The following is a 288,358-nucleotide window of genomic DNA, read 5'->3' as shown; positions in this document are numbered from 1 at the left end:
CTGCTGACCTGCAGTGCGTAGAGCGGCCCCTAGGTGGCAGCACAGCACCGGTCGCCCGGGGGGTAAAAGGGGCGCCCTCCTGGCCCAGGGTCCTCAGGGCAGGAGGGTCCCCGAGTGTCCCCAGGCCCTGCGGCCTGGGCAGCCGCGCGGGCGCTGTCTCCAGAGGGGAGGGGACCCAACGCCTCGGGAGTGGACTGAAGCTGGAAAAACAAACAAACACCGAGCTTTTCCTGAGAAGGATTCCCAGCCAAGGAAGCGGGTGCTGCGATGGGACTTGGGGATGCCTGGAGGGCGAGAGAAAGGTGCTCCCGGCTGGCCTTCAAAGAGCCCTTCGAAGAGTCCACCCAGGAGCACCAGCAACTGAAGATGGAGAAGAAGAAGCGGCCGCAGGCCGGAGGTCAGAGCATTCCCATGGGGAAGCCAAGTCAGGGAGAAGCCACGGGCTTGGGAGAGGCAGGGAGAGGCCAGGGCGTCCGCTGTGGTCACTGGACGGCTGGTCTACGGCAGGGGAATCTCCGGAGACGCACCTGCCGCCACTGCTCATAGAACTTAGTGCAGAGGAAGAGCGAGTCCTCGCTAAAAACCCGGGTTCCAGTCACCCCGCGCCCTGCCTCACCTGAGGCCTCTGCCTTTGCAGGGGGACTGTGAGGTTGCAGCGATGTGTTCCCAAATAGCTCATGGGTTCTACTCAGTGATCCGTTTTAAGAAAACTGGTAGAAATCTCAGCCTAGTACTGAAATGTGAGTGCCGGTTAGCATTGCTTTTAAGGATCTTACAAAAACACGGACCGATTTTTACAGAGAAGTGAGACAGAACGTATTATTGCTATCGTGTGCCAACTCAATAAGGCATTTAATTTGTTAGTAACATAATTCAGAGAATAATACTTATTATTATTATTATTTTTATTATTTGACATAGGTCGCAATTGGGCAGGGGCCGCGCTGCCTCCTCCGTTCAGCTGTTGTGGCCTGGAACCCACTGTACTTGGCTCTGCGTCTGACCCATAAAGTGAAGTCTATAAATGATTTTTCAATTGAGTTCAAACTGAGTATGGAAATCAATTACTTTTCAAATACCCACTGCAACAATTAATCCAAAGCCTCACTGCTGAGCTCTGCTCACTGGTTCCAGCTCTGTGCGTAGCTGGGAAGCAGGGAAATCCTGATGCTATGGAATTAAACAGGAGCTGGAGTGAGTTCGGGAAGGACAAGAATTTTCCACGCCAGCATGGTCGTTACCCGGTAGGGTGAAGTGGCAAGGCCGTGAGGCACAGAAAACGTGTTTTTTGCGTCAGCTCTTCTGTTAATGAGGCCTGTCTCAGTTTCCCCATTATATTCTGTGCAAGCTTCTACCCCAAATGGGGTATGTCTCTAGTCTGCGACTTACTTCTAACAATATTGTTTTTTACTCAAATTACACGCTCCATCCCCGAACTGAAGAGATGCACAAAAGAGATGAGGAAAGTAACTGCTTAGTTCTAGGAAACCATATGCAGCACCCCCAAACTGTGCAAAACAGTTCTGACACAAAAACCACGTTTTCTGTGCCTCGTGGCCTTGCCGCTTCACCACACTGGCTAACGACCATGCTCGTGTGGAAAATTCTTGTCCTTCCCAAACTCACTCCAGCTCCCATTTAATTCCATAGCCTTAGAAGGATTTCCCTGCTTCCCAGCTGCGCACAGAGCTGGGATCACTGAGCAGAGCTCAGCAGTGAGGCTTTGGATTAATTGTTGCAGTGAGTATTTGAAAAATAATTGAGCTTTTTATTGATGGAAAGATTGTTTTAGGCTGGTCACGGTGGCTCACGCCTGTAATCCCAGCACTTTGGGAGGCCAAGGTGGGCGGATCACAAGGTCAGGAGATCCAGACCATCCTGACCAACATGGTGAAACCCCGTCTCTACTAAAAATACAAAAATTAGCCGGGCCTGGTGGCACACACCTGTAGTCCCAGCTACTTGGGAGGCTGAGGCAGGAGAATTGCTTGAACCCGGGAGGCGGAGGTTGCAGCGAGCCGAGGTCGCGCCACTGCACTCCAGCCTGGCGACAGAGTGAGACTCTATCTCAAACAAAAAAAAAAAAGGAAATATTGTTTTATATTATAAATGCATTCATTCTTTTGTTGCCCTAAGATGTTAAAGCGCATTTTGTCCGTAAAGATTGTACATATAAATTAGAAAGCAGGGCAAAAGCAATGACATAAAACTTAGAAACATAAAAAGTCACGAAATAGTGCTTGTGACGACCTGTTCAAGGAATTCAGTGGATATACTGACTGTGTCTACAACACTGCCTGTAATTTGCATAATCATAGCACACCGATTTAGACGTGTTTGATAAACACTAAGGCTTGCCTAGGTGTCTCACCACACCAACATGACTGGAGTGATGTAAAAAAATAATTGGTAGCCGAGCGCAGTGGCTCACACCTCTAATACCAGAATTTTGGGAGGCCGAGGCAGGCAGATTGCCTGAGGTCAGGAGTTCGAGACCAGCCTGGCCAATGTGGTGAAACCCCATCTCTACTAAAAATACAAAAATTGGTCTGGCATGGTGGGGCATACCTGTGGTCCCAGGTACTCAGGAGGCTGAGGCAGGAGAATTGCTTTAACCCAAGAGGCGGAGGTTGCAGTGAGCTGAGATAGTGCCACTGCACTCCAGTCTGGGTTGACAGAGTGAGAGTCAATCTCAAAAAAAAAAAAAAAAAAAAAGGTTATCTTTACCCTTAAGAAACTTTTACCAGGAATTACTGCTTGTGGCTAATAGATTTTATTTGCATAAAATTTTTAGGTATCGAAAAATGTGATTCGTCTGCCATGTCACATGGAAGGAAAACATTATCTTTATTATCCTGGCAGGAAGTAGGCCTGCCCTCTGCTCTGCAGGGAGACAATTTCTGTGCACTGTAAGGTGCTTTGCTATGCAGATAGCCTTGAAAACATGATCTGGAACAAAAAGCAGTCAGTGCCTCTCCCGGCAAGATGTGCAGAAACATAAGAGGCAGGTGGAGAATGGTCTGGTCTCCCTGTATCTACATGTAATGCCTCAGAGTCATGGGCGTGAAGAACTCTTTGGTTAGGACTTTTGAATGTGTGTGTAAATGAATCCAAGGCTGGAGATGACAGAGATACGTGATGGCGGCCTGACAGGCAAGCACACCAGCTCTGTGCCTCCCGCCCTTCTGACGTTCAGGCTGAGAATATAATACAGAAATCCATCTGTATGTCAGCTGTTTGGACATCTGGCTGCATCTAGGCATGGGGCATTTACAAGTTCGGTGTGCAGTACTTGGAGAGTGCCCATGCACACATGCCCATAATATTTTTGGCCCCAACTGGCGGCATCACCTCACAGTCCCCTGGCTATTGCCCCTGGGCAATGCCAGCTGTGGAGGGGTTATGCCACATCCTGGCCATCCAACATCTAGGGCCTGAGTCATTTGATCGAGTTTACTTTCCCCAACAGTAGGAAATGCTGCGTTAGACTCTCGGGAGGAAGGAGCAGAGTTGGGGTGTGTGCTCTGGAAAGAGAAGAGTCAGCTTCAGGTGTGTGCTGTCACCACTGAGTTCTTTTGTCTTTGCCGAAGTAGACAAAGTGCCTCTCCAAGATGTTTATGCTACACTTCACAATAGTGGTGATGTCCCCGAATGAAGCTCCCGAAACCTGTCGGATTTTCATTGCTGTTACATTAACAACTTGGCCATAATACAGAGAAAAACTTTGACTTGCAAGATCCAGTGTGGCCTCCCATGATTGGACCACTTTGTATATAATGTGGCACATGCCAGCAGACTGCACAATGTTCTCAATGACAAAGGCAACTTCTTCTTTATGCTTTTATGCCTTGGGGTGGCACCAATTGCTTGAAACACCTCCCTGGGAGGTGACTTAGACATCTGTAAATCTTTTAATTTGGAGATGACTCTCAAAAAGGGGTATTGAGAAATTCTCCTTTATTGTGTTTTGAAATTCCATCCTGAAACTTCTTTTTGCAGGAAGTTAGGTGCTCAGATATAAGGGATTTGGCCGTTGATCTGTGCATTTGTGTATATTCTTCTGGAAGCAATTGCTTCACTGACTATCGCTAGCACATATGTGAATAAGCAGCTGCAGCTTGAACAAAATAGGAGCAAGAAACGAGTTAGAGGGTTCTGTTTGGAGTTTCAGGAACAATAACATCACAGACAACTCGTAACATGGGTTAAAATGGAAATAGCATGCTTTATGCTTACAAAGAAAGCCAGTAAAGCCTTCTGCTCATCTTAAGCAGTTTAACAAATGCACCCTTTAGTGTTGTAGAAAATAGCCCAGAATCATGATTTAAACAACACTGGAAGACAGTGTGTCAGTGACTTGCATATTAGAAGATGACACCGCAGACACATGTGTTCAACAATAGTGTATTTGCACCAAATGCTGCTTTATTCATTCCCTACTTTATTCGTCTCGTCTTAAACCCTGTCCAGGAGGCAGGCATTTGGATAAAGCGATGAGGTTGACAGAAAGGGCTCTCCTCTGGGGCTGAAGCTCAGTGCAGGGATTCTCAGAGCTGTGGGAGACCTTGATGCAGGATAGTGAGTAAAAGCCAGAGGAGGTGGAGGCTGCTGAGGGAGCAGGTGGAGCATGGCTAACCGAGGCCCTGGACCGAGAAGAATGATGTCCAAACTAAGATTTGAAGGAAGTGGTACTTATGCTGGAAAAGAGGACAAGAAAGCAAGCCACCAGGGAGAAGGTCTCATATAGATGTTCTATGTCTTCTCTGTGTTTCTAAAATACTGACAAATCATTAAAAGAGAGAAGCTGCACTGATGACATCCTTGATCTCTGTTTCAGGAAATGGACTTCTTTTCTGGCAGGGAAAGTGAAAGATAGCAGAGTAAAAAGAAGATTAATTTTGTACCTACTGAATTAGAGGGTTATAGAAAAACGTGATGGGCATCATCTCACTGAGTTCTCATGACACATCTCAATGACAATCACTGTGGTCACGGCTGTTCTGAAGGGCAGAGCCAAATCACTTCCCCGGGACAGTGCCTGGCTCTGCGTTGGCATTCTGTCTGGATTCAAACACACACACACATACCTGATGCCAACATCTCAAGAGGTTCCCACTCTTTGGATGTTCCTGTCTGAAGCTCTTCAAAATAAAATCTGAGCTTATTTGTAAATAGAATGCATTTTAGTCCCACGGTACTGATAAACATAAATTAAGAAACCCTAAGACCTCCCTGGCTTCTAAAGAATCAGAGTTTCTTTCTTATTCACAAGGATGCAGGTGGACAGGCCTCATCCTGTCTGCAATGACTTACGGACAGGAGCTGTCTTGAGGATCCACCATTGTCAGAGGGAAAGAGCCTCCAATGTCATTACAGAAAGGGACAGTGTCCAAAGGACCTTGTAGGAGATTTTCATTACTCCCATCATTGGTGAAGAGCATTGACCACCCATTGACTGGGGCTCAGCTGCAGGGAGCTGCCCACAGCTATGGGCTGGTTCGGGGACATGCCCTCCACTGCACAAGGACATTGCCGAACCAGGCTTGCCATGCATGGCCTTTACATACAGATCACAAAAATAGAGGATTTTTTTAGACAATATCAACATATAAAAATAAATAAGATGAAGTGAGACTATTACATATTTTCATAAAAATTTGAAGATCTGTTCTCTGAATTTCCTAACTAAAGAAAAATGTCTACAAGGTAGTTAATTGCTTTTAGCCAGGGTTCTATTTTGACTGCCAACAACCCCCTGCCTGAAATTTGAGTTGTTAGAAAATTCAGGCATCTGTTAAGGAAAATAAGGAAGTCATATGTCTTTTCCTTGGATATAGCATGAAAGCCGCATATTTTTCTATTACATTTTTACTGAAAATATAAAAGGTGTGAGGAATAATTTTCCAATAATTTTAGGAGTGTTTGTTTACCTGGAGAAATTGGTGAGGCTGGCACTCACTGTGGCACAGTGTTCTTGGGCAGAGCATGAGGAACCCAGAGGGTGTCCTGGCTTTGGCTTGGTGGGGCATGGTTGTCTCTGGACTGTTAGGAAGGCACTGGGGCAGAAGCAAAGGCACGTGCTCTGCACTGGCAGGGCTGCTTACTGATTCAAAGGAAGCCACTGAAAACCTAGGGGTAGGTTGGAAATAAAAAATGTTAAGAAAAACAACCAAGGGCCGAGGGACGAGAAAAATCCATTTGGCTGCAATGGAATTCAGAGCTGGAGTCAGAGTTGGTCTTTGCCCAAGGAGGTCCTCAGCTTATAGTGACAGGGCCTTCTGGGAGGGCTTCATCTTCTCCCTTGAGTCCCACAAAACCCTTGAAGGTGTTCCTGGGGCAGTCCGTGTTCATCCGAGGACACAAAAGCTTCCTGGAACACTTCCCAGCCCCAGCGCTGCTGATGGAGGCCACGGGGTTCCATGAGCATGCAAGCCTCTCCTGGTCATCAGCCCTAATGTCCCACCTGGAGGAAGAGCTGAGCCACGTGGAGAGAATGTCCACAGTGCACGCTCCTCTTTTTCCTTGCTCTTGTTTCCAGTAGCTGACCCCTTCCTGCAAGGACAAAATCAAAACAACAACAAAACACTATTGTTTCTCAGAAATGACTTTCTACTTAGCAAAAGTCCCTCCAGGTTCATTCACATTATTGCAAATGACAGAATGTTCTTTGTTTTCAAGGCAGAATAGCATAACATTGTGTATATGTACCACATTTTCTTTACTCATTTTCTCATGATGCACACTTAGGTTGATCCATATCTTGCCTATTGACCAAGCACTTGGCTAGTGCTGCAATGAGCGTGGGAGTTTAGGTATTCCTTTGACAGATTGATTTCAATGCCTTTGAATATATACCCAGAAGTGGGCTTGCCGGATAATATGGTAGGTCTGCTTTTTTATTTTCTGAGGCCAAGCACAGAAAGACAAATATAGTACCACATAATCACACTTACATGTGGAATCTAAAACAGTTGAACTCCTAGTAGAGTGAAGATCCTCTGGGGATGGGGGAAAGGAGAAAGACTGGGAGATGTAGGTCACAGGGTACAAAGTTTTAGCTAGACAAGAGAAGTAGGTTTTAAGATCTGTTGCACAGAAAGTTGACTACAGTCAACAGTAACATATTGTTATTTCAAAGTAAATGAGAGAGTAAATTTCAAAGGTCTCACCACAAAAAAATAATAAGTAAGCAAGGTGAGGAATGTGTTAATTCACTTGATTTAATCATTTACATTATTTACATATATCAGAACATCACATCGTACCCCATGAATGCATGCAATTATTTATTTGTCAACCAAAAATAGTATTAATAAAAAATTACTTTCTTGGGAGGCTGAGGCGGGAGGATCATTTGAGCCCAGGAGTTTGAGGTAACAGTGAGCTATAATCAGCCACTGCACTCCAGCCTGGACAACAGGACAAGACTGTCTCAAAAACAAAATGACTTTCTAAATTGCACAATGACGTGAATGATATAATGTTGAAACCAACAGGGTATGCATTAGAGTTTTGTCAACACTGTCCTGCTTCTTCTGAATGACAGAATTGGACCAGTGTCATAAAGATGACCAAAGACTCCTTATATACATCCCGGCTTCAACTTCCCCATAAACCATCCTTGGGGGAGTGAGCTAAACTTTCATTTTGTCTTAAAATATGTACAGTTTTCTATTGCTGTCCCAGGCAGAATTCAGATGATTTCTCATCCATCATCTTATTTAATTCTCAGAATAAATCCATGGCTCTTACATTACCAACTTAAAAGTGCAAGCATCTAGATGGCAAAAGATTTCACCCTGGGGTGAAATGACTAATTCATTGAAGAGGAAGCCATCAAAACCAAGATGCTGCAAAACTTCTCCGTGAAACTTTTAATTCCATTTGCTTTTTCTAAATTGAAATTTGTTCATTTTTAAGAAACTGAAATGAAGTCATTTATAAATACATTATTTATAGAAACTTTGAATTAATAAATATGACAGTAATAGCCTAAATTTGTACAGCAATTTATAATTTTAGGAACAACTACACAAATATTAACTCAGTTGATATTATGAAGTCTTTGTGACTCGTTTACAAGTAAGCATTTTAAAATGGTATATATTTAAGTAGAACATGCTGTTGAGGTCTACAGATCCACAGTGAAATGGTTGCTACAGTTAAGCAAATTCACCTATACATCACCCTTCATCATTATCCCTGTTTTTGTGGTACGAGCACCTGAAATAATTCTCTTATCGAGTTTCCAATACACAGCACTTTGTTTACCATAGTCCTCAGGCTGTGCATTAGATCTCCGGATTTATTCGTCCTCCATAAGTGAAAGCGTTGCAACTTTTTTTTTTTTTTTTGAGACAGTCTCACTCTGTCACCCAGGCTGGAGTGCAGTGGTGCAATCTTGGCTTACTGCAACCTCCATCTCCCGGGTTCAAGCAATTCTCTGCCTCAGCCTCCCGAGTAGCTGGGATTACAGGTGCCTGCCACCACATCCAGCTAATTTTTGTATTTTTAGTAGAGATGGGGTTTCACCATCTTGGCCAGGCTGGTCTTGAACTCCTGACCTGATGATCCACTCCCCTTGGCCTCCCAAAGTGCTGGGATTACAGGCGTGAGCCACTGCACCTGGCCTAAAAGCGTTGTACCTGCTGACCTACATCTCTCCATTTCCTTCGTCTCCCTGCCCCTCGCTACCGCTGTTCTATGCTCTGTTTAACATATTCAACCTTTTTTTTCAGATTCACATGTAAGTGAGATTATGTGGCACTTTTATTTCTATATCTGGGTTATTTCACTTAGCATAATGTCATCCAGGTTCATCCATGTTGTCACAAATGGCAGGATCTGCTTCTTTAGTAAGGCTGCATATTATTCCATTGTGTTCATTCATATACCACCATTTCTCTATGCCTTCATCTGTTGACAGATGCTTAGGTTGTTTCTATGTCTTGGCTATTGTGAATAATGGGGGAATGAATATGAGAACGCAGACAGTTCTCCAAGATGCTGGTTTAATTTCCTTTGTGTGTATACCCAGCAGATAAATCACTGTGGTATATGGTAGTTCTGTTTTCAATTTTTTGAAGAATCTCCATACTGTTTTCCATAATGTTTGCACCAATCCCTATGAAAATTCCAATGGTGTTTTTCACAGAAATAGAAAAATACCTAAAATTTATATGGAACCAAAAGGTCCCAAATAGCCAAGACAATTTTGAGGAAAAAAAAATGTTGGATGCATTACACATGCTGATTTCAAATTATATCACAAAGCTATAGTAATCAAAACAGTGTGGTACTAAGAGTATGGTAATGTTTTAGACACATAGACCAATGAAACAGAGTAGAAAGCTCAGAAATAAACTATATGGTCAGCTAATTTTTGACAATGCCACCAAGAAGACAAATGAGAAAATAATAGTCTCTTCAAAAAATGATGCTGGGAAAACAATGTCCACTTACAAAATAAATAAATAAATAAATAAATTGGGTCTTTATTCTACATTACACACAAAATCAACTCTAAATGGATTAAAGACCTTAACTTCAAGGCCTGAAATGCTAAATCTCCTAGAAGAAAGCATAGGGGAGAAACTCCTTGACATTGGCAGTCATCAATAATGATTTTAAAAAATTACACCAAAGGCTCAGGCAACAAACATAAAAATAAAGTGGTACTACATCAAGCTGAAAAGCTGCTGCACTACAAAAGAAACAATCAACAATCAAAAGACAGCTTACAAACTAGAGAAAATATTTGAAAAACATCTATCTGAAGAGGGATTAATACCCAAAATATATAAGGAACTCACACAACTCAATAGCAAAAAGAATAATAACTGGATTAAAAATAGTCTCCAAAGAAGACATGCAAATGGCCAACAGGTATGTGGAAAGATGCTCAAAATCACTAATAAAGAAATACAAATCAAAGCCACAGCAAGATACCACTTCACACCTGTTGGGATGGTGGTTGTCAAAAAGACAATGGATAGCAAGTGTTGGCAAAGCTGTACAAGGCTTGTACACTATTGGTGGGAACATAGATTGGTACAAGTCAGCATTTTGAATTACATAATTACAAATCGGAGGACTTGAGCAATTCTAGTTAGACATAATAGTATCATCTGAATATTTGTCCTTTGTATATCCATAAGAATATAATATTTAAATATTTTATTAAAGCATAACATGTGGATCACCGTGCACATGTTCCTGTGTCACGGAATGAGCATACCCTGGTAACCTCTACCCGGGTCAGGAAAATCAGCAGCAGCATCCTGGAAACTGCCTTACGTCTCCAACCTGCATTACCCATTTAGGTCTCTTTCTGGACTTCTTATAAATTAGATGATACAACATGTCCTCTTGTGTCTAGCGTCTCTTATTCAAACTTTTGTGAGTGAAATTCCTTCTGGTTGTTATAAGAACAGCTAACCACAGTCTTTGTACAAATTTCTACCTTATCAGTAGAGATGAGCAGTGCAGTTGTTACACAACCACAGCATCACACAGTATTGCCTAGTGCATCATATACCTTATATAATGGTTCATATAGATCACATATAGTAGTATTAAGTATAATATACCATATACACAGCAGGTATATAATATAGATTGGTTTACATATGTGACTATGTGTGTGTATATATATACACACACATATATATAGTGCAGATATATATATATACAGTGCATATATATATATAAACATACTTTTGTTATGGACAATTTCAAACATGTATGACAATAAGCAGATTAGTATACTAAACTTCAATATACCTGTGCCAACAACTTGGACACTGTGGCCAATCCTGTCCTATGCAAACTTCATTCCACTTGCCCATTCTTTTATTAATTTGAAGCAAATATTCCAGAGTGTGTCTGTGAAGATAGATTTAAAAATCATTTCATAATTATATTAAAATAAATAATTCCTTAATACCAGTGAATAGCCAGTGTTCATATTTCCAATATTTTCATTAATGTGCTTGTTTGTTTTTTAGAGTTTATTTGTATCAGAATCCAAATTAGTCCCAACATTTTGATTAATTGATATGTCTTTTAATACCCCATACAAATTCTTTTTGAACTCTTTTTTCCTAGCTATTTTGTCATTGGAGAAATTTGCTATATTTGTCCTGCAGAATTTGGATAGCTTCCAGTTTGTTAATTGCATTTCTATGGTGCAATTGAAATGTTCCTCTGCCCTCTGCATTTCCTGAAATTTGTTAGGTGACACACATACATATATGTACATAGATATATGAATATACAGATATGTGAAATTTCTCAAGATCAAAATTTAGTCTGAGTTGCTAACATTAAGAAAACCCTGACCAATAGAGACAGTGACACCATGAAAAGAGAGAGTTCTCACACTGTATGCCTGAAAACAAAAAAGACTATGAAAACACATGATGACTACAAGACGACTTGCACAAAGGTCATCTCGACCTTGCAAAAAAAATACTTCTACAAGGACATTTGCCCAGCAGTTGCCTGGCCAACCTTGCACTGGAATCACCTTTGCTATTGAATTTTGTAGCCAACGATAATTATTCCAAAACAATTATGTAATCTTTTTTCTTTAAAAACCCCTATCTTACTTTCTCTCCCTAATAGGCACATCATTTACTATGGTGTGCATATTCTCATTGCAATGCTTTATTCCCAAATAAATATGTTTTTCTTCTAGACAGCCTTTGTCTGTTATCTAAGTTGACATATACACATGCATATGGACACATGCACATGTACACATACATACATATCATACCTATACACACATGCATACACACAAATATGCATCCATGTATTATGAAATATTTTATATATTTTTTTTCTGTCTTTTTGCTAGACTACTTTGCAGGAGGTGTTATGCCTCCTATGCAATTAGTGTCCCAGCCTCCAATGTCTTTCAGGTTCTCTCCCTTCTTTGCTGGGGCTGCCAGGGTACTCACTTCTCCAAACCCTCCTCCCCTTAAACTTGCTCTCAGAAGAGAATCTGTCCAGGTGTGGTGACTGGTGTGATGGTTAATTTTATGTGTGAACTTGGCTCAGCTGTGGTGCTCAGCTGATTGGTCAAACCTCAGTCTAAATGTGGCTGGGGAGGTATTAATATTTTGCAGGAGTGAATAATGTTAAAATTATAAGACATTAAGTAAAGCAGATTAAACGTCATAATGTGGATGAGCCTCATTTAATTCGTCAAAGGCCTTACAAGACTGAGGTTTCCCAAAGAAGAAGGAATTTGGCCTCAAGATTGCAACAGAGGAACCCTGCCTGAGTTTCCAGCCTGCTTCCCTAAGGATTTTGGACTCAAGAAGTCCACATCGAATCGTATCTGCATCCCCAGGCTGTTGGCCTGCTCATGGGATTTCAGACTTGCCAGCTCCCACAATTGCATGAGATGATTCTTTAAAACAATTCATCTCTTTCTTTCTCTCTCTCTTTCTACATACACACACACACACACACACACACACACACACACACACACACTATCTCTCTCTCTTTCTCTCTCACACACACACACATATATGTGAGGGATACATATATATATCACTCACGGGATATATATATATGTATACATATATCACTCACAGGGATATATATATGTGTGTGTGTGTATATATATATATATAGAGAGAGAGAGAGAGAGAGTACATACTCCGTCATTTATGTATATATCCTATTGGTTCTCTCTGGAGAATTCTACCTAACATAGCTAATGCAACTAATTGACTAGTTGCATGTCTGTTTCTCAAAGAGAAACACAAAGCTTTGAGCTAAAGTCATAAATCTCAAACTAACTGTGCGACTGGAGCGTCGGTGGAAAATCAGAAGCACACATCTCTTGGACCCTGCTCTTCTGAAGTCATCCCACCCACAAGTGGCCTCCTCTGCTTTCCATAGATCTCTGTGAAAGCTGCTTCCTAATGACAGCTGGAGCTGTGCATCAGAGAGGGCTGGGCTTGGAGGTGGGCATCGCTTGTTCCTGGCTTGGAGGCTGAGTGAGATCAGAGCATATTTCCATTGCTAGTGCTAAAATCAAAACTCCCCTCTTCAGACAGGGATTACAGCCTGGTCAGAGAGCGACTCACCCTGTGCACTCTGGTTGCTTTTACTGCCGGGCTGGCCCTTGATTGGACTCGATGTTTCCCAGATGTTCTTGCTTGCACTCATACCTCTCCCTCCTCAGTGTTGCACCCATCCCTGCTCACAGGAAAAAATGACTTTTTGTACGAAGCTCTTTCCCCCACAGGGCAAGTGGCGTGTGCCAAGGTCCTGGATGCCTCCTTGTGAAGAGCCTGTCTCGCATGAATGCAAATCAATGATTTTATCCTCAGATCTGCACAAGACATGTTTGATGGAGTTCTACATTTCTTTAGGCCCTAAAGAGACACACATGTTCCATTAGGAGAATATTGTGAGCTCCTGAGTACTGGGTGGGCAGGAGACAGGATATTTGGGACTTGGAGGGGTAGTGGTTTTCCAAATAACACTCTTTTGGCTGCTGAACAGTCGAAGTAGGAAGAGCTAGAGCCCCCCACAGCTGATGACAGCCCCCCAAGCCAGGCTCAGGAGGGCAGCCTTCAGAGTAACAAGGCTTCTGCCTTAGGAAAGGCACTATCTTCCTTGCTTACCAAGCAAATGAAGCTTTCTGTGCAGTTTTAAATATAATATACGAGCCGTATCTTCTAATAGTTTTATTATTTCAATGTTTTATTTTATGAGGATCTTTGAAGCACCAACCCTATTCACAGCATGGCGTGCTCTGCAGCAGGGAATGCTGTGTCCTTTCTTCAGTTTATCCCTATGCGCATCTGTGATCCATCACAGCACAGCATGGTATGCCCAGGGCAGTGATTCTAAGTTTGGATTTCACCACTGGTTCACCCAAGAAAGTTACTTAGGATCCCTGCACTTCCGTTTCTTCATGTATCACATAAAAATAATAATGGCAGCAACTATTATGGGTTATTTGAATAATTACAAAAAGATAATGTACTTGAAGTGGTTGAAGTACCCATGAATGATAGCTATCATCATGGTCCTATTTTTCATTATTATCCAGTTATTTCATTATTATCCTGGAGCACTTTTTCTCAACCGGGGACAGTCTTGCTCTCCCAGGGATATCTGGCATTGTCTAAAGACACTATTGCTTGTCACAGTGGGTGAGGGTGTTATTGGCATCTAGTAGGTACAAGTCAAGGGTGCTGCTAAACAACCTACAGCACACGAAACAGCCCCACAACCAAGAATTATTCCACTCAGAATGTCTGTAGTGCCAAGGTTGAGAAACCCTGCTCTACAGAGAGTAATGGGAGGAATGAGGAAAACAGTGTGAGAAACCAACAGTCTCGAAGGGTGTGGGCTTTGGAACATTCTTTCATCCCTACTGTAAGTGGGGACATATAGTCTCTTTATGGTCTCTGAGACTCTGGAATTCTGAGTTTCCTACTTACCTATTAATGAATCTGGAAAAGCGCAGCTGTTAGCACCGTGTCTGCCTTCCCTCATTGTCCAATAGAGAGCATGAGTATTAGGGAACAGAAAGGGATGCAAAACACTTTCTGTAGAGATCTCAAGGCCTCTATACCATACTAAAAATATGCCTCTTCCCAGGTCCCATCTTAAAGATCAAAACCATGAAATCTTCCTAATGTATGCCTCTGAGTCGTGAGCAGTACCGAGCATGTTTGAAACTTACATTTCCCAGACACTTCTCTACGTTGTACAACGCATATGCACAGGAGCATGAGCAAAGCATTAAGATTTTCCACTAAAATAAAAGCTTGTCAAATTCATAGATACATCACCAGTATCATTTCCATAATTATAGTTGATTTCACCACTCAAGGTTAATGATTGCAAAGCTATTTGAAATGACAGAATTGGCCACTGGTCTTCTGGGCTATTGCCATAGGCAGAGCCTATTGCTAAAGTGTGTCTGTGTCCCCAGAGGCTTAGTCTTACGCAGCAAGATCCACAAAATTACACTGGAAAGAATTACTCTTGGTAATACCATAGCTAATAGCAGGTTGCCTCAGAAGTGAAGGCTCACACCAATACATCATGGCTGCACACTGGCACCCACGTGGTTCTCATATAAAGCAATCTTGCAGAGCAGAGGAGCAGGTGGGGAATGTGGAACACAACAGCAACCCCGGTCCCTGGGCAGCTTTCTTGGGGGATGTTACATCATCTTAAAACCCAACCCCATCAACCTGTGAAATTGACACAAAGACACCAGCTGCTGTGACATCACAGAGGGAGGAGAGAAAAGCAGGAGGCCTGCTGAAGGCATGAGGCTGCACAAAGCTATGTTTCCAGCTTGCATCACAGCCCTGCTTTCTCTTCATTTTCACACTTTTCTCCTTGCCAAGATATTGACTGCTGCCACACAGGTGTCATAGGCAAGGTCTATCTTTCTCCAGGACATACTGGTGTGAGTCCTCTCTACTCTTGGCAACCTGTCCAGGCTTCCAGGGCAGGAATTTATCACTAGAGCCCTCTTATAAGAGTGGCAAAGCTGTTTCAGTGCTGAGGGCTTTTCCCCATCAGATAAGGCTGCGGGAACATCTCAAAGCAGGATGCGTGGCAGTCTTAAAAATTCTGAACCTTTGACTCGAGCCAAGACTTCAGGAAAGCAAAAGTGCAACAGTTCTTGGTAGAAGAAGCATTAAAAAATGGTTTCTAAAAGTCATTGGAACACTCAATATCTTCTTTCCTATTGTAATGTATCTCAGGAAAGTTTCTCACTCTAAATACACTTAATGGTAACAACAGAAATGTTTATTAGAAAATGTAATTTTATGACTGCATACACCAGTACACCAGGTACATATCTATAGCATTTGACTCTGCAATTGACACCTGATTGGCTGATCAAGAATTCTCATGTTATAGAGGGCAGTGTGCTTTCCTGCAGTGTGACGTTTTCTTAAACTTTCTGCCTAATAATATCATCGGTTTTCACCACTGGGTTGACTCCACTTTCCACATCACTTGATGAGTGTGAGGAAACAACCGACCAAGACCAGTAAGTGCACAGATGTAGCAGTAGTGGCCATATACTTGTCCTCAATGAGCAAGGAATCATTCTTGCAGGCTGGCTTTAAAAACACATATGCTATTAAACAGTTACAAGTTAATCTCAATAGGTTTCTTTGCTCAGATGGTCTTGGTCTGCAGTGCCAAACACAAACAACAACCCCATCTTGATAAGTAGAACATATGTTCTAGCTTCACCTCTAAAGGCAGCCTAATTAACACCTGACACTGTCTACTCGTATTTACTGGGAAAGGATAATCAATGACAATACTCATCCCAGGGAACAGGGCTGTGACTTAGGATGTCACAATCTCATACCATTCATCATGAAGATGGAATTGTTGCAGCCCTGAAACTCTGGATTAAAAAAAAAATGTACATTAGAATTTAAGATGAAACTCTTAGCATAAATGTTGCCATTAGCAGGCGATCATTATCAAGATATCCTACCCCTTGAATTCAACTCAGAAGGGGTGAGTTGCCCCTCCACACCTGTGGGTGTTTCTCGTAAGGTGGAACGAGAGACTTGGAAAAGAAAAAGACACAGAGACAAAGTATAGAGAAAGAAATAAGGGGACCCGGGGAACCAGCGTTCAGCATATGGAGGATCCCGTCAGCCTCTGAGTTCCCTTAGTATTTATTGATCATTCGCGGGTGTTTCTCTGAGAGGGGGATGTGTCAGGGTCACAAGACAATAGTGGGGAGAGGGTCAGCAGACAAACACGTGAACAAAGGTCTTTGCATCATAGACAAGGTAAAGGATTAAGTGCTGTGCTTTTAGATATGCATACACATAAACATCTCAATGCTTTATAAAGCAGTATTGCTGCCCGCATGTCCCACCTCCAGCCCTAAGGCGGTTTTTCCCTATCTCAGTAGATGGAACATACAATCGGGTTTTATACCAAGACATTCCATTGCCCAGGGACGGGCAGGAGACAGATGCCTTCCTCTTGTCTCAACTGCAAGAGGCGTTCCTTCCTCTTATACTACTCCTCCTCAGCACAGACCCTTTAAGGGTGTGGGGCTGGGGGACGGTCATGTCTTTCCCTTCCCACGAGGCCATATTTCAGACTATCACATGGGGAGAAACCTTGGACAATACCTGGCTTTCCTAGGCAGAGGTCCCTGCGGCCTTCCGCAGTGTTTGTGTCCCTGGGTACTTGAGATTAGGGAGTGGTGATGACTCTTAAGGAGCATGCTGCCTTCAAGCATCTGTTTAACAAAGCACACCCTGCACAGCCCTTAATCCATTTAACCCTGAGTTTGACACAGCACATGTTTCAGAGAGCACGGGGTTGGGGGTAAGGTCATAGATTAACAGAATCTGAAGGCAGAAGAATTTTTCTTAGTACAGAACAAAATGGAGTCTCCTATGTCTACTTCTTTCTATACAGACACAGTAACAATCTGATCTCTCTTGCTTTTCCCCACACAACTCTAAGTTGCCCCAGAACAAAACAGCGAGCTGAGCCAAGTTGCCACATCGCATCAGTGCACACACTGCTCTTGAGCTCCAGAACTCTCCTTTTCCTTCTTTTCTCAAAAAGGGCCTGGAAACTGTTATCAGTACTGCCCAGAGTAATGATGCTTACATCATATCCCTGTTGAGGTATGCATTAAAGAATGGATGGTTCCAGTTTTCTGTCTGGTGGAGATGACTCATGAATCTGTGTCTACAGTTGTGGCTTCTCTTTGGAGTTCTGATTCTCTTTGTTTCTCCCTGCTGCTGTGGATCACCACCTGGATGCCTGTAGCCACCAGGGTTCAGGGCGCAGGACACAGGAGTGAGCCCCCACCCTCTTCCCTTTACACATCTTACCTGTCCCTATTCCAAACCCATCCTTCTCAATGAAGTGGAGCCGTCATCTGGGGACGGTCCTTGCTATGCCTCACTTTCATGCTGTGATTTGGAGGTCACTGCCCTGATCACAAGTTAACTCAGCCTGGAGGTCAAGGCTTTGAGCTCTTGTCTCCATCTGCCATTCAGCCTCCACTCCTGCCATCCCATCCATGGGCCCTGTGTTAGCCAGGTTTCACCAGAGAAGCAGAACAGAACCATTAGTGTATGTGTATGTCTATCTCTCTACCTATCTATCGATTTATGGAGAGAGAGAGAGAGAGATCATAAGAAGTGGTGCACACAATCAACAGGGGCCAGAAATCTCACAATATGTTGTCTGCAAGCTAAGACCCATGAATGCGGGTAGCATGACTCCAATCCTAATCCAAAGGACAGAGATCTAGGAGTGCTAATGGTGTGAGGCCCAGCCTGAGAGTCCGAGGACAGGAGAAGACAGATAACCAACTCATGCAGTCAAGTAGAGATGTTGAATTCTCCCTTCCTCTGCCTTTTTGCTCTATTCATGCCCTCAACGGATTGGGTGAGGCCCATCTACATTTGCTTTACTCAGTTCACAGATTCAAATGCCAATCCTCTCTGGAAACACCCTCACAGACACACCTAGTATAATGTTTGGCCAAATGTCTGGGCATCTCGCAACCCAGTAAAGTTGGCACATGAAATTAACCACCACAGAACCTTGCTGCTGAACTATGCTTATTCTTCCATCCTGGTGACTTTTCTTTCCTCAATCCCAGTTTCAGAAGTGCTCTGTTCTTGTTCTCTGAGCCCTCTCTGCCTGCCATGCAAATGCATTTCAGGTGGGCATCTCCTCTGCCAAGCCTGTGGGATCTCCCTTCCTGCAGGGCAACCCATGTCCTCTTGGTCCCCCTAATATTTTACTGTTTTATGGTACTTTTGCATTTCAACCTTATGTTATCATGATCCATGTGCAGCCTTCTCTCTCCTCCGAGGCCAGGAGCTCGTTGAGGACTTCATCTCTGTGTTTTCTACAGGACTTTGGGTGTGGGTAAGAACTCAGCATCTGGAGGTTGAAGGCATGCGTAGGGAAAAAGCCATATTTCTCCAATACCTTTCCCCAAAGGAATTCCCTCTGTCTCCCCAGCTTGAGATTCAGTGGTTTTTCCTCTCACAGTGAGTGTTGAACCAAGCATCACACACTGCTTTCTGTCCACTCCTTGGCAAGGCCTGTATCCAGGTCTCACATCGATCCTTTTCCAAGCTTGCATGGTTATTGGCAGAACTCAGTCTTCGCGGTTGTAGTACAGAGGTCCCTGCTTCACTGATGGTGGTTTTCCAGGAGCTGCACTGAGCATCTAAAAGCCCCACAGCTTCCTGGATGTGGTCCTCTCTAGGTCTTCAGAAATAGTGACTTGCTTCTGCAAGGTCAGCATGAAAGTCTCTTGCTTCAGCCTGCTAAGATGATGGCTTCTTCTATAATAAAATATAATCATGCATTGGCATCCTGTCACCTTGGCCACATTCTGTCGTGGCTGAAGTCAAGTCACAAATCCACCCAAACTCAAGGGAGGGTATTACTGTGTGCCTGTTCCCCACCAGAAATGTTCCTCCATCCACTTGCGGCTTGTACGTTGACACCATCACACCATTCACATCTAAGCTCCGTTGGCACTTCCTGACTACCCAGTGGATGACGGTGGCCTAATTGCTCCACATAACCTCACCCTTTAGAAAGTCTCTGCGCAATGTGCACTGCCAGCCTATATTTGCATTACTGTGGTGTTTACATGTTTATTTATTTGCTATCTCTCTCCCTGCAAGAATGTGATTCTACACAAGGAGGGACCACCCTCACCAGTCTTGCTCGAACTGCATCTTAGTGCATGTTACATAATACGTTCCTACTAAATCAGCACCAGCAGGCTGAGAAAATGAATGAAAGTCAGGGTCCTGGGCCTGTTGATGTGGGACGGTTCCTGCTTTGCCAAGAGCCGATAAACAATCAGTCATGGGACTTGCAGGTCAGAGGTGGGTCCCTGGACTGTTCTTGCTTCTGCAAGACAGGGATCTATTTTTCAGAGGTAAATAAAAGCAACTGCAGTGTTAATATTTCAGGTGTTGTGATTATTGATTATGGTGTATCATATTGCATCCTATGGAAGAGCAATCCAAAGCCACCCGGCATACAAGAGAATAAGAAGGGTGTTTTCATGTTTCTTAACATTTCTAACCTGTACATGTGCATGCACGCATGTGTATGTGTTTTGTGTGTGTGTGTGTTGCGTGTATGTGTGTGTGTGTGTGTATGTAAGGAAATTCTATTTTTTCCTTTTGCTAACCAAGTTCTTTTGTCCATGAAACAAGATGTGCCTAGCCACAAATGTAGTCTTGTCCACAGGATTGAGCTTCGGGCCATCTGTTCATCCCCATGGAATCTATCACCAGGAGAGAAATATCTGATCAGGTCAGAGTGAAACACGGATGCAGAAACAGAGAACGCAGAGGCTGCTCCCTTTCCAACCACACAGAAATCATCATATTTCTCACATGAAAGCATTAAAGCCACTCTTGCTTCAAGAATTATTTTTAGTTGTATAGAAAAAAATGCAAACACATGTCCAGCCATTATTATCAAAGCTTAGCTAATCTTTCCGATGATGGATGCATCAGTTTATCTAATAACTTGGAGGTTTCTTCGAGATCCTGGCACTGTTTTATCGAAACGAATCATGGATAACATGGTCAATTTATCTCAGTCTCCTGTCTCCAGAAGTTTCAGTACATGAGCAGACACTCTGAGAAAGGCAGAGCGTCTTTGTTGCAGAGCTGAGGACAATACTCCTCCATGGGGAATGCTCTCATCGTCCCAGCTAGGCAGCAACTGAGATCCTAAATGTGATCATTAATGGGCTTTGACATTTTATCATATTTAGAGCAACTACAGATGCTAGTCTGATTCCAGTGTTGCATATGTGATCCATTATTTACTGTGTCTAAGGAATTTGCATTCATATTTTATTGTGATGCAAATAGCTACAATAATGATATATTCTACACCCTGTGTATATTCTGCACCCTGTGTAGAATGATATATTCTACACCCTGGGGGTGCACATTCTTTTTTACGCCCTGTGATCTCTCAAATCAGTTTTTCGCAGTTGAAGAGAGAATTATTGGCCCTAGCTAGGTTTACCTCCCCACTAAGTTTGACAATTTTAGAACTGTCTATTGCTTTTAAAGTGCACAAGAAAATATTATTGTTCTCTTTCCCAGAGCACTCTATGGGGGCCGCCAGAATCTGAATTTAGTTCTGGGGAGTAAATACTAATTCACACTCCACCATTCTGTTACACGCTTCGAATTGCTTGTTCATTTTAGAGTCTTATGTTTGAAGCTCAAGCCACTTTTCTAGCCAAGGATATAACTAATAAGCACCTGCTGTTCAGCTCCACTGCTCTATACTTCCTTATCGGAAACTGTCTCATTTCCCAAACAGGAGGATGTAAATTGGCACCATGGCTTCCAAGACATTTTCAAGAATAAGTTGGGCTTTGCACATAAAAAAAAAAAAAGCTCCCTTTATAAATTTTATTTTGCATTTCCCCACCTAGAGGAAGTACTCTGTTTCTTCTTTGGAAGGTGGGTTTTTAGCTGAAAAAGATCTGACCTCTACAAATTGCCCATAGCATCCTTCAGCCACCATCCCAAGCCCGGGGAACCACTGATCTGCTTTCTGCCTATCTCTCTAAATTAGTTTATTTTCTTTAGAATTTATAAATATGGAATAATGTGCTATGTGCTCTTTTTTTTCCTTGCTTCATTCACTCAGCATAATTATTTTGAGATCTATCAAAGTTGTTGCCTGTATCAATTGTTCCTTCCTTTTCATGTCTGAGTAGTGTTCCACAATATGTTTATACCCAGCTTGTTTATCCATTTACCTATTGACAGACATTTGGGATGTTTCCACTTTTTGGCCATCACAAATTAAGTACTCATGAACGTTTGTTTACAAGGATTTGTATTGCACATATACTTTCATTTATCTTGAGTAAATGTCTAGAAGCAGAATAACTAGATCATATGGTAGGTAAAGGTTTAACTTTTTTTTTTTTTTTTTTTTTTTTTTGAGGCAGAGTCTCGCTCTGTCGTCCAGGCTGGAGTGCAGTGGAGTGATCTCGGCTCACTGCAAGCTCCGCCTCCCGGGTTCACGCCATTCTCCTGCCTCAACCTCCCAAGTAGCTGGGACCACAGGCGCCCGCCACCACGCCTGGCTAATTTTTTGTATTTTTAGTAGAGATAGGGTTTTACCGTGGTCTCCATCTCCTGACCTCATGATCCGCCTGCCTCGGCCTCCCAAAGTGCTGGGATTACAGGTGTGAGGTTTAACTTTTTAAAAAAGAGAAAAATTATTTTCCAAAATGGTCACACAATTTTATATTCCAATCAGCAGTGCCACACATCCATATCTTACTACTCATTTTAATGAGAAAGTATTTCATCTTTCACCATAACTGTGATATCACTTGTTGCATGTTTTTTTTCACAAATACATATTACCAGGGTGAGGAAGAAGCCTTCTACTCCTAGCTTGCTGAAAGCTTTTATGAGAAAATGGATGCTGGGTTTTGTGAAGGGCTTTTTCTACTTTTACTCAGATGTTCATGGGACTTTTCACTTTTAGTTTGTCACATTTATTTTGGATTGTTAAACTCACCTTGTATTCCTGGGGTAAATCTCACTTGCTCACTTGGTCATGATGTATTTTTAAATGTTGAATTTAACTGGTAAGATTTAGCTTAGGATTTTTGTTCTTCCATGCTCCCGAAGTCTGTAGTTTTCTCTTCTTATGATGTCATTAACGGTTTTTGTTTTTTTTTTTAAGTCAGGGTAATGTCAGTTCACTGAATGAGAAACCTCTTCAGTTTTCTAGTTGAGTTTCTATATAAATAGTATACTCTCTTTTATTACCGTTAGTAGAATTTACTAGTGAAGCTATCTGTCTCTAATATAATCATTGAAGGGAGGTGATCAGCTACAAATTCACTTGCTTTAATAGGTAAGAGGCAGGAGAATAGGGAATAAGGGAACCAAGGGTTAAGGAGAAGGAGAACAGCAGGTGCAGCCAGCTCCAGACAAGATTGGGCAGCATCCAGGCCACATCCTCGCTCCTGTGACAACAGAACAGAAGATTCCACTTCAGTCCCTGATTGACTGGGGGCCAAGTCTTCACTTCAGCCTCTGATGGGACATGGGCCAATCCTTCCTAGGGTGTAACCAACTGGACGCCTCTAAAGGGCACTTAGGGATGTTACCAAATTCTTTTATCTTAATAGAACCCTAAAGAACATTGTAATTCGGGGGGTTCTTCAGGCACTTGCTTGAGCCTGTTCCCACTCTGTGAAACGCACTTTTGCTTCAATAAATCTGTGCTTTTGTTACTCTGTTCTTTTGTTGCTTTGTTTATCTTTCATTGCTTCATTCTTTTGTTGCTTTGTTTGTATGTTTTGTTCAATTCTTTGTTCAACACGCCAAGAACCTGGACAACTCACAGTCAAGACGTTCCATCCAGTAACACACAGGGCTCATTCAGGTCATCTCCTTCTTCTCGACTGACCTTAGTAGTTCCTGTCTGCCAAGGGAGTTATCCATCTCACATGTGTTGTCAAATTTACTGGCACAAAGTTGTTCATAATATTCCCTTATTATCTTTAAAAAAATTAATTGTAAAATTCACATAACATAAAATTTACCATCTTAAAGTATATTTTAAACATTTTTAAATATATCCACATCATTGTACAACTACTTCCAAGACCTTTTTTAATCTTGTAAAACTGAAATTATCTACTGGTTAAAAAATAACCCTCTATCCATCTTCTCAGCCCATGGAGACTAACATTCTACTTTCTGTCTTTATGAATCTGACTACTCCAGGTACTTCCTATAACTGGAATTATGCAATGTTTGTCTTTCCTGACTGACTTATTTCACTCAGCATGCTGTCTTCAGGGTTCATCCATGTTGTAGCAAGTGTCAGAATTTTCTTCCTTTAATATCCATTTGATGCATATACTGTATTTTCTTTATCCATTGATTCATTGATAGACGCTCGTGTTGCTTCCACTTCTTGACTATGGTGAATAACGGTGCTATGAACATGGGCACACAAATACCTTTCTGAGACCATGCTTTCATTGTATTGGATATATCCAGTGGAATTGCTGGATCATATGGTAATTCTGTTTCTAATGTTTTGAGAAACTACCATACTGGTTTTCATAGCAACTGCACCATTTTACATCAAAAATGCACAAGCGTTTCAGTCTCTCCACATCTTGAGCAATGCCTGTTTTTTATATTTTTTTGATAGTAGCTGTTCTAATGGGTGTGAGGTGAAATCTAATTATGGTTTTGATTTGCATCTCTCTAATAATCAGTGATATGTATTTTTCACATGCTTGTTGGCCATTTGTGTGGAATCTTCGAGGAAATATCCATTCAAGTCCTTGCCCATTCTTTATTGTCTCTCATTGTCTATATCGTATGTGGTGATGACACCTCTCTCATTCTCGATATTGGTAATTTGTAATTCTCCTTTCCTAACCAGCCTGGTTAAGGGCTTATCAATTTCATTGACCTCAAAAAGCAGTTTTGGCTTTATTTTCTGATTTTCATTTTATCTATTGTTTTTCTGTTTTCTGTTTCCTTGACTTCTGTTCTCATCCTTATATTTATTTCCTTCTACTTAATTTGGGTTACATTCCCTCTTCTTTCTCTGTTTCTTGAGCTAGATACTGATATTATTAATTTGAGTTCTTTCATCTTTTCTAATGTAGGCATTTAATGATATAAATTTCCCACACATTTCAGGGGCATTCTAAAAAAGTCTGTAAGTTGTATTTGCATTTACATTCAGTTCAAAATATTTTCTTATTTTATACTTATTTCTTTTTTGACCCATGGTTTATTTAGAAGTGTATTATTTAGTTTCAGAGTATTTTTTCTGGAGCTTTTTGCGTTATTCGTTTTTGATTTTATTACAATGTGGTCTGAGAATAGCCTGACTTGAATCCTTTCAAATATATTGAGACTTGTTTAGAGGCCCAGAATTTGGTCTATCTTGGTAAATTCTTTTGTGGCCACTTAAAAAGAATGTGCATTCTGCTATTGTTGGATGGAGTGTTCTGTAAGTGTTAATTATTTCCAGTTGATTGATAATTTTGTTCAAATCTGTATCTTTATTGATTTTCTGTCCACATAATCTCTCAATGGTTGAGTGAAGGTATTGAAATCTCCAGCTATATCTACTGATTCATCCTTTTCTTTTTGCAGTTCTATTTGTTTTTGCTCTGTGTAGTTTGAAGATCTCATTGTGTACACACATGCTTAAGAGTCTACATCCGCTTGAGAAATTGACAACTTCATCACGATGAAATGACCTTTTTTACCCATGGCAATATTCTTCGCACTGAAATATCCTTTGCTCAAATTAACATATACTTCTAGTATTTTTGGATTCGTTTTAGAATGATACAGCACTTTAACAAATTGTTTAACCTACCTGTGTATTGATAATTAAAGTGTGTTTCTGGTAGTCAATATGTATTTGAGTTTAGACTTTTTATCTTATATGATAACCTCTGCTTTCTAATGGGTGTATTCAGGTCATTTACAGTTACTGTGAATATTGATATTATTAGGTATAAATCGACCAACTTATCATTTTTTTATTTGTCCCATTTATTTTTCATTTCCTTATTTGTTTTTGTCATCTATTGAAGTAATTTAATATATTTATGATTTCATTTTATATCAATTCTTTTTTATTCTCTATAACTTTTTGTTTTATTACTTTAGTGGTTTCATTTTGGTTAATAATATAAACTTCTAATTTATTGCAGTCGACATTCAAGTGATGTTTCATATATATATTTCATATATAGCATAAGAAAATTACAATAGTATACTTTCCTTTATTCCATCTGATTTGGGTGCTGTTTTTGCCATATATTTTAAATGTATATTTGTTGAAAACTTAACACTCATTGTTATATTTTATTAATGCTTTCTTTAAATGCTCTCTAAAAGAGGATTTAATAATCAGAATGGTCTCGTGTATCTACCCATGTAGTACAATTTTTAGTACTCTTCATTCTCTTGCCATAGATCCACATTTCTATCTGGTCATTTCCTGTCTCCCAGAAGAACTTTTAAAAATATTTCTGGTACCAATATTCTACTGGTAATACATCTCTACAGCTTTTTATGTCTGAAAGTCTTTATTTAATTTTTACTTTCAGAAGATCTTTCCTCTGGGTATAAAACTGTTGGCTGACAGTTTTTTCTTTCAGTACTTTAAAGATGCTATTACACTGTCTTTTTGGCTGTGTTGTTTCTAACAAGAAAACTGCTGTCATCATAACCATGATCTTCTTTATGTAATCATTTTTCTCTCCAGTTGTTTCTAAGCCTTTATCTTTATCATTGGTTTTGAGCAGTTTTATTATAAAATGTCTTGACATAGTTTTCTTTATGTTTCTCGTTCTCATGTTTCTGAGTTTTTTGAATCTATATGTTTGTAGTTTTCGAAATTAGAAAAATTTGTGGTCATTTGCAGCTTCTTCTTCGTTTTTTCTTCCTACTGTCCCTCTCCTTTTTCTCCTCTTCTTCCTCCTTACTGTTCTTATTCTTTCAGGAACTTCAATTACTTATATATTATTCTGTTTACATGTTTTCCAGAGGTCACTGGTGCTTAGATAATTCTTTAAGTCATAGTTTTATTCTTCTGTTTCATTTACAGTTTCCAATAATGTGTTTCTAAGTTCACTAGTCTTTTCTTCTTATCTGCCATTATTCTTATCCAGTGCATTTTACAATCTCACATGTTACACTTTTCATCTCTAAAAATTGATTTGGGTCTTTTAAATACCTTTAGTGTTTCCACTTAGTACTTTCAACACATGCACATTTATAATAGCTTTTAAAATGATCTGTTAACTCTAAAACCTGTGTTAGTACTGGGTCAGTTTCAATGGTTTTTTTCTATGGGGCATGTTTTCCTTTTTATTTGAAAATGTAATAATTTGTATCTAATGCAAGATTTTGTCATTTGATTTTGTTACGTCCTGGGTATTTTTGTTCTCTTAGGAATATCCTTGAGCTTTGTCTTGGGATGCCATTAATTTTATTGAAAATAGTTTGAACCCTCTTGCCTTGCTTTATAAGAATTTCTTGTGCAAGAACTAAAGCAGTGATCAGACTAAGACAGTGGTTTCCAACCAGGGTAAATTTTGTATCCAGGAGACATTTAGCAACATCTACAGGGGTTATGGCATCTAATGGGCTAATATTGTGGGTGCTGCTAAGCATTCTATGTGCAGCAGACACAGTTCTCACAGCAAATATTATTCAGGGCAAAATATTACTGGTGCTGAGATTGAAAACCTCTGATGTAGGACTAATTAGTCTTCATGACGTACACAAGATCTGTGTATGTACTTTGCCCAATACTCAATGCATTCTAAGTTTTTCTTATCTGGCTGGCAGGAACAAGCACTATCCTCAGCCCTGTGTGAGTTTCTGGTACCCTTTCCTCTCATCCATTGGGTAGTTCTTTCCCCAGCCTCAAGAAGCGTCCACACATGGGTGCATTCATGAGTACCCAACTGAATACTCCACAGGGACCTTCTTGACACCTCTGAAGCGCTCTCTCTGTGCTCAGTCTCTCTCTGGTATTCTGCACTGTGTATTCTACGTGGCTTTGCCTAACTGGATTATTCTTCCTTCTCCTCAACTCAGAGAGTCTGAGGGCCTCCAGCTAGGTCCCCTGCCTTTACTCATCTGGGAACTCCCTCAAGGCAACATGCTAGGACGGTTGGAGAGCTCACATCATTTGTTTTTCATCTCTCAGGGTTCATAGCTTTTGTTTGTTGATGTCCATTCTTGACAATGTGGGTTTCATATGTTTTATCTTTTTGGTTTGTTTGCTTGCTTTAGGTAGGAGGGTAAAAATTGTCTCTTTCCTGATAGGAAGCAGAAATTTTTCTCATACATTTATTTATGCTATGAGTCTTATAAACAAGACTTAAAAAATGTGTTCTCTTTCTTGTGGTGCAATAAGCTATCAGCTAACTTAAATATATGACTTATAAGAAAATGTTGCTTTATGGGAGATCTATTTATTCAACTCTATAAATATTAGAATTCAGAGAATGATGTTACTATAATACTTTCTGAGTTGTTCATCTGGGTAGAATGTAATTTTTAGTAGGTAAAATGCAATAAAATAAAATATTTGCTCTTTAAAATGCAGGGCAAAATTATTAAGAAAATATAAAATATACTCTAATAAAAAAATATAGTACATACCAGTAAGCAAATAAAATAGCAAATTTCCTTGGCATCGGGACACCTCATGAGTGTACTGAATGACATATCATCCCATGCCAGCACTCCAATTTTCAGTTTCTTAGAGAATGACTCAGAGGGGGGACAATTTTACATTTATGTTCATGAAACCGTAAAGTGCCATCTACATCAAACACATCAGGAGAATCGTCCCTCTCATCCGGCCTGTGTCCCACCTCCCCAACCCATGCTGCTGAAACATATCATGGCTTGTTGAGGGTCCTTTTGCTCTGTTTAGTCATCTGTTGGGAGTGCGTGCGTGTGCTGGGGACTATTGGTGTCAACCTAAAAAATCCTAGGGAGGGCCCAAGACTTACAAAAACCACTTCTTAAATTTCATGGGGTTGTAGAACCAGAGGGAAGCTTGGGATGAAACACTGGTACAATGACCAATCATAAGACTAAATATTTCATGGAATCAGGTTTGTCTTTTTATTAATACATTTAACTTGTGTTTCTGCCCTTTTGTCAAGATCTACTTACAGCTTGCTGATTGATTCACACAGAAATGCTTGTCAACATTAAAAGTCCCACTAATGATAGTACAATTTTTTTCTTAATATTATGTTAGGCTTTAAAGAGAGTCAATCAACAGCACAATTCTTACTTGCATGTAGAGTCATGTTTTTTTAGTATGAAAAACTGGTCTATATTATCATGAAAACAGTTTACTCAACTTGATAATTGAGTTTAAATGTGGAAATATTAAAGGATTCAGTTTTAAGAATTTGAAAATTGAAAACACGTTATAACCATGTCCTATTCAGAGTTCTTAAATATTTTGCTTTCATTGCTGCATAGTTGTATAAGGAAATGCTGACATCTGAACTTAACTCACTCCATATTTCCCTCGTGCTTTGTAGGCTGGAAGGCACAGATTCAGTGGTTTCAGCATTATCTGTCCTTTGGTACTTTCTGGTTGTTTACTTAGCTGAAGAAATTAATATGACTCTAATAAACCACAGATGTTAATTACTTCTAATTGTTGAACTACTCCTCCCTTGGTATATTGCAAAGACGTGGAAAAGATATACTGTGGAGAGTTGGAGAATTCAATGGCATTTGTCTGTATTTTAAAAGAAAATCTGAGGAAGAATCTGGGAAGGAATGGTAAGGGAGGAGCCATCACAATCAAACATAATAAGAATTCAAAGGTGTGGAGCCAGCTTGCTCCAGAGTCTTCCTTTCCCCATGTCAAACCTCCCTTCTCCCTTGACCCAGTGCCTGGACCCAAAATAAACGCTGGTGTTGCTTTTCCTTCCCTTCCTTTCCTTCCCTTCCTCCATCCCTCCCTCCCTCACTTCCTTCCTTCCTTCCTTCCTTCCTTCCTTCCTTCCTTCCTTCCTTCCTTCGTTTATTTCTTTCCTTCTTCCTTCTCCTTTCTCTCTTCCTCTCTCTCACTCTCTTTCTTTCTTTCTTTTTTCACAGGGGAAGAAGGGAATAGAATATGGATGCCCTTCCAGACCAAAATACAGAACTCCAACAAAGAAGAACTCTTGGCTGAGCAGCACTCTCCTTGCAGCTTCTCTCAGCATCTGAATTCAAAGCTGCCATGAACCAACTCCGGCTGCACCTGAGGCCCAGGCCCAGTGCCCAGCAAAAGCCTGCAATTCTGTGGACCAGGTTCATGGAGACTGCCATGCAGCATGGAGCCCAGGGGATTAAGCCCCCATTGTGCGCCACTGGCAACTGCTGGCTCGTAGGCATGCAGGAGGTTGCAGCCTGTGGCAACCCAGGGTGGGCTGGCTGCTGGCTGGAGAGGAGATGTGTCAGGGTGATGACAGGAGAACAAATAAGCCCAGTGCTCCTTCTCCATGACACATCACGAAGATGCAATCTTCTATTGAGAGAAAAATGCCCAACAATCATTCTGACTCCCTGCAGAGGCATGTCTCTCAGGTCTTCAGCATCTGTAACTGACAGTGGGGGATTGTGACCTCATGCTAAGTTTGGGACTTTATAATGTTAAGTAGCTAACTGATATTGAAAGTGACAGGCACAGAGTGCCTGGTCCCCACCAAATACTGATTGCCGTGGTAGGAACAAGTGTCAGGGTTATAAAAACTGTCATCTTTTGTCCTGTGTTTCTGTTGTACACAAGCTGGTCACATTCTTTGTCCCCACATGTTTTAAATCAAGGGAAAAATATAAATAAAATATTTAGCTCCAAATCTCCCTCACATTTGGCACACAATGTCACCACAAAGCAATCAGGTCCCAGCTCTCTTCTCAAGGGTAGATGCTCTGGAGTCTGTCAGGAAGCTACAATCTGACCAGGTCTCCCTCACCACAGCCGATGGGAGTGGAGCCTCTGAGGTGGCTGAGCCCATTATTCTGGCTCATTTTCTCTCCTGGTCCATGCCTGACTTCTTTCTCCAATCCTAGAACCATAGCTCCCAGGCTCCAAGGGAACAGAATCAGGACAGGCCGCTTTCCTTCTTCACCCTGCATGAAAGATCATGAGGACCTTGATATGGTTTGGTTGTGTCCCCACCCAAATCTCATCTTGACTTATAGTTCCCATAATTCTTATGTGTTGTGTAAGAGGTACCTGTTGAAAGGCAATTGAATCATAAGAGAAGTTACCCCCATACTGTTCTCATGATAGTGAGGGAGTTCTCATGAGATCTACTGGTTTTATAAGGGGCTTTTCCCCCTTTATTCGGCACTCATTGTGTCTTCTGCCGCCGTGTAAAGAAGTGCCTCCTGCCATGATTGTAAGCTTCCTGAGGCTTCCTTATCTCTGCGGAACTGTGAGTCAATTAAACCTCTTTTCTTTATAAATTACCCAGTCTCGAGTATTTCTTCATAATAGCGTGAGAACGAACTAATACAGTAAATTGGTACTGAGGGAGTAGGGTGCTGCTACAAGGATACCCACAATGTGGAAGCAACTTTGAAACTCGGTAGCAAGCAGAGGTTGGAAATGTTTGGAGGCCTCAGAAGAAGACAGAAAAATGTGGGAAAGCTTGGAACTTCTCAGAGACTTGGAGGGTTCAGAAGACAGGAAGATGTGGGAATGTTTGGAACTTCCTAGAGACTTGTTGAATGGTTTCGACCAAAATGCTGCTAATGATATGGACAATGAAATCCAGGCTGAAATGGTCTCAGAGATGAGGAACTTATTGGGAGCTGGAGCAAAGGTGGCTCTTGATGTGCTTTAGCAAAGAGACTCGCAGCATTTGGCCATGCCCTAAAGATGTGTGGAACTTTGAACTTGAGAGAGATGATCTGAAACTGAAACTTAAGTTTAAAAGAGAAGCAGAGCATTCAAGTTTGAAAAATTTGCGGCCCGATGCTGCTACAGAAAAGAAAAACCCATTTCCTTGGGAGAAATTCAAGCCCTTGCATAAATTTGCATAAGTAAAGAGAAGCCAAATTTTAATAGCCAAGACAATGGGGAAATGTTTCCAGCACATGTCAGAGACCTTCAGAGCAGCTCCTACCATCCCAGAGGCATAGTTGAGAAAAATGGTTTCCTGGGCTGGGCCCAAGGCTCCCTTGCTCTGTGCAGCCTCAGGACATGATGCCCTGTATCCCAGCTGCTTCAGTTCCAGGCGTGGCTAAAAGGGGTCAAGGTACAGCTTGGGCCATTGCTTCAAAGTGTGCAAGACCCAAGCCTTGCTGGCTTCCATGTGGTGTTGAGCCTATGGACGCACAGAAGTCAAGAATTGAGGTTTGGGAACCTCTGCCTAGATTTCAGAGAATGTATGGATGTGCCTGGATGTCCAGGCTGATGTTTGCTGCAGGGGTGGAGTCCTCATGGAGAACCTCTGCTAGGGCAGTGTGGAAGGGAAACATGGGGCTGGAGGCCCCATGCACAGTCCCCACTGGGGCACTGCCTGGTGGAGCTGTGAGCAGAGGGCCACTGTCCTCCAGACCCCAGAATAGTAGATCCATCAACAGCTTGCACCATGCCCCTGGAAAAGCCACAGACACTTAATGCCAGTCCATGAAAGCAGCCAGGAGGGGGGCTATACCCTGTAAAGTCACGGGAGCAGAGCTGCCCAAGGCCTTGGGAGCCCACCTCTTGCATCAGCATGACCTGGATGTGAGACATGGAGTCAAAGGAGATCACTTTGGAACTTGGAGGTTTAATGACTGTCCTATTGGATTTCAGACTTGCACAGGGCCTGTAGCCCCTTTGTTTTGGCCAATTTCTCCCATGTGGAATGGATGTCTTTACTCAGTGCCTGTACTCCTCATTGTATCTAGGTAGTAACTAACTTGCTTTCAATTTTACAGGCTCATAAGCAGAAAGGACTTGCCTTGTCTCAGATGAGACTTTGGACTTGGACTTTTGGGTTAATGCTAGAATGAGCGAAGAATTTGGGGGACTGTTGGAAAGGGATAATTGTGTTTTGAAATGTGAGGACACGAGGTTTGGGAAGGGCCAGGGGTGGAATTATATTGTTTGGATGTGTCCTCATTAAAATCTCATATTGAATTGTAGTTCCCATAATCCCCACATGCTGTGGGAGGGACCCAGTAGGAGGTAACTGAATTATGAGGGCAGTTACCCCCACACTGTTCTCATGATAGTGACTGTGTTCTCACAAGATCTGATGGCTTCATAAGGGGCTTTTCTCCTTTGCTTGGCCCTCATTCTCTCTCCTGCTGCCCTGTGAAGTGGTGCCTTCTGCCATGATTGTAAGTTTCCTGAGGCCACCCCAGTCCTGCGGAAGTGTGAGTCAATTAAACCTCTTTCCTATATAACTTACCCAGTCTCAAGCAGTTCTTTATAGCAGCATGACAATAAACTAATACAAATCTCCTGACTCAGCCTCCCTTCCATGGCGAAGTAGTACTTTGACCCTTCACCCCAATGTGTAATAAGGTCATCTGCTCACAGTTGCTTCCTTATCATTTCCACTGAGGGCCATTCAGCTCCTCCATGCCCTGAAGTAGGATGAGCAGCCTCTTCACGCTCCACTCAGCATCGTGATAGGCTGACTGACATGGCACACCCTGGGGCCCACACTTGCTTATTTCTCTCCAAAGAAAATTATTCATGAGTAAAAGCTGGTGGGGCACAGTAGCTCATCACTGTAATCCCAATACTTTGGGAAGCCAAAGTGGGAAGACCGCTTAAGGTCAGGAACTTGAGACCGGCCTGGGCAACGTAACAAGACTTCATCTCTACAAAAAGAAAAAAGATAGCTGGGCATGGTTGTGCATGCCTGTAATCCCAGCTACTCAGGAAGCTGAGACAGAAGGCTTGCTTGAGCCCGGAAGGGACTGTGCAGTGAGGACTTCCAGAGCAAAAGCTGCCTGATCTGAGTGTTTTCGCTCTTTGCCACAGTCTTATTGATTCTCAGTTTTGATATGTTTGGAGTACATGTGCCAGCAGGAAGGGAAGGAGGGAGGGTCTGGTGCTGTCCTGGAGCCTGTAATCTACTGGCTTTGCTTTAGACTGCCTGGGTTGGGAGTCAGTGAAGCAGACAGGCTGGGCAGTCCTTTCTCTCACCCATACCTACATAGTAAGGGCAGAGTGTACATTCTAGAAACTGTGCCTCCCCTCATAGTGGCTTCTGTGGCTGGGCCCCATCAGTCAGAACTCACTGGGACTCCAGTGAGATTTCCATGCAAAGAGGAGTGCAAGCAGCTACCACGTCTGATAGCAAATGCAGTCAGTGACTGCCTTCCATTCAGCATGAACCTCTACAAGAGTGTCTTTGTGATTTTTAGTATTAAATTCGTGTTCAGGATGTGTGCCCTGTGCTTTTACCTCCTAATTTTTGCTATTTGATTTCTATGAAGGAGAAGTATCTTTTTTTCATGAAGTGGTGCCAACATGCATTGCTTTGAGAATCTTCGGATCTTCTGATTCCTGGCACCTGCAATTTTAGCCTCAGAGTCCTGGTCTCTGTCGGGACAATTCTATGTCTTAACAGGATGTATATGACAAACCTTCTTTTTGATTCCATGACTCAACAAGTTCTAATGCTGTGGTTTGCAAGTTTGATATTATTATTGGCAATTGTGTCAAATGCTGGGGAAATAAGGAAAGGGTCCCTTCCCTGACTTTTGGTAGATAAGTGCTATTGTAGTTTTATACAACATGAACACGTCGCAGGCAATACAATCTCCACCCCCTGGCTTTCTTCCCCATTCCAATTGGACCCCGTTCTAACCCACCTGCTGAGTTCCCCTTGAGGTGCTCCTTCAGGCAGAAGGACAGGGCAGGACAGAACACTCCAAGCCTTCCACTGGGACCAGACAGTCGTTAGGAACTGCAAGCGGCTCGCCTTCCCCTCCTTTAATAAGCACCAGGCCTCAATCAGCAGATTTTCCTGTAATGGGTCGGATGATGGAGATTTTCAGCTTCAAGGGCAGTGTGGTCTCTGCTGCAGCTCTGCAGGTGGCAGGGAAGCAGCCACAGCTATGTGTAAATGAAAGGACATGGCTGTGTTCCAAGAAAATATATTTATGGACTCTGAACTTTGAATGTCATATAGTATTCATGTATCACAAAACATTATTTTTCTTTTGATTCTTTAGAAAAACATTTAAATGTGTAAAACCCATTCCTTGTTTGTGGACCTGACAAATGCAAGAATTTTTCTTACCGAACTCTGCCAGAGACTAACATGAGAAGAAAATGGTCGTGTGTATTGAACTTGCCCTCCTCAGTGCTTTTTTCCATGGGGTTTTGGGTCCCAGGCTCCAGCAAGTGTTCTGTCGGCATGCAGACAGTCCCTGAACAATAACGCGGAGACACTACCAAGTGATAACTATAACTTCAATTAACATACTGAATTAGGCTCTCATAAGCATGTGTAGCCATAACAGTGATCTCAATGTTTATTGAAAATTATCTAGGTGAGATGTCTACAGAGGTTTTACCATGCCTTGGTAAACAGCAGATGGTTTATCAATAAAACATTTTTTATTGTGGCTGTTTTTGATGATGAAGTTGTTTTGTCTTTAAATTAACCCAAACTATGTTAAGACACATCAGTGAAAGAGCACCTTACATTTTAAGAGCACTTAATTTATGTGAGAATATCTGTTCCCTTGGAATCTGTTGTCTTACTTCCCTATCTTTTATGTGCAATAAATCTCCATGGGTTGTGTTGCTAATCTCATGCCTTGGCAGGTTCTTCCTTGGCCTTTTTCCATGGCTCTGAATGGGGAATGCATATTCATAAAATAATTCACTATTTTGAAAATAGTCCAGGATGAAGAAGGAGAGGAAAGATTTCTTCCTTTAGTTTTCTATCAAATATGGCTTTAAACCTCCTTCGGTCTCTCTAAGTTCCTACAGTGTTTGCAGCCATCTGCTCCCTTCTGCCCTGAAATTATGATTTCTTTAAACATATTTAGGAAATGTCAAGCTGTTTTTAAATTTTGTTTGACATAGTTAAAAAAAAAAAAAGATACACTTCATGCAGATTCTGGATTCCACTTGGCTGGCAATTTTTATAGATTTACTTTCTGATATATCACCTTTATTTGAAGAATAAGACACAATTTTCATTGTATGGAGATGTTTGGAATAGAATATATTTCAGACAAAGGTATTGATCTTTTTCTGTCTTCCTGTTAGTGCCCTGAGAAATCAGCAAAAGCTGAATAAACTTCAGAAAGTAATGTTTACATTAACTTAATATTAATTTCAGGGTTATGCTACAGTGAAGTCTCACTTTTCCTTCTCGTTGTGCTGAAATCCTCATTTCCCTGAGAACATGTTTTGCGGTGTCTCTGTACAGCAACAGCAAGCCTGTGTGGCTGCAGTTGTCACCATGCCAGTGGCCTGTGTGGTGGCCTCTTTTCTCAGGCTCCAGGCAAGAGAGGCTCTGGTACAGTTGGTGAGCACACGCCATAGACGAGGCCAGTGCCTTGGGAGTCGTTGCCGCGCTGACCGTTTTCTGTTTTTTGCTCTGTTTCGTGATCACCCCTTTCACCCCTGACAACATCCAGCTCTCTCACAAACACATGCCTTTGGCCACAAGGGGGACTGGGTGGGAGACTGTGGCCGGACCAGTTCAAATCCATCACTCCCAGTGGGAGACAACTCAAACCACATGGCCTGGTGGCCCCGAGCCACCCAAGCCATCCTTGTGGACAAAGGCGGCAGGGTCACAATGACTAACACAGTGTGGGCTGCCAGGAGGCTTTATGCTTCCCTAAGCCTGGGCTCACGTGTGTATTCCTTTCCAGTGCTTTCGCATCATTTTCGGCATCATTTTAAGCATCATTAAGAAATGGGCAAAACCCATGTATCGTTTTAAATTGCCCAATTCTGAAGTGCTCTGTCAGCATTCTGGAGAAGTTAAAATACAATTATTCCAGGAAGGAATAATTCCAGTCCGTGTTTTCACACATTTGTTCTACCCATAACCATGAGAACTCACTTGCAAATATCTAGAGCCTTTGTTTGGCTCCAGATAATTTTTTATCAAATAAGATAATTTGTGAAGCGTAGCTTAAATAGGTCAGCAAAATTGTTTATCTTAATATAATTTTTCTTAATAAAATAAGATCTATGGATTTGATTCTAATTTAAAGATGTTCACCTTTCTTTGTTACTGTTTCTTTTGCTATTTTTCTAGCTTCTCTTTCTCCCAAATGTCTTTCCATTCAGAGGTTACAGTTTTTTCAGTGACTACATTCTACACATTGCTTTGAACATCTCCACTTGCTGTCTTCATTTTCTAGGGTCCTGTCTGTTCAAAATAAGAGAAGGAGAAAGGGAGTTTCTCTCTTACGGCGGGGAAACAGGAGATGTTGTCCAGGCCCATCTCCCTTTTCTGCAGGGCACAGAGCTAGTCGACACTTCCCACTCCTGGGGAGTTCACGGTGGTGGTGGGGACTGGGTCGTGGTCAGTGGAGGCCTGGGCTGCCTCCGGGCCTGACTCCTGGAAGCTTCCCGTGTGGCCATCTGCACACGCTCCTCCATCAGCTGGATGCACAGGCTCCTGCAGAGGACGCTGTTGGCCAAGAGGTGAGGCAGCCGCAAGAGGAGAAGACCCCAGGTCCCTGGAACCCCATGGGAAGGCCACCTGGGCAAGCACATCTGCCCTCATGGTTTTCAGGGACCTTTTTCTTTGGCCACAGGGGCAGTGTGGGTGGGCGAGCATCCTCTGCTGAGTGAGGTACAGGAATGTACTTGCCTCTGAGGAGCGAGGACATCGCTCGCCATGTGCGGGGTACTGTGCTTCTCTGCAGAGTGAAAGGTGCTTTCACATTCCCAGGTACAGGTGATGACACAGGCTGCCTGCTGCAGTGCCGCCCTGGCCACCCCACCTCCTCTGGCCACCCCACCCAGCTAGTGTCCTCCTGTCTGGCTCCCAGCCTGGGGACCCTAAGGTGGGCACGCACTCATCGTCCTCTCTCTCCTCTCTTCTTTTATATGGATTCTTCTCCATGCCTTGTTGATCAGGGGCCTTTCCTTTTTCCCTTTTCGAAATTCTGAGTAGAAGAAACAGGCAGTAAACAGAAAAGCATCTGGAGGCTGCCTGCTTCTTTGTCTCTGCAGTACAATTAAGGTGCTATCACAGCCCTCACTCTTTCCAAGACTGACAGGGGAGAATGAGTATAAGGAAGTTCTGACAGCTTCCAGGTAAAAATTGTTGAACTGGAGCTAGGTTTATTCCCTCTGAAAATCCAGCTAGAGCTACAGGAAAGGTGCAGATCTCCCTTCTGATGAGAGAATAATGGATTCTGTATTGTCTAAGCACTGCTGTTTGCCTCAGTGTTTGCAGCCAGCTCTAACCTGCCCTGATAGAGAAACTGTGAGGAAATGATGCAGGCGGGGAAGCGGTGAGAACAGGTGAGGCAGGAGCCACGGAGCACATGCCGCGGGACACAGGGAAGGGTCAGCCAGGAGATGTGGGAAGCAGAACCAGAGACAGGCAAGCTCGTTCTTTGACCAGCTAGGAAACTGTCCTGGATCCAAGATGGGCCATGAAGGGATCCAATCCAATGCTCAGACAATGCTCTGATTTTAGATGTTTAGCAGCTTCATATTTGTTTTCATATGGAGAATGCAGTGTGAATGAGTGTGTGTATGTGTAACGAAGTGTGTGTTTCTGGGTGGGTACATGTGTGTGTACACGTGTATGTGCATGTCTTGGGGAGGCATGGTCCAGCATTTGATACAGAACATCCAGGTAGGAAGTAACGGTGGCAATAAAGAAGAGAAATCATGAAGGTCCAAACTATGAAAAGTATGAATTGTCAGACCATGTGAGAGATACATTGAAGGGAGAGACAGGAAGGTAAAATAATCCAAACTCAGTTATTGATTAGATGAGGTGGCCACACCATTTGTCCCAGGCTTGTTATACAATAAGCAATCAGTATGCAGGTATTGAGCAGAGGAAAGAGTAAATTAATTTTAATTCGTACTAAAGATTTTAATTTACACTTTCAATTTTCTACTATCAAGGAGGGATAATAAATTTAATGCGTACATTTTTAAGGAATCTATCCACTTATTATAATGCAGTCCATTGAACCTGCAGAACACAGTTTGTAAAATAAGTATGAATTTTAAAACCCTTGAAATTCAGTGCATGCTGTTTTAAGAAAATCTATATTTGTCTCCTTTTTAATGCTGATTTCACTGCTGTTAGGCTGCATCTGTGTCCAACTTGAGCTCTGAAGCCTTGTGTACTCTGCAAAGCACTCATTTCTCCCTTGGTTTGTTACCTGCTTGGGAGACCTGTTTGACCTGAGGGTCTGCCATTGCACAACTAAAGTTGAAAAGTAGTTATCTCTTGGTTATCAGTTTTCTATGACAATAAATATGTTCACATACAGTAGGATGTTTTCCTATAACATTCCCATGATAAAAAATAACACTAATATTTTCTCCATAAAAGCTTGCATTAGGGCTGCCCTTGGAGTTTTTCACCTTCTGTATTTCCCCATTTCTCCTGCTAGTGATATTTTGACACCAGTGCCAAAGTGCTCATTGAAGGTGCTCGAAACCACATTTTTCCTCTTTATATTTACATTTTTGTAAAATAGTTAAGGCAACCCCTTCTCGTTTTTTTTTTTTTTTTTTTTTGAGACAGAGTCACCCAGGCTGGAGTGCAATGTCACAATCTTGGCTCACTGCAACTACCGCCTCCTAGGTTCAAGCAATCCTCCTGCCTCAGCCTCCTGAGTAGCTGGGACTACAGGTATGCGCCCCCATGCCCGGCTAATTTTTGCATTTTTAGTAGAGACAGGATTTCGCCATGTTGGCCAGGCTGGTCTCGAACTCATGTTCTATGGGGAAAAACAGAAAATAATTCAAGAGCTATTAGAAGTGTGTAGCCTTCCCTTCCACAGTGAAGAGAATGCCCCTTCCAAATGGATTCTAATCTCATCCAATTCTGTGTAGACAGCAAGACCACATTGTTCTCAGCATGCATCTGAAACCCTGAGCTGATGAATCTTCCACAACCTACCTTCTGTGCACTACTATGTCACTATCTGATGATTGAAAAATAGGGTTCACATCTTTCCATCTCCTGTGTATCTAAATGCTCACTGGGATCATGCTTGGTTACAGAAGTATCTTCTTGCTTTGTGCAGTCCCAGCCACTGTATCTTTCAGTAAGAAAGAGCAGTTCATAAGTTCCTGGAGGTTTGCCCTGGGGAAATTGTGGAGCATAAAACCCAGATATGAGTTAGCAATTGATATTTGAGAATGCAAATTGAGTGACTAGATGTCCCAATGCAAGACAATTGTTACTTTTGGGGTCCGGATGAGTATCGGGTTTATGAGGCTGATGTGAATTGGGAATCCCTGGAAAGGAAGAGTGGTTCTCATACGCTGTGTTGGGGATTGGATTCTAGCTGTGCCAGGTGTAATGATTAAGGCTTGCATTGTAGAATTACAAGGAACTGTATTTACAGAGACAGGAAATTGAAAAGCTGGGAAGAGTGGATCCCAGTTGGGGAGCCCAAGTGGCCTGGAAGGAGATATGAGACTAGAACAGAACTAAGTATGCAGAAAAATAACAACCGAGGTTTGGGGAATGATCCCAGAGGCACCAGCCAAGTGTGTAAAGCAGCGTGAAAACTGACCTAAGTGAATTTCTCCTCCCAGCAGTTGTCAGTTCTCTGGATAAACAAAGTCTCTAGCACTCGGTGTTCATGGGGGAATATGTCTCCTCCTCTCCCCACAGCCTTGCTACCAGATTATTATACAAGAAAAGAAAGTCTTAGTATTAAGTTTGCAAATTATATAGTCACTTTTTGGCACACATGCACAAATGTACTCATTCAGCCTATTCTAACAGCTGAGGAAAACTTCCCATCCCTGTCTTTAGGGTCTCCAAACCACACCTCACGTGGACACTTCCCTTGGGGATGGACCCAGGGACACGCCGATGGCAGGACCAGCCATGCCTGGAGTTGCAAGAGAGGACAGAGACCTGATGGAGTGGAAGGATGTGGGAACGACTGGCTTCAGACCTCGGGAAGCTTTGGCCGTGATATGAGGTGATGAGCCTGCCAAATTTGCATATGGGAGATGTCACTGGCATGCAGGGAGTGAACGAGGATGAAGGCATAATTGAGTCTTGCCAGAGATCAAGGACAAGGCATTGGATAAAAGTCAAAGAAGAGTATAAGCTGGTCATTTACGACGCGCAGAAACCCCAACTAGGGGACTGGAGAAGAAGCAGGTATTCTGTTATGCCTCAGAGCAGTGAGGTCCTGAAAACAAGCAAAAAGAGTCGAGGCCACAAAAAGTTCGGGTAGGCAAACAGAGCCTTGCATTTCGCAACTTGGGGAGCAAGAGACAGCAGAGCCAGATGGTGCCAGATGGAGCCGTGTGTTGAAGGCTCGGTGCCCATGCAGGGAGCTATGGGCAGCCTGCCTGTCTCATGAGCTTAACATGGTACAAATAAAAATATTTGTCTTGAATGAGAAAATAAATCACATCAAATTATAACTTAAGTGGAAACACACACACAGAAATAATAAACTGCTAGATGTCTACTATTATATTTGCCTACAATTTTCCGTTGCATATTCTTTGATTGTCTTTTTAAGTAACAGTGATTTCCTAGTATATAAGTAACAGTGATTTCCTAGTATATTTTCTATAGTAAAACTAGAAAAATAGTTTAGTCTTTGCTTTAACCTGCTTGTTTAAAATTTATTTATGTTTATGTATTTCCTACGGTAAAACTAGAAAAATAGTTTAGTCTCTGCTCTAACTTGTTTGTTTAAAACTTATTTATTTTTATATATTTTCTACAGAAAACTAGAAAAAATAGTTTAGTCTTCACTCTAAGTTGCTTGTGTAACATTTATTTGTTTTTATCATTGAACACGGAAAAGCATAAGACATGCAGGAGCTCTTGCATTTGACTTCTGACGTGGGCTTGTGCTTTACAGACACAGGGATCCTGATAAATTCTATTTCATAAGATTTCCATCAAAAGTCAAAGAAAAAAACTATCAATATATTTCTAAATATTAGTACCGCCTTACTAGATATGTTTCTGACAGGAGAGAGAATCCATTTTGCTGAGGAAATCTGTTTACAATTTTATACATCTGGGGATTGGACAACATTCCCACAGACTGGTTTCTAGTGCCGTATATATATATGTATGTATATATACATATGTGTGTGTGTATGTGTATGTGTGTGTATATATATGTGTGTGTGTGTTTGTGTATGTGTGTATATATGTATGTGTGTGTGTGTGTGTATGTGTATGTGTATATGTGTGTGTGTGTGTGTGTGTGTATATATATATTTTTTTTTTTTTTTGAGACAGAGTTTCATGCTTGTCACCCAGGCTGGAGCACAATGGCGCGATCTTGGCTCACTGCAACCTCTGCCTCCCGGGTTCAAGCGATTCTCCTGCCTTAGCCTCCCGAAGTAGCTGGGATTACAGGCCCACACCACCACACCCAGCTAATTTTTTTGTATTTTTAGTTGAGATGGGATTTCATCATGTTGGCCAGGCTGGTCTTGAACTCCTGACCTCAGGTGATCCACTCGCCTCGGCCTCCCAAAGTGCTGGGATTACAGGCGTGAGTCACCACATCCTGCCATAGTGCCATGTATTTTAAGACTTTTCTCATCGTCCCCACAGGCTCTCATGCCAACACCTTCAGGACATACTCCTGAAGGTGTTGGGACCTGATGGACCTCTGTCCAGCCCCTTCCTGTGTGTCTTATGGGAAGGACAGGTAACAGTAACTGAATTATACAAGTAACTTACTGTAAATCCATTAACTGTATCAGGTTAATTACAATCTAAATGTATCTCTAAAGCAACTCCACTTTCTGAGATCCCTAACTTGTCCGTAGCTGTTCAATACCAGCAGCCATGAGGGGAAGATGAGCAAGGGGTAGATGGAATGTAACTGATCTCAATTGCAGTGAGATTCTTAGACTGGCAAATTTCATCAAAACGTGTGGTCCATAAACGCATTGCAAGGCCACCCTAGGGGCTGATGCTGAAGCTCTGTGAACTGCATCATGAATGGCTTCCCGTTCCCAGAAACTGCCTCAGGCCTCCAAAGCAGGGGTCTCAATCCTCATTCACTGGACATGTGAGTATTCATCAATGAACATATCAGGAGGGACTTCATGAGAAGATAAGGCCTGCCCACTTCAGACAAAAGCCTCCAGTGCATTTCCTGCTACACCATCTTTCAGCTTCTCTGTAGCTAGAGGCTGTTCAGTGCAACCATGTCACATGCTGTGCAGGACACATGCTGGCAGAAGGTCCATGCGTGGGGAGGCTCCACGGCAGGTGCTGACACACAGGGGGTTATCCCCCTCATCTCACCTGCAGGCAGGGAAGTCAGAAGGACCAGGGAGCAGATGGAAGAAATCAGACTCCTCCTTGACCAGCGGCTGGCCTGCACAGAGTAGGGTCCTGGTCACTTTGAGACTTTATATTATTCTTCAAAGTAGGGACACGGAAAGAATCTTTTTTTTTTTTTTTTGAGACAGAGTCTTGCTCTGCCACCCAGGCTGGAGTGCAGTGGTGCAATCTCGGCTCACTGCACGCTCTGCCTCCCGGGTTCACGCCATTCTCCTGCCTCAGCCTCCCAAGTAGCTGGGACTACAGGCGCCCACCACCATGCCAGGCTAATTTTTTTTGTATTTTTAGTAGAGATGGGGTTTCACCGTGTTAGCCAGGATGGTCTAGATCTCCTGACCTTGTGATCCGCCCGCCTCAGCCTCCCAAAGTGCTGGGATTACAGGCTTGAGTCACTGCACCTGGCCAAGAATCTTTTTTAAAATTTTATTTTTTATTTTACTTTTTGAGATGGAGTTTTGCTCTTGTTGCCCAGGCTGGAGTGCAATGGCGCAATCTCAGCTCACTGCAACCTCAGCCTCCCAGGTTCAAGCAATTCTCTTGCCTCGGCCTCTTGAGTAGCTGGAATTACAGGCCCCCACCATCACACCTGGCTAATTTTTGTACTTTTAGTAGAGATGGGGTTTTACCATGTTGGCCAGGCTGGTCTCGAACTCCTGACCTCAGAGTATCCACCTACTTCTGCCTCCCAAAGTGCTGTGATTACAGGCATGAGCTACCACACCCTGCAGAAAGAATCTTAAGTCAAGAAAATTATCTTAACCAAGAGTGAGCCATGGAGTAGTCAGTTACATTTATTTAGGAACCATGGAAACACAGCCACGGGGTAGTGGATAGAATGAGCTGAATATCCTGAACTTAGATAAAATGCATGCACACAAACACACACCAACATTTCTTTGTTGACTTTTATTTTTATTTTTTTATGTGAAAATTGGGAAACCTGCATCTTGCACCATTTTAGCAGCATGTGGCCAGGTTTTTTGATAGGACGCTGCTCTGCACACGAGAGCTGAACCATTCTCTGGTTCTGTTTAGATCATACACCTTCTCTGTTTCTATTTTGTTAGTGCCTAGAGATGAGATGACGTATACTTTACCTTTTGTTTTGTGGTGGCTGAATATTTCCAGACACAAAGACATGGTTGGAAGATGAATTTTTTCCCAACCGAAACCAGGTGCACGTATATGACCCAGTGTATTTCCTCAGAGACCAAATGCTTAAGTTCTCATCAATAAACTTAACAGTAGGCGGCACCAACAAGAGACCCAGTTCACTAACAAAATGGAATGTGACATGCGGAATAGGCATGGTTTAACTGAAATAATCTGTGGTCTGTGATTGCATTTCCAAAATCAGTTAATAACCACCTTCACAGAGCTATGGATTGCAGCTCCAGTTCTGAAACAATAGACCTGGGACATTCATACTCATTTGGGATGAACTAATCATTTTCTGAAAAGAAAAGTAAAAGAAATTATTTATAACAGATATATAAGTATCATGGGGACACACAATATACTTCCAAATGCACTAAATCACATTTCTTCCAACTTATAAACCACCCCACAGACAGTGCAATATTCTAATGAAGCCCTTTCTCACAGGGGAGCTTGGGTGGAGGAGACCAGCTTCTTGAAAGATGGTGGTAGGAATAAAGGTACCGTCAAGTAGACAGTATTGAGTCAGTGGAAAAATAGTTTGTTTTTATTTCCCCAGGGATGATTTAATTTAACTGAGATAATTTGGAAAGAAAGCTTCTATACATCTAAGAACTATCAGACTGACAATGGCAAATGTAGCTTCTAAAATAATCATTACCACGGATGATCATGTTTGTAACAAGATGGAAACTTGAGAATACTCAAATAAGAGTAGCAGAAATAATTGAAGGTTGGAAAATAGGTCTACAAAACCAAGGGCAACTGAATTATGATGGCTTCAGCTGAGAGGAGTATCATCGAACTGAGTTGATTGTTTTGGAAGAGTGGGTCTGGTGAAATCTACATCGAGGAGAAGAATGGAAATAAATGAACATTTATAATAAAGAAGAAACAATGGATGTTAGAACTGGAAAAGACCTCAAAATCACATTTGGGGGCCCATTCTAACTGACAGAATCCCTGGGGCTAAGACTCAGAAATCTGCTTTTAAAAATCCCTAATGAGTTCAACTGATCATCAAAATGGAAGTCCATGAATCACTCTGTCTCCTATTACAAGAAGAGTTAAGGTAGCTAAAAGGCAAAAAAAAAAAAAAAAAAAAAAAAAAAAGCTCATTCTGACTTCTTGTTTAATTAGAAATTAGAAAACTGTACTGTGTAGATTCTGTAATTTAGTTTCTAAACAGCTGAAAGAATCCCCTCTTCCATCTTGTACATGCTGAGGATCAGAGTGCCAGGTTAGGATTCGTGTTTGACATGAATCAGGGGATCTGTGCAATCCCACTGAGTCAAGGGAGGTTAGCCCAGACATGAAGCTTTATTGCCATCGGGAAGACTGTGTGCTCTTTAAGTCCCTCTGGATTCGGGTATGGGATTTTATTGTTCTCTTTAGCACTTCTCAACTCAGCAGCAAGAAGAGTTTCTGTTACTTGGGACAGATTTAATTTGGCAAAATCCACCCCTGTTATCCTTATCAGACAGAGCACTTGGGAAGAACCTACTTTGCATAATGAAGTGCTTGGCACTGAGATTCCCACATGCAGGCACTGGGACGGTCAGGTTTTTGTTCCACTTCCCTGGACTCATGTCCAGTTTTGAAATTGCATTCCGAAGAGTTATGCAGTCATCATTCTTGTCTTCATTCATATCAGTTTCAATTGCTGACATTGTAAAGACGCTCCTCATTCACCCCTGTGGGTTCAAAAAGGTGGCAGGCTATGGGAAACACTTGGAAACCATCACATTCACTTGAGTCGATAACGACTGGATGAGAAACATGTACAGGTTATTCTGTATGCCCAGGAATTGCAGACAAAGCAAAGAGAGCAGAAGAAATTGACTCCACTTTGCAAGTTGATGATTCTATTAAAGAAAAACATGATTATGTCTTCATATTAATTAGCAAATTGTATTTCACCTATTCTCTATTCTTGCCTCTTGGCCTATACAGCCATTAGTTAACCCAAAATCTGCTTTCTACCCATCTCTATCTCTGCCACATGCTAGCTGAGAAATCATGAGCAAGTCACTCACATCTTGGACTCTTAGTTTTCTCAACATTAAAATGAGAACAGTAATACCTACCTCAAAGAGCAGCTGTAGGAATATGAAGTGTCAGGCACACAACTCTCAATCAGTGATGCTTTCATTGATTTTGAAAGGATGGGTGTATTAGTCCACTTTTGCACTGCGATAAAGTAATGTCTGATACTGGGTAATTTACAAGGAAAAATTTAATTGGCTCCCAGTTATGTAGTCTGTACAGCAAGCATAGCAGCTTCTGCTCAGCTTCTGGGGAAGCCTCAGGAAACTTACAATCATGGTGAAAGGCAAAGCGGTAGCCATTGCTTCACATGGTGGGAGCAGGGATAAGGGGTGTGGGGGCGGTGCCACACATCTTTAAACAACCAGATCTCATGAGAACTCTATCACAAGAACAGCACCAAAGGGATGGTGCTAAACCATGAAGGATCCACCCCATTATCCAGTGACCTCGCTCCAGGCCCCAACTCCATCGCTGGGAATTACAATTGAACATGAGTTTTGGGTGGCGTGATGGTTAATACTGAGTGTCAACTTGGTTGGATTGAAGGATGCAAAGTATTGATCTTGGGTGTGTCTGTGAGGGTGTTGCCAAAGGAGATTAACATTTGAGTTAGTGGGTTGGGAAAGGCAGACCCACCCTTAATCTGGGTGGGGACCATCTAATCAGGCAGAAAAATGTGAAAAGGCTAGACTGACCTAGGCTCCCAGCCTACATCTTTCTCCCATGCTGGATGCTTCCTGCCCTCGAACATTGGACTCCAAGTTCTTCAGTTTTGGAACTCGAGCTGGCTCTCCTTGCTCCCTGGCTTGCAAACGGCCTATTGTGGGACCTTCTGATGCTGTGAGTTAATACTTAATAAAGTCCCCTGTCTGTCTGTCTGTCTGTCTGTCTGTCTGTCTGTCTATCTATCTATCTATCTATCTATCTATCTATCTATCTACCTATCTACCTACCTACCTACCTACCTATCTATCCTGTTAGTTCTGTCGCTCTAGAGAACCCTAACTAATACAGATCGGGACAGAGATTCAAACCTTATCATTGGAATATTTGAACTGATTACAGGAATACATGTACAAAGCAGTGATAAGACCAATACTCTTTTCTGTAGAGTGGGAGTTAATGTCCAGCTAGCCAATAATCTTTAAATATTTGTTGAAATGTATAAATAATTGAGTCCACAACTTAATCACAGTCTGGTGTTAAGGACTTGTCACTTCCCTTACTGCTTTTCACCATTTGGTCTTGAAATACTGGAAAAGAGTCAACACGTAATGGGAAATGTGTTGGAAAGATGCTAGGAACTGTTAAAGAGCAAATTCTTTTGCTATCATGACTGAGTCTTCCAAGAGTCACCAGGAAGCAAGGGCAGCCACAGCCATCCTTCTACCCCAGAGCTCCTTCACTATTGCTTGGGCCCTTTAGAGCCTGGGACTCAAGAGAGCACTGGAGAAATGGGGTGCACCTGAGGCTTATCTGCCAGCGTCCCCAGTGTGGGCTCCCAGGTGTCTCAGGATGGACCCATCCCTCTGACTCCCTTCTTCTTTGGAAACTTTGGGCTTTTTCTCTGTGGCCCCCCATGACTCCCACCCGCTTATTCTGTGCAATTTTTCTCCAGTGAAGAAAATGATAATCTATGAAGTTTTTAAATCATCCTCTTGGGTCCCCGGAATCAATAAGAGGCTGCTTGAGCTTCCTAAGCATTCGATGCCAGTAAATATTAGGAAAGAGATGGGTCAAAATTAAAACAAACAAAAAACAAGGACACCTAGGAGACCTCTCCTAAACTTCATAAGATGTTCTTTGAAGTAAAGTAGGGCTAGGACTCACTTACCTTGTTTTTTTATCAATGGAGTTGAAAACGAAAACTTCTTTTTTTTGGAGAATCCAACCCTAGCTTACTCCCTGTGCATCCCGTTTCCTTCCTTTAGATGAGTTCTCGTGACTCCCAGCACCTCCCTGAAAAGTCCTTTGTGGTTTTTCCCTCTCCCCTCTTTCCTCTTGTGCCACACAGCACAATAAAACAGGTGAATGGTGATTTACTTACATCCCAAGTATAATTCCAATAAAATACCTTTCTCAGAATCCCATATTTCATGTAAGAAAATATCTTTGTAACATTCATAAGATGTTTTATAGGCCAAACAACTAAATACACAACTAAATATAAAATCATAGGGATATACAAACATTAGTTGATAAAATAATCCTTCACAGAGAATTTGAGTTATATCCATATAATTTCAATTATACGCTTAGTAGTGAAAATACAAGTCATTTGGATACAACTTTTAAAATTGCAATTATTGGATTCCGTTCCAAGATGGCCAAATAGGAACAGCTCTGGTCTGCAGCTCCCAGCATGATTGATGCAGAAGATGGGTGATTTCTCCCTTTCCAACTGAGGTACCTGGTTCATGTCATTGGGACTGGTTGACTTGGGTGCAGCCCACGGAGGGTGAGCCGAAACAGGGCGGGGTGTCACCTCACAAGGGGTCAGGGGATTTCCCTTTCCTAGCCAAGGGAAGCCATGACAGAGTGTACCTGGAAAAATGGGACACTCCTGCTCAAACACTGTGCTTTTCCCATGGTAGTAGCAACCAGTGGACCAGGAGGTTCTCTCCCGTGCCTGGCTTGGCAGGTCCCATGCCCATGGAGTCTTGTTCACTGCTAGCACAGCAGTCTGAGATCAACCTGCAAGGCTGCAGCCTGGTAGGGGGAGGGGCATTCGCCATTAATGAGGCTTGAGTAGGTAAACAAAGTGGCCAGGAAGCTCAAACCGGGTGGAGCCCACTGCAGCTCAGCAAGGCCTACTGCCTCTATAGACTCCACCTCTGTGGGCATGGCATAGCTGGACAAAAGGCAGCAGAAACTTCTGCAGACTTGAACATTCCTGTCTGACAGCTCTGAAGAGAGCAGTGGTTCCCCCAGCATGGTGTTTGAGCTCTGAGAACAGACAGACTGCCACCTCAAGTGGGTCCCTGACTCTGTGTAGCCTAACTGGGAGACACCTCCCAGTAGGGACTGACTGACACCTCATACAGGCAGGTGCCCCTCTGGGATGAAGCTTCCAGAGGAAGGATCAGGCAGCAATATTTGCTGTTCTGCAGCCTCCACTGGTGATACCCAGGCAAACAGCGTCTGGAGTGGACCTCCAGCAAACTCCAACAGACCTGCAGCTGAGGAACCTGATGGTTAGAAGGAAAACTAACAAACAGAAAGGAATAGCATCAAAATAAACAAAAAGGACATCCACACGAAAGCCCCATCTGTAGGTCACCAACATCAAAGACCAAAGGTAGAAAAAACCACAAAGATGGGGAGAAACCAGAGCACAAAAGGTGGAAATCCTAAAAACCAGAGCAGCTCTTCTCCTCCAAAGGATCACTGATCCTCACCAGCAACGGAACAAAGCTGGATGGAGAATGACTTTGACGAGTTGACAGAAGTAGGCTTCAGAAAGTCGGTAATAAGAAACTTCTCCGAGCTAAAGGAGCATGTTCTAACCCATCACAAGAAAGCTAAAAACCTTGAAAAAAGGTTAGACGAATGGCTAACTAGAATGAACAGTGTAGAGAAGTCTTTAAATGACCTGATGGAGCTGAAAACCATGGCACGAGAACTTCGTGACTCAGGCACAAGCTTCAATAGCTGATTCGATCAAGTGGAAGAAAGGATATCAATGACTGAAGATCAGATTAATGAAATAAAGTGAGGAGACAAGTTTAGAGGAAAAAAAAGAGTAAAAAGAAATAAACAACACCTTCAAGAAGTATGGGACTACGTGAAACAAATCTACCTTTGATTGGTGTACACGAAAGTGATGGGGAGAATGGAACCAAGTTGGAAAACACTCTTCAGGATATTATCCAGGAAAACTTCCCCAACCCAGCAAGGCAGGCCAACATTCAAATTCAGGAATACAGAGAACACCACAAAGATACTCCTCAAGAAGAGCAACCCCAAGACATATAATTGTCAGATTCATCAAGGTTGAAATGAAAGAAAAAATATTAAGAGCAGCCAGAGAGAAAGATCAGGTTACCCACAAAGGGAAGCCCATCAGACTAACAACAAACCTCTTGGCAGAAACCCTACAAGCCAGAAGAGAATGGGGGCCAATATTCAACATTCTTAAAGAAAAGAATTTTCAACCCAGAATTTCATATCCAGCCAAATTAATCTTCATAAGTGAATGAGAAATAAAATCCTTTACAGAGAAGCAAATGCTGAGAGATTTTGTCACCACCAAGCCTGCCTTACAAGAGCTCCTGAAGGAAGCACTAAACATGGAAAGGAACAAGCAGTACCAGCCACTGCAAAAACATGTCAAATTGTGAAGACCATCAATACTATGAAGAAACTGCATCAATTAACGGTCAAAATAACCAGCTAACATCACAATGACAGGATCAAATTAATACATAACAATATTAACCTTAAATGTAAATGGGCTAAATGCCCCAATTAAAAGACACAGACTGCCAAATTGGATAAACACTCCACACCAATCGGTGTGCTGTATTCAGGAGACCCATCTCACATGCAGAGACACACATAGGCTCAAAATAAAGGGATGGAGGAAGATCTACCAAGCAAATGAAAAGCAAAAAAAAGCAGGGGTTGCAATACTAGTCTCCGATAAAACAGACTTTAAACCAACAAAGATCAAAAGAGACAAAGAAGGCCATTACATAATGGTAAAGGGTTCAATTCAACAGGAAGAGCTTACAACTATCCTAAATATATATGCACCCAGTATAGGAGCACCCAGATTCATAAAGCAAGTCCTTAGGGACCTACGAAGAGACATAGACTCCCACACAATAATAATGAGAGACTTTAACACCCCACTGTCAATATTAGACAGATCAACGAGACAGAAGGTTAACAAAGATATCCAGGACTTGAACTCAGCTCTGCACCAAGCAGAACTAATAGACATCTACAGAACTCTCCACACCAAATCAACAGAACATACAATCTTCTCAGCACGACATCGCACTTATTCTAAAATTGACCACATAATTGGAAGTAAAACACTCCTCCACAAATGTAAAAGAACAGAAATCACAAAAAATTTTCTCTAAGACCAGAGTGCAATCAAATTAGAACTCAGGATTAAGAAACTCACTGAAAACCACACAATTACTTGGAAACTGAACAACCTGCTCCTGAATGACTACTGGGTAAATAACGAAATGAATGCAGAAATAAAGATGTCTTTGAAACCAGTGAGAACAAAGACACAATGTACCAGAGTCTCTGGGACACATTTAAAGCAGTGTGTAGAGGGAAATTTATAGCACTAAATGCCCACAAGAGAAAGCAGGAAATATCTAAAATCAATACCTTAACATCACGATTAAAAGAACTAGAGAAGCAAGAGCAAACCAATTCAAAAGCTAGCCGAAGGCAAGAAATAACTAAGATCAGAGCAGAACTGAAGGAGATAGAGACACAAAAAACCCTTCAAAAAAATCAATGAATCCAGGAGCTGGTTTTTTTTAAAAGATCAACAAAATTGATAGACGGTTAGCAAGACTAATAAAGAAGAAAAGAGAGAAGAATCCAATAGATGCCATAAAATTTGATAAAGTGGATATCACCACTGATCCCACAGAAATACAAACTACCATCAGAGAATACTATAAACACCTCTACACAAATAAATTAGAAAATCTAGAAGAAATGAATAAATTCCTGGACACATTCACCCTCCCAAGACTAAACCAGGAAGAAGTTGAATCTCTAAATAGACCAATAACAGGCTCTGAAATTGAGGCAATAATTAATAGCTTACCAATGAAAAAAAGTCCAGGACCAGACAGATTTACAACTGAATTCTACCAGAGGTGCAAAGAGGAGCTGGTACCATTCCTTCTGAAACTATTCCAATCAGTAGAAAAAGAGGGAATCCTCCCTAACTCATTTTATGAGGCCAGCATCATTCTGATACCAAAGCCTGGCAGAGACATAACAAAAAAAGAGTATTTTAGACAAATATCCCTGATGCATATTGATGCAAAAATCCTCAATAAAATAATGGCAAATCAAATCCAACAGGACATCAAAAAGCTTATTCACCACAATCAAGTCAGCTTTATCCCTGGGATGCAAGGCTGGTTCAACATATGCAAATCAATAAATGTAATCCATCACAAAACGGAACCAACGACACAAACCACATGATTATCTCAATAGCTGCAGAAAAGGCCTTTGACAAAATTCAACAACCCTTCATGCTAAAAACTCTCAATAAACTAGGTATTGATGGAAAGTATCTGAAAATAATAAGAGCTATTTATGACAAACCCACAGCCAATATCATACTGAATGGGCAAAAACTGGAAGCATTCCCTTTGAAAATCAGCAGAAGACAAGGATGCCCTCTCTCTCACCACTACTATTAAACATAGTGTTGGAAGTTCTGGCCAGGACAATCAGACAAGAGAAAGTCATAAAGGGTATTCAATTAGGAAAAGAGGAAGTCAAATTGTCCCTGTTTGCAGATGACATGATTGTATATTTAGAAAACCCCATCATCTCAGTCCAAAATCTCCTTAAGCTGATAAGCAACTTCAGCAAAATTTTAGGATACAAAATCAATGTGCAAAAACCACAAGCATTCCTATCCACCAATAACAGTCAGAGAGCCAAACCATGAGTGAACTCCCGTTCACAATTGCTACAAAGAGAATAAAATACCTAGGAATCCACTTTACAAGGGATGTGAAGGACCTCTTTCAGAACTACAAACCACTGCTCAATGAAATAAAAGAGGACACAAACAAATGGAAGAACATTCCATGCTCATGGATAGGAAGAATCAATATTGTGAAAATGGCCATACTGCCCAAGGTAATTTATAGATTTAATGCCATCCCCATCAAGCTACCAATGACTTTCTTCACAGAATTAGATAAAACTACTTTAAAGTTCATATGGAACCAAAAAAGAGCCTGCATTGCCAAGACAATCCTAAGCAAAAAGAACAACGCTGGAGGCATCACGCTACCTGACTTCAAACTATACTACAAGGTTGCAGTAACCAAAATAGCATGGTACTAGCACCAAAACAGATATACATACCAATCAAACAGAACAGAAGGCTCAGAAATAACACCACACATCTACAACCATCTGATCTTTGACAAACATGACAAAAACAAGCAATGGGGAAAGGATTCCCTATTTAATAAATGGTGCTGGGAAAACTGGCTAGCTATACGTAGAAAGCTGAAACTGGATCCCCTCCTTACACTTTATACAAAAATTAATTCGAGATGGATTAAAGACTTAAATGTTTGACCTAAAACCACAAAAACCCTAGAAGAAACCCGAGGCAATACCATTCAGGACATAGGCATGGGCAAGAACTTCATGACTAAAACACCAAAAGCAATGGCAACAAAAGCCAAAATAGATTAATGGAATCCAATTAAACTAAACAGCTTCTGCACAGCAAAAGAAACTACCATCGGAGTGAACAGGAAACCTACAGAATGGGAGAAAATTTTTGCAATCTACCCATCTGACAAAGGGATAATATCCAGAATCTACAAGGAACTTAAATTTACAAGAAAAAACAATCCCATCAAAAAGTGGGCAAAGGATATGAACAGACACTTCTCAAAAGAAGACATTTATGCAGCCAACAGACACATGAAATAATGCTCATCATCATTGGTCATTAGAGAAATGCAAATCAAAACAACAATGAGATACAATCTCACACCTGTTAGAATGGCAATCTTTAAAAAGTCAGGAAACAACAGATGCTGGAGAAGATGTAGAGAAATAGGAATGCTTTTACACTGTTGGTGGGAGTGTAAACTAGTTCAACCATTGTGGAAGACAGTGTGGCGATTCCTCAAGGATCTAGAACTAGAAATACCATTTGACCCAGTGATCCCATTACTGGGTATATACCCAAAGGATTATAAATCACTCTACTATAAAGACACATGCACACATATGATTACTGTGACACTATTTACAATAGCAAAGACTTGGAACCAACCCAAATGTCCATCAATGATAGACTGGTTTAAGAAAAGGTGGCACATATACACCATGGAATACTATGCAGCATAAAAACCAAAGAGTTCATGTTCTTTGCAGGGAAATGGATGAAGCTGGAAACCATCATTCTGAGCAAACTATCGCAAGGACAGAAAACCAAACACTGCATGTTCTCACTCATATGTGGGAATTGAACAATGAGAACACTTGGACACAGGGCAGGGAACATCACACTTCAGGGCCTCTTGGGGGTTGGGGGACTGGGGGAGAGATAGCATTAGGAGAAATACCTAATGTAAATGATGAGTTGATGGGTGCAGCAAACCAACATGGCACATGTATACCTATGTAACAAATCTGCACGTTGTGCACATGTACCCTAGAACTTAAAGTATAATTAAATAAATAAATAACAAAAACAAATAATAAATAATAAAATCTGAAAAAAAAAAGTAACAGCTAGGAGTAGAACCCATATCTTAGGTATGTTCTCACTTTGTTAGGGTTGACGATCTAGGATCACATTAAATGAAGCCTTAAACAAACCAACAAACAAAATTGCAATTATTATCTGATCTTTCCTACAAATGCACACAGCATGTACCTGCATGGCTCAATGTAAATTAATAATTATGAGTTACTTTTGATCTGAATTTCTTCAGAATTACAATACTAATCTTTCAATTGTATATCGTATTATTATTAAATTAAATATAATTAAGATTAAATATTAAATCTTAAAACCAACAGGAGACAAAAAGGTAAAGCAAATCCTAATGTATTCAGAGTCTACTTTACCAGATACCATTTTGATAAACAACTTAGGACACTTGTTCAAGTGGAACGTCCACTTCGCAAAGGAAAGCTAGAGCCACTACCTACAGAAATGCTCCAGATGAAGGGGAGCAGAGTTTCAAAGGCAAGGATAAGCTCCTCAGGCCATCAGGCCCCTTGGAGCCTGAAGCACAATGTCCAGCAGGCAGTTTCAAGAATGTGTCTGTCCTTTCAAGGAAAGTACGTGGCATGGAAGATGCATGTGTGTGTGTTTGTGTGTGTGTGTGGGTGTGTTATGGGGCCACAAAACCCTTTTTGCTGGCCTTGAGGAATCCCTGGATACCCCAGGTTGTCAAGAGCACAGATCGAAAACCGCTGGCCAACAAAATTTGGGATGTGAGGTGGTTAAACTCAGCCACCTCTCTGAGCTGTGACAGACATCAACGGGCAACACCCAGCACCACGTGGCTTGGCGCTGGGGAGCCATTTCCATTTCAGATCCTAACAGAAAATGCCCCTGTTCTATTCAGAGGCCTGCACTTAGCCCTCCTTGTTCATTTGCAGGATAAATGATGAGAATCCTGCTTTGCTGTTTCTCTGGATGTCGTCTCTGATGCCCACGTTGCCGTGACTTATGGCCTTTTTTCATGCCTTATCTTAATGAATTGCTCTTCAGAATATGATGTTTATTGCATTTTCTTATCACTCACCCTTGCTGACTTTGGGGACACTCCTCTCTCCTGGTTCTCCATGGACTTCGCTGTCTGTTTTGTCTCATTAAAGAATTCTCTTCCTCTGATCTCTCTCGGTAGACGGTGGTGATCCTAAGGGCTCCATCCTCGAGCCACTACACATCACGGCTGTTCCCTAAGAAAAATCTCTACCAGAGGAGCCCAGGCCCTCCTGAGGTTTCTTTTCTTGTAAAGTGACAACACACACATGCACACACACACAAACGCACAGAAGTGCATACGCACACACACACACACATTCCGTGCCGTGGGCTCTCCCTGAAATATCAGAGGCATTCTTGGAACTTCCTGCTGGACTCTGTGCTTCAGGCTTGAAGGGGCTCTTGGCGGCAAGAGCTTATGCTCGCCTGGCTTCAGGTGATGAGCCTCCCTGTCCAGCACCCATCCTCACTTCTCTCTGCCTTCTCACACTTGCTGTGATTGGTGAGCTTGCGCAGAAACAATAGACCACATGGGGCTCCAGCTCTGCTGAGTCCTCCTTGGAGCTCCTATGTCTGCAGAGATTCTGGGTTCTCGACTACTCTCTGGGCCATGCACAGCAAGGGGAGATATTGATGAGCACACCTGAATCTACTTCTAAGCCCCGTCTTCCTGTAGAGCTCTTATCAATAATATCTCACACATTTCCAACTGACTGACACCTCCATTTATTTCTCAATGGATTCCAGGCTCAAGTAAGGAAGAGAGATTCTATTTATTGGGATCCTAAATCCTCAACAATTATTCAAACTCCGAATAATAAAGACCAGGCATGTCCTCCTTCTCCCAAATGTGTCACTCTATCCACACTTACCTACTTCAGCAACCTGATGTCAATCTCAACACCCTCTGCACTCATGCTCTTCACCTCTAATTGATCTCTAACTTCTATCCTTTTTCTAAGTATTTCTTTAAACTTCTCTCTTCCAATTTCAATTACTAGCACCCCAGTTTAGAGCCTACAAGATGACTCGAAATAGCTTCAGTCAACACAGGAAACTACTGGCTCATTTGATCAAAATGCCCAGGGGTTGAGCTCATTTCTCATTTGCAGGCTCCAAGGACCCCTGTGTCCGGCTCACCCCGCTGCTGTGGACAGGAGCTTGCACCCTTGGTAGCTGTAGAAGGCCTTCTTACAGTCCCCACCCAGCTCCCCACCTTCAACCTTTTTCACTCCTGACCCTGGTCTTTCTTCCATTGTGGTGAATCTTCAGCAAACAGTAGTGTACTCATCTGCTTCTCCATCCACTTCTGCTCACACAGCTTCTTTTTCTGGAAGGTGGCTTTTGTTTTCTTCCTGTGGCCAAGACTACTTGTACTCAAAAACTCAATTTCTTTTCTCCATTAACTCTTTCTTCCTAGAAAGCCAGATATACACCTCTCTCATTACTTACTTTTTAAACCCAGTTCTTTGCATTTCAACCCCTCATGCTGAAGCACCTTATGCAGGACTTCCAGCCTCTGGGGGCTTTCTATAGAGAAGGCCTCTCGATAGCGTGCACAGAGCCTTGAACAGAGAGGTTGTCCTTCTGGTTGCCGTATCAGGCGCTATGTCTCCATGGTGCCTGGGGGGTGATAAAGCCATCTTCAGTGAGGGCTGAACTGAACCAGTGATGGACAGATTGCTCAAGTAAAAGAGAGAAAGGCATGGAGAAGGCAGCACACAGCAATATTCCCAGCAAAATCAGACAAGGAATTTGCAAAGTCTGCTAATTAGGGAAAAAAGAAGCCCTCTATCACAATCAATAAATATGTAAAGTTTGTACAGAAAGCGTTTGAGGAACAAAAATGCATATGTGAAAAACTGTCATTGGAAAAAAAAAAGAGTGTGAATCAAAGAAACAAAACAATGTAACTCAGATATTGTGGAGAAGCACAATGTAGGCCCAGAGAGGATGTGGATCTGGAAGACTGGCCCTCTAGCAGACACTGAGAGCACACCAGCCTGCAGAGCCCCAAAGATTGGAATGCAGCGTGTGCCTTGGGGTTGTGTTACCTACAGCTGGGTTTGCTCCAGATTAAGTACATGCAGGTCTCACTGCAGAGTGTGGGTGCAGTCATTCTCAAGAGTATTGGCCTTTTCATAGATTGCTGGGTTAAAAAAACAAAATAAACAAACAACAGTTCAGAAATTGTTATCTGAAACACTTGGCTGGACACCACGCACAGGAAGCTCAGGTGCTTAGGGGCTGGCACAGCCCTGAAGAAACGCTGGCTCTGCCGTGTCTCTCCTTGTGATGCTCCCCATGCCTCATGGTCACCTAAACCCTTCCTTTCCTCTGATTCTGTTGTACCCATTCACTTAAGGGTCCGAATCGTCTGTGATGTTGTGGAAAATATCGTTCCTTCTCCTGGCCAGGTTTCTGGCTTTGTTAGGCCAGTCATAAACAGTACGGTCATAAGCAACACATCCATTGCAAACCTGCTTCTCCTCCCTATTGTCTGCAAGCCCCAGTTAAATGTTAGTACCAATATTAATTCATTTTCAATATTGTTTTCTTAAATTACATTACTATTTCTTAAAAATAACCTTTGTCTCCCTTCTGTTGTCTACTCTTGGGTAAAAGGGTTAGTCATAAAACTTGCTCCTGTAATGCCTCCTTTAAATGTCATTTTGAGCAGTTTTTATTTGGGGCATCAAATTAAAGTGATTCGTGTATTTGTTTTCTCTTTTTCTCCCTGCATGCTCAGCACTTTTCCTCACCGCAGGGAAAGGTCCCCAGGAACACCCTTGGCCACACTCATTGTCATGAGGGTTGAGTTGGGCCATCATAGCCACAGTGACCTGTGGAAATGCTGAGTTCCTCCTCCAGAAGGGTCGGTGCAGGCAGCTAGTGTGAGCACACAGCCTTCTGCGGATGCTGGAGGGAGCAGCCAGCCAGAGAACTGAGCTTTTCCAAGGAACCAGGGAGGGGAGGCAGCAGCTGTGACGGATCTGAAGTGGCCCTTGACACATGGGCTTATTAAATTAAAGTTATTGGCACAGTAATGTGAGCGAGAATCATGCACTGAATGTGAATCCAGGATTCACATCCTGATTTGTGCATGCATCCAGCCCTGCCTTTCCAAGGTGACACTTCTATTACCCCGCTGAACTCTGCTCCTCTGTGATAATAATGGGGTACCCTTGGCTTGCACACTTGAGATGTGTCTTGTTCCCGGCACTGGATGCCTGAAGACCTTGCTTTTCTTTGCTTGTGTCCCCGTTTGTTTTTTAAAATGTGCTAGAATGCAATCCCCTCACCTCCCTCAGAGTAGTAGTTAATATTTCATATGGATTCTGAAAAGTTACTTCTACAGTTCTGTCAGAAGTGAGACGCTGAAGGTCTACAGACTTTATAGTGCAGGTAATCAAAGACCCCGTGAAGACATTGGGAGGTCAGTGAACAACACAGTCAACCTACAGTGCCTGGAGTCAAACTTTTCAGATAAGTCTCTACCCTGTACCATTTCATGATGACAAACAAGGCCCAGCCACCCTATCCATGCGACACTGGCAGGTTCTTGTCAATCAGGCCTCAGAACCATCTTTAATGTTTTCCTGCCACCTAGGGTGATGCTACCTCTGAGCTTATACCCAGATGCTGCCCCCAACAGTGTGGACTGAAAAGACACTGCCAGAATCTGGATTCAGACACGTCCACACCATGGAGTGCTAAAGGGCACAACAGCAGGGCCCTGAGCTGCCTCCTGGTTGTCACATTCATGCACGTGGTTGTCCTGTGCCACAAATGCCCCTCCAGCCTGGCCCTCCAGCCCTGGGTCTGTCTGGGGACCACCTCTTTTGGCTTCAACATCCATCTCAAAGGTCACCTCTTCTCTAAGCTTTGCTTCAGAAATAACTGTTTTCTCTGCCTGCCATCAGCGTGGGACGCCTCTCTCTTGCCTTATGTTTCCAAGTTGGCTACTTCCTCAAGGACTGTGAGTTTCTGCAGGACCTGGTGAGTAGAGCTTCCAATGGCCTCCTCCTCATCCCATTGGTGAGGGGGGAAGTCCTGCTGCAGGCTTATGAAGATGGCCAAACACACACCAGCACGGGGCAGATGCAGCTGGCAGTGGTATGTTAGTCACATCCACTCACATTCCCAGGATGGAAGGCACCATGCGTCATGTGGCCCCACAGAGTCACATTCAGGAACTGAGTATCCACCCAGGGGCTGGGGCAGGCTGGCTGTGTAGTAGCAAGAGGGTGGGATGACCCTGGTTCCAGAAGGAAGATGCAATTGGCCTGTTTGCATCATTTCAGGGGCTGGGGGTTGTGGAAGGCCACTGCTCAGGGATCAGCTGACATTGCACCCGATTCCTTGATTCCAAGCAACAGGGCGGCTTGGCCAGGGGACATTGTACATGGGAGCAGATTGGGGCAATATCTATGGCTATGCCATTCCAGACTCTCCTAACTTTACCAGTGCATTAGTACCCTTGTAAGTGCCAGGGAAGGGCTGGTGGTTAGCGTAGCTACCCTTGTCACGCTACTTGCATGGCTAACATTCTACATAGGAAGTGTGCGAAGCTCAGAATTTTTGTATAATTTGTTTTGCCCTCACTTGTCATGCTCCTTCAAATTATAGCAAAAAGTTTAGGAAGATCTCATCTTTGGCATACTGAGGAATCTAAGATCAGTGAGAACTCCCTCTGGTGTGTGGCAGGCCAAGTATTTTAGAGAGGGACGGACATCCACATATCAACAGCTGGTTTTGTTCATCCTCTATGAGTGTTCTGGATAGTCCTGCATTTTCAAAGTAGTCACAAAAAATAAAACTTCAACTAGTTCTAATCATCTATTAAACATGTCCTGGGGCATTTTCTGGCAGAGTTGAGTGCCGAGTCTATCTGGAGGGGCAACACGGAGCAGGTATGTCTGGGGCTGCCGGGCTCAGCTGGCTCATGTCTATTTGGAGGCCATCCCTGGCTCTGTCACCTTTTAGCTTTCAGACCTTGGACAGGGGACATAACTTGCCTCAGTGTCTCTACCTGTAAAATGGGAGTGATCCTAATAAAACCTACTTCATAGAGTGACTGAGAATAAAATGTGAAAACACAAAGAAAGCGTTTAACATAGGGCCTGCCTGTGCTAACTCAGCAGCCACAGAGGCTGCTGTCTCCGTGTGTGTAGTGGGTGAATGGTGTACTCCAACAATTCTTGTACACTGGGAACCTCGGAGCATTGCCTGACTTAGAAATACGGTCTTTGCAGATGGAATTAAGGTAAGAATTGAGATGAGATTTTACTGGATGAGGGTGGGCCTAAATCCAATGAGAGTATCCTCATAAGAGACAGATCTGGACACAGAGAGACACAGGAAAAAAGAGGAGAAGGCCAGGTCAGAAGGGAATGGAGGGATGCAGCCAGTTGCCAAATGCGTACAGGGATCAGAAGCCGGGAGAGGCAAGGCAATTGTCTCCTCCGGAGCCTTCAGAGGGAGCACGGCCCCATGGACACATTGACTTCAGAATTCTGCCCTCCAGCACTCCAGCCTTTCTGTTGCTTGAAGCTATCAATTTCATTTTAAATTTTTAGGCAGCCCTGGGAACCTAGCATAGCATAAGACAATATAAAGTACTGAGGGTGCAAAGCAAGGGCCGAGCACTCCCAGGAAAAGTGTTCTAGAAAGCAGCGCTAGTCAGTGATCGTAACCCTTCATCCAACAAAGGTTTATTAAGTGCCCTCCCCCATGCCAGGCACCACTGTGTTAACGAATAAAACCAGCTGATGTATTGGCCTAGAGAGCGCCCGGCCTTGTACCCCAGTTGCCAAGCAGTTTGCACACCCCACTGATGCCGGAAGGGCATGGCCTGGAGGGTGGTCTGCTTCCTGGGCACAGGTCCTGGTTTCTGGAGTCAGCCCCGCAGTTGGGTGCTACATGAGTCGCAGCCCCTCTGAGCTCAGCCGGCCCCTTGCGGGGGCATCCCTGGTGCAGCTGCCACGGTCCCCCATGTGCTGGGCTGAGTCCTTCCCCTTCCTGTCTCTCACTCCCTCTGCCCCAAGGAGGTGCTCCTGCACTGGCGCTTGCAGGCCTCAGATAAGAAGAGGAGGATGTCCCTGTGGGCTCCTGCGGGAGCTGCTGCTCCCGTCGGGGTTGTTGCCTCCTGTCCATGAGCCATCTCCACCCGCAGACGGGGATGGGCTGATGGTCGGGGCAGCTGCACACCCCGCCAACGTCAGCACAAAAAGTACCAACGAGACTTCTAAAGGGTCCCGTGATTCTCCAAATACTTGATGAAAAGGCGTAATTTTTTTTTTCTTCCAAAACCACAGCTGTCATTTTTGTTAAATGACAAGACGTCTTCATTCTTTACATCTGATAAAAACAAATAATGCTAAGGAAGAATTTACACTGAAGCATATCAGAACGGGAGACCGGACTTTCCGGACATTTCACAAACACCGGGACCGTGGGTTCGTTGGACCTATGTTAGAGTTCTATCCCCTCGAAGTCTACACTCCCCAGCCCTGTCCATAAAAGAGGCCTCGACCTGGGAGGTGGACCAGGGCCTGTGTTTGTGGAGATTCCTGGCAACCCCACGTCTATTTCACAGCCATGGTCCTTGGCTGCCCTCTTCTGGTCGGGTCTGGAACAGCTTGGCTAAGAGGCCAATTTCCTGTCCCTCTGCATTGGGTGTTGGGTGTCTGAAAGCCAGCCTCCAAGTTAGGGTGAACAACTGTCCTGGTCTACCTGGGACTGAGTTGGGGACTTCCTGGGGTGCAGGACCTTCAGTACTAACATCAGGCCAGTGTCGGACAGATTTAATTCATCCTTCTAGGATGAATAAATTCTTCCTAGGACCTCATGGGCCTACGTCAGAGGAGCAGGGGGCTTGGAAATGAGCCTCAGTGTAGTGCATTGCTGTGTGGCTGCTGCTGGGGATTGTCGGTGCACAGTCGACTTTCCTCTCTGCTGTTATCCTCTATTAGAAAGTGTTAGCATCCATGTTTTGTTTGCTGTGGGCCAGGGCTTTATATTGGTTCTTTAGGTTAATTTGAAGGACTCCTATTAGCAGGTGCTGTCCATAACCTGGACCCAGCCCACCTGCTTGAGCTCTGCATTCTAGGAGGCCAGGCTGGTACAGTCCATCCTCCCGATGCAGTGTTTGCTCCCCAGGGAGCTCACCCTCCCAGCCGGCCCTGTCACCCTCAGGAGGGCCCCAGCTGCAGCCCACTCCTCAGCCCAGGCGACAATCTGTCGATGTGTCGGCCTCGTGCAAGGTTACGTGTCCATCGAGGGCAGGACTGTGTGGCATCCTCATTACCTGACGCAGTGACCATCTCAGGGAGAAGCCCAACCACCCAGCCCGGTCACCACCCAAAGCCAAGAGCAGGCCACCTCAGTTGCACCAACCTCTTCTGTAATAGCAGAAGTGCAGCTGTGGCCCTGGCTCCAGCAGCCCCACCTGATTTTAGAGGTGGGGCAGCTTCCAGCTGCGGGGGCTGGTTCCCTGTCAGTGACTGGGTCCTGGGAGGCCTGGAGACTCAAGCTTCCCCTGACTGCAAGGAGCTTGGCCAGAGGCCCTCTCTCCCCGCCTGGTCTCCCAAGGACCTTGCCTGAGACTGCTGCGAGGGTGGCTTAGGCGGAGACACACCTGGGATGTGACAAACTGTGACTCCTTAGGGCCCCATCATGCCCAGGGCCAACCGGACCACTTCCCTTCAGAGTACAGAGGCTGAGCACCCCCACTTCCACATGCTGTTTGCATGGGGCCACCTCTACCTGCCAGTTGTCATCCCTAGCCCATCAAGAAATATGCCACTGTCGAAATAAACAGGGCTGATTCTTGACCCTTTCTTTCAACCCTTGCCAAAAAAGGAAAAAGAAGTTCACTTAATAATCATATTGAAACATGAGATGGGATAAATCACTTTTCCAGCAATTCAAATTTTCAGTCAGTCAAAATGTGCGTGGTGCAGCACCTAGTTTATGTTTCACAGGCAACCCATTGCCTTTGGTTTGGAATCAATTGAGAGCTGATGGTTAAAACGAAAACAGGACTCCTCATGGCCAGCCAAGTTCCAGGGGTGGGGACCCTGGCACTTCCCCAGGGAGAAGTAGGAGATGGGGGAAAGGAAAATCACAGCAGGTCATTCTCTACTGAGTGGAGTGGAGACCAGGAGGGGGATTAACCTTTTCATCTGCTCGCCCAGTTGGCTGTGTGCATGCTTTTGAGGGTGAAAGCAAATGAAGGTCTACAGTCCTCCTGTTATCAGGTCTTTGTGAGAAGGAGCTCGGGGAAGCCCCGGGCTGAGAAAGGTTGGGTGGACGTTTCATTGCATAGAGCAAGGTACCAGGAATGAAGCCAAAGGCTTTGTGAGTCACCGGTTCTGATCCCCCATGGAGGACAGAAACCTCTTTAGCCAAGAATTCTTCATCTTGATGCTATAACAACCTGAAAGAAGCGTTTCCTGGGCAGATTAATAGCATCAATAATTGCAGCAAGGCAGGGTGGGGGAGGGTTTCTGGCCATTTCTTCTAAAGTAAGACAATAATTTCAAAGCTTCTTTTTCAAATAGAACCTTTTTTATTAAAAAAGAAAAAGAGCCAGCAAATATTTACAAGTGTGAAGTTAAAAATTAAAAAAAAAAAAAAGTTCCCATCCCTGAATGTGAACCGCTGATCTTAGGTAAACAGATCAAGGCTGTGGGCAGTTGCCGGGAGACTGGCCTCAGGCATCAGTCTCTGCCAGCTCCTCACAGCAGGGCACCCTGGAACTTGCACATGCACAGATATTCTAAAACAGAGCAAGAAAAAAAAGAACAAAAATTTTAGTCAGTTAATACAAACAGCAAACACAGCAAACTTCGACTAAGGGGAGACGGGAACCAATATTTATAAAAATGACTGGCTCCCAGGCAACGGCAGTTGCTAAAGGCCTACAGTTTTCCCATTCAAGTCCTAAACAAAATTACAGACAAATTGTCAAAGTTACTTTTTATGGCAAGTAAAACAATTTTTAAAAAGCACAAGTTACAAATGGACGCTATGCACAAATGCATCTTGAATTGTTGCATGTGTGGTCCAGCATGGGAATATAGATGCCTCTAAGTGTATAACGTATGCATCCCATAATAGAAAACTGAGCTGTCCCATGTACACTAACTTGGCACATAACTGAAGTTTATTTTTCTTTCAAGGCGGTGAAGTTTAAGCATTTTTATTATGTAAGGAAATCATTATGTAAATGCCTTTCATATCCTTCCCAGTTTCCTTAAATGCTGCATGGCAAGCCTCATTTCATGCCATTTGAAAATTCAAAGTTGTGATCCTGGACCCGTGAGTGTCTCCTGCACTGTGGTGGTGGGAAGGATGCCCAGGGGTGTGAGCTAAGCTGGGGGCTTTGCTGGCCACTGGAATTGCAGCATGCCACTGGCCTCTCTGTCACGATCCTCCCACTGAGTGACCGTTCATTGCAGAGAAGTGCCTGGGTGCTGGATTCAGAGACTGATGTGGGTTTGAATCCCAGTAGAGTCATTATTAATTCCTGTTCTACACAGCCCTGGAGTGCTGGACGGTGATGTGGCGGGGGTGCTGGCACCTTGTCGTTAATGCCAAGGCCGACTTTGCTAAGAAGCTGCCTCTGTCCCAGCCTAACTCATGACTGTCGTCTGTCCCCGCCACAAGTTCATGAGGTCCTCCTGACAGGGAGGCTGAGCCACAGGGAGCTTCAGTCACTTGTCCCAGGTCACTCAGATGACTAACGACAGAGCTGGTGGCCTGATTTCCACCCGCAGCCTTAGGGACACACTGCACTGCCTCTCAATCTGAGCTGTCAGTATGATGATCCGATGATCCTCTGTGACTGGGACAGGCTTGTTACCTTTATTGGCATCACATTTTCCCTTCTGAAGGGAAGGCAGCTCTTTTCCTCTGCAGAGGTGCTTCTGGGCTGAACTCGGGTGACTGTGAAGTGTCTCCTGCTGCCCTCAGGATAGGCCTTCATGCATTCCAATGGCTCCATTTTTTTTTTTTTTTTTTTTTTGTCTAATCTCTCAGCAGCTCAGATCGCCACTTCCTGATGTCTTCCACAGCTCCCGCTGTGCTGGGAGCCTCTTCATTTACACCTCGTGTCCGATTGAGGGTCAGATGCTGAGTAATCTTGAGAAAGGTCGAGCTTGCAGGGATGAGGACGGGGCCTAGAGGCTGACTCTGCTCTCAGAGCTGGGGTGGGTGGGAGACTGGATGCTCAATGCTCAATGATCTGGGAGCCCCGAACACCCTCAGAGTAGCTCACAGGGAGGTCCAGCATAGTTGCTTTCCTTGCTGACAGAGCCCTCAATTCTTCTTGCAGCTTCACTCTCATGAGGGCCCTGGCCGAGAAGATGTCTCACATGGAAAAGCCTGCACTGAGCACCTGATACCTGACAGGTCTTCTGCTTGGTGCTGAAGGGGCAGAGCCAGGTACGTACGAGGTGGCTGGTGGCCAGTCCATGGGGGAGTGCTATCTCCTGGGAGCTGGACAGTGGCAGGTCACTTCAGCACACGGAGGCACATGAGCGATTGGCTCAGATACTGGGGACTGGGGCCATGGCTCCCAGCTGAGCCCCATCCATGGTGGCTTGGAGCTGTCATCTGCTCCTCCATCTACCCCTGAATGTGAGAAAGCAAGAATTATGGGAATCTGGGGTTTGGACCATTATCCTTCCATTTCAATATGATGGACAGGACAGTAGAATTAGGGAAGAATCATGTAATTTACTTAAAGTTTCCCTGATCTCTGATATAGTTTGGATGTGTGTTCCCTGCCCAAATCTCATTTTGAAACATAATCCCCCGTGTTGGAGGTGGGGCCTGGTGGGAGGGGATTGGATCATGGGGGTGGATTTCTCATGAATGGAGGTGGGGCCTGGTGGGAGGTGACTGGATCACAGGGGTGGGTTTCTCATGAATGGAGGTGGGGCCTGGTGGGAGGTGATTGGATCACGGGGGTGGATTTCTCATGAATGGTTGAGCACCATGCCTTTGGTGCTGTCCTGGCAAGAGCAAGTTCTCACAAGGTCTAGTTGTTTAAAGCGTGTGGCACCTTGCTCTGTCTCTCTTCCTCCTGCTTTTGCCACGTGACATGCAAGCTCCCTTTTCACCTTCCACCATGATTGTGGCTTCCTGAGGCTTCCCCAGAAGCAGAAGCCAGTGCTGTGTTTCCTGTTCAGCCTGCAGAACCATTAGCCAATTACACCTTTTTTTAAAATAAATTACCCAGTCTCAAGTATTTCTTTATAGGGATGTGAGAATGGACTAAGCTCTCCTTTCAGAGACGTTGAGAATTACGGTAGCAGAAGCCCAGGAGAAACCGCTTGTCCTAACATGCGGGAATGCTGTTGATGGAGATACACCCACCCTTGTCTGTGGTGTGGCTGAGGATTGAAGCCACCACACACCCTGGATGCACCAGGTCAAATAGGAGACCCAGACGCCCTCATCGTAGAGGATAAGCTCATTGATCAAATAGCAAAATGTCATGAGATGGCTTTAATAACTGTTGCTGGTCCTTGGCCAGTTCTCCCATGGAGAGATGTGGTCAATTTCCTCTCCCCTTGAATCTGGGTGGGCTTGTGTTTCCTTCCAAGAGAGTGAGGCAGAAGTGATGCCATGTGACTTCTGAGATGAGACCGTTAGAGGGATTCTCCTCCTGCCTGGCTCTCAGGACACTCACAGGACCCCAGAGAAGCCCATGCCACCTGGAGAGGCCAGGACTTTGAAAGCCCAGTTGAGCTCAGCACCTAAGTCTGGCAGTCCCGGTATCAGATGCATGGGAGAAGGAGTGTGTGGAAGACCCCAGCCACGTGCATCTTCCTAGCTGAGGCCTCAGACATTGGGATCAGAGATAAGCCAGCCTCCCCACCTTGCCAACTTCCTGGCCAGTGGAATCCAAGAGCATAATGATGTGGTGGGTCTTTAATGGTGCACATGTGTAGAAGCTCCTTATGTAATGATCAGTGATCAATAACCAGAACAGGACAGGATATTCCACCACACAGCAGTGCCCAGGTGCTGCACAGAGTACGGTTGGGACTTACTACATTTGAACCAGACTTTAGGATACCTGGAAGCTCAAGTCAGCAATCTTTAGGATTCTTGCAAATACGTGAAGAATAATATCTGGGTAAAAAGGACACAATATGACATTGAATAATCTTATTAATGACATGCTCACAGAGCCCTCTCCCTGCATCTCTACCCAAACAAAGGAAGTCACACTGACAGGACCGGAGGGAGAGCCCAGGGCACCACCTAGTAGAGTTGCCATCAGGAGCATGTGCAGGGTGCCAAGTGATGGGTCCAGGAAGGCGCACTGGGCTCGGCCACCAGGGTCGCTTTCCCAGGATGTCACAAGAACAGGGCGATGGGGACCTGCAAGGTGGAGTGCAGGAGGACACAGAGTTGGATGTTTGTCTGCAGAAGTGCTGTTTCCCTTATCCCCTCCACAAGGTGAGGAGAGAAGAAGGAAGATCACTCTTGCATATTTATATTTATTTTTGTTTAACAGGAACTTACAGAGACCAGGCGCAGGGGCTCATGCCTGTAATCCCACCCCTTTGGGAGGCTGAAGCTGAAGGATCACTTGAGGTCAGGAGTTTGAGACCAGCCTGGGCGATATAGGGAGACACAATCTCTACAAAAAACTTTTTAAAATTAGCCAAACATGATGGCTCAGACCTGTGGTTTCAGCTCCTAGAGATGCTGAGGTAGGAGAATCCCTTGAGCCTGGGAGTTTGAGGCTACCGTGATTATGCTGCTGCATTCCAGCCTGGGCAACAGAGTAAGACCGTTGAAAACCAAACAAAGCAAAAACCCAGGAACTTACAGAGTGCTCACTCTTTGTCTTCAGATGCTGATTTAATTTTCTCAACAATCCCAAAGCAGAAGGCTCCTTGATCTACAGACAGCCCCTGCTTTTCTGGACTCAAATGTGTTTCAGCTTTCACACCAGAGATTCGGGCTTAGTTAGCACTTTGCCAAATTAACTCATCTAGAAGGAGCAGTAAGCCAAAAATGACTCTGCTTTTCAGTAGAAATATGCCTGAGACTTAAAACTTGCATTTGCGAATTGTTCTTCTCCCTGTGACATGGTAATGATCATTTGCAGCTGCATCCCCCATGTGACTATGTGAATTACATGCACAGCCTAGAAACTTCACACCTCAATCCTGGGGCACAGTTAGAGCAAGGGTGCTTCAGGCTTAGGACTGATATCCTGCTGTGTAGGTAAGACTTGATGAACACTGAATAAGGGCCCGTTCTCATCTCTACAGATGATTTACACAGTGGCTCAGAGAGAAATACGGCCTCTGGGACCCTCATGCACACGTGAGATGCAAATCCCGCCTTTTATTATTAGTGTGCATAGACTTCTTTATTGTCAGTTGTATCCATTCTCATTCAAGTTCAACTTCAGTGCAGTTCTCCAGGTTGAGGGACCGGGCGCATGAGGCTGTGACCTTGGTTGGTCCATGCGTCTTCTGGAGCAGTGGACAATGATTTGGGTTGGAGAGCAATGACAACTCCAAGAGGGCAGCAGGGCAGCAGGGAGACTGGAGTGCCTTCTACCCCATCCCAAACTCACTTTAATAGTACGCCGGACAAAGGGGGCTTTTATAGTTATATTTACACAGAAGCACTGGGGACGTTTGTCTCCACATTTTGTCATTTTCTTAATTCCTCAACTCTCAAGACCCCTTTTCTAAAGATCCTCATAAACACTGATATTTATACTGTAATAAATACAGGAAATTTTTAGTATGACTCTACAAACTTCATATGTAATTCATTTTAGGGAATTTTACACATTTATTTTCTATTTCTCAAATTCGTAAACATTTATTTTATGTTTATATTCTTTCTTTCCTTAATAATAGCCAGTGTGCAAAGTGCTCTTAAGGATACATATCTTGTCTTTAGAAAGGCAACTACCCAGTGGGAAAGTCAGTGCAGACGAGCAAATGTTTATAAGGAGGTATATTTCCAAAGAGGTAGCTGACAATTAAAGTATGTTTATTTTAGAACACTATACTCTACACTCTAAGAAATGCATCTGATAAACTGATTTCCCTGACGGAATAGTGACAGGAATTATTCTCATGGACAAATCATGATCTGGATTCAAAACCATGTCTCAGGGAGAAATGTTAAAGGCACCATGTCCAGTAATTCCAGTTTTTCCCCTTTCTGCTGGACACGCCTTCAAATGCTTGAAGGCTGCCGATACCTCCCTAGACTCACCTCCAGGTTTGAGTGTGGTGTACGCATAGATGTGGTTGCTGGCCATGACCTTAATTTTTTGCTAGGAATCCTCAGACAGGTGTGATGAGAGGCCTGGAGGATTCCAGCATCACAGCTGGTGAGGTACATAAATCCCAGATGGCTCACACTTGCTGTATGGAGATGATAACCAAATCCTCCTGGTTCACATTTCCAGGCTCAAATCAGGAAAACCCACCTGTCTCCAGGCTAAATCTCTAGTCAACTGACTTCCAAACATGGGTGAAGGATTCTGTTCCCCATCAGAAGCAAGCTGAGCTCAGGCTAATTGGATGGCTCCTGAACATAGGGCCGTGGGGCTGGGTGGTGGGGCCAGGCCTTTGGAGCCTCCTGGGTGCTGCAACCTGTGGGGAGGCAGCGTCATCTGGGCTCTGCATCTTTCCCCAGGGGGCTCCCTGGCCTGTGCTGGTTTCTGTCTTCCTTATCTCTGCTCCCTCTTCGGCTTCTCTAAGGGGTCCCCTGTCACTGCTTCTTTATGACGGAGCCCTCTCTTCCTCAGTTTCTTCATGACAGAGCCCCCTCTTCCTCAGCTTCCCTTCCTTCCTGTGAAAGCTTCTCCACCCTCTTCTTCGCTAGTAGCAAAAGTGAGAGATGACTAGCAAGACACGGCTGGGACCCTACAGCTTCATTCTGGGCTTTGGGAATTCTGTTCAAAATTTGCCAAATTCATGAATTGTTTTAGATGAAACATCAAGCTAACTAAAACTTTAAAATATAGAAATTTATCATCAGGTCTGTTCCATTTGCACTTTATTTATTTATTTTTTTTTACAGCTCTTTAATTCCATTTTCACTTAAGAAAAATTCAGAATTGTCTTCTCTGCTGTATTGTCGCCTTTTGCCCTCGTTGGTCTCCTCTCATTTCTCTCCTATGCCAGGACACTCGCGATTTGGAAATCCAAATCTACTGAATTTTGCCGAAGGATTGAAACACATTGTCCACATGATATTCTTTTAAAAATGTCGCTGCATTTGAACCATCACCCTCCCCACCTGTGAATACACAGTTATACTCACATGTAGTTGTTTTGCTGATTGGAAGAACTATTTGAGAGTAAATCACAGGTGTCATAATCTTTCACTCCTTTGATCTTTAGCATGTATCTCACGAAAAAGAGTATTCTCTCAAATTACCTAAGTGCCTTTATTAGTCTCAGAAAATTCAACATCAATACAAAGCTAATATCTAATACACAATCTATATTCGAGTCTTATGGCATCTTTATGGTAATTTTTTTCACACATGGCATTGAGTTGCCATGTTCTTTAGTCTCCTTTATTCTGTAATGTTCTCTAGCCATTGTTTATTTTTCACCATATTGGTGTTTTTGAAGAGTGCCAGCATTTGTAGACTATTTTTCAATTTGAGTTTATCTGCACCATATAATTCTTTTAAAAGCCAATTCCTATTAAGCATTTCATATAGAATTAAATTTATGGTATAGTATCTGTAGCTGGCATCTCTTGGTACCCAGAAGTACATGTATCAGTTAGTTCTCACACTGCTATAAAAAGCTGCCTGAGACTGTGTAATTTATAAAGAAAAGAGGGTTAATTGACTCATGGTTCCTCATGGCTGGAGAAGCCTCAGGAAACTTACGATTATGGCAGAAGGTGAAGGGGAAGCAAAGACCTCGTTCACATGGCGGCAAGAAAGAGAGAGCGAGGAAGAGCAGAGAAAACTGCCTTATAAAGCCATCACATCTCGTGAGAAGTCACTCACTATCATAAGAACAGCATGGGGTACACCACCCCCATGATTCAATCACCTCCCACCTGGTCCCGCCCTTGACAGGTGGGGATTATGGAGATCACAATTCAGGATAAGATTTGGCTGGGGACACAGAGCCAAACCCTATCAGTGCCTTTAGGTTTAAACGTGGTCCTCTCCGCGCAGGTCCTGTGCTTTGTTCAGCATCCTTTGGTGTCTGTCCTCTCCAGAGAGGGAGATGGGTGCTGCTATTGAAGGCCAGGATACCAGTGCTAACAATCTAGGTGGGGACAAGTCACAGTGGGCTCCCTCCCTGACTCCACTGGAGCGAAGGAGAAGCTGTGGGCCAGTGTCCACTGCAGGAAGATGCAGCCTGGCCCACAGGGAGCTTTGGCAGAGACAGTCCCCGGCATCCTGGCCTCCGTGGTCCCGAGGGCTTTCATGGAGTAGCTGACTTTGCACATGAGTTGGTGGATCCTCCACTGCTTCAATGTTCAGCCACGAAACAAAGCTTCAGATGGAGACCCCAAGGCACAAAGGCACACATCGCTTCCCTGCACGTGGCTTCTCTTTTGCCAGACGCTGTATTGTTCACACTGGTGTGCCCGTTGGTTACTCTAGGTGGGTCGGAGATTTTTCCACATGAACTTGCTCCCAGGAAGAGTGGCACAAGAGTGGCACAAGAAAGGCAAGCCTTAGACCCAGTCCTGCCAAGCACGCACCCATTTCTTGGTAAGGAGGCACAGCACTTCCCTGCATCTGTCCTGAAGCTCAGGAGAAGCCCCATCCTATGTGTCCAGGCAGTCTGTCTAGTACTTAGCAGGACAGGGCTGGCACAAAATGCCCTGAGGCAGAATGCAGGGCCCTCCAAGCAACCGGGGAGACCCAGGGCCATGAGGGTTTCAGAGCCCGAATGCAGTGTTGGACACATTAAGTGCACAGATTGCTGGGTTCTCATGCCTCATGTGAGTTAGGGGGCTCTGGAAGTCTAGACCAGTCCTGACAATTATGTTAGATAATTCAGCAGTAAATAACAAGGAGTTAAATTGCATCATCCTAGCTGTCAGGAGAGAGGCGGTCAGTGAAGGCTGAGGATTTGGGGAAAACCGCTTCTTCCCAGACCTGCGTCTCTTCCAGGGTGCTGACCCTGCAGGCTATATTCTGACCCACTCCTGCTGTGGCTCTCACCAGCCTCGCTCTTCCTGCTTTTCTCTTGTTCTGCCTTTCTGTGCTTCACCCACTGGTCGGGGATTTGTGGAAGCACCTTTCTAGAACCACAGAACAATGGTTCTTTGTTCTTTCTAGAAGAAAGGTTCTAGAAATGGTTAAGTGTTCTTCCTAGAACACAGATCTTTCTAGAACAATGGTGCTCACAGGGCCGGAGTTCTGAGCCCTACACGAGGCCATTTTGCCCAGCACCTATGAATTAGCACTGGGAAAACCAACTACACATCTGTGGATGCAACCCTGTACATCCTGGTCCAAAAAAGATGATTAAAAAGGTTTTTTTTTTTTTCCCAATAAAATCTTATTAGGGAATCTAAATAAATCTAATTAGAGAACAAAAGAGAATAAAATCTGATTAGGGGATAAAAGAGAATAACCCATTTGGAGATTTTTAAAAAGTAGTGATAAAAGAAAAACTTCAGCCAAATTAAATTTAAAGGTGTTTAAGTGAGTAAGGAACAATTCATGAATCAGGCAGCATTTTGAGTCAGGGTTGGCTCAGAGACTCCAGTGCAGCCGTGTGGTGGAAGATTTATGGACAGAAAAGGGAATCGAAGTATAGAAACAGCTAGATTGGTTACAACTTGGTGTTGGCCTTATTAGAACAAGGTTCAAAGAGTTGGCTACATTTGATTGGCCAAATTCAGTGTATGGGCTACGGTCTGTTTACACAGTTATAATGTACCAAAAAACCTTTAGGCGAAATTGAAAATATGTAAGAAGGCAGCTTTAAGCTAAACTTGATTTGACAGTAGTGAGAAGAAAATTATCAGAAGTAAAAATTGCTATCCTGGCCAACAAGAGTGAAACTCCGTCTCAAAAAAAAAAAAAAATTGCCCAACAATTTTTTTTTTAAGATATTAAACTGGTTTGGATAAAACCCTTTTCAACACTGGCTGCTCCGCCCCCTCTCCTCCCGCCATCTGAATAAGGTCTTGACTAAATTCCCTGACTGCTTTTCGCCTTTATTACAGAGGCTGGGAAGTGGCCTTTTCATTTGGTACCGTTTTTTGGACCACAGAGTCTTTCTCAGCTCATCAGTGCCCCCTGGTGGTATGCAGGGCGAGGGGACAATAACGAGTCCCATTCTTCACCGGCTGGTGACTGAAGGACATTTTCTCAGAAGCCCTGCACCTCCTCCCCTGTGACTCAGGTACACCTTTAATATTTTCTTGATGACGACATTTATTGATAGATTGTACTAAGTTAACAGCATCAAGCTCAAAAGAAGCACAGTTAAAAACCAAAGCCATTTCCCCACCCTCTTAGGGTCCATTTATTGAGGCCCTAATATGTGTTAGAGACTTTCCTGGATTTACTTTTCTGATTTTTATTACATTATATTTTCAATTGTGTGGAATGGACTACATAAGATACAAATTGTATTTGTATCTATTCAAAGCAGGCACTGTGAATAAAAGGTGCTTCCAGGAATTCCCGGTAGAAGACGGAGTGCAGAACGGGAGAGCCAGGGCAAAGCAGGAGGAGCGCAGCCCTGGCAGGAACAGGTCAGCATGCAGTTTGGATCAATAGGGAAACACCACGTCTCTTCGTGTGCACAGGCTTCTAAACTTCATGGGATTGTTTTCAGCATCACATGAGACCCTGAGTAAAAGGCTCACTGAGCCTGGGGTATCGTGAACGCCGCACACATGGTTGTTATTATTCACTTGGCAATGCCCTGGTCTTCCTGTTCCCAGCACTTCCGCAGTGGCATGGAAAGGAGAGCATAGGAAGCCTCTTTCCAACCGGCTGGGGGCTCCGTTGTGGCCTCCGCCACCCTAGGGCCAGGCTCCCAGTGTTCCAGCTTTTTGATGTCCCGGCTATTTCAATTATACCCACTCATGCAGGGAGTCCCATAAGTACCCAGGTACATTAATTTTCTTCAAAGTGCATCTGCAATGCATGGTTGGCTGACACGCTGACAGCCCCATCGCCAGCCAGGAGCCGTGGCAGAAGCAGCCCCACAGTCAGACCCGTGAGGTTAGGCTGGGAGTTGCTTGGACGCTCACTAGTGCTTCACCATGAGATTCTTCCCTGGAACAACGGGTGTGTGTTCTTGGCTGAACTCGGGTCCATTAGACGTTGACTTCACATTGACCTAAGAAGTTAAAGGAAAAGGGTCTCTGGCTGACGGGGGCGGGAGGGGGTGGGGTGGTGGGAACCGGCCACGCCGGGAAAGGTGCAGTAGGCGCACACAATTGACTGAAGAGGACAGCTGAGACTTATACGGAGGATTCCACCTACGTCTCCAGCCAGCCTTACGGTTCTCCCACTGCTGCTCAACACTAAGAGAGCGGGTGCGGGCGGCTGAGCTCTGCCCACATCCCACCTCTCACGCAGCCGCGGAGTGGACTCGGCCTGGGAACCCTTGTAATCCAATTGCGGGAGGAGGTGCCAGGAATGACCCCTCCACCGTGGGCTGTGGGCGTGGTGGGAGGATCATTTCACCCCAGGACAAGGGTGAGCCCTTAGGAAGCTGGAATAGATACTTCGAAGCCCGAGATGACCACTGTCCACGGCAGCCTCAGTCCCCTTCTCCCAGAACATCATTTAGCTGTTGAGCTAAATCATCCACTTGGCCCCTTACAGCGTCGACCTCGTCACAATGAAGTAGATGAGGCCACAGAAGCCTTTGTTATCTCCACGAGCAGCTGGAGCCCGGCTTTGGCTGAGCCCTGGCAATGCCTGCTACACCCCAGACCAAGGTGATACGTGGGTGGCTGCTGCGATCGGAATGTTTACACCCCCCCACCGCCATATTCATCTGTTGAAATCCTCACCCGCAAGGTGATGGGGCTAGGAGGCAGGACCTCCGGAAGGTGAAAAGGTCATGAGGGCAGAACCCTCGTACGCGGAAGGTCATGAGGGCGTAACCCTCGTACGCGGAAGGTCATGAGGGCGTAACCCTCGTACGCGGAAGGTCATGAGGACCTGACCCTCGTACGCGGAAGGTCATGAGGACGGGACCCTGGTACGCGGAAGGCCATGAGGGCGGGACCCTGGTACGCGGAAGGCCATGAGGGCGGGACCCTGGTACGCGGAAGGCCATGAGGGCGGATGAGGGCGGGACCCTCGTACGCGGAAGTTCATGAGGGCGGGACCCTCGTACGCGGAAGTTCATGAGGGCGGGACCCTCGTACGCGGAAGTTCATGAGGCCGGGACCCTCGTACGCGGAAGGTCATGAGGGCCTGACCCTCGTACGCGGAAGGCCATGAGGGCGGGACCCTGGTACGCGGAAGGCCATGAGGGCGGGACCCTCGTACGCGGAAGTTCATGAGGGCGGGACCCTCGTACGCGGAAGTTCATGAGGGCGGGACCCTCGTACGCGGAAGGCCATGAGGGCGGGACCCTGGTACGCGGAAGGCCATGAGGGCGGATGAGGGCGGGACCCTCGTACGCGGAAGTTCATGAGGGAGGGACCCTCGTACGCGGAAGTTCATGAGGGCGGGACCCTCGTACGCGGAAGGTCATGAGGGCGGGACCCTCGTACGCGGAAGTTCATGCGGGCGGGACCCTCGTACGTGGAAGGTCATGAGGGCGGAACCCTGGTATATGAAATTCGTTCTCTTATTAAAGAGACAAAGAACGCCCTTGTTTTTTCCACCACGTGATGGCGCAGACAGAAGACAACCAGCATCTATGAACCAGGAAGCCCCCACCAGGCACTGAATGTGACCCTGCGTGGATCTTAGACTTGCAGACTCCAGAACTGTGAGCAATGAATTTTGTTGTTTATAAACCACCCAGTTTTTGGTATTTCGTTATGGCAACCGTAATGAACTAAGACAGTAATTTATTTCCCCAAACCTTTCCAGCTAACATGGGCTTTCGAGCGGATTTTCAGAACATTGAACTTGCTGGTTTACTCCCTATTACCCGGGTAGCTACTGACAGCAGGCACAGCATGGAAGCCAGTGCTACCATTTAAGTACGAATAAGCTGATCTCAAGTTTACAGGCCGGGAGTAAAGTGAACCTTAATCAAGTAATCATTCTAGCAGGGTTATAATTACAAACGCAGAATCCACATTCTTCTGAAAGTAGCACAGTTCCACGAGGGATCATGACAGGAATCAGATCTGAGAATAAACCTGGCCAAGAAGTCAGAGTCACAGGGGTTTTGTGACAGATTATTTTGTCACGCAGGTATTAAGCCTAGTACCCAGTGGTTATTTTTTTCTCTTCTCCCACCCGCCACCCTCGAGGAAGCCCCAATGTCTGTTGTTCTCTCCTTTGTGTCCATGTGTTCTCGTCGTTTAGCTCCCACTTATAAGTAAGAGCATGCAATATTTGGTTTCTGTTCCTGGGTTAGTTTGCTATGGATAATGTCCTCCACCTCCACCCATGTTCCTGCAAAGGACATAATCTCATTCTTTTTTTTTATGGCTGTGTAGTATTCCATGGTATATATGTACCACATTTCCTTTATTCTCTCTGTCATTGATGGGCGTTTAGGTTGATTCCATGTCTCTACTATTGTGAAGAGTGCTGCAGTGAACATTCATGTCTATTTGTCATTATGGTAGAATGATTTTTATTCCTCTGGATATATGCTCCATAATTGGATTGCTGGGTTGAAAGGCATTTCTGCTTTTAGCTCTTTGAGAAATGGCCATACTGCTTTTCACAATGGTTGAACTAATTTACACTTCCATCAACAGTATATAAGTATTCCCTTTTCTCCACAACCTCACCAGCATCTGTTGTTTTTTCACTTTTTAATAATATCCATTCTGACGTGTGTGAGATGGTATCTCATTGTGGTTTTGATTTGCATTTCTCTAATAATCAGTGACACCGAGTTTTTTTTTTCATATGCTTTTTGGCTGCATGTCTGTATTCATTTGTAAAGTGTCTGTTCATGTTCTTTGCCTACTTTTTAATGGGTCTGTTTGTTTTATTCCTGTAAATTTGTTTAAGTTCCTTATAGATGCTGGATATTAGACCTTTTCAGATGCATCGTTTGCCAAAATTTTCTCCCATTCTGTAGGTTGTCTGTTTACTTTATTAATAGTTTCTTTTGCTATACAGGAGATCTTTAGTTTTAATAGATCTTATTTGTCAATTTTTGCTTTTGATGACACTCTCGTGTATGGTTGAAGTGAGTAGAAATTATCACAGCCTTCGGGAGGATTGTTTGTTATTAACTTTCAAAAATTAAAAAGTACACATGCTTTTGCTGCAGTGTCATGTCAGGAAATTTTCTTCATAGATGCTCACTCACGTAACCTACTATCTGCGATATATACTGATATGGTTTGAATGTGTGTCCCTGCTCAAATCTCATGTCGAATTGGAGGAGGGTCCTGGTGGGAGGTGATTGGATCTTGGGGGTTGGTTTCCCCCTTGCTGTTCTTGTGATAGTGAGAGAGTTCCCATGAGATCTGATGGTTTAACAGTGTGTGGCACTTGCCCCCCACTCTCTCTCTTCTGCTGCCACGTAAAGAAGGTGCTTGCTTTCTGTTTGACTTCTGCCATGATTGTAAGTTTTTGAGGTCTCCTAGTCATGCTTCCTGTTAAGCCCACAGAACTGTGAGTCAATTAAACTTATTTTCTTCATAAATTACCCAGTCTCAGGTAGTTCTTTATAGCAGTGTGAGAACGAACTAATATAGAAAATTGTCAGAAGAGTGGGGGACTTTGGAGCTGAGTAATGGGCAGAGGTTGGAACAGCTTGCAAGGCTTGGAAGAAGACAAGAAAATGTGGGAAAGTTTGGAACTTCCTAGAGACACGTTGAATGGTTTTGACCAAAATGCTGATAGTAATATGCACAATGTGTGTGTGTGCACATCTGTGCATGTGTGTGCATGCATGCATGTGAATGTGTACCTGCACCTGAGCTAGTAGAATCATCATGGGCCTGCAGAAGAGGCAGTTTCAGTGATCAGCCACATCTGCGTTTCAATTCAAGATCAGCCCCTTCTAACCAGCCCACCTGTGTCTTTGAGCGTCCTGCGTGGTTAGTGGTGATGAGGGCCCGACCCGGCAGGATTGTAGAGCATCCCTGCAGGGAGCAGCTGCAGAGCTCCCGGCTCACCCCTGGCACCATCGCATGGGATTGTTGCACTGGGCTTCGAATTTTCTCAATCATAATGCAACACTAATTTTGCATTTCTAACTTTGCATTGGTATTAGTTTCCCAGGGCTGGCATTGCCAAGTATCACAAATTTGGTGGTTTAGGACAACAGAAGTGTATTATCTCACAGTTCTAAAGGCCAGAAGTCCAAAATCAAGATGGCGGCAGGTTCCTTCTGAGGCTGTGAGGGAGAATCTGCTCCGGGCCCCTCCCCTCTCCTTGGGGTTCGCTGGCAATCCTTGCTGTTCCTTGGTTTGTAGGCACATCTCCTCAGTCCTCGGCCTTCCATGGTGTTCTCCCTGTGTGCTTCTCTGTGTGTCTCTGTGTTTAAATATCCGCTTTTTGTAAAGACACCAGACATATCAGATTAGGGCCCATGCTACTACAGTATGATCTCATCTGAAGTAATGACACCTGCAACGAACCTGCTTCAAAATAAGGTCACATTCTGAGGTACTGGGGGTTAGAACTTCAATATATGCATTTTTAAGGGGACACGATTAAATCCAGTGCTACATTATATTAGTTACAACATCCAGCTTAATATCAGACACTGGAAAATTTATCTTTATATCAAAAATTGGAGATGTAAGCTTGGATCTACTGGTTTTGTAATACAAATCTATCTCAGTATCTATCCATCTATCTATCATCTATCTAACTGTCTATCATCTATCTTTCTATCTGTCGATTATCATCATCATCCACCTATCTTCTATCTGGGAAGACTTTTTAATTAGATATGTTATAATTCACTAAGCAATCACTTTTCCAAGGACCCTGTAGAAAGCATACATTCATGATTATATGGTTAAAGTTATAAGGCTATCAACAATTTGTTCTTTTAAATAGAAAAATAAATTTAACCTGTGTTTGTATTACTGTCTTAAGAACAGCAGAGGGCACTCCAAGCTAAACTTTGGAATGTGCTACTGTTGATTTTAAAGAAGTTTTAAATTGAGAACAAGCACAAATCAATTAGAGCTCCATCTGTGTGCATTAGGTGTGTCTGCAGTTTCTTCCAAAATAAAGAAAGGATTATGTCTCTTAACATATACACAAATTAAACACACAGTATGTGTTCAACTTAAAAAAATATCTCCAGGGTCCTCTTTTTGAAATAATTTTACATTTAACAATTCTTTAAATAGAAGTTTCCTGGATTGTTAGAAGGAAACAAGGTGTAACATTTTTCAAAGATACTGGGTAAGCTTTATGAAACAATTTACTCTCATTCAGAGATAAAGTATTTTGAGTGATTGCTATTACTTTCACATAATTGATTTAATTCATTTATAATTTCATTTGAATAACTCATAAGGAAATGCCAGAAGAGATTAAATAATTATGAGTATAATTTCTATCACATGGACCCTCTGTATTCTCAAATAAATGGGAATAAAGGGTTATCTAGAAAACAGTTTCTTTAAATATTTTTTGATTTCCTTATATATAAGACAGTCTCAATTTCCTAAAATACTCAAGATGAGAATGTATCATCTCAGAGACTGCCTGTGTAGAACTTTATATTGTATTCACAGTGTTCTTAACAAGGAGATCTCCAAGAATGTTGCTAATCTAAAAGCCTACTTGGGATTGGATTAGGGGATTTTATTTGCTGGTTATTTTCTCACTTAGATCAACTACTGAATATGAATTGACCAGTTGACAGCTATCTAGAAAACAGATAAACTTATCTAATACTGTTTTTAAGTCAATTTATAAATTTAAATTAGCTGTCTCCTAGAAGTAACTAAAATAGTCGAAGAGAGAACATCCTTCTAAACTTGGTAAATCATTTGTAAATTAAAATTTTTAACATGACTGAAACCTTTATGTTACTAAAATTTCTTTCTTTCTCCAAACTGTTGAGTAAAAATCAGACTGTATTTTCTGACAGTATTTGATGTGGCAGGTGGGGGTAGGTGTATGAAAACACTCTTTTCTCTTTTAGGGAGTAAAGCTGAGTGTAAAGTCAAGTAAGTTGTCTGTCTGTCTGTCTTTCTTTTTTCTTTTTTTTTTTTAGATGGAGTTTCGCTCTTGTTGCCGAGTCTGGAGTGCAATGGCGTGATCTTGGCTCACTGCAACCTCTGCCTCCCAGGTTCAAGCAATTCTCCTGCCTCAGCCTCCCTAGTAGCTGGGATTACAGGCATGTGCCACCACGTCCAGCTAATTTTTTAATATTTTTAGTAGAGACAGGGTTTCTCCATGTTGGTCAGGCTGATCTTGAACTCCTGACCTCAGGTGATCTGCCCGCCTCAGCCTCCCAAAGTGCTGGGATTACAGGCATGAGCCACCGTGCCTGGCAAAAGTATTTCTTCATAGCCTCCAACAGCTACCTTTTACAGATTCAGAGATAGAAGCCTATTTTGCCACTTCAGATTTATTTAAAAAATAAAGATACAATGTTATAAATCATAAACTGTTATTACTAGAATGAGAGATGAGCTAGAAAGGGGTTAAGGGATGTCAAAATGTCACAGTGGAAAATGGTCGTCTGTTTTAGACATCTAGTTCAGATAACGACTTTATAGTTTTCAAGATGCTGAAACCAGGTTTGTGAGTTAGTGATGACCTTTCACCTATTGCTTCTCCTGTCTGTATTACCTTCTCATCTTTAAAATAAAGTCTGCACAGGCCATGCCAGACAGGGTGACCATTTTTCCCACTGCCCTGTTGATGGAGAAGACCTAGACTGCCTCCTTTTATTCCAAGACTAACGCTCCAGTCCTTTGTTGATTGGAAGAGACTTGAACCAAGGGCTGCCAGACCATGGGCTGGCCTATGTCCATGATCTGGGCTGGCAAACAAAGAGGAGATATGCCAACGTGTATCTATTTTGAGAGGCTGAACTCGAAAATACTCAGAGAAAGCAGGCAATAAAGGTATGCATAGAATGCATGTTGAGGAGGCCATGGGCCAAGAGGAATGACAAAAAGCATGCATTATCACAGTGCATGAGCACATAGAAGACGAGAGTCTGTAAAATGAAAATAAAAATAAGACCAGCTCAAAGTCCTGCTATTAAAAGTAAATTATTGTATGTAAAATATTTCCAACCGTGCCTGGCACACCACCAGCCCGATGCACGTGGGTGCTCCCTTCCTGGTGTTGATAGCCTTCCTGTGGTGGTCATTACCTTCTCTCTCCGTCTCTGAAGGAGGGACCCTCTGCAGCACTCAATGATGCCTGTGAGGGAAGGACCCCAGGCACCCTCTGTCCACATGTTCTCGTCACCATTGCCCTTGGGTGACAGCTGACCCCTGTGGATGTCGGGGTCGCCCCAGCAGCTTCCTCCCAGGATCCTGGCAGGAAGTCAGGACGATTCTTTTCTGCTGTAAGATCCTCAGCATTACCTGGGGTGTCCTATCACGTGGCTCTCCCAAGGGTTTCTTGATAGCTGTGGATGGGTCAAGGCCAGGAACCCCGGGGGTCCCTTTTGTACATCTTTCTGCTTTCACTCTTTAGTTTGCCTACTTCCTGGAGATGATCTGGCATGAGCTCTGATTTGTTGAAATGGGACTTACTCTGACTTTGTATTTCAAGCTCTTGTCTGCACTGAGGGCTAACATGAACCCTCCATGCTGCTAGTTCTCTGGGCTCTGACCATGGCCAAATTAGCTAAAGGATAACTAGAAGCTATTGCTCAATATAGAACACAGCTCTTATCTTTCAAGATGCATTTGCCTACACATTTGGCCATACATTTTTATATTTTGGAAGATATTTATATGTTCATTTTAAGAGTATTTTTGTTTAATCATAAATACCACACTAACAGCAATTGCAATGATTTATATTAAAGTTAACATTTAATTGATTAGTTAATAAATACATATAATTGAATATTTTTATCCATGAACCTCGTTAGTTATTTGAAGCACTGCTTAATTCTCCGTGTTAATAATTTACTGAGGAATTTTACACTGATATTTGCAGTGAGGTTGTTCTGTTGGTTGTTGTGGTGATGGTCGGGGTGTGTGTGTGTGTGTGTGTGTGCGTGTGCGTGTCCGCGTGTCCTTGACAGGTTCTGGTATCACAATTATGTTGGTTTTATAAAAAGAATCATGATGTCTTTTGTTTCCTTGCCATAATACAGTCCACTTTAACTGGAACCTCGATTACATAATTTGTAAGGCCATATATCTTTTCATCTCCCCTTCCTGTCACTCCGGTCAGTTGTTCGTTGTATTCTCTCTTTCAGGGCTCCTAATGCTTGTTTTTATAAATGGGAATCACAGCACAGAAACATCTACAGCTTGAGTTATCATATCTGGGTCAAGGATGTTGAATCTGCTTTGACTCTGCTGAAAATTATTTTCACTCTATTCATGGTTTTAAATTAATCCTTTTAAGATTTATTATCCAAATCTTTATGAGTTTCCTCAATGCCCCTCTGCTCACACAGTGGTTCTGGAATTGTTGACTCTTCTTATTCTGTCTTTACCTATACTCACTCCATTTTCCTTACTTTTTTCATGATTTTGAATGTAAAGTCATATCTGGATATTTTTAAAGAATTATGCAGGGAGGAACAGAGTGAGGCCTGCCCTAGGCCAGAGGAAATTTTAATTTAGGTATGTTGACTCAGGACGATTTCTCATGAAACCTGTTGCCTTCCTTGGTCTGGAACATGTCTCCACTTATTGTTCTGCATTCCAAGCTGCTTGGTGAGCTGGAGACACATATGTAGTTTGTAAGGAGGCAGATTTCTGTGGGATCACTTGGCATTCAACCGTCATCAGTTTTGGTCAAGCTGACGCCCGTGTACATTCGTCTTCCTGCACTCTTCCTGTTGGCTTTTCTGAGACATGGTGTACACGTGCAGTTACTCCTCTTGCCCACCTTTGGTTTCTTATCAAAAGTGTGACATGGCATTGGTCTTGTTCTTGAAGCTCATCTTTGCACACAACCAATGTGGATGGCACCTTCCTGGGCTCAGCGATTTGAGCAGCTCTTTATTTTGCATGACAGTTGTAGAGATTCATGTCTGTGTTTCACACCCCTCTCTCTTAAAAGTTATTTTTCTTCAATCTTCGTTTGCCATTCAGGTAGGTAGAGATGTTTCACACTTCCATCTTCAGCCTGAATCTCTCAACAGTTCTATATGCTCTGAGAAGACATGACTTTCTTGGACTGATTAGGAAGGTAGTCATGTGTGAAGTTTTAAGAAAGAAGAAAGTTTTGAATTAGCCTTTGGGAGTAGGATTTGTCAAGGGAAATATATAAATGTTAACAGATAATATTATTGATAATTGTCCAGTTTAAAGTGGAGATCAGGAATTTTAAAGGCACCAATCTGTACAGTTGTGTGATTTTTCAGAATTGTTGGTGTTGCCTAGAGAAAGCAGGCACATGAAATCATCAAGGGCTGGCATTTGATGGGTGGAAGCAATGGGTTGGCAATATGGCAAAATAGTTAGGTGCTCCTCAGCAGACTTATTACATGAAACACAGTGTCATTTTCCAGAGTAGGTACAACAGAGGCACTGGGTTGAATGTATACTCTCATGGGCGCATGATGTAAGCCTCAGTGAGGTCAAACAACAGGCATAATGGGAGAGAAAGAAGAAATGATGATAAATGGTAGGCTGAGGTCAATGAATACACATGTTGGTGAGGGATTAGAGTAGTGGCAGGATTCTAAGCCAGGACACAAACATTCAGGGCGTGACTCAGCTACATGTGGTTGACTGGTGTGGTGGAGAGTGAGTCCTGGGAACTTTGAGGCTGCTTAGGACAAGAGAAACATAGGGAAAGAGAGGAAAACCAGGAGCAGAAAATCTTCAGAAAACAATGTGAGTGTGGGGAAGATTAGAAGATGATGAATAGGAATACATCAGAGGGTGCTGGGAGATGGAACCACCCCCAAAACAGGGGATAATGACTAGGAATGCATCAGAGGGTGCTGGATGGATGGAACCACCCCCAAAACGGGATAATGAATAGGAATGCATCAGAGGGTGCTGAATGCATGGAACCACCCTCAAAACAGGGGATAATGAATAGGAATGCGTCAGAGGGTGCTGGATGGATGGAACCACCCCCAAAACAGGGAATAATGAATAGGAATGCATCAGAGGGTGCTGGGAGATGGAACCACCCCCAAAACAGGGGATAATTGGATAATGAATAGGAATGCATCAGAGGGTGCTGGCGGGAGGGAACCACCCTGAAATAGCTGAGCTCCTAACATCAAATCGGAGGGCCATCTTCTGATAGCAGTACTAGAAATCAAAGAGAACACAAACAGTTTACTTCTCATGCAGAGACAGGGATCAGGCTCATGAGTTTTGGTGCAGCAATTAGACTCCAGTAGTCTCCTGGTTGTTCAGGGTTGGAGGCTGGAGCCACATCACCTCAGATTCATTATACTTCCAAGGCACTCATATCCTAGGTGAATAGGGCTATGATGAAATTCATTGCATTATGGAACTGCATCCAGGATTGGAAAATTGGCGGCGTCTGTGGGGGATTCAGGCATTTTCCTGTTTATTCTTTTTTTTCCAATGAGTCTGACTTTTGGGACATTTCTATATCATCTGCCTTTTATGTCAGTGGTGCTCAAGAAAAGAATGCTTTTTCACATACACAAAAAAAGCCTAGATCTTTTTTTAATAGCATATTGCTCCAAATTTTCAGTCTCCTGAATCTGTTCATCAGACCTCAACTAGCTGATGAATATCACTGAGTGGAACAAATGATAGTTGGAATGTGTTACCTAAAAAGTTATCTCTAAAAAGTAATAAAGACCATTTTAATTGATAGCATTATGTTACCTTTAGAAGATATAGAATCCTGAATGTATTTCTTTATTAGGGAAACTTAATTTTAAAACATATTCAAACCAGAAAATACATCTTTTATTATTATAATTATTAATCTACATTGATTCAAATTTCAAAAAAAGTACCAAAATCCAATTTACCAATAATCAAATTTCACAACAAATGATTAGCATGAATATTATCTGTTTTTCCCACATAGAATCACTTTATAAGTAGTAATGTGGGCATCATTTTCCTTAACAGAGAAGACTTCAGGAGATTTACAAAGGGGATGTGAAGATTTTTTGCCGTCTTATTCTTCTATGTAATGAAAGTCCTACCAAGAGTCTTCACTGAGAATTAGAGAGCAAACATTTACTTTTTCCCCAAAGTCCGTAGGAAATGGAATATCTGTCTAAAATGTTTCCCTATTCCTAGCTCGTCTGTGTTACACAAGGCTCCATTTTATGCACTGAGAGAGAATGTGAGCTGCAGGTACATTTTTTCCTAGTGTAGATATCAAAGTATTTAACTATTTATGAAATAATGCAAATTACTCTTTCCTACTCACCCACTTTAAGGTTGCATTGCTGCTCCGCCAGGTGCCACCCAAGCCTGGTTGTGAAGTTGATGAATCATGTGGTCACATAACCTGTCAAATCGGTTTATGAAGTCACCTCATGTAATGAAATGTGACCCACTGGAGTACATCAATTACTGGAAAGGCTTATTGTGGTGGACACTGGTAGAATGTGTGGTTTTCCCATTAGACATCTCTAATTAGTACTGAGAGGGTCAGATTTCATGTCCACAAGGAAAAACTAGAGCTAGTGTAATTATAAAATAAAGAAAGGAATTCCAATAAAAACTAGTGAACCACAAATCAGACAAAAATTACATATATGAATGTACACGCACTCTCACAAGTGTGATTCTCTATTCTAGATCCCTGTGGTTGTCAGGGAGCGGACTCTCAGGCTGCAGAGCCATCTCTGCATCACAGGCCATGTGGATGATCCCATGGGGTGCAGAGATTTGCGTCTCCCTCACTCATGACGCACTGGTCCCTGCAACATGTCGCAGCTCAACTTCCGGACATCCTGAAGCCCTTCAGGACGTGTGTTCTGCACAAGGAAACTGCTGATGAAAGTAAAAATTCCACATCCAAACGGCCACTCAAACCAAGCGTAGGCACGTGGTACCTTACAAGAGCTGTGAGATATCCTTCTCTCTGGTTTAAGTGTCTCTGAATCCAAAGAGAACATTTAAGGAGACTGCAGACTGATTCCCTGTGTCCTTCAAGTTACATTCATTCTGTTGTAAAACCTATGGCCTCTTTATCCACTGACAGAAACCCTAAGGACAACCCAGGTATTTCTAGAAAGTCTGCGGTTCCTAAGTGAGGATGAAAAGAAGAGGTTGTGAAAGATGAGGGCTAGCCTGCGGCTGTTGTTCAGAGACCCTACTCAAGGCCACCACGTTCTGTAGCCCCCTCCCCATTCAAAAACAGCCCTTGCACACGACTATACACTAGCTTGTCTCAGTGCTAGAATTTTCCCCAGGTAAAGAGATGCTTTGCAATTACAAATGCTTTCCTGAGGGAGTGGCAGCCAGGCAGAGGGGGAACGGCAGCCTTTGTGTCTGAAAAGCAGAATTTTAACTGGAACTTCACTTCCAATTACCTGATGATGAAAAATAAACACAATGAAATACTTAAGTATAAATCAAACCAAACATGTAAAAGGTCTAAGTGCTGAAAATTATAAAACAGTGATGAAGTCTAAGATCTAAATAAATACGAAACATGCAGGGTCCATAAACTGGAAGACTCAACATATTAAAGACGTGAATTTTCCCTAAATTTATCTATGGGTTTAATGCAATGCCTATCGAAACCCCAGCAAGAACTTTTTTGTAGAGATAAATAAGCTTATTCTGGACTTTGCATAGAAAGGCAAAAGGCCTAGAACAATTAAAACTAAAGCAATTTTGAAAATTTTCACCTGCACTAGGTGAAGAATTCTTAGATGTGACAGTAACAGCATGATCCATACATTAAAAATTTGCTAAATTGAACTTCTTCAAAATTAAAATATGTTTGTTCTCCAAACGACCATAAAAAGGATGAAAAAACAAGTAACAGCTTGGAGAAAATACTTGTGAACAACAAATTTGTCAACGAATTTGTCAGTAGAATATATAAAGAACTTAAAGAACTCTCAAAACTCTGAAGTATAAAACAACAGCAGTAACAGCACACCACCCAATTAGAAACTTGGCAATAGCTGCAAACAACCATTTCGCTACAGAGGGTGTGAAAAGATGCCCAATATCTTTAGCCATGAAGGAAATATAAATTAGAATCACTCGGAAATACTAGGACACATCTGCCAGCGAGGTGAAAATACCCACTGCTGGTGAAGCTGCAGGGCCACTAGCTCACTCCTACACTGCTTGTGGAAATGGAAAGTGACAAAGCCATTCCGGAAAACAGTTTGTCAGATTTTTAAATAAAAAATGCTTGTTATACAACCCAGCATTTGCACTTTTGGACATTTGTTTTAAAGAAAGGAAACCTGTTAGTGACACAGAAATCTAGTCATGAATGGTCATAGCAGCTTTACTCAGAATAGCCCTCAACCAGAAACAACCAAGTTGTCTTTCAGTGACTGAATGGTTAAGCAAAGCATAGGCCATCCGTACCATCGAAAACTACTCAGCAATGAAAAGGAAGAAACCTCTGATGCTTGTAACAACTAATATCCAGGGAATTATGCTTAGTGAAAAAGTCAATCTCAAATTGTATATGCCACATGAGCCCATTTATATAATTTTGTTGGAATAAGAAAGATACAGAGATTGAGAACACATAAGTAGTTGCAGGGAACAGGGATGGAGATATAACTGGCTGCAGTGGGAGATCCTCTAAAACACGGGTCCCCCACCCCCGGGGCTATGGAGCTGTACTGATCTGTGGCCTATTGGGAACTGACTGAGCAGCAGGTGAACGAGCATTCCTGCCTGAGCTCCACCTCCTGTCTGATCAGCCATGGCATTCGATTCTCACAGGAGCGCACGCCCTATTGTGAACTGTGCATGTGAGGGATCTATGCTGCACATTCCTTATGAGAATCTAACTAATGCCTGATGATATGAGGTGGAACAGTTTCATCTCAAAAAACCATCTCCACCACCCCTATCCATAGAAAAACCACCTTCCACATATCCAGTCCCTGGTGCCAAGAAGCTTGGGGACCACTGGTCTAAAGCAATGACTCATCTGTCTACTGATGGTGGTGGTTCTAACACTCAGGATCAAATTGCATGTAACTGCACACGCACACACACATCACACACATACAAATATATGCATGAAAAACTGGTAACAACTGAATAAAGACTGTAGTCCAGTTAACCATATTGTGCCAATGCCAGTTTCCCAGCTTTGATCTTATTCCAGATTAATATAAGATGTCCTCATTGGGAGAAACTGGGTGAATGGCTCAAGGGACTTCATAGACTGTTTTTGAGATGTCCTGTGGGTCTATAATTATTAAAAAACAAAATGTTAAAAAGTAAATATAGCAAAAAGTAACAAGCCAAATGGTTATTCAAATACAAAGAACACATGCATATATTTTAACTTTAGTAATTCAAGGGATATAGATTGCAAGAGTTTTTTAAATAAAATACATATTTGCTAATTCCCACTTGCCAATAAATAAGTAAAAAAATTGGAGAAAAGATGAATCAACTTAAACATAAAACTAAAGAAAGAGCATCATGGAAATTATGGTTATAGAACAGAAATAATTATTAAATATGACAATGGAGAGATAGGAATATAAGTAATAAGGTCAGAAGATATAGTAGGGAAGGATTATCTTAATCACAATTTAAGATTTTAGTTATTTTATATTTCAATGGAATCGATTTTGGGCTAAGTATAAATAAGATTCATATTAATCTTTCAGTTACTCTTGTTGTTTGAGAACCTTTAAAGAGCATTTGGATTTTCTAATTTTGTTGATGGGTTTCTTTGCTGTGCAGAAGCGTTTTAGTTTCATTTCAGATCATTTGTCCAGGTTTGCTCTTGTTGCCTATGGTTTTGGTGTGATATCCAAAAAATTATTTCCAAGGTCAATATCAGGAAGCTTTTCCCTTAGGCTTTCTTTCAGGAATTGTATGGTTTCAAGTCTTATATTCAGGTTTTAAATTCACTTTTGATTTGACATTAGTGTATGGTGTAAGGTAAGGGGTTAACTTACTTCTTTTGCCTACGAATATCCAGTTTTCCCAACACCATTGCTGAAGAGATTATCCTTTCCTTACTTATGGTGTCTTCTAGGTGCCTTTGTAAAAATCAGCTAACTATACATGCTTGGATTTATTTCTGGGTTCTCTACTCTGCTTCACTGGTCCATGTGTTGTTTTTATGCTCACCATATTGTTCTGATTATCATAGCTCTGTAATGCAACTTGAAATCAGTAAGTGTGATGTATGATCCCTCCAACTGTTTTTTCCTGTCAAGATTATTTTATCTATTCAGAGTCTTTTGTGGTTCCATAAAAATTTTAGCACTGTCCTTTTATATTTGTAAAAAAATGCTATTAAGATTTTGATAGGGATTGCACTGAATCTGTATATTGCTATGGCTTTATGGTCATTTTAACAATATTAATTTTTCTAAATTATAAACATGATCTATCTTTTCGTTTATTTGTAACTTCAATTTATTTCATCAATGTTTCATAGTTTTCAGTGTAAATTTTTTTTAATTTGGTTAAATTTATTTCTAAGTATTCTTTTTTGATGCTATTATAAATGGAATTGTTTCCTTTATTTTTTCTCAGATATATTTTTATCAGTGTAATTAAATGCAACTGATTTTTTTATATTGGTTTTGTATCCTGCTACCTTACTGGACTTATTTACTAGTTCTAACAGTTTGTGTATGTGTGTGCCTGTGTGTGTGTCTGTGTGTGTGTGTGTGTGTATGGAGTCTTTAAAGTTTTCTAGGTATAGAATCATGAAATCTTTAAACAGGCCTAATTTTACTTCTTTTTTTCTAGATGCCTTTTATTTCTTTCTTTTTTTTGTTTTTTTTTGTCCGAGTGTTCTTTCTAGTACTTCTGGTACTATGTTAAAAAGAAGTGAAAAAGTCTTTTCCTTGTATCAGATCATAGAGGAAATGATTTCAGTTTTTCCCAATTTTTTATGCTGTTAGCAATAAGCTCTATATAAATGGCCTTTATTATGTCAAGAAAATTGTCATATACATTTTTTAGAGTTTTTATTATGAAAAGTTGTTAAATTTTGTCATTCTTTTTTCTGCATCTGTTGACATTATGTGATTTTTGTCTTTATTCTTCTAATATGATGTATCACATTGATTGATTTGCATAGTTAAACCAACCTTGCATGCCAGAGATAAATCCTACTTGTCATGGTATATAATCTAGCTATAGATTGGAAGAAAGTATTTGTAAACCATGTATCTGTTAAGAGGTTAACATTCAAAATTAATAAGGAACTCACAAAACTCAATAACAAAAATAAAACATAATCCAGTTTAAAAAATGGACAGAGGACCTGAATTGACATTTTTCAAAAGAAGAAATAAAAATGGTCAAGTATGGGAAGAAGTGCTCAACATCACTAATAATCAGGACAATGCAAATTAAATTAAAATCACAATAGATATCATTTCACTGTTAACATGGCTATTGTAAAAAGGAGAAGAGACAACAAGTGTATGGAGAGGGTGTGGAGAAAAGAAAACACACGGTTGGGAATGTAAATTGGAATGGCCATTATATAAGGAAACAGTATAGAAGCTCCTTAATTTTTCTTTTAGGGCTATGATGTTATCCAGCAATTCTTCTGGTTACATATCCAGAGAAAAGGAAATCAGCCCCCCTTGAGGATATCTGCACTCCTGTGTTCATGGTAGCATTATTCACAGTGGTCAAGATATAGAATCAGCATAAGTGTCCATAGGCAGACGAATGAATGAAGAAATTTAGGGTATATATAAAAAAAATTATTCAGTTTAAAAGAAGAAAGAAATACTGCCATTTATATAATGTTGGATCTTAGAATACTTTCAATTTCACATTTTGTGCCTAACACTCCACCAAAAATATCCTTGATGTATTTTCATCTTTAAGGGTATATCTAATCAATTTACAATATATACCTTGTATTCTGGAATTAAGTTTGAGCTCAGCATAACAAAAAATGAAATTATGTTCTTTGCAGCAACATGGATATAGCTAGAGGCCGTTATCCTAAGTAACTTAACAAAGGAACAGAAAACCAAACACTGCATGTTCTCACTTATAAGAGGGAGGTAACCATTGGGCATTCAGAGCTGTAAAGATGGCAATAAGGTACACTGGGGACTACTGGATGGGGGAGGGAGGGAGCGGGGAAAGGGGTGAAAAACTAACTCTTAGGTACTTATCAGTAGCTGAGTCACCGGTTTATTTGTACCCCAAGCCTCAGCATCACACAGTATACCCAGGTAACAAACCTGCACATGTATCCCCTGAATCTAAAATAAAGGCTGAAAAAAATCTTTGGGCTCAGCAAAAAGTACTACATATATAATAAAATCTACTACTCACCTATGGGAAGGGCAAACATGCCTTGATATCTCCCATTTGCCCACAGTAGAAAAATCCAATTCTCAGGTAATTTAAGGGAGGAACCCAGAGTCATTTGGTTAAGTAAAGGCAGAGCATGAGTTAGCCCCTTAACTTCAGGACTAATGTCATCTCTGTTTTTATGTCATGTAATATCCAACTTTTCTATTGGGTCCTTTTGTCCCCTTAAACATCATTCTGGTTGATTCTGTGATCATCATCATCACCATCATCTTCTTCATCACCACCACCACCACCACCATCATTATCATCATTATCATTATCTGTCAACACTTTCTCTGAAGAACCTTACAATGTCTCTTCTCCATTAAGAAAACCTGCTTCAACATCTCCATTGGTTCTCAACATAGAGGTATCATTTACCCTTCCAAATTTCTTTCTGAAAATATTTCCTCAGGAATATAGGAAAAGAAATATGAAAAAAAGCAACATAAAATCAACTGAGGCATGGATGAAAGTGCATATAGATAAATCTCTCCTCTTTGTCTAGTTGAAGTACTGTCTTACTATATTGACAGGAAGGATGCTTCCACAAATTTTGGCAAACTAGAAATGGAAAAAAGTTTGAGATGGATGTTAAAGTGTTATTTGGTTGTGTGTTATATTGGGACACAGTTAGAGGTAAAAGCAATGCTGATACTTAAGATTTAAATACTATCTTATTAAATGTTGTTGCTTAAAAAGGTGACTCATATTTTAAAAAATGTTTTTTCACTATTTTCTGCATTTGTGCACATAGATATTCTCCCTTACTCTTCTACAAAAGTCACCCATATTCTCTTTGTATTATCTTACCTTGCTTTGTCTTTAGAGAAATTCCGATTGTAGTATATATTTAATTTTTTATTGTTTGTTTTTCCAGTAAAGGGAAGCACCATGATGACAAGAAATTTGCTTTATTCACATTGTTTGCACAATAATATAAATACTAGGCTCAATTTACAATTCAATTCTTTTTTGGTGTTGGTTTCTGTTCCTCACAATTTATCATTAAAAAGCAAATATATACATAAAGACATATACATAAGCAAAAACAAACAAACATATACATAAGTGAAAAACAACAAAACCTCACAACATCACAATTACCTTAATCACTGCTTTCCTCTGGTTTATAGCCAAGGGTGAAAGAAGTCCCACACACCCTCACACACACACCAAATGTGGACGTGATAATCTCAAAGAGCATCTGAAGATACTGATTTATTGTTTTACTCTTTAAAATGACATAAACATTTTTAAGTCGTACACTCAAAGCAAACAAAAATGCACATGATATAGATATATAATCTAATCAGTTCTATCATTTATATTCTTTAAAATTCTTTATTTTCAAAGATGTTTAAAATACACCCCAAGAAAACCAACAATCATGAGATTCTTGATTGGGAATCAAGAATCATATGGAAAATGGGAAATCATAAGCAGTTCAAATAGTTACATGGAATTATTGATGTATAGGCTATGAGATACTCCTGCATTCCCTTTAATAAATGGAAAAGATTTAAAATTGGTATTTTATCATGGAGATTATGTTTTAATCAGCCTCAAATCAAAGATGAACTGTCATAAGTAGCCTGTGGATAAGAATCAAATAAATATTGGCATGTTTTGCAGAGAATAACATTTGGGAAACAATCCCTTTAGAATGATTGGTCAGCTTCAAGAGCAGGAAAATATGCTAGGGTCATGTGCCATGTGACACTTTTAGGAAGGACTGCATGCCATTGTGTTCAGTAAAAGCTATTTGACCCTTTTAAAATTAGGAAGGGATCACAGTAAAGGAGAAAACAAAGGCAAGGTTTGGATCACAATGGGTGGTTTCACGGAGAGGCTGATAAACTCAAAGGCACGCCAGCAGCCCCTCATTTGTCAGGCCTTACGTCACTTAAAGTTATGGCTGATTCATTAGGTGTCCTCTGAGCCACCAGGTAGACTGTCATAGGAAACCCACAGTAGATTTCTGCAATGCAGTCATTAAAAAGATGCATGGGCCCCCATGTTCCCTGCTAACTTTCTTGGTTGAAGTCCAGTGACTTACAACTTTCATTCTTCTAGGTAGCAGGGATATTTGTCAGCTGTTATGGCTGGACTTCCAGAGGTACTCAATTTACAGTATCTATAGTGGAGTGAAAATGAATGAACATCTGTACATTTGCTCAGATACTATGTCAGGCAATACAAAATTAGCTGTCATAACAAGTCCATAAAGCCTTAACACACTATTTATCTTGCTCAGTTTATAAAGTACATAAACTATGGTAACCTGATCTAAGCGGGCTGTCTTTGGAGGACAGCGTGATCCGGTAGCAATGAGAATCTCCTATGGATGTGACCCTGCTGAGAAGTTTTCTTCACCCATATGTTCTGTCCTTTGATTTGCATGCTTAACTCTAGGAAATACGGCCATCTCTTTAGTTTTCCCCTTGATTCTTTTATCTTCTTTCAAAAATTCATTTTGAAGAAGGGTTGGAAGTCTCTCTTTTTATTTAAATCTCAACCCTGATTATATTCAGATTAAGAACTGTTTTAATGGAAAAGTATGAGAATGAATGAAACCACCCTTCCAAAGTAGTTTATAAAGAGTGAGAAGTCAAGAATTTAAAAGTCCCTCCCCCGCACACCTTTTTTTTTTTTTTTTTTTTTTTTTTTTGAGATGGAATCTCTCTGTTGCCAAGGCTGGAATGTGCAGTGACATGATCTTGGCTCACTGAAACCTCTGCCTCCCAGGTTCAAGCGATTCTCCGGCTGCAGCCTCCCCAGTAGCTGAGACTGCAGGTGTGCACCCCCACACCAGGCTAATTTTTGTATTTTTAGTAGAGACAGGGTTTCACCATGTTGGCCAGGCTGGTCTTGAACTCCTGATCTCAGGTGATCTGCCCGCCTTGGCCACCCAAAGTGCTGGGAATTCAGGCATGAGCCACCACACCCAGCAAAAAGGCTCCTTCTTTGATGGGACCACTACAATTTAAAAATCACTAGAAAAATGTTCCTATCTGCTTCAAATGAAGGAATAAGGTGATGTGCATTCTTGAGCTACTATTGGACTGTCTCATTGTTGACTCTTGTTAGTTTCAGAATTTCCAGCCCAGAGCCCATAGATGTGAGAACTTTTTTAAACTATAGAGGCTAAAAATCTAAAACTTCAGATTTAGTATGGAGAGATTTAGACCAGTGGCTTCACAGTACGATGTGAATATCACTTGAATTGCAGGATCTACTGGGCTCCAGGAAAAAAATTCTACAACTTTTTCTGTATTTATTTTAATCTCAAAAATGAGTATGCATACTTAATATGTGGGTTGACCTTGGGCCCATCTTTGTCAAGGTCAGATGATGGTCTACAATTAATGGTACTCAGGTATCCCGAGCATGGTAGGGTTATGCCACTAACAAGATGCTGGCTGCTTTAGTTGTTCTGCATATATCATATTGTGACTTAGTGCAGCTCAGCGGTGTCCATATACAAGGAAAATTTGTTTTCGAAAGTCCTGCAAACGTTGGAGCTTGAAGAAATTCCTAATACGCTATGCATGAAAAAGCTACAAGAAAATGTCTTTGAATGGGCCTATTGTCAACCATGTTACAACAAAATGGTGCCTTAATTATGATTATGAAGAAGGTGACCCCAGCATAATATGAAATTATCAAGTAAATTATTTGAAATGTAAATATCATTGCCACTATTTTTAACATTAATTCTTACCCTTTATGAAGATTATGCCTTGAAAAATGAACTATTGACTGTGTGAAACCATCTCAATTGGCAAAACAATTCAAAATTAAGCATCTGCAACATGATGATAGCACACCTCTACCAATCTTCAGGCAGCTAAACATTATTACTTCATGGAGGCCTTGGCTAAAGTTGATTAATCTAGTTGGGGGAGGCTGCCTTGTGCAGAGGGACAAAAGGAAAAAAGGTTTAGTTACCATATCATTGTCTTTGCATTGACAAAAATTTACAAATTGGGATAATTTTTCCCATATTGGATGATAATATGACAAAAATTTACAAACTGAGATAATTTCTCCCATATTGGATAATAATATGGGTATCTTAAACAGATTTTAGATTGCAATATTTGTTTCAGTAATGCAGTTCTTAAAGATGTACTCATGTGTGTATGCCTGGGTGTAAACCTCAGATAACTCAAAAGTTGATACATGTAACACCGGCAGTCTTCTTTAACCAAAACATAGTATCAGACGAAAACAACAAGTACAATAAAAACTTACAAAATTGTAAATGTAATCACTGATGAAGTGGCTACATTTCCTGGAATTGGGACAGGGTGTTGGAGGTGAGGGGGAAGCCAAAAATAAAAGAAGAGAAAGAAAAAAGATTCCCAACTAAAATTATCAAGATAGCACCATATGTGAAATTTATCTGCTACATCATTTATAGACAAGCTCTGACCAGTTAAAATATTGAAGACAGAAGTGCCCAAGTGCACAGGGTATCTTCAATATAGTTAATTTATTTTGTAAAAGAGATACCATGAAAGGTTTGCAAAATGTTTAATAAAAGGAAAATTGTAATGAAAATCTTTTCTAACACAAAGTATCTATGATGCTTAAATACATGGGACATTTTTAACTTAGGAGTTAAATGTATAGATGAGGGATACAGTTTTCTTCTATAAAAGGCAAATGTTGCAGCTTTGCCAGTTAGCTCTGAGATGGGAGCAGGCTGCCAGCTTGGCTAACTGGGCAGATATTTTTAAATAAATTGGAATGCTTGGTTTAAAGTGGTGGCACCTTTTAAAATGAAATTGTAGTGAACAAAGCAGTGGCTGATTTTAAAGAGAAATGTTTTCTACGACGAGCGAACATTTGAAAAACACATAATAGCTGATTTTCATTGTGTAATTTGTTACAAAAAATGATGTAAATCTGTCACCTTTAAAAATTCCTCTAACTGAACAATTCAACTTGGGGAAAAATCTAATTATTTAAAAGTCTTTCACATGAGGATCAACAAAATATTGGACATCTTCTGGTAATATTTAATTTTAGAAGACTATTCTATTTCCTTGCAACAATAATTGAATGACATAGGAAAGAAGGAAAATATTAGGCAAATTTAACAAACACTCGTATAATTAGTATGTGAGATTGAACAATTTATTCTTCTTCTTTGCGTGCTTGCTGTTAGAATGTAGCCGTAAACAAACCTCTTTCATGTGAACCACTCATCTCTCAAAGTGACATTGGCCAGCCCCGGAGAGACACTGAAGTCATGAATCAAAATAAAGAAAACCTAGAAGCCAACTTTCAAATGACTAAATCACAAAACATAAAATCAGGAGTTTGAAAAAGTGTATTCAATTATATTATTCATCTAAAAATATAATCATCACATATTACATATTTTCGTGTGGAAAAAACATTTCTACTATTGATAAATAAAATCATTTTAAAATATATTTTTTGTTTAATCTCTATGAAACGCAGGTGATGTGAGTATTCATACAATAGTGCATGTTTACGTTTGGAGATCATTTTCATATATAGGAAAAAATTTAGAGTTTTGTCAGTATTTCATTGGTTACAAAGGTAATTAACCAACTAAGTCTTACATTATTCTTTAAAATTTGAACAATCAAAATAAAATTCAACCGATGCTAAATTTTATACTTTTCTTTATAACCAAAATAGTTATTGGATGGAGATAATTGGTTTAATTGATATAGTGCTTGAACTTTCATTTTATGATTCTGAATAACATGCATCATCAAATAATATTTATTTTTTATACAACTTGAAACTCTATTTTCTCTTTGTTATTTAGAAATCTCTCCCTTTCTCTATGTGTCTGTCTGTCCTCTCCTTTCTCTTATTACGCTACAGTTGTGTTGCTAAGTATTCAAAACTCTTACCATGAAGGCAGTGATTTAAAAGGGAAAGAAAATAGAGAAGACAGTTTAAGACAGGGGTTTGTTTCAGTGTTTGTATCTAACAGGTTGCTATTCTTAGTGTGTTAGATGGGTCTGTTTCGGTGTTTGTATCTTACGGGTTGTTATTATTAGTGTGTGAGATGGGTCTGTTTGTTTCAGTGTTTGTATCTAGCAGGTTATTATTATTGTGTTAGATGGGTCTGTTTGTTTTGGTGTTTGTATCTAACAGGTTGTTTTTATTATTGTGTTAGGATGGGTCTGTTTGTTTTGGTGTTTGTTTCTAACGGGTTGTTATTATTATTGTGTTAGGTGGGTCTGTTTGTTTTGGTGTTTGTTTCTAACGGGTTATTATTATTGTGTTAGGTGGGTCTGTTTGTTTTGGTGTTTGTATCTAACAGGTTGTTATTATTATTGTGTTAGGTGGGTCTGTTTGTTTTGATGTTTGTATCTAACGGGTTGTTATTATTGTGTTAGATGGGTCTGTTTGTTTCGGTGTTTGTATCTAATGAGTTGTTATTATTAGTGTGTTAGATGGATCTGTCTGTTTCGGTGTTTTTATCTAATGGATTGTTATTGTGTTAGATGGGTCTGTTTGTTTCGGTGTTTGTATCTAAGGGGTTGTTATTATTATTGTGTTAGATGGGTCTGTTTGTTTTGGTGTTTGTATCTAACGGGTTGTTATTATTGTGTTAGATGGGTCTGTTTGTTTCCGTGTTTGTATCTAAGGGGTTGTTATTATTATTGTGTTAGATGGGTCTGTCTGTTTCGGTGTTTGTATCTAACGGGTTGTTACTATTAGTGTGTTAGATGGGTCTGTCTCGGTGTTTGTATCTAATGGGTTGTTACTACTAGTGTGTTAGATGGGTCTGTCTGTTTCGGTGTTTGTATCTAACGGGTTGTTACTACTAGTGTGTTAGATGGGTCTGTTTGTTTCAGTGTTTGTATCTAACGGGTTGTTATTATTATTGTGTTAGATGGGTCTGTTTGTTTCGGTGTTTGTATCTAATGGATTGTTTTTCTTATTGTGTTAGATGGGTCTGTTTGTTTCGGTGTTTGTATCTAACCGGTTGTTTTTATTATTGTGTTAGATGGGTCTGTTTGTTTCGCTGTTTGTATCTAACAGGTTGTTTTTATTATTGTGTTAGATGGGTCTGTTTGTTTCGGTGTTTGTATCTAACAGGTTGTTTTTATTATTGTGTTAGATGGGCGCTACTTCTTTTTCACTGCCTTAGTTCTTCAGTTTCCTCTTCTGTAACTTGAACATGGCATGAAAGGTAGAGGAAGTCATACATGCATATAGTGCCTGGCGCATAGCACATACAGAATGTACATTAGTCTGTATTATTTTATTTCAAATGATAGGAAGAGTAGTTTTTTGTGCAATGCACCACAGATTTTCTAATTAAAGAGAACTACGTGTGTGTGTGTGTGTGTGTGTGTGTGTGCCCATGTGCACTTTGAAAAGTTCCTTTCTTGAATTGTTACTACCATCCAAGGAGTTCAGAATTATTATATCCATTTTGCAGATGCCAAAAGTGAAGATCAGAGAGGAAAACCAATTCAAGTAACTCAGCCAAGGCCCCAGAAGTAATAAGGAATAGTAAGGACTTGAACCCAGCTCTTTAGCCTAGAGCCTGGCTCTTAACAATCACACACACACAGCCTTCAATAATGTTGCTTCCAGAGCCTGGCAGAAATTAAAATGGCACACTTGAAGTTATTGAGCATATTCACATACTCTGGAAAATACTTTATAAACTGCCTATAGGGGAGTTTTTCTGCAGGTAATTAGATCACTAATTATTTTCTAAAAAGTGTTGCTTATATGACATAAACCAAGAGAGTATGCATCAGAGAAGGTGGGGTACATGAATTAGATCATTCAGTTTTTCTTTCTCATCTTGATTTACTCATTTTTATGTAAATTTTAGTAGTAAAAAAGTACTCTTTGGATAATAGCTCTACAAATAAATATTCAACAACCACTAAGTACTAAATAAATAAGTAATTGATGAACAAGTTATTATTTTTCACTTGGTTTCCTCATTTACTTTGGTATTATTTTAGGGAGATATAACTTAAAAATAGCCTTATCATATAAGTGTAGAAACAATGCAAAATAATGTTGAAGATAAAATTAAAACCAGCCTTAAGACTACTGCATATGGCTCATTAATTTAATAGCTTGAGGGATTTCTTCTAGATCTTTTTTCCCACATAGTTTTATAATCTTGATGTCATATTTTATGTAATTTTTCACATTAGTTTTCCATGAAGCTGTAACATGATGATCTTCTTATTTTATTAGATTCTCTTAATTTAAAGGATCCAACACAATGACCAATCTCCAATTGTCAAATATTGAGTGTGAGTGTCCACTCTTTACTATTGTAAATAATTCTTCTATAAACAATTTTAATGCTTAAAATTCCACTTAATTGTTTTATTTCTAATTCTTTCTTTCTTTTTTCTTTAATTATGTTTTGTAGAGACAGGATCTCCCTATGTTGCCCAGGCTGGTCTCTAACTCCTGGGCTCAAGCAGTCCTTCCACCTTACCTCCCAAGTAGCTGGGACTACAGGTGTGAGCCACCGCACTTGGCCTAATTTTTTCTTGAGAACCATAAAAGAAAAAGGCGTACAGCTTCGAATGACCTGAGTCATTTTGGATGAGCTTGATACACATTAACACATTGGTTTTTACATGTGTTGTAATCTTCTTCAGATAGTGCTTTTGTTTTAAGTCTTTCTTAACTTTCATAAGAATTCTGATGCTTCTTCATTGATTTGATTTGAGATTAGAACTTGGCATAGCTAACATCAGACACTATTTAGGGCATTTTGTTTTAAAGCAAAACATCAAAAACGGACTCAGATCTCATCCCTAACAGCCACACAAGCTAGACTAAAGAGTGCCTGGGAAACCTCTTCTCCACGACCCATTTGGTGATCACAGAATAGATCATGGTCAAACTGCATTCCTTCTGATCCACAGAAAACCCATCTTTACCCACACCAGTTCCTGAAGAACTCATATTCCTCCACTTGTTTTAATCCCAGCACTTTGGGAGGCCGAGGCAGGTGGATCACCTGAGGTTAGGGGTTCAAGACCAGCTTGACCAACATGGTGAAACCCCATATCTACTAAAAATGCAAAAATTAGCCAGGCATGGTGGCACATGCCTGTAATCTCAGCTACTCAGGAGGCTGAGGCAGAAGAATCACTTGAACCTGGGAGGTGGAGGTTGCAGTGAGCCGACATCGTGTCATTGCATTCCAGCCTGGGCAACAATAGCGAAACTCCATCTCAAAATAAATAAATAAGTAAATAAACAAAGAATGAGCTTTTTGTTTTATTTTCTCTATTGCTTTCCTGTTATCAATTTTGCTGATTTTTATATTTATCTTCATTTTATCATTACTTGAACTCACTTTAAATTTAATTTGCCATTCCTTTTCTTTCTTTCTAAGGTAGATATTATTGATTTGACATATTTCCTGTTTTCAGTGTAAGAATTTTAATCCTATAAATGTTCCTCTTATCACTGCTTTAGCTGTGTACCACGTATGTTTATATGTAATTGATCTTTCTTCTTCTTTTCTTTTACATTGTCATCTAACTCAAAATATTTTCTAATTTTACTTCTGATTGCTTATCTGACCCCTGGGTTATACAGAAGTGTGTTTTTTTTAATTTCCAAGTGTTTGGGAATTTTAAAATGCTATAATTGATTTTAAGTTTAATTTCACTGTGGGCAGAGACTACACTTTGATTGCATTTTTTTAATGTGTTGAGATTTGCTTTATAGTCTAGAATATTGTATGTCTTAATAAATGTTTCACATGTACTTTAACAGAATCTGTCTTTTGCTATTTTGAGTGGAGTGCTGTAAGTGTTCTATGAATATCAGCTAGGTCACATAGCGTTTTTTTATGTCTTCTAGATCCTTATTAATTTTCTGTCTGTGATCTATTGATTATTAAGGAGGGAATGCAGAATTCTACTATTATAATTTTAAAGTTTTCTATTTGTTTCAGTTCTGTACATTTTTCTTTTATTATTTTGAAGCTCTGATATTTAATTCTCATATATTTAGATGCAAAACTAGTCTTTAGCAATATATTCCTTTTTAATTATGAAATGTCTTTATTTCTTGTTTTAAAATTTACTTTGAGATTAATGTAACCACTTCAGCTTTCTTTTGCTTAGTGTATGCATAATATATATATATGCTATTTATTTTTGATACTATCTTTAAAGAATTCAAATTGCTTTTTTCATAACAATCTTTGCCTTTTTGTCTGTTCAAGTCATTTGCATTTAATGTACATATTAACATGACTGAATTTAAATATATGTTTGCTATTTAATTTTTCTTGTCCCCTTGCTCTTTTTTTCTTCTTTTCCTTCCCTTTTTGTACTAAATGAATAGTTTCACTTTATCTCCACGGCTGACTTGTTTTATCTCCAATGGGGAACCATCCTTAATTCCACTTGTTTCTGGGCCTTTATACCTGAGTCTTTCTCCTCCTCTTCGTTATTCTTTCCATCCACTTGTGTTCTCCTGGGATCTACCATTTGTAAGCTCTGGAGGAGATGTTTCATGCTCACCCAAAAGAGAGGGATGTAGGCTTACTCAGGCTTTCTCCCTGTCATAGGGACTCTCTTATCCCTCTGGCTGATAGCCTCTCTCAGGTTCCAGATATAATCATTATACACATGGTTCAGTGGGACATGATCAGGAACTTTGAATGACTACAGGCCTTGCCATGAGAGAAGTCATGCCTATGAGTTAAACTTCTGGTTTATCATTGGCATTAAATTACGGAAAAAAGCAGGACTAAATACTGGGCTCTTTCTGAAGCAAGAATCTTAAATTTCAGTTTGAATCATTTTTCTTTTGTCTAGAGTATGCCAGACAATTTTGTAGTTTCTGGATCTACCTTCAAATTCATACAGTTTTAAAGATTTTTAGTGTGTGGTTATGATTGACTGGTCGGCTGCTTGTTTTTCACATGTGAGAAAGACTTAAAACTCAGTCACCTTGTGCATCAATTTTAGCCACCAGAAACTTGCTTTGTTCCTTTTCCCAATATGGGCTGGGCTCCTGTTTGGCTGTGTGTCTAAATGCCATTGTGGCCATCCACAGATGTCCAGGCATTGTCCTGTATTTGAAATTTATGGCCATCAAGATCTCCTTTATAGCTAACATGGAGAGAGATGAGAAATGATAATGTGTCCGGAATTGGTGGGTTCTTGGTCTCACTGACTTCAAGAATGAAGCCGTGGACCCTCGCGGTGAGTGTTACGGTTCTTAAAGTGGCGCGTCTGGAGTTGTTCGTTCCTCCTGGTGGGTTCGTGGTCTCGCTGGCTTCAGGAGTGAAGCTGCAGAAGTGAATGTTATAGCTCATAAAGGCAGTGTGGACCCAAAGAGTGAGCAGCAGCAAGATTTATTGCAAAGAGCAAAAGAACAAAGCTGCCACAGTGTGGAAGGGGACCGAGCGGGTTGCCACTGCTGCCTTGGGCAGCCTGCTTTTATTCTCTTATCTGGCCCCACCCACATCCTGCTGATTGGTCCATTTTACAGAGAGCCAAGTGGTCTGTTTTGACAGGGTGCTGATTGGTGCATTTACAATCCCTGAGCTAGACACAAAGGTTCTCCATGTCCCCAGTAGATTAGCTAGATACAGAGTGTCGACACAAAGGTTCTCCAAGTCCCCACCAGAGTAGCTAGATACAGAGTGTCGATTGGTGCATTCACAAACCCTGAGCTAGACACAGGGTGCTGATTGGTGTGTTTACAAACCTTGAGCTAGATACAGAGTGCTGATTGTGTATTTACAATCCCTTAGCTAGACATAAAGATTCTCCAAGTCCCCACCAGAGTAGCTAGATACAGAGTGTCCATTGGTGCATTCACAAACCCTGAGCTAGACACAGGGTGCTGATTGGTGTGTTTACAAACCTCGAGCTAGATACAGAGTGCCGATTGGTGTATTTACAATCTCCTAGCTAGACATAAAGGTTCTCCAAGTCCCCACCAGACTCAGGAGCCCAGCTGGATTCACCCAGAGGATCCCACACTGGGGCTGCAGGTGGAGCTGCCTGCCGGTCCCCTGCCGTGCGCCCGCACTCCTCAGCCCTTGGGTGGTCGATGGGACTGGGCGCTGTGGAGCAGGGGGCGGCGCTCGGGGAGGCTCGGCCGCACAGGAGCCCACGGAGGGAGAGGGAGGCTCAGGCATGGTGGGCTGCAGGTCCCGAGCCCTGCCCTGCGGGGAGGCAGCTAAGGCCTGGCGAGAAATCGAATGCAGTGCCTGTGGGCCAGCACTGCTGGGGGACCCAGCACACCCTCTGCAGCTGCTGGCCCGGGTGCTAAGCCCCTCATTGCCCCAGGCTGGCAGGGCTGGCCGGCCGCTCCCAGTGCGACCCGCCAAGCCCACACCCCCCCCGGAGCTTGCGCTGGCCCACAAGCACCGCGTGCAGCCCCAGTTCCCGCCCGCGCCTCTCCCTCCACACCTCCCTGCAAGCTGAGGGAGCTGGCTCCAGCCTTGGCCAGCCCAGAAAGGGGCTCCCACAGTGCAGCAGCGGGCTGAAGGGCTCCTCAAGTGTGGCCAGAGTGGGCACCAAGGCTGAAGAGGTGCCCAGGGCGAGCGAGGGCTGTGCGGGCTGCCAGCATGCTGTCACCTCTCAGTAATTCATTTTTCAGTGTATTCCGTTTAAGGTTGAATTATGAGTCCTTCAATTTGTAGGTATGTGTAAAATTTTAGTTTTCCTTAACCGTGCTTTGGGCCACAACAATATATCAGAAACTCTTGATTCTGGGTCTTGGCTCTGTAATGATAAAGTATAAAACATTCAAATGTTATCTATGTTTTATAGGAAATAATTCTTATCTTTTCAACCTCAAAGAAAGGGGAAAAAAGAGAACACAATATAAATGTATTTCAAACTTCAAATTGTTTCTAATGACCACAGTGGATACGACAGTACTCTCAAAAACATACTTTGCCTATTGTTTTGTAACATAATAAATATTGCATGTAAGCTCTCCCTTTCTTGGAGGCTAGCAAAAGTGAGTTTTAATATTTAATAAGGTGTAAAAATTATTCCTTACATGAAATGACGTAGTTCTATCTAAATGCTTTAGATTCAGAAACTGAAAAAGAATAATAATGGATACAAGAAACAAAATCCAAATAAAATATATGTTCACAAAATACAACTGAAACTGTGGGAGAAAAGTTAGTTAAGATGTTGGTAATATCACAAAGGAAGGCTTTTGCTACTTTTGTTAGGAGAAATATAGATTATTCAGTAGATGCCGTATGAAGAACTGGATAACATCTGAAAAGTAGAGTGGGATCCTACCCTATATCCCTGTATCCTTCACCAAAATAAAGTGCAAATGCACAAAATGTTAGTAGAAAAAGTAATGTGAAACAATAAAAATGCTATAAGAAAACATGATGGATTTTTAAATATCATCACATAATAAAAATTTCTAAACATGAAACAAAATTCAGAAGCCATGAAAGATGAGAACTGATAGGTTTTACTCTATGAAATAAACAATTCATGGCTACAAATCATAAACAAATTCAAAAGCCAAATCACAAATTGGGAGAAATAATCATAACTCATATCAAAGGACTAACATATAAGAAACTTCTATAAATCAGTAAGATAAAGATTAATACAATAAAAATATCAAAGAAAACAGATTTTAGAAAAGAAAATATAAATATCTTTTTATATGTGAAACAATCAAATTATTCGTTAAAATAAATGCAAAGTAAAATTAAAGTAAAATGCTTCTCACATGATCAGATCAGCAAAGATTTACAAGATTGATGCCATTTTCTAAAGTACCCCTTATAATACCATTTATGAAAGATGATTTGTCAATATCTCTCTATGTTCAAAGTGCATATGCCCTTTGACCCAGCAACTCCTCTTTTAGGGATCTTTCTTAGAACCACCTCCTGCTTAGAACTGGAGGCCATGATGCCTCTCTTGAGGGAAAGGCTGTGGGTGGGTCCAGCCCATGGGTGGCAAAATGTGGAGTCTTCACTGCTTCCCCTTTAGTGCCATTTGCTTTTTTAATTTTTTTCTTTAATGTTTTCAAAGGAAAATATTAATACAAAAAAGAGAAGCAAATGTTCTGCCTGACCTTGTCAACCACACCTGGGCATTAACTCTTAAAATTCTTGCAGTTTGCAGAGGAAAAGGGAGTAAGAATGAACAAGACATGCATGCGTGCATCGCGGCCAGCCTTGGGTCAGAACTTGGACAGATTCAGTAGTTGAACCATTGGCTAAATGGCCCTTATTCATTTTTCGGGGCAAAACCCACTAGGAATGAGTGTATAGAGACCTGTAGAAGCAAAATGATTTCTTCAGCTTGGTGAGGGCCTCAATGCCCCAATCCCACCTCACACCCTGTCTGCTCGATCTCACTGTCTTCTTCACTTGTAACTCTGTGTCTTAGTGCTGAAGTTTATTAAAGTAGAGCTTACAGCTCTTTTCATAGCACCTGATTGCACACTCCTGGGACTGACTTATTCTCACCTCTACCACACAGTGGCCAGATCCTGAGGGCAGGGTCCTCTGATGAAAGCTGTTGTACTAACTCTACAGCTAACAGCAGTCAGGGTGAAAGGACAGAGTTTCCCTAGGACTAAACAAAAAATGTGGCTTCCTTTCTTGGTTGGTTTCCCTAAATGGCCTTAGATAGAATTGTCGCTATATTCCACCCTCACTTCTCAGACAGATGTGCAGGAATGTTTGTTTGTTTGATACCATGAATAAATGTAGACACCACTCTAAGAATCCATAAAGAGGCCATGCTGGGATAATTGGATGAAAAACAGAAACATTTAGTTTTTGGTGGAAAATCTGGATTTTTTTCTAAGCATCTGTATTGTTATTGGAAATCTTTGTTATATACCCCTCGTTCACCAATGCCTTCCATCTGGCATTCTAGGCCTTCAGAGGCTTGGGCCAGGGCTGCTTCCTGCCTCTGCACTGGGAGAGATGAGTTTTTCTCGTACTGTGCTCCCAGTGGGTAACCGCAGCTTTATTATCCCATTATGACAACTGAGATCTCTCAGCTAGCACCGATTCTCATGAGATTCAAGTAAAGCAGAAGGGACCAAAAGAGTCAGAAGTATTTTGATTGCAAATGAGAAAATCAACTCAAACTGGTTAAAGCATAAAAGGAAACCTATTGGCTTACACGGATAAAATGTCCGGGGATACAGTCACCTGAAGACGCAAGGAAAGTCACTGCCAAAATTCTTGCTCCTTTCTCTAAGGTCTGTTTTCCTTGAGGTGGCTTACATACAAGCAGGTCTTCCTATTTGCAGGAAAAAGTGAATCCCAATTGCTCCAGCCTTACCTTTTATCACCTTGGCAGCCTCCAGTGGAAGAATGTACCTCTTTCTCCAGTGCAATTCCTAGGTTCCAGGTCCATTGATGCAGGACCTGCACGTGCCCCCACCCTTGACAGAGTTGCTGTGCCTGGGTGAATGGGGAGACCTCACTGGTGAGACTAAGCCTCGAATCCAGCTCCTGACATGTAGGCTGGGCCGACCATTCCAAGCCACAGGACTGAGAGGGGCCAGGTTGATACAGCACCTTTTTCAATTTTGTTCTTCATTTCACCTTCATCGAATCCATTTCTTTGTCCAACCAGGAAAGATTCTCTTTGTTCAGATTCTGGGCACATAGTGCTTTCTGTTTTTAGCCTGATAAAAGACTTATGAAAACTGGAAAGTATTTATTTCACCAATGCTTGGCACATCGTGGGTTACGATTAATTGCGAATAAATTTGCAATATTAAACTACTTTTTGTTTTATCCCATGCCATGCTAAAAATTGAGCCTTAATTGGCACGACCATTAAAAGAGACTAGGATAACCAGAATACCGTCAACATTTTAACACATAATTTTTTTTACTAAATTATTAAATATATGTATTTGCTTTTTGCACTTCTCATTTTCTTCAGAAAATAATTAATGCAAAATATCCTAAATTATAGAAAATTATTCAGGATTGATGTACCAACTTAGGTGTGTAAGTGGATGATATCGTTTAAAGTAATGTAAGTGCTACACTTTAACGTGCACAAATCCTTGCATTATCTGTATTTAAACAAGATGGAATAACAACGGATGAAAACATGCCAGGTGACTGCTTTATTCAATTAAACCATGCCTATAAATCAGCCACCGACCACTACCTTTTCTATTCTTGCATAGTCATTATATAATGAGAGACAATTGCATTTCCCCAACACAAAGTGGTCAGTAATGTTATGTGGGGAAAAAGAAAAAAAACCTGATAAGTCAAGGCATTAAATTTAAGGGGGTGGGGAGATCTACACAAACCACTTAAGCACACTCATTATTATGGCTATTGCTACCTCAGGCCACTGGAGACTTTATAATTTAGTCAGCATTATGCAGTTTGAAGTGTTTCATGTTCTGCATGGGAGCAGGCTGCAATTCAAATATCAGTGGCCATGAAAAATATGCACATACGTTTAGTAGGAAAATCTCCAAGGGGACAACAGAGGAGATGGGCATATGTCGTCGCTGTGTGATGGAGAGTTTCTGTGAATTAATCATCTGGACATAGTTTAGCACCATTTTTCATTTTGCCAGAAACATCCCCCCTTCATTTGTTGGAGAAGCTTATTATACATGCACATCCTGGAAAGATAATAAGGCCATGGCCTCTGATGCTTAAATGCAACAGGGCTGGTTGGGTTGTGTTCAGACACAGACAGCGTTCCCATTGATGCTGCCATTCTGATAGCAAGAGTAATTGCTTATTTTATCTAGTTTAGGGAATTGTGACTCTTTCTACCCACTACTTTATTACATCAATTACTGCAAACCATTGTCTTGTATAATTTATGGGGATGAATTCAATTTCATTGAGATAATCTTCTAAATGGGGAGACATCCTTTGTTCATATGCTTCCAAATATTAGAATGTTTATTGCATTTTCTCGGAACGCTTCATTTTCTGTGTGGATTTAAACATCTTGCTAGACATGTAACCTGTGTGATTTGTTTGTATAATTCAAGGGTTGGAGTGGGGGTGTTTTGCCTCCCAGATAAGGTATTGCAGAGTGAAATACCTAATCTTTAAAGTGCAGTTAACATAAATGGCGATTTTTAGAAATGGATTTCTAATGCCTTTAAAGCAGAGGGTGAATGTGCCTGTCAGAATTCTGGCCCGCAGTTATGCCATTTGGTTGTTGTTTTGCTTTAGAAGTACTGAAATGTACTGCTATGGTTAGCAGTATAAGTGGAAACCAGAGCAATTGCTTTTGACACTTAAAAAGGATTGTATTGACAGTTGGAAACACGTTGGGGATTTGAGAAGAGTACTTTTCCATCTGTAATACTTGGTGTGATCAAAGATCACACAGCAGCCTCAGATTAGTGGAAATGAGGCTGCAGCGAAGGTTTGCCACTCCACATGGAAGGAGGGCTTGGTTTTTGATTCACACTAATCCCCATCACGATCTAAGTGGAATTTACGGTAATGGGGATATACTTCTCAGGGCTCCAGCCAACGTATATTTAAAGAGTCCTAAAGTAGATAATAATATAGCAAGATTTAAAATTTCCTTTTAAAGTTAAATCTTACTTTCCTACTTTCCATTTATATGTTGGTTTAATGTTTCTAGCATATTATATTTAAGTCTCTGCATTTCCTATATGCATTTACAAATATGTGCATTATAGGTGGTGATATTTTAGATAACAGGGGTCATTACTTTAATTCTCACTGAATCATAGCTAACAAGGTGATGTAGGAAATCATCAGGCTACAGGTACAACTGAACAATTAGAGATTTGGGTCTCAGAAGACCTGGTATAATTTATTATTCCTTCTCTCTCTCTCCCTTCTCCTTCCTCTCCATTTCTCCCTCCCTCCCTCCCTCCCTCTCTCCCTTCCTTTCTCCCTGTCTCTCTTCCTTTCTTCCTCCCTCCCTTTTGACTACAGATTTTATACATGTACACGTACACAGTTTTAAAATAAAATGCCAACTATGTGTAATCTACCTGCTCTATGACCTTGGGATATCTGAAGCTTTATTTCTATCTCTGTTAAAGGAGGAAAATAATCATATTTCATCACAGTATTTAAGTAAGGATCAAAGACTCTAAGATAACTGAAAGCACTAAATTAATTTTCTTGACCAAGATCGCAGGAAAAACAGAAACTACAAGGAGAAATGGAAAAAGCTGGACCTCCCCTATGGACATGGGGAAAGGTGGCTATCTGGAAGTCAAGGGAAAAAGAGATTTTTCTTTATAAAATAAAAGAAATGCCTGAACCACCAAACTGGACCACAAGCTTGATCCAAGGATGGTGCCTGACCCTGCACAAGGAACTCTCAGGAAAGGAACACTTCAATGAGGGTGATAAGGAAACCGTGTAGTTTTAAGGGAGGCCTGAGCACTAACTCATCAGTTTGCTTCTAAGTGTTCTCTCAGCCCATCACCAGCTCAGCTTCTGACATAATCAACCCCCCACCCTGTGAGCCCAGCTCCTACTTTCAACCCCAACCCCAGACTGAAACCTTAGCACCTACTTTAGCTAACACCTCTAGCTCCAAACACCCTACATCCTATTCCAGTCTAACCTCATCATCAAACATTACCCGTATTCAAACTCCATATCTTTTTTTCAAAGAAATGCATTCAAAACCATATATACACATACATCTTTGCTTTTACTGTAAACAAGGCAATCGTAAAGCCATATGCTTTTACATTATAAAGTAACCTTTTGCAGGTTTCTGATTTTCTAAAAAACAAGTTTTGTTGAAGTTTCTGAAGTATTTTTTAATACAAACCAACACAAACAAATAGAACTAAATGTTTAAATAAAAATATGAAGGTATTATGTTTTGTAAAGGCTGAAAATTCCACACTAATATCCTTTTTTCTAAAACCCCTTTTCCAAAACATACTTTTTTAAAAAGGAGAGTGGTACCTGACCCAGTAAATCTTAATCTCTCTCCACCAAGGGATTCATCATGAGTGGCAGGGCCTCTGTAGGGGCAGGTGGCTTCAGAGGGCAGGACAGTATTCCCAGGCAAGATTTTCCAAGGGAAGCCCTGATCCTACATGCCATGCTTCAGAAATGTGGTCTCCTCCTGGGCATCTTTCAAATGGAATTTAACAGTGGAGCTGGAGATTTTGGAGGTAGCGGCAAAGCCCTACTTTCCCTCTGGCCATTGTTCTCCAACTTGTTGGCAAGAAATGCCCAGAAAAATCCTTCCGTTGATGTTTGGAATTGTGATTACAAAGCATCATATCAAGAACATCTCCAAACACGGACATGTACACACACACACACACAGACACACATAAATGCACACACAAGTCTACATACATGCATACACATTAACATACATACACACGTACACACACGTACACTTCAAGCTTCACATCAGTGTGTTTCTGTCTCTAGAAATTGTCATGAAGCTGTTTGTAAGGAGAATAGAAAAGAGATCCATGCTTGCCCAAAGCCCTTTCTTCTGGATAATATACCGTATTTGAGAAATTCCTATTCCATCAAGGGAATGAAATTATTTTTAAGGTATTAAAGATAGTATTAAAAATAATATCTTCCAACTATGGTAAAATTTTGGAAGTAAGTGTTTGTGTTTTTTTCCACTATTTAAAAATTCTAGTTAGCTATTTTTTGTTTTTGTATTTTAGTCTTGTGATGGTCTTGTCAGAGAAATTTAAAATTACTGTCATAAGAATAAAAAAAGAAAGAAGGAAGGAAGGAAAGAGAGGAGGGAGGGAGGGAGGAAGCAGCAGAGGGCTAGTGTTGCTTGGGGGTTCAAAAGTGAGATTTGAAGCCAGAGGACTGAATTCAAATTCTAACTCTGATGCTGTTTGTGTTGTTGTGGGCAAATACATTTACCCTCTCCTGCTGTAATTTTCTCAAATGTAAAATAATGATGCTAATTTGTAAAACAAATAAACAAGAAAATAAGCAATAACTTTAAAGGATATTTGCTGCCAACTTTCCCCATCCCATTTAATTTTCAGTATCCACAACTGTTGGCCATTTAATTTCAAATCTCTACACAGCTGTTGGTAAAATGAGATTTCCACCATCTCTCAAAACGTGCAACCACATCCCCTCTTCAGTGAATTGCAATGCAGAGACTGAACTACTGCTAACCTCAGCAAACACAATCCCTCTGTATTTGTTGTTATGCCAAATCACCATAAATATGCAGCAGTCTTCAGGAGTAGCAATGCCCAATACCTTTGGGTGAGCCGATTTTTTTCAACAAAATGGTTTTCAGATGTTTCGTAGTACAGAATGGTAGCTTGTTGCAAATAGTTTCAGAAATCACAGAACTGAGAGCAGTCATATCCCATAACCCTTACACCATGGGGACCTGGGGGCAAACCTTCCCTTCAAAAGTTCAAGTACATGAAAGTAGCAGAGATCTTAAGCTATAGGAGTCATGCATGGGATGTATGCTTTATGTGCATAATGATGGTTTCAGATGGCATTTTAATTTTTGCACATGCAGCAGTCAAAGTTGTTTGGCAATCCAAATGTGATATAAAACAATGGAGGAGGAGGAGGACTCATGTGATGCATCAGAATAATTCTCTGCCAGGTTACAGCAGCCCACTGTGTGAAGTTAAGATGGGCTGCCTTAATTGCGTGCTGAACACCGCTCAGCACTGGCTGACCAAACTTATTTTAATAACATTAAATATGCATGGAATCTGTGACCACCAGAGAAAGTTAATTAGGTGACTTGTGGGAGTGCTAAAAAAGTACAACTACACGACAGAGGTAAGGAAATGCCACCATTAAGAATTTGGTAACTGCAGCCCACACCTTATTGTCTGCTGGAGAAAGACTTTGCTAAGGATAAGGAGCCCTCATTGATGTGAGTATACAGAATTAGCTCATTATTTAAAGATTACAAGGTGCTTTGGTACAATTAAAATTTATTCATTCAGTCCATTTATTCTCAAAAGACTGAATTGTTCCCAGGAAATATTTTTCTAATGGAAGACATTGCGGCAGTTTGAGAGTGAAGACTCTATTCAAGTCAGAACCATTAAAAATTAAATTTAAAGTACAGACATCTTGTAGCATTGTCAAGAAAGGGGATGTGAGTGCTAAGAACATCTCAGAGTCACTAATTCTGGCATCTCCTTCAAGTTCTTTCCTCCCATGTTTCCAGTCTAACACAGGGTCTCCTTGCTCAACAAGTCAGATGCTGAGAGACTGCCAGCACAGCCTCCAACATATCTTGTGATTCACAAGACCTTCTGAGGACATGGAGAAGAAGTAAATGCAGCTCCCAGGTGTGGCTGTCAGAACCATGGGATCTCAAGGCACTGAGTATGCTTTCCTTCAGAAGCCAAGGAGCCACCCAGTGTGTCTCAGGATTCTTTGATATGACAATTAACTCACATAGGATAAGATCTCTTGGCTGGCCTTAGATTCCTAACAACAGGCCCACAATTGTGTTGTATAATGTTTACAGTGATAGAGGGCCCAGCAATTTGCACCAGCTGCAGTTAGGGACTGGTGATTTTATAATACCCTGAGCATATTCCAAGATCACAACTTGGGACTGTACAGTTGGCACCACTTACTAGTGAAGGCAGGCCAGATTCACAGTGATAACATTGGTATAAGATGCTGGGTAGACCCTTGGTGCACTCTAATTCCTCGATGGCCATTCAGGCTTGCTGCAGTTCTTAGATGTCTCTAAGAGCACACAGTCAATTGCTGGACTAAGGCAAATGTTCAGCAGGTCATGGGGCTCAGGTTTTCTTTACAGAAGAAAATTCAATTGGGCAATATTGAGGTTTTTGAGTTTGATTTGGAAGAGAACTATTGGTTGCTAAGTTGTGGAGAAAATGGGGATGCTTCACTTCTTGGGGTGGCAGTGCTCCATAATCTTACCACGCTGTGATTGACATTATCGTGATATGATTGGCATTATCATAGTACGATTGGCATTATGACAACACTGAAAACATAACAGCATTTCTCAGGGCTAATGGCTTTGGGCATGAAGAAAAATTCTGAATTGTATTTTGCTTTCTCTCATAAGATTGTAAAAATTCAGAATGGCAAAAGCACCCACTGCTTTTCCTCTGCAATTGTTTTTGGTACAGACAAGAGACCAGGGCTCTAGATCAAGGTAGCCCTTGGATAGAGGAGATGTCGGAGCAAAGACCATGTGATAATTATAATAAGGATTCTCCTTTCATAGATCCCCATGTGGTGAAATGCATTCTAGTACTCACTGGGTATGTTTGTCATCTTATATATACATTAATTTTCTGGGCTCATCAATAAAATATAATCACACAGAAATAAAGATATGCAACAAGTTAGTCCATTGCCCTAAAACTATATGCTGTCAATGTGAACAACAATTCAAAGGGAATTATAGGTTTATAATTTGTATAATAATATTTTAATAAATTATCCTGAATTTTATAACTTCAAATTTTGAAATTTAGTTCTTGAATTGGTTTGCAAAATTTATATTTTGAGGGGAGGACCTAACAAACACTATCTTTGCTGTGTTTCAGAGCTTAGAAGCAGGGTTGGTATTATGGATTTTGCAGATGCCCCTATTTGCAAACAAGAGTATGTTTCATTCCACCATCTATCAGGGGATGGTTATGGTGTATTTTGACAAATTTGATATGTTTTATGCTGGAAAATGTGAATGTAAACTCACCCAGAGGACTGTGGCTTAATGGTTTCTGAGCCAGGATGGGATGGAGACAGGGGGCAGCTAATATTCTGCCGAGCCCAACCAGTAGGCAGTGCCACCAGCAATAGTGTTAAAAGATGAGGCTTAGTGGGACCTGGTGCCTGGTGGGATTGACTGTATCTCTGGTGAAAGGTCCTCCATACTTATGAAGTTAAATGTTTTAAACAAAGGTCTTTGGAGGACTTTGGAGATGAAATTCACTCCCACTTTTATCATGAGTGAGAGGGAGAGGCGTCCTGGTTTCGTAAAAAGCTCAGCATTATTCAGCACAAGTTTGGCTGAAGGTGAGAGAAAATTTTCCAAAACTTGCAGAAACCTAGAGCCCACTTATTCTTCCACACTGCTGGAAGCCCGGTGGGGGTATCAAGCTTCCAGGCAAGTGCTGTGGCTGCATTTGTCTGCACTTTCCTTTCCTGTGCTCTCCCCACAGAGCAGGCTTTGGCCCTGGGCTGATTGCCGTGTGGATGCAGGATGTCTGCCAGTGTGTGTAGACTCATCTCTGCACAGCTTGTGATCCAGAGGAAGGGAAAAGAGGTCTCCACTCCGTCACCTCTTCTGAGATTCCCCAGTTGGGAGCTCCAGGCTCAGGCCTATCCTTGACGCTGTGACTGTGGCCAAGAACATGGAATATGGTGACTGGCATAAACTAGCCGTCTAGCTCTGTGGGTCTTTTATAGGAAGGATAAAGAAATTTAGATGGGAATGCAAAATATCTTCCACTGACCCTGAGAAGGGGACCAACGGACTGAATTGTTGAAAGCAATGAAGAGCAATTACGACAGTAGTAATAACATTAAAAATAAGAAAAACACTTTGGGAAGTCTCAAAAATGGGCAATTTCCGACCTTGCAATGGAGATTCAATTTAGTTGGTTCAGACTATGGAACAATTTTTGTCATAGGACATTGTAGAAATCAACTGGCAAACACTCAGCAATTAGTGGAGGCGGATAGATTAGTGTGATGCCAACAGAAGCAGACAATCCACAAGCTTACTGATGAGATCGTGGAAACAGCCAGGCAAGAGAGTTCCGCTAAAACCACCAGTGTTTTCAGGGAAAAGGAAAACTCCACATATGACCACGGATTGCAGGCTCTGAGGAGAAACACCATGCGCGGCACACTATTGGGAAAACAGAATTTCCTGAATGGTCCAGCTAGCCACCAGACAAATGAACAAGAAGAAAGAAAACAACAACAATAGCAAGCCCCAGGGAGTTATCATTACCCAGAGTTACTACAATAGATTATACAAGGTATCCAGTTTTCAACAACAAATCCTAAGATATGCAAAGAAACAGTAATAGGTGACCTTCCTAATGCACAGCAGAAAAGTGAGACAGCAGAAACATTTGAGAGGGCCCAAACATTGGACTTAGCAGACAAAGACTTTGATGAACCTTTCTAAATATATTCCATGAACTAAAGGAAGTCATATTTAAAGAATTAAAGAAAGATATGTTGACAATGTCTTATTAGATAAAGAATATCAGTGAAGAGATAGAAATTATTAAAAAGAACAGAATGGAAATTCTAATTTAGCATTATAAGTGAAGTAAGAATCAACTAGATAGGTGCAACAATAGATCTGAGCTGACAGAGAAGAATCCGCAAGCTTGAAGATACATTGATAATGATGATGCAATGTGAAGAACGGAGAGGTGAAACAATGAAGATAAATGAGCACAGACTCAGAGAAATGTGGGACATTAAGTACACCACAGATACATAATGAGGGAGTACCAGAAGGAGAGGAGATGGAGAAAAGAACAGAAAAAGAATTTCCACGTAATTGTCTGAAAAATCCCCCAAATTTGGCTAAAACAGAAATACAAAGAAACCCAAACACCTGCAAAAGTTCAGCAACCTCTAAGTAGAATAAACATAAAGAAATCCACAATTAGACCCATAAGCGTCAAAACATTTAAAGGAAAAGGCAAAGAGAAAATCTTCAAAGGCAAAAAAGAAGACTAACTCATCACAATTAAGAGAACCCCAAAGAATTAGCAGCTAGTTTGTCATCAGAAATGGTGAAAACAGGGATCGGTAGAACAATATAAAAAGAAAAATCGGTCAGTCAAGAATTTTGTATCCAGAAAAAACTGTCTTTCAAAAAAATAAACACAAAAGCAAATCCAGATATACAAAACAAATATGATTTTTTGCTGCTAAAAAAAATCTGCTACATTAGTTTCTACAAGCTGCTGTAACAAATGACGAAAAACTAGTTGGCGTAAAACAACAGGAATTTGTTATCTCACCGTTCAGGAGGACAGAAACCTAAAATTAAGGTGTCAGTGCGGCTGTGCTCCCAATGAAGGGTCTAGGGAAGAATCCTTCCTTGTCTCTCTCTGCTTCTGGTGGCCCCAGGTGTTCCTTAATATATGGTGGAACAACTACATTCTCTGCCTCCATCGTTGCATGGCTTTTTTTTTTCTTTTTGGTCTTTTTCGTGTCTCCAAACCTCCCTCTCTTTATAAGGATCCTAGCCCCTTCGCAAAGCCTCAGTACATTGATAAGGCACTGAAAGCATACAAATAATGTTCTCTGACTATAAGAAAATTAAAAATAAGTAACAGAAGCAAATTTGAGAAATTCACAAATGTGTGGTAATTAAATAAAGATGAGTGAGATAAATCACAAGAAAATTAGAAAATGCTATGAATAAAACTGAAAACACAACATTCAAACTGTGTGAGCTGCAGATCAAAAAAATTGCTTAGGTAGAAACCTATAGCTATCATCACCCATATTAAAAAAGGAAGCTGATGTCACCTTAGTAGCCTAAGCATCCACCTTAGACAACTTAAAAGAAGCGAGAAAACTAAATCTCAAGCAAGAAGAAGGGAGGGGAAAGTGAAGACTGGAGTGGGAACAAATGAAATAGAGCTAGAAAAACAATAGAGCAAATGGATAAAACTTAGAACAGGCTTTTTGAAAAGTTTAATAAAATAGACAAAGCTTCAAAAGACTAATCAAGAAAACGAGGGGAGACCTCAAATTACTAAAAAATGTGAATGAAAACAGGAACAACACTACTATCTTCGCAGAAATAAAAACGTCTTAGGAGAGAATGCTATGAACAACTGAATGATAATGAATTAGATGAATTAAATGAAATGGACAAGTTCCTAGGAAGAAGCTAACTACTGAAACTCAATCAAGAAGAAATAGAAAATTTGATATATAAGAAGAATGTGGACTTGTACTTTAAAAATTCCTACCGAGAAAGGCCCCAGCTCAAATGACTTCACTGAAGAAATTTACACAAGGTTAAAAGAATTGCCACACACACACACATGCACACACACACACAAAAAGATATGTGAGGTGATGCAAATGTTAAATAGCTTGATTTAGCCATTCTGCAATGTATACATACGTGAAAACATCATGTCGCATACTATACTTGTTTGTATATAAATATATATACATACACTTTTTACTTTTCAATTAAAAATAAAGACTAGCTTGTAAAGGAAATAAAAATAAGAATTAATACCAATTCTCCACTAATGCTTCCAAAAAATTAAAGAGAAGATAATATACAGAGACTCATTCTAGACATCAGTAATATCTTAGTACCAAAACCAGGCAGATAAATAAAAATGATATCTTTTATGAATATATAAAAAATCTTCAACAAAATAACAGCAATTTAAAGTCAGCAACATATAAAAAGGATTATACACGATAACCAAGCAGGATTAATCCTGGAAGTCAAAGGTGGTTTATCATACACACAAAAAAAACCTATGCAATGAACCATATTATTAGAATAAAGGTAACAAAAACCGCAAGATTACCTAAAAAATGCAGCAGAAACATTTGACAGAATCCAATACTCTCAGAGTAAAAGCAATAAAAAATCTAAAAATAGAAACTCACTCAACTTGGTAAAAGGCATCTACAAAATTTCCGTAGCTAACAGAATATATAATATTGAAAGACTGATTTTTTTCTCCCTAAAATACTCTTTTTTTCAGGTTTTTATATTGGCAAAATACACGTAACAGAAAATTTGACATCTTGACTATTTTAAATGTTATTTTAAATACATTCACAATGTTGTGTAACCATCGATGCCATCCATTTCCATATTTTTTTTTTGTTTTGTAAAACCAAAGCTCTATATCAGTGAAACAATAGATCCCCATATTCCTCTCTCTTTAGCCCTTGGCAATCACCATTATACATTTTGTCTTTATGATTTTGACTACTTTAGATATCTCATATAAGTGAAATCATGTAATACTTGTCTTTTTGTGATTGGTTTACTCCACTTAGCAAAATATCCTTAAGGTTCCATGTGTAGCATACTGCAGAATTTTCTTCTTTTTTAAGGCTGAACAATATTCCATTGTATGTATGTACCACCTTTAACTAATATATTCATCATCTTTGGTCACTTGCTTGCTTCCGGATTTGGGTTATTGTGGATAATACTGTTATGAACATGAATGTACAAATATTTCTTTGAGACCATGCTTTCAATTGTATTTGGCATATATCCAGAACCAGAATTGCTGCGTCATATGGTAATTATACTTTTAGTGTTTTGAGGAACCACCATACTGTTTTCCACAGCGGCTGTACCATTTTACATTCCCAATGAGACTGAACAAGGATTCCAATTTCTCCACATACTCACCACCTCACTAACACTTATTATTTGTGTGTGTGTGAGTGTGTGTGGGTGTTTAGTAGCATCCTAATGAGTGTGAGGTGATATCTCATCATAGTTTTGATTTGCATTTCCATAATGATTAGTGGTGTTAAACGTCTTTGGTGTGCTTAATGGCCATGTGTATATCTTCCGTGGAGAAATGGAGAAATGACTATTCAAATGTTTTGCCCATTTTTTAATGGAATATTTTTTCCTTTTGTTGAGTTTTAGTTTTATATATATTCTGGATATTACTCTATTATCAGGCATATGATTTACAGATTCTTCTCTTTCAGGGCTGCCCTTTTATTTTGTTTATATTGTTTTCTAATGTTCAATTTAAAAGTTTTACGAGGTCTAATTTGTCTATTTTTTCTTTCATAGTCTGTCTTTGGTGTCATATCAAAGAAATCATTGCCAAATCTAGTGTCATGAAGTTTTTGCCCTATGTTTTCCTCAAAGAGTTTTATAGTTTTAAGTCTTACATTTATGTGTTTGATCTATTTTGAGTTAATTGGATATGGTGTTATGTAAGGGTCCAATTTCATTCTTTTGCATCTGGATATATAGTTTTCCCAGTGTCGTTTCTTGAAAATTTCTCTTTTCTCATTTAATGGTCTTGCTAAACTTGTCAAAAAATATTTTGTAATATATGCAAGAATTTAGTTCTAGATTCTCTATTTTATTCCATCGGTATATATGTCTGTCTTTATGCCATTACCACACTATTTTGATTACTGTGGTTTTAAAATAAGTTTTGAAATCAAGAAGTTTGAATTCTTCAGTTTTTTTTTTTTTTCATTATGTTTTGACTATTCAGGGTCCTTTGAGAATGCATAGGTCTTTTGTGATGGGTGTTTTTGTAACAAACATCACTGGGATTTTGATAACTCCCAGAAATCTAGAACAAAACAAGAATGACCATTGTGTAACTCCTATTCAATATTGTACTAGAGGTTCCTAGTAGGGCAATTGGGAATAAAAATAAAAAACAGGCATTCAGATTGAAAAGGAAAATGCAAAGTTGTCTCAGTTTGGAAATGACATGATCTTGTATACAGAAAATCTTAAGGTATCAAGTATAATTTTTACACCTAATAAATGAGTTAAGCAAGGTTTTAATAGATGTATGGTTAATGTTTTTAAAAATTTGTATTTTATATGCTGGCAATAAACAAGCCAACAATGGAAGTAAGGAAAGGATTCCATCTGTAATAGTATCAAAAAGAATAAAATATGTATGAATAAATTTAACAAAAAAAGTGCCAGATGCACACTGAAAATTAAATAGGCGAAATAATAATCTTTTTAACAAATAATGCTGGAACAACTTAATACCCCCTTGCAAAAGAATGAGTTTGACCCCTACCTCACAACATACACAAAACTTAACTGAAACTAGGCCACAGTCCTAAATATAAAAGCTAAAAATATAAAACATTTGGAACAAAAATAATAGGAAATATCCATAACTTAGGGTTAAGAAATGATTTCTTGGCCGGGCGTGGTGGCTCACGCCTGTAATCCCAGCACTCTGGGAGGCTGAGGCAGGCAGATCATGAGGTCAGGAGTTCGAGACTACCCTGGCTAACACAGTGAAACCCCGTCTCTACTAAAAATATAAAAAATTAGCCAGGCGTGGTAGCAGGTGCCTGTAGTCCCAGCTACTGGGGAGGCTGAGCAGGAGAATGGTGTGAACCTGGGAGGTGGAGCTTGCAGTGAGCTGAGATCACTTCACTGCACCGCAGCCTGGGCGACAGAGCGAGACTCTGTCTCAAAAAAAAGAAATGATTTCTTAGCTATCTCACCAAAGCATAAGTGATAAATGAGCAAACAAAAAATCCTTAAACATTTGAGTGTATCAAAACAAAAAATTTTATACTGCAAATGACATCATCAAACTGAGAAGACGACTCACAAAATGTGAGAAAATACGTTCATATTATATTTCTGAAAAGGGACTTATATAAAGAATATATAAAGATCTCTTAACACCCAACTACAACAAAACATAACACAATTTAAAAATGGGCAATGATGTCAATAGGCATTTGTTCAAATAAAATATATAAGTAGTCAATAAGCACAAAAAATGATTAATGTTATTAGTTATTAGAGAAATACAAATCAAAATCACAGCAAAATACCATTTCATTGGATATTGAAATCCTCAGTACAATGTATATAATAGAAAATACAGACAATAACACATGTTGGTGAGGATATGAAGAAATTTTAACCTTCAAAATTTCCTTGTGTGGATACAAAATGATGAGGTCACTTAATAAAACAGGATGGATGTTTTTCAGAATATTTACCATAGAGTTACCACGTAATCTAGGAATTTTACTTCTAGGTATTTACCCCAAAATATGAAAACGTGTCTACAAAAAACTTGTACTCAAATGTTCATAGTGGTATTATTTATGGTATCCAAAAAGTAGAAACAATTCAGTGACCATCAGCTAGTGATTGGATGAAATGTGCTACACACATACAATGGAGTATCATTTAGAAATAAAAAGAATGAAGTCCGGAAACATACTGCAGTATGAATGAACCTTGAAAACATAATATAAGTGAAAGAAGTCAGATCATGGTGATGTTTGCACAATTGTAAATATCCTGAAATACATTGAATGTTACACTTTAACATGTGATTTATGTGGCATGTGAATTATATCTTGATGCAGCTATTAACAAATATATGGGATTTTGGAAGGCATTGACAGACATACTTTATGAATCAGGCCAGTGCAGTGCATTGCTGGGACATCAAAAGCCTGGTCTCTGTCCTGTGATTGAGCCCTTTACAGATGTGAGTTCATAGGTTCCCTGCCTAACTAGCCTTCTCTAACTTTTCTGGGACATTGTTTCACCTTATATCTTCCTGTTGTTCTTAAGTCAATAATGCATCCTCACAGAACATTTTCGGTGTGAAATGTACCAGGATTTTCTTGGTCTTTTTACATGTCTGTCGTCATGGTGCTGAGGTGGTCTATTAACAAACGTACCCAAAGTGAGATTCACCACCTCCTGACCCTTTTTCTTGGGCTGTGAATCACCTCAACATGGATATATTGTTCATTGACCAGTGGGTGTTCCATCTTGTTTACATATAGGTTCAGTATATTGGACTGCTGTCCAAAGATGCTGTCCAAAGGAAGATGGCCTGCTGTCCAAAGAAAATTTTGTCTCGTTGACTGTCCTTCTAGGATGCTTCTAGACACTGATTCCGTGATTTAATAAAAGTGCTACTTGTCAACAGGCATGATGTACATCCACCACTACAGCAGGTCACAGTAGAGCGTTGCTCTACCTATTGGCCCACAGTAGTGCCCCAATTCACAGTACACCTCTCATCGTTGGTGGTTTCTGATTAAGCTCCTTTATGACATAATCTGTGAATCATCCTTGAGTATCTTATCTTTGAATATGTGTCCTGATTAAAAAATGCATTTCAGGGAGAGGGATCTGTGCCACAAGATGGATAGGAGATATCCAACATTCCACATCTCAAGTATTCCAGAACCAATATAATGAGTACATAGATACAGTGTTGGGAAAAAGGCGTGTGCTGAGACCCGCTGAGCATTACAATATAAAAGCCATCCTATTGACAATTTCCATCAGCCTGGAACTGTTGTACATCAAAGACTAAACTCAATTATTAAACTTCTGAAGTCAGTCCAACTTCCTTTTTCAGGATTATTTTATAATTGGTGGTTATTTTTCTACTTTTTAAATATTCAGTGGGTTTAAACTTTTTTTTTCTGATTTTTCATGAGAAAATCCTGTTGTGCTTTTTCTCATCAATGTGATTCCACTTTCACAGTGGCTGCTGACTTCTCATACTACATGTCCCTCACATTGCCATTAAATATGATTTATGTGATAATTTACATAATTACATAAGTAATTTATGTAATTATTTACCTCACTTTACAAATAACTCTTTTAACATAAAAACATATCTATAATCTTTTACTCAGCTAGGTTTCTGAGGTTTCTGCCACACATCATCTTCAGAACATCTAAGAATTCACCATGGTGACATATTCCTAAACACATTTCCCTGTTGCAGACAGAGTTGTAATAACTGCTGATGAAATCCTGAAGAATGTTGATGTATTGAAATGTATTTTGAGAACCACATTTTAGATTTCACATTTTATTGAAGATCACTTCAAACTCTGTTTTAACCATAAAATTGGTGACAACATGATGGATGCTGTACCCTTATGAAAGTTTCTTCATAGGCTTATTAGAAATCCCCTCCTCCTCTCAGGATGTCTTGAACTTTTGTTGCTCTAAGTCTTATGCAAACTGTGATTTAAGAGTCTCAGCAACTTCATGACAAGTCTTGGGCTAAGAAAACTTTGAATGTGAATCAATATCTATTAAAATAAAAATTTGTTCCTCTTGGATTTGTGTCTCGGTCAGTCACTTCAGATCCCTCTGCCACTGTAGCTCACATCTGTCAGGGTTTAGGGGAACTGAGGTAGTTTGGGGGGACCATAAACTCTTTCCGCATTCAATATTGAGTTCCTTGTCTCTGCTCACCACATCCTTTCCCCTTCAAGCTTCACTAGACCAGCAAGGCACCCTCACAACTGCCAAGCATTCCCATGGCACCATTAATCTCCTCTGAGAAGCTCTACATGTCTTTGAAGTCTTGAAGCTAATCAAGGTTTAGAGAAACAAAACAACAATAAAATGTGTGTCACAAGTTATAAATTCTAATTTTATCTCCTACCACCCTGGCCTCCTTGCTGTTTCTTTAAAGTGCCCATTGTTCCGGCTGCCTTGATGTTTACATTTCTTTGTATATAGAATATTTTTTCTCAGATAACTTTTAATGGACAATTTTGCTTAAATGCCTCATTATTAAAGTTTCTACCCTCATTCTTGTGCAAATCAATGTAAAAAATATTATGTGGCTTAAACTTGGTATTGTGGAAACCTGGTACCTGATGGCTCCATTGCACTTTGCTGAGCTGTTGCAAAGGGAGACCCGCCACAGTTGGAGGTGCAGGTACGCGTGCTTCAGTTGGATGACTGATTGATAGCTGTCCTTTCTCCAGAAAGGTGGTGTGGGCCCTTTTTTGTGTATTCCTGTAGCTGGGGTATGCTGTGTTCAGTCTTTTCTGCACATACTTACAGAATGTGACTACTCATCAATTGAAAGTCAGTACAGAGAAAGAGCTGCTACCTATTCCAACAGAGTTTTTTTTTTTTTAAATATATATATAGTGAGATTGAGAAGATGAGGATATAAGACTAGCAGGTTAACCATCTAGCAGCACTCCCCACCCCTCCCAGTACACCTGGGATTTCCCCCTAAAGAGCAATTATGAAGGCTCAGACCTGTGTTTCTAAGGTGTCCCCCCAGGCCAAGGCATTGGCATTAGATCCCTCTGATATCAGAGGACTCTATCAGGGCCCCGGCCAACAGGCAGCAAAGCAGGGTCTGCACTAGGAGAGACACATGTTCAAGAGCATTTTCATTCCTCACCAAACAAAAGCTTTCCTTAGATGTAATCAAATTGCTTATGTTGAAGTTTAGCATCCAGCCACACATTTAGTTATTTATTCATTCACTCATTCAGTCATTCATTCTTTCAACTTTTATTTCTGCTAAGTCAGTTATGGGCTGAGCATTTTGCTTGGGGCAGGAAACACAAGCTGGACGGCACACACCAGTCCTGTTCTCAAGAAGCCTGCAGCACTCTGGGAGGAGAGTCCACAATCACACAGGAAATTTTACAATGGTAGCTACAGTAAGAGCTACAGAAGAATATGCAGCTACAACATATTGTAAAATGGTTTAACAATATACCTAAGGGAGACTGGAGGTTCAGGACAACCCACGGAGAAAATGCCACTTACAAGAAGACATGAAAGCTCTGCAAGGCCCACCTTGATTTTTGATTACGACTCAGTCTTGGCACCTTATTTTAAAGATCTGTTTCACCTGCCATGCACACTCAGACCCCTGCCTGGGTGGTCACATGGGAGCACTATCAAGTCCCCACATCAGCCAAGGCTTCTCTGAAGGCTGTGAGACTGCCGGCTTCTCTGTGCACATGCCATTGTACACCGACCTCGTTCTCAGTGTCCTGAGCCACTCCTGCTGCTTGCCAAGGACAGAGTGGGATCGTGACCAGAAGCAGGTATGGAAGACACCTTTGGGACTCTTGAGTTGTTTAAATATATTTAATCAGAATCATGACACATTGTATTTTTAGGAAAATACAATTAACTTCTAAAATTAAAGTATTTAATTTAGTTGATGAGTCGAGTTTATCCTCAATTAGAAAATAAAGTATTTTCTAATGGTTTATTAGAAATAAAGTATTTTCTAATGCTTTATTATAAATAAAATATTTTCTAATGCTTTATTAGAAATAAGGTATTTTCTAATACTTTATTAGAAATAAAATAAGGTATTTTCTAATACTTTATTGAAATAAAGTATTTTCTAACTGAGGATAAACTCAACTCATCAATTAAATTAAATGCTTTAATTTTGAAGTTAATTGTATTTCCCTAAAAACACAATGTGTCATGATTCTGACTAAATACATTTAAGCAACTCAAGAATCCCTGAAGTGTTTTTAACACTTACCAGCTTTTCACATCAGTCAGAAAGGCTATTACTAAAAAGTCAAAAAAATAACAGATGCTGGAGAGTTTGTGAAAGAAAAGGAATGCTTATGTTGGTGAGAGTATAAATTAGTACAACCACTGTGGAAGACAGTGTGGCAATTCCTCAAAGGCCTAAAGGCAGAAATATCATTTAACCCAGCAATATAAATCTTTCTATTATAAAGACACATGCATGCGTATGTTCATTGCAGCACTATGGACAATATCAAAGACGTGGAATCTTACCTAAATGCCCATAGGTGATAGACTTGATAAAGAAAATGTGGCACATACACACCATGGAATACTATGCAGTCATGAAAAAGAATGATACCTTGTCTTTTGTGGGAACGTAGATGGAGCTGGAGGCCATTATACTTAGCAAACTAATGTAGGAAGAGAAAACCAAATACCACATATTCTCACTTCTAAATGGGAGCTAAATGATGGGAACACATCGACACATGGAGGGGAACAACACACATGGGCTAGTTGAAGGGTAGAGGGTGCTGAAGGGTGAAGGAAGAGAATCAGAAAAAATAAATAAGAAGTAGTAGGCTTAATACTTGGATGATAAAATAATCTATACAATGAACCCCCATGCCACAAGCTTACCTATCTAATGAACCTGCACATGGTGAACTTAAAATACAAGTTAAAAGAAAGAAAATACTTTCCACATAGTGAGGAGAATGGCGAATGAGATTAAAGAAGCAATGTTTCAAGTAAGAAGAACAGATATTTTCAACAAATGCCACTTATTTTATAAGTAAACCAACTGGCATTAGATTAGAAATCAGGCAGCCTACAGGGGGTCATCTCACTTCTCATTGCTCTGGCTTCTGTAAGTTAGTATGATGCACTTAGGATTGGCTGGCACTTGCCTAGAGTGTGTTATGACAAGCTGAGTCCAGCAGGATCTACTGGGAAGAGGCTGATAGGGAAAGAGGATAACTCAAAGGTGCAAAGCAGATCAGGGCATACCAGTGAAGATGAGGGGAAACGGGCACTCTTACATGTTTCATATAAGAATTGTATCAGGTCCTGCTTGCATTGCTATAAAGGAATACCCTAGACTGGGTAACTTATAAAGGAAAGAGTTGAATTGGCCCACGGTTCTGCAGGCTATAACAAGCATGACGTTGGTATCTGCTGGGCTGCTGGTGAGGGACTCAGAAACTTTTATTCATGGCAGAATTCAAAGTGGGAGCAAGCATACCACAGAGAGAGAGAGAGAGAGAGAGACAGAGACAGAGACAGAGACAGAGAGACAGAGAGAGTGCAAAGGGTGGGAGGGGAGGTGCCACACATTTTTATTCAATCGGATTTCAAGATAACTCACTCACTGTCAGGAGGACAGGACCAAGCCATGAGGGATCCATCCTTATGACCCAAATACCTCCCACCAGGCCCCACTCTCATATTGGGGATCACATTTCAACATGAGATTTTTGAAGGGACATCCAACCTATATCAGGAATATAAACTGGGACCCCATTTCTGAAATCTTGTCTATTGCAATTTGAAATTAATAACTGAATGCTATTTACACACAAAAATAGAATACTTAGGTCTAAATCCAAGAAAACATATACAGAATCTATTTGTGGAAAACTATAAAATTCTGAAGAAAAATATCAAAGATCAAAAGTAATGGAAAGATGTTCTGCGTCCATGGAATAGAAGACTCGATATTGGTAAGCTGTCAGTTCTTCCCAGCTTGATGTGTAAATTCAATGCAATCCCAATTAAAGTGCCAGCAGGCCATTTTAGGTTATTTGTGCTTTATCACGGTCAACTGATTCTAAGTCTATATGGAAAGGTGAAAGACCCAGAATAGCCAACACTCCACTGAGGAAGAACATATTGGAAGACTGAACTACCTGACCTCCAGGTTTACTCTGAAGCTATAGGAAACATGGCAGTGAGGTACTGGCAGAAATAAGCATATAGATTAATGGAACAGAACAGAGAACCCATAGTGACTCAAAAAATATATTCACTGCTCCTTGGCAAGCAAATGAAACTCAATGGGGAAACGATAGTCTTTACAACAAATCATGTTGGAAGAATTGGATATCCATATTAAAAAATAAACTCAGAAAACTTACACCTTTTGCAAAAATTAGCTAAAAATGTATGAGAGTTAAATAGAAAAGAAATACTATAAAGCTTCTAGAATTTAATAGAGAAAATGATGGGTTTTTTTGTTCTGTGATGAGTTTTTAGATATAATGCCAAATAGATGAAATATAAAAAGTTGATAATTTGGAAATTTAAAACTTCCGTGAAATGTAATGTTAAGAGATTGGAAACACTAAAGAATATATTTTTTTAAATAAAGAACTCTTAAAAGTCAACAATGGGAAAAAACTCAATTAAAAAATGAGCAAAAGATCTGAATAGGCTTCTCACCAAAGAAGATACGCAAATAATAAATAAACACACGAACACAGGCTAAAAATTATTTTTCACTAGGGAATTTCAAACTGAAACAACAAATACCTTCGTCTATTCCATAAGCAATTTTTAATCATTATTTATTTATTTCAGTCCCAGGAATGAAACCGACTTGATAGTGGTAGATAAGCTTTTTGATGTGCTGCTGGATTCGGTTTGCCAGTATTTTATTGAGGATTTTCGCTTAGATGTTCATCAGGGATATTGGCCTGAAATGTTCTTTTTTTGTTGTGTGTCTGCCAGGTTTTGGTATCATGATGATGCTGGTCTTATAAAATGAGTTAGGGAGAAGTCTGTCTTTTTCTATTGTTTGGAATAGTTTCAGAAGGAATAGTACCAGCTCCTCTTTGTACCTCTGGTAGAATTTGGCTGTGAATCTGTCTGGCTCTGGGCTTTTTTGGTTAATAGGCTATTAATTACTGCCTCAATTTCAGAACTTGTTATTGGTCTATTCAGGGATTCGACTTCTTCCTGGTTTAGTCCTGGGAGAGTGTGTGTGTCCAGGAATGTATACGTTTCTTCTAGATTTTCTAGTTTATTTGTGTAGAGGTGTTTATAGAATTCTCTGATGGTAGTTTGTATTTCTGTGGGATCAGTGGTGATACCCCTTTATCATTTTTTATTGTGTCTATTTGATTCTTCTCTCTTTTCTTCCTTATTAGTCTGGCTAGCTGTCTATATTGTTAATTTTTCCAAATAATCAGTTCCTGCCTGAAACTATCATCAGAGTGAACAGGCAACCTACAGAATGGGAGAAAATTTTTGCAGTGTACCCATCTGACAAAAATCTCATATTAAAAATCTACAAGAAACTTAAACAAATTCACAAGAAAAAAAGCAAACAACCCCATGAAAATGTGGGCAAAGGATATGAACAGACACTTCTCAAAAGAAGATATTTATGCAGCCAAGAAATATATGAAAAAAAGTTCATCATCACTGGTCATTAGGGAAATCCAAATCAAAACCACAATGAGAGATCATCTCACTCCAGTGAGAATGGCGATCATTAAAAAGTCAGGAAACAACAGATGATAGAGAGGATGTGGAGGAATAGGAACACTTATACACTGTTGGTGGGAGTGTAAATTAGTTCAACCATTGTGGAATACAGTGCAGCGATTCCTCAAGGGTCTAGAACCAGAAACACCGTTTGACTCAGCAATCCCATTACTGGGTATATACCCAAAGGATTATAAATAATTTTATTATAAAGACACATGCACACGTATGTTTATTGCAGCACTATTCACAATAGCAAAGACTTAGAACCAAACCAAATGCCCGTCAATGATAGACTGGATAAAGAAAATGTGGCACATACACACTATGCAATACTATGCGGCCGTACAAAGAATGAGTTCATGTTATTTGCAGGGACATGGATGAAGTGGAAACCATCATTCTCAGCAAACTAACACAAGAGCAGAAAACCAAATACCACGTGTTCTCACTCATAAGTGATAGTTGAAAAATGAGAACACATGGACACAGGGAGGGGAACATCACACACAGGGGCCTGTCAGGGAGTTGGGGGCAAGGGGAGGGAGAGCATTAGGATAAATACCTAATGCATGTGGGGCTTAAAACCTAGGTGACAGCTCGATGGGTGCAGCAAACCACCATGGCGCACATACACCTGTGTAACAAACCCGCACGTTCTGTATATGTATCCCAGAACTTTAAGTATTTTATATATATATATATATATATATATATATATATATACATACACACACATACACACACATACATACACATACAATAAAAATGAAAATGTAAAATATGTGATAGATAAAATGAAAATAGAAAAATTTTCTCAAAATTGCTGAATTAAGTTTTGGTAATGGTAAATGAAAAACATTTGTCAATGAAATAAAGCAAAAATTAAAATAAATTGGAATTATTAGTGTAAAGTTGAAACACTGGCAGAGAAGATGAAGAAAATTTAAAATATACAAGCATTTCAGAGAGAACAAAAGAAGTAAAAAAGAAATGAAGAAAACATATTACTACTACTACAACTACTAATAATAATGTGAAATGACTGAATTGAAGACAAAATATGTTTTTAATTGAGAAGTTTTTCTGATAGCAATAAAATATTAATGAAAAAATACAACATTTAAAAATATCCTGAATTGTCACACTTCAATGAAGAAAATAAAACCTTACAAGCTCTTCTAATTGCTTTTTCATAAAAAACAATTTACTTTCAAAATAAAGAGGATATAATTTTCATTGGGCTTCTCATCTTCTATAGTGGAAGCTAACGATGTTTGACTTATATGCAGTTTTGATGAGACAATGTTTTTCAGCAATTTTTCTCTCAGGTAATGCCACCACTTATTATTCTGTTGAGAATTGTTTAAATAATTTTTTATTTTTAAGATGTTCAAAGACTCAGAAATTATTCTATCCTTCTTCCCTATCTAAACAAATTATTTCAACAAGTAGTGTAACCAAAATCGTTAAGTCCAAAGTATGATTAAAACAGAACTAGATTAAATATGAAAGCAACAGTCATGAGAAAGTATTTACACAGTTTAAAACATAACTTTTCACTGATAATGATAATGCAACAGAGGATTTTAATTGAGAAAATAATAACAGTTCTTAAAATTAAAGAATAAATTCCCAGACCTGTGAATCCTAAACTATCAGAAAACCAAAATTGGTGTATCTAGGACACTGGGAGAAGGGTAAAATACAAATATTCTAAAGTTTTCATCTCAGAAAACGGAGGAAACAGATTTTTAAAAATCTCAATATGAGAGCATAGATGAGTGACAAATAGAAATGGAACATAACCTAAAACATATTTTTTAAAATAGGAAAAATAATTAAAAAGAGAGAAGCAGTAAATATAAAATTGATGTTAGACATTAAGTAAACACAGTAAACACAGTAGTATTATTTTTTCTTATAAAATTATAGAAAATGTACTTTTAAAATTAATTTAAAAACGTAATTTAAAAAATGTAATTTTTTGGGGAGGAAGAGCTTGCTTATTTTATGTCTATAAAATTACATTTTAAAAATGTAATTTAAACAATCCAGCTACATTAGCAGAACTAAGCATGCTCCTTCCTCCTCAAAACACAAACAAACAAAAAAACGGAAGAAGAGAGAAAAATAATAAGACTTGGAGCAAGTTGGCAAAAAAAATCTCGAACAGGATTTCTCCTGTAATGTCAGTGTAAATAACAATTAAATCACATTTCAAAGTTAAAATTTTTAAAAAAGATGGAACTCATACAATTATAAAATGTATAGTAATACATAAGTTATATATATATAAACTTTTATATACTATCTGTCACATAAAAGAAAATGGGAATAAATACAAATATAAATTCTTAAAAATAAAATTATTTTCAAAGATTTTAATAGATAGGTCCAGTAATCAAAATCAAAAACTTTAAAACACTTACAATTTTATATCTTACAAACTGACAACTTGCAATCATTTTATGATAGAAAAACATTTATATAAATAAATCATGTGCTAGTTTCCAGAAAAAAGTAATTAATTCTACAGGGGAGATTTTGTAAACTGCACTTTTTGATAAAAATTCAATAAGTCTAAAAATAAAAATAAAGTTCAGAAAGACTTCTGATTCTGTGCATGATAAAGTAGCTGATACCGTATTTTTTCTACCCATAAACAGCTATGAAACCTACATAAATATCCATATAACAATGATTACAGATTTAGAATGACAGTTAACCCAGGGCAATAATAATTGAGAGAGGAAGCTCATGAGTTATGGCTTATATTTATTCTGAATTTCTTTTTGAGGATATTTTCCAGGCTGAAGTTCAGAGAAGTCAGTCAAGGCTGAGAGTGAAAGTTATGCTGAGCTAAAGAGAATGAGAAAAGAGTTGAGAGCTTTACAGAAATCCCAGAAGGCAATGACTATGAGCAAATTGTAGAAAGGAAAGTGTAAAAGTCTACATTAAATCAGCCTCTTTGGTTCTTGGCCAGTTTCTGAGATTTGATAGAACTCTGGTCTGCCTGTCAGGAGGAGTAAGGCTGAATGGATGTAGTGGAGAATTCATAGTGTCAGGGAGATGCTGAAGTCCAGGCTGCTTAAAGTGAAGTGGCCTTTCAAATACCCTGAATATTCTTTTAGCAACTAGAAAGACCATGCTATAAAAGTGTAGGTTATGTTCTGGAAATAAGAAAAACTGCAATATAAGGCCCAACAAGTTGTAAAACTGGGCCTTGAAATGATCAAGGTAATTGATTATTTTATAATTTAACTCAAATTTAATTCAGAACAAATTAAAAATGGAAAATGATACAATTTTGGTTCTTTACAATGTAATAATTACAATGTCCAGCACAAAATTAAAAATTTCTAGACTTCCAAAGAGGCTGAAAAAAGGGACAAATTAAGAAGTAATACAGTCTAAGCAGAGGGAGAGTTTGTTTAGATATTTTACTTCACAGAAAATGACCAATATCTTAAAATTAATAAAGGAATTATAGATAAGAAATATGCAAATATGGGGTATCTTATAATAATTAGAATTTATAAAAATATAAGAAACATTATTACAGTGTAAAATATATAATAACTAAGTTAATAATTCATTGAGAGATAAAAAATCACACTGGATTCAGCAAAAGATAGGTTAGTAAACTTGAATACAGTTAAAGAGAAGATATTAAAATTGAAGCATAGACATGAACATGAATAAAAAGTATAAAACATGAAAAAACTAGAATATGAACAAGAAGTTTAGCAAATATGTAGTTGGGTTCCCAGAAAGAGAGAAGAAAAAAAATAGGAAGTGAGCAATATCTGAAGCAAAAAATTACCTGAAGATTTTCAGAATGCTTGAAAGCTATTCAAGATGTTCAGTGAACCACAAATTGAATTAATATAAATTAAATGCCATCTAGATATATAAAACTTAAACTTGTAAGCATCATAGAAAAAGAGAGAGCTTAAAAGCAAGTGGGAAAAAAACACAAACCAACAATAAAAATGAGAGCTGAATTTTTAACGGAAGCAATGGAATTCAGAAGACAATAGAATAATATTTTTAAAATATCGAATAAAAAAAGACACAGAAAAACTGGCAACCTTTATTTCTATGACCAGCAAATTTCCTTCAAAAACAAAGGTTAAAAAAATGTCTCAAGCAAATAAACGTGTCAGCATTCCCTCAGGGTTGTCAACTCTAAAGGAAGTGCATTAGTTTAAATGCAAATGATCCCGGATTGAAGAACCGAAGTGGAAGGGTTATGACCAAAAATTGAGGAATCCTTGGACCAGCTGATTTGGTTGTGGAACCTGAGCACTTATGGCAGGGATGGACCAGTGTCTTTCTCTAGACCCTCCATGCAATAAGGGCTGGATTCATGAGGTGCAAACAGCCTATTTATCTTTATCAGAACTCAGAGTTGGTGGGATGCAAGATTTTGTCTCTACAGTTGATCTTCAAAAGGACTGCATACCAACTGCTATGCGAGCAAGGCCATCTAATGTACTTTACAAAATGGAAAAGTTTTTTTTCCTGCTTTTATTTATTTTTTGGAAAAACAACTGTTATTATTGAATTGTCTTTTATTTCCTTACTATTAATATTTTAAAATATTAAATATACATAAAAGTAAATGCTATTCTCATAAATACTTTTTTTTAAATAAAACAAGATGAACTCCACATCTTCATAACTCTGCGAGGTGTAAGGAGACTTCTTAGAAGTACTTTTATCTACTTAATGTTTTGAGTCAGGATTCTACATTTGACATGTATTTGACTTTGTATCTCAGGACCTGCATCATGTTTTTAAAGCTGTGATTGTTGTTGACATGATGTATGGAAATCACATGGTGGAATGCCATGCCTGCTACTTCATTGTCTCTCAAGTGAAAGGGACCGTGCAGTGCACTCTCGCCAGAGTGATTTCAAGCCTGGTCTCACTTCTTGAAATCACTCTTCTGGTGCTCTCTTGTTGACTAGATAGAACAAAGGGAAAATGAAGATTTGAATTCTGTTGCCCAATCAGTAAAACCACCTTAGGCACAGTTCTGCATATGAGGGCGCACACATACTTAAAACATCTGAGGAAAATACCCCATTCATAAAAAGCAAATTGGCAATTGTGTTTTCCGATCTTGACTGTGACTTAATCTGTTGGTAGTAATGACACTGTTTAGAAAAACAAAGTGTTTTTGTATCTTACTATATTTGTGTAATTACACTTATTATTGCAAGATTCAAATGTTCAGAGACTCTCTGTCTTATTTATGCTTGTAAATGTTTCAGCATCCAGTTGGAAACATAGGTAGGTAGGTAGATAGATTAAATAAATAGATTACATAGATAGGTGATAGATAAATAGATAGATGGATGGATAGATAGATAGAGTGCTCAAAAATAAAGTGGATATTCAAAATGGAAGAAATTAAGGAAAAGGAAGAAAGGAAGAAAAAAAAGAGGAAAGACCAGACAGGAGGGAGAAAGGAGAGTAGAGAATGGAGAAGTAGAGAAAAATTTTGGCTACTCAGTAATTTCAAAGAGGGTTTTCTGTAATACTCTTAATATGTATCAAACCTGAAGTCCAATTACTTATCTGTATTAAATGATTTATTTTAATATATTTAACTGGGAGAATATACAGTGAAATATTTCAAAATGTATAAAAATAACAATTTAGTAAATTGAATGCTAAGTAAATAAAAATATAAATATGGACAGATAAAAACAAGCACTTTTTCTTTATGCTTTTTCTTTTTGTAAAATAATGACATTAATGTTGATATCCATAACAAAATCTGTGAATACTCCTCTTTTATCATTATTAGGAGTGCATGTTTATTTTTAGTGGTTAAGTCAATTTAGTATAGTTAGTATTATTATTGACTTATTAATAGTATTATTATTATACTTCAAGTTCTGGGATACATGTGCAGAACGTGTAGGTTTGTTACATAGGTTTACACATGCCATGGTGGTTTGCTGCACCCATCAAGCTACCATCTACATTAAGTATTTCTCCTAATGCTATCCCTCCCCTAGCCCCCCAACCCCCAAAAGGTCCCAGTGTGTGATGTTCCCCTCCCTGTGCCCATGTGTTCTCATTGTTCAACTTCTACTTAGGAGTGAGAACATGTGGTGTTTGTTTTTCTGTTCTTGTGTTAGTTTGCTGAGAATGATTTTTAACATTTTCCCCATTTTTATTGTTAGGTCCAAATTTTGGTCTGGAGCCAGAGACAATATAGGATGAAGTCTGATTTGTTCCAAAACCCACAGAAATCTCTAAAATGGAAGAATTTTCTTAGAACCAAAAGGCATGGAATTGATGACATGAAACTGGTAAGTTTAGAAGCTGTGCAAATGTAGGCCTGACAATCAAAGATGCCTTCTGCAGATTCGTGAGTTTAGAGTTCGAGAAGCCAGCACCACCTTGCAATCGGTTAATAATATAGTAGCTGATAAGCTGAGTAGGAAAACTTTCATGTAAAATATAATGAGAAGATTTTTTTTCCTCTCCTTTTGATATATATTTGAAAATCTTTTAAAAATCTACAAAAAAAAATCGATGTTACAGTCTTTACCATTTGCTTAAAAAAAAAGGTTTTCCACTCGTTCATCTCTAGAAGGTCATCTTTGAGATGTACAAGCCAGCCCTTCATTTAGGTCTCCTCTTGCATTCATATTTAACTTTCTTTCATTCGGTGGCCTTTATTAGCTGAGCTCCTGGAGCTTGTAGCACATTTTAAACAGCAACACTGGAAGGATGTAAATGCAGAATAATGTATCAGGACTCAAATTTGCATGGTCAAATGTCAGAAAAATTAGGCCTTCCCCAGAACCATGTCAAGAGAAATAACATAAGCGGGCAAACCCGACAGCAGGCATGCCATTATCATTTAGCGCAAGCTGTCATCACTGCCGGCAAGTGGAAGCAGTGGTCATTAGCTGGAACTCTGCCGGGGGAGGTTGCAATTCTTCCTTTTCCTTTTTTTAAAGATTTTTTAATTTTTTTCCCCATCATCTGACAGTATTTCACAGAAAACCGCAATGCAATGTTGCCTCCCTGACAGGAAAGTCAAGAGGTGGGGGATGGCGCCTTTGGGTGGTGGTCGGGGGGAGCAGTGAAAGGACCAGTGAGCAAAATCCATAAGAGTCCACTGTCAGCTGGAGGGTGCAGGAATTGCATTACCTATCGGATAAATACTCATTAAGAGTAATCACTTTATTTCAGCTCTGTAATGACATTAACAAGCTTGGAATACAGGGAATTACATGAGTCAGAACAAATAATTGAATATTCTACTGCAGAGGGAACACAGCACACGCCTGCCTTCATGTCATGCCGTTTCTGAAGCTAGCACAAGCATGCAATTAGATAATAAGCTTAAACAGCATTAAATTGGCACTATTCGTACCACCACTGAGAAAAAAAGGAGTATTAATTGTTCAACTTGAACCTGCTTGTAATTTCATGCAATACAAATACTAGTAAGCCTGTCCTATTTTTATTTAAATGGACTTATACACAGGCATTAAACATACCAATTAAAAAGGAATATAAATAAAATCTTAGGAAGAAAGATAAAAAAAAGTGCACAAGCTGATTCGATTAAGTGGGGGAAGGTTTTCTCTTGAAAAGAATAAAAATTCAGCTACTTTTAAAAAAACTTTGGGGTACTATAGTAATGTGATTATTATTTTCTCAGTATTTCTACCAGGCAGTTTTCTTTTAAAATTATAATCTAAATATGTGCAGTGCGGAGAAATTCATGTTTGGCTTACATAAATGTAGCTGTAGCTATACATACAGATAAAGACAGGGACATAGATCCAGATAAAGACAAAGGAATAGATACAGGCATAATTGATGTTGGGTCATCCTTAGTCATGCAAAATTCTATGTGAATGTAAATATGCCAAACAGAACAGAATGATTCTGTGTTGTGCTACTCAAGAAAAGAGAGTTGAAAGCTGGTGAGCACCAGGTGTCATTTAACTTGCTAGATTCATTAGCAAGCTGGGACCCTGAAAGAAGAAAAAGCTGCGTTTTCCACACCTTGCCACACAAGGGTGTCATTTGGTGCCCTAGATCCCTAGATCACCTTAAGCGTGAGTTAACCTGATGGGATGCATCAAATTACACAAGCTGTTGGACAACGCAAGGAGCGGCGCAGGAATACGCTGCGGGCTCTGCCCTCCACACGGAGAGGACGGGGTCTTCCCCTTCTAGGGTGAGCGGCCCAGAACAGATGAGATGAGCTGCGAGAGGCCAGGGCCTTTGGGGAGACCAATTTGGGAGGTAGCCATTTAGAGTGGGTCTCCGTCACAACTCCAAATCTGTGCAGTTATTCAGACAAGCCAATCAGCACTGGATATTCGATAGGCAAACTCAATAATCATTTATAATCCTGACAGGTGAAGGGGCTCCAAGGCAAACCTTAATATACACTGTAGGTTTGAAAATAAGAGAAAACAAATAAAGAAATCTCTATATTCCTGAGAAAATGTCTTTTCTTTCTCTAGTCCTACAATCTTCTAGTCAGGGTTTTTTTCTTCTTTTTTTATCATTCCCGTCCTCACAGGAGACACAAAACCATTTTAAATCTATTTTTCTAAGTAGATCACTGCCCAGCCCTCATCCAAGTTCTTGTCTGTAACTCATGTGGATGTTTAGAAGTTATTATTCAATAAAGGCAAAGGGAAAGGGAAAGTAGTTTCTACTTTAGAACTATTTAGACTATGTCAGTAAATTCAATTTTGAGAACTAAACTAGAAGTTTCAGTATTTATCATATCTGTCCTATAAAGTAACTTGAAATTATTGGAAGAAAGATTATCCAGCAGCCCAGTCTTCTTGGTGAAATAGAACTTTGCTTACTGCATCGCTCATGGTACATATGCAATTCATCTGTAGAAGAAATTCAGGAAAAGGACATATTTCCAGTTGAAACTGGAATTAAAATTAATTGCAACAGCAGAAGTATTCTCTATGTCTCCCTTCCTCTTTCTTTTCTCTCTCTTTCCCTTTTTTCTCTCTCATTATAATTCTAGTTTTACTTAAGAGAGTCAGTAATAATAGATCTTAGCTTTCATAAAGTGGGTACTGTATTATACACATAACATTCTTAATTACCAGTGGTTATTCATCGTATCCCTATGTGCTAGGTACATTGGGAGACAGTAAAACGATAAAATTTGGTCTGTATTTTAAAGCAGCATTTATTTCTATTAGGTTCACACATGTATGAGACAATAATGAAATAATACAAAAAATTAGGGATTATGTTTTATAAAGGAATAGCCCAAAATGAATTCATAGAAAAGGAGCATTTATGTATTCAGTCAACAAATATTGATTGATCACTTACTGTATACCAGACTCTCCACCATGTGCCAGAGATAGACCTGAGAAAGCGCTCGTGTCCTCCAGGAACTTCACTCACCTGGAAGAGACAAGCTGTATCGTGAGCTGGGCAACATAGTGTTCATTGTAACTTTTCTTTTTCAAATAAATTTCTTTGAAGAAGGATTCTTGTCAAGATGAAATCAAGAGAGACATGACTTTTGGCAGCACCGTCCTGTGGGACATGTGGCAAACAAATGACATGAGCTAATGGGACAAGAAGGCAACTTCAGCTAGAGAGATGGAAAAAGGTCAGGTGTCCTCCAAATGACCTCTCTTCATGACCACCTCACTCAACATCCAGACACCAAATCTTCAGGAGAGTGACTGAGCACACTACATGCCGAAGAGCAGGAGGCTGGAGGAGGCTGGACATCACTGTCTTTTATTATCACAAACAGAACAGTAACACTCTGCAGAGCTACGGAAACTTGGTAGAAAAAATAATGGATGAGTCATGTGGTGGGAATGTTCAGAAATGTGGAGAAGGCTTTGGCTGCCCCTGCAAGGAATTAAAGCTTTACTTAAGATTAGGTTGACTGTGATAAAAAAAAAAAATTTCATCTATGCTGAGCCTCAGAAAAGGATAAACTGAGATAGATTATTTCATGCAGATAGAATAGTTTATACAAAGTCATGGAGGCTTAAGAGAACCTGTCTTCAAGTTCAGTATTGCTATGGGATGAAGTTCCTGGAGGAAGTACCATAGATTATGATAATCTGTTATGTAATGAAAATGGAATTCTAGTATTTTCCTGAAAGTGACAAAGAATTAGAATAATTTAGAATGGGGCTAGGTGCAGGTTGTTAAGGGATCATATGAACTTTATTACCATATTGTAAAGATCACTCAGAAGAGATTGAAGGAAGTGGGACTAGAGGCAATAAGACTAGTAAACAAACTTTCCACATGATCTAGTTTGGGTAATTTGGCACTATTAATCAAAGGAGACATTGTAAAAGAAGAAAAAGCAGGTTTGGAAGTTTTGAACAACTTCAGTTTGAAATGGGCTTTGTATTACTCTGTTTTCGTGCTGCTGATAAAGACATATCCGAGACTAGGTAATTTATAAAGAAAAACGGGTTTAATGGACTCACAGTTCCACATGGCTAAGGAGGCCTCAGAGTCATGGCAGAAGGAGAAAGGCACTTCTTACATGGCAGCGACAGGAAAGAATCAGAGAGCCAAGCCAAAGGGGTTTCCCCTTGTAAAACCATCAGATCTCATGAGACTTAATCACTACCACGAGAACAGTGTGGGGAAACCACCTCCATGATTTAATTATCTCACTAAGTCCCTCCAACAAGACATGGGAATTATGGGAGCTACAATTCAAGATGAGATTTGGGTGGGGATACAGCCAAACCATATCAGGCGTACAGGTGGCTTTGTTCTGTAGGCAAGAAGCAGAGATGTGTCTGGCGCTCAGCATTTGGGTGGTCGTCAAAGCCATGAATGAACTTTGCCCAGGAAACCTGTGGAATAGACAGCCTCAGACACAACTCAATTTTACACTTGGGCAGAGATAAAGACACCTGTGAAGGAGATTGAGAAGACACTGTAATAGAAGCCAGAGAAAACAATGTGATGCCATTTGAACCAAGGGAAGATAAATTTTCAGGGAGGGAGAGATGAACAATGCAAGAAAAAAGTACCCAAAGCTCAACATGCTCCAAATTAGACATGTGATTTTCCCCCATTTGATAATATTTTGTAATATTGGCAATTATGGTGAAGGGTAAAACCATCATCCCAGGTACGTAAGTCAAAAGATGAGGAACTGTTCTTGACACCTCACCTTCCTTTGCTCATTGGATTACAGACATCGCTTAGACACCTGGGTGTCCTTCAAAATACGTTTTAATTCCTATACTTTTCTTTCTCTCCACCACCACTTCCTGGTTCAGATGATCGTCATATCTTTCTTAGACTCTTGCACCAGCATTGTCTCTTAGGCAATGCTTCCTCAAATCCGCTCAGATCCCTTCACACTAATCCAATCAGTTGTCCCCAAGGTAATCAGAAACATCTACTCAAAAACTCATCATTTATATTGCTTACAGGCCATTCACAAAATCTTCTTGCTCCTAAGTTGGACCAAAACCCCTGCACATATGGCATGTTACTGTAGGTAGTGCCACCCAGCTCCACCTGCCTTCACAGCTTGCGACAGCACCTGGGTCTCTTCTGAGTTTTGAATAATCCAAAATTCCTGCCATAATTTGTTATTTGCATATAGTGTGCTTTAGACTTTTCAGGCTCCTCTCTTCATCTTTGTCTCAATAATCATTATTATTTCTATAGTTTCTAATTTAATGAGCATTTTCCTTTTTTTATTATACTTTAAGTTCTAGTGTACATGTGCACAATGTGCAGGTTTGTTACATATGTATACATGTGCCATGCTGGTGTGCTGCACCCATTAACTTGTCATTTACATTAGGTATATCTCCTAATGCACTTGGAACCAACCCAAATGAGCATTTTCATGTGATCAAATCCCCCATTACCATAGGCAAACCCCTGTATCATGGATGAGCTCTGTGTATCTCCATTTCAGAGCTAGGAGATCATCAGAGGCAGAGGTCAAGGCTCCTGCTTTCTCTCTTCCCTCATCGCTAGCAGGAAACCTCGCACTCATTCGTAGGTGGCTGCTTAAGCATGTGCTATCACATGCGTATTCCATTTCAAAGAAACAATGAACATATCTATATGTTTGCTTATAACTGTAACCTCAGAACTGCCTGACACATAGCAGGGGCTCATATGAATTTGAACTATACACAGGGAAATACATGAAAAAAATGAGAAATCAAGTAAAAAGGTGAATGCACAGTCTCAGTGTGCTTTTATAATGAATGGTCACTCATGGTTTCACAGATAACAGGTTCTGTATAAAATATAAGACAGTTATTGTTTCTATTAGTGTGAAAAATAAGGGTCGCAAAGAAATGGAAACAAGACAGTTAACTATTCTAGTTTTATAGCTTACTTTTAAGAGGTAAGTGACATACAGGGAACAAATAAAAAAAAGCAAGGACTTTTTTCTTTGTTGTATTGTTAATGGTCACCGAGTCTTGGCCATGTTTGCAAGCTGAGAGGACAAGATAGTGAAGAACAAAATTATGTGCTGAAAAGCGGAGCCACTTCAAGGGCATATGAATAGTGCAGCCACACGAGGCCTGCACTTGGTTTAGAGTTCCCTGTCAAAATCTTGGAATTCTTAATAATCGTATCTTTGAGCTGGTGTCTTGCAAGTAAAGTCAAATGGATAATGGAGTATTGTGTATGCAGAAGAAATCTGTGTGTTGGCCATGCTTTGCCACAGTTTTTGCATATATCATTACTATTGCTACTTGGCATCCATAATTTTTGTAACTTATGCTCACTGGGAGGCTCACTGAACTCCCATGCTCTGTGGGTCCACAGGAACCCTGTGCTCCTGTTTTATATCCACATATCTATGGCTAAGTGGGCGTTCTGGCAGCAGTTCTGTTCAAACTATAGCTTGCTTCAAATGCAGGAGGAAAGTAATGGTGAGCCAGCAAATCTTATCATCAATCAAAATATCACATTAAGAAGGTATCATTATTGTATTATATAAAATTATGACACCAAAGTTTGATTTTTTCATTTATAAGCTTATGTTTCTTTTCTTGTATCACTGTTATCCATATTACATCTTATATATAATCACATTTGTAGAAATACTTCCAACCCTTTAATATAGATAAGGGTACATGTACAGGTTTGTTTGAGCAATGGGCCTCATGTTTTTATTTTACAAGAGGCCATGCAAATTATGCAGCTAGTCTTGCTTTCTTGTGGGATAGACTCGAAGATATGAAGGTGAACCTGGAGGTTGTTTCTCGTGTAACAACACTAATTAATAAAAACTGTTGAGCTGTGCACAGTGGCTCACACCTGTAATACCAGCACTTTGGGAGGCTAAGGGAGGAGGATTACTTGAGCCTGGGAGTTTGAGACCAAGCCTGGGCAACAGGGTGACCACATACCTATTAAAAAAAAAAAACCCAAAATAGCTGGGAGTGGTGGTGTGTGCCTGTGGTCCCAGCTACTAGGGAGGCTGAGGAGGGAGGACCACTTGAGCCTAGGAGATTGAGGCTGCAATCAACTGTGACGACTCCACTGTGCTCCAGCCTGGGCTACACAGCAATATTCTGTATCAAAAATAATAAAATAAATACCAAAACTATATTGAATATGTACTCTCTGACTAGCACTGAGATTAAGATTATTACCTCTATCTCTGTCTTCAAATATTTTTTAATATAATGTGGTCCACAGAAACTTCTATAGGCTGCCTCCTTATTAGTGGTTACATCTGTTTGGCAAGACGTTAAACTGGCTGATTATGAATACCTTGGGTATTAAATAATCAGTAAGGGTTGTGTATGTTATCCAAAGTTCAAACTCATATAGGGTAGAAAGTATGGAAAAAGTAAAGCAGCAAAGAAAGAAATCAGATTGATGTGTTTGGTGTTACTAACTTTCATGCTACTTTAAAATATTCATGAGGTGTAACGTATCATAACTCTAGTTCCATACGTCAAAAGGTGTCAAAATTATGCAAAAGAATATAAAGAGACCTAAAATCCTTTCACATTCAATGAAAAAAACAAACTATCTAAAGAGAGCCCCCACTTCAGCTGTGTGAAGGCACGCACTGGATAAAAATTGGAAAATATAGACCAACTAGGGCAAGGGCGTTAACAGCTGTAACATATCTCCCCATACTTTGAATAAGGCACCAGTTACCCTAAAAACAAATTCTTCCCTTACTGAGAGACAATTCCAGTGATCCGTAGTTCAAGTGATGAGAAGTTCAGGCTTGGGAAAGCCAAAGGACAAGCTCGAAAATTTACCGTAGACATTAAATTTCATAAAAGATGTTGAAGTGGATGGAGTTAGAGAAAGCTTCTAATTTAAACCATTCATGGTCTATGGGCTGGAGTCATTACCAAGAGGGCCTGCAGAGGGAGAAGCATAATGAACATGCCTAGGAGGGAGATTCATGAAGGAGACAACACAACCAAATTATAAACTAGAAGAGTCTTTAATTTAAAGATGTAGCTTAGCCACACTGATCATCAAAAACTTAGAAGTGTTTGTCTAAGGCCATAAAATAACATATTTCATTGTATGTTCTAGACATGGAAGAGGGAAGAAAAAACATTATGGAAGTGAAAGTGAATTAAAAACAAATAGGAAAATTGAGACTGAAAAGGTAATCATCCATAGATTGTTTTGAGGAAATCCACACAAATCATAGTAGAACAGTTATAAAAATGTGCATAGAGAATGTGGCAGAAATGGAAGATAGATAATCCAGAAGAAGAGGGTAGGAAATAAAATAGAATCATTATAATAAGAAAGGATATAATTAGCTAATAAACTTTTTTTCTGCAAAAATAAGCTTAAAACTTGTAGATAAAAAGGGCTTAGTAGTTCATAGGAAAATTGACAGCAAAAATCAGGACATAACTTATTGGGATAAATGGATGTTGAAGGTAAAGAAAAAGATATCTAATGAGAAAAATTATCTAAATACATGGAAGAAAATAGTGGGTTGGCCTCAAACCTTCCCATAGCAGCATTCAGTCATTGAGGAGAGATGAACTCATTCAAGCATTTTCACTGTTTTCAAAGGAAATACATTGTAAATGCCATTAGAGGTGGTGTTGGCTTGTATTAATGTAGATATCTGTAACAGAATTAAGTGCTGTGAGTGACAGAAAACACAAAGTAATAATGACTTAAATAAAAGAGAAGTAATAATGACTTAAATGATAGAGAAGTTTAATTCTGCTTTTCATTAAAGAAGTTTAGGAGTGAAAATTCTTAAGTCCCATAATTTTTCGGGACCAACATATATTATCTCTGTGCTCTGCTGTTATTAGCAGAAACTTCATACTTAAACATGGTTGCTTGAGCTCCAGCCATTAACTATACATTCTAGTGAGGCTGAAAGGTGAAGAAAGTTGCCATCAGAACAATCTACAAGGAAGGTTAGGAGATATAATCTTCATTCTGTATGACTATGTGCCTAGCTACAAACTGGCATGTCTGCTGTGAAGAAAAAGGAGAATATTGGTATGAGAGAAAAATTAAGAATCTCTGTTTCAACATTTTTCCTGTAGCTGAGGATATTTCTTTCTATTCCCTTGTGGAAGGAGACTTTTGTTTTAAATATGAAAATAATAACAGAAATTGGATATTTCTAATAAAACAAAGAAGTCTTCAAACACACAAAACATAAACTTATAAGCCAATCTCCTCAAAATACCTAATAAAAAAAGTAAAATAACATGGCAGCATTCACCAAATGTCCAGAGAAATCTCAGGTGTGTCTTCAGTGTCATCGCTGTGCTGCTTCCTCAGCCCAGCACAGAACCAAACCTGTGTTTTGAAGTTAAGCTCTAAGTAGTTGAATACGGTTTCCAGTCATGATAAAAGCTTTGCACAGGGATCAAAGTTATCACCAGCATTCTCAAATAATACATCGCATAGTTTAAAAATATTTACAATGGACAATAATAAGTAGTGATACTAACATAAAATTGGCCAGGTAGACAGCCTTGTACAAGTGTGAGGCTGACAGTGGAATGTTAGTGTTATGTCAGGACATTTGGGCTGTGGCTGCTGACTCTTGTCCATCAATCATTTATTTTTGATTCAATGGGATAGCAAGTTCCTCCATTCATATTCAAACACTGGTGTATTTCCATTACCAGTTAGCTGTGCCTTTGGGCAAGATGGCATGCTAGTACTTGAATTCTTTGTCTACACATTGATCTCAATGGTTGATTTGTTTACAGACATGACTACTGTGTCGGAGTTCTTGTAGTCTTGAGCTGCTAAATGTCAACAGCTACTGCTGAGAGGTGAAATCTAGAGAGCCTTTTGAATTGATGGTGGTTTTTGGTTTACCGAGGAATTTTTGTCTCTTTAAACTATTAATAAAGTGAATTATATTGAGTTTCTCTAATGTAAAATATGAGGTAAAATTATTAAAAAGTGATATATAAAACTGTCCATGTTCTCAAATGATATAATATTCTTCATGGAAAATGCAGGAAAATTTGAAGACAACTATTAGAATTAATTGGAGAGTTCAACAAATTGTTAAATATAATATCAGTATAGAAAAAAATAATTGTGCTCTTAAACATAAGCAGCAATTGATTATAAAATAGAATTAATTTAAAAAATCTCTTCCAAAATAGCAATGACTGAATATATATGTATAAACATAACTAAAATATAAGAGTTTTATTTTAGAGACTATAAAGCCTTATTGAAAGACATAAAAGAAGACAAATGGGAAGACATCCCATATTCATGAATGAGATAAGGACATCGTTTTCCCCAATTTATTTAATACAAACAATGAAATTTACATCAAATTTCTCATTTTCCCCCTATAGAACTGGATACATTTATTTTAAAATTTATAAAAGTCTAACAGTAGCCAAAATAATTAAAGAGTAATCAAGGGAGAATCTTACTTTACCAAATAGCAAGAATGAGTATAAAACTGTAGTATTTAATGTCATGTAGAAATTGAGATGGACAAATTAACTGAAGGAACATAACAAAGTACGAAAACAGAAACACTAGCGGAATGTGTATATTCCTTTATGAAACTAACATATGAGAGTTGTGGCTCTGCAAATCAACAAGGTAACTGTCTATCCATCTGAAAAATTAAAATTAATTGAATTACAGATGTGTTAAAGACAAACAGCCAAACAAAACTTTACATGGTGTAGGGAGACATATTATGATCTCCAGGTTTGATAGGATTTATTGACCAAGGCATAAAGAAAAAGAAGTGGGGAAAAAACCCTATAACTTTTACTGCATTGTCAAAATATAACTTTCTGTAGGACAAGAGCACCCTAAACTGAGTAAATTGACAGTCCACAGATTAGCTGCAGAATAGGGAAAGACCGTTTCCGTGTACATGACAGGCAAAGAAATCAACATCCATAATATGTAGCATTCCTATAATGCCATGATTAAAAGAAACAATTTACAATAGTATAAGAAATATGAAGTACATAGGAATAATCTAACAAAATAAAGGCAAGTCTTCTTTACAGAGAACTATATGGCATTACTGAGAGAAAATAGACCAAAACATGTGGAAGGAAATATGAGCGGCTCTGGGCTGACAGTTTGCAAGGAAAGAAACCTGAAAGGACCAATGAGGATGTGAAAGATGATCAGTCTCTCTCATAATCAGGGAAATGCAGTAACAGTTGTCTTTTAATCTGTACATTAGGGAAAGATAAAAATTTCATATATAAATGGAAGTGTGATTTGGTACAATTACTTTGGAAAATGGTTTGACAATATTCACTAAACTTTAGATATGTATGTTCTATGGCCCAGTGGTCCAGCAGCAATTTCACTCCTACATGTTTATCCAAGAGAAAAAAACACATGTGTACTCCAAAGACGTGTGCAATTTTTATTTTATTTATTTATTTTTGAGACCGAGTCTCACTCTGTTGCCCAGGCTGGAGTGCAGTGGCGCAATCTCAGCTCACTGCAACCTCCGCCTCCTGGGTTCAAGCAATTCTCCTGTCTTAGCCTCTCCGGCAGTTGGGATTATAGGTGCCCACCACCACAGCGGGTTAATTTTTGTATTTTTAGTAGGGACAGGGTTTCAGCATTTTGGGCAGGCTCGTCTCAAACTCCTGACCTCAGGTGATCCGCCCACCTGGCCTCCCAAAGTGCTGGGATTACAGACGTGAGCCACCACACCCGGACAGCATGTGGAGTATTTTTTATTACAACATCAATTGTAATAGCTGTTAGTCTACTATAATATTTGATATTTGTACCAATAAACCACTTTAATTATCATATGGTTTTAGTAAGTCTTAATGCTGGAGGGAGGAAGTCTTCCCACCTTGTTTTTTAAGCATGTGTTGTGTATTGTTTCCCATAACTTTGAGGATCAGCTTATCAAGTACTGTAGTTGAATATAAATCAGTAAGAAGAAATTAACATCTATATAGTATAGAGTCTTTCCATTCATAAATATGGCATATCCTTCCACATGTTTTGGTCTGTTTTCTCTCAGTAATGCCATATAGTTCTCTGTAAAGAAGACTTGCCTTTATTTTGTTAGATTACTGCTATGTACTTCATATTTCTTATACTATTGTAAATTGTTTCTTTTCATTTTATTTTTAAATTGCTGGCTGTGGAGATATAATTACTTTTCACAGAAGGATTTAGAACCAGCATGCTTATTAAATTCTGTTAATAATTCTAGTTGTTAACCTGTAGATTTTTCTGCTTTTCTCTGTATGCAATCATGTAATCTTCAATGAATAATGTCAAGTTTGCTTTCTCTTTTCCAACTGTCAAGCTTTCTTTTAGTGTAGATCTCACAGTGATGGATTTTCTTAGTTTTTATTTTTCTGAAATGTCTGTTTTACCCTCACTATTAAAAATATTTAATGGGTATAAAATTGTACATTGCGCATTACGTTATTTTTAGCATCCTAAGATATTGTTCCACAGATTTCCAGCTTTCAGTGTTGCCAGTGAGATGTAGCCTACCAGTCTAAATATTGCACCTTAAAAAATTTTATAATTGACTGCTTTTAGGTTTTACTTTTTCTTTTTTTTTCTTCTTTCTTTGAGGCGGAGTCTCGCTCTGTCGCCCAGGCTGGAGTGCAGTGGCACAATCTCAGCTCATTGCAAGCTCTGCCTCCCAGGTTCACGCCATTCTCCTGCCTCAGCCTCCCGAGTAGCTGGGACTACAGGCGTCCGCCACCATGCCTAGCTAATTTTTTTGTATTTTTAGTAGAGATGGAGTTTCACCGTGTTAGCCAGGATGGTCTCGATCTCCTGACATCGTGATCCGCCCGCCTTGGCCTCCCAAAGTGCTGGGATTACAGGCTTTATTGATTTTCTATTGTGTGCCTGTGTTGTGTCTAGATGCGGATTTCCATTAATTTATTTGCAATACATTTTTTTAAAATCAATAGATTTATGGATTTTTTGTAGTTTCATGAAAAACTTAGCATTTAAAAATATATTATTTCTGTTCTGTGCTCTTACTTTCGTTCCTCTTGAACACCAAGAAACCTAAGTTCAACCTCTCATCAAATCAGCTATCTCTCTTTCTCGTCTGTATTTTCTCTTTATTGCTTCATAAGTATCTTTATATAATGTCTTTGATCTATTTTCCAGTTCATTGGTTCTTGTTTTAGCTATATCTAAACTGCTGTTAAATAAATTTATGGGGATATTAATTTTGATTATTATATCTTTTTAAAGGATTTATCTTTCATTCTTCTAAAAATCTATTATGATATTCTACAGTGCCCAATTCTCCATCAAAATATTCAAACTTACCTTGGACTTCATTTAATATAGTAAGCACATCTAGTTTATAACATAGACCTGCTAAGTATAATATTTGGAGTACCTATGGGTATGTTTTTGTTGTCTGCGTTCCTGCAGGTTCTCACTCATGGAGTCTTGGTTTCTTGTGTTCTTTTTTTTTCTTATTTTTATTTCCTTTTATTGGTTTAGAGTCTTGCCTATTCTAGGTAACATCAAAAAAGAAGTTTTGTATTTACTCAATATATAGGCAGTTTAAAATATTGTTAAAATCTCTTTTTTTCAGCACTCACTTTCCAAATGTAAGATAGATGGATACTGAGCTTCTCTTTATTCTTAACTTGACCATAAGGAGCAACCATTACGAAAAGTAAAAACTTATCTATTTGAGGTGTCTCTACCATTGTGAGAAATAGAGGAAATTCATTAATAATTACAGTTCTAGGGTTTCCCCAGAGTGCGATTTTTATTTTAATAATAAACTTTATTTTTCAGAACAGTTTTACAGAAAAATTCAGCAGATGGTACACTGAGTTCCCAGATATACCATCTTCCCTAATTATTATTTCCCCTAATTATTATTTCCCCTAATTTTTATTCCCCTAATTATTATTTCCCCTAATTATTATTTTCCCTATTATTAACATCTCACCCTGTTGTGCATTTGTTACCATTAATGGATCAATTATTGATTTGTTATTACAACTACTTTATACATTAATATCCACTCTTTGCATTGTATAGATCTTTTAGTTTTGGTATCACTGTAGTACCATACACAGTAGTTTTACTGACCTAGAGATCCTCTGTGCTTCACATTTCCACCTGCAACTCCAAACCTGTGGCAACCATTGATCTTTTTTACTTTTTCTAGTTTTTCCTTCTCCAGAATTTCATCTGGTTGGAATCATACGGTATGTAAATCATTTTAGGCTGGCTTCTTTCAGTAATCGATATGCACTTACAGTTTCTACATGTCTTTTTGTGGCTTGCTAACTCATTTCTTTGTATTGCTGAATAATGTAACATTTTATCTATGTACCTCAGCTTGTTTATCCATTCACCTGTTGAAGTCTATCTTGTTTGAGTGTTGGGAAATTATAAATAAATCTGCCACAAAAATTATTGTGCAAATCTTGGGTATGTATAAAGTTTTAACTCCATTGGGTAAATATTTAGAAACATATTTTCTGAATCACATTTAGCTTTGTACAATTCTGCAAAATTATCTTTCAAATTGGCTATACTGTTTGGCATTACGATAAACACTAAATGAAAGTTCCTATCACTGCATCTTCATCAGCATTAGGTATTGGCAGTGTCGGTTGGTTTTGTTTGGATTTTAACCATTTGAACAGGTATGCAATAGTATCTCATAATTGTTTTAATTTTTCCTTAGTTAATAACATGATGTTGACTGTGTTTTTATAGGCTTATTTGCCATATGTACATATTCTCTACTAACGTGCCTTTTCAGATATCTTACACATTTTTAATTGAGTGGTTTGCCTTCATATTGTTGAGTTTAAGAGTTATTTGTATCTTTGGACACAATCCATTATCAGATATAAATTTTGCAGATGTTTTCTCTCAGTCTATATTTTATCTTTTTAGTTTCTTAGCAGTGTCTTTTACAGAGCCAGAGTCTTTAATTTTCACGCACTCCAACTTATCCATTTTGCCTTTCATAGATCATTATTTTGGCGTTGTATCTAAACTCTCATCAAACCCAAGGCTCCCTAGATTTTCTTCTGTTTTCTTCCAGGAGTTGTATAGCTCTTCATTTTACATCTAGGTCTATGTTCTGTTATGTATTAAATTTTGTGAAAGGTATAAACTCTGTGCCTAGACTCTTCTCTTGCCTGTCTTTTATTTATTTATTTATTTATTTTGCATATGAATGTCCAACTTTTCTACCAGCATTTGTTGGAAAAACTACTTTTTTCAAATGAATTACATTTGTGTCTTTGTAAAAGATCAGATACTGGTGTGAGTCTATTTCTGGATTCTCCATTTATCAGATTCACGTATTTATGTGGCTCCTTTTTCCCCAATTTCAAGCTTTCTCGATTACAATCTGATAAGTCTTAAACTTGTGTAATATTCATCCTCCAACTTTGTTCTTCTTCATTATTGTTTTGGCTAGTCTGAGTCTTTTGCCTTTCCATATGAACTTCAGAATTAGTTTAACATGAAATACCATGAAATAATTTGCTGGGGTTTTATTTGGGATTATGTTGAATGGATATTTCAAATTGGAAAGAATTGACAACAAAAATATTTGACAAAAAATATTATGCCTTCCTATGTATGAACATAGACTATTTCTCCATTTATGTAGATTTTTGAGTTTTTTTTGATGTCTTTAATCAGTTTCGTACTTTTCTGAATATAGATTCTGTACCTATTTTGTTAGATATATATGTAAGTATTACATTTTTGGTGTGCCTATGTAAATAGTATTAAGATTTTAATTTCAACTTCCAATTGTTTATTATTGGTATGTAAGGAAGCAATTGAGTTTTGTATATTAACCTTGTATCCTGCAACATTTATGGGAACTGATTATTAATTTCAAGAGTTTTGTTTTTGGTTTTTTTTCGTATTTTCTACATGGATATGAAACAAAAACGGTTTTATTTCTTCCTTTCCAAACTGTATGTCTTTTATTTTCTATTCTTCACTGGATTTTCTGGGATTTCCAGTACAATATAAAACAGAAATGGGGAGTGAGGACATTATTGTCTTGTTCCTGATCTTAGGAGAAAAGCACCTGGTTTCTCATTATTATGATGTTAGCTCTAGTTTGATTTTTGTTGTTGTTTTATTTTCCTTTGTTTTTGATGTTATTTATCAAGTTGAGGAAATTTCCCTTTAATTCCTGTTTCCTGGGGAGTTTTTTTTGTCATAAATGGGTGTTAGATTTTGTCAAATGCTTTATTCTGTATTAATTGATATCATAATATTTTTCTTTCTTAGCCCATTGATGTTATAGATTACATAAATTTATTTTCAAGTGTTGAACCAGCCTTGCATACTTGCAATAAATTCTTTTATATTGTTGTGTATAATTATTTTTATAAATTGATTTGCTAAATTTTTGTTTGAGGATTTTTGTATCTATGTTCATGAGAGACATTGGTCTATTATTTTGCCATTATGGTAATGGTGACCTGATGTAATGAACTATGAAATGCTTCCTTAGTTCCCATTTTTGAAGACATTTTGAAGAATCAGGATAAGTTCTTCTTTCAATTTTAGAAGATTTTACAAGTGAAACATTCAGGGCATGGTAATTTGTTTTATAGACTCCTATTAATTATTGATAAGTTTCTTCAGTAGACACAGACCCAGCCATATTATCTATTTTTCTTAATTGAGTTTTGATAGTTTGTGTTTTTCAAGGAATTATCAAATTTGTGGGCATAGAATTGTTCCTAATATCCCTTTGTTATTATTTTATTGCGCACTGGATTAGTAGTGATGATCCTTCTTTAATTTTAATATTAATGAACTGTGTCATTTTTGAATTCTTGGTTAGCCAGTCTGGAATTTCTATAATTTTAGTAATCATCTTAAACAACAAGCTCCTGATGTCATTGATTTACTCAATTGTTTTCCTGTTTATAATTTGATTTATGCTTTATTTTTATAATTTCTTTCTCCTGCTTGATTTAGCCTTAATTGCTGTTATTTCTTTGGCTTACTTATTAATTGTATATGTTTTCCCCAATATATACATTTAATGTCATAAATTGCCCACTAAACACTGCATTCAATGCATCTCACAAATTTTGATGTTTCTTTTTCATTTTCATTTGGTTCAAATATTTCTCTAAGTTTTATTAAAACATAACTGACATATAATTTATGGTACACAATATGATGTTTTCATGTATGTCCTATGTAAAATGATTAAATAATGCTGTTTAGCATATCCATCCCCTTACATATTTATGATTTCTTTGGGGTGAGAACATTTTGGATCTATACTCCTCTTAGTAATTTTCAAATATACACTACATTATTATTAACTATAATCATCATGTGGTACAATAGATCTCCAGAGCTTATTTATGCTGTCCAGTTGAAACATGTACCCTTTGACAAACACCTCTCCTCCCCCACTGCCAACTTCTGGTAAACACCATTCTATTCCCTGCTTCTATGTGTTCAACAGTTTTCAGATTTTACATATAAGTGATATCATGAAGTATTTGTCTTTCTGTGTCTATCTTATTTCACTTAACATGATGTTCTCCAGGTTCATCTACCAGAAATAGTAGTAATTCCTTCTTTCTCAAGGGTGATTAGTATTCTATGTATATGCTATGTATGTGTATATGTATGTATGTGTGTGTATACATGTATGCATCAAATATGTGCACACACACACACATACAAGCATAACACATTTGTTTTGTCCTTTCATTCCTCAATAGACATTTAGTTTGATTCCATGTCTTGGTTATTGTGAATAATGCTGCAATGAACATGGGAGTGCAGATGTCTCTTTGGCACACTGATGTTATTTCCTTTGGATATATAACCAGTGGTGGGATTGCTGGATCATATGGTAGTTCTATTTATTAATTTTGTTATCTTTTAAAATATAACTTGAGATTTTTACTTTGACCCATATATTATTTAGATGTGTAATGTTTTTATCTGCAAAAGTTGTACTGTCTGCCCTAAACTTTGCAATACATCTTTCCATTAACCTAAGTATACTATCAAATAATGCTTTACTATTTCTTTTTTTATGAAATTCATCATATCCTCATTTATTAAACTTACATATATTAAATGTCATTACTCACCACTGTTCTCTCTTCTTTCACCTTGTCTCTCTTATGATTTTTTTTTTGATCCCTTTCTTTTTTTTTTTTAATTATACTTTAAGTTCTAGGGTAGATGTGCATAATGTGCAGGTTTGTTATATATGTATACATGTGCCATGCTGGTGTGCTGCACCTATTAACTCATCATTTACATTAGGTATATCTCCTAATGCTATCCCTCCCCCCTCCCCCCACCCCACAACAGGCCCCGGTGTGTGATATTCCCCTTCCTCTGTCCAGGTGTTCTCATTGTTCAATTCCCACCTATGAGTGAGAACATGCGGTGTTTGGTTTTTTGTCCTTGCAATAGTTTGCTGAGAATGATGGTTTCCAGCTTCATCCATGTCCCTACAAAGGACATGAACTCATCATTTTTTATGGCTGCATAGTATTCTATGGTGTATATGTGCCACATTTTCTTAATCCAGTCTATCATTGATGGACATTTGGGTTGGTTCCAAGTCTTTGCTATTGTGAATAGTGCCACAATAAACATACGTGTGCATGTGTCTTTATAGCAGCATGATTTATACTCCTTTGGGTATATACCCAATATGCTTTACTATTTCTAAGATAGTGCAGGTAACTTACGAGTACTCAACATTTCTCCTGTGCATCTCTTATCACATTTTTGTCATTCATTACACTTACCTATGGGCAATAATCATCCAATACATTGTTGATAATATTATTTTGAATAGTTATTTATTAGACAAATTAAGAATAAGTTAGAAAAGCATGATTTTGCCTCTATTTATTTCTTTCCTGATGCATTTTCTTCTTAAATGTAGATATAAATTACTGACCTAAGTAATTTTCCATCTCCCCGAGGAATGTCTTTTAACATTTCTTGCAAGACAGGAAAATTGATTCCGAACTCCTTTAGTTTTGCTTCTCTCTTTATTTTTCCTTCAGTTCTTTAGGATAATTTCACTGAATGCAAGATTAAACACTATTGGATTATTTTGTTTACCACTTTAAACATTTTATCCCCCTCTCTTTTTGTTTGCATTATCTCTGATATGAAGACCTATGTAATTCTATTCTTGTTCCACTATAGTAAAGTGTTTTTTTCCCTCTCATTTCTTTAGTGTTTTTCTCTTTGTCTTTGATTTTTTCTAGAGTGATTTTGATATGTCTATTTATAGTTTTTAAAAATTTATCTTGTTTTGAGTTCTCTGAGGTTCTGGGATCTGTGATTTCATGTCTTTCATTAATTTTCCATAATTTCCAGCCTTTATTACCTCAAACACTGCTTTTTTTCCTTCTCTCTTTTTTCTGCTTGGTGTTCTCATTAGGCTTAACCCTTTGTAGAGTGTAATTAATGCCTCTGAGTTTGTCTGTTTTGGGGCCCAAGCACCTGTGCTTTGTACTTCTGTACCAAAGTAAAGTTAACACTAACTGACAGAACTTTTGGCTCCTCCACTTGAAGATAAATTTGCTCCAGTAAGCCAAGGATATTCCACCTAAATGAATCTCAGGTGCACATCCTCAGAAGTAAAGCACGTAGCTATCACATCCTAGGGCAGTAAATGACGTCTGTGTACAGAGCAGCAGAGGTTACTTTGTACACAATAAGAGCCTATAGCAAGAGATAGACCAAAAAAATGAAACAATTCTAGAATTCCATGAGGCTGGCTGCTCCTGGATGGTGCAGTGTGTAAAACAATTATTGTATTCTGTGGTCCAAGACCCTCTTCCATACCTCCATTTCTATGATGTGGGTTTCCTGGTCAGGTTCTATGCTGTGTGGGGTTCCATGCATGTAGATTAGCCAAGCTCTAACCTCTTGGATAGTGGTGTTAAATGAGGCTGTGCTGGGTGAAAAGACAAACCCATCCTCAGATTAGGCAATTATTTCTTTAAGGAAAAACCTCTGACCATTCCAGAATTTAAAAGGTCCATTGTAGTCTGTTTGCCACAACACATAGTGGCTGGTTGGTCTCCTCAAGTAACAGTAACACACTGAGGCTCAGCACTCATCTTTGTGCCTTGCCTATTTGACAGTCAGCAGCTAGATCAGCTTTGGTAAGTGCCATCCCAGCAGGGTTAATTGTTACCCTTCATCTCTGTAAGCATGCAGTCTGTTCATGTGCTATTGTGCAAATTCTGTGCTGGACAGTGATGATGGCTGATTAGTGTCAAACAGCTGGGTTATTTTGCCTATTTAGTTGGTCAGTGTTTGTCTTCCCATAGGCATTAGCACACGATACAAATGTCTTCATGTATCTGATATGGTCTGGCTCTGTGTCCCCACTCAAATCTCATCTCAAATTGTAATCCCCACGTGTTGGGAGAGGGACCTCATGGGAGGTGATAACATCATGGAAGCGGTTTGCCCATGCTGTTCTTGTGATAGTTAGTGAGTTCTCATGAGATCTGATGGTTTTTTAAGAAGATTTTCCCTGCTTGGCTCTACAATTCTCTCTCCTGCCACCATTTGAAGAAGGGTGTGTTTGCTTCCCCTCCACCATGATTCTAAGTTTCCTGAGGCCTCCCCAGCTATGCGGAACTGTAAGTCAATTAAACCTTTTTCCTTTATAAATTGCTCAGCCTTAGGTATTTCTTCATAGCAGTGTGAACATCATACTCTCTTCTGTATATACACCCATGTGCTTTAACCAGAGCTCTGGCTTGCCATATTCCAGTCCTTTTTTTCCTCAGGTTTTTGACCAGCTGTACCTGGTCCCTAACAGTGGCTATTGGCCACTGATATGGTTTGGCACTGTGTCCCCACCCAGATCTCACCTTGAACTGTAATTCCCATAATCCCCACGTGTCAAAGGCTGGACCAGTTGGAGGTAATTGAATCATGGGGGCGATTTCTTCTGCACTGTTATCGTGATAATGAATCAGTCCCTCGAGATCTGATGGTTCTATAAGCATCTGGCATTTCCCCTGCTTGCACTCACTCTGTACTGCCACACCGTGAAGAAGGTGCTTGCTTCTCTTTTGCCTTCCACCATGATTGTAAGTTTTTTGAGGCCTCCAAAGAAATGTGGAGCTGTAAACCAATTAAGCCTCTTTCCTTTATAAATTACCCAGTCTTGGGTATTTCTTCATAGCAGCATGAGAATGGACTAATACAGCAACTGTCCAAAAATCTGAATATACCTCTTGCTGGTCCACTGCTTCTACACAAAGTGATGACAAGGTGCACTACTGGAAGATTCTCTTTCTCTACTGTCTTTTATAAACATCTCACATTGTCAGTGCATTGTGGCTGCCATTCGTTGTCAGAGTGTGCCCATATCCTGGCTTAACCAACGCTTTAGCAGGTGGTTCTGGGCTACCTGATCAGGTAGCTTACTCATGGCTCTGGTCGTGCTTGGCTTGATCCTGGATATTCTATTTCATCCTGCAATGGACTGCTATGATGCCCTTATGGTATTGTGACCTGGCGTGGGGTGGGGTAGGGTGATAGAAATCTGCTCCTAAGGGACAGCTCTGGGTTCTTGGTCTCCAGCTGTTCCATGGTCAAGAGTTTCAGTTTGGAACACTCAGAGCTCCTTCTCTAGAGGCTTATCAATCTCTTTGTGCATGCCATGACTTTGCTCCAAGATCTCAGGGTCATGTGTTCGGATTCTTCCACTAGGGCTTGGCATAAACTCCCCCTCTGCATCTTATTTTCACATTTCTGATGTGAAATCAGAATTCCTTTCCAACCCATAGTGTCCTAGACAACCTATACAATGGGAGAAAAATTTTGCAGTCTATCCATCTGACAAAGGCCTAATATCAAGAGTCTACAAGGATCTTAAACAAATTTACAATAAAAAACAAACATCCCCATTATAAAGTGGGCAAAGGACATAAACAGACACTTCTCAAAAGAAGACATTTATGCAGCCAACAAACATATGCAAAAAAGCTCAACATAACTGATCATTAGAAAAATGCAAATGAAAATCACAATGAGATACGATTTCACACCAGTCGGAATGGCTATTATTAAAAAGTCAAGAAACTACAGGTGCTGGTGAGGTTGCAGAGAAAAAGAAACACTTTTACACTGTTGGTGGGAATATAAATTAGTTCAACCTTTGCAGAAGACAGTGTGGCAATTCCTCAAACATATAGAGGCAGAAATACTATTTGACCCAGCAATCTCATTACTGGGTATACACCCAAAGGAAGATAAATCATTCTATTGTAAAAATACATGCACACATATGTTTATTGCAGCACTATTCACAATAGCAAAAACATGGAATCAACCCAAATGCCCATCAATGAGAGACTGAGAAAAGAACATGTGATACATATATACCATGGAATACTATGCATCCATAAAAAAGAGATCATGTTCTTTGCAGGGACATGGATGGAGTTTGAAGCCATTACCCTCAGCAAACTAATTCAGGGACAGAAAATCAAACACCTTATGTTCTCACTTATAAGTGGGAGCTAAATGATGAAAACACATGGACACATGGAGGGGAACAATACACACTGAATGGGGCCTGTCAGGGGGTATCAGTGGGAGGAAGAGTATCAGAAAAAATAACTAATGCATGCTGGGCTTAATACCTAGGTGATGGGTTGATAGGTGCAGCAAACCACCATGGTACACGTTTACCTATGTTAACAAACTTGTACATCCTGCACATGTACCCCAGAACTTAAAATAAAAATAAATACTAGCTGGGTGTGGTGGTGCACATCTGTAGTACAAGCTACTCAGGAGGCTGAGGCAGGAGGATCACTTGAGCCCGGTAAGTCAAGGCTGCAGTTAGACATGATGGTGCCACTGCATTTCAGCCTGAACAGCAGAGTGAGACCTTGTCTCAAAAAAAATAGTAAATAAATAAAAAAACCACGGGTGGGGTGCAGACCACAGCAAAGGCCATGCCTCACCACTTTCCCCTCTCCTGCCCCTTGCCTGGCTCCTTGGCCCCTTCTACAGTCCGTTCAGCTTCTGGTCTGCCATGCCCCCTATTCACTTGCCAAAACTTTGAGGACAGAGCTCCTTTACCCTGTTCTTCTGAAGCCTCTACTTATGGATTCTCAAGCGCTATGTTAGGAAAAAAAGGAAAAATGAAACAGTGTTAAATTAACAAGTTTGCATTTCTCCCCTAATAGTTGAATTCTCCTGGAGGCCATGGTAATGCTCCTGGGTAAATGGAGGAAGGGTCAAGAATTATGGAAAATAAAGCTGAAACTTAATATCACAAAAGCTTAAGACGTCATAAAAATGCACGCAATATGCAGATGTCCATGAGCGTAACCCCATGGCCCAAATCAGGTTTAAACTGGGTGGTTTAGCCCCAGGTTTTGTAAAGTTCTATAAAACGTTTTCTGAGAATCAGGTTCTGTTCTTAACACTGTATGGTGGAAACTGTGCAGTTTCTACTTTTCCCTTTATCCCTTACTGCTCTTCCCTTTTTATCTTGTCTTCCACTTTAATCAAGACCACAACCTAGGAGGTTGCAGGCTTTAAGAACACATAATTATATAAAATAATGAAGAGTCAGAGAGGCTGCTCGTCTTCATCCATTTTCAACTATTGCAGCTGCCCCCACCTCTGCACAGATCCCTCCATTGCTGATCGATTTCGAGGAGCCAAGGATGGCCAGCTCACACTGGAGGGCGGCATTTCCTTCACTCAGAGGCCCTCATTTGACATTGACTGGTCACTTTATGATGAATTTTATTAATACACCTTTGATGATTAAGTCACATATTATCCTTTTAACCCTCTCCAATAACTTCTGTATTTTACAGCGATTTTCCATGAAATGCACACCATGCTACTTCTTCCATATCTACAAGGTATGCATGGGCTGCCCACTCACAAAAATAAAGCCAAGTCAGGTCCCGAGAAGGGCTGGCATTTTCATGTAAATGGCAAGTTGTACATCAATGTCAGATTAGCTGCGAGGTTGTTGCAACACTGAAACCTTCTGACCTGACCGGCTGACAAGGCAGGATTTCCACAGAGGGGACGATATTTCTGAAGCATCTGTATCTCTGAGCTTTTGATGTATGAGTTGATCTTTCCCCAATAGCTAGCGAGAAAAGCACTCTTGTTAGTATTTAAAAATAATAAAAAATGAATCCTTTTTTTTTTGGCTCTATCCTTTTCACTTCAAAATATCCTCTTTCCAAATTACCTATTGCAATATTAGCCTTCAGGAGTTGGGCTAATGGAAGTAGACACCAGACAATGCCCCTCCTACTAAAAAAACAACAATGTATTGTGCACTGATGTCAATTGTACAACCAGAACATTCTCTGAGGCAAAAGAATGGTTACTCTTCTCATAGACACTACGTATGTGTTAGAAAATGTGATCCAGGATGTAGCATGGTGGGCTACAGTAGCAAGAGTGTAGCCAGAGTAACAGAACAGCTGTTGTTACTCTTGAACAGATAGATGGTGGGATCTCAGGGGAGGAGGAATCAGAGAGTGACATTCTTTCTTTTACAAAAGGCAATGCCATCATGACCATTTCCTCCCTGGAAAAAAAAGATACAGGCTTTTTCCTGAAATGGTTTGAGTCATACCGCTGTGCACAGAGCACAGGATTCCCTCAGCCTAGGCATGCAAGCAATACGTTCCAGGCACTGTACGTGGAGATCATGGCATCAGCGTACTCACTCACAGGCCCCAGCAGCAATCCATCTCTGCTAGTTTCCTTACGTCTTTGTTCCTCCTTTTCTCTGCCCCATCTTTTAAACATAAATTATCTGACAAGTGGGTGAAATCACAGAATGACACTTTGCACTTGGAAAAATAGGTACGGCTTAAGTCAGTAGTGGAGGGCCAGCTCTAGCCTGATGCCCACCTCTCGCTCCTGACCTCCCCTCTGAGCTCCAGTTCCTGATTTCCGGGGCCTTCTGGATGTTTTATGCGGGTTGATTCACTGTCACGTGTTGTTATCTTTCCCCAAACTGCTGGCAGCCCTGACTTTATCGATGTGAATAATAAAAATAATAGTATATTAATAATACCAGTCTTTTCTAAGTTTCTCAAATTTCTACTTGCCTTCTTCCTGTAGACCAGGCAGCTTTTGAGCAATGAATTTTCTAAAACATGCCCATAATTATGTTTTTTTGTTCAAAAACATGTTATGGGATCTTACTGCCTCATCGTTGTAAAACCTTCATCCAGGTACTCCAGGCTCTCCGTGGTGATTCCTCAACTTCAGTTTCCCTAAATGTCAGCCACGATCCCCCTTGGTTAATTCCACATTTGGGCCAGGTCGTATTATACACGTGTCTCTACACCTGGCCCACAGCTTTCCCTGTCCATTCCACCTCCACCTCTGCCTGCCTAAATGCTACTCTCTGCAAAACCCAGGCAAATACCATCTTCTTTAAGAAGTATCTCTGTTCTTTTCAGAGACTGGAAATTCCTATCCTTGGACAAGTTATAAATGTCACGTGCCCATAAACAGCTTCAGGCTGGGGATGATGCTTCCTGATGTCTCTGCATTCATGGGACTCAAGAAGGGAAACCATCCTTATGGCAAGTCCAAGAGCTGTACTCTTCTCATATCTAGCCTAACTTACCTGAGGAGTCAGGTGCCATAGTTTTATTTTTATTTATTTTAACTTTTATTTAAGGATGTGCAGGTTCGTTTCACAGGTAGACTTGTGTTTGTATTATACAGATTATTTCATCACCCAGGTATTAAAACTCATATCCATTAGTTATTTCTCCTGATGCTCTCTCTCCTCCCACCCTAACCCCTGATAACCCCCAGTGTGTGGTGTTCCTCTCTATGTGTCCATGTGTTCTTATCATTTAACTACCACTTTTTTTTTTTTTTTTTTTTTTGAGACAGAGTCTCGCTCTGTCACCCAGGCTGGAGTACAGTGGTGCTGTCTCGGCTCACTGCAAGCTCTGCCTCCCGGGTTCACACCATTCTCCTGCCTCAGCTTCCTGAGTAGCTGGGACTACAGGTGCCCACCACCACACCTGGCTAATTTTTCGTATTTTTAGTAGAGACAGGGTTTCACTGTGTTAGGCAAGATGGTCTCGATCTCCTGACCTCGTGATCTGCCCGCCTTGGCCTCCCAAAGTGCTGGGATTACAGGCATGATTCACTACCACTTACAAGTGAGAACATGCAGTAATTGATTTTTTGTCCCTGCATTAGTTTTCTGAGGATAATGCCCTCCAGCTCTATCCTTGTCCCTGCAAACTACATGATCTCCTTCTTTTTATGGCTGCATAGTATTCCATGGTGTACATGTATCTCATTCTCTTTATCTAGTCTATCACTGGTGGGCATTTGTTGTCGATTCCATGTATTGGAGAAATGCAAATCAAAACCACAATGAGAGAGCATCTCACACCAGTCAGAATGGCTATCTTTAAAAAGTCAAATAATAACAGATGTTGGTGAGATTGTGGAGAAAAAAGAACACTTACAGACTGTTAGTGGTTGTGTAAATTAGGTTAACCATTATGGAAGACAATGCAGCAATTCCTTGAAGACCTAAAGACAGACATATGATTCAATCCAGCAATCCCGTTAATGGGTATATCCCCAAAGGAATATAAATTGTTCTACTATAAAGGCACAGGTGGGCGGGTGTGGTGGCTCACACCTGTAATCCCAGCACTTTGGGAGGCTGAGGCAGGTGGATCATGAGGTCAGCAGATCGACACCATCCTGGCTAACACAGTGAAACCCGTCTCTACTAAAAATACAAAAAATTAGCTGGGTGTCGTGGTGGGCACCTGTAGTCCCAGCTACTCAGGAGGCTGAGGCAGGAGAATGGCATGAACCCAGGAGGCGGAGCTTGCAGTGAGCTGAGATCGCACCACTGCACTCCAGCCTGGCGACAGAGCGAGACTCCATCTCAAAAAAAAAAAAAAAAAAAAGAAAAAGGGAAAAAAAGGCATATGCATGTGGATGATCATTGCAGCACTATACACAATAGCAAAGCCATTGTTTCATTTGTGGATTTCTGTTTGAGCTTCAGAGGGTTAACACAAACCCAAGTGTTTATAGTGAGTGTGTTTAAACAGCTTCAATGTGGGAAGTGGCTGGAAGGCCACTGTCTAATGCTGTGAGGTTGGCTGGGAGTGTCAGATGCATATGGATTATGTTTTAGAGCCTAAAGTGCTAAATTTTAAATAAGATATATAAGACATAAAATTCTAGAAACACAACAAAAACACGCCTGACATCATTTTAGTGAAAATTTAGATTAAAATGCCAGAATTGAGTTAGTAATCAGGTTAGTAGCGAAAACAGTTTAGCTACCCATGTTTTAGCTTCCGTGATTCTCTGGGCAAATATTCTGAGCCTGTGGTTGAAAGCCATTCTGAATAAATTGTATTCTGATAAGTATTTGCCTTGAATACCAAGTTTCTTCCCTTAAATCAACACAAAGTGAAGACTGCACACTCAAACAAGGGGAGAAAACTGATTCACACGAAACTTCATCTCTAACCCATCTTGCTGTCTATGATTTTTTTTCTACTTTTCTGTAGGTGCATTGCGAAAAGAAAATGCTGCCTTTCTGAATGGTGGAGAAGTACATATTTTAAAAAGTCGAATTCAGCTTACAAGATACTCAGGGAGTGAAGAGTCTAATATATCCTAAGGGGCTGTTACAGACTAGACTAGGGTTCTAATTTAGGGAAAATTAAAATACATTTTAGAGTTAGCTTTACAGTGTCTTCAAGGTTGCAGGGCTTTTGTGTTTCAATATAAAATGTATTTCAGTAATGTATGGTAAGACAAGGACATACGTCATCATACGCTAGTTTACGGTGCATACTTTAGTGAGGACCTGTGGAAGGAGGCAAACCACACCTTGACCTAAGTGCATTTGCACAATCATGTGATTATTTGTGTAAGATGCTGTATCTATTAGTCATAAGCTCTGTCACTTTTAGGATGCCAGAGGAAAAATGAAACCAATGTGAGAAGATTTAGTTGGATTCTAAAACGATTTGTGATCCTGGACTGGTTCTTCAAATTCCTTCTCTTCCCTGAAATGCCAAGCCACCTTCCTGTGTGTTTTGGCATTGACAGCTGATGTCTCCTTTTTATTATGGATTTTCAAGTCAGAAGTGGTATTTGGTTCTCTTAATCAACTTACGAAGACAAGACTACCCAAGTAGGAATTTGTTTAATCAAAGAGAGCATCATAACACAAATAGTCACAAAATTGATTAATTATAATTGTGGTAATTTCATTCAGTTCTGGGACATCTACAGTACATACTTAGTTCCACAGACCCCACTGCCTGTGACCTAGTTGGCCAAATTTAAAGTTGAGTGACAAGTTTTAATTATGAAGCTGATGAAGGTACTTATGCAAAATTATTTCTAATCAATTATAATTCAGTTACTCACTTATTGATAATCTGCTGGAGTCTAATACATTAATTTAGTGTACTCTAGTATTGAACATCAATTGCACTAATGCTAGGAGCTGTGGGTGATCCAAAGGAATGATATATATGGGGCAGCTGATGTGCCAAGTCCCCTCTCACTAGAGAACAAAGAAGTGGAAAAATATGTAACCATAAGATCAGCAGAAAGGACAGATGTGGTAGTTTGGCTAGTGAGAAAACAACTGAAAAGATCCATCTGAGTAAGCTCCTAAAATTCCAAAGTCATTTCTTAAATATGCTATTTTTAAGATGATAGTGCCTGCACATTTTCCATGGAGATGCTTATTTTTGGACCATCTGTTGATGGTAAATATGTATCATGTGCCCTTTAAAGCCTCTATGTGTTGTCTACTCAGTATTTTACAGCTTCTGACTTGTGTCAGATACTGAAATGTCACTGTTATCCAGTTTGTTGGCTTATGTGACAGAGATCACCTAAGTGCTCACTGGCCTCCTAGACACCGGGGCTGCTTTCCTTCCCTGACTCACTTTCAGCCAGATTGGGTGTCTGGGACAGCTTCTGTCACTGTGTTGCAGGTAGAGGTGGTTTCTGCTATTTTGGAGCCTGGCCTCTAACAGCCCATGAGATTCTCGGCTCACTCTCTGTCTCTGCTCACAAGCTAGAAGAGATACTGTCTTGAGATGACAGAGATGCACAATGGAAGGAATCGTGATCTCTAAGCCACTGCTTGAAAGAGATTGGTCAGGGCATCTGTTCAACTTGCCTGGGTTCTACATGAGAAGCACGTCTTGCTTTTGTTCAGCACATTCAGCGAGTGATTGCCATTACCCTGACGCATGCTGAAGTTGGCAGGTCTTGGACCAAGGTGCCGCCTGCACTTGCATATTCATACTGCCCAATAACACTCACTGGGTTGCGGGAAATAAGGCAGAGATTAAAGTCTAGGAGGTTGCAGAGTTCGCCCTGCATGGACTGAAACATTGGAGCTACATCAGGCTGAGGATGCTCTGGGTTGGCTTTCCATGCTTGTTTGTTTGTTCATGGCTCAGTTTGTGTAATTCAGCCACCACTGGCCCAAAAATCCAAAGAAAAATTCCCTTTTCCCACATGTTACTGACCTGGTTAGAAAAGCCATATTAGGGGTAATTTTGAAGAGCCACCATTTTGAAATACAGTTTCTCTTCCAGCCTGAGCTTCTCAGCTGACCTGTGATGGAGTGTTGTGCCCAAGTGGAAAGTTCTTCTTTCTTTCAGAGACATATCATTCACCATAAAATACAACCAGAGACTTCAAAATTACTCCAGGCTAGAAGGACACTCCAATTAGGGGAAAAGTAACCTATGGGCAAACCATCTTCCATAAGAGTTCAAGGACAAAAGACTACTCATGTTGTAATAACATTGAAACTTAATGTTTTGGGCAATCCTTAAGTAATTTATTTGGAGTATCCCAGTCATTTTAGTCCTCTTCACCTTACAATGTGTTGTGTGAGATTATATTTCCGTGCACCTAATTTTAAAATAAATTTATTTAGGCAGATGTAGAGACATATTACTGTGATAAAGCAGTTCATACTAAATAAAATTGAGCTAATAATCCTGGCTGTGTTTTCAATCTTAGATTAACTTACATTACAAAATCTCTTTCCTATAGCAATGTTTTCAGTATTCAAGTTGTTGATGATGATATGTTTAGTATAAATTACATCTTCCACTAAATTATTTTATGGAAGTATAAAAAGTAAACCAGATAGAAACAGTTGTTCCAGTGAAGCTGAGTGGAGTTCCTAGAAAGATGACAGTCTGAATACTCTTCAAAGATCGTTCAATTCCCAGTAAGCACCTGAAAGAGATACTGTGCATAGGGCTCCAGAAAAGGGCTGGCAGAAGTTAGACCTTCAGTGAGAATTTTATTTTAATAATTTCTTGATTTCAAATTAATTTGGCTGTTCCCATCTAATACATGGAAGGAACAGAATGGTTCACTTATAGTTTTATACCAATCAATTTAATCACAAGTGATGTTTTAATCTGTTGAGACCACATTATCTGACTAAACAAGCTTCTACTTGCAGAAATGCACTGATGACCTCTCCTGTTCCAGAATTTCTCTGTCTTCAACTCATGTATAATTTCCTAAATGTGTCTTGCTATTAAAAGCTAAAGATATTATTCCATCAGTCTCTGTGATAAAACTGAGCTGAAAGCGAGCATTTGGGTCTACCATGGGGGAATATCACGGTCTTACAAATCTCTTTACTGAACCTGTGTAGGTTACACAAGGTAAATGTGCTGAATGTGGTCCACACTTGCGTATGCATATTGCCCAATAATGTTCATAACTGCATCAACAAAGCAATGCAGCATCCATCCACCGTCCTGACTTTCACCATCATGAGGCATTCACACCACAGCTGCCTGTCAGTCTCCAGGTCGGCTTTCTTTCCATGCAATGTATCTGTGTTCCATATGCAAATTCTTCAGTGAATGATTTTCCTGTTTTGTAAGCTAGACTGCACCTGCAACATGTGAGACTGAGTTAAAAATGACAAGCAGACAAGCACAAGGCACATTATCTTGACAAACTCAGCCTCCGAAAATTACTCTGGGCCTGAATTATTAAAATAACAAGGAATATTTCACTCAGCTGTGCAGAAATGATCCTAATTGTCCACTTTAGCTAAATCCTTTCAGTCTCTGAGATCGGTCAATTTACATTGGTGGCTTGCAAATTCCTCAACTCCCATTAGGGAAATGCACAGCAGCAGCCCAATGCACCCTCATTTATTTTAATAACCTGCCAAGCAGACATGAAAATGTTAAAGTTGGAAGGCTATAACATGACAGGATCCTGACTTGTCAGAGCCACATTATAATCTAGTTAAAATACTTTCTTTCTCCCTTTCATGTCTTCTCAGGTAAGTGGGAAACTAATTGTCAAATTACTAATTTTGTTGGCATTAATATCAATACCAAGACAAGAGGAGCATGAACTGTTGAGCGAGAGGTTTTTCTTCTATACCTTCTGCTGCTGCTGGGGAAATTACTCTGGAATCAAGTAAAGAATTAAATTGGTATGATCCATTTGCTATTTGGTACTAACCCGTTCTTGCAGGTGCTGTTTGTTAATACTGCCAGTTGAACAGGCCAGTTCTACACTATCTGGCTTGGTTTTGGTTCTTATTGTGCAGGCCATCAGGATAATAAACAAATATGAAGCATTTACTTTGTGTTAATGAAGCATAAATGGTTATATGCACAGGGGCTTGATGGGTAAAGTCTTTCCAGAACTTCCAATCTGGTCAGAACTTGGGTGATTCTAAATTCTGGATTGTGCCTGTTGTCCTGGCAAAATTATTAATATCATCATCGTTCGCTCTCAGAAGTGTCCTGTTTTGATGATAAGTTATGTGACTATCCTGGCTACAAGTAACAGATATGAGATTGTGGGTTACTCATACGACATGGGCTGAAACATGGTTTTTGAAGTATTTTGTGAAGACTTTTCACAACGGAAAGGACAGGGTAGAGAAATGGGGTTTATGCTCAAAGAGAGGTAGCTCAGCAAGAGGATGAAATGGCACCTGCCAAGAGAAAGTTTCCCAAAGATCAGCCTCTAAATATTTTTCTTCTGGAAGCAAAGGGAGGGAAAATGTGCTCCATGGCTCAGGGATTGTGATGCTGTTCATTTACTGGGTTTTGGTCTTGGACAAAGAGAAGGCTTCAGCTGCAGAAGCCAGGTCTGTTTGCTAACCAATTTTTGCTATGCTGAAAAAGAGGAAAGAGAAGAAACAACATTAAAAATGGGAACAAATTATTTTAAGAAGAATGGAACTCACAGAACACATTTCTGTTTGAATCTCCAATGAAAGCAGATTACAAACTTGGCATGGCAACTTCATTTACCAGTACAGAAATTCCTTCAGTTCATAAAACAGAACCTCCCTTTTCACCATTGGCATCTAAACTTGGCAGTCAAACTGTGGGATGTCACACATTCTTGAGTATGAAAAATTTAAAGTATTCAGTGTGTGAATTCATTATATTTGCCTATTTCCCCACAATGTGTTTATTCTATTATATTTTTTCTCAGCATTAAAAAATTTTAGAACCATTATAAATCACAGCATCTTTGCTATTTTTTTCTGTGGAAGAATCTGATTGTTTGTTTTGGTGCATTTAATTGAGAGAATTGAATAAAAATAACCCCTTGTATGAAAAGTTGATATTTTCTTTTTCTTTTCTTTTTTTTTTTTTTTTTGCGTACCATCCCATTTATTTGAAATTCCAGAAAAGGCAAAATTAATCTGTGGTGAAAAAAATCATAACAGCAGTTCCTTCTAGCAGGGGATTCACTGGGAAGGTACACAAGAGAAATTTATGGGTGCTAAAAATGGTCTGTCCTGATAGGGGTATGAATTACATAAGTGTATTCATTTTTTTCTTTTCTTTTTAGTTTTTTTTTCTTTTATTATTATTATACTTTAAGTTTTAGGGTACATGTGCTCAATGTGCATGTTAGTTACATATGTATACATGTGCCATGCTGGTGTGCTGCACCCATTAACTCGTCATTTAGCATTAGGTATATCTCCTAATGCTATCCCTCCCCCCTCCCCCCACCCCACAACAGTCCCCAGAGTGTGATGTTCCCCTTCCTGTGTCCATGTGTTCTCATTGTTCAATTCCCACCTATGAGTGAGAACATGCAGTGTTTGGTTTTTTTGTCCTTGCGATAGTTTACTGAGAATGATGGTTTCCAGCTTCATCCATGTTCCTACAAAGGACATGAACTCATCATTTTTTATGGCTGCATAGTATTCCATGGTGTATATGTGCCACATTTTCTTAATCCAGTCTATCATTGTTGGACATTTGGGTTGGTTCCAAGTCTTTGCTATTGTGAATAGTGCCACAATAAACATACGTGTGCATGTGTCTTTATAGCAGCATGATTTATAATCCTTTGGGTATATACCCAGTAATGGGATGGCTGGGTCAAATGGTATTTCTAGTTCTAGATCCCTGAGGAATCGCCACACTGACTTCCACAATGGTTGAACTAGTTTACAGTCCCAGCAACAGTGTAAAAGTGTTCCTATTTCTCCACATCCTCTCCAGCACCTGTTGTTTCCTGACTTTTGAATGATTGCCATTCTAACTGGTGTGAGATGGTATCTCATTGCGGTTTTGATTTGCATTTCTCTGATGGCCAGTGATGGTGAGCATTTTTTCATGTGTTTTTTTGGCTGCATAAATGTCTTCTTTTGAGAAGTGTCTGTTCATGTACTTCGCCCACTTTTTGATGGGGTTGTTTTTTTTTTCTTGTAAATTTGTTTGAGTTCATTGTAGATTCTGGATATTAGCTCTTTGTCAGATGAGTAGGTTGCGAAAATTTTCTCCCATTCTGTAGGTTGCCTGTTCACTCTGATGGTAGTTTCTTTTGCTGTGCAGAAGCTCTTTAGTTTAATTAGATCCCATTTGTCAAATTTGTCAATTTGACAATTAGATCCCAAATGTCAATTTGCCATTGCTTTTGGTGTTTTAGACATGAAGTCCTTGCCCATGCCTCAACACTTGTTTTTAAAAAATTAAACTGTTTCTTGGGAGTTCAGACAGTCGTAAGTTTGTGCTTAGTCATAATTTGCACATTTGCACATGCAATTAGCAGTTCAGGTGCTGCAGGTGAGCACAGGCACCTGGGTCAGATATAAAACAACCATCTGCTTTTTTGATCCAGTATGAATATGCTTACAGGCTACATCATAGGGGGCAAAGTCATTGCTTTCTTTTCCCAAAATTGAAAAACGATAAAGAACTGAATTGCTAAATGAAGAGAGTTATTTGTCAAGGTGCTCAATGGGAACCTGGGGCATGGGGAATCTGCAGGTCATGAAGTCACCTGGGGAATGAAAATCCAGAAAGAACATCAGCACCTGCAAGCAGACAAGGTGCACCGAGCACCCCAGAGCTGGTGGGTGAGAACGAGAAGAAAGCAAATACTACACTGTTGAAAGTTGTATTAGTCCATTTTCATACTGCTATGAAGAAATACCTGGGACTGGGTAATTTATAAAGAAAAAGAGGTTTAATGAACTCACAGTTCCACATGGCTGGGGAGGCCTCACAATCATGGCAGAAGATGAAGGAAGAGCAAAGCCGTGTTTTCTATGGCAGCAGGCAGTAGAGCATGTGCAGGAGAACTGCCCTTTATAAAATCATCAGATCTCTTGAGACTTACTGACGATCATGAGAATAGCATGGGAAAAACCTGCTCCCATAATTCAATTACCTCCCATCGGTTCTCTCCCATGACAGATGAAATTATGAGAGCTACAAATCAAGATGAGATTTGGGTGGGGACACAGCCAAACCATATCAAAATCTAACACTGTAACACTGCTTCTCTATTGCACCTAAAATTCAAAACCCAAGTTGGAGATGCCAACAGGATTGATCAGCATACTAATTCCTTGTTTATAATCCTTCGAGGGCTCCATGTATCCTGCAGCAGCTTTCCAGCAAGGGCCTGGAAGTATTGGTCCTTCCATGCAGTGCCTCTGGCCTCCATGGGCATAGAAGGTCTGGGGAGTACCTTGAGCTGCATGGAAAGTATCCTCACTTCCAATCTTCTACTGTATAGTTTCAAGAAGGATCCTGTAAGTGTTCACTTACCTGCTTCATGAAAAAAAAAAAAAAAAAAAAGAAGATCTGGAAATTCAGTAAACCTCTAAATACAATTTAATTTAAAGATTTTTCCATTTCAGGAGTGATTGCCATCACCATCACAATTGCACACAGAAACTCTGGTCTGATCATCCACCTCTCCTGGACAGTGGTTTTGGCCTCTGTAATTTGCACATGGTAATGCCAGCATGTCAGGCAGCGTGTTTCAGTCATGTGTGTATGTCAGTAGAAACACAGCAGAAGCATTATCATACTGCCAAAAACTATATTAGGGAAAGAATGATATAAACAGACAAACAGAAAATCAAACATGTTGGTGCTTCTACCAACAAGCTGATCAAATTTTTTACTAAACGTATTTAAAGATCTTTAATTGAGCAATTTATTTAGATACTAATGTGTGCTTCGTTTGCAGTGGAATTCCTCTAATTACTCTTCCCTCTCAAACTCACTGCCACTCACACACAGGGACACTGCATGGCCCCTGTGCCTGTAATGCCACATTCATTGCAAAGAGGCGGCCCAGGGCTTATCCCCGCAACCAGCAGCTACTCCAAGACTGGGAGTTGGGAAGATGGTTTACTCCTGCATTCTTCCCCCAGACAGCTGAGATGTTTGCTTATTTATTTGTTTTGTTGACATTAGGCTTTGATGTAAAAAAAGAAATCTTTTTCAAAATTTATATGTGGACATGGAAGTTTTCTCCATCAAGTAAATGAATCAATATTCAATGACATTTTTAGAGACAACATTTGTTTTTGATGATTTTGAAGAGTTTATAACCTGAAAACTAAAATATCATGGCTGCACATTTTTGAAGCACATTGAATCTGACACATGGGAGAGGAGTCTTGGGTAGTAACTAGGTGGAGCAGAGAAAAATATGGACATTCTTAGAAAAGAAAGAGTGTGCAGGAGGAGAAGGAGAAAGCATTTGCATATCAGAGCCAGCTGAAGGCAAGTCCAAGCTCCTGGGTGTTGAAAGTGGAAGAGGAAGGAGACGGTGAGGCAGTGAAGATCTGTGGTTTCCAGATTTCCCCTATCCACAAAGAGGAGATACATTGCAGTGTGGAGGATTCAGTCTCCTCCTGTCTGTCTGTGCACACTTCATTTTCCAAAACTGTTTGTGCCATTGGATATGAGATTGAAAAGTGACTATTTCATCCAACCTGCTGCCCTTTTGGGTTCATGTGGGCATGGTTCTATCCAACCTCTTTCTGGAGACAAGCATAAGAAAGTGCCTGCCTTCCCACTGATACATCCAGTGAAGGGCTCTGGCCAAAGAACACCACATGGGGTTGATCTCAGGACTGGAGAAGGGCACCATTCTTCATGCTCCTTTCTCACAAGGCCCAGCAGTGCATCATCTAAAAGAACAAAGTTACTTGTGGGACAGGCTATATTCACTGATGATGGAAGGACAATACATATAAGTTGTAAACATAGAGCGTATCAGTCTGCTCAGTCTGCCATAACCCAAATATTAATACCATAGACTGGGAGACAGAGGCATTTATTTTCTCCCAGTGTGGAGGCCGGAAGTCTGGCATCAGAGTGCCAGGATGGGCAGTTCCTGGGGAGGACCTCTTCCTGGCTTGCAGGCAGCTGCCTCCTTGCTGGGTCCTCACCTGGCCTTTTCTCTGTGTATGGAGTATGAGAAAAGAGAAATCTGTGGTGCTTGTTCTTATGAGGGGACTGATCCCATCAAGAGGGCCTCAGCCTCGTGACTTCATCTAACCTTGGTTACCTCCCAAAGGCCCCACCTTTAAATACCATTATGCCAAATGTTGAAGCTTCAACATAAGAATTTTTCAGGGACACAGTTCAAGCCTTAGCACGAAGTATCTGTGACTGCAGATAAAACATAAAGATGAGATTCAGGAAGAAGAAAAGATAACATTTGGGTACTTCTTTATGTAAAGGTTTTATGAACCAGGTGATGGTGAGAAGAAAAAGTTAAAGAACAATGACACCGAGCAGCTGCCACCCTTGGAAATGTGGTTGTGACCACGGCTGGCAACCCAGGTTCAGAGATGACTCTCTCTCTCTCTGTCCACCATTCCGTGTCTCATTCTTTCTCTTACTCTGTCACCTTCTCTGTGCAAGTAGCCATTGCACACACTGTCTCTCATTCTGGCCAACCATAGAGTAAGGGATAAAGAATGGCTGTGAAATTGTTTCCATGTAATTTCTCAGCTTTCCTCTAACTATGTGTGTGGTAGAAAGTAGTCTCCTCCCTCTCAATTTAGTGGGCATTAAATTGGTTATTTCATATGATGGCCTTAAAGTGATGTGTTAGAACATTGCTAAGTAAATTGTCCCCAAATTCACACACTGAATTCAGTCTAAGATTTTATTTGAGCACCATTTTTCCAAAAGTTAAGAATCTGGAACAGAACATTAAAAAATGTCTTCTCCTTTATTATTTATTCTTAAGTTATAAGTAAAGGGGCCTTTTATGTGACATCATAAATTAGATCAAATTTTACGTACATGGGGATTTATGATTCTACCTGAGATGGAGTAACAAAGACTAGATTTACCCTCTCCTAAAAAACAACAGACAAAATACATAAAACAGTGGTTTTCAAGACATTGGACAAGAAGCAAGAAGAATGGAGATCCCTTACTGTAGCCTTGTAGTATAGTTTGAAGTTGGGTAGCGTAATGCCTCCAGCTTTGCTCTTTTTGCTTGGGATTATCTTGGCTCTACAGGCTCTTTTTTTGGTTCCATATAAACGTTAAAATAGTTTTGTCTAATTCTGTGAAGAATGTCAGTGGTTGTTTAATGAGAATAGCATCTCTAGGTGATTCACATGAACATTAAAGTTCAAGAAGCCACTATTCTGGGGCAAATCCTCCTAGCAGGGACTTGGACAATATCTGTACACCCATGTTCACAGGAATATTATTCACAATAGCCAAAAGGTGGAAGTCACCCTAGTGTCTATGAACACATAAGCAAAATGTGCTAATTACATACAATGGAATATCATTCAACCTTAAAGAGGAAGGAAATTCTGATACATAGTACGACATAGATAAACTTTTAAGACGTTCCTCTCAATGAAATAAACCAGTTACAAAAAGACAAAAAAGGCCGGGCACAGTGGCTCACACCTGTAATCCTAGCACTTTGGGAGGCTGAGGTGGGCAGATCACCTGAGGTCGGGAGTTCAAGACCAGCCTGGCCAACATGGCAAAACCTCTTCTCTACTAAAAAATACAGAAATTAGTGGGGTGGGGTGTTGCACGTCTGTAATCCTAGCTACTCAGGAGGCTGAGGCAGGAGAACCATTTGAACCTGACAGGCAGAGGTTGCAGTGAGCCGAGATCACACCATTGCACTCCAGCCTGGGTGATAAGAGGAAAAACTCTGTCACACACACACACACACACACACACACACACACACACACACACAAACACAGAATGGCGATTCCTGAGAGCTGAGAAACAAGCAAGCTGAACCCTAAGTTTGGCTGCATGTCTGCCTCAAGGGAGTTTTCAGACCACAATGCAGGTAGGGGGCACCAAGGAGAGGCCTGATAGTCTCCCTGTGTTGAGCAGATGAACCTGAAAATCCAGGAAAACCAAGATTGCTGTAGTTTTCCTGATAGTCCTGGAGAAAAGGGTTAAGTTAAATTAAATTAAATTTGGCTTAAAGCCTTTTTATCTTGAGTCCGTCCCTAGAGAAACCACAGCCTAACCTAAAAATATATGTTTTTATAACTAGTAGCTGAATTTCAGCCAATCACAGCCTGCCAAATGATTACACTAGGCCCAAATTGGGCACATGCCAAGTTGTAACCCATGAAGCGTTTCTGTATGTCACTACCTTTTTTTAAGTACGTAAATACTGCCTGCCCATGTTGCTGGGTGGAGCTCTCTGAACCACTCCTGGATATGAATGCTGCCTGATGCATGACTTGTTCTTTGCTCAAATAAAACCTGTCAAATTTAACTTATCTAAAGTTATTCTTTTAAAATTTTGGCATCAGAAGTCGCATCCAAAGTAAATCTCCCTTGACCCCCAGGAACAGTAGGTGACCAATGGAAGATACCTACTGGGCCCGTTTTGCCCATTCATATCTTGCGGCAGCTGGAGTCAAGGGTTAGTTTTCTCTCTGATTCTAGATCCACAAACTTACATGTTTAGCGCTCTGAGTTTATTTGAGTATCTTTTATCAATACTTGATTTGGAAGTTCTGATAGTAATAAGACTGAGTCCTGTAAGGAGGTCTCTGGTGTTTGACTGGGTCAGGCAGACACTGGACTAGGTTAAGTAGGTAGTCAAGGTTACTAGAAGACAGGGAATCATGGATTCATTTGGATCTTAGGAGTATGGAACTCTTGCCGATTTTATGTAGAAGAACTATGCACCCAGAACTTGTTTTTTTCTGGAGAAATGGGTGAATCTTAGTAAAAGTAACTCAAAGTTACACTGATCACAGTGGATACACTTTTTATAAAAGGCAAACAGGTGCATGTCTTTACAGCTGCGGGGACCAAGAAGACTTCCATATGCAAACTCAAACAGAGGGATCCCAAACTAAAGACCCCTGTGCCCTGAGATGTCTACCTTAATTGTAAACAGCCAAACCATTGGAGAAGAAATTGTCCATTTTACACCAGTCAACTGATGGGTCTCCTTTGTTTAGCTTGGATTATCTCCACTAGAGGTAGCCCCCAGTGGCTTCATTCCTGGGAAAATAATCAGGAATTCTCTCAGAGAAAAAAAAAATCAAGAATATTACTGTCATGAAGGTTTCAAATCAAGTCTGAAAGGTCACTGTGACCAAGCCCGTCCGATTGACATTTGAACCACTTGCCGAAAAAATAGTTGTAAGAGTTAGTCCTCTGTGCCTTTCTGTTTGACCCTACATCCCCCATGGGAAACTGTCAGCTGAGATCCCCTTTCTGAAAACCTTGCTGACTTTACATTCTGCCAGCTCTGCCCATCTCTTTTATGTTGTCATGATCCTTTATATTCCCCAAAACTCCGCTGGAAAAAAATGAATTCAAATATTGTTTAGTAAATTAGTGAACTTTGTATTATTGTACCTGGAATGTGGCTAAAGTTTTACAATGGCAGCTATAAGATCTGTTTCTGTCTATATGGCTATATATGTCTGTATGTATGATATATGTATGTGTAATAATTTGCTATCTTTTTATGATATTGCCAAAATTAAATTGTATAAAAGCTCTGTTTAATTGACTTAATAAGAATAAATGCTTATATTAATTATTTTCTCAGAACAATAAGAAGTAACCCTAAATCTTTTCAAGTTTATGTGGATTAGGTAATCTTTGGTAAATGAGAATATTGTTGATTTGATTACACAGTTATATCTTCAGAGTTTTCAGGATTAAATATAATTCAGACATACAACTTTTCTTACCTATGTTTACTGGTAAAATAAGCTTGTTTTATCTCTATATTATAGTTAATAACGAGATGATGGCTAACTTTTTTTTATTATTATTATACTTTAAGTTTTAGGGTACATGTGCACAACGTGCAGGTTAGTTACACATGTATACATGTGCCATGTTGGTGTGCTGCATCCATTAACTCGTCATTTAGCATTAGGTATATCTCCTAATGCTATCCCTCCCCCCTCCCCCCACCCCACAACAGTCCCCAGAGTGTGATGTTCCCCTTCCTGTGTCCATGTGTTCTCATTGTTCAATTCCCACCTATGAGTGAGAATATGCGGTGTTTGGTTTTTTGTCCTTATGATAGTTTGCTGAGAATGATGGTTTCCAGCTTCATCCATGTCCCTACAAAGGACATGAACTCATCATTTTTTATGACTGCATAGTATTCCATGGTGTATTGCCACATTTTCTTAATCCAGTCTATCATTGTTGGACATTTGGGTTGGTTCCAAGTCTTTGCTATTGTGAATAGTGCAGCAGTAAACATACATGTGCATGTGTCTTTATAGCAGCATGATTTATAATCCTTTGGGTATATACCCAGTAATGGGATGGCTGGGTCAAATGGTATTTCTAGTTCTAGATCCCTGAGGAATCGCCATACTGACTTCTACAATGGTTGAACTAGTTTACAGTCCCAGCAACAGTGTAAAAGTGTTCCTATTTCTCCACATCCTCTCCAGCACTTGTTGTTTCCTGACTTTTTAATGATCACCATTCTAACTGGTGTGAGATGGTATCTCATTGTGGTTTTGATTTGCATTTCTCTGATGGCCAGTGATGATGAGCATTTTTTCATAAAATGAGTTAGGGAGGATTCCCTCTTTTTCTATTGATTGGAATAGTTTCAGAAGGAATGGTACCAGCTCCTCCTTGTACCTCTGGTAGAATTCAGCTGTGAATCCATCTGGTCCTGGACTTTTTTTGGTTGGTAAGTTATTAATTATTGCCTCAATTTCAGATCCTGTTATTGGTCTATTCAGAGATTCAACTTCGTCCTGGTTTAGTCTTGGGAGAGTGTATGTGTCGAGGAATTTATCCATTTCTTCTAGATTTTCTAGTTTATTTGCGTAGAGGTGTTTATAGTATTCTCTGATGGTAGTTTGTATTTCTGTGGGATCAGTGGTGATATCCCCTTTATCATTTTTTATTGCGTCTGTTTGATTCTTCCCTCTTTTCTTCTTTATTAGTCTTGCTAGTGGTCTATCAATTTTGTTGATCTTTTCAAAAAACCAGCTCCTGGATTCATTGAGTTTTTGAAGGGTTTTTTGTGTCTCTATTTCCTTCAGTTCTGCTCTGATCTTAGTTATTTCTTGCCTTCTGCTAGCTTTTGAATGTGCTATGAAGAACATCTACTTCTAGAAGTTATGATTCATAGATTTGCCAATCTACACATTGCATCTTGCTGGTGTGACAGGCAGTTGCTTGCTTCCTAGAGTTCACCGGAAAATAAAGTTGCTAAAAGTTAAGCATTCATATATATATATATATATATATATATATATATATATATATATGAAATAATAAAGAAAATTATGTATGCAAGTATACAAGACAGGTAAGATGTGATTTTGGTAAGGAAAAGCTATAAGGTAAGCAGATTTTTTTTTAATAGAAAAGAGTAAGTTTTTTCCAAAATTAGTAGGATGGGTTGTTCAAAAATAAGAAGAGGAGAAGTGTAGGACAAAATCTGAATGAATAAGAAAGCCTAAAAAGATCTGTAAAAGATGAATCCAACAAAAGGAATTTTATATGTGATCAAGCTATTTAAGATTAGAAGGTACTTGGTTATACATTTTTCTACAAATTAAGCATCAATATAAAAAATACAGACTGTGCAAGGTGACACATGCCTGTAATCCCAGCACTTTTGGAGGCTGAGGCAGGTGGATCTCTTGAAGTCAGGAGTCTGAGACCAGCCTGGCCAACACGGTAAAATCCTGTCTCTACTAAAAATACAAAAATTAGTTGGGTGCGGTGGTACACGTCTGTAATTCCAGCTACTTGGGAGGCTGAGGCACAAGAATCGCTTGAGCCTAGGAGGCAGAAGTTGCAGTGAACTGAGATCATGCCACTGAACTCCAGCCTGTACAGCAGGGTGAGACTCTGTCTCAACAATAATAAATAAATAAATAAAGTATAATAATGCAGAACTAGAATTTGGTCCTCTGTGTTAAAAGAACAAGGTTTTCTTTAGTATTGTTTTTTTCTTAATAGGAAATTATGAGAGGTTTTTCTTTATTTTTTAGATAATTGGCCAAAGGAAAAAAGATTTATGTTTTACCAATATAATTTCCTGTGCTTCATCTTGTCTTTAGTAGATTAATGATAATTTAAGAGAACTGAGACATCTCTGTTAAAAAAGTTAAAATTTTTCTACAACTGTGTGACTTTTCTTGTTTGAAGTCATTAAATTACCACTTGGGTAATATGTGTTTCAAAATTTATATGAAATTCTTAGAAATCCAATCATACTACTAGTCTTGGGTAAGAATTTTCAGAACTCTAACAGAAAAATGTGATTTCATAAAACTGCTAACCCAACACCAAGCAAGACAAGAATTAATTGATCACCGAGGAAATGTTTTGACAGATTTTCATGCTAACTCAGCCAATACTGAAATCATTAAGATGTGCAATTTGAATGAACTTCATAAGATTGATCCAAGTAAATTACCTATGATAATATATTTAATAAACACTGCTAGGCACCTGAATTGGAGAAACAAAGCTAGTGTTGAAAGGGATTTTAATTCAATATAAAGTGTGGGTTCATGGAAAGCCTGGATGGTAGCCTGGTTATTCGAGTTCTTAACACTTAGGACTCCAGCCTGGGCAACAGAGTGAGACCCCATCTCAAAAAAAAAAATGCTTCTCTGTCTTGGCATAAATGTAACACTTCTATTATTAAAAGCTCTGCGTTCCAACTCCTTTTGGAGTGGATAAAATAATATGAATAATAAAAATATGTTTTTTGACTATCTAAAATTGTGAAAGTTGTTTATAATCAATCTTTGGTTTGTCAAGTCCGTAATTCTAGTAAGGCAACAAAATCCTCAAGTGACACGTTTCCATCATCTGCTGGACTATTTGAACAAACACAAGTGGATTCATTCAGTTGCCTTCTTCTGTGTATGTTTTTGGTAGTATAGAAACTTCCCTATGCAGAAAAAACACTTTTAAAGTGGTACCTAAAAGATTGTTGGAAAAAAAAAATGTGTTTCCTTTATGGGATATTCCTGGAGAAATCTCCATCGTTAGAGATAATTGTTTCAGTGGAGAAGGTATAAAATAGTCAAATAAGGTATTACAAACACTATGTCATCCTGCAAAGCTAGCATAATTGCATTACCTTGGTCAAAGTTATTCCTGATTGATGGTAATCCGATTCATTCCCGCTGGAAAGCAAAAATTGACCCCAATAAAATAGTGACTGGAGTACCTATTCTTCTAATAATAAAATCTTATGTACCTCATGCCCTTATAAACTGACATGAACCAATATTTCAAAGCTTTCATACACGAGGCCAAGTATATTTTCTCCAGGTAAAAGAAGCTCTTCATGACCCATGAACAGATGACAGGCAGACCTTTCACAGCCTAGAACATGCAGATTTGGTCTCTTGGAAACAACACCAGAGAAAGACCACAGTTGAACTCTCTTGAAAGGAACTATGCCAAGTTCTACCCTGCAGCAAAACTTCAGAGACTCAAGTCTTGTATCCACATCTCTTAACTCAAAGAGCCCCTCTAGACTCTTGGGACCATACACACACTGGAGACATCAAGGTGAAACTGACCAGGGAGGCTTCTCCTTAGAAGAAGAAAACATCCCCGAAGTACACAACTATCCCAAGATCACAGACCAAGGGTCTGTCTACAGTCACCATGAAATTTTTCTCTCTTCCTACTGTTTATCTTCTGTCTGTACATGGAAAGATAATGTGAAAATTAAGATTTTATCATTGATAGCTTCCACAGAGAACTTAACTGAATGAATGTTGGATATGTCATGTTAAACCTAAACCCTACCATGATCTTAGGTATCCTTTGGTTCACTGTATAACATATTTTGCTGATATTCCAAGTGTGATATTTGATGCTTTCTGTAGTGTCAGACTTTTAGATTTACATATTCAGATTCCTTATTTAAAGCTAACAGTAGGTAAACACTATACTGAGGGCTTTGCTGTTAAATTCGGCCAGAAATTGAATACCAACAAAGAAAAGAAAGATAATTCAACAGTTTGTAGACAGATTTGTAACTCCAACCTTTTAATTATTAGTAGCCACCAACCATGCAATAATTCAATAATGGTGCCTTAGATAAGTATTACTAGTGCTTTCTTACTGGTGCCTACTAATGCACAAGTTATCCCCATAGGAAACTGTCTGTTAGAACTGTCTGTTATGTCCCTCCAGAATGTAATTTTATCTGTGGAGGATTTAATAGTATAATAATCATTTAACCATTCACACATTCCATGTTTCAGTAAGTGGAAAATAAGGATCCAATGTAGATTAGGAATTCTAATGGTATTACTCTCACTCCACAATCAACTAGACACTGAATATTGGTCTGCATTTCTTAACTTGCAGTATAGAATAAAAAGTAATTTGAATGAATGAAATTCCTACAAATGGACATCTTTTCATAGAATGCTCCTTCTCGGGCTGGGTGTGGCGGCTCACACCTGTAATCCCAGAGCTTTGGGAGACCGAGGCAGGTGGATCATGAGGTCAGGAGTTTGAGACCAGCTTGGCCAACATGGTGAAACCCTGTCTCTACTAAAAATACAAAAAAATTAGCCAGGGTGGTGGCAGGTGCCTGTAATCTCAGCTACTCGGGAGGCTGAGGCAGGAGAATTGCTTGAACACGGGAAGGGGAGGTTGCAGTGAGCCGAGACTGTGCCACTGCACTCCAGCCTGGGCAACAGAGTCACACTCCATCTAAAAAAAAAAAAAAAAAAAACCTCCTTCTCTGGCTTGGCATAAATGTAAGTGATGTTATAGTTAGAAATCTGTCTCAAACATTAGCTACTACATCTGACTTAACTGCAAACGTTATAGTTGTCCAAAAAACTTCTTTAAATTATCCTGCTAATACTGTTTTGGATAACATAATTTCTTTGGACTATCTTTCAGCTAAACATATAGCAGTGTATACAAATACACCTGGATAAATACATCTGGTATGGTAAAAACTCAATTGCAAGAAATCAACAAACATACAACTTGGTATAAACAAGTAGGTTACTTTGCTGGGTACTTGTGATATTTTTTGTTCAGATTGGTTCTATTTATGGTAGCTACTGTTAAGGAGTCATGCTTCAGTCTTTTCGAATCATCTTCCTGGAAGCCATTATGATAGTCTCCCTGGCGCACCACTCCCTCAATAGTCCTAAGTGATTGTACAGAGACATCTGTTATGCATCAAATTGTTTTACCACAGTTAGAATAATGAAAATACAAAGAGAGTTAAAAGAATCATCCAACTGGCTTGCCATCATGAATTGTGAATTCCATGCTAAGTCCAAACAAGTCAATTACCATGGTAACAGGGTGTGGCTTCAATGCCCAAGGTTTTGGTGAATCTTTCAGAATTAAAAGGCTGACCAAAAGGCACGAATTGTTCAATTAAATCTGGCCTAAATTTGCTCGGTATCTTGATTCTACACTTAGCAAGCTACAACCTAACTTAATAAGAAATAAACTACAACCTAAGAGTATATTATTGTAGCAAATGTTTGAGTCCCAGCCAATCATGGCAGCTGGGTTTTGGTGAATGACAGGATGCCCACTTATGAGATCATGTTCATGTAAGGCAAATGCCTCATCACACCATGCTCAAATAAGGCAGATGTTGAGCTGTATTCAATCACGCTGTTGTGTCTGCCACTTCCTTTTTTTTCTGTCTGTAAATACTGCCTGCCCACGTTGCTGGATGGAGCTCTCTGTACCTCTCCTGGTTCTGAGTGCTCTTCGACTCATGAATCATTCTTTGCTAAAATAAACTCTGCTAAATTTAACTTCTCTAGAGGGTTTGATTTGTTTATTTTTTTCAAACAAACAGAAGAGAACTTCCAGAAAGATAATTTTGGTGATCTGCAAATGATACACTCAGTGATCAGCTGGTTACTTACTAGTGCGTGTGTGTGAAGAGACTACATGGGAATGGGGAAAAAACTACAAAAGAGTTACAGGTAACTGCTGCACACTCAAAAATAGTGCCTTAGTGCTGTTTTCTGCAGACAGCCTGTAAAATCTTATTATGCAAATATATGGGATAGAATAATCGAAAAATGTTGTCATTGTAGTGAAACAAAAACCACTCCTGACTCAATACTGCTCTTGAACGTCCCCAAAAATCTTAAAAGCAAGACTTGAACAGAACAAATGATTATAAAAAATTTAGGTACATATCAGATACAAGAAAATGTAAAATACATACACACACACACACATATATGTACATTTATATGGATTCAAAAATATTCAGCACATCCAGAGGCAAAATAGATGTTTATGCTATCAGTATGCAAAGAAGCAGGAAAATATAACCCAAAATAAAAAGATGATTCAGCTAATTAAAACCAACCCAGAATTGATAAAGCTATCAGAATTATTAGACATTTAAAAGGTTATTATAGATTTCTATTTGTAGCCACAAAATACAGAGTTTGGAAGCTGTCACTTCAGTCCTTACACCAACAGAGAAATTGAACAAACTAAAATTCAGGTAATTTTTTTGTGCTTACCATGAAACTGAGGTTTCAGGGAAAACCATCGCCGTGACATGTGAAGACACAGATGACTCCAGAGTCACAGCTCATATTTCCTTACCTGCAGCAGAAGATGCTGGAACTATAAACTGGAAGGAAAAGTTAGTAGTTCTGAAAAATTGCTGGAGGACGAGTATGGACTGCAGTTTGGGGAGGAGAGACATATTCATGGAAATTACCTCCAGGGACTCTACCAGGTTCTTATGATGAAGATCTGAAAAATATCCTCCCATAACTGTGGCACAGAGAAGAGAAGAGTAATTGTAAAATAATCGCAGTGCTCACTATATTAAAAAAGGCCTTTTTTTTTTTTTTCAGGGGGGAAGAACTTAGCAGAGCTTATCCAATCTGGGAGAAGAATATTTCAAAAGAAAGTTGCGTAGCTATATTAATTTTAAATGAAGTGGACTTCACATCATGGAAAATTGCCAGGAATAAAGAGTGGTATTATTTAATGATAAAAGGACACATTTTCCAAAAAGACGTAGGGATCTTTAACATATGAAGCTCTAACAATAGTGTTAAAATATGTGAGACAACAACAGATTGTACTGAGCAGATAGACAAATTTGCTTTTATAGTTGAAGACTTCAGTTTATCTTTTAGTAATTGATAGACCAACCAGGCCAAAAAAAAGTCAATAAGGTTATAGTTGACTTGAGCAGCACTATCAATCAACTTGATGTAATTAACATTTATAGAATACTGCACCCAAGAACAGGAGAATAGCTATTCTCATACTCTCATGAGAGTCTCACCAAAAGAGACAATATTTTGTTCCTAAACTATACCTTAAGAAATTCAAGAAAATAGAAGCCATACAGATTATCTTTTCAGAACACAATAGGATTAATCTATAAGTCAATAATAAAAATATCTGGAAAATTATTAAATATTTGAACATCGAACAGTGTACTTCTAAATAATATGTGAATTACAGAATTATTTATCTCAAAATAAATTTAAAAATAGGTAACACTAAACAAATATGTAAAACAAACATGAAAGTTTGTAGAATATAGTAAAAGTAATGATTAGCGAGAAATGTATAGCATTAAGTGCATATATTCGAAAATATTAAAGACGTAAAATCAAGTGTTCAGCAACTAGAGAAAAAAGACCAAGTTAAACATAAAACAAGGAGAATAAAATAAATAATAAAAGGGGAGAAAATCATTGAAATGGAAAATTGGAAAACAATTTAAAAATCAACAAAAGTAACATTGTATTCTTTGAAAAGATCTGAAAATTTCTAATCCTTAATCCAAGCCAGCCCAGCCACAAACAAAATAGAGAAGACAAAATTTATAAAACCAGAAATAAAAGAAAAAAAGGGTAGTCATTACTTTCTATATCATGTATATTACAAGGATAATTAGAAGTACTGCATAACTAAGTACCCACACAACAATTCCTTGAAAGATACAAACTACCAAAATTCACACAAGCAGAAATAAATATCTGAATAGGTCTATATCTATTTAAGTAATTTAATAAATAATAACATTCCAAAAAAGAAGTCATCAAGCCCTGTTGTGGGGGCGCAAAAAACTCCCAGAAAATATGAACAAATAAAATACAATAGTGAATTAAGAAGTATATACCACCACCAAGTGGGATTTATTCATTTATGCAAGGATGGTTCAAAGTTTGAAAATCAATCACCGCTGCATCAACACACTGAAGAAGTATCAAGTAATTAATTGATGTATAAAAATTATTCAACACAACATTCATGATAAAACTCTCAGGACACTAGGAATAGAGAGAAATTTTCTTACTTTAATTAAAAATAATCACAAAAAGCCTATAATTAACATAATAATTAAGGTTGGGAAACAAAATATTTTCCCCTTAAGATGTGGAACAACGCAAGAAGGACTTTTCTCACCAGCCCTGTTCATATATATATATAATGTATATATATTACATTATATATATACATGAGACCCTCACCAAAAGAGACCATATTTTGGTAATATATATATATTACATTATATACATACATTATGTATTTTATATATAATATATATATGATATATGTAATATGTGTGTGTGTATATATATATAAACAAAATAGCCCAGACATAGTCATAAACACAGTAAACTAATTTTTATCAAAAGAGAAAAGGCAATATCATAGAACAAGAGAAGTCTTTTCATCACATGGTGCTGGAACAGTTGGATATGCATATTTTTTTTTAAAGATGCATATCAACACAGACATTACACCTTTCACAAAAATCAACTCAAAATTGATCCTAGGTCTACATATAAAATGTAAAACTATAAAATTTCCATAACAAAAATATCTTAGGAAGAAATCATTGTGACTTTGGTTAATGAGATTTTGGATTCAATACAAAAAGCATGGTCTATGAAAGAAAACATTGACAAATTGTACTTTATTAAAATTAAATTTTCTGTTAGGCAAAAGACACTGTTAAGATAATGCAACAAGCTACAGATGTATAAAATATTTGTAAAAACAGATTTCTGATTTATATTCAAAATAAAGAAACCTCAAAACTCAAAATATAAGACAAAAAATAAATGATGAGCAAAAGATTTGAAAAGATACCTCATTAGAGAAGCTATACAGATGGAAAATACACATATGAAAACATGGTAACATCATTTGTCATAAGACATTACATATCAAAATAGTAGAAGTACCACTACATGCCCATTAGAATGGCAAACAAATGAAACAAAACAAAACAAAACAAAGACAATGCCAATAGTGAAGAATGTAAAACAACAGGATCTCTAATTCATCACTTGTGGGAGGGCAAAATGGCCATTTTGAGAGATACTTTGGAAGTTTCTTACAAACGTAGACTTAATATTTTCATATAGTCCAGCAATTTCCCTCCTAGATATGTACTGAACTGATTTGAAATATATGCCAACACACTAAACTCTGTGTGAATGTTTATAACATCTTCATTCATAATCAGTGACAGCTGGAAGCAACCAAGATGACTTTCCACATGTTCATGGATAAAGGAACTGTGATCCACCCTTATAGTGAAATATAACCCAACAAAGAAAAAAAACAAATTACCAAACCTTAAAAATACATGAAAGAATCTTAAATATGGCAGCTAAATTAAAAATAAAAAAGCTATGCAATATATAATTCTAACTATGACATTCTGGAAAAGGCAAAAATGTAGAGATAGTAAAAAAATCAATTGTTTGTTACAGGGAGAAGGAACTGGGAAGAGTGTAAATAGGTGGATTATGAGGGACTTTTTTAGGCAGTAAAACTATTTTGTTTGATACTGTAACAGTGGATATGTGATACAATATATGTGTCAAAACTCATAGTTCTTTACAGCACCAAGAGTAACCTTAATGTATGTAGATTGGTAAAAATAAATCATTTAGGAGGTCAGGAGATCCCAGAGTAGAATGCAGAATGTGACAAAAGGCTGATGTCTGACAAATGTTTAAAATAGCTTTACTGAAGGTCAGGAAAAATGGTGCTGACTTAAATAATTTGAAAACGAGTAGAATTTGTAAGACTACAGGCAAAAGAAACTACGTAACCTCTTTGATTGATACAGTTTTCTGCAAGGTTGTGAGCTAGTTTTATACTGATAACACACACGCGCGCATGCATACACACACACACACACACACACACACACACAGAATTGAACAATTAAGTGGATGATGGATGCTAAGTGCCCAGATTTTCACTGTTGGAGTTGGAGGTTACAGATGAGCAAGGGAGATGGTAATGGATTAGAGCTGGAGACATCAGTACAAATTCATGTCTAGCTTAATATAGATACAGCTGACTACATATACTATTATCAATGTTCATAGATATTTGGATATGCATAGGTTAGTATATACACATACATTCTCTTGCTCTGTTACATCAGAGGATGTAGAAACAAAGGCACCCCCGAAGCAATGGGCACACACAGTAACCAGATTATGGTTCTAAATACGTTTATTCTCAAATAAACAGCCAGTGCTGATTTTAGTAATTGCCAATTCTAAGACTGCAGAAGAAAATATAAAAGTTCAATGCATTGGCTTACTATGAGTGTTATAAGAAATCACCACAAATGTAGTGGCTTCAAATAGCACAATAAATATGTTCTTACAGTTCTGGAGTCAGACGTCGGAAGTGGGTCTCATTGGGCTAAAGTCACGGTGTTGGCAGGGCTGGCTCCTTCTGAATGCTGTAGGGGACAACCTTATTCTTGCCTCTTCCAGCTTCTTGAGGTTGCTGGAATTTTTTAATTGTGGCTGCATCACCTCAACCTCTACTCCCATGGTCACACTGCCTTCTTTTCTTCTATAGTCAAACCTCCCTCTGCCTCCTCCTACAAGGAACATTTGTGATTAATTTCTAGTCTGCTCAAATAATCCAGGATAATCTCTCCATTCTAACTTAACTTAATCATACCTGGAATTTTTCTTTTGAGGTAACTTCACTAAGTAATTTTCACTAGTTCCAGGAGTTAGAATGCGGGCATCTTTGAGGAGCCATAAGATGTCTTAACACACACACGCACACACACACACGACCATGGTATGTCATAGGGATACAGCAGTCAGGCGCCAACTGACAGACCTCTTAATGCCAAAATCTGGAACCATTCTTTCCTCATTATTCCCTTTTCATTTTCCAGCTTTATTAGGGTATAATGGACAAATAAAACTGTATATGTATTAATAATGTAAGTAAAGTATTATTAGATTATACTCCAAAACACAAAATAAATGCTCATGAGACCATACTGATATAGATAATCAAAAAAATAAATAAATGGGACAAAAAATCTCCCATAAAAAAGAATTCCGAATAATTTATGTATTTACTCTTCTACCCACTCTTCACTGAAGGCTGTGATAGCAACTTTACAGTGGAGAGACCTGACAAGCACTAACTCCACCAGGTGGTCATTATTAATGTCAGCAGTGATGTATCATCTTGATAGGACATACACTGGATATGATGTGATGAACGTGGGCATTCTACAAAACGCCTGACCATAACACCTCAAAACTGTCAAGATTGTAAAAAGCAAGAAAAACCCGACAAACTGTCATTGTCACGAGCCTATGAAGACATGTGAGTTAAATGTTACAGAATATCATGGGTGGGATCTTGACACAGAGAAAAAATATTAATTCAAAGTAAGAAAATCTGAATAAAGCATGGAGTCTAGTTAATAAGAATTAATAAAAATATGCTCATTCATTATTTTAAAATGCATTATCCTAATGTAACGTAATAATTGGGGAACCTGGGTGTGATATTTGGGAATTTAATATACTATCTTTGCAATGTTTTTTTTTTAAAGTTATCAAAATTCTATTCAGTGGAAGATATAAAAATAGCCTAATTCAAGCTTCTAAAAATCCAAACTACACTGTGAGAGAAAAAAATGTACTGAATAGAATGAATAACAAATTTAATGTTGCAGAAAAAAATAAATAAACTTGAAGAGCGAGAGAAATATACATTACCAAAACTTAAACACAGAAACAGAAAAAAAGCAAATCTAAAAAAAAAGAATCAGCGAATGTCAACATCAGGAGGCTTGAGCTTGATATGTATGTAATTTGCATCTTCAAAACGGAGGAAAGTAATGAGAGACAAAATAAACAATTAAAATAATAATGGCTGCTTTTTAAAAAATTTGATGCAAACTTTAAACCAACAGATACAAGAATCTCTGTGAAGAGCAAGCACAGGAAACATGAGGCAAACAGATCCAAGTCATATCATAATAAATTTGCTATAAACCATTGATAAAGAGGAAATTTTAAAAGCATCAAGTGGGGGCAGGCAAAGAAATGTTACATACAGAGGGGCGCAAAGAAAGATGAAAGTTGGTTTCTAATCAGAAACAATGGCAGCAAGAAGACAGAGGACCAACATATTTAAAGTGATTAAAAAATATTGTTTAAATATTACATAAAAAGTGGAAATAGAGACATTTTCAAATATACAGTGATACAGTTTGGCTGTGTCCCCACCCAAATCTCAATTTGAATTGGATTGCCCAAAATTCCCATGTGTTGTGGGAGGGACCCAGGGGGAGGTAATTGAATCCTGGGGGCTGGTCTTTTCCGTGTTATTCTCATGATAGTGGATAACTCTCATGAGATCTGATGGGTTTAGCAGGGGCTTCTGCTTTTGCTTCTTCCTCATTTTTTCTTGCTGCCACCATGTGAGACATACCTTTCACATCCCACCATGATCCTGAGGCCTCCCCAGACATGTGGAACTGTAAGTCCAATTAAACCTCATTTTCTTTCCAGCCTTGGGTATGTATTTATCAGTAGCATGAAAACGGACTAATACAGTAAATTGGTACCAGTATAGTGGGGCATTGCTGAAAACATACCTGAAAACGTGAAAGTGACTTTGAAACTGGGTAACAGGCAGAGGATGGAACAGTTTGGAGGGCTCAGAAAAAGACAGGAAAGTGTGGGAAAGTTTGGAACCTCCTAGAGACTTGTTGAATGGCTTTGACAAAAATGCTTATAGTGATATGAACAATAAGGTCCAGGCTGAGGTGGTCTCAGATGAAGATGAGGAACTTGTTGGGAACTGAAGCAAAGGTGACTCTTGTTATGTTTTAGCAAAGAGACTGGCAGCATTTTGCTCCTGCTCTAGCAATTTGTGAAACTTTGAACTTGAGAGAGATGAGTTAGGGTATCTGGTGGAAGAAGTTTCTAAGCAGCAAAGCATTCAAAAGGTGACTTGGGTGCTATGAAAAGCCTTCCATTTTAAAAGGGAACAGCATAAAAGTTCAGAAAATTTGCAGCCTGAGGAGGCAGTAGGAAAAACAAACAAACAAACAAACAAACAAAATTTTCTGAGGAGAAATTCAAGCCAGCTGCAGAAGTTTGCCATACGTAGCCAGAAGCCTAATGTTAATCCCCAGGACCATGGGGAAAATGTCTCCAGGGCATGTCAGAGACCTTCACGGCAGCCCCTCCCATCACAGGCTTGGAGGCGCAAGAGGAAAAAGTGTTTTGTGGGCCAGGCCGAGGGGCCCCATGCTGTGTTCAGCCTACTGACTTGGTGCTCTGTGTTCTAGCCACTCCAGCCGTGGCTGAAATGGGCCAATATAGAGCTTGGGCTGTGGCTTCAGAGGGTAGAAGCCCCAAGCCTTGGCAGGTTCCACATAGTGTTGAGCCTGTGGGTGCACAGAAGTCAAGAACTGAGGTTTGGGAACCTCCACCTAGATTTCAGAAGATGCATGGAAATGCCTGGATGCCCAGAAAAAGAGTTTGCTGCAGGGGTGGGGCCCTCATGGAGAACCTCTGCTAGGGCAGTGCAGAAGGGAAATGTGAGGTCAGAGCCCCCACACAGAGGCCCTACAGGGGCACTGTCTAGTGGAGCTATGAGAAGAGGGCAGCCATCCTCCAGACCCCAGAATGGTAGATCCACTGACACCTTGCACCATGTGCTTGGAAAAGCTGTAGACACTCAACACCAGGCCATGAAAGCAGCTGGGAGGGAGGCTGTAGCCTGCAGAGCCACAAGGGCGGAGCTGCCCAAGACCATGGGAACCCACCTCTTGCATCAGGATGATCTGGATTTGTGACTGGAATTCAAAGGAGATCATTTTAGAGCTTTAAAATTTGATTGCCCCACTGGATTTCAGACTTGCATGGGGTCTGTAACCCCTTTGTTTTGGCCAATTTCTCCCATTTGGAATGGCTATATTTACCCAATACCTGTACCTCCATTGTATCTAGAAAGTAATCAGCTTGCTTTTGCTTTTATAGGTTCATAGGTGGAAGATATTTGCCTTGTCTCAAATGAGACTTTGGACTGGGGACTTTTGGGTTAATGCTGAAATGAGTAAAGACTTTAGGGGATTGTTGGGAAGGCATGATTGGTTTTAAAATGTGAGGACACGAGATTTGGAGGGGCCAGGGGTGGAATGATATGGTTTGGCTGTGTCTCTACCCAAATCTCAACTTGAATTGTATCTCCCAGAATTCCCACATGTTGTAGGAGGGACCCAGGGGGAGGTAATTGAATCATGAGGGCCCATTTTTCTTGTGCTATTCTTGTGATAGTGAATAAGTCTCACAAGATCTGATGGATTTAGCAGGGGCTTCTGCTTTGCTTCTTCCTCATTTTCTCTTGCGCCACCATGTAAGAAGTGCCTTTCACCTCCCGCCATCATTCTGAGGCCTCCCCAGCCATGTGGAACTATAAGTCCAATTAACGCTCATTTTCTTCCCAGTCTCAGGTATGTTTTATCATTACATAAACAGTGGAAATAAAGACTTTTTCAAATATACAGTGATATAGTTTGGCTGTGTCCCCATCCAAATCTCAATTTGAATTGGATCAGCCAAAATTCCCATGTGTTGTCGGAGGGACACAGGGGGAGGTAATTGAATCCTGGGAGCTGGTCGGTATGTTTTATCATACCTGAGACATACAGGTTACACAATACATATGGGTCATAAAATATTCCATCTCCTATACATGTGAGGTATAAAAAATGTTCAAGAAAGTCCTTCAGGCCAAAGGAAATTCAGATGGGCTATCTAGTGAAATATAAGTTCAAACCAAAAAAATGAAGACTACTGGAAATCATAACTACTTGGATAAACACTTATTTTTTCTTTCCTTTTCAATCAACTTAGTTGATTGTTCAAGGAAAAACAATAACAACATTGGGTAATGTTTATATGAAAAGCTAAAATGTGTTACAACAGTAACATTATGACCAGTAAGAGAAAAACTGAAGTATACTTTTATGACATTTTTATACTCTACATGGAGTTATATAATATCACTTGAAGATAGACTATGATAAGTTTGCGATGTACACTACAATAGCGAAGGCAACCAATAAGATAACAAAATAAAGTGTTTTGCTATTAAGTGAACATAAAGATAAATGGAATCATAAATCATACTCAATAATTTTAAAAAGGCAAATAGCAAAATGAATAAAAGATAAGGCAAATAGAAAGCAAATATTATAAAGTGCTATTAAACCTAACTACATCAATAATCACATTAAATATAAATGGTTCAAACCACCTATTAAAAAGCAGAGATTTTCATATTGGATGAAAAATAAATATATGCAGTCTGAAAGACAAGGACTTTAAAATATTTAATTAAGTTGATTGTGGAAGTCATTTAGCAATGTATACATATATTAAATTATCATGTAGTACACCTTAAATATATATAAAATAACTTTATTTTCAATTATATATCAATAAGCCTTGAGCAATAAAGGCACAAATATGTTAAAAGTAGGAAGATGCAAAATATATTCATGTTAATAGTATTTTTTTTTTTTTTTTGAGTGAGAGTCTCACTCTGTCACCAAAGGCTGGAGTGCAGTGGCATGATCTCGGCTCACGCAACCTCCACCTCCCAGGTTCAAGTGATTCTCCCGCTTCAACCTCCCAAGTAGCTGGAATTACAGGTGCCTGCCACCACACCTGGCCATGAAATGGGGTTTCACCATGTTGGCCAGGCTGGTCACGACCTCCTGACCTCAAGTGATCCTCCTGCCTCAGCCTCCTGAAGTGCTGGGATTACAGGCATGAGTCACCATGCTTGGCCTTTAATACTAATTTAAAAACTGATTTGACTATATTAACTTTAATTGGTGTAAGTTTTAAGGCAAAACAATATTACCAGGGGAAAATAAAGACATTTACAATGGCAAAGGGGTCAATTAATCAAGACATAAAATCTAAATGTTTATTAATTTAATAATAGCATCATTAAATATGTAGTTTCAGTGCAGGGTCCAAGTGCCACCCAACAGCTCCCCTGGGTTCTCAAGAAAAACTCTGTGCTTGGTACAGGATGTGCTGGCAAGCTCACAAATACAGTTTTGTGAAATGAGCTCAGAGAACAGCTAGTATATCCCTGTTCCTGCTGCAGTGGGCATATATAAGCTTTTTCTGGGAACTTCTTACCTATATATGTGTCAATAGCCTTCAGGCACCCCCAGCTTTCTGTCATTCTCACCTTTAGAGACAATGGTGGGAATTTTTCTACTTCAGCCTGAAGTGAGGCACACGTAGTCACATCGCCCTCAGTGACTATAGAATGGATCCAATAGCCGTGGGAGACCCATGCATTGCAAGGGGCTAAATCTTATTTACTTGCTTTCTCCTCTTGCTATAAATAAACGCTGTATCACTTGAGTCTGGTGTGCATGTTGTCTGTTCATAGTGACCTAGAAACTTGCACTGTTTCCCTGATGGTACTTACCTGCCTTTTGACCTTGGCCACACTGATGTTACACTTTATCCTGCAGCACAAGCTTATCACCTAATAAAACATGAAGCAACAACTTAAAAACATCCGGAAAAAATAGACAAAGTTTTTTATTTTATTTTTAGTTTTTTGAGACAGAGTTTCGCTCTTGTCACACAGGCTGGAGTACAATGGCGGGATCTCAGCTCACTGCAGTCTCCGCCTCCCAAGTTCAAGTGATTCTTCTGCCTCAGTGTCCTGAGTAGCTGGGATTAAAAGCATGTGTCACCACGCCCGGCTAATTTTCTATTTTTAGTAGAGACGGGGACGTGGCAGGCAGATCAACTGAGTAAAGAGATCATTTCTACAGCTTCTACAGATATTCAAAGTATTTTTAGATAGATTTAAAATCTGTAGATGTTATAGTATTCTATAGATGATAAATAGATACTAGAAGATAAAAGCACAGCATAAACAACTTTATACTATTTAGGTTGACAATTTAGATGATGTGAAAAACTTTCATGGAAAACACGAATCACCAAACTTCACTCAAGATGCAATGTATATAACCAGAATAGCTCCATTGAAAAAAATTAATTTGTACTTTTAAACCTATGAAGAAAAATCCAGAAGCAGATGGATTCATTGATGAACACCAGCATCTTTAAATACTGTTTTAAAAGTACAAATAGGCCGGGCGCGGTGGCTCATGCCTGTAATCCCAGCACTTTGGGAGGCCAAGGCGGGCGGATCACGAGGTCAGGAGATCGAGACCATCCTGGCTAACACGGTGAAACCCCGTCTCTACTAAAAATACAAAAAATTAGCCGGGCGTGGTAGCGGGCGCCTGTAGTCCCAGCTACTCGGGAGGCTGAGGCAGGAGAATGGTGTGAACCCGGGAGGCGGAGCTTGCAGTGAGCCGAGATCGCGCCACTGCACTCCAGCCTGGGCGACAGAGCGAGACTCCGTCTCAAAAAAAAAAAAAAAAGTAGAAATAATGCTAATTCTGTACGAAGTCTGTTGAAGGTGAGGAAATGCGTCTCAGCTCATTCTGTGAAGCCTGTCCTGCTCTCACTGGAAAAGTAGACAACAGTATAAGAAACAAGGGAAAACAATAAACCAATCTCTCTCATGAACATGGATAGGAGGAGCAATACATTACTGATAACTCAAATCCAACAATATATTAAAATACTAATACATCATTACCATGTGGGGTTTGCTCTAGAGATTCAAGGTTGTTTCAACATTTAAAATCAATCAATGTAATTTACCACATTAATAAATTAAAATGGAGGAGCCATATGCTCAATAAAAGCATAAAACTAATTATTTGATAAAATTAATATTCATTAATGATGCATACTTTGCAAATCAGAAAGAAAAATCACCTTCCTGAACTTGAAATGACACCTACAAAACATTTGCATGTAATATCATATTTAATGTTGACAGAAGTAACACTATGTTTCTAAGATCAGGAATCATAGGAGGATGCATGCTACCCACCATTTCTATCCAAACTTATACTCGAGGTTTTAGCCAATGCAATAATAAAAACATGGAAAATAAAAGGCATACAGACTAGAAGGAAAGAGCAAACTTAATTCTCAGATGCCATGATTATCAACGTAGAAATTTGGTAGAATCTATAAAAAATAATAAGACTAATAAATTAGTCTATCAAGGTAATAGCATAAAATAAAAATATATGAAAAACTAATTGTACTTTTACATACTAGCTTAGTCTAGAAGGTAGAAGTAGGCTTTTATCCAATATGGCTGGTGTCTTTATAAGAAGAGGGGATTAGGACACAGATGAGACAGACTGAAGGAGAACCAGGTAAGCACACAGCAAGAAGACAGTCATCTACATGCCAAGGAAAGACAGTTCAGAATAAATCTAACCTGCTGAAACCTGATCATGGGCTTCCTTGAACTGTAGGAAAATAAATTTCTGTTCTTTAAGCCACTCCATTTGTGGTAATTCATTATGGCAGATCAAGCAAACTAATACACTTAATAATAAGCAAAAATTGAGGCAAAATAACTCCCAAATCTGTTAATCCACACCTCATGTCCTACATAAAAATTAACTCAAAATAACCACAGATTAAAGGTAAGAAATAAAAGTATAAAATGCGCAGCAGAAAACAGGAGAAAATCTCTGTGGTCTTGAATTAGCAAATTTTTTTTTAAATATAACACATCATGTACATAATTGATCAAATAAGTTAATAAATTGAACTTAGCTAAAATTAAAAACTTGTGGTCTTTGAAATGGACTACTAAAAAAAATAAAGTTAAGACATAGGCTGATAGAAAATATTTGATCCAAAAAATTATTTTGGATCAGACACAGACTGTCAGACACGGACCGATAGAAAATATTTAATATTTTGTATTTAAAAATAATATTTAATCCAAAAATAATTTTACTCTAGGACATATATAAACACTAAATACTGAATATAAATAAAAAACAACTCAGCAAAAAAAATCTTGAAACAAATAAAAATAGAAACACAACATACCAAAACTTATGGCATATAGCAAAAGCAGTATTAAGAGGGAAATTCATAGCAATAAACACCTACATCAGAAAAGTAGAAATATTTCAAATGAATAACATAATGGTTTATCTTAAGAAACTAAAAAAGTAAGAACAAATCAAACCCAAAATTAATAGATGGAAAAAAATAATAAAGACCAGAGTAGAAATAATAAAATTGAGACTGAAAAAGCAATACAAGAGAACAATAAAATGGAAATTGGGCTTTTGAAAAGATAAATAAAATAAGCAAACCATTAATTAACTAGACTAACTAGAAAAAAAGATAAAAGATCCAAATTAATAAAATCAGGAAAAAGGAGAAATTACAATTAATACCACAGAAATGCAGTGAGTTATCAGAGTATTATGAAAGACATGTCAGCAAGTTGGAGAATCTAACAGAAATGGATAAATTGCTAGACACATATAATTTGCCAATATTGAGAAATAAAAAACTTGAAAAGACCAATTATAAGAAATGAGATTTAATCAGTAATAATATTTCTCCCATAAAATAAAAGCCCAGAATGTGACAGTTTCACTACCAAATTCTATCAAACATTTAGAGAACTAATACCAATTCTTCTCAAAATATTTTAGAAAATCAAAGATGCTGGAATTCTTCTAAGCTCATTTTCAGAGGCCAGCATCACCCTGATAAGAAAACCAGATAAGGGTACATCAACACCAACAAAACTGTAAGCCAATATCCCTGATGAACATAGATACAAAAATCCTCAGCAAAATACTAGCAAACTGAACCCATCAACACATTAAAAAGAGTATTCACTATAATCTAGTGGAACTTTCCCCAGGGATGCAAGAATGTCTCAACATATGCAAATCAATAAACATGATGCATCACATCAGTGCAATGAAGGACAAATAACTTAATTATCTCAATAGATGCAGAAAAAGCATTTGATAGAAATCAACATCCTTGGTTGTAAAACCTCCAACAAAGTAGATATAGAAGGAGCATTCCTCAACACAATAAAGACCATATATGACAAATCCACAGTAAATATCACATGGAATGTGGAAAAGCTGAAAGTTTTCCTCTTAGAAATAGAACAAGACAAGAATGCTTACTTTCACCCCTCTTATTCAACATAGTCCGAGTAATCCTAGCTAGAGAAATTAAGCAGTAGAAAAATTAGAGGTTATCCAAACTGGAAGTGAGGAACTTAGAACTGATCAAAAAATTCAGTAAATTTTCAGGATACAAATTAACATACAAAAAAAAATCAAAATCAGTAGTGTTTTCATACACCCACAATTAACTAGCAGAAAAATAAGAAGGCAATCTTATTTATAATGGCTACAAAATAATAAAATACCTAGAAATAAATATAAAAGATTAAAGATCTCTACAAGAAAAACTATAAAAGATTGATGAAATAAATTGAAGAGCTCACAAAAGAATGGAAAGTTTCTTTATGTTCATAGATTGAAAGAATTAATATTGTGAAAACCATATTACCAAAAGTGATCTACCAATTTCATATAATTCCTATAAGAATATCAGTGGCATTCTGCACACAAATATATATTTTTTAAATCCAAAAGTTTATATGGAATCACAGAACACCCTGAATTGCCAAAGCAATCCTGAGCAAAAAGAACAAAGCTGGAGGCATCACACTACTTTATTACAAAATATACTACAAAGCTATAGTAACCCAAACAGCATGATGCTGGCATAAAAGAAGCCACATAGACTGGTGGAACAGAATGGAGAACTCAGAAATAAATCCACATATTTAGAGCCAACTGAATTTCAAATAAAATGTACCAAGAACATTCTGTAGGGAAATAATATCATGTTTAATAAATTGTGCTGGGAAAACTGAATATTCTGTCTCTCATTATATGCAACAATATCAAATTAAAATGAATTAAAGACTTGAAAATAAGACCTGAAACAATACTAGAAGAAAACATTGAGGACATACTTCAGGACATTGGTCTGAGGAAATACTGTTTGGGTAAGACCTCAAAAGCATAGCCAACAAAAGCAAAAAAATAGATAAATGGAATTTGTCAAACTAAAAAGCTTCTGCACGTCAAAAACAAACAACCAAAAACAATCAACAGAGGGAAGAGACAGCCTACAGAATGGGAGGAAATATTTGCAAATGGTCCATTTGATAAGGGGGTTAATAACCAGAATATCTAACAACCTTAAACAAATCAATAGCCAAAAAAAACCCCAGATAATTTGATTTTAAAATGAGAAAATGATCTAAATGAACATTTCTCAAAAGAAGACATACTAATAGTCAACAGGCGTGTAAAAAATGATCAACACCATTAATCATCAGGGGATTGTAAATCAAAACCACAATGAGATATCATCTTACTCCATTTAAAATGTCTATTACCAAAACAACAAAATTTAACAGATACTGGCAAGGATGTGACGAAAGGAGAACACTAGCTCACTGCTCGCGGGAATGTAAATTAGGGTAGCCACTATGAAAAAACAGTATGGAGTTTCCTCAAAAAACTAAAAACAAAACTAACATATGATCCAGCAGTTGCACTGTTTGGTATACATCCAAAACAAGCTTGATAGGTCCATAGATATATATGCATGTTAAATTTTACATCCTATATTTTTATTGATTTTATTTCATTTTACTTTATTTTATTTTTTAATTTTTTTTTTTTTTGAGTCAGAGTTTCACACTTATCTCCCAGACTGGAGTGCAATGGCATGGTCTTGGCTTACTGCAACCTCTGCCTCCCAGGTTCAAGGTCTTCTCCTGCCTCAGTCTCCCAAGTGGCTGGAACTACAGGCTTGCACCACTATGCCCTGCTAATTTTGTATTTTTAGTATAGACGGGGTTTTACCATGTTGGCCAGTCTGGTCTTGAATTCCTGACCTCAGGTGATCCGCCCACCTCGGCCTTCCAAAGTGCTGGGATTACAAGCATGAGCCACCACACCCAGCCAACATCTTACATTTTTAGTATTTGCACTTTATTGTGTGCCAATGATATCTCAATAAAGTTGTTTAAAAGTTTTATACAAATTCACTTGAGTCTGCCTTTTGATATTAATTATAAAATGATTTGGAATTTGCACTTATTGACCAAAATTGATATTACTCTTTGAAATATTTTCTTTTCATATTAAACTTTATTCCAATACAAAACTACCCAACTTATTTCAGTGTTGTGGTTTTGGTGTTGTTTTGTTTTTCCTAATTGTGTTTGCTTCATTTCCCTTATGCAAGCATATAGATCTTCTGTTGTTAAATTTTGCAATATACAGTAATACATTGTATTCAACCAGATCTTAAACTTTCATATATGACAAAATATTTCTGTTATATTGAATCGCTCTAAATTTAGAGGCAACAATGTGAATAGAAAACCAACTTTGTTTTAACAATGACAGAGTTAAAAAAAATCCATGTGTATAAGCATTTTCCTTGTGTTAATAATGTCCAGCACTTTGGTAATAAGTTAGGAAGGAGATATTGTTTGTTCAAAGTAACTTTGCATTTTCCAAATATTCACATAACTGACACTTTTCAAAAACGCTTTTCCCCTCTAAAAAATGTTTTTGAATCCTGTGAGTACTAAAGGTGACAAAATGTATCATACGATTTTAGGTTCTGCCTGATCTTTCTAAAGGCTTATTGTTTCTAGATAATTTTAACTTCAAATTTCAATGCCAAATGTACAAATATACACAAATTTTACATGATGATGTAAATGTACATGTTATAAATTTATAAACTTAAAACATAGTATTCTAAAATAAGCAATTTTTTATAACTTTTATTTTGTAAAAATAAAATGTACAGGTTTATTACATGGGCATATTGCATGGTGCTGAGGTTTGGGGTATGACTGATCCCATCGCCCAGGTACTGAAGTATAGTACCCAATAGTTAATTTTTCAACCCTTGCCTGTCTCCTTCCCTCCTCTATCTGGTAGTCCTCAACATCTACTGTTGCCATCTTCCTGTTCATGTATATGCAATGTTTAGCCCTGCTTGTAAGTGAGAACATGCAGTATTTGGTTTTCTGTTCCCGTGTTAATTTGCCTAGGAAAATAGCCTCCAGTTGTATTCATGTTGCTGCAAAGAACACGATTTTATTCTGATTTATGACTGCACAGTATTCCATGGTGTACCGTATTCCCTTTATCCAATCCACTGCTGATGGTGGCACCTCTGTTGATTCCATGTCTTTGCTATTGTGAATAGTGCTGTGATGAACACAGATGTGCATGTGTCTTTTTTGAGGAACAATTTATTTTCTTTGGGTATATATACAGTAATGGGTTGCTGGGCTAAATGGTAATTCTGTTTTCAGTGTTTTGAGAAATCTTCACACTGCTTTTTACAGTGACTGAACTAACTTACATTCCCACCAACACTGTGCAAGTGTTCCCTTTTCTCTGCAGCCTCGTCAGCTTCTATTGTTGTTAACTTTTTAGTAATAGCCATTCTGACTAATGTGAAATGATCTGATATAAAATATTGGTATGCTATTCTATATACAGTATACATACAATATGTATGTTTCTGCATTTGTGTGTGCGCATGTATATATCACATTACGTAGCAATAAGCAATGGTAATGTATTAATGAATCTGTGGCTTTCAAATATTTATGATCTAAATAAATAGAAATAATTTTCATTCATCCCAACACTTACATTTCTGTTACAATCATTTGACAGGTTGTTTTGAATGAAAATAAACATCTCTTCAACCAGCTTGACTGTTTGTTACAGAAAATAAAGTAAGCATCGAAGTGCTTAATAGATTTAAAAAATTCTATATGGCAAAATAAACGAATGCTAATCCCTCTATAGCTTGAGTAAATAAATGCCGCTTTAATTCAGGTGTGGTTGTGCCCGTGGGTTATGCTCTTCTGTTAACATCACCTGTCAGCAGCAACGCCATGTAAATGAGCCGGCTGAGCCTTTCCCTCGCATCTTTGCTAAGCCTCTTGCATTCTTCTAATCATGCTACACAGAAGCCAATATCTATTTTCATCAGGCAGATAAGATCTCTTAAGGAATTAGAGAGGTTTTCCGCTTAGTTCTATGCTGGGCAAGGACACGGCTGTGATCTAGGGCTTTGGGGATTTCTCATTATGCACTGGTGCCTGCTGGATCGAAGAACTGAGTTCTGGCTACTGGATTTTTAATCCTCTTGTGGTCAGGGTTAGAACTTCTAGTTACTTAAGATCTTTGATTACTCAGCACTTGGCTTTTGATTGAGTGAACTTCTGAAGACAGCACAGGGCTGTGATTTCAAGTTAGCAGTTTTAAAGTAACTACTGGAAAAAATAGATAGGAAAAGCCCTGTGATTAAGAGACACTATCCCTTTTTAATTGACTTTCTGAAGTTATCTGATGCTTAACTCTTCATGTGCCACAACAAAAAATAAAGTAAATAGAGTGAATGAATGGCTTTAAGGTTTCCCTTTAAGATGGAGAAAATTCCATGAAATGTACAGGACTCCTGGCAACTGTGAGACTGAGAGAAGCTCAGCTTTAGCTAAGGGTAACAATTGATGTGGAGAGGGTTTCATATGAAAAAGATGAAGCAGGTTTCCACCAGTGCCTGGAAATCTCCTCAGCTGATGACGTAAGTATTCAGGGAATAAATAGAAACAAGGCCACCACGATAATGTCGTCGGTTCAGAGAGAGAGAGAGAGAGAATATACACATACACATAATCACACATATATTCACACATACACATAGTACAAACTATATCATGAATAGAAACACGTTTGTACGGGTTAAAATTATTCAGACAAGATAATCTTAAATGTCTCTCCCTATGGAACTTAAAACAATGAGATCTGGTCTCTTTTGCCCACTCCTAGAAGGAAGTTACAGGTGAGAGGTTTTCCCTCAAATTTTGAAATAACAAACATCTTCTGTGGAAGTAAAATCAGTGAGAATAACAGCTGGCCGCTCGGGCACAGGTTGCTGAAGGGGCACCCCAAGGGCTCTCACTGGTGCTAGAGTGGGTCAGCCGTTGGCTCTGGCCACTTCCTGTGGCTGCCCCTCCTCCCGGTCACTTCTGGTGTCTGGGACCTATATTCTGCTGTGGTTGGGATTTATGGACCAGCCTCGGCAAACTAGAGTCCAAGAGCAGTCACTCAGGATTCCTCTGGTACGAGTCAGACAGACTGAATAGTTACATGCCCAAACTCATGAAGGTCTTTTCTTAGAGCTGTGGTGGGAAAAAAAGGACATGAAGGTTTGGGACACTTTTATTCTTTCCTTCTTGGGCCACAGTCCTAATAATCAGACATTTTTTGCCTTTTAGAAAGGCCTGGGGTGGCCAGGCGTGGTGGCTCACGCCTGTAATCCCAGCACTTTGGGAGGCTGAGGCGGGTGGATCACGAGGTCAGGAGATCGAGACCATCCTGGCTAACATGGTGAAACCTCGTCTCTACTAAAAATACAAAAAATTAGCCGGGCGCGGTGGTGGGTGCCTGTAGTCCCAGCTACTCAGGAGGCTGAGGCAGGAAAATCGCTTGAACCTGGGAGGCGGAGGTTGCAGTGAGCTGAGATCACGCCACTGCACTCCAGCCTGGGCTACAGAGCGAAACTCCGTCTCAAAAAAAAAAAAAAAATTAATTGAGTCTTCTAGCAGAATAGGGATACAAGAAGAAAGTAAAACTGAAGTTATGTGGAATGATAAAGAAGTTTATGAGGGTAATGCCAATTAAACATAGTTTTAGAAAAAGCATTTCTGCTATAATTTTTGAAGATGAATTAGGGTGTGGTGAACCTCTAGGTAGGTTACCAGTAGAGCAGAAGTTAGCATCATCTCAATGAGACGTTTTGACCAATATAAACGAAAAGGAGGAGTCAGGTTTCAAGTTTCAGATTAAAATTAACTGAAAACCCTTCTGTGCAGAGGACCTGAAACAAACACATTTTGAAGGCATAGATTTCTACATGCTAGGTTTGGGGAGAGTAGGAGAAGTTTGTGGAGAGGGGAGGACAGGTGGGAGAAGTTGAAATCACTTGGGGACATTGTGAATTTGAGGAGCATGGGGACATTTTAAGTGGTGGTGTGCTGTAGGGAGTTGGGAATGTGGGTCTGGAGCTCTGCCTGGGTTCTAGAGCTCTGTGTTAGATACAGAATAGGGCTGACCTCTGCATTCAGTTTATTCAGTGGCATATTGGAGATATGAAAGAGTGTGGCTTCTGAGGCTAGGCCTTAAATCACATGTGGTTTTGGTCTTGTTCTCTCTCGAGTCAATTACCCTGGGGAAATACACCTGCTATGAAGGACAGCACTCAAGAGGTCTGTGTGTCAAGGATTTGAGGCTTCCTGCCAAAAGCCAGCAGCAGTTTTCTAGGCATATGAGGGAGCCAGGCTGAAAGTAGATCCTTAGCCTCAATCAAGATTTTAGATGACTCCTGCCCCAGTCAACATCTTGACTGCAGCCTCCTGGTAGACCTGAACCAAAACCATCCAAATTCTTAGACATAGAAACTGTGAGATAATAAATGATTACTTTAAGTTCTTACATGCTGGTGTAACTGCATATGCAACAATAAATAGATAATATATCCAGTCTATCTTTCCATTATTTTGTATTATTTCATTTTCATGGAATCACTTGCTTAGGGATCATAATTAATCATTTTACCTTTCACGGAATTGCCTTTGTTATAAGAATAGGAAACTCAGGATAAAAAATATGGAATTAGAGCAGACTTTTGGTTTTAATTCTCATCACCAGCTCTTTTTTTACTTTTATTTTAACAATCTTAATAATTTGTATACTCAATGATTTAGATATCCTCTAGTGAGGTTTTCAGATATGAGCCATGTGGTTCTGTAAAATTATGGTTTTCCAATGATAAAAACTACACACAGTGAGATGCCAAGCAGCCTGAGTGGAACAGAAACTTGCATAAAAGTGACAAAACTCACTTTCTCTTGATTTTTTTTGATATGAACCAGTAAAGTTGCAATGTTGCTTATGTTTTAAAAGTCATATTTAACTAAAATTCATTCAGAAACTATTATGATTTTGTCTTTAAATTCATCATAGCCTTAATGTAGTAGAGTTCCTATAACAGGGTATTCTTCATGCTAAAAACTAGTGTTTCTGTGGCTACCAATGTGGAAACCAAATGTTTTCATCCCGGGACTGGTTGTTGTGTGTAACCTAGTCCTCGGGGATTCCTCTGCCTCTGTGAGTGGATTTCACTCCCTTTAGCAGCCCTCTAGAGCACCCTTTCCTATTCCACACTCACCACAGCTGTTCTGAAATCCCAAATGGCTTCCTTCTTGTTATTCACCTTAACTATATCCCGGACGTAAATCTCATACCCTAAACTTAATCTCATTTCTCTCTTCTCCAACGTTGTTTTGTGAAGATCTCTTTTTGTTTCACAAAAACTTCAGCATCAACTGCTTTTACTTCCGAACAAATGTCTCTGGTCTTTAGCTATTTAGTATTTCTGTAGCTGCATGTAGCTCTAATGTTGCTAGGGACATGGCAAAACAAAATAAAATAAAGTTTAAAAAAGAATGATGCACATAAAACAAGGAATTGAATATTCATCACACATCTTTCTTCACTCATGAGAAATTTCCTTGCTGAATGTGTGAATAGGAAAATCTGGAATTAACACCAAATCCATGACCAAAATCGTGATTTTCATTTTAATTATTTTATAACCTTAATCTCTACTTTTTGCAATAAAGTCATAGAGCTTAACAGATATTTTGCCTCTTCTTGTTACTTATGCCAAAATTTACTCACTTTGTTTTTTTTTCTTTAAGTAAGAGAAATGATAAATGAAGTCAGCTTTGGTGGACAAGTATTCACCATGATTATACAATTCTCGTATTCCATCCAGATACTGCAACAACATAACGGAGGACCTAGATATGTGCACTCTTTTATTACTTTGTAAACATATTCTCCAGCACCATGTCATGATTGTTTAATTTTTCTTTGGATTCTCTGCATGAAATATCGAGCCCCTGCTTTCCTCATCATCACACTTCAAAGGCTTAACCATCCTAATGACACAGCAAGGACAATAAATCAATAATGATTTCTACTGTGCTGGGTACTACCTGTTTCAATGGAACCTTTTTATATGTCATGTAAATAGCTGTGTTAAATCAAAAATGTGCCCATTGATCTGCAAAAACTTGTGCTGAGTAGCAAGCTGAGCACAGTCCCATTTTATCCTGGTTTGGCAATCACAGCACAGTGGCCATGGGTATCTAAAACCCTGACTCACCCGTTCCATGGAATGTGTTACTGGAAGGGTTTTGTTTCAAACTGTATTCTGCTTTAACTCATAGATGATTTGAGTCAATCAATGAGCAGATGTCTTTTTCTGCCTTGTGAGATTTACTGATGTGTTCTCTATAATCATTTAATCCACCAATGTCTAGGGCCAGTTTAGGAAAGACATTAAACATCTTCACCCCAAAGCTGAACCGCCCAGCACAGACTGTGTGTGGAGGATGCACGGGAGTGTGGTGGATCTCTAGGTAGGTTGCCAGCAGAGGAGGTGGTTGGAATCATCTCGCTGAGATGTTGCAAGGGAAATGAAAAGCAGGAGACTTTGTTGCTTCAGCTCTCGAAAGCTCTGTATTGTTAAAAGATAAACAACCAATAATCCTGGGGAAAATCCCCACTGTAGAGGAGAGGGGCAGAGAGCCTCTTGCTCTTCATAACTGAGGGGTCTTTTTAGTGATCTGGAGTCCAAGAAGAGGGGACCATAAAACAGGATCCATCCAGCCCCTCTTATTTTGATCCCCTCCAGGATAGTAAGGACGGTTTCCTTGTTTTGGTGATGTCACTTTTGCTCTGCTCAATGGATTTGGTTACAGTTGAAAAGATTTCAGAATCTTCGGTGTTAAGCCTGCCATAAATACATAACCATTTTCCTCAGGAAACACCTGCTGTCTGGCATCTGTCTGTCAGCTGATTAAAAAAACATAACTTTTTAAATGCATCTGCACTTTTATTTAAAAAGTATCATGAACTTTTTTGTTTTAGTGCTCTATATTTTTTCCAAGTATAAATGAAGACTCAGTATTCCTGTGCTAGAAAAAAAAATCACTAATTGGATCACTTTTGATTTACTTGCTTGTACTCTCCATTCTTTGTGTACTGGATACATTTTTGCGAGGGCTGCCCTATTCTTAGGGACAAATTGATTCACAAATAGAATTTGGTGGGGAAAAAAATGCAATGGGAGAGAAAGCCAGAAAGAAACTGGAGTAGGAGAGGAGAGAATCAGCAAATTAGGAGAGAGTCAAAAATAACTCTGGGATAGGTACACCTTCATTAAGGGGATCGATGCCATCCAGCTAAGTGGCATCCCTTGCGATGTTCATTATAAAATCAAAGAGCATTTGCAAAAATGGTGTCCCTATTGCATGTGATAAGGGGCTTCATTGGGACTTTTTCATGAAAATGTTAAGAACTTTTGTTGGCTAATGTATTTTCCTCTCCATCTACTACTATCTTGTTGGTTATCACTTGCCAGGATGACTGAAACCAATTTATAACTTTTCCCACTCTCTTTAGCCATAGTTACTCACCCCAATTCCCAGTCCATTTCTTTCTCTGCTTTGTTACCAGAACAATTTCCTAGTAAAAAATGAAATAATGCTAATATCCTGATTTTTAAAACTAAGTAAATTTAAGTATCAGTATCTCCAAGATCCTATGATTAGGATAAAGTCCATAATGTCCTTTATAGACCAAGTTTCCTGAAAGTGAGTAATGTAGCATGTGTTTTCTTTGTAGCACCACGTGCAGAAAATCCATCTTTGCAGAAGGAAGCAGCTCCCTAGCAGGGCATCCTTTCACCCTCTTTGCCTAATCTATGTCAACTGTCCCATTTTCTGCCTCCCTTAAAGCTTCCTGTAGTCAGTCAGTCGTTAGGCCTTTGCCAGAGCATCTGCCACATACTGTGTACCTTCTAAGTCACAGAAATGTAGATAAAATTGATAGTTCATTATTTGACCTCTAGGAAATCTCCAGCGAATGTGACAAACCACCAGGCAATTATACGGTCCTGTGATGAGTACCAGGTGGGAAAAGGTTCAACCTAGGCCGTCATGGGGAAACCCCATAGATGATGTGTGAGCTCTTATCCTAGGGTTAAAAGAGTAATGCACTGGCCTCAATGTTGAGCACAGAGGAGGTGACATAGGCAAGGCAGGGAGTGATGGAAGGACCAGCACATGTTGGAAACTTTCCCCACAGGAAGTGCCAGTTGTGGGTTGGGGAATGAAGTGGGGTTGTCTTACAGAGGTTGCCAGGATCACATCATGAAAGGCAGTTGCAGGTCATGTTTAGGATCTGGGGTTTTACCCAGAAGGTAATGGTGGGGAGTGGGAGGGCATAGCATTTTCCTGAATGATTCATTGCATTTGACAAATTTTCTCAGGGAAGACTGTAAATGACTTGAGATTATAAAGGTATCAGGGGTCCTGGCAGCCTCTAGAAGTTACTTTTCAAACAGCCCAGACTTCAGATACTAGAATTCAGAGTCAACTAATTTGATTCAGGAAGGCTGTGATTTCCAATTCCAGGAGAAATAATTCCTTAAGGAGTGTTTCTTCAGCCTCCACTGGCTCCAGTCCAGAGATCAAAGACGCCCACTCACCTACCCTTTGTCACACCAATGCTGCCCAGCCCCATCAATCTGCTTCCTTCCTTCTGACTCCATCCCCCCCATGGCCTACAGCAGAGAGGAAAAAAGAAAGAGAAAGAAAGTTAAAAATGACTAAAAGCATATAAGTTTTCATGTAAAATGCAAGACATATTTAGATGGAAAATGATATATATGCCAGCTTGGGAAAAGGCTAAGTGAGCATGATTTTTAAAAGTCAGTGACAAAATATTAAGATTGAATACAGTGCCAAGATTAGATAAAACCAATTATTTACTCTCATCACTTAGAGCAGTTATGAATTCACTGTAGCAGTTGTAATTGTTGGGAAAGGAAATAATTGACCAGATAACATACTGAGTAACTAATGGGAATCACTCATTTCTTAGGTAATCTGAGATCTGAGTGTAGACCGATACCTCAGTGTCACAGGGCAATGGAGTTTTTTGCCCAGTATAATTTTTTTCATACCAAATAATCAGCATCCTCAGTACAAATATTGTGATTATCCTCAAACAGTTCAATTTTTAAAATGTGTATTAAGCAGCAACCCTGGAACCTTCATCCTAATGTACTGTGTGCTCTTCAGAGAAATCCTTTTGTGTCTCTGGACTTCACTTTTCTCATAACCATTTTCAAGCAAACAAAAATACTCACTGCAAAGTAAATAAATTAATAACTGCATGTAATTTTTATTTTAAGTTAAATCTGGTTAGTGATTAAAACTTCTAAAAATTAATTCTCAGATTCTCTGGAATATAACTGTGTTTAGTAGGGCAAAATAATATATATCTACCTACCCACTTGTATCTAGTACATGACCCAAAAATGCCAGATATAAGGGAAAGATCCATTCTACTTTTGATGAGACATTAATGAGGCAATGTCTGGTTTTATTAAATATTATACATTATTCATAAACCATCCATTCCGGAAACTAAAATATAGACATTTTCATATTAGAAGCATCAATACTACATGAGATTAGCCTGCGGGTCACCTGGAGGGACCTCAGGGACACACACACATCCCAGAACAATTTGGGAACAGTTGCTCTGAATGACACCCAATGGTGGATTTAGAATAGTTTCTCTTTGGGGGAGAAATAGATCCATTTTTAAAAGTTTATTTTTACAATGTTCCTTTGTTCTTCTGACCTATAAAATAGACCTTTGCTTCTCATGAATGTGTTAAACAAAAATGATGATTTTAAGTTATCTAAAATAAACATGATTTAACTTAGAACCTTATTGTGAAGAGCTGTGAAAAATTAGACATAAGAATAAATCTTATTCCTTCAACTTCCAACTAAAGTAAAATGCATTTTAGATACCACTTTATTTTTTGTGTACATTAACAATGTCACACCAAAAACATATTCAATTCTCATGATTAAAAAGACTATGCAAACAATTCCAAAATGCTGTAGCACATTCTGAGTGATGGCAAATTTAAGTGCTGTTATTCTTTGATTAATATAAAGTAAAGATATTTGGATGATTTTATAACAGCCTTTAAGAGATAAATAACATTTAAAAATGTGTAACTAAAGTTGAAACTACTCAAGTGAGAATGTTTTGTAAATGATTTTCACATGTTTTAAATAAACATGAAGGACTATCCTACTGTTATAATTTATACTTAGTACCTGGTTTTAACTACTCTCACTGTCATGAGTTTAATTGTGTCCATCCAACCTGCCCCAAATTTATCTTGAAGTCCTAGAAGTTAGCACCTCCAAGCCTGATCTTTGGAGGCTGGGTCCTTAAAGGGGTAATCTACTTAAAATGACCTCATTAAGGTGGGTTCTAATCAATGTGACTGATGTCCTTACAAAAGAGAAAATCTGGAGACAGATATGAACATGGAGAGCACACCATATGCAGTTGAAGGTGGAGACTGGGATGAAGCTTCTCAAAGTCCAAGAATGCTGAATATTGCCATGAAACCACAGAAGCTATGAGAGAAGCCTGGAACAGCATCTCCATTCCAGTCTCAGAAAGAATTAGCTCTGCCAACTCCCAGATCTTGGACATCTGGCCTCCAAAGCTATCAGGAATAAATTTCTGTTGTTAGTGATTTTTTTTTTTTTTTTTGGAGACAGGGGTCTCACTCTGTTGCCCAGGCTAGACTCAAACTCCTGGGCTCAAGCTTTAACCTCTGAAATAGCTGAAACTATAGGCATCTCACCAAGCGTAACAAATTTTTGTTGTTTAAACCATCCAGTTTGTTGTATTATGTTGCCACAGTTCTAGCAAACTAATATACTTGCTATTGACATACAGTGGTTGCCAGCTTTTTGGCACCTGTGTATTGTTTTATGGAAGACAATGTTTCCATGGACGGGGTGGTAAGGGCGATGGTTTCAAGAGGAAGCCGTTCACCTCAGATCATCAGGCATTAGATTCTCATAAGGAGCGCACAACCTAAATCCCTCACCTGCACAGTTCACAACAGAACTATGAAGAACTATGAGAATCTGATGCCACTGCCGATCTGACAGGAGGTGGAGCTCAGGCAGTAATGCGAGTGATGGGAAGCAGCTGTAAATACAGATGAAGCTTTGTTCGCTCCCCTGCTGTGTGGCCCAGTTCCTAACAGGCCATGGACCAGTACCAGTCCATGACCCAGGGGTTGGGGACTCCTGGTCTAATAGACATCCTTTTTTTTCTTGCCTCCTTACTATCTATATTGCTCATATTTTCAGGTCTCTTAATAGTTTTTAGAATAAAAGGCATGTATGCTCCACTGTGTGCCAACTGGCCCTTTTCCTTCCACTCCCCTGAGAGTTCAGGAGAACCATATATTATTTTCACCAGAAAAGAAGACATTTGATAAAATGTGCACGGATTCGTTAACGTTTAATAACCAACCACTGTATGTGTCTTCCAGGTACACACCCATCCCTTCCCAAAAGAGCCCTCAAAGGCAGCCACCCCTGCTGGAGAGTCCCTGGCCATGTGGGGCACCAAACCTTTGCAGTAGTTGTGCTGTCTCCCCAATTATCCTTCCCTCATCCTTTGATTAACTAACTGCTCTCCGAACAAAGACTGTGCCTCCAGGAGCTCCTGTTTTCATACACAGTCCTCCGGGACAAGCCAGCAGCACTCAAAGTGGGCCTGGAGCCAGGATCTGGACTGGAGAAGTGATGGACTCTGGATAAGGGGCAGCCCGCCCTGTGTCCCAGTTTTTATCCAGTGAAGTGAGAAGGCTTTAATAAGCTAGCTGAGGAGCAAGGAGCAAGTGAGAACCACCTGGAAAGCATTTAGAGCAATTCCTGGCAGATGGAAAGTACTTAATTATATAATGTTTTCCTTTTACTCCCACAGCGCCATAGGCATCCTTCTGTCTGAAATGCCCCCATGCTGCCTCTCAATCTTCTCTCTGCCTGTCTGCCTTGCCCACTCTTTACATCTTTGTCTATATAAAATGCAGCTGGCAATAGATACATTTATTGAGTGCTCCTTACAAACATTTCATAGCATTGAATTCTTAAGTTTTAATTTTTGCCATATACATTAAGAGTTATACTTCCCTTTATATAGATGAGAAGATTAGACATAAGGAGATTAGGGATTGCACTGGCGGTGCTGATCTTCATAATGTCTCACCAAAATCTCTGCACTTTCTATTTACAGACACACTTAGAATGCAGCCAAAAACTTTGCCAAAGAACATCTCTGGTTGGATAGAGTTAAGTCATCCTGCAGTCAAGGCTAATGCTGATGAGGAGGAGACAATGGCAGTGATGGTTTCACTGCCATTGTCTCCTCCAGACAGACCAGAACGTGGAAGGCTCTGCCTGCCAGTAGTTGTCCTACACCAGCCTCAGGAGATCATAGTGGTAAAGCCCTCTTGGCAGGTTAACCAGTTGGTTACTGAAGAGTCAGTTATGGCATGAAATTGTTAACCTCAGACTCCCATGCTGGGGGTACAGTTAACCAGTACACACCAAGGCAGCATGGGAGCTATTAAAACACAAAAATATTCTGGGCCTGCTGGTAATCAGCCACTGGCTGAAGCCCCTCGTGACTCACCAGTTAAATAAAGTGTGTCCATTTATTTATCAATCTTTCGAAAAGGGCAGAACCAACTTGTTTGAATATGGGTCTGTTGCTGTTTTAATTTCCAAGTTCTCCTTGAAAAAATGTACACAAAAGGCTCAGTTCACAATTTCTGTGCTTGTGCTTGTGCTCCCAGTAAGATGGTGAAATCCTACAGATAGTATGCAAAGTAATTTGAATGTTGAACACTTCCAGTTTTTACACTTTGCTTTCTCCCTGTGAGTGGCTCAAATATCTCATTTTCTAGGATTTTTAAGTGGCTTCACTTAATCAGATCTTTCCTTTGTGTGTTAACTAGTCAGATGGTTTAAAGGACAAATGGAAAATAGGTGTTAATTTTGATAGTTCATTAAATCAAGATTGGTTAGGAATTATTTTTGGTGTTTTATAACCCTCATTAAAAGTTAGATAAAATGAAACAGAGAGTTTAAGTAGCATATTCAAGGACAAATAGGTAGTAAATAGCAAATCAAAAAGCAAACCCAACCCACTAGCAAGAGCCCAGCCAGCATCCAGCTCTTTACATCTGATGGTGTTCTCCAAGAAAGGGAAGGAGGGCTCCTGGAGAAATGACTGGTTCCAGTTCAGAAGCAGAAAACTCGCAAGTTGAGCCTGGAGCACCATTTGCCAGAAATTCAGAAAGTATTCACAAAACAAAAAAATACAAGGCAAATACAAAAAAAAAAAAAAAAAAAAAAAAAAACCAACAACAACAAAACAAAACAAAACCTGCAGTGATGACATTATTTCAAAGCAATGCAAGAATCAACTGATGGAATTCCCAATGACCAAATCTGGCACAAGTTACTAACAAAAAGAATAATTATAGTATTGGATTAAAATGCAAAACATAAATATCCATGAGTCTATACTATCGTAAATAAGTGATTAACTAAGTAAATAAGGTGAAGAGGAGACAGGTTTCCCATAAAGAAGAATTCCAGAAGGATTCCAAACTTGTATGTATCTAATGTATCTACAAGGAGGTGGCACATAGTTCTCATTACTTGAGTGTGGACTGTGACCACGCATAGTAAAGTTAATTACTGCGTATCATTGTGACCATGCAATAGTCACAGAATAACAGTGGAGAGATCTGACAATCCCACCTCCCCTAGGTGATCAAAGTTCACATCAGTGGTGAAGTCATGTGGATAGTAAATGCCTGTTCCATCTCCAAGGGCTAGTGTAACAAATTACCTTAAATTGGGTTGCTTAAAACAAAGGAAATTTATTCTCTCATAGTTCAGAGGCCAAAGGTCTGGAACGAAGGTGTCAGCTGGGCCACACTGCCCCTGAAGGCTCCATGGCAGGGCCCTTCCTTGCCTCTTCCAGCTTCTGGTGCCCTGGGCTTCCTTGGTTTGGGGCTGCATCGCTCCAGCCTCTGTCTCCATCTTCCCATGGCCTTATCCCCCCTGTGTTTCTGTGTTCAAATCTCCATCAACTTTCTCTTACGAGGACACAAGTCCTTGGGTTTCGGGTCTACTCTAAATCCAGGATGATCTCATCTCAGGATCTCGAATGCAGTTAAACCTGCAAATAACCTAGTTCAAGTACAGTCACATTTATAGGTTCTGGGAACTAGGAGTTGAAAATGTGTTTTTGGGTATTTATTTTGACTTAGCACACTACAATACACTTGCTATGTTGTGAGGAAAATGACACTTAACCTCTGTGCCCTTCTTCCTAAAAACACATCACCAAAGCCTAATCATGAGAAAAACACCAGACAGGCCCCAGTTGAAGAACGCTGTATAAAACGCCTAACCAATGCCCCTCAAAACTGCCAAGGTCATTAAAGACAAGGAACGTCTTGAGCTTTCAAACTCAAAAGGAGCTTAAGGAGACATGAGTAAATGTAATGGGGTATCCTGAATGGCATGCTGGAACAGAAATAGGATGTTAGGTAATATAATGTACCAATACTGCTCCATTGCTTTTAGCAAATGTACTATGCTAATATAAACTGTTAATAATAGGCAAACTGGGTGTGGGGTATATAGGAACTCTCTGTACTACATAACTTTTCTGTAAACCTAAAAGTGTTCTAAAATAAAGTTTATGAATAAAGTGTAAACGAGGCTTGTCTCTTTTTTAGGATTCACCCTCTCCCCCATACCACTTGTCTTTGAGCATGTGTCATCTTTACAAGTCACGTCTTAGGGTCATTTAATCTAAAATCACTTGCACCCTCCTCAGAGCCATCATTGTGCTTCATGAAGCGTCAACAGCTAAGAGACACTTTCTAAATGGGAGCCAGACAGCTCTCTGTTCTTGTTGTTGTTGTTTTAATACAAACAGGAAGTGCTCTTAAGTTTATATTATAGAGCCCTTGGCTAGAGTCTAAAGAGGAGAGGACTCTATATACTTCTGAAGAATTTGAATTACAAAAAGCTCATAGTGACTTCCTAGAGAATGCTTTAAAAGGGTGTCACTATGAATAATAGGTTTTCAAACTTTTGACTTTTACATGAACCCATGGGAATTCTAGACATTGCTCAGTAATACGAATTCGGCATAAGGCACATGCGAATGCAGGGATGTTCCTGGTGCTGGTGCTTCGCTTGAGTGACCCCTGTCCCTACAGTGATCATTCTTCTGCGTCATTAATGGATGGTCTGCTGTCTAGTTTGGCAGTTATGAACATGCCCGTGGTGCCAGGGTGATCTCCCTACTGTCCTGAAACAGGTGAGCAGCCCCTTTGTGTCTATTTCTAATGCTTTGTCCTGCACTTCTCCATCGTTGTGGCATCTCCAAGCTCATACTGGGCCTGGACCTGGACCCTACAACTGTATTGTCCTTTTCCCCTTCTGTTTTCCTCTCTCCCGCCAGCCTTAAGAGACAAAATATTCCAACTGGCTTCTTTCTTGGTATGCCAAATATTCTCAAAATTAGAGAATTTGTATAAAATGTTAAAAGTATATTTTCATCGTTGCGTTCATACAGACACATCTATATATGCACATATAGGGGTGTGTGTGTATGTGTATGCATGTGTGTGTTTATATTGAGAGAGTGTGTATTGCTGTTGTTCTAAAAGATACAAGTAGTGTGGAACTGCAAAATATAAACACTTTACCCGTTTTCCTTATTTCCGAATCATTGAAATGTTGCTGGTATGAATAACAGGCTTAATGGTCAATTGCCATTTCAGTTATTTAAAAAGATGATTTTATTACTACTTTATAGTCACCCACAAATGATCATACCTCAATGTATGCATGTGGAAATATTTTCATTATTTGCATAGTATCCACGTGGACAGTGAAATGGGCAAGTGCTGTTATTTGGAATGCCTAAAAATAGCCAAGAAGTAGTCTTCTGCCTGAAGTCACAGGTGGGAGGTGTGTCAACCTCTGGAGCCTTCACTCCTGGTCACTGATGCCCTAACTTACCAGCCAAAGAGTGGGGAGCTCCTTGACACCAGCTCCAACCCCAATTTCAGAATATTGTACTGAAATATGATAAAAACAGTGATTTCTTACATATGACTTAGGGATAAAGAGTAAAGCCACAGCTGCCTTTAAGAATGTTGAAGAAATTTATTGACTTTTTCTAAGATATGTATTAAAAGAAAACAATCTATTGAATTTTATTCATGCTAATCTACTAAACATCCATTTCTAGCTATCCACATTGTACTGGCTATCCACATACAATTTTAAATAAACATCAACAAAATGATGAGTTTATTTGAATTCAGCATTATTACTAAAACCGGTGTTATTAGGGGGAAGTACATGGGCGGTGCAGACATTTACCAGCCTGTCTGCTGAGGGCAAAGAGGAAGCGGCATCTCTGCATTTGTCTGCGGTTGTGCAGGTGCTCAGACAATTATTTCTTGCCCTCTTAATAGATGGAAGGATGGTCTCCCCAGCTTCTGACCTGTGTGTGTTCTAAGGACAGGCCCTGCATTTGACATTGTTTTTCAACCTTAGAACCTGAGCAAACATCTGTTGAGAGTGCTGAATTGCAGAGGTTCACTCTGTGGGGCTGGATCCTGTCCTTTTGTCACCCAAACACTTAGACATCATTTCAGTTATCTAAAATAATATAAAATAGAGAAAGAACCGTTTAGTGTGGATCAAGGATCAGCATGCTGGGGTTCAGATATAAGCTCTCCTAATTCTGGGTGACCTGGCATAGTGGTTTTATCAGTTCAATGGCAGAACAGTGGGACTTAACCTCATTTGGAAGATTAAATGAAGTAATCCAGAAAACACTGACCACTTATAAGAGCCTGGCAAGTGCAGAGCTGTGAATGCAAGCTGTGGCTGTGATTGCTGTGGTGGCTTCTGTTTCTGTCCAGGGATAAATCCTCCAGTCTGCACCACTGGATCTGCTATCTCTGCATCACCTCCCCTACTAGAGACCTTTTCACGATGGCCCATTTCTCTGAAGACAGCCTCGATTCCTTAGCACCATGTAACAACACTGCCTTTATATTTGTTTCAAGCAAAGGCCCATAGGCATTAGCATGGATGCCTTACAATAAAGGCCTGATGCATTTAGTATTTGCGGCATCTCGATGAGCTGGATGCTCTCATCATCCCTATGTGACCTACGAGAAAACTGTGACTTGGAGAAATTAGATAGCATCCAGGAGATTTCCTTCCTGGGAGAGGACCAAGGAGCATGAATGGAGGCTCTCATCTCTGACATTGCTTCCTGCCTCTGATAGCCGGATGAGTGCACATCCAGAGTGGGGAGTGGAATGGCACAAAGCCTGGGACTCACCTCCATCCGTGTTCCCCACAGCAAGGCTTGATCTGGAGCAGAAAACAGTCCACACTATGACTTCTAACTCTCATTTTGTTTCTCCTTAGAAATTGCAGTGGAGCTGAGCTTTGGTATGAGAAAAAGAGACCCAAGATAGTAAACATTTCCCTCAAAGCACTCCCCAAGGGGTCAATATTATGGTAATGGCATGCAATTCTACCCTTGCTTATTTGACATGGTTATTACAATTTTATATATTGCTAAATATTTACCAACATGACTGTTAGATATCCATGAATCATTGTAAGACATTCTCTACATTCTTCTAATATTCCTAATCTCTCCTTTCTTTCCTTGCCACCTACGTATTCTTCTCTTCCTCTTCTCCAAAGTCTCTATGATGTTCCTGGGGTGACTATTTTACTGTAATCTTCCTTTCACCTTCAGAGTCATTGTGTCTGATGCACCTGACAAAATTTCTTAGTAAAGCAACCAGTTCTATTCTACATGATTGACTCAACCGAATCCTCTCTTCCATCGGAGGACTTTAAATCTGATGGAGGAATCAAAATATGAAGCATTTAATGAATGGTGCAAGGCGGCATGTAATAGCTCATGATAGTGTGCACTAAAATCTGTGTTACAGGTGCTTAAAAAAGCTGGGACTGAAGTTAATGACAGCAATTAGGGAGATAGACCCTGGGCAAAGTCCCAGGGACTTAGCAGTGACACACATGATCAGGAGCAGTGAGACATGGTAGGCTAAGGGGAGGAGGGCATGCAGGTGGGAAGCAGGAAGAGATGCAGAAGAGGGATAGATGAGTTGGGATCAGATTAGGAGGAAGCTGGAAATACACTGTTTGTTTAGGTACATATGGAACCGAATGTGTTCACTGATGATGTTGCACCTTTGTACCTTAGCTTAAGAGATACCAGATGAGTAGTTTACCATTTCAGCTTGGTTGTTTTTGGAAGAACAGTGCAGGTGTTTGAGTATGCCATTCCAGATTTCACCCTCCAACTCAATGGCACAATAGAAGCTCAGGTCAAGAGCCAAGGAGAGGAGACTCTAAATGTCTTTCCTCACATATCCCTAAAAGGAAGAAAATCTGTTTACCTAGGGATGATCTAATTGGAATCATTCTCTTATCAAGTACTATGAATGGAAAGAAAAAAATAAATTTAATTTCTTATTTGTCAAATAAGAAATTGTGGCTAAAATAACCTTGATCCCATCTTCTCCATATGCACGCACAATTTTAATTCATTTTAATAGTTTTAAGACTTAAAGACAACAGTCTTTATCCTTCAATTAGTGATTAACACTTTAAAAGTTAAATGACACTATGTTTACTTTTCTGGTCAGAAACCTACATGCAGTTGAGGATGGGGAAGGGTGAGAGAAGTTTATTACATTCACCATTAAAGTGAGATGCACAGTGAGGAATGTATGATGAAAATTCTCACAACTGAAATGTAAGATGGAGATAACTACCACACTCCCATCTCTGTAGCTGGAGAATATTAACCTGCCCCATAACTCATCTTAAAGTTATGTCCATAGGAGCTTTATAAAGATGTTGCTGCCATGTCACGATGTTTCTCGTCCCTTCTATTTAGTTGGACTACCTGAAGCCAACCCATGTCTTTGGGCTAATTCTACAGTGTCGATAGGCCAGCTAGTTATGCTCAGTAAACCAAAAGAATGAAAGTATCACTGAAATTAATAAACTGAACGAGGACATTTACTTGTGTCTTCTGTCTTTGCCCAAACTAGATTATCCAGAGTGGCATGGCTGAGATCCAGCCAGCTACACAAAGAAAGGTATCACAGCTGGGTCACGTGGGAACACAGGTGTGGTTTGATATTTAAGCCATAACACATTGTTAAGTCCCTAATTCTGTTTCCTTTCTTTAATTCTGTAAAGGGAAAAATGCGGTATAATAATTCAGAAGGCTATAACTCTAAAATCCATTGGCAGGAACAATTATTTGGTACTCCTAAGAAAGGGAGCAAATTCTAGAGATTAGGCTGTGAAGTTACAGCTGGGTTGTTATTTGTCTGCAATTTAAAAATCTGGCTGTTAAAATTAAGGAGAGTTTATCAGAATAAAAGTCTCAGATGTGATATTTTTAGTCTCTGGAATTAAAGTGGCACCCATGAGCCAATAGATCACAGTAAAAACAGCCAGCCTTGCCGTTTAGAGTTCTTTAAACAGACTTATTCTGATTGTAACAAAAACACCCATAAATCTATGCACATATATATTGATCTTGGCCTCCTCTTAAAAATGACTCTGTCCTAGTAAGTTGGCATATTTCATAAACAAACCAACAAATTATTGATCTATCATATACTCTAAAAGTCCTGTGAAGAATCTAGGTTGCTTTTAAGTTCATACTGCACCTAAGGGAATGAGAAACTCTGAAATGAAAAATAGATATTTAAAAAGAAGCACAGAAGATATATAGCTGTCTCTTTCTACTTCTTTTGAGCCTCCTATTGTGATTCCATCTGTGTATACCTCATCCCACATTGTGTCTACTGATGTGACATTTAGTGTGTTAATGCCATTCCCTCCAAGAGGCTTCAGAAATTAAGTTACTCACAGCCCTACATCTAATAATTAATTTGCAAAAAATACTGTCTAGGTTTTTTTTTGTTTAAACAAATTAGGTATAAATTAATATATTTGTAGAATATCTTCTATTAAAGCCTCACTGCGAAAATAGATAAAAAATAATTGTTTCTATTAACTTAGTTTAAAAGAAATACTACTGTGAAATATTTCATTAAGAAAATTAAAATAGTACCTGATACATTAATCATTGCACCAAATGAAAGAAGCATTTTTGTTATGTTATTTCATCAAGTGTGTTGCTCATGACATGGATAAGGCAGGCTCTACCATAGACTCAAGAACATGAAGCACACTGATTGTCAAGATTGAAATTAATACGTGGGGAGTCGTTCCTGCTAAAAGCTAGTGTACAGGGCTTAGGCCAATATTACTAATTAGCAGATAGCACATTTTTTTAACATTAAATAATGTCTTCCATCTTTCTGAAGGAGATAGAAAGTAAACAATAAGCAAGATGACTAAATACATATTAACATATGATGGACCGTGAAATGAAGAAAAATTAAAAGTAGGCCCAAGTCGGGGCTCCCAGGAAAGCCTGGGAAGGCTGGGTAGACTGCAGCCTACCTTGCTATATTCAGGGTCGGGGGTGTCATGTCAGATGAGGTTCAGGATCACCAGGGGCCAGTGCAGGGTCTACTGTGGGTGGGAGACACAGTCAGGGGCTGAAATGAGGGCATATTGGGTGGCCTGCTGAGGGTCATCTGATACGGTTTGGCTGTGTCTCCACTCAAATTTTATCTTGAACTGTGGTTTCCATAATCCCCACGTGTCATGGGAGGGACCTGGTGGGAGGTAATTGAATCTTAAGGATGGGTTTTCCCGTACTGTTCTCACGATAGTGAATAAGTCTCACAAGATCTGGTAGTTTTATAAAGGGCAGTTCCCCTGCACACACGCTCTTGCCTGCCACCATGTAAGATGTGCTTTTGCTCCTCCTTCACCTTCTGCTATGATTGTGAGTCCTCCCCAGCCATGCTGAACTTGAGTCAATTAAACCTCTTTCCTTTATAAATTATCCAGTCTCAGGTATGTCTTTGTTAGCAATGTGAGAATGAACTATTACACCTTCTTAAGGACTTCAGCTTCCACAGAGAGACTTGGAGAGACTTTGGCTGCTAAGAGTTCAGCATGGAAGCAGGACAACCGGCTGGAAAGAATTGCAGACATGCAGGCAGGAGAGATGATGGCTCAGACTGAGTCAGAGCTCTGGCGTGGTGACAAGGTGTCAGATTCTGAAGATATAGGAAGGCTGAGCCAACCAGATTTCCTCACCTCCTGGCTGTGGGACACAAGGAAGAGATAAGAGTCGAGGATGACTTAAAGCTTTTTGGTCTGAGCAGCCTGAAAGACCATGGCCATCTGCTGAAGGAGACGAGATAGAAGAGGTTTGGACGGGGCTGAGTTGGGGATCCAAGAGTTCAGTTTGGACCTGTCGATTTTGAGATGTCTGTCAGGCATCCAAATGGGAGCGGGGCAGGCAGTGGGGCTGACGTCTGAGTCTAGTTCAGGACAGAGGTTGCAGTAGTAAGAAGAAGGGTTCCTTGGCATTCAGGTACATCCAAAGCCAAAAGACAGGGTGAGACCAAAAGGAAGCAGGCATAGAAGAGAAACATGTGAATATTCCATAATATGTTTGAAATCAGATTTAACCACACTTGCACAAAATCAGTCATATTTGTGTGTAATGAAGAATCTTACCAAGGAATGTGGCTTATTTGGAATGATGATTGTTGTTCCTCACGAGCATAAATGTGAATCAACACAATGTCCAGTCCTTATCACCTACACTTCCTCACCATACACATTAACACAACCTCCTCCCAACTCAAAGGTGACAGCAGGTAGGTTATTTTAGGGCCTGTGTATATTTGCTGCGATGAACCAAGCAAATCTTAAGATATTCCATGAAGTTTATGAATATTAACTTCATTAGGTGAAACAAAGTATTTGTTAGTATTATTGATAACACTACTTGTTTTATGTGCAGGCTTATAAAAGCATCAAAAAGAAGACAGTTTCTTGAATCAGAAGATTTGACTTTAATTTCTGGTTTTGGCATTCACTTAGTATATCCTTGAGCAAAGAACTGAAGCATGGTTGTTAATTCCACCTCTGTGAGTGTGAAATAGATTAATAATACATCTACTAAGTCATGGTGGAAATCACATTTTTATAACTTTTAATATTCCATTATCATTTTGTCTTTGATACACTAATAATTTAGACGTGTGCTTTTATATTACCAAAATATAGGATGTTTTTGGTTATTTTTTCAGTTTCCATTTATAATTATTCCAAATAATTACCATTAAGGAACATGGTAGATATAATGTAGATGTCTTAATTGTTTTGAGATATGTCTTGAAGAATATAGTGTGTTCAATTTTTGTTAATTTTCCACATGTGTTCTTGGTTTTGGTAGTTTTTTGCTTTATTTGGTCTATCAATTTCCGAGAAGGTTAAGTTAAATATACACACAATAATAGTGGATTTATGTATTTGTTTTTTAAATTCTTTTAATGTTCAGCCTTTCATAATTTTTGTCAGGTACATACAGAGCCAAGAAAGCTATGTAGCTTTCTGATACAGTCTTATTAATATTTATTCATATCGAATAGTTAAAGGTTTAAATTAAATGAAGTTCTAGGATGAGACTTTTTAGCTATTAGAACTATTCCAGTCTGTTCCAAATGCACTCTACTAGTCATTATCAACTTATTTCCTCTTCTTACCACTAATATGATCACTATGGTGTGGTATTGGTTTTTTCTTAATTTCATTGAAGAAAAAGAGAAAAAAAATCTTGTTATCTTTATTAAAAAAAAACTTCTCTTCATAGCTTCTTCCAAATGTCTGCCTGAAAACTTTTCTTACTGTTAACATCTTCCATTTCCTGAAAGAAATTTTATTCTCTTTAACTCATAAATATTAATATGCTTAAACTTTCTGGATTTTCTTCTCCTTGGAAACTAAAAATGGGAGTTTCATATATGATTATTTTAGATGAGAAACATAGATTTTGAGCACTGATATCCTATTATTCACCACATTCACATTTTTTGTTACAATTGGAGAAAATATGTCAGCAGTTTGACAACTATTTGAACTTTATTCAGTGTTTGAAATTTTGAATTAAGGCCTACACTCTCAATACAAGAGAAGGTAGGACACCTTGTGCTTCAGTGGTCAGAGATCCTTCTACGGCAATCGCACCTTACTCGGAGATTTTTACATCCCTTTTGGAGTGTATGTCTTAGTCTCCAACCTGCCCTGGGAGGGACTTTGTCACCATTTTCAGCAAAGTCCCTTCCCTTTACTTAGAAACTTCACCATCAGACAAAAATGAGAAAAGGAGTTAACATCTATTTGAAGTAGGATGCAGGACTGGACTCTGGATCAGATTGAAGACTGGCTGGAACAGGGAAGAGGCACCAAAACACCTCTTCATAAGACATGCCAACCAACGCCATGACAGTTTACCATGTCATGGCAACGCCCAGAAGTTACTGCCCCTTTCCATGGCAAAAAACAGGAAGTTACTCCCCTTATTTGATACATTTCTGAATAACCTGACCCTTAATTTGCATGTAGTTAAAAGAGAGCATACATATGACAGCAGAACTGCCCTGAGCTGCTGCTCTCAGCACACGGCCTGTGGGGTAGCCCTGCTCTGCAGGAGCAGTCATGGATCTGTAACACCACTGCCTCAACAAGGCTGTTTTCTTCTAACACTGGCTCGCTCTTGAAATCTTTCCTGAGCAAAGCCAAGAACCTCCCCAGGCTAAGTCCCAGTTTTGGAGCTGGCCTGCCCTGCACCAAATTGATTGTCTAATATATATCAGACACAGTGGATCTGGAGACCTAGATAACACAAGAAAGGTAAAAACATTTCAGTTATCCGGAAGTCTAGCATTGACTGTTAGAGGAAATTATGACAAATAGACATAGAAAGTAAGCAATCAAGGACTGGTACATTCACAAAAATAAAGCTTATCTTTATGAGGGTAGAAGGATGAAACAATGGAATTCATTTATTTTCATTTTATTAATATTGAAGGCAACAGTCAAGAGCATCCTCAGAATTCTTCTGTTTCCTGCTGCTGTAAAAGCTGAGCACCACACACACGTCAGAGCTCACGTCATGTGGCAGCCACATATTCGATACCTGGCAGGTTATAATTTTGCAAACCTGGAATTCAGACTGGCTACAGAACCATAGCAAAGTCTGCATTTCAGTTTCCCACTTTGAAAGGTAAATGGTAAGACTTATATGTATCTTTTACCAGAAGCACTTACATATAATGGTCGAAGTTTAGAGGAAATTAAGTCATTTGGGACATTGAGGAATTCTGATAGTGCCTTCTAAGCTTGACTGTGTTTGAAATTGTCAATATTTTTACCAACTTCAAGCTGTTTATTTTTTTTCCTAGTTCATACTAGCATTGAACTCAACAGATATGACTCTTTTAGATAAGTTCCCTTATATGAAAAAAAAAATGTCACCCAGCCCTTTGGAGTGGCTGTGAATGCCCTTTTCAGTCATTATAATTTATCTTTCCTGATCTCACTACATCGATTTTCTGCTGCAAGACATTACAAGGTCCTGCTATATTAGCTTAGGTTGCAGAACCAAAAAAGAAGGTGTAATCTTGCAATGTGTGTGCTGCACTCTCCAAGGGGAAAGTTCCTCACAGCAAGAAAGAATAAGGCCCTTTAAAATCTCTTTCTACTTTTGGACAAAGGCAGACTAATTGAGTATAATATTGAGTTAGAGGTAGAAATATTAAGCCTGAAACAATCTCAGTGGTCCCTCAAGGCTGACCTAAGTGTGTAATTTTTGTTTTCCCTGCAGAATATAGCCTTAAAACTACTTATTTTTTAAATGATGAATATCGCCAGTCTTTGCTTCTTTCTAGCCTTCCAACTCATCTGCACTTTCAGCCAGCTTCCAACACACACATATTATCTACATTCTGTTCTTTTTATCACCACTATTTATGCTTGTTTTCAACATAGGCTCACCAGGAGCTGCTTTTTTATATGTCTCAGAAATAGGTGCTTCTTGACAAGCAGAGTTTAAAGGAAAATGATTGTTTATGCCTTTGTCCCTAACATGCATTTTAAACTGAAAAAACTCCCAAATATGAAAATGCCTATGTGGGCAGAAGCCCATTATGAAGCACTTTCATCTATTCCCCCTGCCTGTGTTGAGCCTGTGGGTGGATAATGGTCGTCTGTCTATTGTTCTGCTGCAAATGCAAAGGAAACGCTCAGCTTGTGCAAAGGATTGAAGACGTGGTTTCTAAACTACTTGGTCTAAAGCAGTGCTCAGAACAGTAGTTACAGAGTGAGTGCATCTGATTCATTAAACAGGAGCCTCGAGTTCACTGTGCATGGAGTAGTACGTGTAAATTAGAATATTTGCCACCAGATCTTTCTTCACAGTGTCTGACATGCAATGTTTGGCATCAAGGTTGCCACTAAACAGAACATTGGGTTCTCTGGACCTGGTACCTTTTCTTAAAAGTATTTAAAGAGAAGCTTTAAGCATGAACTTCTGTAGAAATAATACAACAAAGCTCAGAGAATAACTGAACTTAAGTTTTTCAATAAACCGACCAACTTACTATATACAGATAGATATGGAAACTACAGAAAAATATAGGATGTTTCTATGTTCTACTTGACTAGTACTATTTTGAGTTTTTAAGTGAGAAAAAGATAACTATATCAAATGTCTCTTTTTTCATGAGAAAATATGTTAAAATCTTCCTGAAAAAAGGAAAGAAATTAAACATAAATTTTTAAACAAGAAGTACAATTTACTCAGGAGGAAGTTAAATATAAATAAGAACATTATTGATGTTTGCATTAGATAAGAAATTAAATTTTTTGAGAAGGTTTCAAAAGAGCTATGGACATTCTCTTTGTAATGCAGTCAATTTCATTTTTTTAATGACAACAAATAAATAAATTATTTAGGACATATTTTAGCAAATTATAGGTGATGTCAGTTTCTTGGCCAGAAAAGGATAGGTTAATTCAAGAAGTACCTAGATCTTCTAAGATCCTGGAGTTAAAGTTGTATCATATCATTCCCTTTGTACTCAATTCAATTACTTTATTTTTGCTGGTTTCTGTGCCTTTGATGCAGATACACATTTCATTTGAAAATGTATCCACAAGGTAACATATTTACAAAATATATCTTCAAAGTTTTAAGGAAGATAAAGATTTCCATTACTAGAAAATTGACCAGAATTATTTTTTATGTGAAAGTTTAAATTATTATTATTATTATTGTTATTTTAAATTATACTTTAAGTTCTGGGATACATGTGCAGAAGGTGCAGGTTTGTTACGTAGGTATACATGTGTCATAGTGGTTTGCTGCACCCATCAACCCATCATCTACATTAGATATTTCTCCTAATGCTATCCCTCCCTTGCCCCCCACCCTCTGACAGGCCCCAGTGTGTGATGTTCCCCTCCCTGCACCCATATGTTCTCATTGTTCAACTCCCACTTATGAGTGAGAACATGTGGTGCTTGGTTTTCTGTTCTTGTGTTAGTTTGCTGAGAATGATGGTTTCCAGCTTCATCCATGTCCCTGCAAATAACATGAACTCATTCTTTTTATGGCTGCATAGTGTTCCATGGTGTATATGTGCCACATTTTTTTAATCCAATCTATCATTGATGGGCATTTGGTTTGGTTCCAAGTCTTTGCTATTGTGAATAGTGCTGCAATAAACATACTTGTGCATGTGTCTTTATCGTAGGATGATTTATAATCCTTTGGGTATATACCCAGTAATGGGATTGCAGGGTCAAATGTATTTCTAGTTCTAGATCCTTGAGGAATTGCTACACTGTCTTCCACAATGGTTGAACTAATTTATACTGCCTCCAACAGTGTGAAAACTTTCCTATTTCTCCACATCCTCTCCAGCATCTGTTGTTTCCTGACTTTTTAAAGATTGCCATTCTAATTGGTGTGAGATGGTATCTCACTGTGGTTTTGATTTGCATTTCTCTAATGACCAGTGACGATGAGCTTTCTTTCATATGTTTGTTGGCTGCATAAATGTCTTCTTTTGAAAAGTGTCTATTCATATCCTTTGCCCACTTTTTGATGGGGTTGTTTGTTTTTTTCTTGTAAATTTGTTTCAGTTCCTTGTAGATTCTGGATATTAGACCTTTGTCAGATATGTAGATTGGAAAAATGTTCTCCCATTCTGTAGGTTGCCTGTTCACTCTGATGATAGTTTCTTTTGCTGTGCAGAAGCTCTTTAGTTTAATTGGATCCCACTTGTCAATTTTGGCTTTTGTCGCAATACTTTCAGGTGCTTTAGTCATGAAGCCTTCACCCATGCCTATGTCCTGCATGGTATTGCCTAGGTTTTCTTTTAGGGTTTTTATGATTTTAGGTCTTATGTTTAAATTTTTAATCCATCTTGAGTTAATTTTTGTGTAAGGTGTAAGGAAGGGATCCAGTTTCAGTTTTCTGCATATGGCTAGCCAGTTTTCCTAACACCATTTATTAAATAGGAAATCCTTTCCACATTGCTTGTTTTTGTCAGGTTTGTCAAATGTCAGATGGTTGTAGATGTGTGGCATTATTTTTGAGGACTCCGTTCTGTAGCATTGGTCTATATATCTGTTTTGGTATCAGTACCATGCTGTTTTGATTACCATAGCCTTGTAGTATAGTTTGAAGTCAGGTAGCGTGATGCCTCCAGTTTTTTCTTTTTGCTTAGGATTGTCTTGGCTATACGGGCTCTTTTTTGGTTCCATATGAAATTTAAAGTAGTTTTCTCTAGTTTCGTGAAGAAAGTTAGTAGTAGCATGATGAGGATAGCATCGAATCTATAAATTATTTGGGCAGTATGGCCATTTTCAAGTTATTGATTATTCCTGTCAATGAGCATGGAATGTTTTTCCATTTGTTTGTGTCCTCTCTTACTTCTTTGAGCAGTGGTCTGTAGTTCTCCTTGAAGAGGTCCTTCACATCCCTTGTAAGTTGGATTCCTAGGTATTTTATTCTCTTTGTAGCAATTGTGAATGAGAGTTCACTCATGATTTGGCTCTCTGTTTGTCTATTATTGGTGTATAGAAATGCTTGTGATTTTTGCACATTGATTTTGTATCCTGAGACTTTGCAAAAGTTGCTTATCAGATTAAGGAGTTTTGGGGCTGAGATGATGGGGTTTTCTAGTTATACAATCATGTCATCTGCAAAGTGAGATAATTTGACTCTCACTCTTCCTATTTCAATACAGTTTATTTCTTTCTCTTGGCTAATTGCCCTGGCCAGAACTTCCACTATTATGTTGAATAGTGGTGGTGAGAGGAGTGCATCCTTGTCTGTGCCAGTTTTCAAAGGGAATGCTTCCAGCTTTTGCCCATTCATTATGATATTGGCTGTGCGTTTGTCATAAATAGCTCTTATTATGTTGAGATACATTCTATCAATACCTAGTTTATTGAGTGTTTTTAGCATGAAGGGCTGTTGAGTTTTATGGAAGGCCTTTTCTGCATCTAATGAGATAATCATGTGTTTTTTGTCACTGGTTCTGTTTATGTGATGGATTATGTTTATTGATTTGTGCATGTTGAGCCAGCCTTGCATCCCAGGGATGAAGCCAAAGTGATCGTGGTGCATAAGCTTTTTATTGTGCTGCTGGATTCAGTTTGCCAGTATTTTATTGAGGATTTTTGCATCAATGTTCATCAGGGATATTGGCCTGAAAATTACTATTTTTTTTGTATTTCTGCCAGGTTTTGGTATCAGGATGGTGCTGGCTTCATAAAATGAATTAGGGAGGAATCTCTCTTTTTCTATTGTTTGGAATAGTTTAATAGTTTTAGGAGTGGTACTATCTCCTTGTACCTCTGGTAAAATTCAGCTGTAAATCTTCTGGTCCTGGGCTTTTTTGTTGGTAGGCTATTAATTACTGCCTCAATTTCAGAACTTGTCATAGGTCTATTCAGAGATTTGACTTCTTCCTGGTTTAGTCTTGGGAGGGTGTATGTGTCCAGGAATGTATCCATTTCTTCTAGATTTTCTAGTTTATTTGCATAGAGGTGTTTATAGTATTTTCTGATGTTTGCATTTCTGTGGGGTCAGTGGTGATATCCCCTTTATCATTTTTTATTTTGTCTATTTGATTCTGCTCTGCCCTTTCTTCTTTATTAGTCTGGGTAGCTATCTATTTGTTAATCTTTTTAAAAAACCAGCTCCTGGATTCATTGATTTTTTGAAGGTTTTCTCATGTCTCTGTCTTCTTTAGTTCTGCTTTTTTTGGTTTCATATGGAACCAAAAAAGAGCCTGTATAGCCAAGACAATCCTAAGCAAAAAGAAAAAACTGGAGGCATCACACTACCTGACTTAAAACTATACTACAAGGCTATGGTAACCTTCTTTAGTTCTGTTGATCTTAGTTTAGTTTAGTTTAGTTCTGTTGATCTTAGTTATGTCTTGTCTTCTGCTAGCTTTTGAATTTGTTTGCTCTTGCTTCTCTAGTTCTTTTAATTATGATGTTAGGGTGTCAATTTTAGATATTTTACGCTCTCTCATGTGGGCATTTAGTGCTATAAATTTCCCTCTAAACACTGCTTTTGCTGTGTTCCGGAGATTCTGGTACATTTTGTCTTTGTTCTCATTGCTTTCAAAGAAATCATTTATTTCTACCTTGATTTTGTTATTTACCCAGTAGTCATTCAGGAGCAGGTTGTTCAGTTTCCATGTAGTTGTTTTGAGTGAGTTTCTTAATCCTGAGTTCTAATTTGTTTGTACTGCGGTCTGAGAGACTGTTATGATTTCCATTCTTTTGCATTTACTGAGGAGTGTTTTACTTCCAATTAGGTGGTCAGTTTAGAATAAGTGCTATGTGGTGCTGAGAAGAATCTATATTCTGTTGATTTGGGGTGGAGAGTTCTGTGAATGTCTATTAGGTCTGCTTGTTCCAGAGCTGAGTTTAAGTCCTGAATATCCTTGTTAATTTTCTGCCTTGTTGATCTGTCTAATATTGACAGTGGCGTGAGTCTAAGTCTCTTTGTAGGTCATCTCTAAGAATTTGCTTTATGAACCTGGGTGCTCTTTTATTGGGTGCATATATATTTAGAATAGTTAGCTCTTCTTGTTGCATCGATCCCTTTACCATTATGTAATGCCCTTCTTTGTCTTTTTTGACCTTTCTTGGTCTAAATTCTGTTTTATCAGAGACTAGGATTGCAACCCCTGCTTCTTTTTACCTTCCATTTGCTTGATAAGTCTCCCTCAATCCCTTTATTTTGAGCCTATGTGTGTCTTTTCACATGAGATGGGTCTCTTGAATACAGCACACCGATGGGTCTTGACTCTATCCAATTTGCCAGTCTGTGTCTTTTAATTGGGGCATTTAGCCCATTTACATTTAAGGTTAATATTGTTATGTGTGAATTTGATCCTGTCATTATGATGCTAGCTGGTTATTTTGCCCATTAGTTGATGCAGTTTCTTCATGGTGTCGATGGTCTTTACATTTTGGTATGTTTTTGCAGTAGCTGTTACCGGTTTTTCCTATCCATATTTTGTGCTTCCTTCAGGAGCTCTTGTAAGGCAGGCTTGGTGGTGACAAAATCCCTCAGCATTTGCTTGTCTTTAAAGGATTTTATTTCTCCTTCACTTATGAAACTTTGGCTGGATATGAAATTCTGGTTTAAACATTCTTTTCTTTAAGAATGTTGAATATTGACCTCCACTCTCTTCTGAATTGTAGGGTTTCTGCAGAGAGATTCACTGTTAGTCTGATGGGCTTTCCTTTGTGGGTAACCTGACCTTTCTCTCTGGTTGCCCTTGACATTTTTTTCTTCATTTAAACCTTGGTGAATCTGATGATTATGTGTCTTGGGGTTACTCTTGTCGTGGAGTATCTTTGTGGTGTTCTCTGTATTTCCTGAATTTGAATGTTGGCCTGTCTTGCTAGGTTGGAGAAGTTCTCCTGGATTATATCTTGAAGTGTGTTTTGCAACTTAGTTCCATTCTCTCCATCACTTTCAGGTACACCAATCAAATGTAGGTTTGGTCTTTTCACATAGGCCCATATTTTTTGGATGCTTTGTTGTTCCTTTTCCTTCTTTTTTCTCTAATCTTGTCTTCATGCGTTATTTCATTAAGTTGACCTTCAGTCTCTGACATCCTTTCTTCTGCTTGATCAATTCAGCTATTTATAATTGTGCATGCTTCTCGAAGTTCTCGCGCTGTGTTTTTCAGCTCCATCAAGTCATTTAGGTTCTTCTCTAAACTGATTATTCTAGTTAGCAGTTCCTGTAACCTTATACCAAGATTCTTAGCTTCCTTACATTGGGTTAGAACATGCTCCTTTAGCTTGGAGGAGTCTGTAACTACCCACCTTCTGAAGCCTACTTCAGTCAAACTCATTCTCCATCCAGTTTTGTTCCCTTGCTGGCAAGGAACTGTGATCCTTTGGAGGAGAAGAGGCATTCTGGTTTTTGGAATTTTCAGCATTTTTGCACTGTTTTTTCCTCGTCTTCCTGGATTTATCTACCTTTGATATTTTATGTTGGTGACCTTTGGGGTTTTTGTGTGGTCATCCTTTTTGTTGATATTGATGCTATTGCTTTCTGTTTGTTAGTTTTTCCTTCTAACAGTCAGGCCCCTCTTCTGCACGTCTGCTGGAGTTTGCTGGAGGTCCACTCCAGGCCCTGTTTTCCTGGGTATCACCAGCAGAGGCTGCAGAACAGCAAAGATTGCTGCCTGCTTCTTCCTCTGGAAGCTTCGTCCCAGAGGAGCACCCACCAGATGCCAGCTGGAGCTCTCCTGTATGAGGTGTTTGTCAACTCCTTCTGGGAGGTGTCTCCCCATCAGGAGGCATGGGGGTTGGGGACCCATTTGAGGAGACAGTTTGTCCATTAGCAGAGCTCGAGTGCTTTGCTGGGAGATCCGCTGCTCTCTTCAGAGACAATAGGCAGGAAGATTTAAGTCTGCTGAAGCTGTGTCCACAGCTGCCCCTTCCCCCAGATGTTCTGTCCCAGGGAGATGGGAATTTTATATATAAGCCCCTGACTGGGGCTGCTGCCTTTCTTTCAGCAGAAAGGCTGCTCTGCCCAGCGAGGAGGAATCTAGAGAGAGAGCCTGGTTACAGCGGTTTTGCCAAGTTGTGATGGGTTCCGCCCATTTTGAACTTCCCGGTGGCTTTGTTTACGTGGTGAGGGGAAAAACCCTTACTCAAGCCTCAGTAATGGTGGACCCCCTTCCCCTATCATGCTTGAGCATCCCAGGTTGACTTCAGACTCCTGTGCTGGCAGTGAGAATTTAAAGCCAGTGGATCTTAGCTTGTTGGTCTCCATGGGGGTGGGATCCGCTGAGCTAAACCACTTGGCTCCCTGGCTTCAGCCCTCTTCCCAGGGGAGTGAATGGTTCTGTCTTGCTGGCATTTCAGGGGCCACTGGGGTACAAAAAAAAAAAAAAAAAACAACCCCTGCAGCTAGCTCAGTGTCTGCCCAAATGGCTGCCCAGTTTCTGTGCTTGAAACCCCAGGCCCTGGTGGTGTAGGCACCTGAGGGAATCCCCTGGTCTGCAGGTTGTGAAGACTGTGGGAAAAGCATAGTGACTGGGCTGGGCAGCACCACCCCTCATGGCACAGTCCCTCATGGCTTCCCTTGGCTAGGGGAGGGAGTTCCCTGACCCCTTGTCCTTCTCAGATGAGGCAACACCCTACCCTGCTTCTGCTCACCCTTCGTGGGCTGTACCCACTGTCTAACCAGTCTCAGTGAGGTGAACTGGGTGCCTCAGTTGGAAATGCAGAAATCACCCACCTTCTGCATTGGTCTCACTGGGAGCTGCCGATTAGAGCTGTTCCTATTCGGCCATCTTTCTCCCCCCATTTTTTTTTCAAACAGAGCATTCACAGCATTTCCCTGAGCCCTGAAGAGTTCACACCATTGTGTGCTCCCAATCTCTTCTATGAGGCTTCTGTCTAGGGCAGAAGCTTGTGCATAATGAGGCCAAGGGGCCTTTGAATCAAAGCCTTTGCGTTATTCACACATCTAGGAATACTTCCAGGACATCAGCTCATGAATGGCTTCTTGTTTGTTCAATAGTTCATAAAATCAGCTTCTTCCTGTTTTTCTTATTGCTTAGCATTTCAATCAAACACTTAAAGATGTCCACTGGGATCTTCCATTTCCTTAGTAAATTGTCTTGAAAAGATGATGGTTGAAAGTCTCAGCTTTGATGAAGTTAACTATTTGTACAGCATTGAACACACTGCTTTGGGGATTTGGGGCACAGTCCTTGTCAACTCATGCAGTCACAGAAGGCAAAGCTTTGCTATGAGATAGAGGCATCTTTCTTTGTCAAGGTGGCAAAACTAGGTGGCAAGTGGGGGCACATGATTAATAAGTGAAATTTATGCATTAATAAATTGATGAATTTAAACTTGATACTCTGCCTAGCAAAAGAAATTTTCCTGGTTTAGAAGATATTAATGTATTTGAACTTTACAAAATACAAGAATTTGTCTTTGATACCATTTGAGTTTCTTCAACAAACGAAATGCAGGAGTTGGTCCACTACCCTCAGCAGCTTTTCCTCTAGGTTGTAACCTGGAGGGATGTGATAGTGCTGTCATTTGTTCCATGAACTGCAGCAAAGAATTTACATAGTTGTCAGTGATACCAGAGCTCATTTCGTCATTTGACTGAGGCACCACTTTCTCAGATCACACATTAATTTCTTTAATAAATATTTGCTGAGTGTCTAACAGCTTTTAGATGCTGGAGATATAATGTTGAAAAGGAAGGTTTTGAATAGCCACATAAAGCAAAATATAAATTATGAAGAGGAAAGAGAGAATGAGAAACCAAACTTAATATGATGTCAGGTGGTAAAAAGTGCAATGAAGAATAATTTAGTTGAGTAAAAGGGAAAGTAAAAGAGGTAGAGTACAAGTTGTCATTTCTGATAGCTTCATTTCTTTTCTTTGCTCTAAGACATAATAAATTTTAACTCTTCCAGAACATGTGGCGACACAAATAATTCTTGAACTATGTGTAATCTGTTTTGTTTGGAAATAGGAGAGGTAGCTTTTTCAGATGCCTGCTAAAAGGATTGGGATGGGAGAAAATGTAGGTTCTGATAGCATGGTAATAATTACAACCTGACTGTGTTCCTCACAAAACTATGTGAATCATCCAGCATGCTTGCAGGATGCAAGGATATGAGATGATTTTACAGCTAACTTGGCTTCATGCTAGAAGTCAAGAAGAAAGTTGCGACAACAGAGGCACCTATTCTTCTGTACTCAGTACAAAAGAGAATGAAGATAACGTGAAAAGATACATAAACATCATTATACTTTTCTTGAACTTTGACATTGAGTCTAACCTAAAGTAATAGACATAATTGTGACAGTGAACATCGCCTCCTGGGAAAGATGATGGTGACTTTACATTGGTCAAAAAGGCTGGGATACTCCTTAGTTCTCATTCTGGTTTCTTATCTAATTTTGACTTTTCTGCTTCTCTGTCCAATGCGAGAGTTGGTGGTCACCTTCCCGTACTGGCAGCCATGGACATGTATGTGTCAGAGAGACATGTGTATGTGGCTGTCCCTGCTGCTTTGGATGGTTCAGTCATCATTATACAGAGTTTATTTTGGGACTTCCTTAATCTCTTTGACCCCACTGACAATAATTTCATCAAACCTATTTTGATCATTCTTGTTATAAATTCCTTTTTCAAAAATCTCTAGAATTGCAAATATCAGTTATATTTCTCCTTCCAAGTATGCATGCTCTAATAGTGCCTTCAGTAACAGTATTCTCTGCCTTTGTGCTCTTCTTAGTATATGAAATTCTATGCTGAAGGAAGATGCATTACATACAGCACTATAGTAGACAATGAAAGAAGAGAGTGAAATAAAAAGCATCTCTTATGGAGATCAACAAGGTTCTGGAAGAGCTTGTAGGTTCAGATGTATTGCTGTGGCTGTCTGGAGAAAAATACAATCTGCTAGAAATGAACATAGCAAGTTGTTAATCTGATACCTCAGATGTTGATTGTATTAGTCTGTTTGCACGCTGCTGTAAGGACATACCCGAGACTGGGTAATGTATAAAGAGCAGAGGGTTAATTGACTCACAGTTCCACATGGCTTGGGAGGCCTCAGGAAACTTACAATCATAGTGGAAGGCACCTCTTCACATGGTGGCAGGAGAGAGAAGGACTGCAGAGTGAAGGAGAGAAAAGCCTCTTATAAAACCATCAGATCTAGTGAGAACTCACTCACTATCATGAGAACAGCACTGGGGGGACCGCGCTTATGTTCTTGTCACCTCCCACGAGGTCTCTCCCCCAACACATGGGGCTTACAATTCAGATTACAATTTAAGATGAGATTTTGGTGAAGACATAGAGCCAGATCACACCAGGGATGAAGAATAAAATTAGACTTTATTTTATGTTTTATACTTTTGATTTATGTTATTTCATCTGTACAACAAATGTGTATTACTTCTTCAGTATAAAAATGTCCAAAGAATCATTTTTTAAAGAAATATAGACAATTGGAAACATCAAGAACTTGAAAATGCATAGAAACATGGGCTCATTTCATAATAAAATAAGAGACAATGATAAAGTACAGTTACAAATATAAAATTATACACAACAGTTGCTCCATTTGAAGACAGATGTAACCTACAAATGAAAATCGTTATAAAATACCAAGAAAGAACATGGGAGAATTTCAAAAATTCCAGCATATATGAATGTACTGTTTTTTTAAGTAGTGGCAATTTGTTTATTTCGCTATACTGTATGTAACTTTAGGGATAAAAAATTTTATAAGTATATATTAAGAATAGAAACACAACAGAACATTTATTATAGAAAGGGCAGGAAAAGACATCAAATCAGTAAGTTGTCTAATTCATAAGAAAACAGTATGTTCAGCAGATATTATGGAGTCAGAAAGATAGAAAAACAGCAAGAGTATGAAATAATGTGAATGACGTTAAGCCATAAAAACACAAGTATTCAAAAATTCTAAAGACGAAATAATAATAAGAATAATAGTAATACAGTGCTTCCCTTGAATTAAGCACTATTCTAACAACTTTAACTCTTTTAATCTCCAACCTTAGCTAAACAGATGTCAGGAGAGTTTTCTGTCAGCCCCTTGGGACCATGTAACACAATTCACTCTTTTCTAGTCTTACCAAACAGTGGACCACTCCACCTTAAGAAACTAGCAAAAGAACAAATTAAAGCCAAAACGAAGAAAGGAAATAATAAAGATGAGAGCTGAATTTAATTATATTGAAAACAGAAAAGCAATAGAGACAATTAGTCAAACAAAAACTTGGGTCTTTGATGACCCTCTAGCTAGACTGATAAGGAAAAAGAGAAGGGCCGTAAATTACCAATGTCAGAAATAAAAGAGAGAAAGTTATGACAAACTGTACAGATGTTAAAATCGTAATGACAGTATTATGACCAACTAAGTATTTATGAATTTACCAACTTAGATCAAATGGACAAATTATTTGAAAGACTTGAACTACCAGACTCATTCAAAAAGAAATAGGTAAACTGCAGTCACATACCCTTTGAGGAAATTAAATTTTTAATTAAAAAATTTCCAACAAGAGAACTCCAGGGCCAGATGGCTTCACTGGAAAATTCTACAATTTGTCCATTGGCTCTCAATCTCCCTTGGTCCAGGAAAGTTCCATAAGGGGCTGAATCCCTTGAACTTGTAGGTTTGTGTCTGAGTCAAAAATGGCTGAAGTTTCACAGAGGGACAGCAAAAGTGCTTGTAGAAAGAGAAAGATCAGTGGTGTAAACTGGGGTTGATTGCTGCAAGAACAGTCACAGGAAAAAGATGGATAAAGCGTATGTGTGGAGAGCATGACAGTGTGCTATATACTGGTCCTTGGTCCATGAATCATGACTCTCTTATAGTTTAATTAAGGAATCCACTGATGTAGTAATATAATGAGCCTGCAGCCCAGCTCAACAGCTAGAGCATTACCAATGTTATGCAGCTGCGCAAGGGTTCTGAATCTATGCCAAGCCCCTGACTTCTCAACCCGTCAAGTTAAGCTCCACCTGATTGTGGTGTTAATTATTGCCTTACTTTAGTACTTTTCTTCATTTTTGGATTACATATATATGTATCATATATGTATATGTGTACATATGTAATATACAATATATTATGTATATATGTAATATATGTATATGTAACATGTTTTATATGTGTTACATACATTAAATACACATACATTATATACATATATAACATATATATTGCATGTATATGTTATACATGTAATACATGTGTATGTAATATATGTATATGTAACATGTTATATAATATATAAAGACGCATATACGTACATTTATATAAAATATTTTTATATAGCTATATACATTGCTATATATATATATAACATATACATATTAATAGATATGCTGTGGGGCTTTCTTTTCATTCAAGTTACATCATTAAGATTCACACTTTTTTTGTTTTGAGACAGAGTGTCAGGCTGGAGTGCAGTGGCATGATCTCGGCTCACTGCAACCTCCACCTCCTAGGTTCAAGTGATTCTCATGCCTCAGCCTCCCGAGTAGCTGGAATTACAGGTGCCACCACCATACCTGGCTAATTTTTGTATTATTTCAGTAGAGATGGGGTTTCACCATATTGGCCAGGCTGGCCTCGAACTCCTGACCTCAAGTGATCCACCTGCCTTGGCCTCCCAAAGTGCTAGGATTACAGGTATGAGCCACCATGCCCAGCCCAATTCCCATGTATTTTTGCATGTAATTGCAATGAGTTTATCTACACCATTGTCTAGTTCTACCTTGTGAGATACTATTATCCATTCTCCTGCCACTAGGCCTTTCAGTTATTTCCAGTTGTTGCTATGACGGATACGGATGTGCTACTCTGAATGTCCATGTGCATATTTCTTTGTCCTCATGTGAAAAGTTTCTCTAGAGACTAGAAGTGGTATTGTAATGTTGTAAACAATGTAGATTCACAAGATAGTGGAAAGCTGGAACTTTTCCAGTGGTTCCAGCTCCAGCCAACATTGCACAAAGCTGGAAACCATATATCTGAGCTCAGTCAATCCGCAGAATAACCATATTGTTGTTGTAACATGAAAAAGTTTATTTTGCAGCAACAGAGAATAAAAATGGAAATAATGCTATTTCTGGGACTCTTGTAAAATAAATGTTAGAGTTACCTAAATTCTTTTCTAAAATGTATGTAACATCTCTTCATTACATTTAAAATTAAGAAGATATATCTACAAAAAGTCCTTAGGAGATTTAACTAATAGAGTGCTCAGAGGTAAATTTAAAGCCTTAATTAGTTTCATAATTAAACCAAAAAATTAAATTAAATTAAATGTACTAACATTCCTAGTGAATAAAGTATTAAATTACCAAACTCAAAGAAATTATAGAATAGATTTAATGACATCAGCTGTAGAAAAGTGAAGTAGAATACAAATATTAGTAAATCCCCTCATATGGCCTATGTGTTCACAGTGATAATTCCAATAGAGCTATAAAAGTAATTTCATCATCTTCAATATTCCTTTCTGATTAAAACAAGAAAAAAAGCAAGTAAATGAAGATCACTCAGGAAACTTGAAGTAGAAAGTTCTTTAACATACATCACCTCTATTTATGCAAATAATCAAAATCTTATAAAAGCATTTAATTAGAACAATTTTATGTAAGTAAAAAACTGAATATCCTCTTTATCACTTAACATTTAAAAAAATTTTTTAGATAATTATATGAAATACACCATAAAAATGAAGTGACTTTCTATAAAGATAAAAAGTACGTGTAAGTAACTTCAAGCCCTGTGATTCTAGTTGACAAACTACAGAGAAATGAATAAACATAATTTAAAATAGTGTAACATTTTATCAGATGATTCATTGTACAAAATTAAAAGCATCCTTTAGAATATTACAAGTTATAGAACTATAATGATTACTAACATCCTGTTCACAATGGCCACAAGAGTGGAAAATATCTGTAAAAACATTAAAATAAAAAATATAGGGAATGCACCTGAAGAAAATGTCAAATCTTATCTGAAGCCTGACTGTCTTTTAAATAAATAGGCATGACATGCTTTGAAATATTTAAGACATGCCTTAAAATGTTATTTTAAAAAATATCTTTATTTTTTAAACTTAAGGTTTAATTACATCCAGAGAAATTATAACCCTCTTCATTGATGTCTTTTCAAATGTGATTATACAAAAGAAGTATAAAATAAAGGGGCAGAAAACTACATCCAAAACCGATGATCACGAACTCCTGGCTCTGTAACAGTTACCAGGAAGTATGTTACTGATATAAAAAATTACAGTAGATGAACAGAAGATACTCGTGAAACAAAACGAATTAGACAACCAACTTCTCTAATTCAATTTGTGAAAAAACCGTAACAAACATAAAAATTATGTTTTAAAAAGTGTCAAATTGGTGATAAAACATGATGCTTTTTGTTAACTTCCTGGAAAAGATGAATGTAGATGGTTTATTTTTGAGACGTCCAAAATAAATTTTGGCTAGAATATATATTTAATGAATCTATTAATAAACCACAAAAGGCAGATGAATGAAGATGAATGAATATATATGTCAGATCTCAAGGGCAAGAGGAAGTTGCTAACTCAAAAAACAAGAGAGAGAAAGAAAACCTCGAAAACATTTTGATAAATTTTTCTATGTGATTTTTAATTTCAGGACATCAAAAAAGGAATCATAATTAAATAAGAAAGCATCAATATTTGCAAAATAGACCAAAGATTAACAAAATCAGTGTTCACATTAAAATTTTATGCAGAATGTAAAAAAATAGACTACACAAGGCCTTTTTTTGAAGACCGCAGTAAATACTGACAACAGGGCCTGAGCCCGCACACACACACACACACACACACACACACACACACACACACACACACACACAGGCATGCTCATACTTGGAATAGTCGATCCCAAGTGAAAAGAGCCTGAGAGTCCTAGGCCCTTCAAATTCAGAAAATGTGTAAATTTTCCCAGCTCACAGCCCTTCTATTTGGAAATTATGTTTGTTAACTTTTTCTATTCCTATATAAGACAGAAAATATTCTCAAGTAAGGAAGTTTTTCAACAGTCACCACGAGCTTACCTCATTTACTATGAGAAAAGCAATATGGACAAGTTAGAGACTGAGATGAGAAGGAGGAAGAAGAGAGAGAGACTCCGGGAAGTAGGCCAAAATTGTAATCTCATTTTGTTTGGACATGCTCAGTAACAGAATTATTGATGACTTCATTATATTTTTTACACTTTGAAATAGGTTTGCCTGTTGAAGAAACTTAGAATGAACAGACATAGATTTTATCATGAAGACAAAAAGTAATGAATGATTCATCTTAAGATACATAATCCTGGTTATTATGTGGTTACCTACAATTCATTTTGCAGACAACAGTGTTAAACTGAGAAGTGCCAGGACTTTGAAATCTATCAGTCAGCAGAAATAAGTCCATGGAAATTTCAAAGACTTAAGAAAAATATCATATTTACAGTCATGAAAGCAGAAACAGCATTCTAAATTTATAAATTTTATAACCCAAGATATTTTATTTGCTTTTGACTTCTCCACCGTATGTCTAACAAGGTAGTTTTCCTCCAAAGTTTTTAGAAAGTACATTTTTACTTTTAGTATAAATTATAATATGCTCATGTATATGACCACATAAATATTAATATTTCGTTGAGAGGAGTGTAGTGAAGGGGAAAGGACCACTCAACTGAGAACCAAAAATCTATCTCTTTCTCCAGTTCTATCACTAACCAGCTGTGTAATCTGACTGGATTCAACATTTAACTCTTCTGAGCTTTAATTTTCTCAAAATACAAAATTTAGAAACAAGGTTTGGGATTTTCCAACTCGTATTTTAGGACAAGGGACACACAGGTTATATTTAAGTCACAATCTTTCACTAGTGCAGTTATATGTGGCATCTGAATCAGGAAAAGCATTTTTTTCCCTTCAATTTGAACTAAACATTAGCCTGGAATTGTTTTCCTTCTGTATTGCTGGGGAATAGAAATGAAAGTCTACAGTTAAAATGTAACTCGAAAGAATTTATGTGGTTCACTGGGTAATAATTGCAACATTTTCCATGGCCTATTAAAGAGCAATTTCTTGGTTTTATTAGGTGTTCCAGAATATTTTGGAGGGTTTTGCCTAGTGTACCTTTTCTTCTTCAATTCTAGTGTGAGTGGCATGATATTCCTTTATTTCAATGGAGAAAGTGGAACTAACATCATAAAATAAAAATTTCCAAAGCACTTCTCTTAATGGTGATTTTATCCATGGTGAATGAAGAAAAATGAATCCTACAATATTCTTGTGATTTGCTATTTATTTTAAACACGTTGATTTACATGTACTTTTCCTGATGCATAGAAGACAAAAAATACTGGTTAGCTTCTCACTACTCAGGGGTTTAACTAAAACATGTCTTCTGAAATGTATCTGACCATAATACATAAACACAGAGAATATTTCATTTTCCTTTCTTGCTTTTTTTTTTTTTTTTTTTTTACCATCGTAAACCTAACTTGGCTCTTGACCAAAGACTTTAAAAACCATTAAGGCTTTTAGAGAAATCATTTTCCTTTGTGAGCTGCATGAATTTCACAGTCACCATTGCGGGGGTGGGAAATGAGTTGGGCGTGAATCTGGTTGAAGTGTCTAGTCTAGAGAGCCACCAGCCATGCAGCTGTCCAGAATCAGTCAGTGGGTGGCGCCACAGGACTACATTTACACCAGGAATGCATGGGCAGCTGCCAGTGTGTGAATCTAATCTTAACAATTGCAGCCGATAAAAATCAGCTTTTCCTCTTAATTACTGCTAAGTGAATACCTTCTGATATAGCAGTCAGATGGCAAGGGTGATTATTGAGCAAGAACTAACACTTCTTGGGAGCCAGAAATTCCCGGGGCACTCTACTGAATATTTTCACATACACGTAATACCTCTTCATGCAATCATGTCAATACTGTGGCAAAAACACGTACAATTTCAAAAACGAAGAGGCTGAAACTCAGAAAGTTTGCCTCATGAACAGGCTGCCATAAGTCTCAGAGCCGTATCTTGATCTGAGGGCAGGGGCGGTGAAAACATATTCACACAAACAAATGTTTCCTAGACCCAGTTAATCTCAGGATCAACCAAGAATGATTCCTCGGACATCACCATAATGTCACAAAACAATAAGGTATTCGGAATACAGAAGGAGCTGGTGTTTACCAGCGAGAAAGTTCCAGAAACTGCATTGCCATTGCTGTTCTGAGTGGAATAAGCTGGTCTGGGAAGACGGGCAAGTCCAAGGGTGACAAGTGGCACTTGTGCAGTGGTGAAGTCACAGAACTGAGGAAAATGAAGGTTTCTTTCCAAGCAAGACATACACGTTAAAAAATAAAGTCGATTTGAGTTTATAAAGAGCTCACATGATTAAAAATATACCCTCCACTGAAGCAAAAAAGCAATTATGTCTTTTTTTTTTTTTTTTTTTGCATTTTTCTGAAGTGGACATGCTTTGTAACAAGATGTCCACTGTGATAAACGCTGCCCTGGAGTTTTCTTTCATATATTGGCATTACTGGGATATTGTCAGCCTCTTGCTTTAACTAAGTGAACAAAGACACATAAGCTTAATCAGCACATCATTCTAAACACCAAGACTTGCCCATATAAAATGGGCAGGTTCCGTAGGTCCCAATTCCATGTTCATATCACATCTGCCGGGTCAATGTGTGCTTTCTGTGCATGTGGGAACACTCCCCTGGGTGGGCTTCACTTCGCCAGTAGCAAGAAAGAGCATGGTCAAGCCAGAAGTGATGATTCAGCTGCCTCCTGCAGCCTTGCCTGTTAGGAGGAAATAAAAGAAAATGCGTGTTTCAATGTGCAAGCTGGAATGGTTATTAAGCTAATTAATGTGATGATCTTAATAAGACTTTGAAAATCAGCTTTATTGAGGTCTATTTGACATAAAATTGGCTGCACATATTTAAAGTGTTCAGTTTGATGAGCTTTAACATAAGTTCTCACCCATGAAACTATCACCACAATCAAGATAATGAACATACTAATCATCTCTAAAAGTTTCACTGTGATTCCTCCTTTTCACCCTCCCTTGTGATCCTCAAATGACTACTGATCTGCTTTTGAGCTCTGCAGATGAGTTTGCATGTTTTAGAAATGTATAGGAATCATACAACGTATCATTTTTTTATGACTCCTTTCACTCAGAATAATTATTTTGACATCCATCCATGTCGTAGCGTGTATCCATAGTTCATTCTTTTTCATGGCTGAGTAGTATTCCACTGGGTGCATATACCCCAGCTGGTTTATCTGTTCACCTCTTGATGAGCACTTGAGCTATTTCTCGTTGTTGACTATGATATGGTTGTAATAAACATGCATTGTGCAAATGTATATGTGTATACATTTGGTTTCATTTCTGGAGGGTAAATTTCTAGAAATTGAATGGCCAAATCATATTGGGAGGGCATGTTTAACTTTTGCAGAAACATAGACTGTTTTCCAAACTTATTGTCATTTTACATTCCTATCAGCAGTATACACGTGCCTGAGTTCCTCCGCATCTTCCCCGACACTTTGTAGGCTTACCTTTATTTTACATTATTTTATTTTATTTATTTTTCTGCAACTTGGTCATCCTAGCACGTATGCAGTGGTATTGCTGTGGTTTTCATTTGCACTTTCCTAATGACACAGGATGCTGAGCGTCTTTGATGTGATCGTTTGACATCAGTGTCCTTTCTTTGGCAATGTGTTTGTTCAGATCATTTGTTCATTTTTAAATTGGACTGTTTGTTTTCTTATTATCAAGTTTTGTTTTTTTCACATTCGTGGTAAAAGTTCTTTATTAGACACAGGATTTGCAAATATTTTACTCAATCTTTTGTTCTGTTTTTATTCTCTGAAACTGTGTTTTGAAGAAGAGAAGTTTTTAATTTGGATGAAGGTCAATTTGCAGTCTTTTTATTTTACAGACTGGGATTTGGTGTCATGTCTAACACATATTGATCTAAGCCAATGTCACAAGGATCCTGTGTTTTCTTCTTGATGTTTATTTTTAGATTTTGTATTTAGCTCTACGGTCTCTTTTTAGACAAATTTTGTATACGATATAAAGGTATAGTTCAAAGTTTATTTTTATTTTACAAATGGATATTAAAATATTTCAGCAGCTGGGCACGGTGGCTCACGCCTGTAATCCCAGCACTTTGGGAGGCCGAGTCTCACAGATCACAAGGTCAGGAGATTGAGACCATCCTGGCTAACACGGTCAAACCCTGTCTCTACTAAAAATACAAAAATTAGCTGTGTGTGCACGTGCCTGTAGTCCCAGCTACTCAGGAGGCTAAGGCAGGAGAATCGCTTGAATCCAGGAGGTGGAGGTTGCAGTGAGCCGAGATCGCGCCACTGCACTCCAGCCTGGGTGACAGAGGAAGACTCCATCTCAAAAGAAAAAAAAAAAAATTCCAGCAAAATTTGTTCAAAAAACTATCACATCATCACCAAATAGTCTTTGCCACTTTTCCAAAAATCGTTTGTTCATATATGTGTGGCTATGTTCCTTAACTCTATTTTCTGTTCTAATGATCTCTCAGTCAATCTTGATACCACATGGCCTTGACTGATGGGCTTTATCATAAGTCTTGAAGGCAGGGAATATTATTTCTTGAATTTGTTATTTTTCAATATTGTTTGAGGTATGTCCTTTGCATTCCCCTATAAATTTTAGAGGCAGTTTGCCCATTTATACCAAAAATATCTGCTGAAATTTTGATTGGGATTGAGTTTAAACTTCGGGCCAATTTGAAAAAAAAAATAGACATCTTAACAATATTAAATCTGCCAACCCAAGATCACAGTTTATCACTCCATTTATCCAGTCTTCTTTAAGTTCTTTCAGAAACGTTTTGTAGTTTTCAGCGCTCTGCTTCTTGCAAGTCTTTTCTCAGATGTATATTTTTGATGCTATTGATATTTACATTTTAATTTTCAATTATTCATTGTTAGTGGAAACGCAATTAGCATGTGTTTATTGATCCTATATCTTGCAAACTTGCTAAACTCACTTATTAGTTTCCCTAGCTTTTGGAGATAACCTCAGATTTCCTACATAGATAATCTTGTTATTTTTAAATAAAGACAGTTTTACTTCATTCTTCCTAATTAGAATGCTTTTTCTTTATTGCTCTGAGTAAAATATCTAGAAGTGGTGAGAATAGATATCCTAATCTTGGGAGGGACATTAAGTAAATCACCATTAAATAAACATTAGCTGTAGATTTTTTCAAAAAGTCGGGTTGAGGATGCTTCCTTCTATTCTTTCATTTCTGAGAGGTTTTATAAGGAATAGATATTGGCTATTGTTTTTTGCATCTATTTACCTGATCATAGTGTCTTTATTTTTTTCAGTCTGTTAATACGATGAACTATATTGGTTGATTTTGAAATGCTGAGCCCATTCGGAATTCCTGAGATCAACTCCAGTTGGTCATGATGTATCATCCCTTTTTCCGTACTGTTGAATTTTATTTGCATAATTTGGTTTGAAATTTTTGTACCTGTGTTTATGGGAGATATTGGATTATAGTTTTCTTTTCTTGCAATGCCTTTTTCTTGGTTTGGGTATTAAATTATTCCTTGCCTCAAATAATAATTTGAAAAATATTTTTCTGTTTGTTTGTTTGTTTTTGAGGCAGAGTCTCATTCTGTCGCCCAGGGTGCAGTGCAGTGGCACAATCCCAGCTCACTGCAACCTCCACCTCCTGGGTTCAAGTGATTCTCCAGGCTCAGCTTCCCTAGTAGCTGGGATTACAGGCATGCGCCACCATGTCTGGCTATTTTTTTTTTTTTTTTTGTATTTTAAGTAGAGATGGGGTTTTGCCATGTTGGCCAGGCTGGTCTCAAACTCCTGACCTCAGATGATCTGCCTGCTTTGGCCTCCCAAAGTGCTGGGATAACAGGCGTGACAATTGATCCATTTTATCCAAGTTGTTGAATTTGTTGGTAAAAAGTTTATTCATAATAGTTCTTTATTATACTTTTTGTGTTGGAAGTCCTCGCTCTCTCTCTTTCCTGATCACTGGTTTAGCAACTTTGTTGCTGTTCTGAAAGAATCAGCTTTGAGTTTTATTGATGTTTTCTATTGTTTTTCCATTTTCTATTTCACGTATTAACTCTCTAATTTTGTTTTCTCTTTTTTACTCAGTTGGAATATAGTTTGATTTTCCTTTTCTGTTTTTTTTTTTTTTCCAACATGAAGGTTGTTTTCTCTTTTTTACTCAGTTGGAATGTAGTTTGATTTTCCTTTTCTGTTTTTTTTTTTTTTTTCCAACGTGAAGGTTGGGGTCATTGATATGTTAACTTCCTTCTTCTCTAATATTGCTGTGTAGTACTCGCCACGTCTTCTGCGCTAGTATCGGAATCATCCCTAACCCATTAGTAATTGTGAGTGTAAAGTCTAAGATCTTTAAAAAAATTACTGTTTTTAAAAATAAGTAGAGAAATAAATGTAAGTAAAAATTACTGTTTTAAACAAAGTTACATGAGAATATTTCTGTATTTTAACTAAAGATCTCAGAAACAAGTATACCAGCTTCTTGGAAAACATTCGTCACTTCAATTTTCCCTCTGGAAACCAATCACATTATACGCGTATGGGCCTTAATTTGGAGGTAGCCCGAGGGGCCCCGGTTTGTGAAAGCTCTCTTTATAACATTTCTCTTGTTCTTGACACATTTTTTTAAATAACTTCTCTGCTTGGAGTTCCTGCAAGACACATAGAGTGATTGTTGCGGGGAGACCTTCACCCACATTCATGAGTGGGCATCGGCTGACTTGTTACTCTCTCAGCTGGAGAACAAAGTGGTCCTAGCTCCATTCCCATGAATGAAGGACGGTCCTTGAGATTCCTGGCTTTATCAGAGCATGGGTGTCAGGTCAGCTCCCTACCTCTCAATGACTTGCGGTCATGCCTCCTGTTCTGCCATGGGTGTGACATGCAAAGCCCACACCTGCCTCCACCCTTGGCCTGCATCAGCGTCAGTTCTAGACTTTTTCCCTGGCTGTAAATGACTTCTACAATTTTAGCTCCTGTGGGTTTCTGTCTACGTTTTCTCCATTCTTCCTCCCCCTCCTCTTCTGCCTCCCCCTTTTTTCTCTTTCTTCTTTCCCTCTTTTATTTTGTCTTTTGTTTCTAAAAATAATATATTTTATATTACTCTTACACACAAAATTTAGAGAAAAACATTATAGACATCCATAGACCCATCACCAAAATTAAACCAATAGATAATTTGTCTTTAGTAGCCCTAGACTTCTCTATTGCTGCTTTTTAATTTAAAAGTCATTATTTTATATGTACAGTTAAAACCTTAACCCACATCCATTTCTTTACTTCATTCCACAAAAACAATCATCTCTAGTTTAGTATGCATGTTTTTACTTATTATGCTTTTAGAAGGTATATTTGGACATATAGATAATGTAAATATTATCATATTTTTCAACATATAAATAATGTCACAATACTTATTATATATTTGTTTTCAACTTGTTTTTTGAAACTCAACAGTATTCTGTTGAAATTTTAACAATGGTGATATGTAGATATAGTTTATCCAATGATCTGCCGTGTGATATTTCACTGAATTAAATGAACAAAACTTGCTTACACATTCAGCTTTTGAGGGAAAGTTGTTTTTGTTTCTCATTGTTATAAATAATCCTGCAATAAGCATTCTTGTGCCTGTGTCCTGGTGCGCATAGTTCGGTAGTGTGGAATATGTATGTAGAATGAAGCTGTATATTTGTATGTGAGCATCTTCACATTTACTAGTTATTGCCGAGGTATTTTCCAAAGCGGTTGAGCCAATCTGTACTCCCACCCACAATTTAGATTTCCTCCTATTTCCCATAATCTTCCACATACAGCATTATTAGACTCTTCAACTTTTGCCGATGTCATTTCATAGTGGTTTTAATTTATGTTTCCTGTTTAAGACTGATTTGATATGTTTCCATATATTTATTAGTGACTCAAGTTCCTTCCTTTGTAAATTGCCTGCTCCTCTCTGGGAAGGGACCTCAAACCTGGAGTCTGGTGTGTCCCGGGATTCTATGGCAAAGAAGGGATCTCGATTCGTCCAGTCTTCAGTAAACACATGAATACATTTGGGTTGGTTTTTCTTCCACAATTGCTTAAACCTGTGAGCCAAGAGACATGCAGGTAACATCTCCAAAGAGTCTGGGGACAGACTGATAAGCAGGTGGCTTTTCATAAGCAGGTGGCCATAATGTATGTGTGTATGCACATGTATATGTACATGTGTTTGCATGTCTGTGTGTACATATACTGTAATCATATATTAATAGCTATATTTCTTTTTTCATAATCCTTATATATTACTTCTTGGTTTTCTGCTCCCCTTGACGATAGCAGAGTTGAGATTCTCCACTCTTGCTGGATTATCACACAGTTCCATCTCATTACTGGCAGTGCCTGTGTGCTCTTGAAAGGAAACTTGGCTTCGGTAGGCCTGGAACACACCATAGAAGTAAACTGCCTCCCTTGCTGATGAACTCCAAATGGAAGTTTCTACTCATTTCTGAGTGAGAATATTTTGCCCTCTATTTCTGATGCATAATTTCATTAGCCAAATATGACAACTGGTGAAGTAAATTAAAATGGACACCAGGTCAGCCGGGTGTGGTGGTTCACACCTATAATCCCAGCACTATAGGAGGCCGAGGTGGGTAGATCACTTGAGGTCAGGAGTTCGAGACCAGCCTGGCCAAAATGGCGAAACCCCGTCTCTACTGAAAATACGAAAATTAGCCGGGCGTGGTGGCAGGTGCCTGTAATCCCAGCTACTTGGCAGGCTGAGGCAGGAGAATCGCTTGAACCTGGAAGGCAGAGATTGCAGTGGGCCAAGACCGAGCCGCTGCACTCCAGCCTGGGTGACAGAGTGAGACACTGTCTCAAGAAAAAAAAAAAAAAAGGCCAGGTGTGGTGGCTCACGCCTGTAATCCCAGCACTTTGGGAGGCCGAGGCGGGCGGATCACGAGGTCGGGAGACCGAGACCATCCTGGCTAACACAGTGAAACCCCGTCTCTACTAAAAATTAAAAAAAATTAGCCGGGCATGGTGGTGGGCGCCTGTAGTCCCAGCTACTCAGGAGGCTGAGGCAGGAGAATGGCATGAACCCGGGAGGCTGAGCTTGCAGTGAACCAAGATGGCACCACTGCACTCCAGCCTGGGTGACAGAGCGAGACTCTGTCTCAAAAAAAAAAAAAAAAAAAAAAAAAAAAAGATGGACACCAGCAGGCAGGCAAAGTACCTGAGCACATAAAGCCAGTTAGGTCTCATGAGCCACCTTCACCTTGCTCGATTGGTGAAACAGTGTGAATCTACGTCTCCACCAAATCTCATGTCAACTTGTCATGCCCAATATTGGAAGTGAGGCCTGGTGTGAGGTGATTGGATCATGGGGGCGGGTTTCTCATCGATGGTTTAGCACCATCCCCTGTGTGCTGTCCTTGTGATAGTTAAGAGTTCTTGTGATACCTGGTTGTTTTAAAAGTGTGTGGCACCTTCCCCACCTCTTTCTTGCTCTAGCTCCCTCCATGTGAGATCCCCCTGCCCAACCCCATTCACCTTCCACCATGAGTGGAAGCTCCCAGAGGCTTCCCCAGAAACAGAGCAGATGCCTGCCCCATGCTTCCTGTACAGCCTGCAGAACTGTATGCCAATTAAACCTCTTTTCACTATAAATTACCCAGACTCAGGTATTTCTTTATAGCAACACTAAAACAGCCTAAAAAATTGCAAGCATAAGCAAAACTTGCAATATTTATTGTAAATGCCTATATTTAAAAAAAAATGAAGTTAAGGCTAACAAATGAGAAGCCACCAACTAACTTGTACTTATAAAACTAGAACCTTTCCAGCAAAACAGACCCAATAAGGCAACTGGATAACTATAACTAATCAACAGTATATTTGCGTTACTTCCATGTTTGTCCTATAAAAGCCTCCCCTTGAGTTCCCTTGGTGGAACCCCCAAACCACATCTGGGTTTCGAGCTGCCTAATTCATTAATCTCTGTTTGCTCAAATAAACCCTTTAATCATGTTGTGCTTCACTTTACCTTTTAATACAACAAAACCTTAACTTTACTTATTTCTCTAAGGTTTCCAATTTTTAATTTTTCTCATTAATTTGCTGGAATTTTAATCTATTCTAGAGAGTGTTCTTTTGGTTTGCCGTGTGGTGTGTTATTTGTTTATATATGCATTTATTCATTTAAAAGGTTGTAAATCTTTGGTTCACCTTTTAATTAAGTTAATTAAATTGAACTAGTTGTTCAGTCTTGAGGAAATTACTTGATCTACCATGCCTCAATATTGTCTCAGGAAAAATTATGATAGCAACATTATCTACCTGATAGATACTTTGAAGATCAAGTGAGTTAATATTAACAGAGGGAAGAGAACAAGTCCAGGTCAAAATAAGCACTATATAACAATTTGTTATCATTATTATTAATGGAGTCATTTGGAAAAAAGAAGTTTTAATGTTAATGTAGTCAAAATGCACAACTGATTTGAGGGCAGCGTGTTGATCTTTTGAAATTACTTAAAAAGTACTTCCCTACACTGATGTTAGATCAATATTTTTTATGCTGTCCTCTGAAAGTTTGTACTTGTGCATTTTAATTAATTATTTAATCCATCTGGGACTTGTTTATAATTTTGGTTTTTTTTTTTTTGTATTCCATTTTATCCTTTTTCAAATATAGATAATTATTATAATAATGAATAGTCTGCTTTTCTCACTCATTATTTCATCTTTTTTCATACACAAGATATTCACATATACATGGATTTTTGAGCATCTCTATTTTTTCAGAAAGTCAATATTTGCATCCATACACCAATGTACACTTTTTAAATTGTTATAACTTTGTCCTTAAATTCTGATCAGGTGAAAATGCTTCCTCACCAATGTACACTTTTTAAATTATTACAACTTTGTTCTTAAATTCTGATGAGGTGAAAGTGCTTACTCAGTCTTCTTGGCTTACTTTGGTGCTTTGTTTTTCCTTAGGACTATAATAATGAACTGGTCAATATCTATGTAATTTTATTGAGTTGCATAAAATGTATGAATTAAAATTGTGTTGTATTTATACACCAAGGAAAGAAGAAGTAAGAGCCTTTCTTCCCATAAATAAATATAATATGATAGGGTTCTTATTTTATTTGCGTCATCTTTTATGACTTTTATTAGCATATTTTGTTGGTAATTTTTCTAGGTAGCTCAATAATTTTTATTTCTACAATAAATTAGATATGGAATTTTTTTCTATTACATTTTACAATTAATACTGGCTCACCAAAATACTAATATACATATCTATGTATATACATAATGTTATATATAGTATAGTTGCCATAATGTGTGTATATATGCACATGTATATATGTACATGTGTTTGCATATCTGTGTGTACATATACTGTAATCATATATTAATAGCTATATTTCTTTTTTTATAATCCTTATATATTACTTCTTGGTTTTCTGCTTGGCTAGGACCTGAGCACGACATAGAATCAAATCAACTATAACTGGCATCCTTGCTGTCTTCTTGGCATCAAGAGGAATTATTGTGATGTTTCAACACTAACTATGGCTTACACTGTAATGTTATTAAAGTAAGGTGTTATAGTGTTAAAGAATATAATTTTCATTTCAAATTTGAGACCTCATATAATTTGTTATGAGAGTTGAGAGTTGTTTGAAATTTATCAAATAATATTTCTGAATTGATTAATATAATATATGTTCTTAATTGTGATTATTAGATTGCATTAAATTCCTGTTAAAGTTTATACTACTGTTTAGTAATGACTTATGTTTTTGTACATAGAGGAATTTGCTTTGCTACTATCTTATTTAGTATCCTTGGCATCTATGCTGCCAAGTGAAAATGTCCTAGAATTTTTTTTAACCTCTTTGTAATAAATGTAGATTCTACTAACCTTGTAAGTGAGTTATGGAGCTCTCCTTATTTTTTCCTTTGAAAGAGTTTGTATAACACAAGAATGATATATTCCTTGATATTTTGATAAATGTCATTAAACATATAGCCTGCACATAATTAGTTGGAGGGGGAGAGAGAATAGAAATTTACCAATGACTTTATTTACTTAATGCTTTCAAATCTATCCAGGCTTTCTAGGTTTTTGACTTAGTTTTCATAAGCAATGTTTTTATGGGGATTGTATATTTTATCTAAGTTTTCAGATTTGTCAGCATAAAATAGTTTGTAGTTTCTCATAATTTTTACAGGTTTTTGTATCCATTAATTTGTCACAATTTACAAATTGAATATAGTTTTACAAATTTTCTTCCTTTTTTTTTTTAAACAGAATTTTGGTCTTGTTGCCCAGGCTGGAGTGCAATGGCGCGACCTCGGCTAACTGCAACCTCCACCTCCTGGGTTCAAGCGATTCTCCTGCCTCAGCCTCCCAAGTAGCTGGAATTGCAGGCATGCACCACCATGCCCAGCTGATTTTGTATTTTTAGTAGACACAGGGTTTCTCCATGTTGGTCAAGCTGGTCTCAAACTCCCGACCTCAGGTGATCCACCCGCCTCAGCCTCCCAAAGTGCTGGGATTATAGGTGTGAGCAATTGCACCTGGCCAAAATTTTCTATTCTCTTAATTCATTTTGACAGAGATTATTTAACCATTTTTTTTAAATCAGGTATAATTTTTATTGATTCTTTAGTATTTACTTTGTTTTTTGCTGTTTATTTTTTGTATCTTTATTGTATCTATATATTTACTGAGTTTATTCTTTTATTTTTTTATTTTACTTGAAGTTCTGGGATACATGTGCAGAACATGCAGGTTTGTTACGTGTACATGTGCCATGGTGGTTTGCTGCACCTATAAACCCATAATGCAAGTTTTAAGACTTGCATGCCTTAAGTATTTGTCTTGATGCTCTCCTTCCACTTGCCCCCATCCTCGACAGGCCCCAGTGTGTGATATTCCCCTTCCTGTCTCCATGTGTTCTCATTGTTCAACTCCCACTTATCAGTGAGAACATGTAATGTTTGGTTTTCTGTTCCTATGTTAATTTGCTGAGAATGATGGCTTCCAGCTTTTTCCATGTCCCTGCAAAGGACGTGAACTCATTCTTTTTCATGGCTGCATAGTATTCCATGGTGTATATGTACCACATTTTCTTTATCCAGTCTATCATTGATGGGCATTTGGGTTAGGTCAAAGTCTTTGCTTTTGTAAACAGTGCTGCGATAAACATATATGTATATGTGTCTTTATAGTAGAATTATTTATAATCCTTTGAGTATATACCCAGTAATGGGATTGCCGGGTCAAACAGGATTTCTGATTCTAGATCCTTAAGGAATTGCCACACTGTCTTTCGCAGTGGTTGAACTAGTTTACACTCCCACCAACAGTGTAAAAACGTTCCTATTTCTCCACAGCCTTGCCAACAGCTGTTGTTTACTGACTTTTCAATAATTGCCATTCTAACTGGCATGAGATGCTATCTCACTGTGGTTTTGATTCGCATTTCTCTAATGACCAGTGATGATGAGCTTTTCTCTGTATGTTTGTTGGTTGCATAAATGTCTTCGTTTGAGAACTGTCTGTTCATACCCTTCACCCCTTTTTGATGGGGTTGTTTGGTATTTTTCTTGTAAATTTGTTTAAGTTCCTTGTAGATTCTGGACATTAGACCTTTGTCCGAGGGGTAGATTGCAAAAAGTTTCTCCAATTCTGTAGGTTGCCTGTTCACTCAAAATGCCAAAAGCAATTCCAACAATAGCCAAAATTGACAAATGGGATCTATTCTTAATTTTTAAAACTAGTTTACATAGTTGCTTTTCAATTATAATTCTAACTCCAGTTTCTTTACAGATAAGCTATGTTTTCTTTTTTGGATCTTTTAGGCTTTCGATGTTTTTGGAATTCTGCTATTTCACTAATTCATGTCTAGATGTAGATTTAATTTGATCTATTCTGCTTGGGACAGAATTAGCTTATCCTCCTTTCATTAATTCTTAAAAATAAGTCACCAGTACTTTTTTGAATATGGCCTTTTTGTACTCTCTGTTTTCTCCATGTTGGTTATGAGTCGCACCTTTTCATGCCATTCTCCAGTGTCCTCCTGCTCTCTCACTTCTACTTTCCATCTTCTACCCTGTTTATTCTTCCCTGATAATTTCCTTTATTCTATCTTTCAGTTTACCATTTCTCTTTTCCTGAAGCAAACTATTGGTTCTTAAGTCATCTATTGGGTTATACGTTTTACTTATTGTGTTTTCACTTCTAAACACTATTTTTATTATTTTAATATTTTTTATTTTCTTGGTATTTTGGGATCTTTTATTAGCTTTTAAATTGTGATAATTTTAATTATTTAAAAGCTCTACCCAGTTATGCTATTGTTCTGAATGCCTAGATATGTGCATGTGTGCATGTGTGTGTGTGGGAGCATGTGTGTATCTAGGTCCAAGATGAGATCAGAAAGGACTCGTTACAGTTATTTGGATTTTATTGTAATGTGCAGTGTGTTAATATAAAAATTCATAGCCTTAGTTTTGTTTAAGTAGTTAATAATTATTTACAAACCTTACTGTTCAGTTTATTAATCTAGCAGATTTTACTGTTTTTAAATTATTATTAATTAAATCTAATGGACTGACAGATAACTTTAAAACACTCAGGACCATTTAATTATTTATTTGAATACATTATCTTAAGTATTCCAACTCCATTTTGAGTTTAATGTATTTGTCTCTTTGAAAACTTTACATTTCTGACAAAGTGAAAACATACAATCTAAAGAATAAAATATTCTCAGAAAATAAGATTTTGCAAATCTTAAAAATGAAACGCATGGTTTAATACATCAAGTGATTATAAATGTGTTATGTTCTAAAAATTTCTTAACATTTTTAGTTCAAAATTGTCTTCCAGCAGCCTTTAACCAGGAGCCTGTACAGGAAAACACAGGGTGACATCAGCCTGGTTTTTTTTTTTTGTTTGTTTTTTAAATTTATTTTATTTTATTTTATTATTATTATACTTTAAGTTTTAGGGTACATGTGCACTATGTGCAGGTTAGTTACATATGTATACATGTGCCATGCTGGTGTGCTGCACCCATTAACTCGTCATTTAGCATTAGGTATATCTCCTAAAGCTATCCCTCCCCCCTCCCCCCACCCCACAACAGTCCCCAGAGTGTGATGTTCCCCTTCCTGTGTCCATGTGTTCTCATTGTTCAATTCCCATCTATGAGTGAGAATATACGGTGTTTGGTTTTTTGTTCTTGCGATAGTTTACTGAGAGTGATGATTTCCAATTTCATCCATGTCCCTACAAAGGACAGAAACTTATCATTTTTTATGGCTGCATAGTATTCCATGGTGTATATGTGCCACATTTTCTTAATCCAGTCTATCATTGTTGGACATTTGGGTTGTTTCCAAGTCTTTGCTTTACAACCAAAAAAGAGAATTTTAGACCAATATCCTTGATGAACATTGATGCAAAAATCCTCAATAAAATACTGGCAAACCGAATCCAGCAGCACATCAAAAAGCTTATCCACCATGATCAAGTGGGCTTCATCCCTGGGATGCAAGGCTGGTTCAATATACACAAATCAATAAATGTAATCCAGCATATAAACAGAACCAAAGACAAAAACCACATGATTATCTCCATAGATGCAGAAAAGGCCTTTGACAAAATTCAACAATCTTTCATGCTAAAAATTCTCAATAAATTAGGTATTGATGGGACATATCTCAAAATAATAAGAGCTATCTATGACAAACCCACAGCCAATATCATACTGAATGGGCAAAAACTGGAAGCATTCCCTTTGAAAACTGGCACAAGATAGGGATGCCTTCTCTCACCACTCCTATTCAACATAGTGTTGGAAGTTCTGGCCAGGGCAATTAGGCAGGAAAAGGAAATAAAGGATATTCAATTAGGAAAAGAGGAAGTCAAATTGTCCGTGTTTGCAGATGACATGATTGTATATCTAGAAAACCCCATCGTCTCAGCCCAAAATCTCCTTAAGCTGATAAGCAACTTCAGCAAAGTCTCAGGATACAAACTCAATGTGCAAAAATCACAAGCATTCTTATACACCAATAACAGACAAACAGAGAGCCAAATCATGAGTGAACTCCCATTCACAATTGCTTCAAAGAGAATACAATACCTAGGAATCCAACTTACAAGGGACGTGAAAGACCTCTTCAAGAAGAACTACAAACCACTGCTCAATGAAATAAAAGAGGATACAAACAAATGGAAGAACATTCCATGCTCATGGGTAGGAAGAATTAATATCGTGAAAATGGCCATACTGCCGAAGGTAATTTATAGATTCAATGCCATCCCCATCAAGCTACCAATGACTTTCTTCACAGAATTGGAAAAAACTACTTTAAAGTTCATATGGAACCAAAAAAGAGCCCGCATCACCAAGTCAATCCTAAGCCAGAAGAACAAAGCTGGAGGCATCACACTACCTGACTTCAAACTATACTACAAGGCTACAGTAACCAAGACATCAGCCTGCTGAGACTCAGCTCCACACCCACCATCCTCCATGGGCCGGACTGTATTTCCCAGGATCCCTTCACCCACCCTGATCTGAGCTGGTCACTCTGGGATCCCTGTCTTTCCAGTACCCTGTGTGCTGCAATGGGAAGTGACCACAGGACATGGCTGCTGCATACTGAGCCTGGCAGAGGTTGCCAGGAAAGGCACTAGTGTGATTGTGCTGCAAGTTCAACTATACATGTTCTATACTGAACACCATATTTAATTCAAACAACATCTGACAGACAAACTATGATTATTCAGACATTGGTAGACATTTGGTAGACATTTTCTTGAAAACAAATCAAATGAGCCTGACACTTCAAGGAAAACAACTGACAGTATTTGTAGCCAAGGATAAAATTTAAGTTTTTAAGCCTGAGCTTGACAGCTTCTCAATACTTAAAGGCTTTTCTGATGAGATTGGTGATGGTATTAATAAAGGCAATTTTTTGATATTTTAAAATGAAATGTGTCAAGATTTAGATCTGTAAAACTTAGTGAACCAGTATTTTCCAAATGACCAATGCAGGATGTTACAATTTCATACATGGGTAACAGATCCATCATTCAAAGTACAAAATAGACCAGTGGATTTTAATGTAACAAAGCCTGAAAAATTGATTTATTTGTTTCAGATCCACATCGCAGGAAACTACTGCCTGTCTAGTTTTAGTAGTATTACAGAAAAATATCCACAATTATAATAAGAGGTTATTGCAATGTTTCTCTCTTTTTTTGTAAGCCAGATTTCCTTCATATACTTCAACTGAAGCCACACACACAACAGAGTGAAATGCACAAGCAGTTATTAACATCCAGTTGTCTTCTGGGAAGCCAGACACTCAAGATACTTGCAAAAGGTAAAAGCAAACAATGCCTCTCCTCTCACTGTCTTTTCTTTTTAAAAGTAAAATTACTTTTTACAAAATATGCATTATGTATACACACATGCATTCAGCTAATTGTTTTTTAATAAATAAAAAAGTACAAAATTTCAGATTTTATTGCTAAAATAGTAAATATTAATAGATATAACCTACATATATAAAAGTCTTATGTTTCCCAGCTTTATCGAGATACAGCTGAAAAATAAAAATTATGTATATCTATGATGCATAATGTAGTGTTTTGTTACACGCATACATTACAAAATGATTAAAATAAAGCTAATTACTATATTCATCACCTCATATATTTATCATTTTTTGTTATGAGAACATTTAAGATCTACTCTCTTAGTAATTTTAGGTATACAATACCATATGTTAACTATAATCACTGTGCTGTACAATAGATTTTCAGAAGTTATTTATGTTTTATAATGAAAATTTAGTAATCTTTGATGAACATCTCCCCATTCCCTACCAACCACTTTCCAGTCCCTGGCAACAACATTCTACTCTTTGCTTCCGTGACTTCAACATTTTTAAATTGTACATATAGGTGGGATCATGTGGTATTTGCTTCTCTGGACCTGGCTTATTTTACTTAGCACAATGTTCTCCAGGTTCACTGATGTTGCAAATGACAAGATTTCCTTCTTTTTGATGGTTAAGTTGTATTCCATCTGTGTGTGTGTGTGTGTGTGTGTGTACATGTGTATGTACATTTTCTTTATTCATTCATCCATTGATGGACACTTAGGTTGATTCTACATCTTGGCTACTGCAATGAACATGAAAGTTGCAGGTATCTCCTAATGACAATGAATTTCATTTTCTTTACATGTATATCCAGAAAGTGGATTGCTGAAGCCTACGATAGTTGTATTTTTAATTTGTTGAGGAACCTTTATACTGTTCTCCATAGTGATTGTACTAATTTACTTTCTCAGCAACAGTGCGGTGTTTCCTTTTCTCCACATCCTCGCACTCACTTATTATCTTCTGCCTTTTTGGTATCAGCCATTCTACCAAGAGTGAAGTGCTATCTCATGGTGGTTTTGATTTGCATTTCCCTGATGATTACTGCTGTTGAGCATTTTAAAAATATACCTGTTGGCCATGTGTATGTCTTTTTTTGTAGAAATGCCTTTTCAGATCCTATGCCCACATTTTAAATTGGGTTATTATTTTCTTGCTACTGAGTTGATTGAGTTCCTTATGTATTTTATCAAATGTACAGTTTGAAACTATTTTCTCCCCTTCTGTAGGTTGTCTCTTAACTCTGTTGATTGTTTTGTTGCTATGCAGAATATTTTTAGTTTGATGAAATCCCACTTGTCTATTTTTGCTTTTGTTACTTGTGTTTTGGGGGTCATATCCTAAAAAAATTATTGCTCAGACCAATGTCCAGGAGCTTTTTTCCCATGATTTCTTCTAATAGTTTTACAATTTCAGGTCTTATGGTTAAGTATTTATTTTGAGTTGATTTTTGTATGCAATGTGAGATAAGGGTCCAGTTACATTTCTCTTCATGTGTGTATCCAGTCTTCTCAATATCATTTATTGAAGAGATTGTCTTTACTCATTGTGTGTTCTTGGCATCTTTGTTGAGGAGCAAATGTGTAGATTTATTTCTGGCCTTTCTATTGTGCACCATTCATCTATATGTGTGTTTTTATGCCAGTACCATGCTGTTTTGATTATTATAGCCCTGTAGTATATTTTGAAATCAGATCGTGTGATATCTCCAGCTTTGTTCTTTTTGCTCAAGATTGCTTTTGCTATTCAGGGTCTTTCGTGGTTCCAGACACATTATTATTTCTTTTTTTTCTGTTTTTATGAAAATGCCATTAGATTTTTTATATGAATTGCACTGAATTTGTAGACTTCTCTGGGTAGCATGGACATTTTAATATTAATTCTTCCAATCTCTAAATGTGGGATATCATTCCATTTATTTTATTTATTTATTTATTTGAGACAGAGTTTCGGCCTTGTTTCCCAGGCTAGAGTGCAATGATGCGATCTCAGCTCACTGCAACCTCCACCCCCCAGGTTGAAGCGATTCTCCTGCCTCAGCCTCCTGAGTAGCTGGGATTATAGCTGTCCACCACCATGCCCAGCTAATTTTTTGTATTTTTAGTAGAGACTGAGTTTCACCATGTTGGCCAGGCTGGTCTTGAACTCCTGACCTCAGGTGATCCTCCCATGTCAGCCTCCTGAAGTGCTGGGATTACAGGCGTGAGCCACTGTGCCTGGCCCCATTTATTTTTATCTTTAATTTCTATCATCAGTGTTTTATAGTTTTCAGTATGTATGTAACTTATCTCCACTGTTAAATTTATTCCTAAGAACGTTTTGATGTTACTGTAAATGAGTTGCTGTACTTGATTTCTCTTTTGGATAGTTCATGGTTAGCACATATACATGCTATTGATTTTTGTATGTTGATTTTGTATTCTGCAACTTTACTGAATTTCTTTATTAATTCTCACCTTTTTGGTAGAGTTTTTAGGATTTTCTATATATAAGAATGTGTTATGTGCAAAATGAGAAATCTTTCTTTTCAATTTGGATGGCTTTTGTTTATGTTACTTGCCTAACTGCTTTCGTTAGAATTTTCAGTACTATGTTGAATAAAAGAGGTTATTATTGTCTTATTCCTGATCTTAGAGAAAACATTTTTAGATTTTTACTGTTCAGTAGGATGTTAGCTGTGGACTTGTCATCTATAGTTTTGATAATGTTGAGGTACATTCCTTTTATCCCTAATTTGTTTAGAGTTTTTATCACAAAAAGATGTTAAATTTTTTCAAATGCTTTTTCTACATCTATTGAAATTTTAATATATTTGTATCTGCCTTCTGTTAATGTGATATATCACACTTATTGATTTGCATATATTGAACCGTCCTTGCACCCCAGGAACAAATTATGCTTAAACTTTTTAATGTGCCATTGAATTTGGTTTGTATTTTGTTGAGAACATTTGCATCTATGTTGATCAGAGATATTGGCCTATTATTTTCTTTTCTTGTAGCATCCTTGTCTGATTTTGGTAACAGGACTCGTAAAATGAGTCTGAGAGTGTTTTCTCTTTTTCAGTGTTTTCTACGAGTTTGAGAAAGATTCACATTAATTCTTATTCCAGTGTTTGATAGAGTTCACCAATGAAGTCATAGGGTCCTGGGCTTTTCTTCTTGGAGAGATCTTTGATTACTGGTTCTTGATCTGTTTATATTTTGTGTTTCTTAATGATTCAGTCTTTGTAGATTGTATATTTTTAGGAATCTGTTCATGTTACTTTAATAATTTTTAAGAGGATAGGGTTCTGAAATGAAAATATTTGAGACCTGTAGTTCCAATTAATGACGAATCTAATATCCATTGTTGCCTCTAAAATGCTAGACTTATTCTAATTTGTTATTTATAAGTGATCTAGTTTTTTTCTGGGCCTTTTGGAATTTGTCTTTTAATCCTGGGGTTCTCTAATTGTATGGTGTTTTACCTTAGTGTAGGTATATTTTGTACTCAAGTCACTAGGCTTTGAATGAGTCCTCCCTCATGACAACTCCCTTTTTTTAAAAAAATATTTTTCTTTCCACTATTGCCTTTATAATTTCTTTCCAAATGCCTTTTTTTAACTTTTAATCTTTTAGGATTGATTATCTTATGTTCTAATCATTTTTCCTGTTTTCTACTTCGTGTTTTTCTTCTACTTTTTGATATATTTCCTTGATTTTTCCTTCATCCCTCTGTATTTTAATTTCAGTTTATTTCATCTTTAAATTTTATGAATTCTTTATTTTTCCCATATTGATACTTTTTAGTTTGTGACTCTATGTTTTTATTAGCATTATGTCATGTTAATTCTATTATTCTTACATTTTCTCTATTTTTTTTTCACATTGCCTGGTTTCCCCCATTATAGTTTTTTTATTCTATTTGCCTCGTTTTGGTGTCTGTTATGGTAGAGATTTTCCTCAAATACTTGGTATTGCCTAGTTGTCTAAGAATTGGTTGTGTGTGTTTTTTTCCTCTCCTTCCTAAAGCTCAATGAAAATTGTATAAAATAAAAATATACAAGGCTTCTGAGAGCAAAGAGAATCAGAAATCACCAGACATGAGTTATCAAGAACTTTGAATTGGCCCACAGAACCGTGCAATGGCACCAGATCATGGGACTGAAGCTTAGATAACAGAATACTTTAAAGTCCTTAGAGTATCCAAATACCTACCTTGATCAACCTATCAACTGATCTCATGTTGCTTTTCCAAGTCCTAGGTGTTTATTCTGGAGAAAAACTAAACAGTTCGACACCAGGCTTGTAGATTATAAACACAGGGGATGGGAAAGTTGAAGTCTGGGGAAAAAAGAGAGAATTCAGCAGAAGTCTGCATCTCTACAAAGCTCCTAAGCTGAAAGTATATACCTTCCCAGGCAGGGGAGTAGAGGGTGTGTATGGCTCAGGAAGACACAGCTAAATAAGTAAATAGGTAGATAAATCATCTTGGAGGAAAATCTCTCCACATTTCTTTGTGTTTGTATGTATATTAGTGTTTATATTAACTATTTTTTCCCTCCTCCATTCTACTTTATCTCATGCAAGTTAAATGATTAGCTATTTAATTCAAAGGGGTATTGTTACTGAACAAGAGCAAGCATGGATAGATCTTTTTGAGATGGATACATTAACACTTGGGACTTGTGTCTCTCCTCTGGAAAGAAAGTGAGCATGTCTTCAATGGTACATGTAATAGTTGCAGAAAGTTAGGTGGAAGCATTCTTTTATTGTTTTTATTTGGAGGTTAATTATGGGTAAAGGGGGTATATGGATTCTCACGTGAAAAAATCGCGGCTTATACTTGATTCTCTGTTTGCAATTGAACATCAGTGCCATCTCTTTCCAAGGGCTCCTCTGCAGTTTAAGGACAATATTTCTCAGCATTCCCTTCCAATGAGACCCACGTTCATGAGGTTTAGAAGGTCAGGAAGAAGGAGAAGCCATTATTCTCTGTTGGCAGTGGCAGCCCCTTGTGCTGGTAAATGCAAGATTTGCCGGAGTTCCTCAGAGAGTTTTTGAACACTAGCTTCAGGACCGCAGATTTAGAAAGTCCCTGGTAGCTTTGGAGAGCCTGTTAAAAGCTGCAGCAGTCTCCAGCAGTCTCTTGAGAACCATTCTCTTCAGTGCTGCAGGCTGACATACTAAACATTATCTTCCCTAACCACTGAGATAGACTTCCTGAACTTTATCCACCATTTCTTCCAATGGTTGTGTCAATCCCAAATTCCTATATTAAACAAGATTAAAGAAAGGAACTTTTATGTTCCTGATCCTCCTGTAACTATGATAATATGGCCCTAATTCTTTTTCTCATGTGTCATGCCAGTATGTATTTCTTCCAGTGTTAGAGTTCAGGCTCCTCTGACTTGGAGGGCCCGACCTCTACAGCCTTCCTTAGTCTTGTTCTTCTGGACTCTACTCAACTCTATGGATTTCCTTGATTTCTGATATGTGGTGCCCCTTTCACAGGTTACGCCACTGTATGTCAATCTCTGATAAGGTTTGCAGTGAGGGCGCCCTAGACGTGGAGACATGAAGGTCTGGTTAAACATTGCTGTATACATCCTTAACGTTGAGCCTCACTTTTTATGTAATTCTAGTGACATATTTAACAGCTAAGAAGATATCACACAGAGGATCAAGTGACTTATTAAAATATGAACCATAGACTGGGCATGGTGGCTCATGCCTGTAATCCCAGCACTTTGTGGGGCAGAGGCAAGCAGATCACAGGGTCAGGAGATGGAGACCATCCTGGCTAACATGGTGAAACCCCGTCTCTACTAAAGATACAAAAAAAATTAGCCAGGCATGGTGTCACACACCTGTAGTCCCAGCTACTGGGGAGGCTGAGATAGGAGAATCACTTGAACCCGGGAGGCAGAGGTTGCAGTGAGCCAAGATTATGCCATTGCACTCCAGCCTGGGTGACAGAGCAAAATTCCGTCTCAAAAAAAAAAAAAAAAAAAAAAAGAACCACATTAATATTCATTAGTCTGCTTTGTATCCTATAATCAGTTAAAGTGTGTGCTCCTATCCTTTAATAACTTTAACTTCGCTAGACTTGCTATAACTCTAATGCCATAAAGATATATAATATCATTGGAAATAGCAATTTCCATCATTTAAGCCATTATTTCAGTCATTCAGCCTTCTCTGGGAGTCCATAAGTGTCAATGTTTGCGTTTTTGTTTGGTCTTTCTCCAGAAATACACACACTCACGCACACAGAACTGTACATCCATATATTCACACGGATGCATACATACGTATATATTGGCTCCTCCAGTTGGAAAAAGTTCAAATAAATTCAAAACATGATGACATATTACCCCTACAACTTTAGCTTGCTTCACCTAAGAGCAAGTATATTGTATTGCATAAACAAGGCATTATCCTGTCAAAAATAACTAATTCATTATTAACATCTAATAAGATTTCTATCTAATATCTCAACCACCTTAAAATTCTTCCACTTGCCCACTTGTTCCAATAATAAATAAAGTGGTATTTTTTGTTTGTTTGTTTGTTTTTGTTTTTTTGAGATGGAATCTTGCTCTGTCGCCCAGGCTGGAGTGCAGTGACATGATCTCAGCTCACTGCATCACTGCACGCTTCACCTCCCTGGTTCACGCCATTCCCCTTCCTCAGCCTCCTGAGTAGCTGGGACCACAGGCGTCCGCCACCACACCCAGCTAATTTTTTGTATTTTTAGTAGAGATGGGGTTTCACTGTGTTAGCTAGGATGGTCTCTATCTCCTGACCTCGTGATCCACTCGCCTCAGCCTCCGAAAGTGCTGGGATTACAGGCGTGAGCCACCACGCCCGGCCTGTCTGTCTGTTTTTAACCAAGGCTATGTGGTTGCCATATTTCTTTTTAGTCAAAATAGTCCCTAAACTTTGCTTGTTTGTTTTTTCTTAATGTCCTTTAATTATCTGGTTCAATTACCTTGATGAAAAACCCACATTTTGGATTTGCTTGATTATTTCTTCATGATGTTGTTTCTTGTAATACCTTTTTATTTCATGCAAATTAGAATTTGGGGCAAGGGTTTGATCCAGTTCAAATTAAACTTATATTGACAAACATTGGTAATAATGTACGATAAAATTATAACTTTTCTATTATGGAAAAAATAGTGATAAGGTTCAGTATTTTGGTCTTCATTATTTAATTAAAATAATATGCTATTAAATGAATGATTTAATTTGTTTTACTTTGTAACTCTGCGGGAAATTTTCTCTCTGCCTAGTTGTCACTGAGTAGCCCCGGAGATAACACAGTTCATAGCAATTATGTAAAAATTTACTTTGGCTATGTTATACAGATAGCAGTTTTACAGGATGACTCATGATTTGTGCCAAATGAATTTCAGCTAGAACTCTGCAAAGGCATTTACGTAAGGAAATAAAATAGTTTATTCAGCATGTGAATCCCCTCTGAATGTGACCAGATGGAAATTAATTGGAGATTTCTTTGTCTTTCTGTCCTTTCGTATAGACTTCAATATAACTTTTCTAAATGAATTAAAAGATGAACTCTTTTATATTCAAAACCGTAATATCATTTCATTAATGAACATATGACAAAGTGATTTTGGTAGAGATATGCTTGCCATTGTCATTCCAGTCATTGTTAATGCCAGAAAATGATGTTGCCTGTATTAGCTGGAACATTCTAAGTGCCTTCAGGTTTAATTCAGTCGTTTCATTGAACATCAAGAACCAATATAAACAGTATTCAAATAATACCATGTAAGACGATTCTGGGCTTGCACTGAGACTTGTTCCTTTTCTACTTATGGAGCTGACTAGAACTCTGCAAAGCCATTTACATAAGGAAATAGAATAGTTTATTCAGCATGTGAATCCCCTCTGAATGTGACAAAATGGAAATTAATCATGGATTTCTTTGTCTTTCTGTCCTTTTGATAGACTTCAATATAATTTTTCTAAATGAATTAAAAGATGAATTCCTTTATATCCAAAAGCTTAATATTTTATTAATGAAACAAGACAAAGTGATTTTGGTAGATATATGCTTGCCATTGTCATTGTAATTATTGTTAAGGCCAAAGACGATGTTGCCTGTGTTAGCTGGAACGTTCTAAGTGCCCTCAGGTTTCATTCAATAGTTTCACTGAACATCAAGAACCAATATAAACAGTATTAAAATAATGCCATGTAAGACAATTCTGGGTTTGCATTGAGACTTGTTCTTTTTTTTACTTATGGAGCTGATTTGCTGTGAGACTTCGAGGAGGGCAAGGGACACACTCTGTACCTCCTACGAAGTTCCTTAGGAAACATCTGACCCAACTCTCTTGAGCTGTACATGAAGAAATTCCAACCCAGAGAGGGTAAGGCCAAGGATTGTAGCATTTGAAGCACAGCAGTGTTAAGACATAGCAAGGGGTCTGGCGGGCAGGCAGGCCCCAACCACATCTGCTTTCCTGCCAACATCCCCATGCTTGGGCCACGCCAGCCCACCAGTGGGTCTCCAGATTCCAGGTACTCTCTCTGTCCCCATGTGTCTGCATCTGCTGCTTTTTCAACTGGAATGCCTGCTCCCCATTCCTCACCTCGCCACCCCCAACAACCTTCCTTGGAGATCCAGCCAAACGACCCTACTTTGCTTAAAGGTGGCGCTGATGTAGCTCCCACAGGAGCTGGGAGCTGGGAGCCCCACCCTTCTTCAACTCATTTCTATAGCACTATTGCTTCTAACAGGGCCCATAGCAGCACACCTTGAAAGGGGCAGCCTCTTATCAAAAGTAGACACCTATCAAAAGTTCCTCCTACTTCAGAAGGAGAGGGGGCCCAGAGCTCTGAGTTGACAACCGGCTCCCAGGCAATGTGCTGGAAAGCATCACTACTCTGGTGATTTTGCTAGTGATCCTTACCTTGAAATTTCCTCCTAGCAGACTCTAAGTTTCTCATTGCCAGGGACCTTATTTCATCTCCAGTCCTCTCCTGAGTGTCGGAGAGAGAACAGGCACTAAACGTAGGCTACATCGACATGTATGTAAATGGAGATTTAAATAAGTTGCAGTTCTGATTCTTTAACTGAAGAATCTGGTGAGTGAGGAAAACTCATTTCTACCTATATCAGTTCACTGTCCTTCCAAGAACACATATCCTAGCATTTTTGCAAATTTGATTATTTTAATAACAGCTGCCAGTATTATATTTTACATGATTTATTTTTGTCCCCTTTCCCCATCGAATTCTATATAGATATTAGCAAGTTAGAAAGCAGGACGTTTTCCTAAGGAGGAAGAACAGTGCCTGCCCACCTTATCTACCAACCCTGGCCCGGTGCCGTGCCGGTGCTTTCTGGCCTCACTGTAACTGCTGCACGTGTTTCCTTAGGCTTCTCTCACATATCATAGTCTTCTATTAGGGTGGTGCAAACATAATTGCAGTTTTTGCCATTACTTTTAACGGCAAAAGTAGCAATTAACGTTTGCACCAACGTAAAATATTTAGTAAGTCAACTAAACTTTCTTTTCTCACCAGTAAATATATTTCAGGGTAACCCAGCATAAACTGGCAAAGAAAAAGAAAAAAGAAAGGAAAACAAACACTCCATTTCTAACCTCCTTATCTAGGCAAACTCATCTCACAGTTAGACTGGACCGTCTTAATACACCACTCGAGTCTTCAGGACATGAGTGCATTTCAGGACAATGACGCTTCATGTTCTGTGTTGATGCTCCACGTTCCTTTGTTGTCCTGTTGGTTTGCTTTAAGGTCCAAGTCACATCAGAGATAAGGAACATGTCCCAGCACACATCACCACAAGTATGAACACACTTTGGTTAAAACTCTGATCTGGATTGATTTAAAGAGCACAGTCTTAATCTTAGGTAAAAAGAGGGTGTGGTCAGGCTGCAGCCACTGCTTTGATTTAAGCACAGAGCTTTCTGCTGGTTTATTTTGTACTCTTGCCTAAAGATTTAGGCTGGAATGAATAAATCACACCTCTCATGCTTCCACAGATATTGCAGGCCAAGCCGATGGGCAGTGCCTCTGATGGCCAGAGTGAAAAATCAGCTACAAACCTGAGGGAATGAGGAATGCAGCAATGAGGCCCCTTTACAGGAACCATTAGTAGCTGTTGTTTTTGGCTTCTAACAGAGAGAAGATCACTCTTGCTGGAAGCAAAGGGAGTATTTTCTTTTTAGTAACTATGCATTTAGCATGGAGGTAATTTAAGTGCCTGTATTTATGTGTTGCTGCTGTTGACTATCACAACCAGTTTTCCTAATTCTCGAAATGTTGAACACATCTTTAATGCCCCAGGAAGGGAGTGGCATCATTCTTAGATTCTTGCTGCATTCAGTTACTTTTAAATAACCTAGAGCTGGCCGGACGTAGTGGCTCATGCCTGCAATCCCAGCACTTTGGGAGGCTGAGGCGGGCGAATCACAAGGTCAGGAGTTCGAGACCAGCCTGACCAACATGGAGAAACCCTGTCTCTACTAAAAATACAAAATTAGCTGGGTGTAGTGGCACATGCCTGTAATCCCAGCTACTCAGGAGGCTGAGGCGGGAGAATCGCTTGAACCTGGGAGGCGGAGGTTGCAGTGAGCCGAGATCATGCCACTGCACTCTAGCCTGGGCAACAAGAGCGAGACTCTGTCTCAAAAATAAATAAATAACCTATAGCTTTTTATTTTCATAAACATAGAGGAACTAAACAAGTGTAGGCTTTAGGATTTTAGTTTGTTATAGATCACAGTAATAATCAACATGAGGAATACAGCCTGGAAGTTACATTTCCTACTCGGTTATGGTTTAAGAGGTGTCTGCTGTCATCACTTCACGGCTACTTGGTGTATGCATTTCAGGCTGTCAGCAGCGATGGTTGTACCCTGCAGGTCTTTTTTCTCCTCTTGCCCTCCTCCTGGTTATTTAAGCTTGCCATTGCACACCGCCTATCTACAGTGCCTCTTGGAAGTCTCCTTGGAAGAAAGAGACTTTTTCTGACATCCTGTACATAGTTGCCTCACATATCTCTCTCCGAGCATAAGCTACACACGTAGCTTTTGAGCTAGATACCTTATTTGACTGGACTAGTCTTCTTCCAAATTTGTCAAAGTAACCCCCAGTTATCTTTCTAACAGCCCCATTAATGTCTGTTTTATGTAAAGCAGGGTTTCTTAACCTCAGCCTATTGACATCTTGGGGCAGACAGTGCTTTGTATTGGGTGCTACCCCCTGCACTGCAGGGCATGCTCCCATTCCCTGGCCTCTACTCACTGGATGCCAGGAGCAGTCCCCCATCCCCAACTATGACAACAAAAAATGCCTCCAGACTTTGCCAAATGTTTCCTTAGAGACAACGTATCCCTTTTGAAAACAGATATAAAATATCTGAAAACTTTATACAGATCAGAAAACGGAGGCACTGCAATTTAATTATTCTGGTTTCTGCCATCACCCATATACTGTGGACCTTCACGCTGTACCAGTGTGTCTTGGCTTTGGCCTCATAACATAATTCATTCAGCTGATGGAACACTTGGCATTTACCAACAACTACATGGATATTTTTAAAAGACACATTTAAAATATGATTACATTTCCCTTTCATTTACTTTCTCATTGGCATTTGTATTTACAAGTGATGTCTCCCCACCCTTAACATTTTTTTGAAAGCAATTAGTGATTATTAATCTGCAATCAGTCAGTCATACATTGAGAGGAAGAATTTAAGAGCTTTCTGAGACCTAAATGATGACAAATGGTTTCTGGGATGTCTAGGGTTAACGCCCCGGTGTGACTGTGGGGCTGGGAGCAAAGGCAAGGCTGGACTTGGGGAATCCAAAATGTAAATGCGGAGATGAAACTCAAAGAATTTTTGGAAACTGAAGACAAAGAAAGAGTCAGAGCCGCTGCTATCCAAGGCAGAGGAGGAGCTGGAGAATTCCTTTGGGTCTGGGGATGCACAAAAGACATACCTTTGAGGAAATAGCAAGTAAGACTCAGCAGAGAATTAGGAAGCACAGCAAGAAAATGCAAGGGCAAAGTTCAGAGACTTGGGACCAGGAATCTACAAGAAGTGAAAGGAAAACCTAGGTGCCCCTCTGCTTACCCCAGGCAGTGATAAGGCTGGTGCCATCTCAGAGACTCTGGAGTCAGCACCATATTCTCTGCCCAGCCAGAAAGCTCCCTGAAGACTTCGTGGGAGGAGAAGCCCCTGTTAAATGAGAAACTAGGTGTGTGGGTTGGTTTACACAAGATCTTTGGGGACAAGAACCATAACTATCATTTTTGGTGTCCACTCTTCATTCCTGACAAGTAATAAGAGCGTGATGAAAAATTCTGATGAATGAATGAGCTCCAGTGAGATCACCCTAATAAAATCAAAAGTCAACATGAATTTGCTTCTGAGATTCAATTATAGTAATTATGTGTCAATTTCTTAAAAGTTATAAATTGAATAAAGCTCTCAGGATGCGTCTATTCCGAAGTAGAAATGTGAAGTGGGCCTTACTACAGTTTATTAAAGTCCCCTTTAAAATGTATACAGGTTAACAATTTTAACATAAATAGATGTATTCCTTTTTATAATCTTTATGCAGAAGATTGAAAAGAGGTCACAGATTTAAAATGCTACTGATTATTATCTTATTAAAAGATACAGAAAAACTTAATATTTTAATTTTCATTATTATATGCATTTTGTTCAGTGTAGCAGGACCCACTGGGTTCTGAGTTGCATTTATGAAGCTGTCAGGGGACATGCAGGAAGCTTGATAGGCTGATCAGGGCAAGGGGCATAGCGAGGATTCTACGTGAATAAGGTGTGATAAAGCCATTTGGAAAATGTGAGGCACCATGGAGGGCAAAGGAACCTGGGGCTTTGTTCAGGGGATGCTTCCTGTGGTGGACACACCCATGTGACCCCCAGTGAATTGGGCCCTGGGTAACTCTCTCCCCTTGGGGATGAGTGGAAACCTTGGCTTGCTTCTCATCCGTATAACCTGGCAAAGGTGGTGGGATCTCACAACCTCCATGATTATTCCATCTCAGCAAACTGGAGAGAGAAACTTCTCCTGCCCACAGAATACAGTTGTCATGTTGTAATGGCATTGCACAACATGGAATTGCAGGGTCCTCTGGGGGCTGAGCATGGCCACTGGCCAACAGCCAGCAAGAAAATGGGGATAACGCTCCTACAACCAAGAGAAGACAAATTCAGCCAACAATCTGAAAGAGGTCCAACGTGGTTTCTCTAACATTTGAGCCTCCAGATGAAACTGCCTCGTGGCTGGCACCTTATTGTAGATATGTGAGACCCTGAGAAAGTGACCCAAACTGTGGGATAATAAATATACATTGTTCAAATCCACTAAGTGTGTGGTGAATTGTTCTACGGCACTGGAAAATTAATACACTGAGTATAGTTTGTGCTTGTCACTGACAAGAATATATTCCCCAGGGCAAATATTTTGTGAAAAGAGAAAAAAAGAAAAAACTAAAGTGTTATTTCCCCCAAATGTCAGGGAGGTTGAAAATTTAAGGCACCCACTACTTGGATTCCTGTGCCATTGATAGCAGGAGGAAATGATGATGTAAGCAAAGGCTCACACATCCTGAATAGCTGGCTGTGACCTTCTGAACCTGAATTCAGTGGGTTTCTTAGCAGAGGACCTTCAAGGGGGATGGGTGTCCCCTTGGTGCACGCAGAGCCTCCACACTGGCAAGCCACCAGGCATGGTTATTGGGAGGCAGCTGCAGTGGGAGAACTTCCTCAGCAGGCATCGGCACCTACACAGTATGTGCATACTGTTTTAGATCATGAAGTGACTGAGTACGTCATCTCAGGGGTGGTGGTGAAAAAGAGAGGCAGTAGCAGGCTTGAGTGAGGGCAACATAGCACAGGTGAGGTAGCACCTAAGGATTGTAGGAATGCTTTGAAAAGGCTGGAGTTTCTACAGAAGCTGGAAATAATCCATTTTGGCCATTGCCACCACATTGTGAGAAACAGACGGGCCTGGCCTGTGGAAAGCAGTTTCTGAATTAGTTCTAAATAGGGTGTCTATCAGTCAGCATGGGAACTGATTTGAATGGGTCCCTTCAAGATCTCATGATATAGTTTTCTTAATTGTGAGTTTCATAAGAACACACCTATGTTCTAGTTTATCGCCTTCTAACCACCTTAGTATATGTCATTCATACTTGGTTACTAATCAATTTATTTATTTAGGATCAGAACTAGCTGATTTTGATGGTGATATGGTTTGAATTTTTGTCCCTGCCCAAATCTCATGTTGAATTGTAATCCCCAATGTTGGGGGAAAATTTTGGTGGGAGATTATTGGATCAAGGGGGTGGATTTCTCCCTTGCTGTTCTGGTGATAGTGAGTGAGTTCTCATAAGATCTGGTCATTTAAAAGTGTTCAGCACTTCCTCCTTCACCCTCTTCCTCCTGCTCTGGCCATGTAAGACATGCCTGCTTCTCCTTTAACTTCCACAATGATTATAAGTTTCCTGAGGCCTACCCAAAAGCAGAAGCCTGTACAGCTTGCAGAACCATGAGCGAACTAAGCCTTTTTTCTTTATAAATTACTCGGTTTCAGGTATTTCTTTATAGTTGTGCAAGAACAGACTAATACAGATGGCTTGATGGTTCAAAACTAGGCATGCAGATAAAACAACTGCTTCTTCAGTCTATGCTCTAATCACAGGGCATGCTTCTCATGACTACAAGAGAGGGTTACACTAAAAGGTACTGCTTCTGAAATTCTGGACTCCATAGACAAATTACACATACTCTAGAATTTACATTTCTATTTGGAAGCCAAAATACTTTCTTATATCATGTTATATATTAGCCACAATTTTTCTTTTCTTTGTGGAAAAAAAGTGGACTTTGTCTCTTGAAAGAGTTATGTCTGTTTATGAATTAAAATAGTCATTTGACTTTGAAGCTGTAAAAATCTATTCAAATTATAAAATGTCTATTTTTTACTACATTTCCTCTTAACATCAACACAGAAACCTGAAAAGAGTATTATTTTGAAAGAATCAACTGGTGGTGTGGGTTTTGTATTCTAGATTGTTTTTGAGTGGTTGGGTTGATTTCTGAAATTATTTCATGTTTCTAGTCTTCAATGATTTTAGAATCAGGACAAATTGACATTGATGGCTTGATAACATAGAATCCCACATAGAACACCTGGGGTCTTATATTATCTTCTTTCTAAAATGGACTTTTAAACATTTCACTTAGATAAAAACAGGGAAGGAGGGAGAATGGGAGAAAAGGAGAGAAAGAGAGAGAGAGTGAGAAGATGAAGATAATATGGTTGCTAATGGAAATAATTAGTATTCATAAATATATGGTATAAATCTGTTTATAAAAGTTTAAGTTCTTCATTATGAATTGTTCTATTTTGTGAAGTTGCCTGACGCCACCATGCGTACTGTGCTAATTTGGGAATACTTCTTGAACCAGAAATTCAAACACAAGGAGAAGGAAGAAATGAATGTTCAGCATTCTGAGAGACAATACTTCATTCTGCAATAATTTGTTGTGTTCATGATTTCTCTGAAAGGGATTGATGGGTTAATTAATTTTTCTTTTATCTTACCTATGTAACTACTCAAAACCTGCTTGTATTCCAAAAGAGTGTCTGTCTCTGACATTGGCGGTATCTACCGCACCTTCTTTCACAGCCTTCCTACACAGTGACTTTACTGCAAGGCAGAGGGCAAGGGAAATGGAGAACTGTTTCCCTGGGGCCTCAGCAGTGTTAGGAGGGCAGATATTTAAGGAAACCGGCCTCTCTGCCAAAGCTGAGCCTAGGACTTTAATGCTCTTCAGTGCATGCATATGTTTTCTGTTTCTGATATGGAGAAGCCCTCTAAAATTTGGAGCCAGGGGCAAACAGAAGGAACAAAGTTGGCCATTTAAATGGAGTGTTGCTTTTCCCTCTTGCTTCCTGGTGCCTCCCACATCAACCCCAGGGCAATTAAGCTCTGGGTGAAAGAGGGGCTCCTCTGAGAACCACACCACATTTGCCCCACATTCCAAGCTGTAGCTCCAGTCTGCACAAAGGTGAGGGAAGAAGAGTTTTGAGCTGAAGGATATGTGAATGGAGTCTTCTGCTGAACTCCACTGCAGTCTTAAGCACTTGAAAAAGACTCGCAGTGTTGGGAAATTATGGAATCTGGCCAAGGGAGCTACTGCCTTGCAGGAAAAGGAGACGTTTTGATTCCTTGAAGTGCAGATAAACACAGAAGTAGGGAAGTCAAAACTGTGTCACACTGAAACCCTGAACAAGTTGAGCCATCCTAGTATAGAGGGAGGTAGCCTTGCCCATGATGAAGGCCATGGGCCCACGGCTTACTACTTGTGGTTCTCATACCCGTGTCAGACTCTTCTTAAACACCATGGGAACAATAGTCAGAGCCACCTTGTAGGTTTGTGATGAGAAAACACAAAGTTAATGCATGTAAGGAACTTAGACTGAGGTTGGCACAGAGTCAGCACTATGTAGCCACATAAATCAATGAATTATCCACAGAAAAACTCTCTTTACAAATAAGCTTCCGTATATTGGTTGAAATCAGACATGATCTTACAAACAGGACCCTCTCTCATTATCACTGGATGTAGTAATAGCACAGTACTCCCCTTAACTAGCTTTCCCAAGCCCAGGAAACATCCAACCCAGCATCAAATCCTGCTAATTTTATCTTCCATGTCTTTCCAATTCATCCACTTTGATCCACCACCATTATCACCACCACCACCACTGCCAATACCACCACTACCGCCACCTCCACCATGACCATGCCTGGCCATGCTTGAAGGGTTATTAACCCCACAGGTGGGTTGGTGCATGGTTTCTGCCCTCTTTTCCATCCTCCTCCATCCAATCCCATAATCCAGATGGTGCCATCATTTCAAAATATATATATGAATATAAACACCCCCTTTCCCACCCTACCCACCTTTTAGCTCCTCAATTATTTTATATAAATATAATTAGAATAAATTATAACTGGTCGTGAGAGAAAGACTTCCTACTTCCTATTGCTTGTGAGAGAAAGACTATCTGACCTACAGCTACCTTCATAGTCTGGGTCTGTCTACAGCCTTCATATCTCTATATTTGATACAGTTTTGCTGTGTCCCCACCCAGATCTTCGCCATGTGTCATGGAAGGGACCAAGTGGGAGGTAATTGAATCATAAGAATGGTTAACTCCATGCTGTTCTCATGATAGTGAGTGAGTTCTCACAAGACCTGATGGTTTTATAAGGGGGCTTTTCCGTCTTTCACATGGCATTTCTTGCTGCCACCATATGAAGAAGGATGTGTTTGCTTCTCTTTCGGCCATGATTGTAAGTTTCCTGGGGCCTCCTAGCCTGTGGAACTGTGAGTTAATCAAACCTCTTTTCTTTATAAATTAACCAGTCTTGGGTGTGTCTTTATTAGCAGCATGAGAAGGGACAGATACAATATTCATTGTGTTTACTCCATTTGATCATCGTTGCACTGTCTTGCATTATACACAGTTATTTTTCAGGAACTTGGCAAGGCTATTCTCTCTTTCTGTAATCATTTCTTTTCAAGGCCAGCTTTAGGAACCCATACAAATTATTCAAACCTTGGCTGAGAGCTGCTCACTCAAGAAGGCTTCCTCAAGCTCCATAAACAGCTCACATCTCCTTGCTGTAGATCTCAAGGCACTGGTCTTCCCATGCAGAACTAATCAGACACGCAGTTTCCCATGTGTTGGTGTGGCTGCCAGCTCCAGGACCACAGGTCTAAGGCTGCTTGGTTTTCTGCATTTCCCCTGGGGCACAGCACAGAGCAGGTGCAGGTGCCTAGGGAAGGCGTGGGATGAGAGGTGAAGGTGGAGACATCAGGGAGCCCAGAGTTAAGGAGCTGGACCAGAGTCTGGGAGCTGGGTAACAGCAGCTTCCCACCTCTACCCTTCCCTAGGCTTCCAATATTGACCAGTTATAATTTATTCTAATTCAAGGAAAAAATGAAAAGATGAGAAAGCAAACAATCATGTGTTTAATAGTTTTAATTTCAAGTAGCTCATTGAACTGTCTTAATTGCTTATAAAATTGGGACAAATTGTGTAAGCGTATATCTGAAAAATAAATACTATCACACATGAGATAAATATCCATTACTAAAAAATGATGATTTGCTCTATGTCCTCAGTCAAGCAGTATTTATCAGGAGTATTGATTTAACTAGCGGCTATTGGCAGATACAAATGGATGATGACAGGAAACAAAAAACCACCTTCCATCGCCATAAGAGGGCTTTTCATTTTCATGCAATGCTTTTTTGGAATTACTGATGCTCCAGCTACACTTCAAAGATGAATGAGCAGGCTCCTGCCAGGTTTAATACATCACACTTCTGGAGTTGACTTAGCCTATGTGTTGCAGTCATTACTCTGGAGTTTAAAAACACCTTGAGGATTTACTGGAAGTTTCAGTCAAACGTAAAAACAAATACACAACTGAAGCAGAAAAAGGAATAAAACACAATTTAACAATGGTTTAAGTTTTTAAATAATTTCTCCTTTCAAAGCTTGTAAATATAAAGTATTATTATTTCCCACGTGAGGGAAAAAAAAAAGCACAAAACTGCTGAGAAATTCTGTAGAAGCCACCACTGACAAGCAACTTTGTGTGTGGAGACACTGAAACCAGCATGGGACTGTGTGCCCCATTTGGCTGGATTAGCAGGCACCTTAAGAGCTATGAGAAGAAAATTGCAAGAATCAGACAATAAGTTAAATCACAGAATATGACTGACAATTAAACCTTCTTTTCTTTTCATTTTTTTTTTTTTTTTTGAAAATGGAAGGAATAGAAATCACACTTTACAACGTCAGTAAACCCAGAACTTAGAGCCACAACTCTCTCTGTTTGGGGCTTAAAATAGAGTTAGGGGACTTAAAACAGGGACCTATTGAAACCTATAATGTAAAACACATCAAGTGAGATCCTAGATGAATTACCCTCTGCTTTCACTTTGGTTTTCCTTTCTGCCATCATCAGCCATGATGTCTCAAAGCCTGCCTCCAGTTAACATATTTGGGATTCTACAATCAAAAGCAAAACAGCATTAAGGGGCCAGGAGGCTAATAGTGTGGCCCAGATGGCCTTCAGGTAGTCACATAGATAGGGTTTAGCCACAGAGCCTCTCTTGTAGTCCTCACAGGAGTCTGGGAGCCCATGGGTCCAGATAGGGCAGGTGTCCTCAGCCATGCACAGGTGTGCTCAGTGACGGGAAATCCAGACCCAGCTGGCATTCTGTTTCCCTCATCCATCCTGGGCAGTTGCATTCAAAAAATCCATGGTGATGTCTGTCTACAGACCTGGCCAACATTACTAACAGCCCTTGCTATAGAGATGAATGCTCACTGAAGGCTTATATTGTCCAACTCTAGCCAGCAAGAGGATTGCCTTGCCTGACTATGTGGGTAGTATGTTCATGAGGAACAAAAGTTCAGCACAGGAGTAATTAACAACCCATCCTGGAGCTGATAGGTGTTCTGTGTTCAAAATGGCTTCACCATCTACTAGTTGCGTTATAAAAAGGAAGTTCCATATCTTCTCTGAGATTCCATGTCCTTTTCTTAAAATGGAATCAGTAGTAATAGTGAGCCCATCCTACCTCATAGAATATTGTAGAGGGTTGAATGTGATAGTTCATGCAAAAATAGCCTGAAGCCTGGGAAGATGTCAGCAAGCATCTCCTGGTGAGACCGTCCTCATTCTTGCCATTGTTATAATAAAGACAACTCAGGGAGAAACAGAGAGAGGGCTTCCTCTAAAGAAACAAGGTCAGGATTGGGGAATGATCATGTATACCTGTTCTTTGTCTTGAAATCACACAAGACAATAGTTCTCATGGGCATTTAACCTTCCTGAAGGCCAAGGCAGCATTCTTCTTTACTCTAGTCCTTTAACCCCTGTGAGTTAAATGATCCCCCAGGGCTGATTCTGCTTCTGAGTAAAGGGTGGGGCCTTTGGAGTGGAATTAATATTGCACACTCTTCAAGGGTCTGGATGATGCTTTTTCATTCTATCTCATGAATTTCTCTAAGGATATTGATCAGAATGCCATAATTGATAGCTGCAGAACACTGACATATGCTACATTAAATGAATAAATAATTAATTAGACAGACAGGCACCATGGTAGGAGCAAATACTTAAGAAAACTCAATTTGTAAAAATAAATAATTTTCCTAAATGTCAAAGATAAGATAATTTTCAGCCTCCTTAGTCATACACATGCTGCATTTCAGATTGAGATAATCCTCTTCTGTTTCGCTGTAATCTACCCCCACCTTCTTGTTTTCATGTTAGTTCATATTTTCATTGTTTCCATGCATTTAGTGGATTAATTTGCTCCTGGCCCAGTAGGGTCGCTCTCTTCTAATACTCAAACTGTAAAGCCTCCCTGGAAGGCTACAGCACACACATCGGTCTCTATTGCATCTAAGTTTGGGTTTATTATGCCCCAAATACAAGTGATTTTCTCTCCTCTCACCGCCTGAATGATAACTTTGAGTTACCTGGAAGTTTGCAGTCACATCCAGATTTCTATTAATGAAATGCTGCTTCATTTTATCTGTTGCTGAAATGCAAACACTAATAATTTTCTTCCTATTTACTCGAAAGAATTTGCGTATTCCCTCTTAAGGCAGACTGTCTAGATAGATGTGTTTGAACTAATTTCAAATCTATAAAAAAAATGCCAAGATGCCTTTATTCCCACAATAGGTGCGCTTCCTGCTCTGGAGAGCTAACAGGATCTTCTGAGATACAGGGATTTCTGAAATTGCACTAACAGAAGCAACCACAGCCTTGAGGACCAGGTGTCCCCGCAAAGAAAACTCACTGTCTAGGGACAGAGCCCTTGTGTCATGGGCCTGTCTTTTCCCACTGAGCAGCAGAAGCATAGGAGATGTGGCAGCTTTGTGGGATGAGGAGCATCTCATTTTAACTTTTCTTCGAGTTGTATTTGTGTAATTATTTCATAAACAAGTACAAAATAAGAGAATTTAGGACCTATGAGATTCACACATACGCGAGTGCCTTCTGAGTTTTGTTCTAAACGCTCTGAGGAACAAAGAGTCCAGTGGCCCCAAACATTTCTTTCTCACATTTTCAATGTTTTCAATTTTTTTTTTTTAACCTTCTGCCATAAAGGATCTGGGATGATTAGGAGAGCGGGTCATGTGACCAAACAATGAACTAAAGGCCCATCAGAGCCTGACAAGTCAGTGAGCCATATTAAAAATAGCCCTGTCGTCATGCTTAGGAAAGACAGCTCATTTGCATGAGGCATTCACAAAATCACACATCGCACTATTGAATATTTTGTTCACCAGGACACAATCCTCCATTGAACACAGCCCGGTGACTACCTCCCTGGGATGTGCGCAGAAGTGCTGTCATCCTCCTCACTCTCTTTTGTTAATCCTCCCAGGGTGTAATTAGCACCATGTTTCCAAAGATCAAGCTATTACAATTTCTCCCATCTGCTCCTTGATGCTTAAAACCCCTTCACAGAGCACAAAGCTTTTCATTCAATAAGCAGAGATACTGTTTAAAATGAAAGTATTCTTGGAAGAGGCAACACAGTGACTTAAAAGTATCACCGAGGTGTAATTGACTAACACCACTTTTCTCTAGTGCTCAGGTTTTGTGTTGGAAGATGACAAAGGATGACCCGGAGGATTCCGTCTGAGGATGAAATGAGTTAATGCACATAAAGGGTTTAATACAGTGTCTGGTGCAGTGTCCGCCAGGGAAGGGGTCTGCTATTATCTCCATTTACGCAGGAAGAGATGGCCCAGGCAGGTTAATGGCTGTGGTCCACACTGCAGCTGACTCCACTGCCTTGCTCCTTCTCCTGTAACAAGCTGTGATAAACGATGCCTCCTGTGAAGAAAGCCCAATTTAGTTCCTTTAAACTAGGTTATGGGAGACACCAGCAGGTGTGTTGTCTCCTTAGCCATCTTGGCCTCATTATGGTCCAGACAGCCAAGGTTTCAGCAAGTGGGACAAGCCACGTAAACGCATGCAGTGTGTGGACGTCCTCCAGGTTCTTTGATCTCCGCTCACCAGCCTGAGGGAGAGAGCTTCCTTCTGTCCTGATCTTCCTGGGCTGCTGCTCCGGTTGGTTCCATGGTGCTAAGCAGGCTTCGGAAAGCCACCAGCGTTCCTAAACTTCTTGAAAACCATTCCTACCCTTTGTTCTCTCTTTTCCTGGGGGGACCAAAATGAGTGAGAAATGATGAATGATCCTGACAAACGGATCACGATCCCAGGACCTTACAAAAACAGTTCACCGCCAAGCGACCTGGCTTTAAAATGAAAATGTGACCATGAGCAAGCACACTGCCGGGTTTTCTTCTCCAAGGTCCTCATTTTTTGAGGATGTGTAACAGGACACATCACCCTGAGTTTCCTGTCATCCTCTGGGTTAGTTTTTAAAGCAGCCACATTTGTTTGTGAAAATGGCCTCCCCAAATGCACTCAGCGTCCTGTCTGCCCAAGCAGGGTAGATCGATGTGTGAAAAAAGAAAAAGCAGAAATTAAATCTCCCCTGCAATACAATGCCACATAATTGAGTTTCTGTATATGTTGTTGGGAGACAGTAACAAAGAAATGTAAGCCAGGATCCCTGAAGCTGGAACAGCTTGTAAAATCCGGTTAAGCCATGTTGAAAAATACTTGAATACCCCCATTAGAAAACACACACTATTTATTACTTCCTTTTCTTTAGCCCTATGAGGCATAAGCTCCCTTTTTTTATATTCCTTTCTCCCCCCTTTCAAAGTGCACTCATTGAACTCCTGGCAATTAGCGTAATTGAAATTTATTGACAATGTGGCTGACGTGGAAACCCCATTGTCCCTAAGCGTGTGAGGCTGCGACTGCTCCCCAGCAGCATCCGGCAGCCCGGGCCTGGTGCAATCACATCAATGGGCCACTGGCTGCCAAGGGTTCCTCTGGGGGTATGAATGTTACTTAGTGATAAGAGCCTTTCGAAACAGGATCCCTGGACCCCATCTCTGGTGGGAGATGGAAATGAAATATGTATTTGGCTGCTGTGGAAAATTAATGTAATTGGCTCCCAAATAAAGCTTTGACAAGTTGACCTGTTTGAAATCCGAGGAGGGCTTCTAGCTCCGTATCATATTATCTTCAACGAACCCAACCATGCTTGGTGCCCCCCACCCCAAACCCACTGGAGGTGAAATGAAATGGAATTTCGGTACCAATGTTTAACAACACTTCTGTTGAACACAGTTATTATGTTTGCATGTGTAGCTTCAAGATGAAGGGGTTGGGATGATTGGATTTTTGCGTGCATGTGTCTGTGTTGATAGCCCTCAGTTTGGGTTTTCCTTCCATTGGCAAGGCAAGGGTTGAAATGTTTGGAAATGTATGTGGGCACATCTCTCTTTAGACCAGTTTTCTCTCTCAAATATTCAATGTGACTCTAAAACATAGATGTGTAACTTGATTAAATTTAATTGGATTCATTTAGAGGTCAGTACAGACTTCCAGGTTTCTCTTCTGAGAGGACAGATATATTTTTATTTTAATGCATGGGGATTTAGGCATGTAAAACTAATAGGGGAGATATATTTAAATCTCTGCCCACAGAAATGGGCATATAATGTTTTCCCTCAGGGGAGTTTCTTAGGAGGAGATTACTATGGTGAATTAATTTTAGCCGTGGTCCTGCCTGGTTCCTAATTCCAGATAATATTCCCTTTTGATTTATTTAATAGGACCCTAAAATGCAACACCCCAGAGTTTAAGAGAAAACAGTGATAAATTGGAGAGCATATGAGAAAGCATGTGTATGTGTTTCTTCCTTTGAGAAAAACTTCATGCTGTTGTTAAATCCTGAATTATTTGCATACATTAATGTACATAGGCCCTTTCCTTGGTACCATTTTAAAGGTAACCTAGAAACAATAAGTTAGTAGGTTTTATTGATTACACATTTAAAAACGGATTGAGTAACCACCTTTTAGGTGGTTATGTTTTTCTTCCCTTTTACGTGGTAAAATTTGTTTCTCTGTAGAAGGTTTATTGCAGCTAAGAGAGATTGGAAGTTTGTTTCTCAACAACTTTTAAAACCTCGAAGCGTTTTTTGTTGTTGTGGGTTCTGTACTACAATAACCAAGTATTAGGGCATTATCCTAAAAGTCTTGGGTGGCACAAGAAAAAAGCCCAAGCCCAGAGAGGAGGCAAGGACAAAGGATGGATTAGGCAGAGGGGCTCCAATGTGGCAGGTATTTGCTGAAATAGATGTCCAATGAAGCTCATGGTATCTTAGTGACATCCTGTGGACACAAAGCCAAAACAAGGCCTGGGTCTTTCAAGCCACTCATTGTAAAACACAGAAAATTGTGAGAAGGAAGAAGTTGTGATCTACAGGAAGTTGCAAGTAGCAGGAAATTGTGAGAAACAGGAAGGAAATGAACATAATAGATATGCAGAGAGATTTGAAAGCTAGCAAGTGAAGACAGAACTCAGTTCACTACTTCATTTTATTTTACTGTGAAATTTTTTTATTACAATGTTGAGCTGCTAATGGTTATAAATTCAATGCGAACATGAGCTGACCTGGTAGAAGCCCTAAACACAGCAAGCATAACATGCATGCGGAAAGAGTCTCCACTGCGGACTCGGCCTCTGTAACTAGTCATCAGCAGGAGACACTGCTCGCTGAGAGGGAAGCTGAATTGTTCTCACCCCACACAGGCATTACACACATTCAGTTACCTTTAAACAGAAATTCTTATGCTGTTCAGGCTTTAGAATATTCAGAGACCACCTAAAAGTTTGGTCAACACTTTAAGTGCATTTTCTCGAGGGTTGGAATCCATGGTTTTTCTCTTTTTTAAATTTCCTTTATTTTTTCCAGTTCTATTCAGGCATACATTGACAAATAGGAGTTCCATAGATTTCTGGTGTACAACTTGATGTTTCGATATATGTAGACATTGTGAAATAGTCACCACAATCAAGCTAATTAAAATCTTCCTTACCTTGTTTAGTTACCATTTTCTTTCTTTTTTTCTTGTGGTGAGAACACATGTAAAGATCTACCCTACTAGCACATTTCAAGGATTTAATAGAAGATCGTTAACTGTAGTCACTGTGCTGCACATTCGATCTCCAGAACTCATTCCTGTTGATTAACTGAAACTTTGGACTTTAGAAACCTGAGTATCCAGAGCCTCCTTTTCCTATTGTCCTGTGGGACATTTCTGAAGCTCCCTATTCTCTTTCCAGCAACCCTTTGGTGATTCTTAAGTCTGTACCCCATCAGATCCCACAATGATGCAGCCTCATGGTCCATTCAGCCTGAGTGTCCCAGAGAGGTCTCAGACCCAGTATGACCAAACCAGTTCCTAGCCTTGCCCCCAGATTTATTCCCCCATTCTGGCCAGTGGTCTTTTCTCCACCAGCCAGCCAGGACAGGGGTCTGAGCAATAGGCCTTCCTCACCCCCTCTCCTCATGACTCCTGTTACAGCTCTCCTCAAGCCATGCGTTTTTACCTCTTCAAGTGGACTTGAGCCCTCTGCTCCATTCTCAGGCTTTAATTATAGCTCTCCATCTCTTCAGGATGACTGAGATCATCTCTTACTTGATTTCCTGCGCTCTCCCTTGCACTACTCTGACCCAGCCTCCAAACAACTGCCCAAGTTATCTTTCCAAAATGAAAATCTGTTCATGTTTTCAACTGCTTGGGATCTCTTGAGTGCCCCTCAGTGTGCATAAAGTTCAGTCTGCACAGGACATGTGACAAGCTGCTTCCTGATCTGGACAAGGCCTGTCTCTCTGGCCTCACTCTTCCTCCCATTGCACCTTGGCCAAGCCACCTACAATGTCCCAAGTGTGGCCACGTAGCATGGCCATGCCATTCCTTTGCACCTGCTAGTCACGATCCCAGCAATTCTCTTCTGATTCAAGTGTTGACCCCTCTGTGGAGCACTGTCCAAGCAGTGCCACCAATATCCCATGTACCTCAACTAGAGCTAGTGGGAACCTCCTTCCCTGATCTTCACCTGGGTTTACGTGTCACTTTGAAAGAATGAAAAAAAATAATAAAGTATTGCATAAATACAATGTGATGGGCAGAGTAATGACCACCAAAGATGTCTAGATTCTCAGAACCTGTGCCTATGAATTAAAAGGGAAAAGAGACTTTGCCAATATGATTAAAGAGCTTGAGATGGGGAGATTATCCTGGACAATCCAGGTGGCCCCAATATAATCACAGGGTCTTTCTAAGTGGAAATGGGAGGCAGAAGGGGAGGATGGAGGGATGGGATCTGAGAGGAGCTCAGCCCAGCACTGCTGACTTTGCGGATGGAGGAAGGAGCCAGGAGCCAAGGAATGCAGCCACCTCTAGAAGCCAGAAAGGCCAGAAATCAGGTTCTCCTCAAGTGCCCCCAGAGAGGAATGCTACCCTGTGGACACCTCGGTTTTAGTCCAGCAAGACCCACTCCAGACTCTGATCTCTAGACCAGTAACACAATCAATACATGTTGCTTTAGCTCCCAAATTTGTGGTCATTTGTTACAGCCACAAAACAAAAATAGTGCACACAGTTAGTGATTCATTTCTGTGTTCTTGAAAATGCTATTGGCCTCATTGATTTTTGAAATTAAGGTGGAAAACTGTATGTTCTGGGCTTCAAGTATTTTATAGAAGAGCCAACAGCCCACAAACTTTTTATAGAATTTATTACGTGTGGAAAACTATGATTTTTACTCATTAATGAAGATATTACCTTATAATAAAAATCAAAATATAATCTATGACAATTACTTTAAATTGTAACTTACTTTTCCTTTTTCTTTTCTTGGAGACAGAGTCTCACTCTGTTGCCCAGGCTGGAGTGAAATGGCACCCTCTTGGCTCACTGCAAACTCCTGGGAGTAGCTGTAGCTACAGTCACACACCACCACACCTGGATAATTTTTGCATTTATTTATTTATTTATTTTAGCAGAGACAGGATTTCAGGCTGGTCCCGAACTCTGGACCTCAAATGATCTGCCCACCTCAGCCTCAAAAAGTGTTAGGATTACAGGTGTGAGCCACTGCACCTGGACATAGCTTACTTTTTAGATGTAAACAAATTGGAAACAAATGAGTCCAAATTAACTGATTATACAAATATACATATGAATCAAATAAACTTGAAAGTATTTTAAACCTATTTGGTAGCTATTATAATATTGTACAATCTCTGAAATGAGGCACAAAACAAATGGCATCAAATACCTGTGTCCCACCCAAATCTCATCTTAAATTATACTCCCATAATTCCCATGTGGTGTGGGAGGGACCCGGTAGGAGATAATTTGATTTACGGGGGCAGTTTCCACCATACTGCTCTCATGGTAGTGAATAAGTCTCACGAGATCTGATGGTTTTATCAGGGGTTTCCACTTTTGCATCTTTCTCATTTTCTCTTGCCACCACCATGCAAGAAGTCCCTTTTGCCTCCTGCCATGATTCTGAGGCCTCTCTGGCCACGTGGAACAGTAAGTCCAATTAATCCTCTTTCTTTTGTAAATTACCCGGTCTCAGGTATGTCTTTATCAGCAGAATGAAAACGGACTAATATAGTAAATTGGTACCAGGAGTGGGGCATTGCTGAAAAGATACCCAAAAATGGGTATGGGTAAGTGACTTTGGAACTGGGTAACAGGCAGAGGTTGGAACCATTTGGAGGCCTCAGAAGAAGGGAAGTGGGAAAGTTTGGAACTTTCTAGAGACTTGTTGAATGGCTTTGACCAAAAGCCTGATAGTGATATGGACAATAAGGTCCAGGCTGAGGTGGTCTCAGATGGAGATGAGGAATTAGTTGGGAACTGGAGCAAAGGTGACTCTTGTTATGTTTCAGCAAAGAGACTGGGTGCATTTTGTCCCTGCCCTAGAGATTTGCAGGACATTGAACTGGAGAGAGATAATTTAGAATATCTGGCCGAAGAAATTTCTAAGCAGCAAAGCACTCGAGATGTAACTTGGGTGCTGTTGAAGGCAATCGGTTTTATAAGGGAAGCAAAGTATAAAATTTGAAAAATTTGAAGCCTGACATTATGATAGAAAATACAAACCCATTTTCTGTAGAGAAATTCAAGCCAGCTACAGAAATTTGCATAAGTCATAAGGAACCAAATGTTAATCCCCAAGACAATGGGGAAGATGTCTCCAGGACATTTCAGAGGACTTCGTGGCAGCCCCTCCCATCACAGGCCTGGAGGCCTAGGCCAAATGGTTTTGTGGGCTGGGCCAAGGGTCCCCATGCTATGTATAGCCTAGAGACTCTATGCCCTGTGTCCCAGCCCCTGCAGCCAGGGCTGAAAGGGGCCACTGTAGTGCTGGGGCTGTGGCTTCAGAGGATGAAAGCTGCAAGCCTTGGCAGCTTCCACATGGTGTTGAGCCTGTGGGTGCACAGAAGTGAAGACCTGAGGTTTGGGAACCTCTGTCTAGATTTCAGAGGATGTATGGAAAAGCCTAGATAGCAAGGCAGATGTTTGCTGCAGGGACAGGGCGCTCATGAAGAACCTCTGCTAGGGCAGTGCTGAAGGGAAATGTGGGGTTGAAGCCCCCACACAGTGTCCCTACTGGGGCACTGAGTAGTGGAACTGTGAGAAGAGGGCCACTGTCCTCCAGGCCCCAGAATGGTAGATCCACCAATAGCTTACACCGTTCACCTGTAAAAGCTGCAGACACTCAATGCCAGCCCATGAAAGCATCTGGACAGCAGGCTGTACACTGCAAAGCCACAGGGGTGGAGCTGGCCAAGACCATGGGAACCCACCTCTTGCATCAGTGTGACCTGGATGTGAGACCTGGAGTCAAAGGAGATCATTTTGGAGCTTTAAAATTTGACTGCCCCACTGGATTTTGGGCTTACATGAGCCCTGTAACCCTTTTGTTTTGGTCAATTTCTCCCACTTGAAATGGCTGTATTTACTCAATACCTGCACCCTCATTGTATCTAGGAAGTACCTAGCTTGCTTTTGATTTTACAGGCTCATATGCAGAAGGGACTTACCTTGTCTCAGATGAGACTTTGGACTGTGGACTTTTGGGTTAATCCTGAAATGAGTTAAGACTTTGGGGGACTCTTGGGAAGGTATGATTGGTTTTGAAATGTGAGGACATGAGATTTGGAGTGGCCAGGGGTGGAATGATATGGTTTGGCTCTATGTCCCCACCCAAATCTCATCTTGAATTGTGCTTCCATAATTCCTATGTGTTGTGGGAGGGACATGGTAGGAGATAATTTGAATTATGGAGGCGGTTTCCCCCATACTGGTCTCATGGTAGTGAATAAGTCTCATGAGATCTGATGGTTTTATCAGGGGTTTCCAACTTTGCATCTTTCTCATTTTCTCTTGCCGCCACCATGTAAGAAGTGCCTTTCACCTCGCACCATGATTCTGAGGCCTCCCCAGCTATGTGGAACTGTAAGTCCAATTAAACCTCTTTTTCTTCCCAGTCTCAAGTATGTCTTTTTCATCAGCATGAAAATTGACTAATACACCAATCCAATTCTACTATGGTTAGAGAAGTGTGAACATTCAAACCCATTGAGGAGGTGACTCTACTCCATCCAGTCAGAGCTGTGTTACCAAATGCAAAATATTAGCTAAAACCCAGAGACATCATGAAACCTTAGATACGACAAAACAGCTTTAGTTATTAATCATTATTTTATGAAGTTTGTTATTCAGCCAGGAAGCAAACTATTCTTTATTTAGAGAAGTGCTAAAATTGCAAAATCTAATTTTGGCCAATGGAGACAGAGAGAAGAAAAGTATCTGCCTCTGTGTGAGGACGCTCTGAAATGCGTGTTTCTTCTGCAAAGAGAAAATTTTAAAAAGCCCAGTGCTCAGTGAGTAGACCTGGCAGAAACCTCAGAAAAGAGCGCCTTATGATCCAGTGAGAAGTATTCAACAGAAAGTCCAGTGAGCAGTGTTCCAATGCAAGGTCCAGTGAGCAGCATTCTAACAGAACATCAAATACACTCTTGTCCTGATAAATCGACAATGCTGTTATTTGTTTCAATTAGCATAAACTTAACAAGGCTATTCCTGTTTGAAATTTTAAGTTAAAGATCAAAGCTGGAGAAAGGTTTGGTCCCTGGGAATGAACCAGAAGATTGAAGAAGAGAGAGTATTCTGCAAGTCATCCATTAAAGGAGTTTGATAATCTTGGAATGTAAATTTTATTATGCAATTTTTCACTACAGGAGTATCTTAAAGTCACCAGGTAATCTGAAAAAGTGCATTGATTATGATGTAAAATATTACATGAGCGATTTGGGCGACTGTCAAATCATGACCAAGATCCTTGGAGTCACAGAGACAGAGTGGTGTTTTTGTACTTTGTGTGCAGCAGCCTGTGGAAGCAGCTTGGGGATGGCACAGCTGAGGTGGCTGCAGAAGGAGACACAGAGAGATGATGCTGTGGACTGGATGTGTGTGTTACCCCAAATTCATACATTGACATCCTAATCTCCAGTGAGATGATATGAGGAGGAAGAGCTTTATGGGGGTGTAAGTCATGAGGGTTGGAGCCCTCATAAATGGGATCAGCCCTCATAAAAAGTCACAGGAAAAAAATGATCTCTCTCTACCATGTGAGGACACAGCAAGAAATCACCCATCAGAAACCACAAAGAGGACTCTCTCCAGGAACTGAACAGACTGGCACCTAGATCTTAGACTTCCCAGCCTCCAGAACTGTGAGAAATAAATTTGTGTTG

General features: G+C 39.4%; 3 long non-coding RNA genes across 8 annotated transcripts; 2 read left to right on the top strand and 1 right to left on the bottom strand.

Annotated features, from left to right (window-relative positions):
* Positions 1-73,179: 73,179 nt before the first annotated feature.
* Positions 73,180-74,633, top strand: LOC134810048 (uncharacterized). The gene is made up of 3 exons (XR_010157134.1): positions 73,180-73,292; positions 73,992-74,170; positions 74,423-74,633. It is a non-coding gene; the product is annotated as an uncharacterized LOC134810048 (long non-coding RNA).
* On the bottom strand, positions 74,332-76,299 carry LOC104006328 (uncharacterized). Of its 2 annotated transcripts, none has more exons than XR_680002.5 (2): positions 75,510-76,299; positions 74,332-75,118 (listed from the first exon to the last, which is right to left on the bottom strand). It is a non-coding gene; the product is annotated as an uncharacterized LOC104006328 (long non-coding RNA). The 2 variants fall into 2 exon arrangements; XR_010157130.1 differs by having other exon boundaries at positions 75,801-76,299.
* Positions 76,079-257,562, top strand: LOC107974600 (uncharacterized). 5 transcript variants are annotated; one of them, XR_010157133.1, is made up of 4 exons: positions 76,079-76,373; positions 76,598-76,732; positions 136,225-136,353; positions 166,159-166,531. It is a non-coding gene; the product is annotated as an uncharacterized LOC107974600 (long non-coding RNA). The 5 variants fall into 5 exon arrangements; XR_008547856.2 differs by lacking the exons at positions 76,079-76,373; positions 166,159-166,531 and adding an exon at positions 257,330-257,562 and having other exon boundaries at positions 76,409-76,732; XR_001717424.4 differs by lacking the exon at positions 76,079-76,373 and having other exon boundaries at positions 76,409-76,732.
* Positions 257,563-288,358: the final 30,796 nt, after the last annotated feature.

The sequence above is a fragment of the Pan troglodytes genome, chromosome 4 (genome assembly GCF_028858775.2).
Source record: "Pan troglodytes isolate AG18354 chromosome 4, NHGRI_mPanTro3-v2.0_pri, whole genome shotgun sequence".
NCBI classification, from domain to species: Eukaryota; Metazoa; Chordata; class Mammalia; order Primates; family Hominidae; genus Pan; species Pan troglodytes.
This window is presented reverse-complemented; position numbering and strand designations above follow the sequence as displayed.